This window comes from Stenella coeruleoalba, assembly GCF_951394435.1.
Source record: "Stenella coeruleoalba genome assembly, chromosome: 2".
NCBI lineage: Eukaryota > Metazoa > Chordata > Mammalia > Artiodactyla > Delphinidae > Stenella > Stenella coeruleoalba.
In genome coordinates, this window is record NC_137147.1 from 138,193,336 (window position 1) to 138,481,693 (window position 288,358).

At 43.2% G+C, this 288,358-nt stretch overlaps 2 protein-coding genes across 6 annotated transcripts; both read right to left on the bottom strand.

Annotated features, from left to right (window-relative positions):
• Nucleotides 1-389: 389 nt before the first annotated feature.
• PAQR5 (progestin and adipoQ receptor family member 5) lies at nucleotides 390-88,329 on the bottom strand. Of its 5 annotated transcripts, XM_079913405.1 has the most exons (9): nucleotides 88,230-88,329; nucleotides 47,922-48,080; nucleotides 43,919-44,085; nucleotides 24,542-24,669; nucleotides 21,465-21,670; nucleotides 16,990-17,116; nucleotides 8,627-8,723; nucleotides 6,587-6,728; nucleotides 390-3,478 (listed from the first exon to the last, which is right to left on the bottom strand). In XM_079913405.1, the coding sequence occupies exons 3-9, from the start codon at nucleotides 43,967-43,969 to the stop codon at nucleotides 3,237-3,239; spliced, it is 993 nt and encodes a 330-aa protein (XP_079769531.1). In that variant the 5' UTR covers nucleotides 43,970-44,085; nucleotides 47,922-48,080; nucleotides 88,230-88,329; the 3' UTR covers nucleotides 390-3,236. The 5 variants fall into 5 exon arrangements, with proteins under 5 accessions (XP_079769531.1, XP_079769532.1, XP_079769530.1 ...); XM_079913406.1 differs by lacking the exon at nucleotides 47,922-48,080 and having other exon boundaries at nucleotides 88,230-88,318; XM_079913404.1 differs by lacking the exon at nucleotides 88,230-88,329 and having other exon boundaries at nucleotides 47,922-48,247.
• A 23,825-nt stretch (nucleotides 88,330-112,154) lies between these two features.
• On the bottom strand, nucleotides 112,155-241,530 carry GLCE (glucuronic acid epimerase). The gene is made up of 4 exons (XM_079912275.1): nucleotides 241,341-241,530; nucleotides 126,478-127,073; nucleotides 122,427-122,672; nucleotides 112,155-116,384 (listed from the first exon to the last, which is right to left on the bottom strand). Exons 2-4 carry the CDS (start codon nucleotides 127,058-127,060, stop codon nucleotides 115,360-115,362), a joined length of 1,854 nt encoding a protein of 617 aa, XP_079768401.1. The 5' UTR covers nucleotides 127,061-127,073; nucleotides 241,341-241,530; the 3' UTR covers nucleotides 112,155-115,359.
• Between the last annotated feature and the right edge of the window lie 46,828 nt (nucleotides 241,531-288,358).

Sequence of the window (288,358 nt, forward strand, 5' to 3'; positions counted from 1 at the left end):
AGGTGTGGCTCACGGGCTTCAGTAGTTGTGGCTCGTGGGCTCTAGAGCGCAGGCTCGGCAGTTGTGGCGCGTGGGTTTAGTTGCTCCACGGCATGTGGGATCTTCCCGGACCAGGGCTCGAACCCGTGTCCCCTGCATTGGCAGGCGGATTCTAAATCACTGCGCCACTAGGGAAGTCCCAGGCTTATTTTCTAAGCACTTACCATTATCTGAATTTATCTATATCTCTTGTCCTACTGACTGACATAGAACATCAGCTCCATGAGGGAAGGATGGTTTGGGTTTTGTTCTCTTCTGTATCCCCAACTCCTAGGACGGTGTTTGTTCTATATATACCAAGCACTAAATAAATGTTCACTGAATGACTTAACAAAACACACGTACAGGAATCTATTTCTCATGATGAATGAACATGTTTGCAGTGGGGTAGGTGAAATATAACCAAGACAAGTGAGAAACGGAAGGACTTTCCTATAATAAATACATTTTATTTTATTTTTTCTTCCACACAGTTTAAGAAAACCAGACATTAGTATAAGTTGGAAGAACATCTCTGAGTTTGGACATAGGTCTCTGCCTTTTCATCCATAATGGATTGTCGACTGGAAAATCAGAGGCTGGCATTCAACAATATGTTATAAAGTGTTGTTATACAGTGTTAATAGCTGTTTCATATAAAAAGGGTACCATGCCCACAACAAATTTGGGACACAGCAGATCCAAAGGAAAGTTTTCTCCAATGCATCCAAAAACAGCATCATTCTTCCCCACACTACCTTCCTCAGAACATCTCCTGGGAGCTGAGTTCCTTCCACAAAAAACACTTTGAGAAAGATTGCAGCAGACCAAATATTTAAATCACTTTGTATTCAAAAGGCTTCTAAACATCCCACTTCTAATTCTAATCAACAATGACAAATTCATGTCCTTAGAAAGAAGAGGGAGAGTTCCTTTCTAAGAACTGAGCAAAGGAAAATGAAACTCTGGGGCAATTGACAAAATGGCCTCATTCAAACATATCTGAGTTTTATCACAACAAAAATGACTGGCAAATTTTATAGTAGTGTTTCTCAAGCAGGAGGAGGGGGAAGAAATACATCTCTTTAGGAATTCTCTCCCCCGTCGCTCCCCCGCTGCCTTTGGAGACAGCAGTTTGTAACACTGTCCAAAAGTATACAATGGGACTAAGTTTACCAAACTTATAAAAACGTTATGAAACACCTGGTCTTATTTTGTTGATTTAACATTTCATTTTCATCATTAGGCACGCTGAAAAAGCAACGTAACCAAAGATTAAATTAAATAATCTAAAAGTCCTTCAAATTAGTCACCCGTTATCTTTCAACTACTTCTGAGCTAAATGAAGAACTTATTTTACTCTCTGTAAACAAGAGAATTTAAAAGCCTTCATGCCTTTGGCACTACTAGAATGGAGTATTTAAACTTTGTACCTTTGTTCACCATAAGACTGAAGTTACAATAACATGAAACGGAAGCCCACAGACCCTGCTGGAGTAAGATTCCACTAACAATGTCAGCCTCTTGCCAAAAAAACAAATTTTGTCATGTAGCTGGCAATGAATGTACCCCAAATTTACCAGCCCATATAATTTTAGCAGTCTACCTTCCCGAGAGGAAGTAAACAGATAATCAAACGAATGAAATCATATTTCTTGACCACTCGCATCCAATGTAAATTGTTACTTGTCCTCAGAAGATTGGACGATGATCTATTCATAAGGCCATTCGAGTGTCTGCGCCAGTAAACCATAGAGGCAGTATACTAAGATATGGGGGTGCTCCTGAGTCAGCAAAAGAGGATCCCACATTGTGATGGATGGCCCCTTAAGTCATCAGACAAGTGCACAACAGGGGGTGATGGGCTTCTGTTAAAAACTGTTTTGTGTCAGCATTTCTGTACTCTCCAAAAACATCATGAAACGGTGAACTTTAATTAGTGATGCAACAGGTGAGAAAATACTCAGTGTTTCGTAATACTCCACAGAGTGGAAAGCAGGGGACACATTCTTAGGTGGTGGGTTGCTAAAAGTTAGACCAATCAAAACAAAGCTGATAGGCTCAGTACCTTCTGGAGTTTGTGACATCAGCATTTCTGCAAGTTTGGCCCATGGCCCTCCTGACTCAGAATCACCTGGGGGACTTTCTCCAGTGTAGATTGTCTCCAGGAAACCAACATTTTAAACCAGTAAAGCAGCATCTCCTGATTTGCCTGGGGAATCTACATCTGTCACAAGCTCACCGAGTGTTTCCATCCCTTCGGCAAGGTCTTTAGCATCCTCTGCACGTGAACACGAAACCCAGCAGCATATATGAAATGCTGAAGCAACATCAAATGTATAACCTCCCCAACTATCGTGATGTCATTGGCTTAAAAGGTGACAGACAAGCACAACCAACTGGGATTGACTCAGCCAATGCCCACTGGGCGACACATTTTTCCTGTGCTGCAGCATCAAACTGGTGACAAGAAAACAGAGCAAAACAGAACACATAACACTTAGCCACAGGCTGTGGACTTGTAAGAAAATCCAAATCTATCATGACGTGGGAACCTTGCATTGTGAAAAAGAATGTACTTGTAGGAAAAGAGGACTCTTTTTCTGTTCATTCCCTTCACTAGGTGGGGAAAGGAAGAAGACCGCTCCCCAAGCCAGGTTTCTTCATTCTGGAATTGCCTTCCCAGCCCCCAGGGCTCCCACAGACCCAACTTACTCTTTCTCAGGTTCCCCTACTGACCTTTCCAGCTCATTCTCTTCCCACTGTGGGAGCTCCTGGGAGAGGCTTTGTGACATGAAACTCATCAGATGAAGCACGTTGCATTCTGCAAGAGTAATACTACAAGGGTCGTAAAGCTTAATCCAACTATTTCATAGTAGAGCTACAAGGGAGGTATGCTTAATCCAATTGTTTAAATAGGACTGGAGAACTCACTTTAAATAAATTAAAAACTAAATGAAATATTAATGATTGGCCTGAATAAGGACTTACTTGAACCCACGTTCCCCTTTTAAAACCACACATACGGAACCAATGCACGTCTAGAGAAATGTCGCCATGTCAATACCTTATTGACATGAATCCATTCAAAAATGCCAAGACACCAACCATTATAAATACCTTAGGCCACTATAAACTGGTACCTTGACACTGGCTTATGGTGGTTAGGAAGTTGTAGCTTAATGTTGACACTTGGCACAAAAAGCTTATGGTCTGAATTATGTTTCTTTTTTATGTAATTCTGGCTCAGGAATCCGATACAGAGCAGCTGAGAAATAAATTATGTTGCTGAGGCTGAAGATGAGGCACAGAAGTATGGCTCCGGCTATCTGAGAGAACAACAGGGGCCTGGAGTGGGCCAGGAGCCATTCCCTCCTTAGAGTCTTGTCCAGAAGGATGGCTTCCATCTGCATGTGTGTGGCTAGGATCACACACACATGAAACAGCTGGTGACTATGACCTATAGCAAACACACAAAAGACCACCAAGATCAGCAATAAAATAGGAACGGATTGATACATGCTATGGCATGTATGCTAAAAACACTATGTGGTGTGAAAGAAGCCAGATACCAGAGACCATAAATTGTATGATTCCATTTATATCAAATGTCCAGAAAAGGGAAATCCACAGAGACAGAAAATAGAGGAGTGGTTGCTTCAGGCAGGGGTGGGAGTTGGGATTAACAGTACATGGGCACAGAGGATCTTACTGGGGTGATGAAAATGTTCTAAAACTCCTATATGGTGACGGTTGTACAATGTGGTAAATTTACTAAAAAATCATTGAATCCTATACTTGAAATTAGGGTATTATGTAATATATAATATATACTTTAAAAATTTATTTTTAAAATGTAATATGAGAAAAATAAAAGGGCCATCAGAGCAAACCAAATCCATTTTTAAAACAACTTATCCACCAGTCCTGTTTTTCACACGAAAAAGTTCTGCCAAAGGTTACCTCTTGAGAGCTGTCACTGATCAGCTCAGATTCTGACTTCAATCCCAAAGGAGAAGCCAGGCAAATTTTCTGTTGGCTTCTTAGGAGGTGCTCCTCTCCCCACTGCTGCTTAATCCCAGACACAACCAGGGGCTCTTCCTCTCCGATAACTTACAGGACCCCAGTCACCATGTATGCATTCCCCAGAGGGTGGGAGTCCAGTGCAGGGTGGTTGGAGTGAGCAGGGATGTGCTGACTTGGTGATTGGTGAGAAAAGGAGTCCATTGCCCAGGGCTGGGGATTGCTTTGGGGGACAGCCTGCAGAAACCATGTTTCACGGGCTGAGTTGTATCTCCCCCTCCCAAATTCATATGTTGAAAGTCCCAACCCCCAGTACCTTAGAATGTGATCATATCTGGACATAAGGTCTTTAAGAGACAATTAAGTTAAAATGAGGTCACTAGCGTGGGACCCACTCTGATTGGTGTCCTTCTAAGAAGGGGAGATTAGGATGCAGACATGCACGTACACAGAGGAGAGACCATGTGAAGAGAAATGGAGATGGCCACGGGCAAGCCAAGGAGAGAGGACTTGGAAGAAACCAACCCTGCCGTCCCCTTGATCTCAGACTTCTAACCTCCAGAATTATGGGAAAATAAATTGCTGTTGTTTCAGCCACCCAGTCTGTGGTTCTTTGTTATGGCAGCCCTAGCTAATACGACACAAGAGTTAAAGATTCTCCTTCAGTTAAAAAAAAAAAAAAAGAATTCAGTGTTGTACCCCCAGGACTTAACCCAGAGTAAGTATTCAATAAATGTGTCCATAGAAGGGACCAGCCTGGCCATCTGCCCAACTGAACAAGAACAGAGTCAGGAATGAGGATGTAGGAGAGTTGAGTAGGTGGCCAATGAGTTCCTTAGGGCAGGGAGCTGCCAGCACTCCAGACTGCATCCCCCAGGGAGGAAGTGTGTCTGGAGGGGCCCCCCCTGCCTCACTCAAGCCATACTACTGGGCTGTATCCAATTTCCAAATCTGTGTGTGATGCAATGAAGTGGTTCCTTATCCAGCGAGAGCCGTGTACTCTAAGGACACGGGGCCAAGCAGAAGGAGGTGATCAGCTGTGCTCACCAACTGAGGCACAAACCTGCCTCTGTTAGGGCAGGAGATCAAAAGACAGAAGAGCCATGAGCACTGAACAGATGTGAAACGTGCCTGCAGCAGGAAGAGTGATTTCAACAATCCCTCCTGGCAGGCATAGGGAGGAACTTCCTGTGGGCGTTGGAGAGGGAGCCCAGCATCTGACTGACTGTTATTTAGGGACGGAGAACTTTCCAAACCCTTTGTTAAAGATCTGTTACTAACTGCCCGTCTGGCCAATTTCCCCCCATAGGAGTGTCTTTCTGCTCTAGGCCCAAGAGGACAGGATAGAGGTGAGTCAATAAAATGTTATCAAGAAGCCAGAGCTTGCAAAACAAGCCCCCCCCCACCCAGACTTCGTACACTACCACCTCTGTTTCATCTGGCTGGAGCTGGGGCGGTGGATGTGCTGGGCAGGTTCCTTAGGCAGGTTCCAATCCCCTGGCCCTCTCATCTCCCTCCTTTTTTGAAATCTGCCCTCTAAGCATTTTGCTCATTGTAATCCCTTCTGGCAGGAGAGAAGAAGTAAAGGAGATGAAACTCTAATCAGAGCAAACAAAGAAAAATCTGGCCATGTGTCTTGGGCAGAAGATGGAAACCCATGGACAAAATGGGCTTGGGGAGAACCGAGGTTCCTGCCCGCCACCTGGGAGTGAGGATCTGAATCCCCATGGTATTGATAGCTTATCTAAGGAGGTCTCATCCCAGGACTCATCAGCCTCACCAGAAGTGGCCCAAGGGTCCCTCCTCCAGCCAGTCCCAGAGCCAGGGTGGAGGAGACACGTTCCGCAGTGCCACCCACTTCCCTAGACAGAGAGGAAGGAACCCTGCCAGCAGGTGTAAACCCCTGTGGTTCCAACACCTCCTCTCCACCACATGGCTTCTCTAACTTGAGTGAGCTCAGGCTCACCTGGAGAATCACACAGCTTCTGAGACACGGGATGTCTGGGGGCTGGGACCGAGAATCTGCATGTTCCCAGGTGATGCTGAGACTGCTGGTTCAGGGGCCATACCTGAGAACCACTGCTCTACCACAATTCCTGGCCCCATCGTACCCACCTGAATGAGACAAAGACACTTTCCTCTCCTCAACACAACCCCCTGCCAGCTGGTACTCTCAGAGCCAGCTGTACCCTGTCTTTCCTCTTCCTCTTTACGGCTGCCTTACATGTTCATTTAATAACAGGATTTCACATTCTAGGTAATAATGGGACTCTCCTGTCCCCATACCTGCTGGAAATGCTTTAGAATCCTAGATCCACCTCCTCTCCATCCTCCGCCATCCTCCCTGGTCGTCCACTGGCTATGTACATCCTGGCCTCTGTCACCTTACAATTCCACTAACCTTGGTCTGTGCCTGGAGAACTTCCTGAAGAATTGCTTCTCTCCCTGCCCTGGCCTCTCTTTGCAACTATGTGCACTGGTGTCAGGGATTGGGAACCCTCCCTGGACAGGAGGGCAAGGGGCATCGGGGCCACCAGGCACTCACCGATGTAGTCGAAGCGTCCAGGAGCCAGGCGCTCCGGCAGATGCGCGGAGTAGAGAAAAGAGGCCAGGAGGGTCACGGCCATGTGCTTCTGATGGTACAAGGTGGCTTCGTTCTGTGCACTCTCCCCAGGGAAGAGGAATAGCTGCAGGTATTTAAAGAAACGTCAGGTCTTAAAATAGATAACCAACAAGGACATACTATATAGCACAGGGAACTCAATATTCTATAATAACCTAAACGGGAAAAGAACTTGAAAAAGAATAGATACATGTATATGTCTCACTGAATCACTTTGTTGTATACCTGAAACTAACACAACATTGTTAATCAACTATATTCATTATAAAGTAAAAATTTTTAAAAAGAGAGAGAGGAAGGAAGGAAGGAAGGAACTTATGTCAGGTCTTGAGAGGAGGCCTGCAGACATCCCCACGCATATGTGTGGACTCTGTGGGCCAAGGCCGTTCTCTCTCCAGTTCTGTGGCTTGGAAAGGGAATTCGCAGGGACCGTGTGAGCAGCTTCCTGTTCTGAGTGTGATCAACTGAGACCCAAGGCAACTGTAGTTTAATCCCCCGCATGCTCATGAGAGCCTTTGGATTATTTAATTCCAAAAAAAAAAGGAAAAGGAAAGAAAGAAAGGAAGGAAGAAAAGGAAAACAACAGAAGTGAAGACAAAAGTAAAGGAAAAGAAAAATCCAGTTAGATCTATCGCTACTTTTTTCCTGGGGCTAAAACGTAAGTATCATAAAAAATGGCCTATTCACACTTGAACTCACTTCTAACCAGCACATCCCCTGAATTGATGCTCCTAATTAAGGCTTTAAGGCCTTGGAAGGCCTTCTGAATCATCACAAACTATTAATTATGGACATTACCCTGGTGTGGAGTTCAGTACGGTTTTTGTACGATTGTTATAAATAGCGGCGGCAGCCACCACTACGGAGGGCACTAGGCCGGGCCTTTTACGGGTACCACTTCATCAGAGCCTCAACAATGACCACAAGGCAGACACTATTCTCCCCATTTTGCAGATGAGGCAACTGGGCTGGAGGGTGACTTGCAAACCACTAACTAACAGTGAAGTCAGGCTGATTCCAGAACCTGCGTGCTCAGCCACATCGCCATTTAGGGTAAGCCCTCCCCTCCCCCGCTGCCCACTGGCTGGTGCAGTGCCAGGAGCACCCAGCGCTCATCATAGCAAGAACCTGTGCTGTATGCTTTGGTGGCCTTGTGGGACCGGCTTGTTCTTTGCACTGGTTTCCTGTGTGTGGTCTGTGTCCTCGAAGAAGGATTCAGGGAAATGGGCTGCATCCCCATCTCTGGGTCCCCCCCAGGCCCACACGAACTCAGCAGGAGCACACGCTCAGTGCCTCAGCTAATGAAGCCAGCTCGACCCCTCTCCTTTATCCCTGGGCCCTGCCATCCTGGCCTCAGGCAGCAGACCCTTACGCTGCCTCTGGGAGGGGAACTCCACCCACTGGGCCTAGGCTTGGCATTGCTGAGTCCATCAGTTCTGTTTATTTGATTATTCTCCTCTACCCCCTGTGAAGGACAGGATGTCAGCCTCATTTAAAGATGAGGAGGGCTTCCCTGGTGGCGCAGTGGTTAAGAATCCGCCTGCCAATGCAGGGGACACGGGTTCGAGCCCTGGTCCGGGAAGATCCCACATGCCGCGGAGCAACTCAGCCCGTGCGCCACAACTACTGAGCCTGCGTGCCACAACTACTGAAGCCCGGGCGACTAGAGCCCGTGCTCTGCAGCAAGAGAAGCCACTGCAAAGAGAAGCCCGCGTACTGCAATGAAGAGCAGCCCCTGCTCACCACAGCTAGAGAAAGCCCACACGCAGCAAGGAAGACCCAATGCAGCCAAAAATAAATAAATAAAATAAACTTATTAAAAAAAAAAAAAAGGAGCACCTGGGACTCTACTCTTGTGTGTCCCACTGTGACCAGGATGGCGCTCTGACCCCCAGAGCTCAGGACACAATTGATTCCCTGATGCTGCCAACAGGCAGAGAGGGGCTGGAGTCGGGCCCTTACCCTGGAGAAGATGGGAAGGGAGTCCCAGGTGTAGGGATAAGCGAAGGCCAGGACACGAAGCATCTTACAGAGCCTGGGCTTCTGGACCTCAAGAAACCTAAATCAGGGAAGGAAAGGGGGGAGAAATGAGAATGAAAAAAGAGTTTCAGTAAATAACACACACATGCACATTAAGAATAACCAAGGGTGAGTAACCCACGAAGGACAAGCATTTTTGCACAAGCTCCTCCTATGGCCAGCAGCTTCTCCCCCAGCGCTCTCCACTTCTCCCACCCTGATGGGAACGGCTCAGTCTCAGATGTGGAAAGAGCTCAGGGTGGGCGGGGAGGGGGCAACCATCTCCCAGCATCCTGAGAGGCTCCTGGGGCGAGCACCTCTGCGAAGGTTGAGATGTTTAATTAGTCAGAGGCGCCAGCTGATTACCCTGCAGAAGCCCTGGGTACAATTAGGTGTTTAAGTACTTAAGAGATTTCTGGAATACTTAATACCACACACAGAGATACTGGGCTGGGGAAACTGAATAAGCATGGTCCTTCCTTCTCTCTTTCGTCATCACCCCCACCTGCCTCCGGTTCCAAGACAGATGAAGCCAGCATTAAAATGAGTGGTGCTGACTGTGGCAAAGACAGGCAGCTCTTCCTGGATGGAACACGATGGGGCCTCGGCTGGCTTGGGCCCAGCCTGAGGAGGGGGCAGCAGCTGAGGGTGTGCGGAGCCGGGCAGCACAGATGGCAGGCTGGATACTGGAAGGGGAGGGGTAAAGAGAGGCTCCACATGAAACCACAGCCCTGAACTGGGGCTCGGGCGAGGGAGAGCTCACACGCCCAGGCTGGGCCGGGAGGCAGGGCTGGTACCCACTTTAGCAGCACAGCGTACTGTGGGGGATGGATCCTCCCTTGGTGCCCACAGGTCTGCGAGGCCAGAGGACCCCCAAGGGTGGTGTGCAGAGCCTGGGCGCCGAGGCTCGTGGGGTAGCTGTTCTAGTGCAGCCCGTAAGATGAGGGAGGCGCTGGGGCCATCTCAGCCCCCCGTCGACAGTTCTGCCCCTCATCGCACTCTCCAGCGGGGATGGAGTCTATGTCCCACCACTGCTCTTCACCTCTGCTCCCCAGATACCCCGTCCCAGCCCACTGGCCTGCCCCTTCTCCACCAAACATAGACTGCTGCCCCTGCAGCCCAGGCCCATCTCCCCCTCCAGGTTATTCACGTCCCCTACGAGCCAGTGCAGTCACGTGACTACAAGCCCCACTGTGTCCACATCCTCTGGTGTGGAAAATGGCAGAGACACCCACATCTGCCTCCTGAGTGGTCGGGGAACTCTCCTCGAGGGCAGAGCTGGGTCTGCTCAGCTCTCCATCCCCAGCGTCCAGCTCAGAATCATGTCTGAGGACATGACATCGCCAGGCTGCTGTGTGCCGTCCAGCTCTCAGGGCAGCCCAGCCTGGGGATCCCTGTTCTGGGTAAGAGGCGGCCACCGTGGACCCCGAGAAGTCCCATAACCTCCAGAGATCAGCTCCAACTTTGCTCCAGCCCATGGGCATGTCCCTCCTTCTTTCCTGACCCTGTGGACACTGGGCAGAGATGGAAGAGAAGTTCAAGAAGGAGGGGGAGAAATAAGGGATCTCAATTCACCGTCCCCCAGAACAGAACCCCAGCCTTGGAAGGAACCACAAACCCCGGGATTGGTGAGGCTGCACAGGGTCACAATCTGGCAGACACCCTGAGTCTGATCCTATCCCCGCCCTCTGTGACCATGTCATCCAGCAGGTGATGTAACCCTTGTGTGCCCCAAATCCTCATGTGTAACATAGGGACAACAACAGAATCCCTGCAAGGGATTGTTGCAAGGGTTTGATAAAATGATGCCCGCAAAGAGCTTACAGCTGTGCACAACACAGAGTGACACTCACGAAATGGCAGCTTTTAAAAAGAACGCGTGTTGTAGGAGCCATCCTGTCCCCATCCTGTAGCTACGTCGTACCAGAAAATAGGAACAGGAGGGACCAGATGAGTTCTGCGTGATTTGCCTAAAATCACAGGAGCTAATAAGAGGCAAAGCTAGGATTTACAGCCAGGGCCATCTGGCTGGCTTCCCACCTTCTCCCCTCATGCAGGGAGAGCAGGCATCTAACCACTACCCAGCCTCTGTCCTTACCTTACAGACACCCCTCTGCCCCAGGAGGCAATCGGAACACACTCCCGCTGCCCCAGGAACCAGGGCCCATCTCGATGGCCTTCTCAGTCCACGCTGGCAGACCCTGTCCAACCACGGCAAGCCCACTCCCTCCCTCCCCATGCACTGCCACCGCCTATCACCTCTGGGTGCAAAGAGACTCGCTATTAAAGCACGCTCTTTCTGCGGCCACTTACACAGGAAGAAGGCTGGCTCTGGCTGACGAGGGCCATCCCCCAAACCATGGATTTCCTGCAACTTGAGACATTTCGCCCGGCCTGATAAAGTACTTCCCCAAGGGCAAACGAACCAGCCTCTCCAGCTGCAAAGCCGAGTCTACAGAGGGAAAAAGGAGAAAAAGCGGAACAGACGAGAGACAGCAACAAAGAATAAGAGGCAGAAGGGCCAGCAGCCACAGAGGCGGAGTGTGTGTGGGGGGGGGCGGGGGGCGGCTCCCACTACCAAGGTGCAATTCCAAATCAGGCCACAGGGTGTCGCCACAGCATCCTCCAAAGCACCCCACACCACAAAGTCTCCAAAGCCTCGCCTGGTAAGGCAATCCCTGCACCCCAGAGCTGGGAGTCAGGGAGCCAGGCCTCCTCTGCCTAGAACCAGGTGGGCAGGAAACACTGGATTTGGGGAGAAGCCTCCAGCAAGAGAGGGTTGATACAATACCAGTCTATTCTGAAACCTGATAAATTCTTGTTGCAACAAAGCTGGAAAGATTTGCAGGTGAATTCTGGAACTCGTGCTTGAAAGAAGTGGGCCTTTGGAAACATCATACTGTTGCGGAGGTGTGTCTGTATGTGTGTTGGGGGCGGGTGTTACGGTAGTTTGGTTGTTGTGTGGGTGACATAGCAGGAATGTGGACATTTCCACGTGCTGGCCCCTGGCCCCAGCAGCACCCTGTCATCGGACTGAGCCCTCTGGCCTCCAGATGTATCTGAGAACCACTGTCTGCTAAGCCTCCTGTCTCCAGCTCTGACCTCCAAACCCCCTTCCGGGCCTGCCCCATGCCTCTCTGAGCTGCCACGACAGCACTGCCACGGCAAGGCTCTCCCAGCACAGCTCACTAACCACCAAGGGTGAAAATTCATCTCTCCCTCACAGCACCGACCACAAGGCATTTCACTGAGCAAGTATGTGTCCAACGGTTGGATGCTTTGAATGGATGAACAGAAAAGTGCGTACAGTGACTCATGGTGAACAGCAAACACTGTGTAACTAACATTCCTGAGAGAGTGGTGGTGCCTTCCTGGGCTTTCGGGCTGTCGGCGGGTATGAGCAGGCAGGGTCTCTGTCACCCTCACCTGGCTCCGAGAGCCACAGAGAGGTCACCCGTTCTGTCATTGCCCCCTTCGAATGCTGCAGAACAAGAAAGCGGTTTTCTGGAACGTGTTCCTTTGAACTGAATTCCATGATAAGGATCGAGAGACCAGCTGGGGGAGTCCCCGTCTCCCTGGGTGGACTTTACCTAATGGACATGTATCGTAAGGGAATGAACGCCAGTAGGACCATGCTACTCTGGGAAGCATGTGGGTAACTAAAGCATGACTCCTGAGCTCCACGGTCTGCTGCTCGGGGAAGGAGGTGGTTCTCAGCCACTCCCGGCCATACCACGGACGGATAGAGCGGGAGAGGGGAGGCAGACGTGGGCTTGGGGGGTAGGCAAGAAGGCAAGCAGAGAAAGCTTGGAAAAGGCGCTGAAGCGGGCATCATAGAATGCCCACACCACAAGGAACCCAGGGGACATCTTCTTAGATGCCCCCTGTTTAAAGGCCGTGATTGGCCAGAGGCAGCACAGCAAGTCTGTGAAATCGGGACCCCAGACGGCCCTCGCCCTCCTCCACCTGCTTCTCTTGAAGTTAATCAGGGCCAGAGCCTCTCCGCACACACGAGTCCCCTTCCTCACTCCTCAGACACTGAAGACAAAGACAGAGAATGAAAACAAAGGGGACGGGCCTTGTAAGAGCAGGGATCCACGGACACACGGAAAGGAGAGCGGACAAGATGCGAAGGAGGCCGGACGGGCCCACGGGGGGACATCCCACTCTATCCTTCACTCTCAGCATGTGGCGTTTGCCCCTCTCTCCCTTTCTGTCCCCCAAGCTCCCACTTAAGCCCCGCAGGGCACGGGAGCTGAGCCCACAGAATTGTCTTCCTAGGAAGTTGACTGTCCTTCACGAGGACAGGGCCAGTCCTCTGTAGGACACACGAGGTGCTTCCATTTCCCCCGCCTCTCTCTAGCCCCCCTCTAGCTTCTCTCCCCGCTTCCAGCTCCACAGGCTCTGGCAACTCTGAAGCTCCTTGTTGCCTCCCAATGCCATCCCATCCTCTCCAGGCCCTCGCCCTTGTCCAGGCTGTTGGCTCTGTCCAAAAGGCCCTTCCCTCCTCTCCAGCTAAAGTGTTCGACCTTCCTCAACACTCATTCCTAAGGCCACTTCACAGAAGCCTGGGAATCCAAGCATTTTGTATTATCATTATTTGCTTACGTTATACCCTGTAATGCTACACACTGAAAGCCTTTTCCTCTGGCCTTTAAAGGAAATGATGACTCCATCTGGACTTTTTGAGGGTCTGCAGTCTGCTTCTCACACTGCATGGGGCACTCTCTGAGGACGAGGACTGAGCCTCACTCATCCCTGTCTTCCCAGGTCTTAACATGACACTTGGAGCATGGCAGGCATTTAAGGAATGTTGAGTGGTTGGTTGGATGCATTGATGGAAGGATGGGTGGTTGGGTGGGTAGATCAATGCATGAATGGGTGGGTGGATAGATGGATGGATGGATGGATGGGTGGATGGGTGGATAAACTGAATACGTGGATGGGTGGATGGATAGATGGCTGGGTAGATGGATGGATGGGTGGGTAGCTGGATGGAAGGGTGGATGGACGGATGATGAACGGGTGGATGGATGAATGGGTGGGCGGGTAGATGGATGGATGGGTGGGAAGATGGATAGGTAGGTAGATGGATGGATAGATGGATGGATGAAACAGCCACAGATGTGCCCCATAAACAGAAATAATCCATTTCATTGACAAGGGAGAAGCCCCAAATGGACATTCAAGAGATTCCTGGCCAACGTGCCCTGCCAAACAAGTTTGTCTAAAGGTGCCAGGCATGTCACATCCAAAAGACCCATTCAGGGACTTCCCCAGTGGCACAGTGGTTAAGAATCCGCCTGCCAATGCAGGGGACGCGGGTTCGAGCCCTGGTCCGGGAAGATCCCACATGCCGCGGAGCAACTAAGCCCGTGCGTCACAACTACTGAGCCTGCGCTCTAGAGCCCGCGAGCCACAACTACTGAGCCTGCACACCACAACTACTGAAGCCCACACTCTCTAGGGCCCGCATGCTGTAGCTACTGAACCCACGAGCCACAACTACTGAAGCCCGCGTGCCTAGAGCCCGAGCTCCGCAACAAGAGAAGCCACCGCAATGAGAAGCCCGCGCACCGCAACAAAGAGTAGCCCCCGCTCACCGCAACTAGAGAAAGCCCGTGCGCAGCAACGAAGATCCAACGCAGCCAAAATTAATAAATTAAAAAGAAACCAAAAAAGACCCATTCATGGTACCCGAACAATCAGGGAGGACTCCTGGCTAGAAGAAAACGATATACCCTCATGGCTTATAGGGGATTCAGGAAGATTAAAAAAAAAAAAGTTCCAAGAATTGGCATTGGGAGTTCATGGGAAAGCAGTCCTGGATCATGAATGGCAGGACTGTTTCTTCCACCCACGAAGCCTACCTGCCCCACCCGTCCGCAGTGCTCACCTCCCTGTGATCCTAAGTTCGCAACAGCAGAGCCACACAGCCCTGCAGAAGCTAAGCAGGCAGGACAGTGGCTCGTCCAAGGACCTGATCCAGGTGTGTCTTTGGCCCAGGCCTGTCGGTGAGCCCTCACATCCAGACACTGTGCCTCCAGGCCACGCTTCATCTCTCTTGGGCTGTTTTTAGCATCAGTGTTACTTTTCTATGTATGTTACGCCTTGTCTCACCCGAGGCAGGGACCCGATCTCCTCCTCTCCCCCACCCGTGGCAGCCCTCACAGCTCTGCCCTGGCACAGAGGTTGCGCTTCAGAAAGAGCTTTTAATCGCCAGAGCCCTTGAGGAATTGGGGGAGAAGGAAATAATAACCCCATGATGTCTGATTCAGTTTTCTACCCTCTGGGCAGACCCTATCTCCTCACAGCTGGAGGGGCGCTCTGATTTCCAGGAAGAGGGAAGGGGGAGCTTCCCCCCACTCCCACCCCAGGGACGAAGCAACACAAAGCCCAGTCTTGAGACTGAGCCTGGAAATGAGACTCACCCCCATGGCAAGCAGCTCTGTGCTTCCCACCACCTGCCTCAGGACAGGTAAGTGGAAGGCAAGTTGGGACAAGCATCTCCGATGCTGTTTAAGGCTCTATCCTTTGGTTTTTAAAGAAAACCAACCTGTCAGGTTTGGGGAACTTGCCTACCTCTGGATCCCACAAAACCAAAGTGTCACCCAGAGAAAGCTGGAGCCAAAATCATTGCGGGGAAGTTGCAGAAGCATACCTCTCCCTCCCTGTTTTCTCCTGGGGAGGGAAGAGGTGGCGGCTGCCAGGAATACGAATTCTATGAGGCCAGCAGCAGTCTATTCGGAAGACTCAGACTGGCTCAGTGGAGTCACGGGTAGGGGGACAGATGGCCAGGGGTGACCGCCAGCCTTCCTTGGCTCTCTCCCTAACCCACCATGAAAGGCCCCCAGCTCCCAGCACCATCTACACAGGGATGTTACCCCAACACCACCATTCCAGAGGTTTCCCAAGTAATTTTGGGTAGTTCAGTTTCATACCAAGTGCTGAATAAACTAGAGTAGTTATCCTAAAAAATGCCTCTTGTACTCATACTCCAATGAGCTGCCTTGAGTGGAAGGAAAAAAATAGAAGGAATAAGAGCCAGTGAGCTGGGCATGACTCATGGCCACCGGTCTTCCCCTGGGGACGTGTTGGACATTTGAATATCACCTATCACCCACCACACAGACAGGCATATCTTGTTTTACTGCACTTTGCTTTATTGTGGTTTTTGCAAATTGAAGGTTTGTGGCAACACTGTGTTGTCAGATGATAGCATTTTTAGCAATAAAGTTTTTTATTTTTTTGTTTTTTTGCGGTACACGGGCCTCTCACTGTTGTGGCCTCTCCCGTTGCGGAGCACGGGCTCCGGACGCGCAGGCTCAGCAGCCATGGCTCACGGGCCCAGCCGCTCCGCGGCATGTGGGATCTTCCCGGACCGGGGCACGAACCCGTGTCCCCTGCATCGGCAGGCGGACTCTCAACCACTGCGCCACCAGGGAAGCCCAATAAGGTATTTTTTAATAAAGGTGTGCACATTGTTTCTTTAGACATAATGCTATTGCACACGTAATAGGCTGTAGTGTAAATATAACTTTTATATGCACTGGGAAACCAAAAAGTTTGTGTGACTTGCCTTATTGTGATGTTGGCTTTACTGCGGTTGTCTGGAACTGAACCTGCAGTATCTCCGAGGTGTGCCTCTATCAAGAAGCCGGCCCCCTCTGTCCCTATTAGCAGATGGCCCACTTATGGGGCACCTCCTATGGGCCAGGCTTGTGTTAGGTGTTCTGGATACATTACCTATAATCCTTACATCCGTCTCACAAGGTAGCTGTGTTGACCCCACTTTTTTTTTTTTTTTTTTTTTTTTTTGGCCACTCCACGCAGCTTGCAGGATCTTAGTTCCCCAACCAGGGATTGACCCTGGGCCACAGCAGTGAAAACACCAAGTCCTAACCACTGGACCGCCAGGGAACTCCCTTGACCCCATTTGATAGATGAGCAAACTGAGGTTCAAGGGGGGTAAGTGACTTGTTCAGCAACAGGACAAGCTACATAACTTGTAGAGCCCAGGGCAGAAGGAACATAGGGAGACCCCCTTGTTCAAAACTCATTAAGTGTTTCGAAGCAACAACAGCAGGGAATTAAACCAAGTGTGGAGCCTTGTCGATCACAGGGCCCTGAGCGCCTGCACAGGCGTGTGCCTGTGAAGCTGGTCCTGCCCGGCCACTGGAAGTCCATCTGGAACTGAGTCCCAGGTTCCCAAGCATCTTTTCCACTGTCCCCTCCAACAGTCCAGGGAGCTGCGTGCTCTGTGCCGCCCCCAACCCCATCCCATCTGAGACAGAGCAGCCGGGTACCTGGAATAGCAGGAGAGGCCGGTGCTAATGATGGTGTTCAGCACAGCCAGGGCCACGTAGTAGTCGTGGAAGACGGTGTTCACCAGCGCGTCCGGGAACACATAGGCAGAGTAGGCAATGGCCGAGCCTGGGAAGAAAAACCAGCCTTGGGCAATAAGCCAGGACTCAGCACTGTCCAGACTCCTTGGGAAGACCAACCCCCCCCCACATCTGGCTGAACCCCCCATCATCCCCATAGACCATGAGCAGTCCTGCCGCTCCCCCCTTGCTTATGCCATCACGCATCACCCCCCCAGCATGAGAATGTTCTGTGAGCCCAGCACTGCTCCAAGGGCTTGACATGCATTAACTCACATAAACTTTACAACCCCCCTCTGACGTCAATCCTGCACTTATCCTCATTTTACAGATGAGGAAATGGAGGCACAGAGAGGTTTAGTAAGCCTCCCAGGGGCACACAGCTAGAAAGCAGCAAAGCCAAGCTTCAAACGCAGGCAGTTCAGCAACAGTCCCTGCTTTTAACTATGGTCCACGGTGACACCCCAGTGTGCTCAGCTTTGCTCTGAGTGTGCACATCTCACCTGCCTGATGATATGGGTGTCCCCTGTGGAACGATCAAGCCTGCAGGGGAGGGGAGGGTGGGATGAGGGAGGGCCCTTGCCGAGGCGAGGTGTGTCATAGCAGCGGGCTGGGGGACTGGCCAGCTGAGAGGCTGGGCGTGAGATGCTAGCCTCAGCATTTTGTTTCGTTTTAGGTTTTGGAGTCTGTGAGAGAAGGGTTACTGAAGGACCTTTTAGAGACCTGTCTGCTGCAGCTTTTGTTTGAAAGAACAGGGGAGATCACTGTCCTTTTCAAAGGGGACGGATGTGTCCAGGAGCCTGGACCAGATGGCCTCTCCAGACACCCTCACCTGCTGAGGTCCCTTTTGAGAGAGGCAGCTGCAGGCCTGTCAGCCCAGAGCCTAAGATCAGGCCTAAGGACACCTGTTATCCAAAAACAAAGAACCCTGGAATGCTAGTTCAAGGCTGACCTCAACCTCAGGCCATGCAGGTTCAACCTCTGCCTTTGATCCCATGTGACTGGTGAAATCCAGTGAAGCCCAGGGATGTGTCCAGGGTCATACAGGCAGAAAGGGCCAAGAATCACTACTCCTGGTACAATGCTCCCCACCCCTGCAGGCTACCTGTGAGATTTCAGCTGGAACTGCCTCCAGGGGGACAGATTCTTGCCTCAGCCTGATACCATGGGGAAGCTCCCATGGGGACCAGGATGCATCTGCTCTGGGGATATTGGCTGGGGCCAAGCTCCACGGGTGATATAAGAGCGAAGGAGACTCAGTCCCTGCCGAAAAGCGCAGTGGAAAGGGAAACTGGTGAGTGCCTCCAGGCGGGTTCCAGGGTGAGGTGGATGTCCAGGATGGGCACGCATGCAGTCAAGCGGCTGACCTTGGAAGCATCCTTGGAAGATGGGGGGATTCTTACGGGTGACTGAGGGCAGGGACAGCTTTCCAGGGAGCAGGACCAGGAGACATCTTGGGATGCCAGACTGAGGAAAGTGAACGTCCCCTTTCAGGCAATAGGGGGCCCACCGAACGTTTTTGAGCAGGGGATTAAGATGGTCAAAGCCTAGTGCAAGCGCGCGGGAGGTCCAAGAGGGAGGGGAACAGCTGGACATCGGGGAGGAAGCTGAGCAAACGCCACCCTCCAGGGATTGAGGGTTTCCATGGGGTCGGGGAGGAGGAGAGATGGCTGCAGACCAGGGAGTCCCAGGTGGATCCCACAGGCTCTCTCAACTGACCAGACCTTCCTTCCAGGTTTACTGAACACCCCCATGTCTGGCTCTGGGCTACGGACTGGAAAGCCAGATGTGAAAGACGCATGGCTGTCCTCAGGGAGTTGTTCCCAGTGCGGAGCAGAAATGAAGGAATCAGACAGAGCTCCACGGAGGTGGATCCAGGCCCGGGGACTTGGAGGAAGCCACAGGCAGGGGCCCTGAGGCTCCCAGGCCCCGGCTCTGTCATTTACAAGCTGCGTGACCCGGGTAACTTCCCTTTAGCGTTCTCACCTGTAGCATGGGTATAATGATGGTCCCCACCTCAGGGACCTGCTGTCAGGGTTAACTAGGTAATCGTGGTAACCGCTACCTTCTGTTGCTTACGAAGTGTCAGGCATTGTCGGACACACTTCACTTACAAAAGCCATTTAATCTTTATAACACTCCCATGAGGAACATACTATGCCAACTGTATCTTGCCTAAGAGCATATAAGTATTGGAGGGGGGTGCAGTTAGGCCGCTAAGCCCCGCGTTAGGCCACCCCTTCGTGATGTGGGATGTGGGTCGGGTGCTCGGCACGGAGCCTGCCGTGATGCCTCCGAAACGCTTGCCCTTATCATAAATGAGTCTGGGGCAGGCGATCGAGGGCGATGGAAGCTGCCGGGTTAAGGAGTTTGGACTTCATCCCAGGTAACTGGGAACCTGGTAAAGTTTAAGTGGGAGGAGTGCCATGGTCAGAAGGCCTGGAGGAAAGCCCGCAGGGCAGCTGGGTGAAGCCCAGGGGAGAGGCGTGAGGGACTGAGTCAAGCCGACGGGGGCACGGCCGATTTGAAAAGTATGCAGGAGAGACTCAACTGAGTTTGCCAACCGATTAGACAGGATGGTGAAGCGGGGTGGGTGGCGAGTGAGAGGCAGGGGGAACTTGATCATTCACAGATTTCTGACTCGAAGGGGAGTACATGCAAGGGCGGGGGCGGGGAGGATGTAGACAGTCTCTGTTCCAGGACTGGATGCGGTGTGGAGCTTGGGTGAGCAGTTTACTAGAGATGGGGTTTGGGAGTGTCCCCCAGAGGTGTTGGGGGATGGTGTGGGAGCAGAGGAGATCTCCCAGGGAGCCTGACCATGGAAGAGCAGAGGCCCCAGAATGGACTCCCAGCTTGTGCACCCATGGAGGGGACGGAGGAAGGGGAACTGGCCAAGCAGGATGAGCGTGTGAATGGGTGGGAGGAAAACTAGGAGGGAGTGATGTAACAGGGGCCAGAGGAAGCGGGCGAGGTTTGAGGAGCACGGGGGTGCCCCTGCATCAAAGGCTGGAGAGAGAGCCCACGGGGCCTGCGCGGACCTGTGAGGCAGGAGGAGGCTGGGGCCTCGGCAACCAGAGTTTTATTGAAGAGTGGGGACTGGGCAGCAGAGCACGGAGGACCGGTGAGCAGGTAGAGACTCGTGTGTGTGTGTGTGCGTGTGTGTCTGTGTTTGTCTATGTATGTGTGTTGGTGTGTATGTATGCACGTGTGTGTTACTAGTGAAGAGAGAGGGAGAGGGGCGGGAGAACAGGCTGGAGGTAGGTTCCTCACACACCCTCTTGGGCAAAGGGAAGACGGTGACTTTGCTTTCACACCTGGAGCAGGACCAGGTGGGAGGAAGCGGCTAGAGCTGGGATGCCCACAACTGGGGGAGAGGAGAGGAGACAGGAGGAGAGGGTGTCAACCCACCACCTCCCCTCACTCTATCCCTGCAGCTCTAACCCCTACAAGCCTCCAGACCGATGGGGTCTGTGACCACCCCCTTCTCTGCGGGGCACAACAGAGACCGGCACTGATGAGTGGAGTTGGTTCACCCTGGCCTGTGACAGCAGATTGTTAGTGTCAGAGAACTCGCAAGCCAGTTGTTAAACACAGCCATCATTAAAAATTGAATGACAGGGCTTCCCTGATGGCGCAGCGCTTGAGAACCCGCCTGCCAATGCAGGGGACACGGGTTCGAGCCCTGGTCCGGGAAGATCCCACACGCCGCAGAGCAACTAAGCCCGTGCGCCACAACTACTGAGCCTGCGCTCTAGAGCCCACGGGCCACAACTACTGAGCCCGCGTGCCACAACTACTGAAGCCCGCACGCCTGGAGCGCGTGCTCCGCTACAAAAGAAGCCACTGCAATGAGAAGCCTGTGCACCACAACGAAGAGTAACCCCCGCTCACCGCAAGTAGAGAAAGCCTGCACACAGCAAGGAAGACCTGACGCAGCCAATGCATACATAAAATTTATAAAAAAACAAATTGAATGACATAAACTTACAATGCTATCCATCATATTAACGAGAGTAACAACTGTTCAGTCAATGCACCCGCTGTATCTGTACAGAGGAACTGCTACGTAATGGGGACCTACCATGCATCTCTCCCCAGCCCTGTGCTCAGTGATGTCGGCTTGAAGCCGGCCGTGGCAGGAGTATTTACACCACAGCAAACCTGCCAACACCACGGACCGGGACTTTTGTCCACAGAGAGCCAGTTGTTAAATATTTGCCAGAAGGCCTTTGGACAAGTTTCTTATAAAACACTCATCCGTCACCCGGGCAGGGGCACTGGCATTGCGGTGACTCTTCCGGAAGCCCACCAGAGCCTCACGGTGACCCCAGCTCCCAGGGGAAGATGCAGGGGGTTCAGTCCCAGGGAAGAGGAGACAAGGGCAGGGCCTGACGTACCCAGGCTGAAGAGGTTGACGGCGCCGTAGTCCAGGAAGTAGCAGATGTGCCGGGCGTTCCTGGACATGGAGCTGAAGGTGTGTGCACAGCTGGATGCGAGGGGGTACACACAGCTAGCGCCCATGTACACGAGCAGAGGCCAGGAGTAGCTGTCATTCAGGACGTCCGTCACACGCAGGGTGCCCACAAACCTCCACATGAAGAACCTGGAACACAGGGGGACACCCTCAACCTCCGAGACAGGGGCCCTTCATACAGTCCTCAGCCGACCTAAGCTGCCTTCCATTTCCCTGGGATGACCGGCTCCTACATGGTCTCGCTTTGGTGACATGCCATGAGCGAGGAAGGGTGAGTGGGGTCCTTTTTGGTTGGAAATAGGCAGGATGGGCAATGGTCCAGTCCCCTCCCCCTGCGTGTGCTGACAGATCCCTTTTACAGCATCTTGCCCAGGTGACTCTCCAGCTTCAGCTTGCATGCTTCCAGGGACGGGGAGCTCACCCTCTCTTGAGGCAGCTCTGAGTGTTGCAAAGTGTCACTGAGCCTCCATCTGTCTCCCTGGAATCTCCCTCCACTGGATCAGCCCTAGGTCTCCCCATGAGCGCAACAGAAAACAAACCCATCAGATATCTCAAGGCTGTCTTCATAAGCCCTCACACCTCTCTGAGCTTCACATTAAAAAACCTCGGTTTAGGGCTTCCCTGGTGGCGCAGTGGTTGGGAGTCCGCCTGCCGATGCGGGGGACGCGGGTTCGTGCCCCGGTCCGGGAGGATCCCACATGCCGCGGAGCGGCTGGGCCCGTGGGCCATGGCCGCTGAGCCTGCGCGTCCGGAGCCTGTGCTCCGCAGTGGGAGAGGCCACGACAGTGAGAAGCCTGCGTACCGCAAAAAAAAAAAAAACCTCGGTTTATTCAACCATTCCTCATGGGATCCAAATTCGACCTTGTCGTCATCCCTGTGGTTGGTCCAAGTTCCCCTTGCAGGAGGGCACCTCAAAGAGAAGCAGTCCCCTCTGTGGGGTCTGGAAAGTCTGGAAGACAACAGGACGATTTTCTCCCCCCTCTTCCATGTTATTCCTCCACTAATCTCACCATCTCTTTTCTGAGGGGCCTGGTCCCACGGCTAAGCCTAGGCCTCCAGACCCTTCTCTACATGGAGACACTGCACAGCTCTGTGTCAGATCTGCCTAACCTACAACCCATGCGTGGGGTTCTTGCTTATAGAGCTGCCCGCTTCCACAAACCTCTACTAGAGAGCCAGGCCCCTTGCCCACAAACTCTCCCAGGGAAGGGACGAAAAGCTTTTCACGCAGGAACCCCAAGAACATCGCTAGCTTCTCTGGCTACATTTGTGATCTCTTCCCTCCTGTCCCAGCAGAAATCAAGCTTAAGCTATCTGCTATTTTTCAAAATGTACCCTTTTATCATCTCGCGATTACGCCCGAGGCCCGCTTCCCTGGGGCATCTTTCTCCGGCTCTCCCAAGCCCTCCTTGCTGCTCTGTTGCGCTCTCAGGGCCTGGCAGTACAGGGGCATCATGCCCAGTGGGGTGGCCCCTGCCAGCATGTCTCAGCTGTACAACAGCTACAACGGGATCTGCGCACAGCAACTCAAGCCCCGCAAACAGGGATGGTCAGGCTGGCACAAACTTCAAAATAGCCTAAGTTACCTGTGGTTCATCCAGAAAATGGGACACCGCTCAAAAGCCAGAGAGGCTTCTGTGAAGGTCAGACAAGAGATCTCTGAGGGAAAAGCAAGGGAGGAAAGAACCAGGTGCTGGGTGTACACACATGTCACAGATGCTCGAGTCTCTAGAAAAGCATTCTGGGAGGATGCACGAGCAGCAGGTCACCCCGGCGGCTCCAGAGAGGACGCAGAGGGGCCGGGGGAAGACGCCGACTCTACTCCCTTCTGCAATGTTATCATTTATTATCATTTAGACTTTTTACCCTTCTGGGAGGTACCAGAAGGGCAGCAAGTGCGTCCAGTTGACTTAAATTTAAAACAACGAGCAGCCTCTGTGAGCAGATCTTGCTGCCACCCCGACCAGTCTGCAGGCGCTAGGGCTTCTTTACAGGTGGTCCTATCCCACCCCAAGCCTGAGCTCTCCCTCTTCTCCACTGGCGACGTTTCTGGCACCAAGCAGCCTTCCCCTGCATTTTGCCCTGGGTCTGTCTCTAACTGCTGGCCAGGCAGGACCCCGTCCTCGGGCCCCTCTCTCTGCCTGCAGCACGCCCTGGGGTCCTTCCTACTCTCTTCCTACTCTCAATATGATTGGGAGGGGGAGTCCAGAGACTAACCTGTGCCAGAACTTGCCAGGGGATGTAAGCAAGTCACTCCTTTCTCTGGGCCGCATCTGTGTCAGCCAGTGGTGGCCTGAGTCGGCTGGTGGCCCGCATGACTCCCATGGTCCTTCCAGCTCTCGTATACTATGACCCCATCTCCACCCTTCACTCGCTACGCACAGGCACCAGGTATGTGAAGCTGGTCTTCGGTCCCCACCTTTCTCAGCCAGGTCCCTCCTCACCTTCCTGGCAGCTCCCATTGTGCGTGTGCACGTGCCGGAGCGTTCTCTCGGCTGGCTCCGTTTCAGTGCTGCCTGACCAAATGCCTCACAGCTGCTGTGGTCCCAGGCACCCACAGCTCCGTGCCCAATGCCTTTTCCAATGCCTCATCCCCTAATCCTCAAGGCAACCCCCGGAAAGGCGCAGGCTAACCTGCTCTGCGTGTGGGAAAATGCGAAGCCCAGAGAGATTAAGTGACTTGCCGAAGCTAGGGAATTTTAGCCAGGGCTTCCAAAAGACCCAGAAAGCCTCCAAGACCGAATAAGACAATCCTCTCAAGTCAGGACCCGAAGCAGGGGAGCAGGGAAAGACCGGGGAGATTCCAGGAGCCCCTCCAATCCTACCACAATCTGGGTCCTAGAGCTCACCCCAGCAGCAGACCGCCACGCCTCCCAGCACCACGGGGGAGTCCCCCAAATCCCATCACGGAATCTCAGCTCTCTCCACCCCAGCTGTGTTTAAAGAAGCCCCAGTCCCCAGGCTCTGAGTGAGCAGCTGGTCCAGGGGGCTGGGAGGTACCAGAAGGGCAGCAAGTGCGTCCAGATGTTGAGGGTCTCATTGGTCATTTGGAAAAGGCTGAGGAGACAGGCCGTGGCGGAACTCTGTGGATGTCGGTAGCCGAAGAGGATGCCCTGCTCGTGGAACACCTGCAGGGGGAAGAGAAAGGGGCGCCGAGGTGAGACGAGAGGGTGGCGGGAAGGTCTCGGGAGGAACGTCTCCGGTAGTCTCTAGTTTTCTCCCAGGCTGTGCACTTGTACACTGGAGCCTGGAACACTTGACCCCAGGTCCTTCACCTGCCTCCCTCCCATCGCTTCTAAACTCCCACGTCCTTCCAGAAGCCTGCAGTCAGGGGGAGGAGAGGATTCAAGGCCCTGACTCCCTTTGGGGATCCAGCCTGTCTTTGCATTCCAGATGCACTTACTCCTGTCATGAATATTGCCTAAGAATCAGCTTTCACACCCTGTGCCTGGGGCCTACAGCCCAGTCTTCGGATGCCTTCGTGGTTGGTTGACATATATGCTGCCTGTTCGAGCCAACAAGCCTTGGATGTCAGGGGCTGGTGGGATGACCTCTGCGGAAGATCCCTCCCCGCCGGGGCCAGGATATATTCACCAAGGTGCTTCATAAAGGCCTGCTGACGATGAAAACTATGATGGCATCAGCCTGCGCTGCAGGCGGAGGAGAAGGCTGGTCACAGCAGGGCCCACGCAAGCTCCCTACCCCGCGCAGCCCGCCTGGCAAGGCTCTCAGTAACCATTCCGGATGAGAACTTGGACGGGTCAGGTAAAATAGGGGGTGTCAACCTGCTTGGAGGACTGCATCACATCCATTAAAAATGGTAATTATAGAGACGATGAGGCATGAGGGTCAAAAGCTCAGGATGCGATATTAAGTGAAAAAAAGTGGGATGTCAACTGTATTCCTGCCATGATGACAGAACTATAGAAATTTTAAGTACACATAGTGGGGTGGAGACTGGGAGAAACACGGAAAAGGAAACAGTTTCATTTGTTGAACTAGCAGGATTTGCAGATTTTCTCCCCCTTTTGTGTTGATCAGATCAGGGTTTCTCAGTCTCGACCCTGTTGACATTTGGGGCCAGACAATTCTTTGTGCTGGGGGTGGAGCTGTCCTAGGCATTGTTTAGCAGTAACGTGACAACCAAAAATGTCTCCCGAAATTGCCAATGTCCCTGGGGGCAAAATCTCCCCCAGTTAAGAACCACTGACTTAGCTGAATGTTGTTATAACTTTGAGAGGTAAGTAAAAATAAGTAGATTAACTGAGGCAAATAATGACAATGACAATATTAGTAATCGTAATGTAAATTGAATCACAATCAATTTTAAAGGTTTCCCTCTGATCTTCTAGGGCTGTGGGAGGAATGGAAGGCTGGGAGAATTCCTACCTAACCACCCATTTCCCATTTGGGTTACCAACTTCTTAGTTTAAGAGAGGATCTTGATTCAAAAATACACAATATTTGTAATGACCTATAATGGAAAAGAATCCGAAAAAGAATATATATGATAACTGAATCACTTTGCTGTACACCTGAAACTAACGCAACATTGTAAATTAACTATACTTCAATTTTTAAAAATGGGTTAAAAAATAATAAATAAATAATCAAAACAAAAACCACAAGAATAGACAATGTAAGGACTTCCCTGGTGGCACAGTGGTTAAGAATCCACCTGCCAATGAAGGGGACACGGGTTCGAGCCCTGGTCTGGGAAGATCCCCCATGCCGCGGAGCAACTAAACCCGTGTGCCACAACTACTGAGCCTGCGCTCTACAGCCCGTGAGCCACGACTACTGAGCCCACAAGCCACAACTACTGAAGCCTGCACGCCTAGAGCCTGTGCTCCGCAACAAAGACAAGCCAGTGCAATGAGAAGCCTGTGCACCGCAAGGAAGAGTAGCCCCTGCTGAACACAACTAGAGAAAGCCCGTGCACAGCAACAAAGACCAAACGCAGCCAAAAATTTTTTTTTTAATTTTTTAAAAGAATACACAATGTATGGCATAACTTGGACTATCTCTTGAGGTTCTGAGTCAACAGGTCTCATGGAATAGTGGAGAAATTAGTAAGGGGATATCAGAGTAAAGAGTCAAATCTGGGCCCATTAAGTGCCCTATGACCTTGAGCTGGGCCACAACTCTCAGGACTCAGTGTCCACACCTATGAAATGGGGGGCCTTTGCTCACCAGACGGTGAGCACATTCCCATCTTGGTTCAATTCTGGGTGAAACTAGTCAACTAGGGACAGGGGGAGAATGAAGTTGGTTCATGGTCCAGTGAAGAAATACTGTTTGAATTAGGTTTGGGTTTTAGCTAATTAAAGCGATTTGTTCCAGTTTTTGATTCACTGTGCATTTCTGCTGACATCCCCGGTTTTCAGTGGACAAGCTTCTCTAATGGGCAGCAGGCATGTCGGCTTGCAGCTGCCCACCCACCAGGGTTGCTGACAAGGCGGCAAACGGGCTCATGGCCTTCAGCCTTTGATTCAAGCGAGGACGATGGCGCGTGCTTGCAGGCACGCGTAAGGCCCTCCAGCAGAAACTACAGGCCTATCATTCTACCTGTTATGTTTATTGCTTTCTTCCTTAAAAAAATTTTTTTTAAATAAATTTATTTATTTTATTTTTGTCTGTGTTGGGTCTTCGCTGCTGCGCGCGGGCTTTCTCTAGTTTTGGTGAGCGGGGGCTACTCTTCGTTGCAGTGCGCGGGCTTCTCATTGTGGTGGCTTCTCATTGCGGAGCATGGGCTCTAGGCGCGCGGACTCAGTAGTTGTGGCAAGTGGGCTTCAGTAGTTGTGGTCGCAGGCTCTAGAGCGCAGGCTCAGTAGTTGTGGCGCACGGGCTTAGCTGCTCTGCAGTATATGGGATCTTCCCGGACCAGGGCTCGAACCTATGTCCCCTGCATTGGCAGGCGGATTCTCAACCACTGCACCACCAGGGAAGCCCTCTTTTTTTTTTATTAAAGCACTGGCCTCTTGTTAAAATGCAAGGACTCCAGAAAGGAGCAATTGTTATTAATTATTCACTGCTTCATGTGAATAAGTTCAGCAGATCCCGTATAGCAGGAGATCTTACGACAAGGGGCCTATGGAGCCCTGGGCATGTGAGGGTGACACACAGGGAGGAAGCAGGGCGGGGCTGCAGGACAGCTCAGATGCAGTGACAGCCACAGCTGGACGGTGGATGGACAGGACCCAGAGCAGGGGGGAGTCTCCCACATTTTGTCCACGGTGACTCAGGATATGACTACTGTCCTTCTCTCTTTGGACCCTGCATTCTGGGAGGCAAGAGAGGATGCTGATAGAGTCAAAAGCCAGAGGGGAACAGAGGAGCTGGGAAGTCCACAAACTAGACAACTTGACCACACTGAAGAATCTAGCCCCAGACCTGGGGAGAATGCCTTACCACCAAAGCCAGGGTTGGGTGCAGATTAAAAGAACCTGCTTTCCTCTCACCGGCTATCCTGACGCCAGACATGGGGGTAGGATTTTAAGCAGCCCCTCCAAAAAAAAAAAAAAAATGATAGATGGATAAAGGATGGATAAAAGAAAGGGAGCCCCTCTGTCTCAGAAGAGTGATTCTGCCTCTGAGCCCCTCCAAGCACAGGAAGGGAGACACGTTCTCTCCATTGTCCGGCTCCAGCCTTAGCAAAGCACTTTGCATAGAATAGATCCTTACAGGATGCATGCTACATAAATCTGAACAGCAAAACACTTGAAAACAATTTTGCGTTCGTGCCTAGTTTGACCCCCCAAAGGCAAACTGTGGTCATTGCCTTAATACTCCGTAACTGGGCCTCATCTGTAAGCGGCCCAAAGTTAGCAGGCGCTGGCATATTTGCACAGCAGAATTGATTTCCTCCCAGGTTGCAGGCTGGGCAATTTAGAATGAAACGAAATCAAATTGCGCGTGGCCTATAATTTAGGAGCGAGAACCCCCAGGCAGCCAGGTGGAAGGGCAAGGGCACGTCAGCGGGTTTTTCTCTTACTGCCTGTCACGAACTCGGCTTTCAAGAACAGCCCTGTGCCCCTGCCAGCCGATGCCTGAAATTCCACTGTGACCATTTTAAACCCTTGGTTTTTCCAGCTATTACACTGCAAATCACCTGGGGAAAATAATCAGGCATTCTGGCTAGCAGTAAATAAGAGAGGATTTTGATGGCAGGAAAAGCACAGAGGCTGTCAGAGCGGGGTCAGCAGGCCACCGGCCTTGGCATGGTAATCTGCATTTCCCATCTAGATCTCACTGAATCCTCACGGCCACGTGAGGGACGGCCTTTTACTGTCCCCACTTCACAGAAAAGGAAACTAAGGTCTGTGGATGTTAAGGCATTTATCGAGGATCACAGAAGTAGTGGGAGCAAAGCTGAGACATCAGACTCCGTGTCCTGGTCTCTCACACTATCCTCCCTGCCACTCCAGAGGGCTTGTCGGAGATGAAGCTCTCACCTCTCAGCCTGCAGTGTCATTGTGGACCGTCACACACTTCTCTGAACCTTAGTTGCTTCTTCTTTAAAGTGATGTCATTGTTCTGAATTGCATCTCCCACAAAATTTATATGTTGAAGCCCTAACTCCAGCACTTCTGAATATAACTGTACTTGGAGATAGTCTTTAAAGAGGTGACTAAGTCAAAACAAGACAGTTAATCTAATCTAACTGGTGTCCCTCACGAGAAAAGGAAATTTGGACACAGAGGGAGACACCAGGGATGTGCGTGCACAGAGGGATGACCATGTGAGGACACAGCAAGAAGGTGGCCCTCTGCAAGCTGAGGAGAAGCCTCAGAAGAAGCCAGCCCTGCCGGCACCTTGATCTCGGACTTCCAGCCTCCAGAACTGTGAGAAAATAAATTTCTGTTGTTTAAGCCACCCCGTCTGTGGTACTTTTTACAGCAGCTTGAGCTCATACAAAGTGCAAGTGGTGAGGTTGGGGGACAAAGTCTCTAAGCCAGTGCCTCTCCAACTTTCTTCTGCAGGTGTCTGCAGATCACCTAGGGATCTTACTGCAGTTCGGTGGGGCCGGGGTGAATCTTCATTTCCAACACACTCCCAGCACACGCTGATTCTGCAGCTATCTCCGGCTTCCCAGCCCAGGCTCCTGCCTCAGCATCGTGCTGTCACCTCCCTGTCCAGCATCTGTAGTTCATCACAGAAGAGGAGGTGCCCTTTAGGTATGTTAAGATGAACCCAAAGACACAGGCACGAAAAGCAAGGGAGGGGCCAGTGAGAGACCAGCGAGGAGTCTGGTGAGGTGCTGGTAGGCAGAGGCATGGATAGAATGGGGAGGAAGAGAGCAGGCCACAAATTGCTGTATCGAGTATAACCAGTCATTTAGTGAGTATCTGCCACGTGCCTGACACTGGGTCGGACACCAAGCCACTGTCTCATGCAGGACGGACCATGCTTGGTCCTGGTAAAAGAGAACACTTAGGTTCTCAATCTAAAACACATAAAACATCACTGGTATACAAGCCACATGCAATTACTAGAACTGTAAGTTGGCAGAATTAATAGCCAACCATTGTTGGTATTAAGTAATTACAGATAAAGGTCAATTTAGAACACTGGGGTGATGTTCTTTAAAAAATAAGTGTCTAATATTCAGTCAAGCATAACGATGCTTTCCATACATGCAGGACAATATTTATACATGATGGTAAACTTCTTCTGGCCGAACATGTAAGATGGATACAAAGCAGTGAAGCAAATGATCACCGTATCTAGGATGGAGGATCTGAAGGATATTAGTACTTTAATGAGCAATAAAGTGAAACAAACAAAGACACATAGGATGTTTTTAAAAAGTAAATGTTACTCAGTACAGGTAGGTGTACCAGGGTGAGACGCCCCACTGAATGACGAACATTATACGGAGCGTTGATCTGCAGAAGAAGAAAGTGACGAAGTTGAAACAATGGAGCATTCCATCAGTTTTACTTTATTATAATAATACAGTCTTTGATTTAAGAACTAGAAAAAGAATCTTAGAATTTAGGCATTGATTTAAAAATCTGCCATGGGCAAGCTTGCGATAACATGATTTGAGAGTCTGTGGTAGGCAAAATAATTGCCTCTCAAGGATGTCCATGTCCTAATCGCCAGAACCTGTATATATGTTAGGTTACACGGCAAAGGGGAATTAAGGTCACGGGATGGTATTAAAGTTGCTAATCAGCTAACCTTAAAATAGGGAGATTATCTTGATTATCCAGGTAGGCCTAATGTAATCACGAGGTTCTTAAAAGCGGAAGGGAGAGGACTTCCCTGGTGGTGCAGTGGTTAAGAATCCATCTGCCAATGCGGGGACACAGGTTCGAGCCCTGGTCCGGAAAGACCGCACATGCCGCGGAGCAACTAAGCCCGTGTGCCACAACTACTGAGCCTGCGCTCTAGAGCCCGCGAGCCACAGCTACTGAAGCCGGCGCGCCTAGAGCCCGTGCTCCGCAACAAGAGAAGCCACCGCAATAAGAAGCCCACGCACCGCAACGAAGAGTAGCCCCCGCTCACCGCAACTAGAGAAAGCCCGCGCACAGCAATGAAGACCCAACGCAGCCAAAAATAAATAGATAACATAAATAAATTTTTTAAAAAAACCTTTAAAAGTGGAAGGGAGAGGTAGAAGGGGATGTGACTATGAAGAAGGGTCGAGAGATGCAACATTGCTGGCTCTGCAGATGGAGGGAGTGGGCCAGGAGCCAAGGGCTGTAGGTGGCTGCCAGAAGCTGGAAAAGGCAACAGGTTCTCCCCAGAGAGCCTCCATCGACACTTTGATTTTAGCCTAGCGAGACCCATGTGAGATTTCTAACCTACAGAACTGTAAGGTAATCAATTTATCTTCTTTTTTAAGCCATCAGATTTGTGGTAATTTGCTATGGCAACAACAGAAAACTAATACAAGGTCAGGATTTGTCCAAAAATCCAAAAGCATTCTTAGAGCTGGAGATGGCAACACATGGTTTCAATTTCTTACTAGGAGAATTGATGCCTTCCTTTGGAACAATTCAAAGATTATATATGACATCCACAGAAACTTCCCCAATATGGGATATCTTCCTGAAACACATATCAAATTTGACCACAAACTACTCTTATTCTTGCAATGGGAATGCCAAATAAATATCATTAAACACTTAGGTAAAATTTAGGCAAGATGCAAGATGACTGAAAGAAATCAGTGAAACAACAGAAGGTCCTCAAATACAGAGCAAATCCCATCTTTGGTTTGAACCTGAGCTGTCCACAGATATATGTTATGGGATGTTGTTAGCAAAAGCCTACAAAAAAAAAATCTAGTTTGGTTATTTCATTTTAAAGGGATTAAAAATGCGTATTTATTATTTTAAATATGTCTAGGACTTTTCTAAACTAAAGAAGCCACACATGAAATATGCAACAAAAACGATATTCCAATAAAATAAAATTCAAATAAGGAAACAAAAATGTCTGTGGACTGTGAAAGAGAAGGTTCACATACAAACAATCCTGAAACTGATTCCCACAGAAATTACTTTTCTGGCCATTGCAGACTGAGGTATAATTTTGACTGAGCAAGATGCTATTTTGTTTTCTTTCTATTTTTTTCTTGGAAAAAGAAAAATCAAGTAAGTACTATATGGATCTAGATATTGTTTTAAGAAAGTGAAAACAGCAACATAAAAGATGGCGAGCCATATGAAATTAAAATATTTAATAATTTTCCCGCTTAATTCTATCATACGAAACCTCATTACAATGTCTGAACTTGGTATGTAAATTTTATACTCATTCCTGATTCTAAATGTGGCTTTAAGAATATTTTTTGATAATTCCAGTTGCTCTGCCTCAGCAGAACTGAGTAAAAACTCAACAGAAGTTTCTCCCAAATGAAATTAATTAAAATTTAAAAAAAAAATCTAAGAACTACAGTGATTCAAGAATAATGGTCTATTTTGACATCACTGTTAACAGAACACAAATTATGTGATAATGTTGATTACAACATCTCAAAATTTTGCTGAAATGAAGGCAAGAAAAATAAATTTTACAGAATAAACATGTAAATGTATGAATTATGTATGTTATGCCCATCTAAACATCACTAATCCATCAACATTATATCCAAACATGTGCGATAATAATTAAGTTTAGCTGCTTTGACATTTTGCTGGCGTTAGCTATACAAAAATCGGAGCTTTACATATTGTTTTTTGTCATTATGAAGGAATATTTGTCAAGGTAGAATTTATATAACTATGAGCTTCATTTGTGACTTTTACATATTTAGGCATATGGTCTGTGGCCTCTATTTGTTCTCCTGATTCAGATCCAGCACATGGCAGGGGCAGACCCGATTTTATTTGCTCATCGTGAGAGCACTGAAAGGTAGGGATTGTCAAGCCCATTTTACAGATCAGGAAACTGAAGCTCGGTGAGATGGAGCTTCATCTGCTATTTCATAAGAAATAGCAGAACCAAAATGCAACTCCTAGTTTGTTAGATGGAAAAGCCCAGGATGCTTCACTGCACCCAGCCTGGTGGAACCAAGGATTGCTACAAACATTTCATGGATATACTAGATGTTACGCAAGTTTTCAGAAGGAAGGGATCACTGGACCCGTGTGATGCAGGAAGGACCTGGAAGAATAGCTGGGGAACATCTGGTTCTGGCAGAATGATGGTCGATGAGATGTCATGAAGGATCCTTCCAACGAAAACAACTAAAATGCTGGATGAAGCCTGCATTCTACGCTGGATAAATCTATCAGCAAGATGGCACAAAAGCAAGGAAGTCACAAAACCCTCAAAACAAAGGGAAACCAGGAACCCTGGGAGGTACGCTGCTTTCACCATCAGAGTTTCTGCTGCCAGCATTTGCAAATGAGAGATGAAATCCAAGGCCCATCAAAGGCAGGGAATCTAATAGGAGAACTCATCAATAAAGCCAGGACTTTCAAGATAAGTGAATGTAAAATAAATCCTACCAGACAGAACAATATAATTACAAAAGTTGTCTCCCTGAAAAAAAAATCTCAAGAATTCAGAACCATCAGTTCATCTTCACAGGGGTTTGTGGTCCAAATCCACACTACCACTGCGGTCCAAGAACTCTCAAGTGGAAAATTTTAAGTGGTTACAAATAGATAGAGGTCAAAGTTTTGTAGTTCCCTCAGGTAAGCAACGAAACAAATGCAAATCCTCTCTGAAGGATTTCTACGTTAAAACAAGCATGCACTGTACTCCAATAAAGCTGTTAAAAAATAAAAAAATAAAAACAAAAAAAACAAGCATGCACACACCCAGAAACAAAATGCCATGAATGAGAAACAGCAAAACAGGAGATAGCAGAAAGAGAGATCAAAGAACAGATACTGAAATGTCAAATAACTGTGTTCAATGTGTTTAAAGAGCTTAAAAATATGAACAATAAGCAAGCAGATTTGAAAAGACCCTAATATAACTTTTAGAAATTAAAAAAAATAATAATTGAAATTAAAAGTCACTGAAAGGATAAAGAGCAGACTAGACGAAGCTGACAAGGAAATTAGTCAACTGAAAGTAGATCCAAAGAAAGTATCCAGGATGCGGTCCAGAGAGATTAAGAGACAGAAGATGTGAAAAAGCAAACAAGAGACATAACGAGTATTTCTCTAGAAGGAGAAAATATAATGGTTCTGATGTGATATTTGAAGAGTTAACTGGTAAACGTCTAGAACTGTTGCAAGTCACCAGTCCTCAGATCCAAGAAGTTAAGTGAGGCATGGTAGAGACAGGTGGTGCTCACCAAGTATCACATGTGCTTTCTTACATTTCTCAGACTGTCTTGTCGTTAGGTTGGGGCCATGTTGACTATTTCTGGTTAAAGTTAATTCCAGGCCAGGGCAGTTGAAGAACAATGCCTTCTTGTAGGAGACGTCATGATGGACTGGGGATGCAACTCTTCCCCTTTTCAGAACTGAGCCACTATCCCTCTCTGAGAATCACTTTTGGCCAAAGGCTGCTACCTTGACCACATTATGCTCACTGTACAGGGGCAGCACATACCCACTAAGGATGGATACAAAGTCCTGGCCTTCTTTTCTCATTGGGGACAACTCTGAAGGGTCAACCCCACTCCAGAGCTCCCTGGGTGGTCAGCAGAGGCCTCTGATGCAACTTCTCCTTCTATCCAAGCGTGCTTCCCCCACTTCCTTACAGGTGTTGCTGAGAACACTCCCTCATGAACTTCTTGCATGTACATCTTTGTCTCAGAGCCTGTTTCTGGGAAACCCAACCTAAGACACCTCTCTCTCTTCCCCTTCTGTGGCGACCTAGAAGGCCACATGTTCCAGATGGAGCAGCTATGAGGTGGCAGACCTTCCATCTGCCTGGGCCCTTCACAATTCCTCACTGACCACTTAGCTATGTAATGTGAGGGTGAAATAAACCTTTGCTCTGTTAAGTCACTGAGCTATCTGGGGTAATGTTTAAACTCAGCATAGCCTAGCCCTTCCTGCTTCCTACAGTTATTCATGTAAAGACAGCTGAAGTAACCATTAAGCTGATGAATTCAGAGAATATTTCTAGCATATTAATTATAAAACAAGGGCAGGAGAAAACAGCATGTTCAAAAGGAAAAAGAAAAGAAGAATGTAAAACTCAATTAAAGAGCGCAGGAAGGGAAGGGCAACAGAGAAAACAGGACAAATAGAAAGCACATAAGATGATCAAAATAAATGCAAATATTTCAATACTCATTATAAATATCAACAGACTAAACCGTCCCTTTAAATGACAAATATTGTCAATCTAGATGAAATCCAACTATGTGCCATTTACATGAGACACAACTAAAATATAAGGACTGGGAGAGATTACAAGTCAAAGTAAGGAAAGAAATAAACCAGACACATAATGAAAACAACAAAACTGGAGTCACTGTACAACTATCAGACAGATGCTAAGACAAAAAGCATTACTAGATATAAAGAGAATCACTTTTTTTTTTTTTTTTTTTTTTTGTGGTACGCGGGCCTCTCACTGTTGTGGCCTCTCCCGTTGCGGAGCACAGGCTCCAGACGCACAGGCTCAGCGGCCATGGCTCACGGGCCCAGCCGCTCCACGGCATGTGGGATTTTCCCGGACCGGGGCAAGAACCCGTGTCCCCTGCATCGGCAGGCAGACTCTCAACCACTGCACCACCAGGGAAGCCCCAAGAGAATCACTTTTTAGAAATAATAAGAACTTTACTTCACCGGAAAGATACAATTACAAACTTGGATGGACCTAAAAAACACAGGCTCAAAATATATAAAGCAAAAATTGACTTACCTACAAGGAGTAATTCACAAATCTGACACCATTAGGAAAGATTTTTAACACATTTCAATTATGGATACCTTGAGCAATCGTTAAGTTGCATAAAAAATCAAAATGGAAGTTAGAAATTAATTAGAACTGCATATGTGGACTGCAGTTAAAGCAATACTTAGAGAGAAATATATATATATTTAATTGCTTACATTACAATGGTAGAGTGATTAACTTACGAAGTTAGAGCAGTAACAGCAAAATAAACCCAAAGTAGAAAGAAAATAATAAAAATAACAAAAAGACATTAGAGATATAAAGTACATAATAGAGAGGCTCCACAAAGCCCAAATCATCTTCTTTTCAATTTTTTTTTAAAAAAAGACAAACTGACAAGATTAACCAAGAAGAGAACAGAAAAACAAAAATGACATATTCATGTCAATAGACACAGAAAAAGCATGTCACAAGATCCAATACCCTTTCATGATAAGAGAATACTCAACAAAATAGTAATAGAACTTCTTTAAACCAACAAAGGCCATCTACGAGAAACCCACAGCTAACATACTTAATGGAATGCTTTTCCCCTATGATCAGGATGTCTGCTCTCACCACTTCTATGCAGCATTGTAGTGGAGATTCTAGCTAGGTCAACTGGACGAGAAAAAGAAATAAAAAGCAACTAGATTAAAAGGAAGAAGCAAAACTATCTCTATTTGCAGATGACATGATCTTACATACAGGAATTCCTAAAGGAACCACTAAAATACTATTAGAACTAATAAATTAGTTCAGCAAGCATGCAGGATATAAGATAAATATACAAAACTCAGTTTTCTATATTCTAGCAATAACAATCTGAAATGAATTTAAGAAAACAATTCCACTTACAACAGTATCAAAAACAATAAAATACTTAGAAATAAATTTAACAAATCATTTTAATGGTGCAAGACTTGTATACTGAAAACTACAAAACATCACTGAAAGAAATTAAAGAATAACTAGACAAATGAAAAGACAGCCCATATTCATGGGTTTAATTTACTTAATATAATTAAGATGGTAATGCCCCCCAAACTGATCAACAGATTCAGTACAATCTCTCTCAAAATCCTGCCTGGTTTTTTTGTTGGTCTGTCTGTTTGCAGAAATTGACAAATAGATCTTAAAATTCTTAAGGAAATGCAAGGGACCCTGAACAGCCAAACAATCTTGAAAAAGATCAAGGTTAAAGGACTTACACTTCCCAATTTCAAAACTCATTACAAAGCACAGTAATCAAGACAAGGTGGTACTGACGTAAGAAGAGACAAACAGATCAATGGAATAGAACTGAGAATCCAGAAATAAACCCTCACATTTATAGTCAATCAATTTTCAATGAAGGTGTCAAGATAATTCAATGAAAAATAATGAATAGTCTTTCCAATAAATGGTGCTGGGACTGCTTGATACCCACATGAAAAAAAGAAAAGAATAAAGTTGGACCCCTATTTCACATCACATGCAATAACTAACGCAAAAAAAATGGATCATAGACTTAAATTTTAGGGATAAAACTCTTAGAAGAAAATATAGGAGTAAATCTTCATGACCTTGGATCAGCCAAAGGTTTTTTTGCTATAACATCAAAAGCACAAGCAACAAAAGAAAAATAATAGATAATATTAAATTTTAAAACTTTTGTGCTTCCAAGGATACCATCAATAACAGGAAAATGCAACACACAGAATGGTAGAAAACATTTTCAAACCATGTATCTGATAAGGGACTTGTATCAAAAATATATAAAGAACACTTACCACTCAACAACAAAAAGACAAATGACCCAAAAAAAAAAAAAAGAAAAATGACCCAACTTAAAAATTGGCCAAAGACTTGAGTAGACATTTCTCCAAAGATATACAAATGGCCAATAAGCACATGAAAAGATGCTCAACATAACTAATCTTTAGGGAAATTCAAATCAAAACTACAATGAGATATCACCTCATATCCATTAGGATGGCTACTATAAAAAAACAAAACAAAACAGAAAACAACAAGTGTTGGTGAAGATGTGGAGAAACTGGAACACTTGTGCACTGTTGGTGGGAATGTAAAATGGTACAGCCACTGTGGAAAGCAACAGGGTGGTTCTTCAAAAAACAATTTTTTTTTAATGGCCAAATGATCCAGCAATTCCACTTCTGGGTACATACCCAAAAGGATTGAAGGGTCTTGAAGGGCTATCTCTACACCTATGTTCATGTCAGCATTATTCACAATAGCTAAAACATACAAGCAACCTAGTACTTATTGATGGATGAATGGATAAGCAAAATGTGGTACGTACATACAATGGAATATTATTCAGCCTTTAAAATGAAGGAAATTCTGGTATATGCTATAATATGGATAAACCTTGAAGACATTATGCTAGGTAAAATAAATAAAAGTCACAAAAAGACAAATATTATATAATTCCACTTATATGAAGTACTTAAAGTAGTCAAATCATAAAGACAAAAAGTATTAATGGTGGTTGTCAGAGGCTGGGGTAGGGGAAAATGGGGAGTTCTTATTTAACGGGTACAGAGTTTCAGTTTTTCAAGATAAAAAGAATGGAGATGAATGGTGGTGATGGTTGCCAAACAAGGTAAATGTAATTAATACCACAGAACTGTGCACTTTGAAATGGTTAAGATGGTAAATTTTATGTTAAGTATATTTTGCCACAATAAAAATAAAAGTTAAGCATAGAGTTACCATGTGACCCAGCAGTTCCACTCCTAGGTGTGTACCTAGGGGAATTGAAAATATGGCCACACAAAAACTTGTACACAGGGCTTTCCTGGTGGCGCAGTGGTTGAGAGTCCGCCTGCTGATGCAGGGGACACGGGTTCGAGCCCCGGTATGGGAAGATCCCACATGCCGCGGAGCGGCTGGGCCCGTGAGCCATGGCCACTGAGCCTGCACGTCCGGAGCCTGTGCTCCGCAACGGGAGAGGCCACAACAGTGAGAGGCCCACGAACCGCAAAAAAAAAAAAAAAACTTGTACACAAATGTTCATAGCGTTACTCATAATAACCAAAAATTGGAAACAATTTAAGTGTCCATCAACTGAAGAATGAATAAACAAACTGGTATATCCACAAATGGAATATTATTCAGCCATAAAAACAACTGAAGTACTAATCCATGCTACAGCACAGATGAACCTTGAGAACACTATGCTAAGTGAAAGAAGGCATTCACAAAAGGCCACCTACTGCATGGCCCCATTTATAGGAAATATTCAGAAGAGGCAAACCCGTAGAGACAAAGTAAATTAGTGGTTGCCATAGGCCTGCGAGTGGGGGCAGTGGGAAATGTCTGCTAATTGGTAGAGTTTCTTTCTGCGGTGTTAACGATGTTCTAAAATTCAATTTGGCGATGGTTTTGTCCAACATACTTTGTGTGTGTCAACATACTAAAACCCACTGAGCTATATACTCTTAAAGGGAGAATTTTATGGTATGTGAATTATATTTCAACAAAACTGTTATAAAAAGAACTTTCTACAGAGAAAATGCAGCTGTAGCATCGAGTGGCTCCTCGCACAATTCCACGGTCTGTCACTCACGTAGACTAAGAGATAAAGGATGCTCCCTCGGGTGGGCAACATGGTGGCCCTGCTCAGACAATTTTCCAGGTAAATTCTACCAAGCTGTCAGGAATGTATAATTCTAATATTATACAAATATTACATATATTGGGCTTCCCTGGTGGCGCAGTGGTTGAGAGTCCGCCTGCTGATGCAGGGGACACGGGTTCGTGCCCCGATCCGGGAGGATCCCACATGCCGCGGAGCGGTTGGGCCCGTGAGCCATGGCCGCTGAGCCTACGCGTCCGGAGCCTGTGCTCCGCAACGGGAGAGGCCACAACAGTCAGAGGCCCGCGTACTGCAAAAAAAAAAAATTACATATATTTTCCATAGAATAAATAGGCAACACTCTCCAACTCATTTGTGGTTGGCACCATCTTAATCCCCAATCCAGGGGAGGGCAGTATAAGAAGGAAAAATTTCAGGCTAATTCAATAAATAGATTTAAGGATCCTAGACAAACTATCAGCTGATTTCAGCAATAGATTAAAAAGATACTCCATCATGACCAAGTAATATTTAAATGCAAGGTTGGGGACTTCCCTGGCGGTCCAGTGGTTAAGACTCCACACTTCCACTGCAGGGGGCACAGGTTTGATCCCTGGTCAGGGAATTAAGATCCCGCATGCTGCGCGGTGCGGCCAAAATAAATAAATAAATAAAATGAATAAATAAAATGAATAAATAAATGCAAGGTTGGTTTAACATTAGTAAATCAATCAATGTAATTCACCACGTTAATAACTTAAATGAATCATATATGGCCATCTCAAAAGATATACCGGTAGAAAAAAATTTATTACTGATTAGAGGGGAAAAAAAATCCTAGGAAACTAGGGATAGAAAGGAATATTCTTAACTTGATAAAGGTTATTTATACACATACACACACAAACACACACACACACCCATACACACAGAAAGAGCTAACATTATATTAAATGATGAAATGTTGAAAGCATTCATTTAGATTAAAATCAAGAACAATACAAAGAGCCTGCAATCATGACTCCCTTTCGTAAGCTCCCAGGTATTCTCGTGGTGGTGATCCAAGCGCCCTCTGTGAGAAATTCTCGGCTGGAGAAACCAGTTGCCTATTGAGATGGCTTCCTGTTTCAGGTGCCCAAGCCCACCTACCCAACACCACTCCCAGCCACTGATCTGGCTCTGCTTCTGTTCCTTCATAATTATCCCACTACTCTATTTCATTTTTCTTGGATCTTTACAGTAGCTCTGTGAGACAGATATTATCTCCATTTCACAGATAAGGAAACTGAGGCTTGGAGAGGTTACACGTCTTGTCCAAATTCCCACAGTAAGCGGCAGAGCTCCAGTGCCAGGCTGGGAAATGCTGGAAGCACCTCTGGAATCTTCCTGCCTGTGCCCCTAAATTAACGCTTCCAGGACAATACGGTGAGTTTACCTGTAGCCTGGGGGCCAAGGCTACCGTTAACAAAAGATTCTCAATTTGACACAAAATACTCTTGTTTCCTGGCCAAGTGTCATGCCATGTTCCATATTAACTTGCTGTCTAGACTTCCCTGCTTGTCTCTAGGTTGGGTCTGTGTAGGAGTCAACAGCTAGATATTTATTCCATTCCTTGAGCTGTTTGTTCGCATCTTTCACAACTCCCTAATGTACCCAGGTCTGTTATTAGACACAGGGAGACTTGAAATTGTGAGGCACGTACCCAAGTCCTACCTTCTACAGGAAGGGAGAACTGTCCTTTCCTGTGAGTAGTCCATTAGGAGGAATGCACCAGAATTAGAATCCTGAGGATGCCAAGAGGCGCTGCCCCACTCTCCTCTGATGGGTGAGGCTCAGAGAGGGTAGGGAAGTGGCCCAGGCCACACAGCTGGTTGATATACGAAGGGAGAGGTGGCCGTATAGGGCAGCCTGCAGAGGTGCCAACCAACAGCTGAAGGGGCTCAGGGAAGGGAGAGGGCACCTGCAGCTCCACGGAGAAGGAGGCCAGAAAGGCGGGTGGAGGGGCAAGGGAGGTAAGCCTTCTTCAAACAGAGGTCAAGAGAAGTGAATGTCCAATCTGGTGGGAAGTCTAGAGAGAGCACCAGTGTGGCTGGAGAAGAGGGTTTACAGATGAAAAACAGTGGGGGAGGTGGGTAGGGGTTGGGCCTGTGAATACCAGGCAGGGAGCTGGGGTGGGAGTCTGTGGGAGGGGCTGCTTAACGTCTCCTCCCAACACACTCCACCCCTCCAAGTGCGGAGTGCACAGGAGAGCTGATAATAATAATAACGGCCAACATTACTGACTTCACCATACGCCAGGCACTTCCCATAGGTTACCTCATTTAATCTTTACCATTACCCGAGGAAGAGATTCTAGCACCACCCCATTTTACAGATGCAGAAACTGAGGTAGGGAGACTAAGGGCACTCTGCCCAAGGTCATTCTGCAGACCAAGTACTGGAACCCACAGGGCCCACCAAAAGTAAACTTAATATTTCTATGAAGTCTCCTATTTTAAATACTCATGAAAATTATGCATTTACTCCTTAATATGTTTACATCTGTTTGAATATTTTAAAAATGCCTTTCCCCCTCCCCCACTAAATCCTCAAATAAAACTACCCTCCGGGCAGGCAGAGCCACTGTGTTTCCTCTGTGGCCGCATGAAACTTGGGCGTGATGCTGGAAAACCCAGGAGCCCGAGGAAGGTTCTGAAGTAAACGGATGTGATGTGTGACGTTGGTTCTCTGCCTCTGACTGGTGCCATTTTACTAAAGAGAAAATTGTCATCTCCATCATTTATGAAAAACCGGACAGAGAAGACACATTAATCTTCAGCCCTCAGGGGCGGTCCGGTCCTCACCCTCAGAACCCCCATACATTCAGAATCCTAGCAGTTTACCCAAGGTCCCCAGTGAGACCATTCTCTCTCCTTCACTTCTTTCCTGGGCAGAGTCTCTGAACCCAACCTTGACCAAAACTCCCAGGGAGATATCCGAGCAGATACCCATAATCCCCGCCCCAAGAGTTCCCACACCTGCCCCCTGATTTCCCAGCTCCAGGCCTTTACTCATGCCATTTCTTCACTTGGAGTGCTCTCCCCGTCCCCCAAATTCTACCCATCCTCAAACCCAATCTTACAGGTCGCCCCCTTTGTGGAGACATCCCTGATTCCCTCCTCCCCCATGATGGAAGTGACCAATCCCTCTTCTGAACCCATCTGTCCCTCTCTGAGCACACACCCTAATCCACTTTGCAACGGAAGTGCTCCTGAACAATTTTAAATCTTCCCAGCCAACACAGAGCCCCTTAAGGCCAGGATTTGTATGTGATTCTCCTCTGGGCCCCGCACAGAGTAACACCTTGCACATAGTAGGCAGTCAATAAAAATGTCACGAGTGAATGAATCAAAAGATCACCGTGTCCCCGCTAATCACAGCCACTAGTTCTCTGTGAGTAGGACCAACCGGGGCAGTGCACCAGGAAGAGATGTCTACAGCCTTGTGAGAACAGAGGTGGGCCACCTGCCCAACAGCATTGTGGGAACCTGGTCTCATTTCCAGTGTGTCTGTTACCTGCCGCATCCTCATCTCTGCCCTTCAACAGCTCCGCATCCTTCTGATTTTCCCCCGATGCCATCTTGCTGGCATCACCTAGCCGCGCAGGCTTTCAGGAAGAGGGTTTTGTGGTTTGTCTCCTCTTAACCTTCCATTCATGATGCTGAGATCATTTGGGATTTATTTTTCTGGGGAAAGTCGTAAGGGCTTGGCGGTCGGCTGGGTGGAAAGGAGATCTCCCCTCCCTCCCTGACATCCTCCAGATGAAATATCCATGAAACAACAGTTATTCTTGTTCAAAGAGGAAGGAAACATAACACCGAAACAAGGGTGTAATGAGATGACGTTTACTTTGCAAGGGAAGGAGGACGTGCACCACTGGCGCAGCTCACAAGCAGCATGACCTCGCCTAATGCTTATGAAAAACGCAGATTATCAATGTATCCCCGGTGTTTTGGGGTAGCTGCCCTTGAGCACCCAGGCACAGGCGGATCAATAACTCTCTTCATCGCCTCAACGCACACCTGGCCTGGGCCTCCTGCAAAGGATGAGAACAACCACAAAGCCACACTCTGAGGTGACTCTGCCCCTGGCCTGCTTTCAATCACCCCCAGGAGCGTCTTTAAAAAATTGGTACTCAGACAAGGGCTGCTAGCTTCACCTCTGTAGCTTGAATCAGTAGTCTCAATAATGACTCTGCTTCGGGAAAAAATACAGATGTCACAGGGAAGGGCTACAACTTAAACGGTTTTAGGATCACTTCCGTTTCCAGGTTTGGTGTAGGTGAGGGAAACAGGAGGTCGAATCCCCCAAAGGGAGTCTGGGAGGGGCTCCTTGAAGAGAGTGGGTGTACACAGAGCAGACTGGTTGAAGACATAGCAGTCGCCATGTTGCAGAGGCCAAGCCCTAGTCCCAGCCTGGAACTCAACCACCGGAACAACAGCACGTACCTGGGGCACCTGTTCTATGCTGAACAGCCTGGGGAGCTTCAGGCTTAGCATCTTGAAGCCGAGCTGGGAAGACTGGTGGGTGATGGCCGGTCCCTGTCACCAGGCCTCGCTCAAAGTTCTGACATGGCTCCGGATGCCTCTGGCCAGCCGGTGTCCGAGCTGCTTCACTGAAAGAATACAGCGTGAAGAACTCCAGTGAGTGTCAGCCTAACTCCAGCTGGATCAAGACTGTCAGATTGTTTCCCTAAGGGACATACCCTTGCTTGTGATGGCAAAATGACCAGGCTTCCTTAAAAACAATAGTGAAACTCTCAGACGGCTGAGTCATTCACTCCGAGAGTGATAGAGGGAGGTACTTAAATCATAATAGGGCAATCATAAAATTACAGCAGCTGGAAAGGGCCATAGAGGTCACCCAGTGCCCTCATGTTGCACAAGAGGATCAGAGGGGTGGAGTAACTTCCCCAAGGTCACACAGCTCCGGGAGAGCTGGGGCTGCTCCCTCTCCCTGCATCAGGTGCTACACCTGGACAGACAGTGTGATCCCGGGTCCGAGTCCATCAGGCGCTGTGCTCCAGATCACCCAAAGAGATGCAGCACTTCCACAAGGCTGACTGGAGCGTGGCTGCCCTAAGACACGCCAAAGGACCAGACCAGGTAAATCCCAGGCACTCTGAATCAGAGCAACAGGTAAATCCCAGGCACGCTGAATCAGAGCAACAGGGCTGCTTAAATGCAGGATTCAGACTGTTTAATAAGCTGTGAGTAATGTAAACTAGAGGAACCCAAAGCCCTCAGGGCAGGCCCAAGACACTGAAAAATACTAGCTGGGTTCCGCAAAGAAAGAGCAGAGCTAGGAGTTTACCATAGTCCGTGCCTCACCTACTCCCCAGATCTGCCACCTCCTCAGAGCCCCACGGACGGGTTCTGTCCCTGCCTCCGAAGGCCCCAAGACCTTGCCTGTACCTCTCCTGCGGCACCATCCACATCTGCCTGCAGGCAAAGCTACCCGCCTAGGCCTTGTCTCCCCTGCACCCCCATCCGCCCCAACTGGGGAAGACCCTCCTGAGATGGTTGGAAACGCAGGGTGTGTGCCTGGCTCATCCCAGGCCTTCAGCAAATGCTTATTTAATGATGCATCCTTGGAACTTAAAGTGATTTTTTTTGTTTTTGTGGTTTGTTTATACTTTTGCTTTTTATTATAGTTCTTTAGGTCCTATGCATTACTATCTGCAACTATGTAGCAAAATATAATATGTTTCATCGTAAATATGCATCTTTATGGTGTAAGCAATTATTCATAATAGTCAAAAGGTGGAAATGAGAGGGATAGAGAAGGATAATTAAATAGTTTAGAAATCCCACTAGGGGCTTAAAGACAGGGAGGAAGGGAGTTTGGGAGACTGTTATAAACTAATGACCACTCAAGAAAAGAATCCAGTAACCTAGCAACAGTCAGCACTACCTTGAAGGAAGACCAGGTGCATCTGAGCGCCAGACACACTCAAGCCACAAACCCTGATAGTTACAACACAAGACAATAGATACGGGGTCTGAATCTTGTTACATGAAGTCAGGGAGTTAATGATCCTTAAAGAGTAGCATCTCTGCATGTAACCAAGACAGGAATATAGGTGAAAGGGGAAAGAAACTGAGATGAATTACTATATTTAGTATACGTTACCACTCTTTTGCTAACATACGTATGATTTAAATAGTGCCATGACAGTCCCGGTTAAACCATGTAGGGTCAAAGGAGGAACTAATGATGTAAGCCTTGACGTCTGCCCAAGAATGTAAGCCTTGACGTCTCCCCTCCCTACTTTTGCTTTGATTATAAAAATGTATCCCTCTTTCTTCTCGCGGCTGTGCTCCATTGCCCGCCCGCTTGTCTCTCTCACAAGCATCTTATGCTAATAAACTCACCCTGTGCCCATTGCTTTGCCTCACGCTGAATTCTTTGTGCAATGAGACAAAAGAACCTGAGCTTCAGTAAGTCCTGACACCAGGTGAGCCGCTTCAATTAAAAGCCAGTGGGTTCGAGACCCCTCCTAAGTCAGAGCTCGTGGGTTCAGGTCCCAATCCGAGGTGCGGCTGGGTTACCATTCAAGAAGGAGTGCTTCAGAAACAACCCAAGTGTCCACCAGCAGGTGAACAGAGAAACTAGCAAATAAGCAAAATGCAATCTACACATACAATGGAATATTACTCAGTCTTCAAAAGGAATGAAGTTCTGATGCACGCTACAACATGGATGAAAACTTGAAAACATTACGCCAGGTGAAATAAGGCAGGCACAAAAGGCCAAATATCGTGTGATTCCAGTTATGTGAGGGGCCTGGAATAGGCAAGTTCAAAGAGACAGAATAGAGGCTGGCGAGGGAGGGAGGAACGGGGGCTGTTGTTTAAGGGGTACAGAGTTTCTGTTTGGGAGGATAAAAAGTTCTGGAAATGGGTAGTGGTGATGGTTGCTCACTACTGTAAACATAAAATGCACTTAAAAATGATAAATTTTATGTTGTGTATATTTTACCACAATAAAAAAAGTTTAAAAATATTTCTGAATGTGTTCATTGCAGCTCTATTTACAATAGCCTGGAGATGGAAACAACCTAAGTGTCCATCATCGGATGAATGGATAAAGAAGATGTGGCACATATATACAATGGAATATTACTCAGCCATAAAAAGAAACGAAATTGAGCTATTCGTAATGAGGTGGATGGACCTAGAGTCTGTCATACAGAGTGAAGTAAGTCAGAAAGAGAAAGACAAATACCATATGCTAACACATATATATGGAATTTAAGAAAAAAAAATGTCATGAAGAACCTAGGGGTAAGGCAGGAATAAAGACACACACCTACTAGAGAATGGACTTGAAGATATGGGGAGGGGGAAGGGTAAGCTGGGACAAAGTGAGAGAGTGGCATGGACATATATACACTACCAAATGTAAAATAGATAGCTAGTGGGAAGCAGCCGCATAGCACAGGGAGATCAGCTTGGTGCTTTGTGACCACCTAGAGGGGTGGGATAGGGAGGGTGGGAGGGAGGGAGACCCAAGAGGGAAGAGATATGGGAACACAAGTATATGTATAACTGATTCACTTTGTTATAAGGCAGAAACTAACACACCATTGTAAAGCAATTATACTCCAATAAAGATGTAAAAAAAATTTCTGAATGCAAAATAATATAGAAAATAATTTTTTAAAGCACATGTACATTTTACCCAGGTTAAAAAATAAAAGTTGATACTTTGCAAACAAATGAACAACACTGATGTAAGTGGGCCTGGCACGCCTTGGTCCTCTGGTTTTCTGATCTAAATCACCAAGACACTTTCACTCCCAGATGTACCACTAATTCACCTGGTGGCAGGATGAGAGGCAACGGTCTGGTACCAGGGGAGACTCAGGCACATCAGAAAAACCTCTAGCAATAGTGGGACCAAGGTTGGGTTTCCACGGACTTGCCCACCTTGGTCCCCTGGTTCTCCCTGGATTTCAATGTCATGGGCAAGAAAAAGGAAAGAAATGGTCCCTACTCTCACAGCACACACCATCCAGGAAGGATGACCCGACAAAACATACAAAAGGAGGGTAATACTTAGCAGCATACAATTCACACACTTCATTCAACCAGTGTGTCCGGCATTTTTATCATGTGACGAATAAGGTTAAGGGCTCAATGTAGAGCTGATTACGCCCTGTGAGCTGCAGCAGCTGGAGGGAAAAGGAGAATTTAACTGAAATAAAAATCGCATAGGTTTGTGACACACAGAATGGAGGAAAATAGGTGTCCTCCATACCACTGTATTCCTATGTTGCACAGGAAAACATTTTTAAAAAGATGAAAAGACAGTCCTTGTCCCCAAGAAGTGTATAAAGGAAAAGATGAGACAGATATGCACCCAACTAACCAAGACAAGTCACCCTCGAAGGACAGGAACCCTCACCCACTCTGTGCCAAGCCTGTGCTGGTCACCTTGCCTGCCCACCTGGTCTCCTTCACCTTCACCACTCCATCTCAGGAATTAAGGCAGAGCAGTTAAGGGCCTCGGGGCTGGATTCAAGCCACATGGGTTTAAAGACTGGTTTGCCATTTCCTGTGCAATTCCAGGCAAGGAACTTAACTCCTTGTGCCTTAGTTTCCCCATCTGTGAAATGGAAATAACAGCAGTTACTTTCTGCATAGGGTGGTGGTTATGATTAAAAGAGAGAAGCTACGTGAAGGGCCTGCCATAAAGCAAAGATCCAACAAACGCTTGCTATTGTTAATCATTTTCAGATATGAAACTGATTTTATATTTTGCAGGCAGGAAAACCGAGGCGTTGGAAAGTTAGGGGGCTTGCCAAAGATGCTATCATTTGATTTCCGGTTTGCGTGGATGTCTGTGGAGGGAGGTTGGGGTGGGGATGGGATGCTTCTGGAGTTGTGTTATTTGATCTGAGGACTACAGGCTACGTAGAGAGATTGGAGACTTCGAGACTGCATTCTGTGGGACCCTAAGTTACATTCCAGGGACCACTTTCGTGGGGGTGGACGTTGTACCAGTCACTAGGAGAAACAGAAAGGTTACTTCTACCCCTATTTCAACCAGAAGATGTCTTGGTTGAAATTTTTCTTAATTATAGTAAAAATATAATAACACAAGTCCTCTCTTTGAGAAAGAAAATATAAGAGGCATAAGTTTCCTTTTAAGAGAAGTCACTTTGATTAAGGGGAATTAAGTCTTAGCACAAAGCACTAGGACTTAATTTTTCTTTGCTACTGAGAAAAGATGAAAAATACAGTGTTCACTATGATGTTTATAAACTAGATGCTGAACAATGACCCTCTTTACCAATTAATCAGGTTGAGACAAAACTCACAGGTAAGACCAAACTTGACGTTGCTGTTTCAACAGGTGGAGATTTCTTGTGTGGTGTTTTTCCACCATTCAAAGAAATAAGGACTCTCCCATTAATACATTGTTATTTTGCATGTAAAATGTAAACTTTTATGTTTGTCAATACTGTGAAACATCCATGGATAATCATGGGCAGTGACTAAAGCACAGCTGATGATTTCTATGTTGTGCCCATTGTTAATCATTTCAGATTAACTGCACATAAAATGAACTCACTGGTCTTTTTAGCCATCACAAGCTAGTTCTTAATTTCACCAACATTGTAAAAACCAGAGTGTAATTTCCAGTATTTCAAACTGAAGCTTGGTTTTTTGTCTCTTTTCACAGAGGTCTTAGAAATAAGACTGAATAAAACAAAAGGCTTCAGAGAATTCTGAAATCAAAACACAATGTGAGGGACTTCCCTGGTGGTCCAGTGGCTAAGACTCCGTGCTCCCAATGCAGGGGCCCCGGGTTCGATCCCTGGTCAGGGAACAAGGTCCCACATGCCACAACTAAGAGTTCGCATGCTGCAATGAAAAGATCCCACATGTCGCAACTAAGACCCAACACAGCCAAATACATAAATAAATATTTTAAAAAATGCACAATGTGAAGCTTTGCTGATATTTCAACAGTATATTGGTGTTCCATATAGGATTTCATTTAAAAAAGGATCCACAGCTTTAAAATATGTTTTAAAGCAGCTTTTTTAAAAAAAAAAAAGGAAAATGGGCTGTTATACACTTTCAGGGACCTGCCAAGTTCTCCTGATTTAGCCCTAAAAAAAAAAAAAAAAAAAGGACAAATCACAACAACAAAACCACCACCAGGAGGTTTCAGGCTAGTCCTGGCAGATTTAACCAAGGGAAATTAACAAGAGGTGAAATTTGCACATGACTTCTTATCTGTTTCAGGCTAGTGCTCTATCCATATTCCTGGATCCTCCCCCAGTAAACTTTAGCCTACACACTGTGTATCCCAGGCCTTAAAGGACATGGCCAGCAAAACTTATCACCTCCCGAATAAATATGTTTACATATTAGGTGGCTGAATATAAACTGATGGGCTGTTTCCCCAATGAGAGGGTCCAAAAAAATATACAACTTCTAGGGATGCAAATGGTACACACTCTCTTTATCACATTAATTTATTAATTTAGTTAGACGTACCTATTTAGAATCCCTTACCATATCCAACATAGTATTAATTTAATTTTATTTATTTTAATAAATTTATTTATTTTGGCTGCGTTGGGTCTTCGTTGCTGTGCGCGGGCTTTTTCTAGTTGCGGTGAGCGGGGGTTACTCTTCATTGTGGTATGAGGGCTTCTCATTGCAGTGGCTTCTCTTGTTGCGGAGCTCGGGCTCTAGGCGCGCGGGCTTCAGTAGTTGTGGCTCGCAGGTTCAGTAGTTGTGGCTCGTGGGCTCACTAGTTGTGGCTCGTGGGCTCTAGAGCACAGGCTTAGTAGTTGTGGCGCGTGGGCTTAGTTGCTGTGCGGCACGGGGGATCTTCCTGGAGCAGGGCTCGAACCCGTGTCCCCCGCATTGGCAGGCAGATTCTTAACCACCGCACCACCAGGGAAATCTCAGTATTAATTTTAAAATATTGTTTTTCCACTCCTAGTTCATAGAAATGTGTGTTCACAATCTTTGCATGCATCTTTGACAACAGTATCTTCATAACACAGCCACTTTTTGGAGTCACCTAACACAGTTTAAGTAAAATATTCTCAGGCTTCCCTGGTGGCGCACTGGTTGAGAGTCCGCCTGCCGATGCAGGGGACACGGGTTCGTGCCCTGGTCCAGGAAGATCCCACATGCCGCGGAGCAGCTGCGCCCGTGAGCTATGGCCGCTGAGCCTGCGCGTCCGGAGCCTGTTGCCCCGCAACGGGAGAGGCCACAACAGTGAGAGGCCCGAGTACCGCAAAAAAAAAAAAAAAAAAAAAAAAAAAAAAATCTCATTTCCATCTAAGTTATTCGAAAGCTACACTTTTTGAAGCTGTGTTTAATGCTATTGCTAAAAATGTACCCCAAGTATTCATTCGCTATTATGACACTGTAGGCAATTTGCTTTCAAGCACTTCACACAGTGTGATGTGAAAATGTTAGTTTTAACTCAAACCCCTGGGGTGGTGGTTCATTAGCATTTGAAACACAAACCTTAAGTTCACATTCCAGAGGCCACAACTTTGGTTCAGCTGGAGTTATTTTGGATCAACACCAGAGGGTTTACTAATTAGCCAGAAGGATGCTGTCTCATTGGAGAAATGAGTGGAATTAGAGAAATGTACACTGATGAGAAGTGTTGCCCAGGCACCCTCCCTCCTGCCTGAGCAGAGGATGCCCCAAAGCTGCTCCCCCTCTGAATGAGCCCAGATGAGCCTTACCAGGAGGATTCTGGGCTTGAACCCATAAGAAGTTCAGCTGACGCATGCCACCAGACAGCTGTCACATCAGCTCACACGAACTTTCAAGAAAGGTGCTTAAGAGCCCCTAAGAGGGTAGGTTGCAAGGACTTCTGCCAACAAAACAGGTCATCTTAATGTTTTTGTGCCCGCTTGGGGGAAAATATTTGTTTGGGGGGAGGGGCAGGGGGTGGGACTCAGCCTGAGACTCCCACTGTGCTGCGCCACCTGCCGGTCAGGTTGGGGGTCCTCTAGCCCTCATGGACCTCGAAGTACTGATAGTGCCTGAGACGGTATTTCCAGGAACTTCACATGTGCTCGGCTGGAAGTCACACCACCACTTTGTGTACCACTAAGACCGAAAAAAAATTGTCGCCAATTATAATCGTGAGACAGCACTGATTGGAAATGAATCCTGATTTCAGAGCTGTTTTAATGTTTAAAAAAAAAATGTGCACGTAGTAATGGATGAAATACAGGGAGGGTAAACGAGTGATTGGCTCGGGTCAGTCTGCATAGCTACTCTCTCCAGACCCACTACTCTGATTTTTACAGAGATCATTAAAAGCTCCTTCACAACAAAACCAGTACTTGCAAATGGAAGACCAGATTCCTGGGAATACATCTCAATCTGTATTACATTTTTTGTCCTTCTCTCTTTTTAAATTGATTGTGTATGTCAGGTGTCTTCTGAAAGGATCCCAAACAAGCACTGATGGCAAGAGTTTCAGGTGACCGTGACTTCCTTCAAGCAGCCCATACAGCCCATTGTTCAACATACAGGAACAGGGCGACCCTAAACAGGAAGAACTCTGGATGGACCCAGCTCCCTCTTTTCTGAAAAATGTTATGTTGGAAAACATAAAATTCCTTGCTGGGCCTACATAGCAAAGGCAAAGAATGCTGTTTGGAAGGGAATCTCTCCATTGCTTGCTTTTAGAAAACTACAAGCATGAGATCAGGAAGCTCTTGTTCAAATTACCAACAGATGCGTGGATGTCACCGAGGGCATTTCAGACAAGAGGTCATACATTTGACCCAAAGAAGTGAGGCTACCAGCAGGAGTTCAGGTTCCGTGAGAAACCAGTGGGGAGTAAGTGGAGAGAGGACCAGAGTCACCTTTTGCCCCTACTCATCAGTCCGTCCTAGGCTGGGTGGGCCCCAGAGCTGTCTGAACGCTGACTGGTCCTGATAAGGCCCCAGCTTCCTGGATGTGGCGGGAGGCTGCTAGCTAAGGGGCAGCTGCTGGTGAGGCTCGGGGTCTGAGTCACACTTCAGACCCTCTGCCTCCTCCAGGCCTGTCGAGATGTCCTTCATGGTAAACAGAAAACAGCTCTGAGCCCAGGAGGTGACCGGGCAGAGTTCCCATTCCATCCCTGTACCAGAGGACCACCAAAGGTCCTCAATACCACAGAGGACTAACGTGCCCTTGGGGAAGAGGGTGGGAGGCAGAGCCTAGAAGCAGCCCCCACGCCACCTTCAGACGTGAAAATTAAGATCTCTTGAGTATCAAAGGACACTATCAAGAAACCGATAAGAGCCCATCGACAGACGAATGGATAAAGAAGATGTGGTACATAAATGCAATGGAATATTGCTCAGCCATGAAAAGGAACGAAACTGGGTCATTTGCACAGACGTGGTTGGACCTAGAGACTCTCATACAGAGTGAAGTAGGTCAGAAAGAGAAAAACAAATACCGTACGCTAACACATACATATGGAATCTAAAAAAAAAAGGTACCCATGAACCTAGTTGCAGGGCAGGAATAAAGATGTAGACACAGAGAATGGACTTGAGGACATGGGGTGGGAGGGCGAACTGGGGCGAAGTGAGAGTAGCATCGACATATATACACTACCGAATGTAAAATAGTTGGCTGGTGGGAAGCATCCGCATAGCACAGGGAGACCAGCTCGGTGCTTTGAGATGACCTAGAGGGGTGGGATAGGGAGAATGGGAGGGACATGCAAGAGGGAGGGGATATGGGGACATGTGTATGCATATGGCTGATTCACTTTGTTGTGCAACAGAAACTAACACAGTATTGTGAAGCAATTATACTCCAATAAACATCTATTAAAGAAAAAAGAGAGAAAAACAAATATCATCTATTAACACATAAATGTGGAATCTAGAAAAATGGTACAGATGAACCGGTTTGCAAGGCAGAAATAGAGACACAGATGTAGAGAACAAACGTATGGACACCAAGGGGGCAAAGCAGTGTTGGGGTGGTGGCGGTGGGATGAATTGGGAGATTGGGATTGACACGTATACACTAATATGTACAAAATGGATAACTAATTAAAAAAAAGAAAAAATATATTGACAGATAAAAAAAAGTAATAAGACAGCCCACAGAGTGGGAGAAAATATTTGCAAACCACATATCTGATAAGAGATTAATATCCAGAATATATAAAGAGCTCCTACAGCTCAACAACAACAAAAATCAAACAACCCAGTTCAAAATGACTTGAATAGACCTTTCTCCAAAGAAAATATACAAATGGCCAATAAGTACACAAAAAGGTGCTCAGCACCACTAGTCATTAGGAAAATGCAAATCAAAACCACAATGAGATACCACTTCACACCCATTAGGTTGGCTATTACAAAAAAGAAAGAAAGAAAGAAAAGAACAAGTGCGGATGAGGATATGGAGAAATTGGAACCATAGTGCATTGCTGATGGCATTATCAAACGGTGTAACTCCTGTGGAAAACAGTATGGTAGTTCTTCAACGGGTTAAACATAGAATTACCATATGATCCAGCAATTCCACTCCTCAGTATATATGCAAAAGAATAGAAAGCAGGGACCAAACAGATGTTTGTACACCCATGTTCACAGCAGCATTAGTTACAATAGTCAAAAGGTAAAGACGATCTAAGTGTCCATCAACAGATGAATGGATAAGCAAGATGTGGTATATACATACAATAGAATATTATTCAGCCTCAGAATGGAGTGAAATTCTGACACATGCTACAACACGGATGAACCTTGAAACCATGCTAAGTAAAATAAGCCAGACGCCAAAGGACAAATATTGTATGATTTCACTTATATCCGGTACAAAGTCAAATCCATAGAGAGAGAAAGTAGAATGGTGGTTGCCAGAGGCTAGGGGGAGGAAGGAATGGGGAGTAATTGTTTAATGGGTACAAGAGTTTCTGTTTGGGATGATGAAAAAGTTCTGGAAATGGATAGTGGTGATGGTTGCACAACACTGTGAATGTACTTTGTGTCACTGAATTGTACACTTAAAAATAGTTAAGGGCTTCCCTGGTGGCGCAGTGGTTGAGAGTCCGCCTGCTCATGCAGGGGACGCGGGTTCGTGCCCAGGTCCGGGAAGATCCCACATGCCGCGGAGCGGCTGGGCCCGTGAGCCATGGCCGCTGAGCCTGCGCGTCCGGAGCCTGTGCTCCGCAGCGGGAGAGGCCACAACAGTGAGAGGCCCGCGCACCGCAAAGAAAAAACAACAAAAAAAAGTTAAAATGTTAAAGTTTATCTTGTGTATATTTTACTGCAATAAAAAGAAGTATATTTTTAAAAAAGCATTGTGAGTTTTATAGTCTGCTCCATAACCTAGCTATGTTTGTATTAATATAAAATTTTATTTTCTCCAAATCTTCCAGAAAAAGTATAAATCATAAATGTACATATTGTCTTCGTCCCTACACGTTGCTATAACAAAATACCATTACCTGGGTAGCTTATAAACAACGAATATTTATTCCTCACAGTTCTAGAGGCTGGAAGTTCAAGACCAGTGTACCAGGATGGCTGGGCTCTGGTGAAGGCCCTCTTCCAGGTTGCAGACTGCCAACTTCATGCTGTGTCCTCACATGGCAGAAGGGGCAAGGGGGCTCTCTTGGGCCTCTTTTATAAGGGCACTAAACCCATTCATGAGGGCTCTGCCTAATTACCTCCCAAATGCCCCACCTCCTAATACCAACACACTAGCGTTAGGATTCTAACATATGAATTCTGGGGGGATGTAAATATTCAGACCATAGCACGCATACACACACATATACATACAGAGGAATTATATACAACTTACTGCTGCAAAATCCCTCCTTCTTTGAGAAGCACAGACTAGTACAACCACCCTTAATCCTATTCTATTGATAAAGACCCCAGATAGGAAATGACTTGTCTGAGGTCACTCAACGTCGGCTTGGCAAGGTCAGGATGAAACGAGGTCTGTAATGAACAGTGGGAACATATACATAGATGGACAACAGGATTTGAAAGACCAGCAGTCCCAGTGCCAGTTCCGAAACCCACCACAGGGAGAGAAGAACCAAATCCCAGGAGAATGAGCGCGTCTCTCCTTAGCTGGATGACTTGTACCTGAACTCCAGCCTGCCCACAGCCAGGGTCACATGCCCACCTCAGCAAAATACACACAACTTCCAGAGAGCTTGCTGGTAATTAAAACCACGATTACCGGGTCTGTTAATGCAGTGTTTTCCAAACTGAAGGTCACAACCTGTCAGTAGATCATAAAATCAATTTCGTGGATCATGACTAGCATTTTAAAATAGAATAGTTTGGGGCCTCCCCGGTGGCGCAGGGGTTGAGAGTCTGCCTGCCGATGCAGGGGACACGGGTTCGTGCCCCGGTCTGGGAAGATCCCACATGCCGCAGCGGCTGGACCCGTGAGCCACACGGCCGCTGAGCCTGCACGTCCGGAGCCTGTGCTCTACAACAGGAGAGGCCACAACAGTGAGAGGCCCGCGTACCGCAAAAAAAAAAAGAATAGTTTGCAAAATAAAAGAACAGAAAATATCAGCGTATTGCATAAGTACAGGTAAGTATCATTTTGTGATATTTCTGTTATGTATGTTACGTATATTTGTGGTATTACATATGACCATATGTGTGTACTGGGTTGTAACATAAAAGGTATTTCTTTTTTTTCTAATTATTTTTTCCAGCTTTATTGAGGTATAATTAACAATTAAAAATTATATATATTTAAGGTGTAGAACTTGATTCTATCTATTCATCATGAAATAATCACCACAATAAAGCTAATTAACATATCCATCACCTCACAGTTACCATATATTTTTTTATGATGTAAACACTTAAGAGATCTCCCCTCTTAGCAAATTTCAAGTGTACAATACTGTATTGTTAACTACAGTCTCAGTATTGCACAGTAGATATCCAGAATTTATTCATCTTGCATAACTGAAAATTTGTAGCCCTTGACAAACACATCCTCATGTCTTCTCTCCACCGCCCAGCCCAGCCCCAAAGGTATTTCTTCTTGAAGGTCACAGTCAAAACAGTTTCTAATGTCACAGGTCACCTGTACTGATTTTGGGGAGCTATGGCTTTTTTTCATCTAGAGTCACACACACTGTGACGTGTCCATGGAGTTTAGGGGGGACCAAGGCTGCCAGGTATCTAGGCAGAAGAACGGCTGGACCAGAAGAGCCTCCCCTTTTTTTTTTTTTGCGGTACGGGGGCCTCTCACTGTTGTGGCCTCTCCCGTTGCGGAGCACAGGCTCCGGACGCACAGGCTCAGCGGCCATGGCTCACGGGCGCAGCTGCTCCGCGGCACGTGGGATCTTCCCGGACCGGGGCACGAACCCGTGTCCCCTGCATCGACAGGCGGACTCTCAACCACTGCGCCACCAGGGAAGCCCGCCCCCCGTGATATACTGTAACAAGCCCCCCTGGCAGGCCTGAGCTTGATGGATGTTTGGAAGGCTGCGCCCCAGCTCCTCAGAGGATCCGCCCCCTCCGTCCGCAAGCCAGGACTGGCTCCACGCCGTGGGAAACAGCTGGACCCTCTGGGTGTGTCTACCAGTCAGTGAATGAGGGCCGTGTTCTTTCCAGAAAGCTGTTCCTGCCCCCGCCGCCCCACCCCGGAAACTGGGCTGGGCAGGGCACCCCCTCAGAAGGTGTGCTCCCCAGAGGAGCCGGCTCTGCAGCCTCCGACGTGGGAACACCTACACACACAGCCCCACCCCACGGGCGCAGGGAGTGTGCCGCTCACGAAGACCCGGCTCTCCCCAGGGCCCGGCGGGGGAAGGCCACCGGGACCCAGCAGGGCACTGCTAGTACCGCTACCTCTGTGGGCCCCCTAGAGTGAGCACAGGCTGGGGCGGGGCCGCTCTGACCCCAGGCCCTGAAACTCCTGGGGTCTTTCCACACTGTCTAGGCTTCAGGCACGTCCCCGAGCCTCCAGCATCGCACAGCAGGGCTCCTCCAGGAAGGAGCCTTCCCCAGACCGCGCCGCCCACCCCCCCCTCGCTCCTTTCCCTGAGCACCTCTAGACGAAGTGAGGGAGTGGCAATCACGGACTCTGGGCTCAGGCAGACCTGGGCTCCAGTCCCAGCGTCTCCGTCCACTAGCTGGCGCCCCGGGGCATGTTGCCTAACCTCAGCGTGCGGGTCCCCTCCCAGACTCGTGAGCTGCGGGAGGAGTGAAGGAAGCAACGTGTGTGGGCTCTTTGCATGGAGCCAGGCCTGCAGCAGACACCTCAGTAATTGGTAATTATTATAACTAACCCGGTTGTATATTGTTCTCTGATTCCTTTTTTTTTTTTTTTTTTTTTTTTGCGGTACGCGGGCCTCTCACTGCTGTGGCCTCTCCCGTTGCAGAGCACAGGCTCCGGACGCGCAGGCTCAGCGGCCATGGCTCACAGGGCCCAGCCGCTCCGCGGCATGTGGGATCTTCCCGGACCGGGGCACGAACCCGTGTCCCCTGCATCGGCAGGCGGACTCTCAACCACTGCGCCACCAGGGAAGCCCTCTGACTCTTTTAGGTGTGGTTGTTTAGGCAGCCACAATTTAGATTCCTTGAAGACAGGGCCTGGATCTGTTTTAATATAAAAGAAGAGACCCAGTAATAGCATGTTGACTGTTCTACTCTGAGGTGGTCCATTGGGAATTCCCTGGCAGTCTAGAGGTTAGGATTTGGTGTCTTCACTGTGTCCGGGTTCAATCCCTGGTCGGGGAACCAATATCCTGCAAGCCACGTGGCACAGCCCAAAAACAAACCAAAAGAAGAGCTCCATTCATTCATGTGTCTATCCATTTATCCATGAAATGAGGCTGCTAGGCGCTGCAACTCCACTGAGACCTGGGATGCAGGGTGTAACCACAAGCTGCGCCTTGTGGGAGGCGCACACACAACAAGGGCGGCGCACAAACCAGTGACCCAGTGGGTTAGATGCTACGTGGATAATGGAAACAGTTCTGTGGAAGCATCTGGGGGAGGGTGGGGTGCTGTCAGGCTTGAGGGAGGAGAAGGTTAGGGTCAGCTTTACAGAGGAGGTGACGTTTGTTTGGGGCGTAAGAGGTCAGAGAGGATCCGTCAGTTTGGAGTGGGCACAGCTGGCAGGAGGAACAGCTCGTGCAAAGGCCCAGAGGCATGTTACAGGAACAGCAAGTCACTGCTTTGGGCTCCGTCAGCGGAGTGGGAGGTGTGTGTCCTCTTCTGCCTAACTGGGGGCAGAGTTGGGCGGGTGCCAGTAGGAGGGACCCCAGGGTTGCCATGGGGGCTGGGGGCGAGGGGTGGGGGGAAGGTCAGCTTCACTAGGGAGGTGTTTTTGATCTGTTTTCCCATACTTGCTTGCTCACCCATTTTCCCACAGGAGGCAGCTGCTTGGGCGGGAGGGGAAGGGACAGGTGGGGGAAGCAGGGGGGAATTCTCTGGGGGCATCTCCTTCCCTGCTCCCTGGAGACCTCCGCTCACTCCTGCTAAGGATTCAAACATCCCACCACCCAGAGCTGTGCTTGTCCTCAACGTTCCCCTTTCTAAAACTGGACTTACTGGGACATCTATTCTCCCTCCCCTCCGTGCAGCCACTGAAACGAGATTTGCCTGGGTCTCCGTTGCTTGCCCCCTGCCCTCTCCCTGTCGTCAGCTGCACCCAAAGCATTTTCCCTGGAAGCCCCAGACCCGGCCCATAAGCAAGCATTGACACAGACTATAGTGAGTCCCCGAAGCATTCAAGCCCCTGCCCCAGGCACTGGGGAGACTCAGCCTTCTAGACTTCTTAGCCTTCTCTGAGGGCCTCAGGGAACTTACAGTCTGATGGAGAGGTGAGAGCGACAGGAAACTGTCCATGACCAGGGATAGGGAGCTCCAAGGAGTCCAGAGAGGTGAGAAGACCTGCGTACGGGCTGGGTGGAGACAATGCAAAGGAGGGGCATAGTGGGAGGAGAGTGTGGAAAGCAGACTTAAATGGCATGACACCGCTGTGATGGACACGTGACAGTATGCACTTGTGAAGGCCCGTAGAATATACAACACAAAGAGTGAACCCTAACATTAGTTCACAGTCATGTGTCAACATGGTTCATCACTTGTAACAGATGTACCACACTAACTCAAGATATTAATAATAGGAGAAACTGTGGGGGAAGGGAAGGGGCACTGGGAACCCTTTACTTTCTGCACAGTTTTTCTAAAACCTAAAACGGCACTTAAAAAAAAAAAGTCTATTAAGGAAAAAAAAAACCTAGGCGAATATTAAAAAATCAAGGGACCTCACGTAAAAACCTGGACTCCAGTTTCTCTTGACAAATCTAAAGATCTACAGCCCTGGGTCAAATTCGCCCGCGGCAGCAGCTGGCTGTCCCGTCCCGTGGGGAACGCGAGGGAAGCCTCTGAGCTTCTCGGTAGCCCCCATGTGCCAACCAGGCCTGGCCAGGAGCTCTGAGTTTGGAGACCTAGTGATAAGGGTCAGGTTTCAGTTGATCACAGGGGTCTCAGAGGGTCATGTCCCAAGGATTGGGAAATGGTGACACCCATGAAGGGAGGGAGGAAGACCAGGGCAGCTTTCAGTCAAGTTGGATTTGCACAGATTGCCATTTAAAAATGTGACCACGTTTTGGAGGAGAAGTTGAGGCTACGTATCGATTTAGGAGGAAGAGACGGGTGACTTGCAAAGCACTTGAGGTTTCTCAAGGAGAGGAGCCACAGACAGAGGAGCCCAAGGAATGAGAAAAGGGTTCCTAGGACTGATGGGGCAAAACTAACAAAGTTGGGATGGGGAGGTGGGGCGGTGGCGGTGATATAAAGGATTTGCCCAGTAAGTTACCCTGGCAAGGCAAGGGTAGGAAAAGAGGTGACTGGGGCTTATGGAGGATGGAGCTTGGGGCCAGCTCTTGTCGGGCAATATTGGGGAACCAGCCAGGTGAGAGGCGGGGAAGCAGGGAGCGGCTCCTGGTGGGCAGGGTGCTCATCCAATCTGCTTGGGTTAAAGTAGTCCCTGGGGCTGGAAGCAGAAATGGAAAGTGAACGGGAAGATGCTTGGTTATTTAATCATTCACTCAGCGTACATTTACTGAATACCCACTCTGTGTCCAAGGTAGGATGTGGGGCTGGAGAAACGAATATGATGATTCCACCCCTTAAGAGCTCACATTTTAGGAGCTCAACACTGACAACTGACACAAAGTACATCTGATGGTCAAACTGTCGTTAGAACCAGATGCTTCCAGGGGAACACAGAGAAGAGACGTCACATTAGGGAGTCAGGAAAAACCTCTTGAAGAAACGAAGCTTGAGCTAAGCCTTGGAGAACAAACAGGAGGGCTTCCCCGGTGGCGCAGTGGTTAAGAATCCGCCTGCCAACGTAGGGGACACAGGTTCGAGCCCTGGTCCGGGAAGATCCCACATGCCACGGAGCCACTAAGCCCACGTGCCACAACTACTGAGCCCGCGCTCTAGAGCTCGCAAGCCACAACTACTGAAGCCTGTGCGCCTAGAGCCCATGCTCCGCAACAAGAGAAACCACTGCAATGAGAAGCCCACGCACCGCAACAAGAACAGCCCCCGCTCACAACTAGAGAAAGCCCGCGCACAGCAACAGAGACCCGATGCAGCCAAAATTAAAAATAAAAAATAAATTTATTAAAAAAGAAAAAACAGGAGCCCAGCAGCCACGGAGGAGCGAGCATTCTAAGCTGAGGGCAGCAGAAGCCAAGGCATGGAGGAAGAAAGAGTTGTCTATAGTTGAGCGTGGAGGTGGCACAGGGTGTGGAGTGGCAGGTGGCCAGGGCGGAGCCTGGGAAGAGTCCAGATGAAGGCTCAGTGCAGACCCCGTCTGATGCGGTGGGAACGAACGCACTGGAGGGGTGGGGAGTCAGGACTGGAAGTCTCAGGGATGGTAAGGGAAGAGAGGGTGGCTGGTGACCCTAGGTCAGGTAAGGAGAATTATGAGGCGTGGATGCAGGCCACTTTCAACCCTGGCTCCATCATTTACTGTGTGCCCTCGGGCAGATTACTTAACCTCTTCAACTTGAATTTCTCTTATCAGCTAAATGAGGATAATAAAAGCATTGATGGCACTTCTGAGAATGAAAAGCCAAGGTGTCTGCCAGAGAACACGACTGCATCCTAAACCATCTCAGTTCTGCATTAATGCTCCTTCATGCTGCTTCTGTGTTGGCTTAGAATTCTGCTTGAAAATGGATTGTTTCCCCTTGTCTGTGACCCACCTCCCTGGCTGGAGCTTAGGCTAATGGGTGCGCCACACTGGGGTGGGGTTGCCATGGTGACCTCCTGTGCAGCGTGAAAGGAATCTTTCCTTCGTTCCAGCTATCCCAGCTATCCTAGATATTTACTGCTAGGCAATTAATGCACATCTAAAAAAAGCTGAATGATACTCTTTAGCACGTTGTAGAGAAAAACTGGAAACAATCCAAATGTCTGGCAATAGAGAGCTGTCTGGGTAAGTTTGGTACATCCATGTAAAATTGTACTGTGGGCTATAAAAATGTTACAGATCTGTGGTTATGGACAGGAAACGGTGTCATGACATGCTATTAAGTGAAAAAAGCAGGTTATGGAGCAGCATAAATCTTGTAATGCCATCTGTAGGAAACTGTGTTCCATTTAAGTGCTTGTATTTATGGACAGAAAAGTGTTTGAAAGGATTCCACAAAGTGTTCACAGTTGTTCTCTCTAGACGGTAGGGTTTACCTCTTGGGATTTGCTTTATTCTCTCGCTTCTACTTTTCTATAACATTAGAGTTTGCCCACAATGAGCATGTGCATTACTATTTATTTATGTATTTGTTAATTCATTCTTTTTTTTTTTTTTTTTTTTTTTTACCAAAGCGCCAATGCTATTAAAAGGAAATAAATGAATGAGTCCTCCAACCGTTGGCCAGTCTTGGATAAACTAGCTATGCGAGCCAGCCCAGGGTTGCAAATATTGGCATTTCCTCATGAGAAGCTCTCGTCTCAAGCCTTCCTCCACGCGCCCCCCGCCTGCCTGCTGGCCCTGGGGCAACGCTGGCCTTGCAGTCCCCCATTCAGGGTCGCTGGGGCCCAGGTTCCAAAGCCAGATAGCTGACACGTTTTGGAAAAGCCACCGCCTTTCCCCAAGCCGAAGGCCTTAGGGGGCTCCCTCTGTGCCGGCCATGGTGAAGGGGGAAGGGGACAGGGGTGCCCTGCACTGGGAGCGCCGGAAGATCATCAGTAGTAGACACACAGTGAGCCCGTTCTGCGTGCAGGGCACCATGCTCGCCCTGGAGGCACGTGGAGGTCCAGGCAGACACTGGCCGCCCCCAGGGGAGGGGCTCCAGTCTCGCTGAGGCCCCGCCCCGCGAAGGGCCAGGAACGCCAAGTAACTCCTCAGAGTTCCTGCAAGGCTCCCAGACTCACGGTCCACACCTTAGGTTCCTACCACAAAATTGTGGGGTCCCTTCTGGAAGGCCCCAGAGGCCCCCGCTCCTTATAAGGCATATCCTCGAGCCCGCAGTAGCCTCACCCGTCCCCAGCCTTGAGACACCCCCGAGGCCCACCACCCATCACTGTCCGGGCACGCACCGGGCTTTCACACTTCCATGCTTTTGCCCTTGCTGATTACTGGGGGAGAGACACCGCTCCCTCCACGCTCTCTTCTTGATGGAATTCTACCCATTGCTCCAGGCTACGCTCAATACCACCTGCAAGGGTCTATATCACCCCCTTTGCAAACCTCACGGTGTAATGAGCTCTGGCTCCCCTCAAGACTGGCCCAGTCTGTCTTGTTCACCGCTCTGTCCGAGGTGCCCAGCCCAGGACTGGGCCCCGCGTCACTGTGGAATGAACACATGTTTACTGAATGACTGAACGATTTTGCCGTCCACTGCACTCTGAAACCTAGAGACACGGTCTGGCCTACTTGTCTAGAAACTTCTACCCAGTGGTTGCAGGCTCTGTTGGTGAATCCTGCACTTCCATGCCAAAATGGTCTCTTGTGCTTGGTCTAAAATTTTTATTTCAGAATTTTTTTTAAAACATCTTTATTGGAGTATAATTGCTTTACAGTGTTGTGTTAGTTTCTGCTGTATTTCAGAATTTTTAAGATCTGAAATCTCAAACCAACTGAAAAAAATGTATGAGACAACTGGGAAAATCTGAACACGGGATTTTTTTATCATAACAAGAAATGATCAATTTGTAAGATATAATAATAGGCTGATGGTTACATTTTTTTTGTCTGTTTGTTTTTTGCGGTACGCGGGCCTCTCACTGTTGTGGCCTCTCCCGCTGCGGAGCACAGGCTCTGGACGCGCAGGCTCAGCGGCCATGGCTCATGGGCCCAGCCACTCTGTGGCATGTGGGATGTTCCCAGACCGGGGCACAAACCTGTGGCCCCTGCATCAGCAGGCAGACTCTCAACTACTGCGCCACCAGGGAAGCCCCAATGGTTACATTTTTTAAAGGGCCCTTTTCACTTAGAGATGTATACTGAAGCAGTCACAGAAGAGATGAGATGATGTCTTGAATCGGCTTCAAAAGAATCTGGCAGGAGCAGGGTGTATGGGTAGGGGTATAGGTGAAACAAGGTTGGCCATGAGTTGATAATTGTTGAGGCCAGGCATGGAAATTCATTATACTAATCTCTCAATTTTGGTATGTTCTTAAAAGAAGACAATCACAATGTAAAAAAAAAAAAAACCAAAAAAACCAGAAAAAAACGCTGAAATGTGAAATATGTTTTAAGTCCTTTTTAGACATTGCACAGCAGTAGACAAAGCAAAATGCTGTTGCAAGAATAACTATTACTCTATTCACAGACTTTCCTAACTTGTGGAATATCAACATGACAGTTTTGAAACTGACACAGGAAGTGTTACATCGGAATCTCCATCTGAATGAGATAAAACTAAAGAACTTAAGGACAAACCAGAAATGCTTTAGAAACAAAAACTATGGCCCCTTATAAATAAAAGACTGCAATCCCAGAAAAAAAAAGCCAAAAGGCCCTATCAGTGGAAAATGTCCGAAGACATCTCACAAATATATCTTCTTACCATTCCCCAACTAGGGTAGAGTCAGGGAAATATTTTTCTAGAAAATGTTACAGAAAAAAAATACTTGTGACATACTGCCAACTTTGATTTTAAGATTCTCCTCTAAAAGGGATCAAATAATTCATCTTCCATTTTTCATGACTAGATTTTATGCTTTGGGGCTTGTTTTGTTTTTATGTTGGAGTATAGTTGCTTTACAATGTTGTGTTAGTTGGAGTACAGTTGCTTTACAACGTTGTGTTAGTTTCTTGATGTACAGCAAAGTGAATCAGTCATACGTATACATATATCCACCCTTTTTTAAGATCTTTTTTTTTTATAAATTTATTTTTATCTTTGGCTGCGTTGGGTCTCCGTTGCTGCAGGCAGGCTTTTCTCTGGTTGCGGTGAGCGGGGGCTACTCTTCGTTGTGGTGTGCAAGCCATCGTGGTGGCTTCTCTTGTTGGGAGCACGGGCTCTAGGCACACGGGCTCAGTAGTTGTGGCTCACAGGCTCTACAGCGCAGGCTCAGTAGTTGTGGTGCACGGACTTAGTTGCTCCACGGCATGTGGGATCTTCCCAGACCAGGGCTCGAACCCATGTCTCCTGCATTGGCAGGCGGATTCTTAACCACTGTGCCACCAGGGAAGCCCCAGATTTTATGTTTTTGAAGTGTGTAGATTTCAATGTTTTGAATACTTCATTTTTGTTTATCTGCTAATATAGACCAGAATTACAAGGTCTGTTTTTATAAGTTTACATTTACTTGAGGTTCCAAAATGTTACACAATTTTTGTCTTTAAAATTATTAAATACTTACTTTTACTGATTTAAATTTTTAAATACCTTCTTATAAAATACAAAGACGGAGCCTCATCCACCAGAGGGCAGACAGCAGAAGCAAGAAGAACTACAATCCTGCAGCCTGTGGAACAAAAACCACATTCACAGAAAAACAGACAAGATGAAAAGGCAGAGGGCTATGTACCAGATGAAGGAACAAGATAAAACCCCAGAAAAACAACTAAATGAAGTGGAGATAGGCAATCTTCCAGAAAAAGAATTCAGAATAATGATTGTGATGATCCAGGACCTCGGAAAAACAATGGAGGCAAAGATCAGGAAGATGCAAGAAATGTTTAACAAAGACCTGGAAGAATTAAAGAACAAACAAACAGAGATGAACAATACAATAACTGAAATGAAAACTACACTAGAAGGAATCAATAGCAGAATAACTGAGGCAGAAGAACAGATAAGTGACCTGGAAGACAGAATGGTGGAATTCACTGCTGCGGAACAGAATATAGAAAAAAGAATGAAAAGAAATGAAGACAGACTAAGAGACCTCTGGGACAACATTAAACACAACATTCACAATATAGGGGTCCCAGAAGGAGAAGAGGAGAGAAAGGACCCAAGAAAATATTTCAAGAGATTATAGTCAAAAACTTCCCTAACATGGGAAAGGAAATAGCCACCCAAGTCCAGGAAGCGCAGAGAGTCCCATACAGGATAAACCCAAGGAGAAACACGCCGAGACATGTAGTAATCAAATTGGCAAAAATTAAAGACAAAGAAAAATTATTGAAAGCAGCAAGGAAAAAATGACAAATAACATACAAGGGAACTCCCATAAGGTTAACAGCTGATTTCTCAGCAGAAACTCTACAAGCCAGAAGGGAGTGGCATGATATACTTAAAGTGATGAAAGGGAAGAACCTACAACCAAGATTACTCTACCCAGCAAGGATCTCATTCAGATTTGATGGAGAAATCAAAAGCTTTACAGACAAGCAAAAGCTAAGAGAATTCAGCACCACCAAACCAGCTCTACAACAAATGCTAAAGGAACTTCTCTAAGTGGGAAACACAAGAGAAGAAAAGGACCTACAAAAACAAACTCAAGGGCTTCCCTGGTGGCGCAGTGGTTGAGAATCTGCCTGCCAATGCAGGGGACACGGGTTCGTGCCCCGGTCCGGGAAGATCCCACATGCCGCAGAGCGGCTAGGCCCATGAGCCATGGCCGCTGAGCCTGCGCGCCCAGAGCCTGTGCTCTGCAACGGGAGAGGCCACAACAGTGAGAGGCCCGCGTACCAAAAAAACAAAACAAAAAAAAAACAAACCCAAAACAATTAAGAAGATGGTCATAGAAACATATATATCAATAATTACCTTAAACGTGAATGGATTAAATGCTCCAACCAAAAGACACAGGCTTGCTGAATGGATACAGAAACAAGACCCATATATATGCTGTTTACAAGAGACCCACTTCAGACCTAGGGACACATACAGACTGAAAGTGAGGGGATGGAAAAAGATATTCCATACAAATGGCAATCAAAAGAAAGCTGGAGTAGCAATACTCATATCAGATAAAAGAGACTTTAAAATAAAGAATGTTACAAGAGACAAGGAAGGACACTACATAATGATCAAGGGATCAATCCAAGAAGAAGATATAACAATTATAAATATATATGCACCCAACACAGGAGCACCTCAATACATAAGGCAAATACTAACAGCTATAAAACAGGATATCGACAGTAACACAATAATAGTGGGGGACTTTAACACCTCACTTACACCAATGGACAGATCATCCAAAATGAAAATAAATAAGGCAAGAGAAGCTTTAAATGATACAATAGACCAGATAGATTTAATTGATATTTATAGGACATTCCATCCAAAAACAGCAGATTACACTTTCTTCTCAAGTGTGCACGGAACATTCTCCAGGATAGATCACATCTTGGATCACAAATCAAGCCTCAGTAAATTTAAGAAAACTGAAATCATATCAAGCATCTTTTCTGACCACAACGCTATGAGATTAGAAATGAATTACGGGGAAAAAACGTAAAAAACACAAACACATGGAGGCTAAACAATACGTTACTAAATAACCAAGAGATCACTGAGGAAATCAGAAAATACCTAGAGACAAATGACAATGAAAACACGACGATCCAAAACCTATGGGATGCAGCAAAAGCAGTTCTAAGAGGGAAGTTTATAGCTATACAAGCCTACATCATAAATAAGAAAAATCTCAAATAAACAATCTAACGTTACACCTAAAGGAACTAGAGAAAGAACAAACAAAACCCAAAGTTAGCAGAAGGAAAGAAATCATAAAGATCAGAGCAGAAATAAATGAAATAGAAACAAAGAAAACAATTGCAAAGATCAATAAAACTAAAAGCTGGTTCTTTGAGAAGATAAACAAAATTGATAAACCACTAGCCAGACTCATCAAGAAAAAGAGGGAGAGGACTCAAATCAATAAAATTAGAAATGAAAAAGGAGAAGTTACAACAGACACCGCAGAAATACAAAGCATCCTAAGAGACTACTACAAGCCACTCTATGCCAATAAAATGGACAACCTGGAAGAAATGGACAAATTCTAAGAAAGGTGTAACCTTCCAAGACTGAACCAGGAAGAAACAGAAAACATGAACAGACCAATCACAAGTAATGAAATTGAAACTGTGATTAAAAATCTTCCAACAACAACAACAAAAAATACAGAGATGTACATTAGTATTAGGTGATATACATAATAAGACGGCCCTGGCTGTTTTACTCTAGTGAAACTATTTCCATTGTAGGAGCTGGACAGGTGGGTGCTGGGCACCTAGCCCAGTGGTTCTCAACTCTGGATGCCCCTTATAACTACCCAGAGAGTTTTTTGGGTTTTTTTTCAAGAGACAAAATTTAATATATGCACACAGTTTTATATATAATGCAGCATCACACCATGTAGGGCATTTACTCTTATTTTATACATTCAGATATGTTTGAAACGCTTCCTAAGGCTACAAAACAACATAGAAAAATAAACAGGAATATATTCAACACTTACAAAAAGTGATACGATGAAGAATATAAAGTACTATTTTCCGAGGGAGTTTGAAAACATACGGATGCCTGGACCCACGACTCAGTTAACTGAGGCCTCCGAGGATCAGGGAGCTAAGGACCCAGGTGACTCCGCAGCACAGCCAGGGTGAGGCCGCTAAGATTCTAGGCCAAGGCCGAGAGCTGAGCTGGTCCTCCACTGAGCCCTGGAGAATCAGGACCAGGGTGCCCAGGCTACACAGCTTGTTGGCCTCCAGGGTGGGTGCAGCAGGCAGTTCCCTCCCCCAGGGTTGGGAAAGGGTGAGTCCCTGCCAGGTTGATGGGAGGTGAACCAGGCCCTGACTGTTGGCGTTCCCCTCCCCCCAACAGGAAATGTCAGGCTGCTGGGGAAGGCACGATCCTATCTCCACCCTCCTCCTCCCAAGCTGCTAATCTGATCAGAAGCTTAAAGTCTGAGACAAGGCTGTCAGCCTGTGAGACGGAGCCCAGACCACAGAGGAAGGAAGGCAGGGAGACCCAGGGAGGGCCCCGGGCGAGGGTGAACGCCTTCCCACATCCTGGGGAAGCAGCCCTGGAAGCCTGGAGGAGGCCATGCAGAACCAAGACACCCCCGCCCCTCCAGATGGGAGCTTCTGGGAGGCAGGCGTCAGCTCAAGCCACAGAGACACTGTCCCCCAACGAGGAAGGGCTGCTCTATGGGCACTGAGCTCCCCACCCGGAAACTGTCCAGGTGGGGTCTGGGGTGCTGACTCTGGGGACGGGGTGAAGTTAGGGATAGAGGCAGGAGCCTGGAAAAACACCGTAGCAGTAGTCCCAAACCCACTGTGCACCCAAATAACCCAGGGGCCGTGAACGCAGAACCTACTGAGTGAGTCCACCTCGTGCTTGTTCAATCAGAATCCCCAGCGCGAGAGCCCCGGAATCATCTCCAGTATCAAGCGCCGGTGGGGATTCCCGCGCATGGCCCAGGGGGGAAGCAACTGCCCTGAGCTCCTGGGATCGGTCACCTTCTCGTGGCCCAGAATCCACCGTGCACTGAAGGAGCTTAGGTTCGAATCCACATCGCTCGGTGAGCAGGTGCTGCGACCCCAGGTCCCTGGTGAGCAGGGTATAGGAAAGCACGGCCACCCGCACAGAGAATCCCTTCTTTCTGAGAAACCAGCCATGTCCAGTAGTGAAACCACGAGGGAGCGACAGGAGGGAGGGAAACAGACTTCTCCAAGGGACCACCAGCCTCCTGGACACACCCACCTGGGCGATTCCCAGGTGTCTGGAACGCCACACATCCGCAGGCGAAGCATCGGCCATCCAGCCACCAGATCATGCCTCTGTACTTAGTACACACCGCTCCCTCGGCTTCGAGACGCCTTTGCCCCCACTCTGTGTCTGCCTGGAAAGCTCCACCTCACCCTTGCCCGAGCCCCACTTCATCAGGCTCCAGTGCCCCTCACCTGCCCACTGCCCCCAGGTCCTCGGGGCCTCCCTGCCGCACCCTCAAGCTGTGTGGGTACTCCAGGAGCATGTCCAACCCCACCTTGCCCACTGCTGGGTGCGCAGAACCAATCACTGCCCCTGACACGGTGGAGAGCACTCAGAAAAGACCTGCCCAATGGCCCCGAGGAGCCCAGAGAAGGGGCCCAGAGCAAGGATGTCAGGACAGTCAGTGAAGGCCCCTGGGGGGAGGCACCGCTAGAAGTGGACCCCAAATGAGGGGGAGTACTTGCTCCGGCAGAGAGGAGAGGAAAGGAGACAAGCTTTAGAGCAAAGACCCCGCGCGGGGAAGTGGGCTGGCTGCGAACAGGGAGGCCTGCTGGTGCTAAATGCAGACACAAGAGATGGGAGGACGGCAGGGGGCAGGGAGGGGGGCACAAGAGCCCCTGGGTGCACCCCTCCTCCCAGCCATCAAGCTCAGCGTGACCTCCTCAGATGCTCTGCATCCTGAGAAGCTCTCCTGGCAATCATTAACTCTGAGCTTCACCCGCTAGGACTGGGGGGAATTATTTACTGATCTAACTGGCAAGTGAGCCATTTCATGTAATTATTACCCAAAGAACACACCCCACAAGCAAGGGGGAAATGGTCAGGGCAGCCAAGGAGCCAGGGAGGTGTGAACTGGCAGGAGGAAGGAGGTCACATGGACCCGGCAGGGGACTGGCACGTGCCCAGACCTTCAGCGGAGACTAGAGGATATTGGGGGTCAGAGAAGGACGTGGGGCCCAGAGGGGGAAGGGGAAGGACACAGGGCCCACATGACTTTACAAGTGGCCCCATAGCCAATGAGGAGTTCAGATGGCGGGGGGGGGCGCGAGGGCAGGTGGTGGGGGCAGCTCTGTAACATACAATTATTCCCATCGGTGATGAGTGAGTCTGGGCCCTGGAGTCAGGTGGACCCGGCTTTGAGTCCTGAGGTCTCTCTAGACCTCACCTCCCTCCTCTGTAAATGGCGACGATGGCACTGATAGGAAATCCCTCTTTCTGAGCACTTGGTCTATTCCAAGACCCTTATGGGCATTTTACACCCCACTGAGTTTCCACAATCTGCCTCCAGGTGGGTGCTTTTATAATCCCCAGAGTGACTACGCCATTGGTCTGTCTCAAGCATTAACAAGAGCCCATGTGGAAGGCGCTGGTGCACAGCAGGCGTGCAGAAAGTCACCTGCCCCTACAACGCTGTTATGACAGAGGATGTTCTTTTGCTGGGCTGCCGCAGGCTACAAGGTAGACCGCAAAACAGATCCTCCTTCCTCCTCGCAGGCACGGTATTCTTCCTGCTCACCAGTGTCAGAGGCAACACAATTCACAATATTTAAATGCAGCGGCGGATTAAGAGCCCCAGTGGCTGAAGTGTGACACAAGGTCATTACTCTAGTATTATTAAGCACAGGCTTTTTTTTTTTAAGGGCTGAGGAAAAATGCATTATTCAAAACCCCATGAAGAACGGGAATAATAGGTGTCTTCAAATCAGCCCCCAAGAAGGAGCAGCCAGAGCTCGGGAAGCTGTAAACAGTTAACCCTGCCCTGCCTGAGCCTCTGCTGCCAGACCACCTCTGAGGCTCCAGGCTGGCTTGCACCCCTGCCCGGAGGCTGGCCCAGAACCCGAGAGGGCCCACCAGAGGCAGCAGCGTGGGATCAGCAAGCAGGCAACAGTGGGTGCGGGCTCCGGCTGCAGCCGTCCCTGGCCATCCCTTCCTGCCCCGCAAAGCCCCAACTGTCGCTGGTTTCTGTGGACAGTGATTCACTCTGCCCAGGCATGGAAAGCTGGGTCTCTGTATGAAAAGTGAGAAAGGAAAAAATCATTTCCATGATTAAAACACCTCTTCCGGGCTTCCCTGGTGGCGCAGTGGTTGAGAGTCCGCCTGCCGATGCAGGGGACACGGGTTCGTGCCCCGGTCCGGGAAGATCCCACATGCCGCGGAGCGGCTGGGCCCGTGAGCCATGGCCGCTGAGCCTGCGCGTCCGGAGCCTGTGCTCTGCAACGGGAGAGGCCACAGCAGTGAGAGGCCCGCGTACCGCAAAAAAACAAAAACAAAAATAAACACCTCTCCCGATGACGTCCCCACAGTGTCCCACAGAGCACTGGGAAGCAGGAAGTACCATGAAGGTGGAAACACGCCTGGAGATAGGTCCCTTTATTTCTTGGCCCAGGAATGTCAGACTGGACTGGCTTCTACGTGAGGAGGTGGAAAAATGGTCACCTCTGCAGTTTGAGTCAAGGGCCACCTCCATACTGTGAGGCTAGAAATTTTACCATTAGAGATTCATTTCTTTGGTCCTTTAAGGAAGGGCCTGAGGAACATGCTGATACTTTGGGGAGAGGAGAGGTGTCATGGGGAGTAGCGGAATTTATCGGAGGAATTTTTTTCCCTCTTACTTTTCATGCCGAGTCCCTGATCTTCCTTCCTGCACAAAGTGAATTCGTTTCCACGCTAACTGGTGGCAATTGGCACTTCAGGGGGATAAATCCGAGCATGAGGGGTGAAACGAAGGGGCAGAGAACCCAGCTGTGTAGTGTCCATCATAAACAGTTTGTGGGAAGAGAGCACTGGACAAGGAGTCAGAAGACCTGGTCAAGTTTGACTGAGCTGCCCTGGGTGGCCCGGGTGACCCCGCATGACCTTCTGTGCCTCAGTTTCCACATCCCAGTGTGAGAAAGCGGAGGTGGTGATACCTGCCAGTACCAGGAGGCGCTAGGGGAACAGCGTGAAGGCACAGCTGGGCACCACCAAGTGTGTGAAACGCTTTGGCTCTCCCAAAGCACGGATCATCTAGCCCCACAGAGACCATGCCCAGCCTCTGTCCTCCTCACACCGGCGGGACACACGAACTGAGCCCGGGAGCCCGAACAAAGCTGACTTGCATGGAACAAGGCCCACTTTATCAGGACAGGTGTTTTCCCTTTGAAAGTCAAATCTGAGGCCTTCGAACAAGGAGGGGTATTCACAGCACACCCAGGTCGGTGGGGTGGAGGCCCGGGCAGAGGCTGCATCCCTTTCCCTTCCCCTCCCTCCTTGGCCTGCTACCCGTGAGAGCCTGACCACTGGACTTCACTTCCTCAGACTCCCCTTATGTTCTTTCAGGCCCTGATGGAAATCTGAAGGGTGGTAAGCAAAGACTTGATCATTAGAAAGAGCCTAAAAGGTACCTAAAGGACAAAACTGATGCTTCCAAAAGAGAAGCCAGGTGTTAAACCGGGGCCCAGAGATGTTAGGAGGCCTGCTCAGGGTCACCCAGCAAGGTGATCCTCGGCTAAGTCCAGAAGCCCCCAGCCTTGCTAAGGGATAACGTAGAAGCAACATTCTAGCAGCTGGGCGCCTGCTGGACTTGGAGGAACTGTCCCTGGGAGGACTGTCAAGATTCAACCAAACCAGACCAGGAGTGGGGAGGGAGGAGGGCAACAGCCACTTTCCCTTCTTCCGGAATCCCACCCCCTGCCCCACCCCGCCCCACCCCGCCTCCCGCTTAAGCCAGATGTTTCGTCATCCTTCACACAATTGCTTTTTTAAATCACAACTTTTCTTAAAGCATCGGTCAGGTTCTAGAGAGGATGTGTATCAAAAGCATCAAAGAAATAAACCACTGACGCCCCATATTTCAGAATTGGACACCCCCCGCCTCCACTGCTGGCACCCTTCTCAAAGCTGCTGCTCCCCAGCTCCACCCATCACAAGAAAGGACCCCAGCGAGAAGCATTACTGGGTCCTGATCTGGGGAAACACTTGTTTCCTGCCCTGAGGGCCACTGAAGAATGCTTGAGGGGACAACAACCGCCCAGCTGGAAGCATTTTCAAAGCCTCACTGCCCCTTACAGAAGTGCAAGGTCACACTCCAGCCAGCCAGCAGCCCCCCAGAGAGGCGACACTGTTGACAGAGCGCAAAGGGGCTCTCCTCCTCCCCCCCCCAGTCCCGTCTCCTGCCCCATCCCTTCCCAGGGGCTCACCTGTCGCCCTCAGGGCAGCCATCACCCGTCCTCCTGCACCCCAGGGGGCCTGATGCTCAACCTCCCCAGGGACGCCTGGCCTCACCTGGCCTCACCGGGCTCCTGCTGCCTCCTTCCCCTTCGAGGAGACCCACTGTCTGCTTGAGCTCTTCCTCCTTCTAGAAGTCATCTCTGCCAACCACAGCCCAGCTGGTTTCCCTTCATTCTCTGCACTGGCATCTGGGGCGATAGAGCATATCGGAGAAGGGGACACCGTGCCTTTGCCGGGGAAGCAGAACAAACGCAACAAACCTGCAAGATCTACAATGCCCAGCCCAGTTCAGAGTTCAGGGGAACTAGGTAAACACTAGCTGAATGTGAGGCTATTTCCCCACAAATTCCACTCTCAAAAAGGTAAACAACTCCGGAGGCAACAATAAAAGAAAAATCGCAAGGTAGCACGAGTGATTGCCAAGTGTGCACGTGTTTGTGAATTTCCAGTGGATTTATTGACTTAGAGCACACAAGACTGGGAGGTAGACCAGCACTACTAGAATAGGCAAATCCTCCCCCAGCACACGCACACACACACACACACACAGATTCTGTGTGATTTGAGGCAGTGTGGACCACGGCCCCCAGCTCCAATACCAACCGTTCTACCATTACTGCTCTATTCTCCATGTTTTGAAGACTTTTTGATCTTCAAGAATTCTTCTCTCAAATCCAATGCCACTGGAAGAACCAGCTGCCAGGGATGAGCATCTGATCCTGGAGGAGGGAGGCTCCCGGAGGGAGGAGGGGGCTTCCATGGCGGGGGGAGCAGAAAGCACCAAATGGTGGGGATACTTGAGACAGGAGGGGAACACCTCTGCGGTGGCACAGGCAGACGGGGGGTGGGGGTGGGGTGGGGAGGGGGCAAGCTGTGGGAGTGAAGGCAGATAGCTGAGCTCATCCAGGGATAGGGTTTCGTTAATGTGACATCAAAAAGCCAGAGCTGCGGGCTTCCCTGGTGGCGCAGTGGTTGAGAGTCCGCCTGCCGATGCAGGGGACACGGGTTCGTGCCCCGGTCCGGGAAGATCCCACATGCCGCGGAGCGGCTGGGCCCGTGAGCCATGGCCGCTGAGCCTGCGCGTCCGGAGCCTGTGCTCCGCAACGGGAGCGGCCACAGCAGTGAGAGGCCCGCATACCGCAAAAAAAAAAAAAAAAAAAAAAAGCCAGAGCTGGGTTAGACCCATGTCATTTCCAGGTCCTTCATTATCTGCAGCTCCACAGCCCCACCCCGAACTCACAAAGGGAGTTAACACTGGGAATTTAAACACTGTCTTCAAGAAGCACCCACAGGACGCAGCCTGCATCTCTGACCCCACGGCTCCCTCCTTCCCCGTACACTGTCAGATGCACCTCCTCTATGTATATTTTCCTCCAGCCTCCCAATTCTGATCACCCCGGCCGCCCGCCCCCCTGGCCCCCCACACACAGTTCCCTGTGCCTCCCAGTCTGTGCTCCTGCCCTTCCCACCACGAGGCCTCTCCTCATCTCCAGCCACCTCCTCCAGGAAGTCTACCCTGAGAGCCTGCTTATTTAACCACTCACACGGTGACAGCTCTGCAGCCCCACTGGGACCCGCAGTTTCCTCACCCTCACACTCTGTCCCGTCCAAGTGTCTCTCTTGTCTTAACTGTACCAGAGGATTTTAATTTACGGAGGTGTCTGAATGGCACATGGAGAGGCTAATGACGTTGAAAGAAGAACGTATTACTTACATTTCCCAAGAGAAGGGGACACAGCACAGCACACAGGACCACAAGGAAAGCACTAGGCTTTGGTCAAGAGGCAGAAGCAGGAGCAAGGGGAAGGCCTAAGGCCAGAGCCTCTGTTGGGGTTTCCAATGGGAAAAGCATGGCAAAGCAACTTGGGATTGGCTGGTTTGAACAGTTCCAGTGGCCTCTGAGGCATCGGGGCTGTCCCTAGTTGCCTGGTACCTGGCACTGGATTGGTTTAGGGCAGGGGAAATATCGGCTTGTGACAGAGTGAGATAAGCAGGGGATTCAGAGTATGGGGTCTGATCTCAGGGGAAATGTAACCACGTTGGCCGTTAGCCTGGCCTGGTGATTACTGCGTGCCAAACAGACAAGTACCCTATCTAAGAAAACACAGAACACCCATCCACTCACTTCCCCTCATCTTGCTCTGGTGTCAGCGTTCATTAATCTGATCGCTCTCTCGCTAATACAGTAGTTCTCCTCCCCTCTAAATTTCTGATAACTTGTTAACACAATCCCATGCCTGGACGAACCCAGCTATCTGCCCTTGCTCTCGAAACTCGCTGCCAACAACCCCCTGGCACCGGCGCCGTCCTCCCACCTGCCCTTCTTGCCTGTTACACAGCAGAGGTGTTTCCCATCCTGGTCTCAATCTGGAACCCACTCCAATGCTTCCTCAGGGACCCCTGAGCCAGGGACCCCCACACCCCAGCAAATCTCTCCCATCAGCTTTCATAATTCTGAAAACATAGCAGCAACAGCAAAAAAACAAAACAAAAGACTTCCTTGATTAACTGCGGGGGGCGGGGGGGGGGGAATGCTTGTAAATTACATTCCCAACAAAAGACTAGTTTCCCCTAATACACAAAGATCACCTCTAATTCAATGAGAAAAGGACCAACAACCTCATAGAAAATGGGCAAAACATATGAATAGACATTTCACAGAAATGGAAATACACATGGCTCTTATATCTATGAAAACATGTTCAACCTTACTCAGAGCAAGAAAAATGCAAATTAAAACTACACCAAGAAACTATCTTTGGGACTTCCCTGGGTGGCACAGTGGTTAAGAATCCACCTGCCGATGCAGGGGACACGGGTTCGATTCCTGGTTGGGGAAGATCCCACATGCCACGGAGCAACTAGGTCTGTGCGCCGCAACTACTGAGCCTGCGCTCTAGAGCCCGCGAGCCACAACTACTGAGCCCACGTGCCACAACTACTGAAGCCCGTGCGCCTAGAGCCCATGCTCCGCAACAAGAGAAGCCACTGCAATGAGAAGCCCGTGCACTGCAATCAGGAGTAGCCCCCGCTCGCCGCAACTAAAGAAAGCCTGCGCGCAGCAACGAAGACCCAACGCAGCCATAAATAAATAAATAAAACAAAAAAACTATCTTTGTCTTCCAGATTGGCAAACATCAGTAAGTTGGTAACACTCTATTTCGGAGGGTGTAGAAAAATGAGCGTCCTTGCACACTACTGGTAGGAGTGTACATTCTTATAAATTCTATGGAGAGCAACCTGCTGATATCTTTCAAAACACAAACCATCCGACTCACCAATTCCATTTCTGAGACGTTTCCCCACATGCACCCACCAACACTGCAAAATGACTGAAGCACAAGGAGATTCAGTGAGACACTGTGATGTCCCCAAACAGGGGATTTGTTAAATAAATTATGTGCCATCCATATCATGGAACATCATATAGCTGTAAAGGAGAATGAAGAAGCTCTCCACGTACTGATCTGGAAGCTTCTCAAGAGAGCTCAGTGGGGGCTTCCCTGGCGGCGCAGTGGTTGAGAATCCGCCTGCCCACGCAGGGGACACGGGTTCGAGCCCTGGTCCGGGAAGATCCCACATATGCCGCGGAGCAACTAAGCCCGTGCACCACAACTGCTGAGCCTGTGCTCTAGAGCCCGCGAGCCACAACTACTGAGCCCTCGTGCTGCAACTACTGAAGCCCGTGCGCCTAGAGTCCGTGCTGTGCAACAAGAGGAGCCACCGCAATGAGAAGCTCACGCCCTGCAACGAAGACCCAACGCAGCCAAAAGTAAATAATAAATAAAATAAATAAATTAAAAAAAAAAAAAGAGCTAAGTGGAAAAAGACCAAATCAGGGGTAGAAGAATACATATAGTGCTGCTACCATGTGGAGGGAAAGACCACATATGCATTTACTGATCTGTGCATGAAATATCTCTGGAAGAATATGTTAAGAAACTGGTAAAGTTGCCTCTGAGGAGGGGAGGGCACTGGGAGGCCAAGGGAGATGGGGGTGGAGACTTTTTCACAGCGAAATCGTCACAATTTTTGAATTCTGAACCATGTACTTTTATTTTCTAAGGAAAAAAAAGGGAGGGTGGGGGCAAAACAAGCAAGATTAAACAAATAAAACAAAACCCTCCCTAACTCACTTCCCTTCTGATTTCCATGCTCTCTCCTCACCTTCTGCTGACACAGGTTTGGAAAAGCTGCCTACCAGCCCCCTCCGTCCCCTCCTGCCCCTTCCTCAGTGACCCCAGGCTGACCTCCCCCGTGGCAGCCACCGGACTCTAAATCCAGCGGCCACTTCCCAGTTCTCTTCTTACCTGAAGGCTCCAGAGACTTCACCGTGGGCCAGCCCCCATCCTTCAGCATCCTCGGGCTCCTCCAGCACCGGGCTCCCCAGGTTCCCTGCTCCCTCTCTGGGACACCTCCCAGCGCTCTGTCTCTGAATGCTGGCACTCCTGGAGCTCACTTCTAGGCCCTCCTCTCTGCTTGGTCCACACACTCCCCCTGGGCCATCTGGTCTACCCAAGGCTAAGCTCATCATTTACACGCATGTCACTCCCAAACGTGCATCTCCAGCCAGACCTCTCTTTTGAGCGCAGGGCCCCACCTGGAGGACCCCCAGGTATCGCTCACCCAACAGGCCCAAAATGTAACTTGCCAGCTTCCAGCCACTTTCATCCTCCACACCCAGGAGGCTCCCTTGCCTGTGTTCCCTCCTGAGTATCCCTGAATCCATCCGCTCTTCCCTGCCCCCACCAGTGCCCACCTAATGGAAGCCTTCCTCATCGGCTCCCCCAGCCTCCTCACTCCTTCCCACCTCAGGACCTCTGCACACAGTTACCTGTGTCCCGAATATTCCCCTCCACTCCCCACCCCTGCTTTATTCTAGAACTCAGATTACCATCATTCTCTCAAGAAGTCTCTCCTAAAAAAAAAAAAAAAAAAAGTCTCTCCTGGCCCCTGGGCAAATGGCTCTCAACTGAGGGTGATTTTGCCTCCCAGGGGACATTTGGCAATGTCTAGAGACATTTTTGTTGATCACAACTGGGGGTGGGTTGTGACCAGGGAAGCTACTAAACCAGACAGACCCCACGACAAAGAATTACATGATGCAGAATGGCAAGAGTGCCGATGTGAGAAACCCTGCCCTAGATTAAGCATGTCCTCTGACACACTTTCATAACATGCTCCATTTCTCCTGCATAGCACCTATCCCAATTGTGTCAATATTTAACTGTGCAAAGGTATTGGCCAAGTTCCATTTCCTAGGCTTCATGGGATGAATAAATGAATTAGTCACTGGCTTGGGTTTATCTCTGTATCTCCACCTCCCGTGCCCAGCCTCAAGCTCAGAGCCTCGAGCTTGGCAGTGAAAATGTGAGGATCGATATGAAATACGCAAGGCAGGGACCGAGCGGTACTGAGCAGAGGCCTCCCTGTGTCCTGGCCTCCAACTCCGCTGGGTCCTCTGTGCCATCCGATGGCGGTCCTTTCCCTGCCCCGGACCAGCTTCTCCCCCTATTCTACAGCACCTAGCTCTGCCCAGCTTTGCGCAGCCCTCAAATCCTGCCTCTACCCGGGTGGCTCCATGGCCCCTTCAAGCCAGTGGATATGCCCTCATCATCTTGTCAAACTGGCTGCTCCTCCTATAAGCTTATCGGCAGCCTCACCACCACTCACCCAGCACCAAAGCGCAAACCTGGGCACCCTGTGCAGCGCACCCACCCTCCAGACCTGCTCCCTCCACCCGCCCCAACCACGAGGCTCCAGTGTTACCCAGTTTTCTCCCACTTGGTTCTTGCCTTAAGCCTCTTTCCCTCCCAGACCATCTGTGACATCACTCCCAGCTCTGTCCATCTAAGATGATAATAGGCCTGTATCACTTCCTGATTAAAACCCCCTTCAGTTTTTCTCTCTGCCTACAGCATGGAGCCCAAGTTCCTCGCCTGGTCCAAGACCCTTCGCACTCTACCTGTCCAGGGCCCCATCTCCAGCCCCAAGCACAAACACCACTGTGCCACTTGTCTCCTGCCGCAGTCCAGGCTCTCTCCTCCCCTGCCCTCCCTCCTCCCCCTCCCCCTTTCCTCCCTCTTCCTCTACCTAGAGGCCTGGAGAGCTCATGTTCATCCTTCAGATCTAGTTCCAACACCTATTCCTCAACGGTATGGTGATTCCTCAAAAAATGAAACACAGAATTTCCATATGATCCAGCAATTCCACTTCTGGGAATACACCCCAAAGAACTGAAAGCAGGGACCCAAACAGACATTTGTACAGCCATGTTCATAGCAGCAATACTGACAAAAGCCAAAAGGTGGAAGCAACCCTTGTCCATCGACAGATGGATGGATAAACAAAATGTGGGATATCCACAACTGGAATATTACTCAGCCTTCAAAAGGAGGGAAATTCTGATGTATACCACAACACTGATAAACCTTCAAACATCATGCTAAGTGAAAGAAGCCAGACACAAAAACTCACATGTTGGACTTCCCTGGTGGCGCAGTGGTTGAGAGTCTGCCTGCCGATGCAGAGGACATGGGTTCGTGCCCCGGTCCGGGAAGATCCCACATGCCGCGGAGCAGCTGGGCCCGTGAGCCATGGCCACTGAGCCTGCACATCTGGAGCCTGTGCTCCACAACGGGAGAGGTCACAACACTGAGAGGCCCGCGTACCGCAAAAAAAAAAAAAAAAAAAAAAAAAACCTCACATGTTGTAAGACTCTGCTTAGGTGACGTACCCAGAATAGTCAAATTCACAGAGACCTAAAGAAGCAGGGTGGTTACCAGGGGCTGAGGGGAGGAGGGAAAGGGGAGTTAACGGGTACGGAGTTCTGGTTTTGTAAAGTGCAAAGAATTCCGGAGCTGGATGGTGGGGATGGTTGTACAACGAGGTGAATGTCCTTAATGGCACTGAACTGTATCCTTTGAAATGATTAAAATGGTGAATCGTATGTTATGTATATTTTACCACAATAAAAAAGGCAAAAACCAAAACCAAAACCCAGCTCTCCTCGTTGAAACCCTCTGCACGCTACCATTACCTCCCCAAAAAAACCCATGCACGCCCCCACCCTCCATCCCCAATTCCCTACCTCACACCCTGGGTGGAGCTGACCAGACCCTCCTCTGGGCACTGCAATTACAGACTGACCTCTGTACTCCCAGACTGCAGGGTTCTGAGGCAGGGGGCTTGTCTGACTCCCTGCTCCTTCCTCAGCATCTAACCTGCCGTCTAGAGCAGTCTCTCGTCCTTCAATGAGAACTATAAGACTGAATAACCCAGGGCTTCCCTGGTGGCGCAGTGGTTGAGAGTCCGCCTGCTCATACAGGGGACACGGGTTCGTGCCCCAGTCCGGGAGGATCCCACATGCCGCGGAGCGGCTGGGCCCATGAGCCATGGCCACTGAGCCTGCGCGTCCGGAGCCTGTGCTCCGCAACGGGAGAGGCCACAGCAGTGAGAGGCCCGTGTACCGCAAAAAAAAGTATAACCCAAACCGATCATTTTGGGTTAACACTACCCCAAATTTCTGAGCCTGTTGTCCTCAGAACAGTGATTTACTTCCAAGATTCATTGACAAACTCCTCCCATTCCTGGAGAAGATAAGTCTTCACCCTTCCATTAAGCAACAAGGTCAGAAGGGGCTTCCACGGGCGGGTTAATAAACAACTAACTTGGGAGGAATAAACAAAATAAAACCAGGGATGGGTTGGGGTAATGGTGTGTGGCCCTTGGGTCTAACACTGCTGTGCTCCACCTTCCCCTTCCTCTGCACTGTGGGTGGGCTGATTCACTTCCTGTGTCCCCTCCCAGGGCAGTGGGAGAGGGGACCACGGAGCAGCTAAGTCCTTAGGGCATGTAGAGATGATTAGTCACTGGCTGGAAGGCTGCTGACCTTAGCGCCTGGGCCAACAACAGGCCTGCTTCCCCCGCCCCCTACCTTCTTATGTAACCCAAGGCCTGGGAGGCAAAAAGACCTTGGCCTTGGCTCTCAGCAAGAGGCCCAGTGGGCCCAGAGCCTTTCCTGTTCTCATAGCTCACATCCTACCCCGTAAGCCCTTGGAGAGCCCATGCACAGGCTCCTTGGTTCTCACACAGTCAGCATCTCCAAAACAGGGGCTGAAAGAGAAAAGTGTCTTCCTGGTCCTGGGGGTAACCAGTGGGAGGGTCTTCAGAGATCATCTAACCCCGTGGTTCTCAACCAGAGACAATTCTGCCCACCGCGGTCGTTGGGCAACGTCTGGAGACACTGCTGTTTGCCGAGAGAAGTGAGAGGTGGCGTTACTGGCATCTAGTGGGTAGAGGCCAGGGCTGCTGCCGAACGTCCTACAAAACACAGGACAGCCCCGCAGCAAAGAAGTATCTGGACCTGATCTCAGCCAAGCTGTCTCTTCTACAGACGAGAAAACTGGGGCCCAGGAAGGGACAGAGTCAAAGTCATACTGTGAGTTAGATCGTGTCAGAATTAGAATCCAGAGGGACTTCCCTGGCGGTCCAGTGGTTAAGACTCCGAGCTTCTGCTGCAGGGGGCTGGTGTTCAATCCCTGGTGGGGGAACTAAGATCCCGAATGCCACGCAGCGCCGACAAAAAAAAAAAAGTATATATATAAAAAAAAATTAGAATCCAGGGCTCCCCGCCTGCCACACCAGGCCTTCAGCTCCGCAGACCCCAGTGACCAACTCAAAGACCAGTGGCAAGCTGGCTGAGTAGCCGAATTCAGGCCCCTGGGATCTAGACACCCGTGATGGCTGGGCTCTGTGCCTCTGGCCGGCTCCAAATGCATCCCACCAAAGTCATCCTGACCACAGGGCTCCCACATAGTCAAAGAGGAAGAATGTCTTAAGGGGCTACAGTGTAACCCGGCAAGACGCCCATTTGAGGTTTAGGCAAAATTCATCACGCAAGTTCCCCACAGAGCTCTCTGGGGGTGGTCCTAGCCTGGTGTCAAGGACGGAAGAAAGGACAACCCTGTAAGATAAACCCTGGGTGAGAGGACAGAGCACGGGCAGAAATCACACCTAGGATCACTGCTTTGGGGGAACACTGTCTTTTTCCCTAGCTGCCAAAAACGACTGTATCTCTCACACCTGTTAGCTCCTTGCTGCCATCCTGCACAATTTCAGAATAACACCTAGAGTCACCCTTGTCCTTTTCCCTCAGGAGCCAACACTGTGTCTCCCACCGTGGACCAGACACTAGGGCACAGGTCCAGGCATTAGCACTGACAATGCAACCCCATTATTTATGAAGGACTGATTCATGTCATGTCACAACAGGCGTACTTTTCCATCTACTGTCGCTGAAAGCCACCAGACTTGTAGTGACGGTGGTAATAAAGGAGGCAAGGGACAGGAATGCATAAGCTATGTCTCATGTCAGGGTCTCCCCTCTTCACAGGAAGGGAGCCCATAAGGAGTGGCTGGGGGACAAGAATGGGGGGAGGGGAGCTACAGTGGCCTCAGACACAGGACGAGTCACTTTTTTTTTTTTTTTTTTTGGCTCTGTTGGGTCTTCGTTGCCGCGTGCGGGCTTTCTCTAGTTGTGGCGCGCGGGCTTCTCATTGCGGTGGCTTCTCTTGTTGCAGAGCACGGGCTCTAGGCACGCAGGCTTCAATAGATGTGGCACGCAGGCTCAGTAGTTGTGGCTCGCAGGCTCTAGAGCTCAGGCTCAGTAGTTGTGGCGCACAGGCTGGATTGCTCCGCGGCATGTGGGATCTTCCCGGACCAGAGATAGAACCCGTGTCCCCTGCATTGGCAGGTGGATTCTTAACCACTGTGCCACCAGGGAAGCCCAGGACGAGTCACTATTATGGACTCATTTCTTCAGGCAAAGCATTATCATTGTTCCCTCCACGTGCCCTGCCTCCCTTCCTCCCCAGTTTTCCCAACACGCTGGTAAAAACTCCTACACATCCTTCAAAGCCCAACTTCTGGAGTCTCTCTCCCAACATCAATTTCAGCTCTTAATTTGGCAAACCACAATACCAATGGGAGAAGATTTGGGGGTCAATAGCAGGGAAATCGTCAAAGTTCCCTAGGCATCTAATGTGGGGGCCTGCACAGGAGCTGCTTCCCCTGTCTCCACGTGCGTGTCGACCACCCTGGCCTCCAGGCTCTTTGTCCCGTCTGTGTGGCCTACTTGGCTGACTGAGGCAGCGCAGCATGGAGGCTAAGGCTGCAGGGTCTGGAGCCCGACTAATTCTGGTGCTCCTCTCCCTGCACGTGTCATTTTGGGCAAAGTTATGCCACCTTTCTGAAGCTCAGTTTCCTCATCTGTAAAATGGAGATGATACGGTTTCAACCTCATGGCTGTGGTAAGGACTACCTAGTACAAGCAAAGTGCTTAGAACAGTGCCTGGCATCCGACTAGCATTTATTGCATGCTTATTAGTATTATTAAAAATGTAACTCAAGGGCCTTCCCTGGTGGTGCAGTGGTTAAGAATCCGCATGCCAATGCAGGGGACACGGGTTTGAGCCCTGGTCTGGGAAGATCCCACATGCCGCGGAGCAACTAAGCCCGTGCGCCACAACTACTGAGCCTGCGCTCTAGAGCCCGTGCTCCACAACAAAGACAAGCCACCGCGATGAGAAGTCCGCACACGAAAACAAAGAGCAGCCCCCGCTCGCCGCAACTAGAGAACGCCCGCGCGCAGCAACGAAGACCCAACGCAGCCATACATACATACATAAATTTAAAAAAAAAATGTACCCCTGCTCCTCCAAGCAGTTAGGAAGGGTCTACATTCCCAGTGAGTGTCAGGAGGAAATACACCTCCAGGGACCCCATCTCCTGTCTTTGTTCCTGCAATAGCCTCTTTGGGAGGTCTTCTTGCCATAGGTATCTTTTCCTCCAATCAATTCCACACGGCCTAGAGTTCTCCCTTAGAACACAGACAAAAGTCCTTTACGGAAACAACACTGGCCAGCACAATGATGGGGTGGGGAGGGAGACTGAAGTGGCTTGGTGTTCGTGGATGTGTCTCCCATATTTTCTATCCCGTAGATAGTTCCAGCTTCTACCCTATGCCCCCGCCCATACACACACGCAACCTTCTCCATCCTGCTTGTCCTGACACAGTGCCTCAGAATTTCAAGCTCTTGGGGCCTCCAGACAACCACTCATCAGATTCCTAAGTGGGGCCTAAGAGCCCCCCACCTTCTCCCACGCCTTGGGCAGAATAACGTCCTCGCTCTACCTGGCCCACACATCTGGTCGCGCCTTCTCAGACTGGTTTTTATCCTTGACCCAGCAGATCTGAAGCTCCACCTCTTTCCCCAGGGCTGCCAGGGACTTGGCTTGTCCGCCTGGGTCGTCCAGTGCCCTTGGGGAATCTGAAAAGGCTGCCTGGAGACGGCACTGTTTTCACCACTAATAGAGGCACCACCCACCTCTGGAAAGCAGCATTAGGAGGTTTCTTCTGGGGATGCGGGTCTAACCGGGAGCGCTCCCCGCTTTGCGCTCTCAAATCACTCTATGTGGATGGTGATCTGTTCAGCTAGGAGCTGCCCCTCTGAGCAACTGGGGGCACCTGGTCTGAAGGTTCTTTCCAAGGCAGCTCCTGAGCACCCCTAGCAGCCTGGTGCAGGGGACAGAGACCCAGCTTAGAATTAACTCAAGTCCAGTCAAGAGAAGCTCCAGCTCTGTCTTCAAGAGGTCGCTCCTGTCTCTGGGCCTCAGTCTCCCCAACCGTACAATGAGGAAGCGTGGCCTGGATGCATTCATTTACTCAACGCATATTAACTAAGCACCCACTGCGCACCAGGCACTGCTCTGACTCCTGGGAATAGAGCAGAATAAAACAGACCGAAAGCCCTGCCCTCATGGAGCTGATACTCGAACAGGGAAGACAGCCAAGAAACAAGATTCTTCAATATTCTTAATATACAGGATGTTAGATGGTGACATGTGCTATGGAAAGTAAAGCAAGGAAGGGGTGTAGAGATATGACCTCTAAGGCTTATGCCAGCTGAGATATTCTGTGTCTAAAGGTCTTACTCCACTGGGTTCTTGTTAAGAGCCAGGAACAGGCAGTAGGAAGCTGGGTGGGCCCTACGTGTGCACAAACCCCTGGGGAGGAACAGGTGGTGTGTGCGTGGGCGGGGGGATGGGAGTGGGGATGTGCAGGGGCTTGAATCCCAGCTATGTTCTCAGTGGTCTCCCCCAAGGAGCAGAACTGGTCAACTCTGGGTGTCCTGGCCTGTCCTCAGGCCAAAGCAGACACCACATCTGCTAAGGAGTCCAAGGTTATAAGGTTCCTGGCACAGCCTCAAAAGTCTTCAGGGCACTGCCATGGAAAGTCCGCTATGCCCTGCCTTCCCATTCGTTCCTGGTCTTGGATCTCAGACCCCTCCCGTCCCTCCTATACCCTCCCCTGTATTGTAGAGTATCCCCTCTCCTCACATGGGGGCAGGGGTGGATTTTTCACCAATTTTAGCAATTCCTCTTCCATTCCTGTGAACCTACTGTGTGCTCACAATGAGGAGAGCTCTCAGAGGGATACCAAGATGTGTGATCCCTTCCCAGAAGGAATTTACAGCCCACCTGGGGAGGTCAGGCTAACAAACATGTGAGGAAAGAAAAATCGTCTCTCACAGTCTGCTTTGCAGCTTGCAGAGCGCTTTGGACCACACACTCTCATGTAAAGCCATGCAGATTCTATTGTCCCCATTTTACTGATGAGGCAATTGAGGCTCAGAAAAGCAAGTCCTCTTCCCTGAATTCATGGATCCAACCTGAATCCATGGTTGCCCCATGGAAGGATCAGGGAAGAGGCAATGAAGATTAGAGTTTCCAAATAAGATTCCTTGGAGAGATGGGTAAGACTTGGTATAGACGGGCCAAGGGTCCTCTGCCTTCAACCTAGAGCAGGGCCAAGTTGGGCATGGAACCCACTTCCTGCTGCTTCTCCTAGCCTGACAAGAAGTAGACTGGGGGTAAGGTGAAAGCCTGGCTGTCTGGAAAGGCACATGGGATTATGGATGTGCTCACTGGCTTAAAAGAACCAAGTGGGGTAAGGATTTCAAGGACCCGCAGTGATGGCATTGGGCACCTTTCTGGTCTGACTTTTCAGAATGCCCTTTCTGTTCACCAAGGGCAAAGATCCATCAGCTGGAAAAGAGGCTCTGCTATTTCAGGTTAATTCATTCCATTCTTGTGGGGCACCTTCCGAGAGTGCCAGGTACTATGGTTACAGCCGTGAACAAAACAGGTCCTCACCTCCTGCAGACCTCCTAGCTTAGCAAGGAGCCGGCCCTCTGTTGGAGGAGCTTCCTGACCAGATTTTATTTCTTCTTGGAGGTGCACTCTCTGGGCCTACCCCTTTCAGGGGAAGAAACTCAAGGGAGGGGGAGAAGAAATGAACCCCTGCTGATCAGGGGCCCAGAAAAATGGAGAACCAACCATCTGACTGTGGTTTGTGGTCCAGGTCCACCACTTTTCTCCAGCAAGTTACTTAACCTCTTGGAGCCTCCTTTTTTGCACATCTGACAATGGATTAAGACCTACTACCTCACCGGTTAATTAGGGAGGGGGTGTGGATGAAATCAAGGAAGTGTCCAGGTGAGTGCTGTTAGCTCTTCTCTGATGCTCTGACCTCCCCCACCTGTCCTCTCTGCTTCTGCGTGGTTAGGACCATCTTTCATCCCCTTTCCCACACACAGCTGAGCACTCCTCGCAGCTAAGGCAAGAGGAAGCCCATTCTGTTCAAATCGTCAAGGGTTATAGAGGTCGCTCTAGATTCCTGCCTCTGCCTACCCTCTCTCCCCAGTGCTCATCTCGAGGAGTGCTGGGGGAGCCGAGGATGCCCCGCTGGGCTGTGACCTGCGGGAGACAAGACAAAAGCCCAGAACTCCCCGTGGCTGGGCACCCACTTCAGCAGGGCCCAGACGGCGCCCGGCCCCCACCCCACGCCCGGCAGAGGGCCGCCCCCTCACCCGCACCCTGTCTGGCTCAGTACAGTCTCCTATCGTACATGTTGGCCGGAGGAGGCGGGAAGCACAAACGTAAACATCCCTTAAGAAATCGCCAACTCTGCCGTCCCCATCTAAGGATATATACATATTTTTAAAGGAACTGAGGGGCACGGGGGAGGGACGCAAACGCTCAGAAGAGTGAGGGATGGGAAAAGCGAGAAGGCAAACTTCCAACCGATCTCAGCGGAGACCCCGTGAACCGGCAGCGGCCACCCCACCGCATTGGCTCCCGGGCGGAGGGCGCGAGGGCAAAAGTGGCTGCACTTCGCCGCCGTCCGGTGCACGGCATTCCGGGCGCAAACTTTCCAAGAGCCGCCCGGGGAGCGGCCGGCGGGCTCCGGGGAGCCTGGGGGGCGGCCGCCGAGGCGGGGTGCGCGTGGACAGGGAGGCGGGAGGACGCGTGCCGCGGGGGTGTCCCGCCCTCGGTTACCTGGGTTCTGAGTGTCTCGGGCATCCGGCTGAGAAGGCGCAGGGACGCAGCACAGGCAGGAGGAGACCCAAACTCTCCTCCCGGCCGCGTCCGCCACGGGACAGCCCGCGCAGCACCTGGCTGGGAGGTCGGCGCGCTTCCCCGCGGGCCCCGCCCACCCCTCCCGCGCGGGGCGGGGCCGGGAGGGGCGGGCGGGGGAGGAGCCGAGGCAGGGCACAGGTCCCATCGTGGGGCCTGCACCTGACAGTGTGCCAGCCACGCCGGGCTCCGTGACCTCCAAAGGGTCGCCCCCTCACTCGCCAACCTGCGGTGCGAGGCAAGCCCGGCGCCCAGGTGGAGTCGGGGGTGTCCATAGGCCCCCTCTCCCCTGCACCTTCCACGCCCTTCATGCCCACCCCCACTTTCAGGGGCAGAGACCTGGGAGCCCCGAGGCCTCCTGGAGGGCAGGGCCACTGAGCCTGCTCTTCGGAAGAATGCATGGGGTGGAGCACAGGGAAAAAAACAACTGGGTGCCCGCAGCCCCACCCGACCATGAACTCTCCCCCGTGGGAGAGGCTCCTGGCTGCTCTGGGCCCCTGTCATCAGTTCCACCCAGCTGTCTCGGGAGTGCCCCAGCAAGGGGGTGCTTTGCCACCCTCACCCTTTCCCCGGGTCTGGAAGGTGCTGGGCCTGGACCTCTGCCACTCAGAGGACACGGTGATAAGAGTCAAAGGCACACAGAGGGCAAAGAAAAAACATCACCCCCTGACCCCCGCCACCCAGACTCCGTGGCTACCCCCATGTGCTGAAGGAACAGGTTGCAGCTACTTCCTGCCTTCCCCCCTCCCCCTCCCAGAGGAACTCAGGAAAGTCCACTCTTTGGATAAAACTCCCAGACTGAAGTGGAGGTGCACCCCACCTGTGGCCCCAGGCTATCTGAGCTCCTTCTCCCTGCCTCACCTTGTTTGCTAGGTGTGCAGGCAGTGGCAGGAGTACTGGACCTGGAGTCCAGAGACCTGGGCTCTAGCCTCCATGTAGCTCTGTTACCTGCAGCAAATCTCTGTCCCTTTCTGAGCCTCAGTTTCCCCACTTGCAGTGAGTGGGTTGCAGCTGATGATCGCTAAGGTCCTTTCTGTGGATCCTCAATCATGCTAGCGAGCATCCGGCCTATTAGGTCTTCCTGTGGCTACATATCTTGTAAAGGGGTGTGTGTGTGTGTGTGTGTGCCTCTCAGTCTGGACTAGCTTGTCCTCTCAGACTTAAGTTCTTGAAGGGCAAGTGATGTGGCTGTACCAACAGGGAGGCAGTCATCCTGTGCAAACCAGAGCTTGACAAGGGAGTGTGGATCCCAGTCCCAGCTTATGCTGAATTCAGAGTGGCCTCAGGCAGGTCCCTTGTTAATCCTTGCTCTACCTTCCCAAGGGTACTGGGGGACTAGATGAGCTATGAGCTAGGAAGGCCTTTGAAGGGGGAAGGCAAAGGGTGTGTGCTTTCTTTTGATGCCCATGGCAGTGAGGGGCTTCGAAGACAGAATGGGGCATGAGCTGCTTGAAGCCTATAGAGCTGGCTTGTCCCCACCCTGTAGGCGCTGCAGCAGGTACAGGTACCCCCACATCCCAGCCATACACAGACACCAGGAAGATGAACAGAGATGCAGTGCCCCACCAGACTCCAGCCCCCTGCAGGCCTCCGGGTGTGTGGCTTGGGAAGCGAAAGAGGGAAGATGAGTCTCCCAACATAAAGGGAAATGGTCAGTGGGTTTCTTTCTTTCTTTCTTTTTAATTAGTTTTGGCTGCGTTGGGTCTTCGTTGGTGAGCGCGGGCTTTCTCTAGTTGTGGTGAGTGGGGGCTACTCTTCGTTGCGGTGCGCAGGCTTCTCATTGCGGTGGCTTCTCTTGTCGCGAAGCACGGGCTCTAGGCGCGCGGGCTTCGGTAGCTGTGGTGTGTGAGCTCAGTAGTTGTGGCTTGTGGGCTCTGGATTGCAGGCTCAGTAGTTGTGGCGCATGGCTTAGTTGCTCCGCGGCATGTGGGATCTTCCCAGACCAGGGCTCGAACCCGTGTCCTCTGCACTGGCAGGCGGATTCTTAACCACTGCACCACCAGGGAAGCCCCAGACACCTTATAAAACGTAACTCATATAATCCTTTTTGGGAGATTAGCCCCGCGCATCCATGTGACTTGGAGTCTCCCATCTCTCCCTCTGCCTCTCCCTGGCACCTGCGCTCTTAGGGTGCAGGTATAGGAAGTTATTTTCCCAACCAGGCACCTACTCCTCAGGGGCCCGGCCAGCTCCTCCTGGGTGGGCCCAGACTGTCCTCTTCGTGCAAAAGGCTGTCTGAAGGCAGAACAGTGCCAAAGAGACCCTCACCCCCGCTTAATAGCAGAACGTGGGTCCCTTGCGTTCTCGGCTCCCTTTCACCCAGTCCTAACTTAAGCCATCAGAACCCCTCCCACTCTTATCTCGCCTGTGATGGCATCATCAGGTCAGGGCTTACAGCTCCGCTTTGAGAAAACTGAGGCCGGGAAAGGTGCCAGGACTCATCCGGCAGTGGCGGATCTGGCACGGCACCTCCTGCACACTGTCGGAGCTGCCCTGCTGACAAGGCCCTTTCCCGGGCATCATCTCATCAGGGCTGGACGCATTCGCCTCCTTTCACAGAGGCAGAAATGGCCACTCAGGGAGAGCATGTGGTTGATGGGAACTTCTTGAAGAGCATTCCTTTCAGCCACTGTGTTCACACAGGTGGGCAGTGCTGGTATTAGTTTCCTAGGGCTGCCGTAACAAATTACCACACACAACAGAAGCTTAATCTCCCACAGCCCGGGAGGCTGGAAGCCCCGAATGTAGGTGTCAGCAGAAGTACACTCCCTCCGAAGCTTCCACAGGAGGGTGTGTCCACGTCCCTTCCAGCTTCTGGTGGCTGCGGGAGTTCCTGGGTTGTGGCAGCATCACTCCAGTCTCTGCTTCCGTCTTCCCGTGGCCTTCTCCTCTGTCACTGCGTCCTCTCCCCTTTGTGTAAGGACACCAGTCATTGCATTCAGGATGATCTCACCTCGGGATCCTTAATTACATCTGCAAAGACCCCTTTTCCAAATAAAGTCACAGTCACAGGGACTGGAGGATAGGAAGCGGACTCACCTTTTCAGGGGAGTCCCGAGTGTGCTGTTTTTGTTCGGTGGGAATCTCTGGCGGTGGGTCGAGGTCGTCTGTAAAGCTCCCAAGGTGATTCTGATATGCAGCCAGGGTGGAGAGCCCCAGGTAGGGCAACTCCCTCGGCTGCCTGACTCTGGAGTGACCAGCAAGCCAAGGCCACGTCTGCGTCATCGTCCTGCCCCGAGGTGCCCTGGGTTGGCCCAGCACGCAGCAAATATAAATACAAATAAATGTGTGAGGGGGCAGGGGGCGCCCACCCCGACGGCTCCAGCGCCCAGCGATGGCGGTGGATTTTCCCAGCAGCGATGGCATTTGCACTTCTTGCCTGATTTCCGGGCCGCTCATTGCTCACCACTTCCCTGTGTTTCTCCCTCTCCCAGCCCCCTGAGCCTGCGGGGCACTGGGGCTGGATGCTGCAGAGCTGGAGGGCAGTCAAGCACTCCAGAAGGGGTGGGAAGACGGGAGCTCCTCTGGGCAGCCTCTGGCTTCTGCTCTCAGCCTGTGGCTGCTGCCTCTCCTGCATGGCTAACAGCCTATAAGGATTGCCCCCCACCCCCGCAAAGTGTTGACTGCCCCCAGTGAACCCAGAGATTCCCTCTCCCTGACCCCTGGCTCTCTCTCAGCCCCCAGGCACCAGCTCTCTGCAAGCTCTGGGCAAAACCTGGACTCAGCTCTCTTTCAAGAGCCACACGAATATCCATCCCCTTTAACCCCGCAACCCCGTGCCTGAGAATGCATCCTCAGGGAATAATCCTCAAAGAATGAAAACGCTCTTTGAACAAAGTTTCAGCGTTCTAACAGCAGGAAATGAAGGAACCTACGTGTGCAGCTCTAGAGCGCTGGTAAGCAACAGCGCACCCATTTTAAAAGCTAATCGTGAAGACCGTTGCACCATGGGAGAGGGCCGATGATACTCTGTTGAGTGCAAAACTGCACCGGGCAGGAGGCCAGCTGTGAAAAAGTTGTATGTGTGCGTGTACAAGGGCTGGAGGGGAATTGGGGGGGAAAGAAGGAAAACCGAAACGCCCGTTTACCAGGTTTGGGATTGTGGGTGATTCTTTTTCTAACTTCCGGTATTGTTGTAATATTGTTTGTGCAATAAATATTTGTATGCGTATATAATAATAGTAATTATTGTTAGTCTTGAGATCAGGAAAGGCTCCTGAAGGCACCTATTCAAAGCCAGGTGTAAATGAGCACCTGTCCTCATGCGGGCCGCCTCAGTGAAGTATTTGCATTTGAAAGAAGCTAAAGTTTCAGACAAACAGTGGCCTTCAGGCTGGGCCGGTAGAGCTCTTTTACAGATGAGGTAAGGTCCTGCAGTCCCCACCTGTGGATGAGCCCCTGTCTCTGCACACCCACTCCCGGCAGCCTTCTTTAACTCAGTGTGCCCACTTTATGGGGCAACGGAGGAACGGAGAGCTTACAGGTTACTCAGCCTCTGAGCCTCACCTCTTCTGCACATTATTTTATCCAATAATAAGAATATCTGTGGGGGCACTTCCCTGGTGGTGCAGTGGTTAAGAATCCGCCTGCCAGTGCAGGGGACCCGGGTTCGAGCCCTGGTCCGGGAAGATCCCACACGCCGCAGAGCAACGAAGTCCATGCACAACTACTGAGACTGTGCTCTAGAGCCCGCGAGCCACAACTACTGAGCCCGTGTGCCACAACTACCGAAGCCCGCGCGCCTAGAGACTGTGCTCCGCGACAAGAGAAGCCACTGCAATGAAAAACAAAGCCCATGCACCGCAACGAAGAGTAGCCCCCGCTGGCCGCAACTAGAGAACTCTGCTGCTCGCGTGCAGCAACAAAGAACCAACACAGCCAAAAATTAAATAAACAAATAAATAAATTTATTTTTTAAAAAAAAGAATATCTGCGGGGTCAAACAGGAACACCCTGACTAGGTTCACGGCTAGTAAAAGGCAGGGCAGAGAGCTGAACCCAGGTGGGTCTCAGTCAAAGGCAAGGGCCTCCTCCCCTCTGTTTTGGGGTCTTCTCCCTGAGGTGGGGAGATGACCCAGTGCTGTCCACAGCCACCTCAATGGCAGCCTGGATGGGCAAGGACACTGCGAGAAATAGGGCTGGGACAGAGTGCTGACCCCAGGGAGGAGGGGGGTTGGCACTGGGCCTGAGGCTTTCTTAAAGTCTGGGTGTGGACCTTTTGAAGTTTGTTCTCAGGAAAGGCCGGAGAAGCCTTGCTGTGTTCTCTGTCCCCACCCAGCTCAGGAGCTGTGAGAGGTGGAGACAGAAGTGCGCCCCTGTGCTCTCCTGGGGGCTGACCGGCTGGGCAGGGCAGCTCAGGACAGCTGATGAGCCCTGTGACGTACCTCGCTGCTTAAGGCGCGGAAGTCCAGATTTACACAAAACATTTGGCAGAGCGAAAAGGCTTCACTTTGACAGGAGGATTTCAAGCGACAGTCATAACCACTGTTTACCAAGCTCTTACTACAGGCCGGGTACCCAGAGCTCTGTAGACACAGAATCTCATTTGACGCTCATCAAGAGCTATGTCTATCTTTATCCCCATTTCATAGATTGGAAAGTTGAGGTAGTGACTTATACTAGGTCACACAGCCAGGACTCGGGACTGGTGCGGAGTTTGTGCCATCAGTTGCTGTGCTACAGTCTTCCTTGGGAACCAGAAGGTACATTTCAATTTCCAAAAATTAAATATATATACAATTTTCCCTGGAGCACATCTGCTCTGAGATTCACCACAGCATATATCCTACAGGTAACATTGAAAATATGACTCCTATTCACATTAGCCAGCCAATCTTGAGGCTTTCACAGGATCGAGCCTTTGAGAAATGGTCCACTTATGGGAAATAGGGCATGCTTGTAGTCAATTTCCTACATTAGAATACAGGGATGTAGAGATCTATTAGGTATTGTAGGAACAGTGAACTCCTAAAAGGGCAAGTGACTTCCACGAATTAAAGGCTGAATCTGCATTAGATTACCATCTGCCCTGCTCGAATTTCTCCCTCCTCAAAAGTTGTTGTGCAGCTATTTTCGAGGTGGTTTCTGAATGAATACCAGAAAGTCCCTTTGGGTTCAGCCTGTGTCAGACCTAGCCTACATGATTTGTGGGGTTTTTTGCCCTCTGAAGATTCAAGTGCGATGTCTTTCTTCTAACACACAGATCTGGGAATCTGCTAAAAGCAAGTGGTCACCATCGCCCTCACTCTCAAGTAACTTTCTGCACCACAGCTGGGTTTGAGAATACTCCTGAAATCCCTGCTAAATATTTTAGCGTGGGGAGGGAGCTGCTAAAGAGAGGGAGAAGATAATTGAGGGCTGTGTAAATATTTAATTTAGCCCCAAGCTAGTATCCTTAATTACAGAACACTGATGTCTTTATCATAATATTCTCCAGTCTAACTAATGACAAACAGCCCTTTCTCAAGCTCACTTGAGTCAGAAGACTCCAGGCAGAGCCTCTTTCTATTACTTGCACGCTCTGTTCCCTCTGTCCTCCCAGTCCGCTCCTGTGTTACCCTTCACCTCCCTGGCACGTCCTCACCACCCAGGGCCAAGGGAGGGGTGGGATGGATTGCATCATCTCTACTTACAGATGGGGAAACTGAGGCTTAAAGGGTCAGCAAAGCTGACCAAGCCCAGGTGTCCTCACCCAGATCCTGAGTATTTTCTGCCCCACCTTGGGGCCCACAGGGAGGCCCTCTGGACCATTGGGGCCCCTATGGCTCCTCCTGCCTCTGAGTTCAGTTCTCTGTAATGAATGAGTAAAGCAAATTGCACAGAGAGAAAGGGCCATGGACTGCCTCACTCTCGCCCAGGACTGCCAGGGCTGGGGGCCAGGGGCCTCTGGGTAATTGCCAGGCAACCAGGCAGAGTCAGCACCCGCCCCACCACCGCTGCCCAGGCCCTGGCTGCAGCTCCCCATTTTGCACCCTGAATCCCTGCCCTCATTCATCCGTCCAGGGCCAGGTACTTCATGCCTTATCTCTGGTTCTCACGACAACCTGACAACCTGGTGAGGCTGGCGTTGCCATCCCACATTGCAGATGAAGTCACTGGGGAGGTGCAGAGCGGTGAGGTGGCTTGTGCAAGCTTGTGCACTTGGCAAATGGCTGAGTAAGGACTTGACCCCAAAATGTGTGTTCTCCAGACACCGAGCTCTCCGTCTGGCACCCCAGTCTTCCCCTCACAGCCCACCTTCCGATCGCGGGTCTACCTGCCCCAGCGCTTGGTGAGGGCAGCCTGCCGGGCTCCATCCTGGCTGGTAGAGCCTCAGTTTTGAGCCTCACCTGCCCAACATACGCTGCACCTAGTCACTTGCATTGAAGGATCGATGTGCTGAGAAGCATTGCAGGATCCCATCACCCCGGGGACCAGGTCAGATGCTCACAGGTGGGCTAGGGCTCACAGGGTAGGGAGGGTGAAGCTTCCTCTGTCTCTGATTTCTTTCTTTATTCACTCACTCATTCATTCTTTCTTCAGCTCGTGGCTGAGAATCTGCTCTGTGACAGACGCTGAATAATGGCCCCTCAAAGATGTTCACGTCTTGACCCCAGACCCTGTGAATATGTTACCATACATGGTGAAAAGGATTTTGCAGATGTGATTAAGTAAAGGAGCTCAAGATGGGAAGATTGTCCTGGATTATCAGAGTGGGTCCTTTGTAATCACGAGGGTTCTTACAAGAGGGAGGCTGGAGGGTCAGAGGTCAGAGAAAGAGTGTAATGATGGAACTAGAGGTCAGAGGAATGCAGCCACGAGCCAGGGGATGTGAGCAGCCTCTGGAAGCTAGAAAAGGCAAGGAAATGGATTCTCCCCGAGAGTCTCCAGAAGGAGCACATCTGTACTAACACCTTGATTTTAGCCCAGGGAAACTGATTTTGGACTTCAGATCTCCAGAACCATAAGATAATAAATTTATATTGTTTTAAGCCACTGTGTTTGTGACAATTTGTTATAGCTGTACTAGGAAACTAATACAGATGTGAAGATAAATGACATGTGATTCCTAACCTTGAGGAGCCCTTTATGAGGCCCGTGCAGAATCCCCTGAGGGTTTGTTAAACACAGATTCTGGGCCCTACCCACAGAGTTCCTGTTTGAGTAGACCTGGGGCGTGGTGAGAGTTTGCACTCTGACAAGCTCCCAGGAGATGCTGAGGCGCCGGCTGGGGAACCACACTTTGCCGCTGACGTACAACAGCGGTTCTCAAGTTTTAATGTGCATTCAACTGTCCTGGGGACCTTGTTAACATGCTGGTTCTGAAGTTAATTTGTTCATTTGTTTGTTGCCATGTTAATTGCCTGAACCCTCTTTAGAATGTCAGGTCTGTGAAAGCAGCACCTCTGCCGTTGCTGTTAGAACAGGGCCTGGCAATACATACTCGACAAACATCTGCTGTTAGCACGGGTGAATGGGCAAGGGTTTGGAACTTGCAGGAACAGTTTAGGCCAGGCGTCGTAATGTGGGTGTCCCGGGTGCCCTTGCTGATGCCACAGAGTGAATGAAATCCCAGGGGGACAGAATGAAGATCAGGAAGGAAAAGGGGGTGGAAGGGGTCCTGGAGGACTCCATCATAGGAGAGGGCTGCAGTGCCAAGAGCGCAGAGAGCCAGAAGGGGCTTCTGGATGAGGCTATAGGGAGGGAAAACTTCAGCATATACCTCCTGCTATTGGGAGCTGGGGCGGCATCTCCTAGGTGAAGGACTGAATGATTAGGGAGGACTTCAGGGCTCAGCTGCTATGCATCCATTTTTTTCTCTCTTGACTTAGACAATTTGTAAAAGCAATATGTGTATGTTGGGAAATATTTTGGAGAATTCTGAAAAGTATAAATAAGAAAACTGAAATCTTTTATCATTGTCATACCCAGAAATGACCCCTATTTACATTTTTATGCATATTTCCGTCTTTATTGAATACATGTATGTAATAAATAAAATTTTCCTTCAGATCGGGGTAAGACTGTTTATATGTTTATATCCTGTTTCTTTTACTGAATACGTTGTTCCATAAGTATTTTTCTTGTTATTTTGAAGAGCAAAACATAATTTTGAAGGGCAGATAATATACTTTTGCACAAATGCACTGTAATTTAACCATACCCTTGTTTTTGAGTATTTAAGCCGTTTCATTGTGGTTTTAATCCGAATGACCTTAAGGCACATGATGCTCAGCATCTTTCACGTGTTTATTTGCCTTATTTCTTCTTTTGCAAAGTGTCTGTTGAAATCTTTTGCCTATTTTTGGATTGGGTTATTTCTTTTCCTATTTTTGAGTCCTTTATATATTCTGAGTATAAGTCCTTTGTCAGAGATGTGATTTGTAAATATTTTCTCCCAATGTCCCGGGACATTTTCAGTGTCCTTTGCAGAGCAAAAGTTTTTAATATCGATGAAGTCCAATTTATTATTATTTTTTTTCTTTTAAAGATTATGCTTTGGATATCTAAGAGCTCTTTGCCTAACCCAAAGTCATGAATATTTTCTCTTGTATCTTCTAGAAGTTCTGTAGGTTTGCATTTTACATTTAGAACTATGATTCTTTTTGGAGTTAATTTTTATATAAGATGTGGAGTAAATTTTGTATAAGATGTGGAGTACATGGTCTTTTTGCTTTTTTTTTGTCTTGCAAATACATGTTGAATTGTCCTAATCATTCGTGCACTTGTACAAAGCACATGAGTGTGCACCCTGGGGCTGGCACATCCCCATTTACACACAGCATGGACACAGGAGTCTGCCTTTGCACCACACTCCCACACAAGGGGAGACCATGCTTGGCAAGGAGCGCCCTAGGCTTGGGATCAGATCTCTACCCTGTTTCCAGCCTGCCCCTGACTCTCAGGAGGAAGTTACACCATCTCCCTGGGCCTCAGTTTCAACATCTGAAAATGGCAACAACAATCCTGACCTCACTGGGTTGTTGTGAGGCTTCGGAGGTGTAACTTGGTGGCAGGATTCTAGACACACACACGAACAAACTGAGGAGTTCTGTAAGGCAAGGAGATGGGTCTGAGCGACAGTTTTGGGTGGAGGGATGGGGTTGGCTTGAGTGGGAGAGGAATTCTTTTTTTAATGCATTTTTTATGTATTTAAAAATTGAAGTATAGGTAATTTACATGTGTTAGTTTACAAGATATTGAGTATAGTTCCCTGTGCTATACAATAGGTCCTTGTTGTTTACCTATTTTATATATATCGATAGTAGTGCATGTATGTTAATCCTAAACTCCTAATTTATCTCTCCCCTCACCCCATCCCCTTTGGTAACACAGTTTGTTTTCTGTCTATGAGTCTATTTCTGTTTTGTAAGTAAGTTCATTTGTATCATTTTTTGAAGTTTCACATATAAACGATATCATATGATCTTTGTCTTTCTCTGACTTACTTCACTTAGTATGATAATCTCTAGGCCCATCCATGTTGCTGCAAATGGCATTATTTCATTCTTTTTTATGGCTGAGTAATATTCCATTGTATATATGTGCCACATCTTCTTTATCCATCCGTCAATGGACATTTAGGTTGCTTCCATATCTTGCTATTGTTTAAATAGTGCTGCTATGAACAGTGGGGTGCATGTCTCTTTTCAAATTAGAGTTTTCTCTAGATATATGTTCAGAAGTGGGATTGCTAGAGCATGTGGTAGCTCTATTTTTAGTTTTTTAAGGAACCTCCATACTGTTTTCCATAGTGGCTGCACCAATTTACATTCCCACCAACTGTGTGGGACAGGAATTCTTGATGGATTTCCAGGGAGCTGTATCTCTGCAAACCCTGGGAAGCAGCTACAGAGACTGCCTGGGGTTTGTCCTATTCTCTGTTTCCCTGCAGTGAAAAGGGCTTCCATTGCAGTCTGAGGGACTGAGGTTAGACGTTGGGAATAACTTTCCCTCTGATAGAGGAAGAAGTGAAAAGGGATAACTGAGTTCCTGGTGCAGGGAGTAGCGTGGGTCTTTCCTGGTTGTGCCTGTCCAGACTTCCTTCCTTCCCTGATGGACCCAGCTGGGCCTCTCCAGGCTGGGGTCTGGCTCTGATGCAGGCAATTTACCGGAGAAGGGCCTCGCTTCCCTGCAGGTGGCGCCCTTGAGCCGGCCCGGGAGGTGGCTCGGTCTGCACTCAGCTCTGCAGCAGCTCGAACTGGCGGCCGGATTCTGGTCCCCACCCTGTGCCCACAGGGCCTCAGGCTAGGGGTTGCAGGACCCCAGGCCTCAGGCCTGAGTGAGCCAGAAGTAGCTGCTGTAGCATCAATGTGAAGACGGAGAAAACCCTGGGTTTGGGGGCCGCCCACCTGCCCAAAACAGTTCAGGGGCCCCGCCCTGTGGGCCTTTCCAAGGGTGGCGCTCAGTGTGTGGTGACTCAGAAAAACCTGGTACAGATCTTAGTTCTTCCCCTCACTGCCTGAGGACACCCGGGCATGTCCATAGTTTCTCTGTTTTCCCACCCAAAAAAGTGAATGATCCGTCCTCCTTCATAGGGCCGTCAGAACACCTAATAAGCACTTAATAAATGTTAGCAATTATTGTTATTCAGCAAATGCGATGTGTCAACGCGTCACGAAAGATTATATTGCCAACTAGATGGATATTGAACGCTAGAATCACAAGGGGTTTTATTTTTAGAAAGTATTTAAGAAGATTTAATTATAATTTCAAAAAATTAAATTGAGAATTCCAGGTTTAAGTAAAATTTTGATTTTACATTTTGATATCCATTACTTATCATTTGTATTTGGCCTTTAAAGTTTAATAGATATGTTTTAATATTTTAGAAAGAATAAATTTTTTTCACATACATAACTTTTCAAAAAAGTTAATTTTTACAACTGATTTAATTTACATTTCTATGATGAAAATGTATTCAAATTTTATACTCTGGATGTAATTCATTTTATTTTTAATCCCTTGGATCATTGAGAATGAGTGCAAATAGACATGATGATAGAAAGAGCAATTGTGGAAGTGGAACTCAGACAAAAAAAGGCACAAAGAAACAGAAAATCTTGAAAGAGACAGTCTGCTTAAAATTTTTAAAATTGCCAACAACAAGTGAGCAGCTTTCACTGTACCCCTCCCCGTCAAAAACCCCACTTATATGATTCTTAGAAACGAGAAAGGAGCTGAATAAACCGCCAACGGTGGATAGTCTTCAATAAAGGTAATAGGGAACGTTGATGAGATGTTCTTTTTTTTTTTAAGATTTTATTTTTATTTATTTATTTATTTTGGCCAAGCCAGGTCTTAGTTGTGGCAAGCGGATCTTCACTGTGGCATGGGGGACTTTTTAGTTGCAGCAGGCAGGCTTCTTAGTTGCAGCACGCATGCCGGATCCGACCAGGGATCGAACCCGGGCCCCCTGCATTGGGAGCGCGGAGTCTTACCCACTGGACCACCAGGGAAGTCCCCAACAAAATGGTCTTAAAGGGATCAGAGGTAATTTGGACAAGATACAGTAGCACTAGAAGAGTTCAATGAAACAGCAGATGATCCTCAAAGAGCAAACCATGGACTTTGGCACAAAATGAAAGTATCTTTAAAAGTTTGTTAATTATTTGCTTGTCACTCATAATGTTAGCAAAGGGTTATTTTTAAAAAACCAACAAATCTAAATTGGCTGTGTCATTTTTTAAAAGACTAAAAATATTTTTAAATGTTTAGAGAAAAAAGTTTTTATAAGTAGAGAGAACCTTCATATATAATATGCAGTAAAAGTAATATTCCAATAAAATGTAAGGAAACTAGAAAGCAGTAATAAAACGCTCTTATGACCGTAAAGGAGAAGATTCACATTCACATAGTCCAGTTTATAGAGACTATTTTCTAGCCATTTCCGCCTAGATTAAGGCAGAATCTCAATTGAGAGATTTGAACAAATGAGCAAAATACTGGTATTTTGGGTTTTCTTTATAATGTCCCAATGTTGAAAAATGTGAAAGAACTTAAGAAATGCTACATGGATTCTTCATGCTAATCAAGGAATATAAATTAACACACTGCTTCCTTTATCTGGAAAGTCCTGCTATGAACAAATACCAGCTGAATGAAAGAGTGTGCTTGCGACGTACAGTCTATCACAGCCTCCCTGCCTCATCACAGACCTGCAACAAATATTTTATGGTTTGGCATTTGGGGTACCACCAAGCTAGATACCGCTTCAAGAGATGTTGAAATCTATAATGAGAGAAATTCCTAGGGGACAATTAGAATATTATGTAACGTTTCCTGTGATAATGATGAGTTATTCTACATAAGCTTATTACACTATTTGAACATGCAAAATTTATGATTCACTTCCGAACCTAAGGACCACTTTAAGGAATATATGACTAATTCCAGTTGCTACTGTCTCAGAATATTGAACTTTCTCCATACAGAATTTAAAGAAAAACTAAGAACTCAAGAAAGGTTGTCTAACTTGGCATTTCTGGCAGTAGAACAAAATTTTGTTACCAATTATTTAACAACATTGTGATTTTGTTGAAACAAAGGAAGAGATGCACTGAATGGATAATGTATAACTTACCTGTTTTTATTTTATTCATCTTTCAAACATCATGAGCCCATCAACAGAACACTCAGACATACATAGTAATGATTAAATTCAGCCATCTTTGATATTTTACTAACTTTCAGCCATATAAAAGCCAGTTTTCAGTCACATGAAAAACACTATTTTCAATTTTGTCATTATTAAGGTATATCTGTTAAGGTAGGAGGAGAAAACTTTCTTTAAAGGGCTTGTGAGCCTGATTAAGGACTTTGAAATATTTAGTCATGTGGTTGGTGGGCCTCCATTTGTACTCTTTTTTTTTTTTTTTTTTGCGGTATGCGGGCCTCTCACTGTTGTGGCCTCTCCCGTTGCGGAGCACAGGCTCCGGACGCACAGGCTCAGCGGCCATGGCTCACGGGCCTAGCCACTCTGCGGCATGTGGGATCTTCCTGGACCGGGGCACAAACCCGTGTCCCCTGCATTGGCAGGCGGACTCTCAACCACTGCGCCACCAGGGAAGCCCTCCATTTGTACTCTTGTTCCAGGCCCCAGAAATGTTAGGAGACCACCTAAAGACCCTTCTTCAGAGAGGCTGTGAGGCATAATGGAGAATCACTGAGTATGGAACAAGAAGACTCACCTTACTGGACTTATTTTCCTTCCTTGTCCATGAATCCGAGGTGACACGGCCTGCCTCCCAGCACCATTTAGAATTCCCAGGATGTAGTACATGTGGAAGTGCTTCCTGACACGGAGACAACTCTCCAGGTTGTCTGGCCCAAGACCCCTGGTTTCATGCCTTACCTCCTTCGTAAGGGACACTGGCTTGCCCCAGCTGTTGACTCACTGGCAGTTCTAGGCCATCATATTTTATACCACAGCTGTCCTCTTACCCCTGGTTGACCAAAGGGTAGTCAAGTGAACTATGACATAAGAGTAGACAAAGGTGAGCTGGAATGGAGAATATTTCCACCTTCCCATCGACCCCACCCGCTTCCCCAGGACATCCTGTGTGTACTCAGCAACTCAGGAGTGCTGCTAAACTTCTGTCTACTCTGCCTGCCCTCCTGCCCCACCCCATCTCTCTAGCTCATAAATGTAGTCTCAATTTTTTTGTGGTATGAGCTAAGAAATTGTTAGAGACTCGTCTTTTATCTAATGCAGAGAAAAACTGAGATGGCTAAATTAGACGGGTTGTTACCTACTACAATTATGAAAGAATCAAACGATCCGGACCAAAGTTAGAACAAAATTGGACCCTAGAAAATGGACTTGGTAGAAATAAAGCTCACAAAAGAAAACTTGCCATGACAGAAACTATCATCAGTGAAATCTGGTACTGACCAAAATGTGATCTATGAACCAAATTTCTAACCTAAAACTTAAGTGAAAACGAATTGGTCCCCATGAAAATAGTTTTAGGCAACTCGAAATGAAAAAGTGAAAAAATTGGAAATGGCTTAACTGGGCTTTATAGAAAATTGATCAAGGAATTCAATTGACTTAATGGAGTCCATTCCGGAAAGCCCTTTCCCAAGGAAAATTCATCAGAGTCAGCGTACTTCCTAGTTACATCTTTATACTCAAAATGTCTCCAGTGGATTCTCTGTGGAATTTTCAGTAAGAAACAAGGAGAGGTGGTTCATGGTGGTTGCACCTGAAAGGTCACGGTGTAGAGGGGCTGGGGAAGGTGTGGGCAGGGTCTTTGTAGGTGGGTTCCTCTCTCCCTAAAAATGTACTAGAATTATATGACTGCATTGGTATTACGACAAATATAATCCAGGCTGGATTCATTGTTTTCTATTCGCCATTATTATTATTTTAATTAATTAATTATTTTTGGCTGTGTTAGGTCTTCGTTTCTGTGCGAGGGCTTTCTCTAGTTGCGGCAAGCGGGGGCCACTCTTCATCGCAGTGCGCAGGCCTCTCACTATCGTGGCCTCTCTTGTTGCGGAGCACAGGCTCCGGACGCGCAGGCTCAGTAGTTGTGGCTCATGGGCCTAGCTGCTCCGCGGCATGTGGGATCTTCCCAGACTAGGGCTCGAACTCGTGTCCCCTGCATTGGCAGGCAGATTCTCAACCACTGCGCCACCAGGGAAGCCCTGGCCATTATTATATTCGCCTTTTTTCTTCTGATTTTAAAAGAAATTAAAATTAAAACACTTCTGTGGGCTCCTAAAAAGCATCGAGGGCCTTAGGTGCTGTGACTAATGGATAAGTTCGCCCTGGTAGGGGCCCAGGCCAAGGGTAAGCAGGAAAGTCTGAATGAACCTGGGGGTAGGGTGGGGCCAGATGGAAGGAAGAGACAGGGCTTTACCTTCATCTTCTTAATGGAAGTTGCCAGGGTGACAGTTCCCAGTCCAGCCTTCCTGCAGCTGCTCTGCTTTTCCTAAGGCCTGGTTTCTATTCACACATCTCTTTACAGTGAACGTTCCATCTCTCAAGGAGCCCTGGGTTTCTGTTCTTGCTACTTTAACAGCCCAAGTAAACAAACAATTCTAAGGCCCTCTACCCACACTTGTGAAGCGCCTCTCAGCAATCCATGTCAGGGTTGTCCTGTCTCGGTTGAGTTGAGTTGTTTGTGTGGAGGAGAGCCTTGTGCATGTGGTCCCCTCCCTGACTCAGCTGTGCACTACTGGGGCCATGATTGGCTTTCTCTTTAGACCCACCCCCTAACCATTCCACCTCATCAACATTTGAGTACCTCCTGTGTGCCAGCCCCTGGGTCATAGAGCCTGGGGCACAGCATTAAACAAGACACAACCCTGCCCTCAAGGAACTCATTCAGGGCCAGCTCAGGACAGGGTTTCTCAACCTCAGCACTATTGACATTTGGGCTAGATAATTTTTTGTGTGGGCAGCTGTCCTGTGCATTGTAGGATGTTCAGCAACACCCCTGGCCTCCACTCACCAGGTGCCTCCCCCAGATCATAAGCATAAAAATTTCTCCAGACACTGCCAAATGTCTCCTAGGCGGCAGACATTGCCCTAGTGAGAACCACTGGTTTAGGCAATGGGTGTTGACAATGGAGTCAAAGGGCTCAGGGATCACAGTGTAGCTCATCGTGGGCACCCCAGAATGCCCATAGGAGCTGGAGGGGAGAGAGGTGCAGGGATGCAGGTCTGGCTGTCAGGGATGCTTCATGGCTGAAGTGCTGTTTTAATTCAGGTCTTGGAGCTGAGCAGAGCCCTGGAAGAACTGTCAACAACATGGAGGAGAAGAATTGAGAGAACTCTTATGACGTAAGATTGAGGAGAAACACTTATGCTCCAGTAGGAATGATGGGGGTTAGATAATGGGTAGATCTCATTATCAACTGGAGGGCGGGGCATGTGTAAATACCTAGGAAATCCTTAGACAATACTTAAGTTACCCATGAGTTAAATCTAGTCTCAAGATGCATTTTGTTTGGTTCATCTACTAATAATTTAATTTTTGACATCATTTTAAATGCTTTGTTTTAGCCACAGTCCCCACTATTCTTTATCACTCACTGACCCAATTATTCTTTTACAATTATTTCACTTGCCAGGTTTCTGAAGGCTTGTAAGTTTACATCTTTAAATATAAACAATATAGTGACTTTTCACTTGGGGGTTCATAGACACTTTCCAGATCTTTGGGTAAAATTCAGGACATCAGGAGGCTCAATAATCGGCTGAGACCATGGGGCCCAAAAATGTATCTAAAATTTTCTGGGCATTTTTCTGGTGAGAGAGTCTCTGGCTTTCATAGAGTTCTCCAAAGGGTCTGCCCTTCTCTCCTGAAAAAGGCCTAGCTAGGTGGGGCGGAGGTCTTTGCAGGTCCCTGGAGACATTTTGCGCAATCAGCAAAGGAGAGACTCAGGGCTGACTTCTGTTCACCTTTTCCTCTTAGCCTAGGTTAATTCAGTTAGTAATTAAAAATATGAATGCACTGTGGGATCTGCTTAGAGCACGGGCAGGCGTTGCGGCGGTCACCAGAGGGCCGGGAGCATTGATTTAAGACGTCTGGGCAAACTTTGTGAACCAGAGAGAAAGCCTTCAGTTAAAGATTTCTTCCACCAATTAAGAGGCCACTGCCACTTTGAAGGACACAGAGCCAGAGGCAAGACAAGAATCGCAGCTTGGAGGTGCCGGTCAGCCAGGGAGGACACGGGCGACGGTGGTGTGGTCCACAAGTGCTCTCCCTCACCCTCCTCAGCCCCCTGGCCCCAGGGCCCGCTGGCTGTGCCACCTCCCAGCAAACCACTCTCACAAAGGATCTGGTCACTCCATTTACACCAAGGTGTACCTGATGAAGCAGCATACAATTAGGTTCGCATTTTGACTGTAATCATGTTTTGGCCCATGAGTCTCTGATTTCACGGGTAGCTGGCTGGGGGCGAGAAAAGGGTGGAGGATAACTTTGGGGAGGGGTCCGTGAGGTGGGGATTTTGGGGGAAGGGGCAGGGGTCCTGTCCTCAGACTCAAAGCCCTTTTCCTCAACTGAGAATTGGAATTGTACTTTGAGTTGCAAGGACAGCTGGGGCATTTCTTCTGGGTGGTTCCAGTGTGGGCAAAGACTCTCCTTCCCACTGAAAAGACAGCAGGTGTGTGTGATTTCCCTGACTTCTCTGGGTTTTCTGTTAATCCTACCTCTCTGTAGTTTTTGCTCTCAGGATCTGCTGGGCCCACCAGGCCTGGGCTGACTTCTGAATTTCCCAAGGGGGTGGGCAGGCTGCACTGTGTGTGTGTGTGTGTGTGTGTGTGTGTGAGCACGCTCACACACATGGGTCTGGGGCTTACCGTAACTCTGACCCATCTCCCAGAAAACTCTGAGAACTCTGGGGAACTGGTTTGTTCTGGGGGATGGAGAAAATGAGCAGCTGTAGGGAGGCCTGCACTCTGCCATTAAAGGGGATGCCCACTCCATTGGTCCCCTAGGACCACCCTGAGGATAAACTAAACTAATGAAAGGATGCTAAAAAGTTTAATGTAGGAAAGTTCTTGAGAATCTCATTAATTCAAACTCTAATTTGGAATTTGTAATATTTTTAAATGTTTTGTTTTCATAGCAAAGAATAAAAAACGTGTGCCTCCTGAATCTGTTACTTTCGCAGATTATAGAGGGCAGGGACCCATTCTTACTGGTCACTGACTCTCCAGCTGCTGGCAGGCTGCCTGGTAACCGCTCGCTGAATCCTTCCAGATGTTTCTTGTGCATTTACATACGTGTGTGTGCATTTGCACACACAAACACACTCTACTTACATCTTACTCTGTGACATGCAGAGCTTTTGAAAGTCCATTACGGAAGACAGTAAACAGGAGGGTGCCGGAGGGGCTGTGATGCTGGGTCATCCAAGATCTAATGTATACAGATGGTCCAGGGATGCAGAAGCAACAGGGCACATACCAAGGAGACTTGATCGCTGAAACAACCTCCTGTTTCCCGGCTCTTCTAATCATTTAGTGGAGCAAGTATCAGTTTCAGCAGATCTCATAGAGTCTATAGAGGAAATGGGCTCATTTTCCCATCTGTGGGCCAGCAATGGGGCTGAGATCTGCATCCCTACTTGAGCCCCCTGGGGTGGAGTCAGGAGCTAGTGGGTCATGGCTAGTGCTTGGGGATGATGGCTTGGAACATGGAATCTGGGGGCAGACATACCTGGCTTCCAGATCTTGGCTGTCAAATTACTGAATGACTTCTGGCCAGTCGTTTGACTTCTCCAAGTTTGTTTTTTCATCTGTGAAGTTCACATAGTACTTCCTCCTAAGACTGTCAAAAGAATTAGGAGTACATGTGGAGTCCTTTTGCCAGAGCCCGACTGTGGGCACGCAGACACTTGAACTGCCCATATTCCCACTACTACTTGGCTTTGATTTGGGTGGGGGAGGATACCCAAAGCCTACCAGAGGAAAAGCGCTCCCGGCTGTGGCTCAGGGCAGGCACAGCATCTTCTTACCTTTGCCGTCCTGGCAGCTAGAACGTGAAACGAACTGCATGACCTGGAGCAAGCTGCTTAAACAGTGGTTTGTTTTCTCATCTACCACCCGAGTCAGGCTGAGTGGTAAATGAGTTTGAGCTTGGGGGGCACCTACAATGGTGCTTATTCCCTCTCCTTATTCCTAAACAAAGATCAAGAAACACCAATCCAGGGACTTCCCTGGTGGTCCAGTGGTAAAGAATCCACCTTGCAGCGCAAGGGATGCGGGTTCAATCCCTGGCTGGGGAATTGAGATCCCATATGCCGCAGGGCAACTAAGCCCGCGCGCCATAACTACTGAGCTCGAGCACCTCAACTAGAGCCCGCGTGCCACAAACTATAGAGCCCACGCACCCTGGAGCCTGCGCGCCACAACTGAGGAGAAGCCTGCGCTCTGCAATGAAGAGCCCACGTGCCCCAATGAAAGGTCCCGCATGCTGCAACTAAGACCCGACGCAGCCAAAAATAAATTAAATAAATCTTAAAAAAACACAAAACTTTCTATCATTCTACTTTAAAAAAAAGAAAAAGAAACACCAATCCAGAGCCATTGGGGGCTGTACTTTGCTGTACCCTGATACTCAGAGCTCTGAATATTTACTGACAAGAAGCTGCCTGGGTGACACCACCTGGTGGGTATTTCCAGATGGAGACAGTACCCTCTTCGTTGCTTGCAGGAGTTGAGAAGATGCACTCTCCTCCTCCTGATTACCTTGCCACACCAATGATGGGATTTGGGAATTAGTTTGGGGCCTCCTACTCTGTATTCGATTGAATTGCAGAGATTTAATTTCACCAGTGTTAAAAAAGGAAAGACAGAGTAACAGGCATTAAATTAAGCTCGTGCGCTTTTGCCAAGACCACTCCACCCCCACCAGACCTCAGGGATTTACTTCCTTCTCTAGTGCCCAAAGAGATTACCACTCTACTAGATTTTCTAAACTGAAATGGAACAGCCATTCTTATCTCGGCGATGTCACTAGGTGCTGATGAGCACAGAGCAAAATCCCAGGAAGGCACTGGCTCTTCCAGGCGCACTAGAGGCAATGTGCGCGGGGTTGCCTAATAATATCCTCCCTAAACCGTGTGTTTACCAGCAGTTCGTGGGCAGCTCTATTTCTGATCCTTTCCAGGACTTTTTTCTTCCTCTTTCGCTGTTCTCTTGGCTACTGCTCGATGGTTTGCTTTGCAGTCCTGTCATTTCACAAAATCCTACTTCTGGAAAAGGATTAGCAAAATTACACAGTGTTGCTGCTACTTCACATTCAGGAAATGCAGCATCCACACACAAGTTACCAATCATACTTACCAGATGGTAACTGTATCTTTTCACCAGAAAGGGAGCTGCAAACATTGAAACTCATCACCAACACATTTAAATTCACATCCATTTTCAATTTGACATCCTTAATGAGTTGGTATAATGAAAATCAGTATTTTATCCCTATATTGTTAACTATTTGTAACAATAATGCTACAATAATGCAGACTTGATATTTTTAAAATAGTCATGAAACAAAATCTCACAACCTACAATTCTGATATACTCTGTATCTAAATATATTTTTTCAGTACTTCAGAGTTTTATATTCAGAATGGGCTAATGGAAATGGCACATGGCAGGAAGAATAAAAATCTTGCAGCTGATGATGGTGTCTATATACTTTTTTAGCACCACTGCTTAAGCTTAGTGGTTACTTTTTGATCAACTATCTCCCTAAAAAAACTTTAAGATCAACTAGTTCTCTCTTATTGGACTTGTGTTAGGAGGCAACTGAAGCCCATGCGGGTGGAGTAAATTTCTGATGTGATAACAGCAGAGCCAGAGAGCCTTGCCTCCCGAGTCCCCGGTCTAGATTCCAGTCCACCTAACACTCCCGAAAGAACTCTGAGTTTTGGCCTTAGCTGGTTGTCAATAAATTAAATGGCAACCCTGGCTAGTCTGGTTTCTGTGTACTTAATGAGTGAAGAATGGTTGCTAATGGGCTGAATTGTGTCCCACCCAAAATCCGTGTTGAAGTCCTAACCACTAAGACCTCAGCTTGTGACTGTATTCGGAGAGAAGACCTTTAAAGAGGTAATTAAGGTAAAATGAGGTTTCTGAATTAATGGGCCCTGATTCAATACGACTTGGTTAGGACACAGACAACACACAGAGGGATGACCATGTGTGAGAACACAGCAAGAAGGCAGCATCTGCATGCCAAGGAAAGAGGCCACAGAAGAAACCAACCCTGGTGACACCTTGATTTTGGACTTCTACCCTCCAGAATTGCGAGAAAATAAATTTCCACTATTTAAGGCACACAGTCTGTGGCTTTTTTTTTTTTTTTAATGGCAACCCTAGCAAATACAGTGGTCCAGACTGAAAGAAAATGTAGAACTCACATTATACTTTTCTTTATAATAGAGACACTATGTTATTAAGTAGGGCTCATTTATCCTAAGGATACAGTGGAATCTCATGGAACCAGAGTGGAATGCCGATGGCCTCAGAAATGCATTGGAGGGACTCCCCTGGTGGCGCAGTGGTTAAGAATCCACCTGCCAACGCAGGGAACACGGGTTCGAGCCCTGGTCCTGGAAGATCTCACATGCCGCGGAGTAACTAAGCCCGTGAGGCACAACTACCGAGCCTGCGCTCTAGAGCCCACAAGCCACAACTACTGAGCCCACGTGCCACAACTACTGAAGCCTGTGCACCTAGAGCCCATGCTCTGCAACAACAGAGTCAGCACAATGAGAAGCCCGTGCACTGCAACAAAGACCCAATGCAGCCAAAAATAAATAAATAAATTTATTTAAAAAAAAAAAAAAAGAAATGCATTGGACCCAGGGCCTGGAGCATTGTCAAGATTCTGTGTTCGGGCTTCCCTGGTGGCGCAGTGGTTGAGAGTCCACCTGCCGATGCAGGGGATGCGGATTTGTGCCCCGGTCTGGGAAGATCTCACATGCCGCAGAGCAGCTGGGCCCGTGAGCCATGGCTGCTGAGCCTGTGCGTCCGGAGCCTGTGCTACGCAATGGGAGAGGCCACAACAGTGAGAGGCCCGTGTACTGCAAAAAAAAAAAAAAAAAGATTCTGTGTTCATCTCTGCTTTTCATTGTGTATCTGCTTCAGTTTTGTTTTGTTTTGTTTTTTAAATCCATCCCAATTTCCAATTCCTGGGGAAGAGACTGATTGGCCCAGCTTGAGTGAGGGACTCACCCCTGGTCTAAGAGTCATGTTAGAAACGACTGTTAGAGGGAGGCAGAGTCACATGGCACACGGTGGCCATCATAGCCCTGTGAAGGGCTTCCCTGGTGGCACAGCAGTTAAGAATCCACCTGCCAATGCAGGGCACACGGGTTCGAACCCTGGTCCGGGAAGATGCTACATGCCGCGGAGCAACTAAGCCCATGCGCCACAACTACTGAGCCTGCGCTCTAGAGCCCGCGAGCCACAACTACTGAAGCCTGCACGCCTAGAGCCCGTGTTCCACAACAAGAGAAGCCACTGCAACGAGAAGCCCATGCACTACAACGAAGAGTAGCCCCCGCTCGCCACAACCAGAGAAAGCCCGTGTGCAGCAACAAAGACCCAACACAGCCAAAAATAAATAAAAATAAAAAAGCCCTGTGGAGACAAAGGAGGCGTTCTCAGGAAAGGAGAGCTCACCAGACTATGGAATAAGTCCTGTGCAGCATGGAGGGTCTGTCTCCTCTCAAGGGCAATGGGGAGGCAAATATGTGATGCTCAGTGTGCTAAAGCAGAATGGCCGATGTATTAAGTTTGGCTACAGAGAGCAAAATTAAGGCAAGAGCAGTGCAAGGCCTCATTCAGACCAAGGACTGCTTGCAATCTTATGGCTGTTTCCCAAGTGAGGATGAGAGAAAGAAGAGATGACGACAATGTTGATTAGTAGCCTGTCAACGTATGTGCACCCATCAGGTAGAAAAAGTTGATTGGTGATCAACTGGAATTCCATTATAGAAATGGTGCAGAATGTTTATAATCTAAAAAATAATGTGCAATGAAACATAACAGGAAGTCAGACTAGTCTCTGGTTTCATACATATTAGGGAGCCTAAATCATTACTTTCTGAGAGGAAGGGGGAGGAGATTAAATAATGCTTTTTGTTCTGGAGAAGAGGTCATGTATGGGAAAAACAGCAAGAACAAACTTTCAAATAAATCGGAATCAGACAAAAGTGATTACCAGCCTGAATTAGTATGGGAAAGGGCATCCTCACAACTGTCACAGCACCTTGCTTTTGCTCACGTTACCCCTTCTTTTTCTTCCACCTAGTACCCAGGCCTGAAGGCCCTGCTTAGGCTATCTCCTCTGTAACACCTACCCTGACTGACCACACAATTTGGCATTTTATTTTTCTGAAACTGTTTTGTGGACATTGTGTTGCCCCTATAGACTAAACCTCCTTAGGATGAAGGCCTATACGATATTCCCCACTTTGTCTTAAAGGGCCTGACACACCTTTAATGAACATTTGTTGCCTGACTAGTTGTCACCAGCTGAAAAGAAAATGGTCAGAAATATGCTTGCTGGGCTCAAGTAATCTTAGAATAATCACAGAAGAAAGAGAAACATCCAGGTATGTTCCTTTTAAGATAAAAACTTTATTTTACAATTATATAAAGCTGCTTTACATTAAGCACAAACAATCCATTTACTTTGTATAGAAACAAAATACCTTTTCATCTGCAAAAAATCAAGTTTTGCTGTATATAAAACTAACATGTGCACATTGTGCTTAAACTGCAAAGTCTGTACAGCTTTACAAAGGACTACCCTTCAGAAGGGCATCCAGTAAACACTTTATTGCATATTTAACACATGGTCTATAACCCACATGTACAATGGAGGAGAAACAAGAAAAACAATTAAAAGGAGGATGAAAATAGCAGCTTTCAGTGAAAGTTTGCACACCGACAAAGAAAAAGGTCTGCCACATCTGTAGAGTTGTGCTTGTGTGTCATTTTTGTATTTCCTCACATACACTGGATGGTTTTTGGATGAAGCCTTTATGTACAATAACTCTGAAAGGGTCAAACCTGACCTTCATCTGGAAACTTTTGGCTGGTTTTATAACTGAAGTGGCAATAGGTTTAATTTAATATCAAAGCTAACTCAAGGTAAGTGTAGACAACTAATATCCACATTCTTGGAGCGAAGAAAAATTTAAAGAAATAAAACAAAACTTTAAAATACCTTCCCCATTCTCGCAAAGCTCAGACTAAATAAACATTTTGCATGATTTAAAATCCTAGAAAACTCCACAGGTGCTTAGGAAGAAAAATGTGATGGATGGTCTTGGGCAGTGTTTCTCCACATATATCCCCCGGTCCACTTGCATCAGAATTACCTGAACACTTTTTAAAAATGCAGATTATCACGCTTCACAGGCAGATTTATTGAATATCTGGAATCTGTATTTCAGTAAGCTCCCAGGTGATTCTGAGGCATTAGTCTGAGATGCACCGGTTTGTACGGACAGTGCTGCTACAGGGTCAACTCACCCTCTTCGAAAATTCTGGGATCACAGGAAAAATCGAGTTGCTGTCGCAACGTGGAAGGCAGTGTGAAACCAACAGCAATGAAATAGCAATGCCATTTCTAGATCAAAATGTCTTTCTTTTTTCAGTGGAAAAAGACAGCCACATTGTTAAGGCACTGATATTTGTCACAGAAGCAGTACCATACTGTTTTCATTGATTCCCTCAATCTGAAGTACCAGTATGCAAACACAAGGCAGAAGTCTGGACTGCTCTAAATAATAACACATACGATGGAGTAAAAACGATTTCCAGATTGGAGAAGGTTTACTTTTGAGCCCTGAAATAAAAAAAAAAGAAGGAGTCCAGATATTCTTGTTGAGACATCTAATGTATAAGAACTACAAAGGTCAACATCTAGGGGGAAACCTAATGACCCACAACTGTTTTGTTGTGGGCAAAATCGACTTGTGGTCACATAAATTGGGAGTTTAAACTTACTTTTCCATGGCCAGTTTAATATTGTCTTCAGTTGTAGATCTTCGTTCCTGCCCCCCTTGCCACTGAAACATATATTTTGTACATAGGTATGCATGTATTGTCTGGTTTCTAAGTGGTGTTGGTAGGCTGAGTTCAATCAAGATGTAGTGTGCAGGCGGGTGCCCACCTGGCTCTTGAGGTGCATTTCATACAGGTCACACACACACTGCACGGTGCGTGTCAGACTCAGTCCCCTGAAAATATGGGGTCTCATATTTCCATTCTGTATAAGTTATTGTATTGATTTAGTGTATTGTCATACACTAAAACAAAGACAGCAAAATCAGCCTCCCTCAGTTCTGACCTACTGCCTGAAGTCTTATAGCAGACACTACCCAGGGTATGAGGGCTATGATACCTATTTATGTGAGGTATAAAACCAAAATAAAGGTCTGATTACACACGTACAGCTAATGCAGTAGCATCACTTTTACCCAATAGCTGAAATAATTTAAAGTTAAAATTGCAAAGGAAAAACACTGATGCACAAAAGGCAATAGTCTGGAAAGTTGTCGACCAAGAATGATCTAAGTAGAAAAAAAAAAACTGCTATAAACCTTATAATATCTGACCTAGTAATTTTCTTTAAAGGGGAAAAAAAATCTTAAAAAGACAGTGGTAGTGGACTTATCAAAATTACTACCTCCTCCCCAAATTTAGGTTTATAATAAAAATTCCCAAATGCCCCCCCTGCCAACATAGAAAAAACTCTCTAGCATAGTCTGAAATGAAATACAAAATTCTAGATAGTGACAAAAAGAAACCACCACAATGGGGGTAAAGGAGGGATAGAATGATTATCAAACCTTTACTGATTGTAGATCAAGTTTCATAAAACAGATAACATTTCTGTAATTTCTTGTGCAGTCAACAAGTTTCATCTTAGTTGTGCTTACATTATATAACTGTGAAGCCTGAACACTGGTTGTGTTTTTAATTTACACGTTTCAAGAAAACCATAAATTCAAAATATTCTCTATATATAACAAATTGAACAAATGCAACAAATGCTCATTCACTCCCAAGAAATTAATATATAGAAAAGAAACACCATTTTTAAAGTTGCACACAGTCCACTATTCAGGCTACAAGTACATATTTACTGTATTACAGCACATTATTTTTTAAAGTCTGCTTTCAACATAAACATAAATAACCACATTTTAAAAGAGCCCCATACTAAGCTTGCAGGCAAGTGCTGGACAGTTGGCCAGTAAGAGCTACTTACCATTGTCTTTCCCAAACCGAGAGGACTGGACTATCTGTGGAACTATCTGTATAGGGTGATAAGCAAGGCCAAGTTAAACATTTTCATTCACCCATTGACTAAACACTTTTCTGCTCTAAATGCCACCTACATTTCTAAACACCCAACTCATGGTATGCAATTATCTCAGAAGACTGGTTTTAAGGATCATTTATCACTTTGATGTAATCCACAAAAACCTAGTATACAACCTTTTAAAATGTGCCTATGCTCTGCTGACAGAGAGCCCGTAGTTGTTGTGTACAGCAGAGGCTGAAATATGATTTTGGTTCTGAGCTCTAGTTGTGCTTTGCCCTGCTGCCTTTAAGGTAGCTTTTCCACCTCTTGACAAATTCTTTGAAGATTGGGGACTCATCAATGGTGCTGAGTAGCTGCAGTTGATTGATGTGGGTGGTGTGATAGTCCCAGCGGGCCAGGTTGGGGGCAATGCCAAGCATGAAGTGCCGGAGGTCATAGATGGTTCCTGAGCCAGTGTCGTACAAGGGGAGCATGGCTTTAAGGGATTCCATGCCACGCTCATACAAGGACCTCGCTTCTTTCCCGAGTTTTTCCCCTGCAGTTTCTTTTAAGTCATACAGCCCAATTAAAGAATACATAAAGCCATTTAAAACAAAAGAGCTAGGTGTGGTTGGATATTCTTCATACCAGTCATGTTTATTCATAAACACAGCTTTAACTCCATGCTGCTCTGATAGAAATTTGTAAGGGGCTGTTGCCCTTAAAGCTGAATTGAGGAATATACGGTCTTTTGTTAAGAGATAGGCCCTGACTAATGTAGAAATGGCTTGCCCTTGGGCCATGGCAGAGTACCACCCTGGCTCTAAAGACTTGAACCCTTCCCCTAACTTACGGGTCACCATAATTGGCCAGCCACCTTTCTCATCCTGGTTCCTCACCAACCAATCACTGGCAGCAAAGAATGCGGCCATGTGGGCTGTGGTAGAGATGGTAATGTTGTCGAGGAAGCCTTTCCCTTTTGCAATCAGCCTAACTACTTTCTTGGGCATTATTTTGGTTGGCTTGACAGCTTTTGTGTTGGAAAGACCCACTCCTTTCCGGAGGTCAGTGACCAGGTCCCTGGTAACCGTGCTCCATGAAGTTCTGGGCCCAATGCCATAGTATATGTCTCTTTCTTTAAAAGCAATGAGCTGGGTATTTGAGACATAATGTACAGTGAAGAGCTGATTCTTTTCTGTGGTCTCCAGAACCACAGACACACTTCCGTTTGTTAAGAACTTGAGGTCAAATGAAATAATAAAATCTTTTGTGTTCCCCAGTTGCAAGGATACACCATCACTGGTTTCTGTAGGGGGAAAATATACCAAAAAAGACTGGTTAGAATAGAAGCTCTTTGTATTTAAAAGTTACTTGCCATTCATTCTTGACAATCACTGACCATACAAAATTAATCCTTCAATATTTTATATGTCAGATTTTTAAAAATATTTTAATTTTTACTAAGTTAACCATAAACAGATGACAATTGTTGAGTCCGTGACGGCTTGTGAGCACCAGGGCAAAGCTCTTACCTTCTGGCCTGTCTAGTTTACATTAGAGGGGTTAATGGCCTTAGCAGATAGCTAAGGTACTGTGGTCAAACTGCCTTTTCTAGATCAAATACTGGCTGACCAATAATCAATGACTGTCTAGTATACCCATTCTACAAAAAGAAAAAGTATAGCCAAAAGCTGGCTCAGCACATAATATTACAAGAAAGAGCCTAGAAGAAAAGAATGGTTAGACGTGAATTAAAAAAACAATTTTTTTTTTTTTTTTGGCTGTGCTGTGCAGCTTGTGCGATCTTAGCTCACCAACCAGGAATAGAATCTGGGCCATCCGCTGTGGAAGCATGGAGTCCTAACCACTGGACCACCAGGGAATTCCCTAAAAAATTTTTATTTACTTAATATTTAGTGAGTATTTACTATGTTCTAAGTGCTTTACACATATTAACTCATTTAGTCAGTATAACACTTAAGAGTAGTGCTATTATTACTCTTACTTTCTGAATGATGAACACAGACACAGAAGTTAAGTAACTTGCCTAAGGTACAAAGAGTTGAACACAGGTTGTCTAGTCTGGCTGTAGAATACATGCTCTGAATCACCAATTGATGTTGAAAATGATAGGTTTGTTTTCAGATATTCATTGGAATTGTGAATAAATTCTGGAAATTAAGCAATCGGCTCACGTAGTCAACAAAAAGTGAGGAATACGGGGGAGGCTCTGGAGTTAAAACAAACAAACTTTGTGTGGATTCTCACTTCACCAGTTACTAGCTTTGAGATGGTCAACAAGGTACACCTATTTGAGGGCTTCCCTGGTGGCGCAGTGGTTGAGAGTCCTCCTGCCGATGCAGGGGACACGGGTTCGTGCCCCGGTCCGGGAAGATCCCACATGCCGCGGAGCGGCTGGGCCCGTGAGCCATGGCCGCTGAGCCTGCGTGTCCGGAGCCTGTGTTCCGCAATGGGAGAGGCCCGCGTACCGCAAAAAAAAAAAAGATACACCTATTTGAGCCTCAGTTTCTTCACGTGTTAAGTAGAAATAATATTACTTTGTAAGGTAACTGTGAGGATTAAAAAAAAGGATAGTGGCTTGGAACATAGTATAAAATGATGATAATGATGATTTTGAAGCCAATGGTTTCAGAGGCTGATAAAATAGCAGAGCTGTTTTATTTGGCAAATCGTCAAATAGGAAATTTCTCTTGCATGTCTACAGTACGATGATGCCTGACTCTCAGAAAGTTGACTTCTACCAAGAAAAGAAACTGAGCATATTAAAACCAAACAGTAGCAGCAGCAGGAAGAAGAGGAAGAGGAAGAAGAAGAAAAAGAGGAAGAAAAACAACAAAAATATATGTAGTACAAATTTTATACCATTAAAGGTAAATGTGAATATCTTGGTCTATACAGAGCTTAAATCTTTTTAAAATTTAATTAATTAAGAAATTAACTTTGGCTGCGTTGGCCTTCGTTGCTGCACGTGGGCTTTCTCTAGCTGCGGTGAGCGGGGGCTACTCTTCATTGCGGTGCGTGGGCTTTTTTTTTTCACTGCAGTGCCTTCTCTTGTTGTGGAGCACGGACTCTAGGCGCGTGGGCTTCAGTAATTGCGGCACGTGGGCTCAGTAGTTGTGGCGCATGGGCTTAGTTGCTCAGTGGTATGTGGGATCTTCCCGGAACAGGGCTCGAACCTGTGTCCCCTGCATTGGCAGGCGGTTTCTTAACCACTGCGCCACCAGGGAAGTCCCCAGAGCTTAAATCTTAAAAACACATTCACATGTATTATCTCATTTGATCCTTACAATAATCTTCTGACGTTGGTAGAGCAGGAATTACTGCTTCCATTTTAGAGATGAAGATATGGAGGCTTTGCAAGGGTAAAAGGTTTGCCCAAAGTCAAATGCTAACTAGTGGTAGAGCAGGGACTAGAAACCAGGGTTCCTGGGTCTAAGCTCAAAGATTGTGAAAAAGAAATGATATTGGAAATACCATCCTCATGAGAATAACCAGTGGAAGAATTATTTCTCTTAAACATAGCTATAGAATCAGATCTACTTTAAGGCATCCTTGAGGAAATCTTGGGTGCTCCTTATTGGAGCAATGATTGGGAATGTGAACTGATGATAGTGTATACAGTGTGAGTAGCTTGGACAGTATTATCACCATGTTGAGCTGATCATTTAACTCTTCCAACACTGGACTCTACCAGTGTGGATATAATTGACCCAAGGCTCTTAATTACTTCATTTGATGGAATAAACAATTATGGACGTTGTACTGAGAATGAGAACATCTTGCTAGATGTATGATGCTTTGACTTTTTAAAAAGTGATGTCAGAAGTATATTTCTAACACAGTAAAAATCCATTTTATCTGGGGAAATGTCAACATGCAACCTCTCTCTTAGCTGGCATTTTCCTGTATCGATAGTAAATGGAATCTGATGCTCAGAACAACATACTTGATGTTTCAGGATGTTTCGCAGGATTCTGAATTGACTTATGAATTACTCAAGATTAAATTAAATTATACTCAGCAGAGGCTATCTTGAGTGCTACTTATTTTTTTATTCTTATGGTAATGCCTTATTAATCAGACAACACTGTTAACTATGGCATCCATTCTCACCACCATCTTCAGAAGTCCAAATGGGAGAAAGTTGAAGAATTATATTTTCTTCTCAGAATTCCATTCTAATGTTCACTTTATGTATACAAATCTAATGAAATGATATAGTTCGATCAATCACCTTATGTTTCAATATAACAGATTACGTAGTTCAAAGAACTCAGTAATGAATGATGTCATTTAACACCACCAGAGGGGGTTATTGAGCCACAGAGGAGAAGTGACAAAGAAGTCACAATCCCCAATTTAAATCAATCCACAATCATATGAGACAAGTCTTTTAATTCCTATCTTACAGATGTACAGAGAGGTTAAATATCCTGTCTACGTCACTCAGAAGGGTCTGAATGGTAGCAACTGGGACATGACTGTGGTTATGGCAACCATTTTGGAAATATACCAGGCAAGATTTTGAGCTCTACTGGAGAGTCCTAAGCTATCTGGAGACCTGTGCTTTAAATCTACTAATAGACAGGGGTAAGACAGGAATAAAGACACAGACCTACTAGAGAAGGGACTTGAGGATATAGGGAGGGGGAAGAGTAAGCTGTGACAAAGTGAGAGAGTGGCATGGACATATATACACTACCAAACGTAAGGTAGGTAGCTAGTGGGAAGCAGCCGCATAGCACAGGGAGATCAGCTCGGTGCTTTGTGACCACCTAGAGGGGTGGGATAGGGAGGGTGGGAGGGAGGGAGACGCAAGAGGGAAGAGATAGGGGAACATATGTATATGTATAACTGATTCACTTTGTTATAAAGCAGAAACTAACACATCATTGTAAAGCAATTATACTCCAATAAAGCTGTAAAAAAAAAAAGCTACTAATAGAAAGTTTCGAGCTTCCTGTCGCTTGAAATCCATGACTCCTCTCTCTGACCGGTTATTCCCAGGAGTCACTATAAGTGTCTATTTTTGGTATATGTGGTACATATAAATGTACTTTAGGCAACAAAGGGTGATAAACATTTAAGAATAGTCTTTAAATCAATGTTTTCACACATAACATGAACTGTTATTAATCAACAGGTTTACTACGTGGAGTGAGAAGAGGCCTTAGTCAGAACCTCAAGGAACAGAGAGACAAGGGTCAGGCAGAAGAGAAGTTCATAAGAAGCCTCAGAAGGAATGGCTACACAGAGAGGAGAAAGTGAGGTCATGGAAATGAAGTGAAGAGAGTGCTTGGGAAAGGGAAAGCTAATTTAATAAAGCAGGACAGGTATAAAGTTTTAATTCATTCAATTTTAAAATTAGGTAGAAGGAAAAAAAACATTCTTCAACAAACAAAACAATAAAAAATACGTTGCAGATCCATGTTATGGTTTTTCCCTCTAGATAATCTTATTTCCTTTCAGGGAAAAAAATTCAAGGCCAAAAAGGAAAAAGACCAACAGCATGTAGCCTCTGGTCTTCCAGAGCCTTACTTCACTTAGGCCTACGCTTTTATGCACAAGTTCCAATTTCTTCTCATCAGTGATTCTCTGAATTTATCTCCCAAGAAGACTACATCATCTAAAAAGCCTCATTTCCCATTCCTACGTTTCAATAAACGCCTCACCTTTTTGATTTCCTTCTTTTGCTCTGAGCAACAACTCCAACTAACTCTCCTTCATATACTTGTATCAAACGCAACTCCAGACACATCCAAGATATCAAAACAAGCACCACCTTCTGAGGTAGCACACTCCTACCAACAGAGAGTTCCAATTGTGAGTAGCTAGTGTGCCACTGGCAGAATATCTGTCACAGACAGTTCTCTCCTCCATATGCTTAAACCCACCTTGGGAAGTAGTTTCATCTCTGGTTGCTGGCTGCAGAATGAAGGGCTAAAGTGAAGGCCCTTCACTTAGTATGAGGAGACCTATTGTTTGTATTAACCAGGGTACCCAAAAGTGCACAATGAAATCTATTGCTCTGAATAGGGCAGAGTTCAAGAGATGGTTCTAGAAAACTTCCCAGCACTTGAGGAGACAGAGATGAGGGCTGCTGTTTTCTACCCTAATCCAGACTACATTATGAATCAGTGTAAAAATAAGCCCTCTAGATGCAACCAAAATCAAATGTCCTTTTTAATCTAATAATTTCCTGCTATAAATCATAAGCTAAATATTCTTAAACATCTCCATGTACTTTCTCACCCAGCCAAGCCTGTTGCTTTACAATAAGCAAAGATGCTCTATGTACTGGAATATCACAGAATGCCATAGGATAAAAGAAGTTTTACTCACAGAATAAAAAGTAAAGGTCACCACCCATTATTTGCATTGCATTAAGCACTCATAAATCCATTACTTAAGGCCATCTAGAATGAGTAGATTTGTACTGCTGTTTTCAAGGTCTGTGAATTACACAGTCATCAGTAAAGGACAAGGACAGAATACAGAAAAGGTCTTATAACCTTTTCTCTGTTTTTATTTACCAATTGGCAAGGTTGGTGGGAGGGAGGATGAGTTCTGTTCTTGACAACACTCCCCCCCTACAGAAAATTAAGCCTGAGGTGCTAACTAAAATTATTCCATTGTCTTTTTAAGTAATGAACTCATTAATTCTCATGGATATTGATTAGTGGAGAGAAATACATTACATCCCAATTAATGGGACCGTCTTAGAAAAAGGGGAAATGTTGCATAAAGTTAATTTGATTTTATAAAAGATTTTATTAATGAAATGGCTTTATATGAAGTTTGAAACAATCTATCTAGTACATTAACAAAAGTCAATATAGAAAGCAGGCCTGGTTGGTAATGCTATATTACTTTGAAAAAATAAAAAGCTACTGGTAAAAAATAGGCAAAGGAAAGGCTGGCTCTCGCTACAAAGAAAAATTTCTGCCTTAATGCAAAATAGTTAAAAAATTAAAGGATGAGTACTGTGCTGAAACATTAAAATAAACTGAGAAACTTTATTCCTGTGGGATCTGGTTCCCTGGAAGGAGAAAGACATCATGCAGTAACCTGGTTCTTGTGGCTTGGCTCTTCATGCAGTAAATATTCCTTATACAACCTTAAATATTTTAGCTGATCCTTTAGATTTCACTTGGGTGACACTATTTGTTTCTTCATATATGTAATATCAAGCATCTGCTGATGTGTTTTTTAAAAACCATAAAAACAATTTTAAGGGAGTATCAGGTGCTATAAATCAACATAAAATTAGCAAACATATAAAAACACATCACTTAAACAAAACAAAACAAAACAAAACATCACTTACCCGGAGCAGTGAACTGTTTAACATTGGTGAATCTAGACTTATCGGCCACACTAGCCATAAAGCAGCCCTTTGGCACGGTCCAGTCATTGGGCTTGCTATTTTTGTCCCTGTCTTCTGCTGTTTCATATACCTCTATGTGAGGGGGTTTCTCAGTTAGATTCTTGCTGTAATGACTTAACCCATACTGTGCAATCTGGATTGGGTAGAAATAGCCTTGAGGTCCCCATTGTGTAGATAGTGGTACACCTATAAAACAGAGAAACAAAATAAATATCTCCAGACATTCATAATCCTATTCTGAATACCACTCTTCACTGTTTTACTTCTGGGGGAGTTATAGGGTTATCAGCAACTTTTAAGCTTCCTTATTACACTGTTTTCATAATTACTAAAAACAAGTACCAAATTAACCAGAAATGAAAAACAGAACTAAATGCTCATTCACTCTCATTCATTATTTGTTGACAGATAGCAATGCAATGTTGTGGATCATCTTTTTAAGGACTAATTTTTAATGTGTGCTACTTTTGCTCATAGCTACAGATGTCATATTTCATAATTCTGTTTCATACATTCAAGTTTTACACAATTTAAATACATATAGTTAATGTTACCAGCTTTATTCTAGAATATTAAACCTGAAATTTTCTTAACATCTGTACTTAACAGTCAAGTTAATTACATACTAATCTTTCCCTCCGGTGTCAAGATGTGGTCTAGTAACTTTATCATCTGATGGTTAAAAGTATTTGCTTAAGAAGCCAGCTATGGGGGGCTTCCCTGGTGGCGTAGTGGTTGAGAGTCTGCCTGCCAATGCAGGGGACACGGGTTCGAGCCCTGGTCTGGGAGGATCCCACATGCCGCGGAGCAACTGGGCCCGTGAGCCACAACTACTGAGCCTGCGCGTCTGGAGCCTGTGCTCCGCAACAAGAGAGGCTGCGATAGTGAGAGGCCCGCGCACCGTGATGAAGAGTGGCCCCCGTTCACTGCAACTGGAGAAAGCCCTCACACAGAAACAAAGACCCAACATAGCCATAAATAAATAAATAAATAAATTTATAAAAAAATAAAAAGAAGTCAGCTATGCCTAGGCAACTTAAAGTATAAACACAGTTTGCAATTCTTTTTCATATCCTTCAGATCAAAATGTAATTCTTGAGAACAAAGAGTGCTTTTTTTAAAGAATGAATTAAAGTTGTATATATAAACCATAGATTCTTGATAAATTCATTAGTGGATTACCTCTTGTAAAGTTCTAAGCAAAACTTTTAAATGTTTGGCATTAGTGTTTATTTTAGTAATTTTCTACATGGGAAATACAATAATACCACACTGTACAGAATACTGTATTATTGCATCATGGTGTATGTGTTGAGAGATAAACTATTTGTAGTCCTAAAATAAATTAACAAGCAACAGATGGGCATGGCAGAAACTGGGAACCTATAAAACTATGTGTTTTGATGTAGTTTCAAAATAGTTTAAGGAATTACAGACCATACAGGCTAAGAAACCTAGGCTACAGATACGCTTTTTAACTTCAATATTCTTTCTCCAAGGGTAGATTTTTTTTTTCAAAATTCAAACAATTATTTTCACTTAATAAAAGCAAGGTTTATACTATCTCATTTGATGGGTAATAACTACAATAATGTGCAATTGGCCTAAGAAGTGATAGACTGATCAATGGAACCGAATAGTAGGCCAGAAACATACTCTAGTAAAGATTTAGAAACATATTCTAGTTTCAAAATATTTTAGTATAACGATCAAGATTGAATCATTGATCAGCAGGGAAAAGAGGAGATAATTCAATAAACGTTAAGGGAAAAAAAATCTAAAATTAGGCCCTGACCTTGTACCATTTGTCAAAATATAAATCAGTCTAGCTTGACTACAAAGTTAAATGTAAAAAAAAAATCCCATAAAACTATTAGAGAAAATACAGATGAACAGCTGATCGTGGCATGGCAAATGATTTTCTAAGCATAAAAGGAAGAATTAAAAAAAAAAACCCTTAAGGTTAGTAAATAGAACTAAAAATTTCTAAAACTAACAAAGCATAAATAAAATGCAAAGACAGCCAAATTAAAGAAAATATCTTTAACAAATGCAACAAGGTGCTACCACCCTTGCTGTATATATAAAAGGTCTCACAAATATATTTTTCTAAAAAACAACATTAATCACATTGAAAAAGGGGGAAAGAACATCAAGCCCATTCTATAATGGTTAAAAGCATATGAAAAACATATCTGACCTCACTAATTGCTACAGAAAGCAAATTATGAGATCCCTTTGTAAACAACAGATTAAAAAATGAACTTTCATGATGGCACGAATTGGGTGACAGGAGCACCCTTATACTCTGCTATTGGAAGCATGAATAGGGTCAACCGTCTTGGAAAGTAGTTTGGTAAAATAGATTAACTGATACTATTTGACATGGTAATTTATTTCCTAGGGAACTACTCTGAGAATACAATTAAAACAGCAAATGATTAACTATGAATATCTATACCATTATGTATAATGGCAAAAAAGTGGAAATGACCTAAATGTCCAACTGAAGAGAAAGGTTCCATACATTATTATGGCATGTCCTTATTACAAATATTAGTGATTAAAATATTCAATAACAAGAGGAAATAATCATAACATGTTGAACGAAAAAAGAATACAAAATTGACTATACAGCATGATTCTAATTTGTTTAAAAATGTATATCTACAAAAACAACAAAAAGATTGGAAAAGACATCAAAACATTAACAGTGGTTATGGTTGCTTTTTACTTTTTCTTTAGCATCTAAGCACCTATTAAGCTTATACACTTTTAAAAATTACTGGAAAAAAAAAAGGTTTGGCGATGGATATCTTTCAAGCCTCTAAAAAACTACTACTCTCCTGAACACTGCACAATAAATATCATTATAACTATGTTAAAACATATACCTAGGTATAAAGATCTTCTGAGAATATATAAAAATGGTAATAATTATCTTGAATGGTAAGAATATAAGTGAATTTACCCCCTTCCTTCTTCTAAACATTCAGTAAAGATATTACAAAAATTAAAATATTAAGATATTAAAATCACTTTCTATTTTTTATTATTTTTTTATTTTTTGCGGTACGTGGGCCTCTCACTGCTGTGGCCTCTCCCGTTGCGGAGCACAGGCTCCGGATACGCAGGCTCAGTGGCCATGGCTCACGGGCCCAGCTGCTCCGCGGCATGTGGGACCTTCCTAGACCGGGGTATGAACCTGTGTCCCCTGCATCGGCAGGTGGACTCTCAACCACTGCGCCACCAGGGAAGCCCTAAAATCACTTTCTATAACAAAATGAGAAAAATGAAATAAAACCCAAACTAAGCAATCTTAAAACACACTAAGTTCTTTCCTCTGATTAAATGATACACTTTAAAGTCAAATTCAATATGACTTTCTGATCAATCCTAGGTTTGAAATACAAATTCCAAAATGTATTAATTATACCCATAAGGAACCCCCAGGTTTTAAAGCCAATGAAAGACATTATGTAATAGACTACAGGAGTTCATGAAGTTCAGAGAAAATGATATTATGTATTATCTTGTTCTGAGAACTGTAAACCTCCATCCAGGGATGATACCTGGCTAATCTGGTAATAAGACTTGGTACATTGATGGGTCCACTGGATGGTCTGTCTCCCTTTCCCATCTCCTCTCATAGGATATGATAATAACCTATTACGATAGGTTATTAGGATAATAACTGTATACTTTAATGCAAAATTTCTGGAGATGCTGTGCCTTGACTTTACTGATGATAATTTTAGTTTCTGGGGTAGGTTAATGGCATAATCCTATTCAATCAGGTATGATCTTATTGTAGCCCTTAAATCACACCATCTAGAAAGTTCAGGTTTAACCTGTTCCTCCCTGCTAAGTCAGAGTGATGAAAGGTCTCTTGATAGTAAGCTATGCAAGTACTTGCTATATAATTAACACAGTCTCTTATTCCTCAACACAATCAGGACAGAAAAATGCAGTGGAGTAAATGGATACCAACCTTCAACCCCACTTATACACTTGACTCTGTCTCGGACTTCCACATTGTAGCCTTCAAAGGACATAAATACACCATCAGGGTGATAAGGGGCTCTCTGTGCATAGACTTTGGAATAGCTATGAGAGAATTCAAACCGATCATAGCCATCGTACTGAACCACCTTTCCGTAAACGTCAAAATATTTCTCTACCCAGGTAAATGGAAGAAAGACTTCATTCCCCTCTCGTCTCCCTTTAATTGTGTGTTCATCATTTATGAGACAGTCAATTTCTTCATATTTGAGCCCTAACACCTTGCTTCCCCCATTGCTATTGAAGCCTCCAACAACAGGGGGCGCTTTCTGCTGTTCCTGAGGGAATGCCTCCTCAGAGTGCTTGGCCATGTGGTTCACATAGTTGTTGCTCTCAGATGCTGCTGCTCTTTTTTCTAATGCATCCACTCTGAAGCCACTACTCGAGTGCCGTGGAAACTGGATCGCTTTGTCGCTGGAACACTTATTCCACAAAAGTACTGTGACCAAAGTGAAGAGTGCGCAGATGACAATCAAAGTCTTATAGTTGACCCGAGCTGCCAAGCAACGCATATTCAGACCATACCTATGGAGGCAAGAAGAAAAATTCACACAAAGATGTACTTACTGACATTTCATAGGATAAGATTTACTTTTAAGATACTGAACCACCACATTAATTTTATTAACTTCATGTAATCTGATCAGATTTAAAATTGCTAACTCAAACTTTTCAGCAGAGACAAAGAAAAGGCAAGAGTTGCTTCCCCCCTCTTAAAATGCTCAGTTAGCATGATCCTCTAAAGCAAAGATTCCCAATCTTTCTCTGTTTGTGGCTCCCTTGGATTCTTAATAATTTTTTCATGAAGCCCCTAGGTCAAAAAAAAAAAAAACCTGTTGGGATTCCCTCGTGGCGCAGTGGTTGAGGGTCCGCCTGCTGAAGCGGGGGACACAAGTTCGTGCCCCGGTCCAAGAAGATACCACATGCCGCAGAGCGGCTGGGTCCGTGGGCCATGGCCGCTGAGCCTGCGCGACGGGAGAGACCGCAACAGTGACAGGCCCGCGTACCGCAAACAAACAAACAAAAACCTATTACTTCCATTTGTGAAGTAGTTGGGCTCAAACAACTTAATACATATTTTTGTCCTAACGACTGAGTAGCTGTTTGAAAAAAATATAACAGGTCATGTCAAGGTAAACACTGACATCCATGTTGCCAAATCCAACAATGAATTTTTAGTGCTCACCCTATGTTGCTTCTCAGCAGCATGAAATAGTAAACGACTCTTTCCTTCCTGAAACACTTTCTTCCCAGGACTCCTGGGGCACCATGCGTTCTTGGTTCTCCTTATACCCCAGCTGGATGCTCCTCCTAGTCATCTCTGATCATTCCTTCTCATCTCTCTGAACCTGAATGTTGAAATGCCTTAGGGCCCCAGTCCTCAGACCTCTTCTTTATCTCTATTCACTCCCAGGTGATCTCACCCAATCACATGGCTTTAAATACAATTTATATGTTGACTTTTCCCAAAATTCTATCTCCAGGCCAGACCTTTCTTCAGAACTGCAGGCACATATACCTATGTGCCAATCCAAGTATCAATAACTGACATCTTTATTTGAAGGTCAAATGGGCTTCTAAAACATAACATTCAAAATTTAATCCCTAATCTTTCCCTTCAATCTGCTCCTCCTTTACTGCTCAGACCAGGAATACTGACTCCTTTCTTGTTCACCCCATATCCAACCAGTCAGGAAATCCTGCTGTCCCTACCTTCAAATTATACCCAGAATCTAATCACTTTTCACCAACTACACAAGTTACCAACACATCAGAGCCACTGCCATATTTCACTTGGAATACTACAGTGATGTCTAACCTGCTCTCCCTGCTTTTACCCTTGCTCTACTATTCTACCCCAAAGTCTATTCTCAACATAGCAGTCAGAATGACGCTTTTAAATACAAGCCAGATCCTGTCTTTCCAGTCATGATGGGAGAAGAATTTGATGCTGTTGCCCCTACTGGCCATGTGGTGTACCAACCAGTTGTGATTGTACTGTAGGTAGTCCTGGAATGCCTGTTGCTGGGGTCACTGGGAAACATGGAAAATTATGGGTTAGTTACATGTGCAACATATGGAATATCTCTGCCCACTGAGAGTAAAGAGAGTAGACTTACTGCTGCTTGCTACAGTAGCTCTGTAATTTATTTTATGGTGTAAATCCAAAACTACTTATTTTATGGTTGTAATCCTTCTTCCCCCTTTTCCTCTCAATAAACCCTTCTGGCAGCAATGAGATTTAAAAAAATCAAACCGTAAAATGAAAACGTTTAATGAAAAATTACACAATGATTTTCTGTTTTTCAAGAAAGCTGATGGTGTTTTTCAATTAAAAGCTCATTTCTTTTAATTCCAAGAGGAGGTAAACCCTGAGTCCTTGCATGTCTGAAAGCAACTTTATTCTGCTCTCACCTTTGATGAATAGTTTGGCAGGATATAGAATCCTTGGGCTGCATATTATTTTCTTTCTAAATGCTGTAGGCAATGTTTTACTTTCTTAAAGCATTACGGGCTACTGATGAGAGGTTTGACTTCAGTCTGATACTTGCCATTTTGTACATGACTTCCCTCTGAGTCTTGTGTTTACCCTAGGAATTCTGCAGTTTTGTGAGAATGTGTTAACAGTATGATATTTGATTCACTATTTCAGCACTTGGTGTGCCCTTTCCACCTGAAACCTTGTGTTCTCTTATTCTTGTTTAATGGATGTAGTATCTTCTTGCAGCTCTGAGTATGTTAGGGTTCTGTTTTTGCAAAGTTCTCTCTGATTATCTGTTTTCTTTGGTGGTCATTTTTCTGGTTATTTTAGTCTCTTTCATGGTGTTAGCTTTCCTCATACGCCTGTGATCTTTGTTTACTCATTCATCTTTAGGCTTGAATGACTCATTAGCTAACACAGATTTCCTCTGTTATTGTGAAGATGGTCTGCTTTTGGGCTAGATTGTTCTGAGAGGGGCTCTGTGTGGGTTGGGTACAGGCGGAGTGACAGTGTTCCTTTAGGGTGTGTGGGTGGGTAGCCAGCAGGCCCTCTAAATACCAGAATGAAGATGACTTTTTCTTTTGTCCTGGGGACATAACTCGTACTCTAGAAGCCTTAGCTTTTCCCAATTTCTCTAAAGAAAATCTGGCTGGTGTTTTGGCTGGGGTTCACGCCAGCTATCTATAGTTCAAGTGCAGGGGTGAGAGAGATAAGGGGAAGGAAGGAGAGGGTACAGCTGTGCCTTCTAGTACTGGAACAGAGATCCGGAAATCTGTTTAATTATCACCCTATGGTAATCTTCCTATTTACTGTTATTGGCATCTTCATTTCTTATTTCTATATATTTTATTTCAGTGGGGCATCAGGAGGGAAGGGAGGCAAAGATATGGGTCTGGTACATCTTGGAAATCATACACAGATTGTAAGAGCTGGAATCCAATAATATATTTCATCATCTGCATTATTACTATGAGAAAATGTGTTGAACGCTAAAAAAAGAAGTGTGGTACAAGCAAACCTTCAGAAGTCACATATTTATAAATTGAGGATTTCCTTATATAGTAGCATGGGCAAACGGATAATACTAAGTGATGTTCTTTGTTTTAATTTTATTTATTTATTTTTATTTTTGACTGTGTTGGGTCTTTGCTGCTGCGCGCAGGTTTTTCTCTAGTTGTGGTGAGCAGAGGCTACTCTTCATTGTGGTGCATGGGCTTCTCATTGGGTGGCTTCTCTTGTTGCAGAGCATGGGCTCTAGGCACGCAGGCTTCAGTAGTTGTGGTGCTTGGGCTCAGTAGTTGTGGCTCGCGGGCTCTAGAGCGTAGGCTCAGTAGTTGTGGCACACGGGCTTAGTTGCTCCGTGGCATGTGGGATCTTCCCGGAGCAGGGCTCGAACCCGTGTCCCCTGCATTGGCAGGCGGATTCTTAACCACTGCACCACCAAGGAAGCCCCTAAGTGATGTTTAAACAAACAAACAAAAAAAGCCCTCCATTAAAAACATTTATGTGCCAACATTTGAATCATCCGTCAGCTATACTAACATTTAGAGCAGTTAAAACAGAAATATAAAGCTTTTGTCCCACCTTTGAGACGTGCCCTTCCTCCATGACCCAAAAGAGAGTAAACCTGCTATGGAACTAGTAGGCTACCATTATGATGAGGCATGTGATGGGAAAATAAAGAAAAGTCAAAATTAAAAACTTTCAATAACCTTTATGTCCAGATTTTGTAGCTGATACCATTCCTTACTAAAAGCAATCAGGATAAAAAAATTATAAAAGCAATCAGGGCTTCTTAGAGACATCAATCTGAAAGGTCCCTTTCCCGATTAAGTCAAAGCTGTGAGAATTATGACTGATGTTGACTGAAACACACTAAATCAATAAAGATCTATGAGTCTATAATGATATTCAAAAAAGGAGATAGCCAGAAAAAATACTTAAATCATCTTCTGACGAAAACTGGTAACTAAATCAAAGAATTTATTTATCTATCTTTGCAGGAGAACACACCAATAGCCTCAGATGACAAAGAATTCTATTTTACAGAAAAAGGGTGGCTAATAATGTAGAAGAAAAAAATTAAAATCTGAAAATTATTATGCAATTCCTCATGAAATTACTAATTTAGCCAAGTGTTATATTCAGGCATATGTTTGACAGGGATTTAGTGATTCATACTGTGCAAAGTAACACCAAATACATTATTTCCTAGTCACAAGGAGAAAAAGGTGAAACTCTACAAAGAAGGGATCAGTCAGCACCCTAATTCAGTGGTCAAATTCAGTCTCATTAACGATGACTCATGCAGATGTTGTGTCTCTTGATGAGTTAAAATAAAAAGTACATAACCTATTGTATATCCCAGCCAAAAATGTTTAACTTGGATCTCTCTGACCCTATGATTTAATTTCTAATTAACAGGAAATACAAGGGAAAGAGGAACAAGTTAAGCGCAGATGCAACCAGTACATCAAGAAGGTGAGACATCCTGCAGGAGAGTTGGCCCCATCTCCTCAATAAATTAGTGGTATGAAACGAAAAAGGAGACTGGGTTAGACTTTTTGAAAAGAGACTTAAGAAATATAACAACCAGATGTGAGACTTGGTCCTAAGCTGGGAAATCTGACTATGGGCTTGGTAAGAAGGAAAGATGGAAGGACATATGGAGGTTGTTAACTGAAAAAAAGGAGGTTACAGAACAGCACATATAGTATGATTTTCTAATTTTCCATGAATATGTTTAACATGTTTTTAAACCATAAAAAAAGAAAATTAAGAAGGTCAAAGTCACTTGTTAAAATATTTAAAGAAAGAATTATAAATTTTTAGTTAAAATTCTTAGTTTTCAAAATAGGCACTGACATTTTTTGGAGGGGAGGATAGAAAGAAAGAAAACTCTGAGTATTGACATGCAGTGCTAACTACCAAACAGGCTTATCTAAAGGTAAGTACAATAATTTTATTATGTTTCTCATATTATAGAAAATTGACTATAGAAACTTTCAAATTTCGAAAAGTAAATTGCATTGACATTTTGCTAAGTACAAATGATAGTAACTTTAAAAGCTAAAACCAGGGTTTTCTGCTGAGTGGTGATAAGCTTCCTACTTATTTTAAAGCTTTTGCTACATCCATGAACTAGATTAACCTTTCAAGTTAAAGTAAAAAAAAAAAAAAAGTAAATAAATAAATTCAAAAACCTTGAAATCTCATGTGTTGCTGATCCTAAAGATTTATTTCATTAGAAACATAATCCAATAAAATTTAGTTTTAGTAACTTTAGAGATCTACAACAGGAAATAACATTCAGTAAACATCATAAAGAAACTGTGGAATAAGTTCTTTGCACAAACAGTTAAAAATTAAGTAAAGCAAAATATAACTTAGTTTTCCTTTGGGAGAGCAAACTGTTCTCTTCTAAAATGATGTGCAATTCAAAGAAATTTTCCTGATACCTTAGTTTTCAAATTCATTTTCCTGAGTAATTCAGTAAACATTAAAACTGTGGATATCACCATGAGTTTTTAAAATATGAAGGTCATATTTCAGTTAAGAACAACCTTCAAATAAATTTGTAATAGTTTCAGTGAAAGAAATTATTGGCTTTTTCCTTCCTCTGAATAATGTAGACCAATGCCTGCTTGCCCATTATTTTCTCTTTTTTATTTATATATCTAACAATTTATATTCGTATAATCATTTGGTAGCAAGTAAATAGAAGGAATAGTAGTTGCTCAATAGAAAATCAAACTGACTGGTTCAATCAGTATCTATTCGGCAGCTAACATGTGGCAGGTAAGGCACAATCCCTGTCCCTAAAGGCCAGATTGGCAGGAAACATGGGCATAAGAAACAATAACGCAATGATACACAAACTGTAAAAAAAAAAAAAAAAAAAAGTTATGTAGAATGTGTTATGAAACACAGTAACGTTTTAAGTGAAAGCTTCCAGGTGGAATGAGTAGACTTACAGTCAAGCATGCTCCAAAATCAGAGTGTTTGCATTTGCCATTCCCTCTGCTTGGCAACCTGTTTCCCCAGATATCCACTTGGCTTGCTCCCTTACTTCTTCAGGTCACTGCTTAAGGGTCAGTTTATTAGAGAGGTCCTCTCTGACCACCCTATCCTAAATAGCAGTTCTCACCCCATCATTCTCTAGGTCCTTACTTGGCTTTATTTTTCTTCATAGCATTTATCACTACTTGGTATTATACATATTCAGATTATAAGCCCTCTCCAATCCACTAGAATGTAAGTTCCACAAGGGTTGAGATTTTGCTTCTCCTGGTCATTGCTGCATCCCCAATGCCTAGAAATGTGCCTGGTTCAAGTAGGCATTCAATAAATATTTATTGAATGAACACTGTTAAACATGCAATTTTAAAAAATAACAGACATTTGAAAGAGACAATTTTGTTTCCTTTCCCATATTTGGGTATTCTGAAAGCATAATCCAAATAAAAATGAACATAACTGACATAATTGAATACGGATTGTGATGCTGTATATTGGCCAACTCTTTAAAATGGATCTATAATTTAAGAACTGCTGTTAGTAAAGTTCCATCTGTTTACTGCTTGATAGACCAAGATTTAAATTACACAGTCAAATGTTTAAGTATTCTGTGATAGCTCCAACTCAAAGGAGAACTGCCTATACTTTTGGTGGTCAGGCCTCTTCCAGTAATGCAAACAAGTAGTATTCCCTAGCAACTACTGAAAATAAAGGACAAAATGAAAAGGTAATTCTGCTAGTCCATTAAAAAAAAAAAACAAAGTTAAAATAATCTTTGATACAAGTGGCTCACAATGCTTCAAATAAGATTATATTTCTAGGCAAACATCTCAAAGAAATGAGCAGGGGGTTTATAGTATATTATATTATTCACATTTTAAGGATGAAGAGACCAAAGTATAATAGCCCACAAGAGATTCATTAAAACAGAGGACAAGGACAAAGCCAAGATAGCTGAGAATTTAAGATTAAAAATTATATTTCTATTTTACAGATGATGAAACTGAGGCTCTGTGATGTTAAGTAATTTACCCTAGGTCATGGGATTATTTGATGGTTCACTAGAGATTTGAATTCCAAACCCTGTGCTCTAACATTCACAAGGTATCTTTGAGCTGATATATATTTTATTTCAGAAGCTGAATACCACCCTTTCCCAAGAGATACTCTAATTTATAGCAGGTTACCAGATTGTGAATTGAACTCAGACATTAACAGATCTTATTCTAGATAAAGCTAATTTTGACCTTGAATCAACAGTTTACATAGGTAGAGTACAATTTTAGAAAGAGTTATCTAGTTATTTTAAAATCTTATTAGCATTTCTAAATGAAGCTGCTGTTATTTTTGAATCTTCTTCAAATCTAACAGTATAATTACAAACCATGTTACTATTAGAAAAGAATAGAAAGGGAAGTCATAATTATGATATTTATGTATACATAGCCCAGTACCTGGTCTGCAGGTGGATTAGAATAATTAAGCTCTTGAAAATAGGATTCCCATTGGCCCTACAAATCTAGCAACAGCTTACAAATTCATTACAACGCTTCATTCTGCCAATAATTATAATGATGTTCTGGGATAGCTTGTTGAAGCAAAACCTTTCTCCAGAGATAAAAATGGAGCTTAATAACAGTTTCATCAGTCCATGTTAATTTGAGGCTTTGAAAATAATGTACTGGTGTTCTAAAAACTCCACAGTGGCAGTATTTATAAGAGTAACTAACATTAGTATAAGGACTAATTACTAAACTAAAATTAGTAACTAACATTAGTTCAGGTATAAGAAAGTAGAAATCTTAAGATAAAAATTTTTTATTCCATGATTGCATTTTTATTAGCTGTGTGGGGGGGGAAGAAAAGAGAAACAAAGAAAAACCCAGAATATAAATGCTTTACCTTTTTTTTTCTACTTAGCTTAATTTCTGATAAGAACACAGAATCTTTGATATAGATTATTTGTAATAACTCTCAGAATGAAAATTACCCAAGACATCAAAGCTCAAATTTATCTGCTCCGTTACTCAACACAAATCTGCTTAGAAGCAACTTAAACCAATACTTCTGCCTCCATTCTCTTATAAACATTTCCATCATCATGAAAGGAAAAAACAAAACAAAAACGAAAAACTTCAAACTATAGAGATAAAGGAGAACCATGTATACAGCAGCAATTAACACATTATAAATCAACTATACTTCAATAAAAAAATTTTTTAAAAGAAGAACCATCTAATGAAGAATATGTTAATTGTATAAATAAAAACTCAAATTAGAACTCAGGAGTTAGGGGAAGGTATACTTGTGGTTCTGTCTGTGCTCTATTTGCAAGGAAACCTGAGACCATCTGGTGTCTTCTATTAGCCCAGAGTGTGGAAGTGCACATTTTTTTTTCCAATTTTTTTTCTTGGGTGGTAAAATGCAGGTAACATAAAATTTACTATCTTAGCCATTTTTAAGTGTACAGTTATGTGGTATCACATACATTCACAATGTTGTGTGGCCATCACTACCATTCATCACCATAACTCTTCCCATCTTGTAAAACTGAAACTCATACCCATTAAACAATAACATTTCCCTATTCCTCTCTCCCCACCAGCCCCTGGCAACCACACTTTCTGCATCTATGATTTTGACTAGTCTAAGTATCTCATATAAGTGGAATCATATAGTATTTGTCTTTTTGTGACTGACCTATTTCACTTAGCATAATGAACCCAAGTTTCATCCATGTTGTAGCATATGTCAAATTTCCTTCCTTTTTAAGGCCGAATAATATTTCATTATAGGTATATACCACATTTTGCTTATTCATTCATCAGTTGATGGGCACTTTGGTTGCTGCTGTGAATAATGCTACTATGAACATGGGTGTACAAATATCTTTTTGAGACCCTGTTTTCATTTCTTTTGGACATAAATCCCAAAATGGAATTGCTGGATCATATGGAAAGTCCATTTTTAAGTTTTTCAGGAATCTCCATACTGTTTTCCACAGAGATTGTAACATATTAACAACCTCACCAAAAGTGCACAGGGTTCTAATTTCTCCACATCCTCGCCAACACTTGTGATTTTTTATTTTATTTTTTTAAATAAAACCATCCTAATGTGTGTGAGCATCTCATTGTAGTTTTGATTTGCATTTCCCTAATGATTAGTGATGTTGGGCATCTTTTCATGTGCTTATTGGCTATTTGTATATCTTCTTTGAAGAAATGTTTATTCAAGTCCCTTGCCCATCTTTGGCTTCTTTTTGTTTTTTTAAGCTGGGCTGTGCTGGCATGCAGGATTCTAATTACCCAACCAGGGATCAGACGCACACCCCCTGCAGTGGAAGCCAGCGCAGAGCCTTAGCCACCAGGGACCACCAGGAAGTCCCCCATTTTCCAATTTTTTTTTTATTGTTGAGTTTTAGGAGTTCTCTATATATTCTGGATTTTAATCCCTTATCAGATATATGATTTGCAAATATTTTCTCCTATTCACCTCAGTCTACTGTCTTGTAAACTCATTTTCCATGTCTTAATCCAAAGACTCCACAATTTTTTAAATTTCCAAGCATAAAAACCAATTTCTAAAATTTCCTTGTTATTGAAGTAACCTGTTATACCAAGAGTATGCTTTTGCCTCGTATTGAGTGCTACCTTCCTCTCTTTTAGTGGCTGCAATGTATTAACTCTGATTCCATCCCTGCGTACTTCCTATAAACCAGTAGCTGATTCCACAGCTTGACAAAAGTAGGGTTTGATTTTTCAGCAAGAATACTTTATGGTAGAGGTGTGAACTTTCATCAGGAAATATATGTCTGGTAGTCTCTTTTTTTTTTTTTTCCTGTTAGGATTAATCTGTATGTTCAGGTGTTGTCAGCCTGATCTAGTCATTATAAAGTTCTGCATTAGCAATCCATCAAATGGTTTTAGAAACCACTGATAATTCTTTCATGAGGGGGGCTGCAAAATGGTGATATTATAATTCTATCAGCCTTTCTTAATGTAGTAGCTGAAATATTTCTGTTAAAGAAAATCTTGCCCATAGCAGCTATTTGGTTATCCCTATACAGTTTGTACAGGAAAGCCAGAATTAATGCTTGAATCTTTCCTTTACCAATTTTTGAAATAATGAATTGACTCCCTAATAAACTCCAAAAATAAACAATGACTTTTTAAAAGTAACATCTGAATTCATTAATTTTAAACATACTTGATGTGTTTCAATCCACCACAGTTACTACTTTTTCTTTTTCTTTTTTAACATCTTTATTGGAGTATAATTGCTTTACAATGGTGTGTTAGTTTCTGCTTTATAACAAAGTGAATCAGTTATACATATGTTCCCCTATCTCTTCCCTCTTGCGTCTCCCTCCCTCCCACCCTCCCTATCCCACCCCTCTAGGTGGTCACAAAGCACCGAGCTGATCTCCCTGTGCTATGTGGCTGCTTCCCACTAGCTATCTATTTTTCGTTTGGTAGTGTATATATGTCCATGCCACTCTCTCACTTTGTCACAGCTTCCCCTTCCCCTTCCCCATATCCTCAAGTCCATTCTCTAGTAGGTCTGTGTCTTTATTCCCATCTTACCCCTAGGTTCTTCATGACCTTTTTTTTTTCTTAGATTCCATATATATGTGTTAGCATACGGTATTTGTTTTTCTATTTCTGACTTACTTCACTCTGTATGACAGACTCTAGGTCCATCCACCTCATTACAAATAGCTCAATTTCGTTTCTTTTTATGGATGAGTAATATTCCATTGTATATATGTGCCACATCTTCTTTATCCATTCATCCGATGATGGACACTTAGGTTGCTTCCATGTCCTGGCTATTGTAAATAGAGTTGCAATGAACATTTTGGTACAAGCAGCTCATGCAGCTCAATAAAAAAAAAACAAACAACCCAATCCAAAAATGGGCAGAAGACCTAAATAGACATTTCTCCAAAGAAGATATACAGATTGCCAACAAACACATGAAAGAATGCTCAACATCATTAATCATTAGAGAAATGCAAATCAAAACTACAATGAGATATCATCTCACACCAGTCAGAATGGCCATCATCAAAAAATCTAGAAGCAATAAATGCTGGAGAGGGTGTGGAGAAAAGGGAACACTCTGGCACTGTTGCTGGGAATGTAAATTGATACAGCCACTATGGAGAACAGTATGGAGGTTCCTTAAAAAACTAAAAATAGAACTACCATACGACCCAGCAATCCCACTACTGGGCATATACCCTGAGTTACTACTTCTTGATGCTCAAATTATCCCATCTTTAGCCAGTGCAAATCTCTTCAAGTTGATTCCTAAGTCCTTTTGACACAACCCAAGTAGTTTCTGAGAGTTTTCTTCTAAGAAAAGGTATCCCAGGTTCATCACGTACAGTTTCTACCAAAGACCTGAAACAGCCATTCTTCAAAGAGCTCTAGTTGCTTTCAGTGGGAATATCTAGGTTATTTCTAATAGAAATTTCTTGACATTTCTATATTTCAGGTATATGAACATGCCTCTTTTATGTTTAAGTGCTGGGGTACTATTTTTAGATATTTTAGTGGTGACTAGAGGTGGGTTGAGAAGGAGTCAGATGCCTGTATCCAGACTGCTATCTGAATCAGTTTGGATTAGGTTCTGCTGCTAGTAACAGACACCAGAAACAAACCCTTATATGTTCCACCCATTGATATTTTTCACTTATGCAAAAGAAACCCAGAATTAGGCAGTCTAGAGCTATTATACAGCTACATGGTCAAGGACCTGGGCACTTTCTATCTTTCTACATCACACTACGGCCCAGAAAGTTACTGAAGCTTCAGCCATCATGTCTGTGCTGTAGTCCAGAAAGAAGAGGAAAGACAGAGGGCAAACGGGCACATCTCTCAGTCGAATGTCTTATCCATAACCACTGTAGTAGGTACTCCATAAATATTAAATTGGAATGTGCGTTAGTCACGCAGGAGGTCTGTATCTAGTCAGTTTATAGCCATGTACATTTTCAAACTAACCTAGTCTTCCCATAGTCCAGAGTTTGTGCTGAAAATCATTACCAGCACTCCATGAGTAGGTCAACTCTGCTATCTTCATCTATCTCAAACCTTCAGGAGACATATTTAGGTTAGCAACAACAACAAGAAGTCACATTTGAGTGATAAAGGAAGTTATTCTTTTTTTGAGGGTGTAGGGGAAAGATTACAGGCAAAGGAAATATTTAGAATGTCTTACCATCTGCCAGGTGCTATACATACACTGAGTTACTGAAATCAAACCCTCAGAAGGAGCTCTTGTTATCACTGCCATACAGTTGAGGAAACAGTGCTGAAGAAAATTTAACTCTGCTGAAGAAAAATTGGTAGCAACCACATAATGGGATTTAAACCTAGATTTCTCTGGCTTCCAAGTGTAGGTTCTTTATATCAGACCACAACAGCATATTATCTGGCTCCAAATCACTATTTGTTTTCTCACCAACTAGGTAAGAGCAGAATGAGTTGCCCTTGGTTTCTGCAGACATTTTAAACTACTAGCATTATGCAGCAGCTTCTGAAACTAAAATTTGTTTCTGAAAAGAGCTTCCAACTGTATTCAGCTTAATTCTCTCTAGCACTGAAAGCAATAATATAAAGAACTAGGATAGGAATGTTTTTTAAAGAGCAGAGAGCAGCTTTGCATCCAGAAAAGCTGAACAGCTACAGTGTAGCTAAAATGTTCTTTGAAGTATTATACAGTACTTAACTAAAAAAGCTCTCTGCTTCTTCTAAGCAAGTGTCAAACTAAGCATATGCTATGTAAATATATCAGTTCAGAAAGGAATCCCAGGCTTCTTCAGCTGTGTAAGATTTCTCCCCCCATTAAGAAAGCCAAGAGAAAGAAAACCTAATGATGTGTTTACTCTTCATGGCTCATGCACAGGAGGACTTTACAGCACAAATTGGTAGAACTATCCTAAGAGGTTCTACAGAATATTTTTTATTTTATAAAAAATAAAAAGTTTTTATCAAGATTGGTGCAATCCTGCAAAACAGGAATGACAGAAGGGGAAAGGTTCATCAAGTTGCTTGCTTACAGTAATTTTAAACAATCATAGGGCATAAAGATAAGAGTCTTGGCCATGCAGAAGAAGCTGTATGTGGAAGAAATCAGTGCCCAAGCTGATTTTCAAATATGAGTAATTACTGGGCTGACTGTTGACACAGAAGTAGTAGAATCCAGTTTTGAGCTACTGCATAAAGCAATGCAGAAAGCATCACATTGGAAAAAATGATTGGAGAACGTGCTAACAGGAATCACGTGAGAACAATCTGTCAGGTTGTTAGACTATATGGTGAAATTCTATTTGCTAGTCAACTTGGTGTTTTTCTAATGTTTACGATAAAAAGAAAAATCTAATATACCAGCCTGCGGACATTGTATAATCTTTTGCAATTAAAAGAAAAAACATGGTAAGGTTAGTGCCCACATTTTAAATTCTCTTAATAAATAACAGAATAGCTGGGCAGGAGACAAGGAAAGGGAGACCTTTATAAAAAGGGAAGGAGAACATACAAACTACTATATATAAAATAAATAAACAACAAAGTCCTACTGTATATCACAGGGAAATATATTCAATATCATGTAATAAACCATAATGGAAAAGAATCTATACATATGTATAAGTGAATCACCTTGCTGTACACCAGAAACACAACACTGTAAATCAACTATACTTCAACTTAAAAGTGGGGGGGCAGGGAAAGCAAGAGACTAGCAGTTTTGTGTCTTATTAATATAATCACATTTGATTCTCATTAACTACAAAGTGAGTATTATCTCCATTTTCCAGAAGGAAACTGTAAGGAGTCAAATGTTGACTCAACCACCATTGCCAGTTGCTTCACTTCTGTGAATCACAGTTTACTCACCAGTAAAATACGACTAGTACTATATACCTCATAGGTACCTCATATGGTGATCTTTAGGACTAAATGAGATAATGTATATACTTAAAAATGTGGAAATGTTAGCCCCATTTTTCTTGCAGAGATGTTACTAATTTGCTCAAAGTCACAAATTAGAAGTTTAATAAGAGATAAAACTGGAGATTGAAACCAGATTAAATGACTAGAACCCAATTTTTAAACTCTTAGTCCAGTGTTTGCCATTACACTACATTTTCATTGTACTCCACTTTGTATTATTTATCTTTCTACTACTACAGCATGCTAAATTAAACAACAAAAAAAGTATGTCCCAAATGTCACATACTACCCTCCAAATTTTCATTGAAAATAGTCAACAAGTTTCTTCATTCCCAATTGCTAATAGAGGGCTCATATTTTAGATTATTTAAGACTAAGGAATCCATGAACTAGTCACTCAACAGAATGCCATGTCCTCAAGATAATGCCATATTAACCCAGATATTCTAAAACTAAAAAGGTTATATACATGAATGTATAGCAGTTTATTCACAATAATCCCAAACTGGAAACAAACCAAATGTTCATCAACTGATGACTGGGCAAATAAACTGTGGTTCATCTATACAATGGAATACAACTCAGCAATAAACTGATACCTGATATCGGCAGCAACATGGATGAACCTTAAAAGCATTTGCTAAGAGTAAGAAGCCAGACACAAAAGGTTACTTATCCACTTATGATTCAATTTATATGACATTCTGGAAAAAAAAGTTATAGGGGTAAAAGATCAGTAGTGGCAGAAAGGGAATGACTATAAAGGGGCATGAGGGACTTTTGGGGAGTAATGGAAATGTTCTAGATTTTGATTGTTATATATACATGAGTATATACATCTGTCAACTCATCTAACTGTACACTTTAAAAGGGGTGCATTTTAGGGACTTCCCTGGTGGTTCAGTGGGTAAGACTCTGCGCTCCCAATGCAGGGGGCCCGGGTTCGACCCCTGGTCAGGGAACGAGATCCCACATGCATGCTGCAACTAAGAGTCCGCACACCGCATGCTGCAACTAAGAAGCATGCGGAGCAGCCACAGATGGATAAATAAATAAATAAACAAATATTCAAAAGGGGTGCATTTTATTGTATGTAAATTATACCTCAATAAATCTGACTTTTAAAACAACTTGTAAAATTAGTCAAGAATAAATGCATTGCCATTGGTTTTTTTGAGCAATAAATGCTATGAAAATATAGAAGAAACTAATAAAATAGGTCAAATAAGCAAAAAGAGATAGTATATTTTAGAAAAATTCTGAAATTTTGAGCCTGATAGGCCTAATTTTTTTTTAACATCTTTATTGGGGTATAATTGCTTTACAATGGTGTGTTAGTTTCTGCTTTATAACAAAGTGAATCAGTTATACATATACATATGTTCCCCTATCTCTTCCCTCTTGCGTCTCCCTCCCTCCCACCCTCCCTATTCCACCCCTCTAGGTGGTCACAAAGCACCGAGCTGATCTCCCTGTGCTATGCGGCTGCTTCCACTAGCTATCTATTTTACGTTTGGTAGTGTATATATGTCCATGACTCTCTCTTGCCCTGTCACAGCTCACCCTTCCCCCTCCCCATATCCTCAAGTCCGTTCTCTAGGAGGTCTGCGTCTTTATTCCTGCCTTACCCCTAGGTTCTTCATGACATTTTTTTTTCTTAAATTCCATATATATGTGTTAGCATACGGTATTTGTCTTTTTCTTTCTGACTTACTTCACTCTGAATGACAGACTCTAGGTCTATCCACCTCATTACAAATAGCTCAATTTCGTTTCTTTTTATGGCTGAGTAATATTCCATTGTATACAGGTGCCACATCTTCTTTATCCATTCATCCGATGATGGGCACTTAGGTTGTTTCCATCTCTGGGCTATTGTAAATAGAGCTGCAATGAACATTTTGGTACATGACTCTTTTTTTTTTTTTTTTTTAACATCTTTATTGGGGTATAATTGCTTTACAATGGTGTGTTAGTTTCTGCTTTATAACAAAGTGAATCAGCTATACACACACACATGTTCCCATATCTCTTCCCTCTTGCGTCTCCCTCCCTCCCACCCTCCCTATCCCACCCCTCCAGGCTGTCACAAAGCACCAAGCCAATATCCCTGTGCCATGCGGCTGCTTCCCACTAGCTATCTACCTTACTACGTTTGTTAGTGTGTATACGTCCATGACTCTCTCTCGCCCTGTCCCAGCTCACCCTTCCCCCTCCCCATAACCTCAAGTCCGTTCTCTAGGAGGTCTGCGTCTTTATTCCTGCCTTACCCCTAGGTTCTTCATGACATTTTTTTTCTTAAATTCCATATATATGTGTTAGCATATGGTATTTGTCTTTTTCTTTCTGACTTACTTCACTCTGTATGACAGACTCTAGGTCTATCCACCTCATTACAAATAGCTCAATTTCGTTTCTTTTTATGGCTGAGTAATATTCCATTGTATATATATGCCACATCTTCTTTATCCATTCATCCGATGATGGACACTTAGGTTGTTTCCATCTCCAGGCTATTGTAAATAGAGCTGCAATGAACATTTTGGTACATGACTCTTTTTGAATTTCGGTTTTCTCAGGGTATATGCCCAGTAGTGGGATTGCTGGGTCATATGGTAGTTCTATTTGTAGCTTTTTAAGGAACCTCCATACTGTTCTCCATAGTGGCTGAACCAATTCACATTCCCACCAGCAGTGCAAGAGTGTTCCCTTTTCTCCACACCCTCTCCAGCATTTATTGTTTCTAGATTTTTTGATGATGGCCATTCTCACTGGTGTGAGATGATATCTCACTGTAGTTTTGATTTGCATTTCTCTAATGATTAATGATGTTGAGCATTCTTTTGTGTGTTTGTTGGCAGTCTGTATATCTTCTTTGGAGAAATGTCTATTTAGGTCTTCTGCCCATTTTTGGATTGGGTTGTTTGTTTTTTTGTTATTGAGCTGCATGAGCTGCTTGTAAATTTTGGAAATTAATCCTTTGTCGGTTGCTTCATTTGCAAATATTTTCTCCCATTCTGAGGATTGTCTTTTGGTCTTCTTTATGGTTTCCTTTGCTGTGCACAAGCTTTGAAATTTCATTAGGTCCCATTTGTTTATTTTTGTTTTTATTTCCATTACTCTAGGAGGTGGGTCAGAAAGGATCTTGCTGTGATTTATGTCATAGAGTGTTCTGCCTATGTTTTCCTCTAAGAGTTTGATAGTTTCTGGCCTTACATTTAGGTCTTTAATCCATTTTGAGCTTATTTTTGTGTATGGTGTTAGGGAGTGATCTAATCTCATACTTTTACATGTACCTGTCCAGTCTTCCGAGCATCACTTATTGAAGAGGCTGTCCTTTCTCCACTGTACATTCCTGCCACCATATCAAAGATAAGGTGTCCATATGTGTGTGGGTTTATCTCTGGGCTTTCTATCCTGTTCCATTGATCTATCTTTCTGTTTTTGTGCCAGTACCATACTGTCTTGATTACTGTAGCTTTGTAGTATAGTCTGAAGTCAGGGAACCTGATTCCTCCAGCTCCGTTTTTCGTTCTCAAGATTGCTTTGGCTATTCGGGGTCTTTTGTGTTTCCATACAAATTGCGAAATTTTTTGTTCTAGTTCTGTGAAAAATGCCAGTGGTAGTTTGATAGGGATTGCGTTGAATCTATAGATTGCTTTGGGTATTAGAGTCATGTTCACAATGTTGATTCTTCCAATCCAAGAACATGGTATATCTCTCCATCTATTTGTATCATCTTTAATTTCTTTCATCAGTGTCTTATAATTTTCTGCATACAGGTCTTTTGTCTCCTTAGGTAGGTTTATTCCTAGATATTTTATTCTTTTTCTTGCAATGGTAAATGGAAGTGTTTTCTTGATTTCACTTTCAGATTTGTCATCATTAGTATATAGGAATGCCAGAGATTTCTGTGCATTAATTTTGTATCCTGTTACTTTACCAAATTCATTGATTAGCTCTAGTAGTTTTGTAGTAGCATCTTTAGGAATCTCTATGTATAGTATCATGTCATCTGCAAACAGTGACAGCTTTACTTCTTCTTTTCCGATTTGGATTCCTTTTATTTCCTTTTCTTCTCTGATTGCTGTGGCTAGACTTCCAAAACTATGTTGAATAAGAGTGGTGAGAGTGGGCAACCTTGTCTTGTTCCTGATCTTAGTGGAAATGCTTTCAGTTTTTCACCATTGAGGATGATGTTTGCTGTGGGCTTGTCATATATGGGACAGGCCTAAATTTGAATACTGGTAAGCTAGACAATGCTGGAGTAGTTAGGTAAGCTTTCCAAATCTCAATTTTCTCTGCTGTAAAGCTGAGATAATACCTTCTACTTCATAAAGTAGTCATAAGATTAACTGAACAATTTGGTTCCTACCACATAGTAGGCAAACAAAGGAAAATGTCTATGGATGAAGTGGTGTTTCTCTTTTTATGTCAATAAAGAGTAATCTTCATCTCTCTACCTGTATCAGTCCATTTAATCACCACATATTTGTTAAATATCTATTATATGGTATAGTAACATTTTCTCAAACAAGCAATCTCAAAAAAAGAGAAGTACATGTGTCCCCTGAAAAGAACACCTTCCTCTAAGCTTCTGTAATTTTTATCATCTCAGAAAAGTTGATAAGAACAGCGATCAAGAAACAGTACAGGGCTTCCCTGGTGGTGAGGTGGCTGTGAATCCGCCTGCCAATGCAGGGGACATGGGTTCAAGCCCTGGTCCAGGAAGATCCCACATGCCGCAGAGCAACTAAGCCCGTGCGCCACAACTACTGAGCCTGCGTTCTAGAGCCCGCGAGCCACAACTACTGAAGTCTGCGTGCCACAACTACTGAAGTCTGCGTGCCACAACTACTGAAGCCCGCGTGCCACAACTACTGAAGCCCACGCACCTAGAGCCCGTGCTCTGCAACTAGAGAAGCCACCGCAACGAGAAACCCACGCACTGCAACGAGGAGTGGCCCCTGTTCTCCAAAACTGGAGAAGGCCCACACGTGCAGCAACGAAGACCCAGTGCAGCTATAAATGAATGAATGAATGAATGAAACAATACAATCTGCCTTTCCACAGAATAATATATGGGTAAGGAACATAAATTTTATCAGCAATAAATGTGAATTAAATAAGATTTAAGCTAAGATTTCCCAGATATACAATTTTCTAAGCAAATAGGAAGGTTACCAAATTAAATTAACTTCAGCACTGTAGGAACTTTCATTTAACTCGTACTTAAGACCCTTCTGCATGCTAAGCAAGGGGTATAGATAACACTGTGGGTTTTAAAATTTGAGATGAATGTAAATTACACAGAAATTCCACTTACCTAAATAAATAAGGTGACTGAAGTAGGAATAAAATGTATACAAAATAGAGTTTTTTAATGTGTAGAAATACATTTCTATACATTTACTAAGGGTTGAAACTAAATTTTCAGTGACATTTAAATAAACAGTCTCAGATCTTGGCACTAGAATTATTTACAATGGTGAAACTTGAATTACAAATATTTGGCAAAGATAAAATTATATCTTCTGTTTTTCTTCCCAAATCAAAATCTTTTCCTCCACATATGTAGGTGTATATCGTGTATACTTCATATATATATACACACATTGTTCTTGCAACAAGCCCCATCATATAGCCCATACACTGCTTCATGTTTTTAAAAAATTGCTCCTTTAAAACAGAATTTAAAGTATTATCCCACATCTCATAAGCTTTAGGTTTCAAAATGCAGCAAGTATTGATTAAGGAATAAGAAATTAAGATGACACACAAATCTTCCCGTCTCTATAAAGCCGAAAACAAAGCAGCTATGGCCTCCAAACAATCCAATAGGAATCTGGGTTATAAATCGAGCTTCTCTGTGATGCACATTTATAATAAGGATAGAGAGCATTCTTTTTTGTTAGTGCTAAAACTCCATCTCTGGGAAGCAGAATGAATTTAAAAAGAAGCTTAACATTATACACTAAATTTGAAGACATGGCACCAATGTTTTCCACCTCTTTACTATCGCCTGGAGAAAGGAAGGGGAAGGGTGTTCAACCAAGTTATTGACGTCTATTTCTTGACTGAAAACTAAATTCTTCTAGCAGTTTCTTGGTGTAAATTTACAGTCTGAATGCAAAAATCAAACAAAGGGACTTTGTTTATAAGCTAAAAACAAACGTTAAGTCCATGAAACTTTTATTTCTCATTCTCCACTTTAGTCATAAGGAGTAACTACAGAGGTCATAGGAATTTGGTGGTTTCAAGATTTTGGGGGGTCATATGGAATCTTTTACATGTTTTTCATATATTTTAGAAATTAAAACTCTTGGAAGTTATAGAGTACCCTAAAGTTAAATATGCCCAACTTGAACATAAGGAACTCCTTTTCTGTAAGGAACCCCTTAAGGTGACTCATCAAATTCTAAGCCAGTATAACTTCCTTCAGCCTTTCCAGGAAAATGAGAAATTACCCTAAAATACCTAAATATGGATATTCTACAATATTTAATAATGCCAAATAAATTATTTCTTTACATTATTAGGAAATTATTACTCATTTGTATATTCTCTGCCTCATTCCTTACTGTCTGCTCCGCCTCCCCAAATAGTACATACTCTACTCAAACAGAAACGCTAACAATTAGTCTATGATTTTAGACTAACCTAAAGCTTTTAACTCTCTCGGGATGAATTTTATATGCCCTCGCTGTTGCATTTATATCAGAAAATAAACTCCTTAAGGAGAGAAACCATGTGTAAATGGATTTTTTCCCCCTCCTGAAGTGCCTAGGAATACTGGGTTTTTGTTTTGTTTCGTTTTCTTTCCATATGATGGTCTAATTATTCTTGGAATACATTTGAATACATTTCTATGGATATAATTCCCACCCCAAATTCTACTTTGCTAGCCTAAACATGGAGTTATTTTTTCCCTGTAAGGAGAAGTAGCTAGTTTGGGAAGTGCAAAGGATCACAAGCTCTGCAACAATTAAAAACATTTAGAGAGCAATGCTTCAATTTTTTTTTTTTAAGCATTTGAAATCTTTAAGACAAATGGCAGAATAAGATACAAGCACAGCAATTTCTATTTTCACTACAAATAAACCTAGGAGGAAGGAAGGAAAATGGGCACGAGCGTACACATATACACACACACACGCACACACAAAGAGGATTCATGTAGTTACACAAACCCCATTGTACCAAGTGACAAATCAAAATGTTTTCCTGGAAAAACATTTTGTAATATAACATAATATTATGTATTTCATTTAAGGTGCTGTTACTTAGAAGTATCACTGATTATTTAGAATAGAATATTACAGCTGGATCAGTCCAGAGCTGCTAATGACTATATTCAACCATATTCTACCAGACTGATACTATTGTCTGGACTCATCAACATACTAGCTACATACGGGAAGTTGTTCTCTAGCTTAAATAATTAGAAATACGTTATTTTCCTGCAAATAAAAGGGAACTATGATCACTCAGACAATATTCTGTTTTACTCCATCCAAAGGTGTATATGAAAAAATGAAACACATATATATCCTAAATGGGAAAAGCTCATAAGCATATATAAAGATATATATCATAAATCGGTGTTGAATCCTGTCAAATGCTTTTTCTGCATCTACTGAGATGGTCATATGATTTTTGTACTCTATTTTGTTAACGTGTCATTTAGGCCAGTGTTTCCTTATTGACGTTCTGTCTGGTTGAGCTATCTATTGATGTAAGTGGGGTGTTATAGTCCCCTACTATTGCCTCACTGTCAATTTCTCCCTTTTGGTTTGTTAATAATTGCTTTACATATTTTGGTGCTCCTATGTTAGGTGTCTTCTTTATGGATTGTTCCCTTTATCATTATATTATGCCCATCTTTGTCTCCTGTTACCTTTTATGGCTTGAAGTCTATGGTGTCTGATATGAGTATGGCTACATTCACTTTCTTTTGCCTGCCATTTACTTACAGTATCACCTTCCATCCCTTCACTGTGAACCTGTGTTTGTATTTAGAACTGAGATGAGTCTCCTGGAGGCAGCATCTAGGTGGACCTTGTTTTTGAATCCATTCAGCCAGTCTAGGTCTTTTGATTGGAGCATTTAGTTCATTTACATTTAAAGTAATTGATAGATATATATGTACTTATTGCCATTTTGTAAATTGTTTTGGGGTTGTTTCTGTAGTTCTTTTTGTTCTTTTCTTCTTCTTTTGTTCTCTTCCCTTGTTATTTGATGACTCTCTTTAGTGTTACATTTGGATTCTTTTCTATTTTTTTTTTTTGTGTGTGTATCTATCATAGATGTTTGGTGTTTGGTTACCATGAGGTTTATATATAGCTATCTATGTGATTATTTTAGTTGCTACTCTCTTAAATTCAAAGGTATTTAGACAACTCTGCATTTTTTACTCCCCTCCCTGCACAATTATTATTTTTGACATATTTTACATCTCTCTGTTTTGTGTATCCTTAACAACTTATTGCAGATATACATTTACTACTTTTGTCTTTTAACCTTCCTACTAGCTTTGTATGTGGTTGATTTACTACCTTCACCATGTATTTGCTTTTACTGATGAGCTTTTACCTTTCAACTTTCTAGTTGTGGTCTTTTCTATTTTGCTTAGAGAAGCCCCTTTAACATTTCTTGTAAAGTTGGTGGTGGTTTGGTGGTGCTTTTTTGTCTGTAAAATTTCTGATCTCTCCATTAAATCTGAATGAAAGACTTCTTGGGTAGAGTATTCTTGGCTGTAAGTTTTTCCCTTTCATCACTTTAAATATATTGTGCCACTCCTTCTGGTATGTAGAGTTTCTGCTGAAAACTCAGCTCATAGCCTTATAGGAGTTCCCTTGTACAGGACTTGTTTTTTCCTTGCTGCTTTTAATATTCTTTCTTTAATTTTTACCATTTAAATTATAATGTGTCTTGGTGTGGTCCTCTTTAGGTTGATCCTGTTTGGATCAACTCTGTGCTTCCTAGGCATGGATGTCTGTTTCCTTTCCCAGGAAGTTTTCAGCTATTATGTCTTTATATTCTCTGCCCCTTTCTCTCTCTCTCTCTTTTTTTTTTTTTTTTTTTTTGCGGTACGCGGGCCTTTCACTGCTGTGGCCTCTCCTGTTGCGGAGCACAGGCTCCGGACGCGCAGGCTCAGCGGCCATGGCTCACGGGCCCAGCCGCTCCATGGCATGTGGGATCTTCCCAGACCGGGGCACGAACCTGTGTCCCCTGCATCAGCAGGTGGACTCTCAACCACTGCACCACCAGGGAAGCCCTCTCTCTTCTGTGGGACCCCTATAGTGCAAATGTTAGTACATTTGATGTTATTTCAGAGGTCTCTTAAACCCTACTCATTTCTTTTTATTCTTTTTCTGTTCAGCTTCAGTGATTTCCACTACTCCTTCTTCCAGTTTGCTGACCTGTTCCTCTGCATCAGTAGATGCATCAACATCTACTGTTGATTCCTTCTAATGTACTTTTTATTTCAGTTATTGTGTTCTTCATCCTCCTCTTTATATCTTCTGTTTGTTAAAAACTTCTAACTCCTCACTCTGTTCGTACATTCTTCTCCTGAGTTTATTGGTCATCTTTATGATTATTTGAATTCTTCACACTGCCTATCTCCACTTCACTTAGTTCTTCTTCTGGGGTTTTATCTTGTTCCTTCATTTGCAACATGTTCCTCTGTTGCCTCATTTTGCCTAACTTTCTGTTTTTATTTCTATGTATCTGGTAGGTTGGTTATGTTTCCCAATCTTGGAGAAGTGGTCTTTTTAGGAGATGTCCTATGCACCCCAGCAGCATACTCCCCTCTGGTCACTAGGGCTATATGCTCTAGGCGTGCCCCCTTTGTGGGCTACATGGGTCCTTCTGTTGTAATGGGCTGACTACTGTGGGCAGTCTGGTATGCATGGCTGGCCCCTGGTCTGGTTGGCTGCCAGGTCCTGCCTTGAACAGAGGCTGCTGGTTGGCAGGGCTGCGTCACAAGAAGGCTGTTTTCCAGGGTGCCTGAGGGTCAGTGCTGGCTCACCGGTAGGCAGAGCCAGGTTCCTGGGAGGGTGGTTGCAGATTCCAGGGTGTCTCAAAGCTCATGCTGGCCTGCTGGTGAGTGAGGCTGGATCTTGGGCCGGTTGGTCCAAGGTATCTCAGAGTTGGTGTCTGACTACTGGGCTGGGGCCTGGGTGTCCCTGGGCTAGTGTCAGTTCATTGGTGAGTGGAGCAGGGCCCTAGGGTTCCCAACACTGGTGTCAGTTTGCTTGTGGGTGGAGCTGTATACTTGAGCTGCTGGCTAAGGGGCCCAAGGTGTCCCAAAACTGGAGTTGGCCTGCTGGTGGGCAGGGCTTGGACCTAGGAGGTCTCTCAGAGTTGGTGCCGGCCTCCTGATGTGCTGGCAGGGTTCTGACAAGGCAGACTATAGGGCAGTGGTCCTGGGGCCAGTGTCAGCCTGCTGGTGGGCAGAGTTGGGGTCCAGGAGATCCCAGGGCTGGTGCCTGCCCACCAGTGGGTGAATCTGGGTCTTGGGGATAGTGCCGGCCCACTGGCCAGCAGAGCTGCGTCCTAGGGTCTCTGGCTGCAGGGCCCAGGGGTCCCAAAGCTGGTGTTGACTGCTGGTGGATAGGGCCAGGTCCTGACACAGCTGGCTATGGGGTCCAGGGTGTCCTGAAGCTTGTGTTGGCCTGCTAGTGAGGGGGGCTGGATCCTGGGGCAGCTGGCTGAGGGGGCCAAAGTATCTCAGAGCTGGTGTTGGCCTACTGGTAGATAGGCTGGGTCCTGCCACAGCAGGCTACAGTGGTCCTGGGGCTGGTATCTACCCACTGGTGGGCAGGGCCAGGGCCAAGGGGGTTCTGGGGCTATGCCTGCCCACTGGTGGGCAGAGCTGGGTCCTGGGATCTCTGGCTGCAGGGCTTTGGGGGTCCTGGGTCTACTGCCTGTGCGCTGGTCTGTGGGGCCAGGTCCTGGGCCCTGTGGTGTACAGGGCCATGTCAGGGGCAGCTCTGGGCTCAGGGGATTTTAAGGCAGCCTGCCTGCTAGTGGGTGTGGCTGTGCTCAGCTAGTTGCTTGGCTTGAGGTGTCCCAGTACTGGTACCTACAGGCTGGTGAGCAGGGATGGGGCTAGGTCTTGAGCCTAATAAGCTATAGAGAGGATTACAAAATGGTGCTCATTAGCACCAGTGTCCCTGTGGTAGAACAAGCTTCCAAAAATGGCAGCCACCAGTGTCTATGTCCTTAGGGTGGGCTCCAGCTGCCTCCTGCCTCTGTGGGAAGCTCTCCAAGATCAGCACGTGGGTCTGACCCAGGCTCCTTTAAAATTACTTCTGCCTTGGGTCCCGGAGTGTGTGAGATTTTTGTGTACACTCTTTAAGAGTGGAGACTCTACTTCCCACAGCCCTCTGGTCTCCTGAGAGGCCCATGTTGGGATCCCCAGGCCTGGGGTCCTGTACCAGGAAGATGAGCCCTCAGACCATTTGGCTTTGAAGGCCAGTGGGTCTTGCTTTTCTTTTTTTTCTGCCATTTTCTGAGTATTTTTTATGATTCCATTTTCTCTACCACTGACTTATCAGCCATACCTCTTTTTTTCTTCCACTTACATTGTAAATACCACAATATATTGTTATTCTTGACTTAAACAATTATCTTTAAGAAAAAAATTTCTTAAATGAGGGGGAAAAGGCTTTTATATCCACCTACATGTTTACTCTTTACAGTGCCCCTCATTTCTTTTTATAGATGTAAATTTCCATTTGATATCATTTTCTTTCTTCCTGAAGAACTACTTTTAACATTTCTTACAGTGCAGGTGTGTTGGTGACAAATTCTCTAAGCTTTGTTTATCCCCAAAAGTCTTTATTTTGCCTTCCTTTTGGGAAAATCTTTTTTGTCAGGTGCAGAGTTCTAGGTTGAGTGGGGTTTTTTGTTTGTTTTTAAAATTTTTATTTCCAGCACGTTAAGGATGCCACTTCTGGCATGTTTCGTTTCTGACAAGAAGCCTGCAGTAATTTTTATATATTTGCTTGTCTGTTATTTAAGGTGATTCCCCACCCCCAACCCCCGGCCGTTTTTAAGGACTTTTTTCATGACTTTTTGTCATTAGTTTCAACAATTTTTGTGCCTGGTTCTTCTGCTTAGAGATTTGTGAACTTCTACAATCTTTGGGTTTATAGTTTTCAACAAACTTGGTAAATATTTGCCCATTATTTCTTGAAATAGTCTTTCTGTCTCCCTATCTCCTTCTGAAACTTGTTACGCTTACGTTAAACTGCTTGATATTGTCCCATAGCTCATTGGTACTGTCATTTTTCTTCTTCCCCCCGCCCCCAAGTATTTTTTTCTCTTGGTGCTTCATTTTAGATAATTGCCATTGCTATGTCTCTGGGTTTTAACTAATTCTGTTCTCCTGCAATCTGCTGTATTTTTCATTTCAGATATTGTATTTTTCATCTCTAGAAGTTCTATTTGGGTTTCTCTTTTAAAAAATAACTTCCATGTCTCTTCTTGGCATGTTCATGTTTCCCTCTACCTTCCTGAACATATGGAGTATACTTATAATTGCTGCTTTAATATCCTTGCCTGCTAATTCAATCATATGTGTCATTTCTTTCTCTCTTCTTATTGGTTGATTTTGTCCTAGTTATGGGTCATACTTTCCTGCTTCTTTGCATGTCTGGTAAATTTTTTAGGATACAAGACACTATCTTGTACTGTTGGGTATTGGATATTTTTTTTCAGATTTGTTATGGATATATTTATCTTTTGTGCTTCACTATATGGATATGTAGCAGATTTTTAAAAAGCAGAAAACAGTATTTATAGCAAAAATGAATGAACAAATGAATTTGTGCAATTTATTTATTTACCCTCAACAAATTTTTAAGTGTACAGTACTGTTAACTACAAGCTCAATGTTGTACAGGTGATCTCTAGAACTTTTTCATCTTTCATAACTGAAATTTATACCCATTGAACAGCAACTCCCCATTTCCTCTTCCCTCCTGCCCCTGGCAACCTCTATTCTACTTTCTGCTTCGATGAGTCTGACTATTTTAGATACCTCACACAAGTGGAATCATGCAGTATTTGTCCTTCTGTGATGGCTTATCTCACTTAGCATAACGTCCTCAAGGTTCTCCCATGTTGCATGACAGAATTCCTTCTTTTTTAAGGCTGAGTAATATCCCACTGTATGTATATACCACCATTTTCTTTATTCATTCATCTACTGATGAACATTTGGGTTGCTTCCACCTCTTGGCTATTAAATAATGCTTCAATTAACATAGAAGTGTAAATCTCTCTTCAAGATCCTGATTTCAATGATTTTGGATAAATATCCAAAAATGGGACTGCTGCATTACATGGTATGGATTTTTTTGCATTCTTTTAAGTGTTTTTGAGCTTTGTTCTGTGTGTAGTTAAGTTACTTGGATATGGTTTGATCATTTCAAGGCTTACTTTTAAACTTTGTTAGGTAGGGCCAGAGTAGCTTCTAGTCTAGGGCAATACCCTTACAACTTTACCCAATGTCTGTCTGTTAGAGGTCTTTCCACTCTGGCTGGTAGGGCCACCTTACTCTCTGTAATCTCTGAGGATTCTTCTTCCTACTCTTTCCAGTGGTTCTTTTCCTGGTGTTTCGTAGTTATTTCACATGTATGCACAGATTGATATTTAGCCAAAGACTTGAAGGGGTCCTCTATAGGTCTCTGGAACTCTACATTTCTGCAGGCCTCTCCTTTCCAATATTTTACCCTCAAAATTTTAGCTTCCTTGCCACATAGCTGAACCCCAAACTCAATCCTATGAGACTCCTGGGCTGTTAAGGTTCCCTCTCTCTGCACTGTGGCTTGGAAACACTGTAGGATCACCTCATTTCTCTTTGCTGAGAGATCATTATCCTGGATTGACTTTTACCTAATATGTGAAAAAAGAACAACTAGGAAAGGTGAAGTAAAATTGAGAAGTCAGTTCTTACCACTAATAAGTTTCATTTAATTATTATGCCATTGTTTTGCTGCAACTTAAAAAGTTTCACTTCATTTGTAGCTGACTTCACAGGGGCAAGTGTTAATTACTAAACTACCTCATAAAATATAGTTCTTCTAAAGAGTACAATTAACTCAAGCATGACTGAAAAGGATAATCTTCCGTGGAAATGTAAATTTTTCTTTGTCTCTTCTAATGCTATAAACAACATGAAAACTTTGGCCATCACTCCAAATATACTTTAAATTTTTTAAATATTAAACTTTTAAAATAAGTTTTTAACCACAATGTAATACACACAATGTAATACACATTGATTAATTTTCATAAAGTGAATGCACCCATGTAACCATATCCAGATCAAGAAATATACTATAAGAACACAAGGTTGGTTTAATACTCAGAATTCAAATTAACAGAAAAAAGAGAGAAAAACCATATCATCTCAATAGATTTTATCAAATAGAAGCAGTTAGTAAGATTTACCCAGTCATGAATTTATTAAATGTTTATAGCAAACTATCAGTAGAACAGAACTTCCTTAACCAGCTACAGAGAAGATTGCCTCATGTTATTCCCCTGTCAAAACGCTTCTTCCTAAAGTAACAACTCTCCTGTCTTCTAACACAATAAATAATTTTTTCCTGTTTTTAAACTTTATATAACTGGAATGATATAAAACGTATACTCTTGTGACTGGATTTTTCCACAGATCATTATGTCCCTGAGATTCATCCACATAGTTGTGTACTGCAATACTTCCTTTCTTCTCATTGTTGTATAGTATTCCATTGTACAAATATACCACTATTTAGTTATCCAGTTTGTTGTTGTTGAACACCTAGACTGTTTCCAGTTTTTGGCTACGTGAATACTGCTCTATGAACACTCTTATACATGTGTTTTAGTGAACATATATTAGCATTTCTATTGGGTATACACCTACAAGTGAAATTGTACAGTCATGTGGTTTTGAGTATAAGTTAAGCTTTAGTAAAAAACAATTTTTAAATGTATTAACCAGAGTGGTTAAAGCAATTTATATTCCCACCAACTATGGAAAATGTGTTGCAGATGCAACATAATCTCACCAATATTTGGTATCGTCAGTCTTTTAATCAGGTATATGTAATGCAAATTGCAAATACCCTTTCCCACTCTGTGGTTTGCCTTTTCATTCTTTCTTTTTTTTTTTTTTGGCGGCACGTGGGCCTCTCACTGCTGTGGCCTCTCCCGTTGCGGAGCACAGGCTCCGGACGCACAGGCTCAGGGGCCATGGCTCATGGGCCCATCTGCTCCGCGGCACGTGGGATCTTCCCGGACCGGGGCACGAACCTGTGTCCCCTGCATTGGCAGGCGGGCTCTCAACCACTGCGCCACCAGGGAAGCCCTGCCTTTTCATTCTTAATGGCGTCTTTTAATGAACAGACTTTCTTAATTTTAATGCAGTTCAATGTATCCTTTTTTCCTTTTATTGTTAATGCTATATGCATCCAGTTTTAAGACTCTTTGCCTACTTCAGGGTCACAAAGATAATGTTTTCTTCCAGAAGCTTTATTGTTTTACTTTGCATATCTATAATTTATCTTTTGATTTCTTTATATGTTTTGAGGTCAAGATTCATCTTTTCTCCCCCTACATGGGTATCTAATTGACCTAGTACAATTTATTGAAAAGAATGTCCCTTTCTCTCTGCACTGCAATGTTATCTTTGATATAAATCAAGTCAATATATATGTGTGCATCCGTTGGCTCCATTTTGTTTCATTGGCTTATTTGTCTTTTCTTGTGCCAGAACCATGCTGTCTTTACTATTGTAGCTTTATAAAAGGTCTTGATATCTTGTAGTAAAAATCCTCCAGTTTTGTTATTCTTCAAGACTATCTTGGCTATTCTTGACCCTTTGCATTTTTACAATTTAAGAATCAGCTTGCCAATTTCAAAACCTAACAAACAAATCTTCAGGGATTTTGCTTGAGACCACACTGAATCTATGTGAGGAAAACTGAAATCACACAACACTGACTCTTTGGATCCATGAACTGATATCTTCTTCTATTTTTTTGTCTTAATTTTTCCTAATAATGTCTTAAATTTTTCAGTATAGAGGGCTTTTGTTCGATTAATTTTGTGTATTTGATATTTTTGTGTACTAATATGGTATTATTTAAATTTTTTTACTTTTCGTTTATTGTTAGTATACAGACCTAAAATTGATTTTGTATACCAATCACGTATCTGGCGACCTTGCAATATTAAAATTCACTTTTTAATTCTATCAGTTTATAGATTCTTTCCAATTTTCTTTGTAACAATCATGTCATCTGTAAGTAACTGCAGTTTTATTTCTCTTTCTAGTCATTATGCTTCCTCCCTTACTGCACTGTCTAGGTCAACGCTATCCAATAGAACTTTCTGCGATAATGGAAGTGTTCTATATTTGTGGTATATAGTAGCCACTAGTCACATGTGCCTACTGAGAACCTGACAGGTGGCCAGTGTGACTGATGATCTATAATTTTAACTAATTAAAATTTAAATTGCCAAATATGGTACTGGATAGCTCAGGTCTAGGATCTCCAATATAATGGCGATACACATGGTTATGGCAGGGATCTTTGTTTTATTCCTGATTGCAAGATAAATGCCTTCAACATTTTGCCACTATATGTGATACTTGCTGGAGGTTTGCAGGGGAGGTGAATAAAACATCCTATCAGATTAAGGAAGGAATGGTTTGCTATAAGCATTTAAAAAAAATCATAAGTGGGTAAATTTTATCAAATACTATTTGAAAAAACCAATTGAGATGATGTAATTCTCTCTCTCTTTTTTCTATTAATTTAGTCAGTTACATTCATTGAGTTCTGAATGTTATAACAAACTTACGCTCCCATAGTAAATTCAACTTGGTCATGACATCTATTTCTTTATCTATCTATGTAGATTTGATTTGCTAATATTTTCAGAATTTGTTCACCCATGTTCCCAAGAGAAGTGGACTTGAAATTTTCCTTTCTTATGATGTCTTTATCAGGTGTTGATATTAAGGTTATGCAAGCCTCAAAACAGGTTGGGAAATACTTTCTTCTTATTCTCTGAAAGAGTTTTAGTAATATTGATGTTATTTTTTCTGAACATTTCTTGGAAAAATGTATTTGTGATGCCACCTGGACCTAAAAATTTCTTTGTGGAAAAGTTCCAAATTACAGACTCAATTTCACTAATAAATATGGAACTATTCAAATTTTTAATTTTCTGTAAAGTTTTAGCAAACTTTTTTCTAGGAATTTGTCCATTTCATCTAAATTTTCACATCTTCTAGCATAAAGTTACTTTTAAAATTCTCTTATTATCTTTTTTTTTTAGAAGATGTTGGGGCTAGGAGTTTATTAATTAATTAATTTATTTTTGCTGTGTTGGGTCTTCGTTTCTGTGCGAGGGCTTTCTCTAGTTGTGGCAAGCGGGAGCCACTCTTCATCGCGGTGCGCGGGCCTCTCACTATCGCGGCCTTTTTGCGGAGCACAGGCTCCTGACGCGCAGGCTCAGTAGTTGTGGCTCACGGGCCTAGTTGCTCCGCGGCATGTGGGAGCCTCCCAGACCAGGGCTCTAACCCGTGTCCCCTGCATTAGCAGGCAGATTCTCAACCACTGCGCCACCAGGGAAGCCCTCTTATTATCTTTTTTAATGTCTGTAGGACCTGCTAAGATGTCCCCTTCTCATTCTTGAAATTGGAAATTTATGCCTTTTTCTCTTTTTCTTCATTAGTCCTCCAGAGGGTTATCACTTTTATTAGAAGTACTGATTTTGTTGATACTCTCTTTTGTACTTTTGTTTTTACTTTATTAATTTTGTCTCTTTTATTTTCTGCCTTCTACATTCTTTGTAGAAGAATGCTTCTTGCAGGGCTTACGTTTGGCCCAAAGCTTTTGCTTAAAAAAGATTACCCTGGTTTTTTTTTTTACTGTCATGTAAAAAATAAATTGATGACTCTCCTGATTTGATTATCTAAGAGTTCATTCTAGTGAATGCTGTGTCTTCAAAAGCTTCCACTGACGTACTTACTCTAGCATCAATTCTACAATGAGCAGTCAATGACTACTGACTTGGTGTGTTACAGGGCTTCACTAATTCTGTTTTCTTTCCCCAAAGTATCATTTTATATAAATAGGGGTCTCTAATGATTAATTGGATACCCTTAATATAGAGCATATGAATTAGCTTAGTCAGGATATTCAAGGCCTGGGACAGTAACAAATATTCCCTATACTCTTAGTGACTTAGCAAAACAAATTTATTTCTTGCTCACACAGGGTCCAATGACTCAAATTATATTTAAACAATTAGTCACCATTGACTTAAGTAGGCAATAATTTTATACATGTATGTGTATGTATGTATTGATATTTATGTATATATATTTATGTATATATTTATAGAATAAAAATTATATATATATATTTGTCTGCTGAAATCTACTCAAGAATATACTAGTTAGCGGGCTTACTCTGGCCATAGACAGAAATCTATATTAAGAGTCCTGATTTACAGATTAGGAATATACACGAACATGAAGTCCTTATAATGTTTCCTATATAGCCATAATTTTTTTTTTTTTTTTTTTCCGTACTTGGGCCTCTCACTGCTGTGGCCTCTCCTGTTGCGGAGCACAGGCTCTGGACGCACAGGCTCAGTGGCCATGGCTCACGGGCCCAGCCATTCCGTGGCATGTGGGATCTTCCCGGACCGGGGCGCGAACCTGTGTCCCCTGCATCGGCAGGCGGACCCTCAACCACTGCACCACTAGGGAAGCCCTATAACCATATTTTGATTTTCACTAAGGAGTTGGGATTTATTTTAGTATAAACTTTCCTGCTGGCAATTTAGCTTTACTCTGAAGACCCATTGTTCCTATGCTGTTTTGCAATAAACACTATGGACAAAAAAGTAAAAATGCTACATTTAAACGGTGACCGATTGACTATATTATTGCGTCAGATTTTCCCATCTTCTGCATCTGTACATTTGTGAGAAAGACAAGGCTTATACAGACCAGGAGGTTTATGAGATATTTGCAAAAATACTCTATTTGCAATGTTTACCTTAATACAGTACTCAGAATTCTATCTAGCATGACACTTCTAACAACAGCAGTGTTTGGAACTTTGCCAAAATCATGTTTATTACTCATGGAATGGTTCTAAAATGTCAATAGTTTGGAACAAAAGACACATCCTTATCCAACTCACCTAACGATAAGCATGTTAGTGATAGAAAATGCCATGACCACAAGATAGTCTAATTACTCTCCCTAATAACGAGGAATTGAAATAGGGTGTGTGTGTGTGTGTGTGTGTGTGTGTGTGTGTGTGTGTGTGTGTGTGTGTGTGTGTGTGTGTGTGTAGGAGGCTGAAGTTTGATGAATTTAGAGCCTTAAGTTAGACAAAATCTGAAAATTCACATATATAATACTGGGAAGCTGTACAGCATAGTTAAGGATGTAGGCTTTTAACTGTTCCTTCTCAGTTTGACTCTTGGCTCTATCACTTACTATTAACTGTGTCTCTAAGAAAGTTATTTAACTTGCTTACATCTCAGTTTCCTCATATACCATATGGGTTTAAAGAATAACTACTTCATAGGGTAGGATTAAATGAGTTCATGTATGTAAAGTGTTTCGATCAATGCCAGGCACATACAAAATAATCATACTAAATTTTTTAAAAGTGAGAGAAAGAGTCTTTAATAATTAAAAATGTAAGTCAAAGTTCAAAATTTAAACATACTTCACAGGAAGCCATACACACTTTCAACCTAATGTCTACCCAAGTTTCAAAACCTTCACTACTCCACAAAATAATACTATGCTTTATATATGATGACCTGATCAATAAGTATTTATTGAACATTTATTAGGCACTGGGATGTAAAAACAAGAGGCATAACAACTGCCCCTTAAAACCTTATAATCATCATTAACAAACAAATTATTTAGAATATAAGACCATAAATAATTAAGTGCTAAACTCTGTGGTAAAGAACATAAATCCTGACTAAGAAGACAGGGAATTCCATGAGAGCTGATGTAGGGATGCCTAGTGTACTGCAGGCATTCCCATAACTCAGGGTTTACTCTGCATTATGCCAAGTCCTCGAGAGAACTAAATAGTCTAACCATTCCCTACCATCCTGCAAAAAAAAAAGCTTAAAATATATTTGGCTAATGTTGTAGTCTTTTACTTCTAGTGGTAAGAATCATACTTTTTACGTATGGTGTACTACTATAGGTATATATAGTACTTTCAGCACCTAACTTCACCAGCATAGTTGTGTTGGGCTGCCCATTCTAAAAACAAAATACAAAATGAAAATCACTATTTATTAGTTAAGAGCCAGAAAAGAAAAGTAGACCAACTATACCTTTTAAGTTAGGTTTAGTACTGACATAATTTCTGATGTAAGAATCCTAGAGCTGAGAATATATATATTGAAACAATTTTCCATGCAGTTTTATCATACTTGAAATGTTTTCTATATTTATTGAGAATTTTAATATCCTAGAAATAAATACTAAATAACTAGCAACTTGCCTATATATAAATTTACATTAAGTGTACAATAAGACCACTAACGTAACGAAAATGTTAAGGAAAACACTTACAGCAATTCTACATATAGTTGTTAATTCTGACAGTATGACATTACTACAAGGGTAAAATACCATTAAGATAAAGACGGTTTAATCATTGTGCAAATGGAATTTATTGATCTACCACAAAATGAGCTTATTGACAAAATAGTTTAAAGCATTATTTTCAGCTATACAACACTTTGTCTGCAAATGTTATACTATGAATCATTTTTCTAAGAGTTTAATAAGACTATTAAAAAGTTACTGCAAATGTCTTGAATTTTTGAGATGAATATTTTTGCTGCTAACACCACTGCAGGCATGTGTTGTTTGATTTATAGATGATTTTTATTTTCAAGAAAGCTATTATCATTAATATCATTAGAGAATCCTTCCTGAGACATCAACTGGAGACCCAGTCATATGATTAGCATTAATGAGTATTATGCTGGCGGTTCTTTCATATAACATGTGTAAAATAGGTTTTCCAAAAGGGAAGCCCCTTGAGGTTGAAGAAAACACTATATAAGGTTGAAATAATCTCAGTCTTATCTAATTATTAGTTTCCCTCCCAGAGGCTTAAAAGTTTAGAAAGATTTTCTAATAATTTGCATTACTTTTCTAATCTTAGGAGAAGCAGTGTAGTCTAGTGGACAAGCGTGTAGATTTTTAGGCCAGAAAACAAAAGTTCAAATTCTAACTGTGCCACTATTAGCTGTGTTACCCTGGATAAATTTTCTCTATTTGTGAAATGTGGACATGCCATGTAGGCTAACTGTGAGGATTAAATTAAATAATATGGAAAACAAAGTGCCTGACTTGGAGTCAACCAAAGAACAGCTGCTCAGAAGAAGCTAAACTCCATCCTTCCTCAATTTTGCAATTTTGGAATGCTGATTTCAACACTGGAAGGTAAAACTGATATTATCAACTGACACACAAGCACAACTACTTGTAGTTGCTACTTAATAGTCTCAGACTCTAAAGTATACTCAACTGAAGTCACAAAGTTCACCTTCCTAGCCTTCTAAATATAATAAGGAAGTAGGTTGCCATCAAAACCCTTAAAAAACAAACAAAACCCCACACTCTTTTTTTCCTGTTCAGGAAAAGGGAAGAAGGAAATTAAAGAAGAAAATATATATATATAAACTCTTCTGGTGTTCTGAGACCAATTCTCAGGACCAGCAGGGCATCCAAGAATTCAACTTAATTCTGACTATCTACCTGGAGACAGAATAAAATTCCACAGGTGGGCTCAGTCCCACAAGATGGCCTTCTACTTCAGAGGCCAATCAAGTCCAGGTTGTTACCTGTACTTCTGACTGACTGGCTATAAATCACAGGTTCACACAACCCCTTCCTCAGGTTTGATTAATTTGCTAGGATGGCTCACTGAACTCAAAGAAACACTTTACTTACTGGATTGCCAGTTTATTATAAAAGGATATGATGAAGGATACAGATAAATATTCAGATGGAAAGGATGAGTAGCGCAAGGTATGGGGAAAGGGAGTAGAGCTTCCATGCTCTCTCTGAGCTCACCACTCCCTCTAAACTTCCACATGTTCACCAATTTGTAAGCTCTCTGAACTCTCTCCTTTTGGGTTTTTATGGAGGCTTCATTACATAGGCATGCTTGATTAAATCATTGGCCATTGGTGACTGATTCAACCTCCAGCCCCTCTCCCTGGAGGTCAGGGGTGAGACTGAAAGTTCCAACCCTCTAATCACATGGTTGGTTCTACTGGCAACCAGTCTCCATCCTTGGGTGGGAACCAAAAGTCACCTTCCCTGAAGCGTTTTCAGAAACTGAGGACAGGAGACCAAATATTATCCCGCTCTTATTGCTCACGAAATTCCAAGGGTTTTGGGAGCTGTGAGACAGGAATTGTGGTGAGAAATTTTCCTGTAAATCACAATAGTACTTTTTCCCCTTTCACAGGGCTAGGAAAACACTGTTTGTCTTATTTGTATCTTATTTACAAAGACAGCCTTGAAGATACAAGAATATAAGTTATGTACAGTGATCAGAGCAGCCACCATAGAAAGATTTGCACTTTCCAATTTAAAACTTGCAGGTTTAAATTCAAAGACTGTCATCATCATAAGAACAACCACCACCCTGGTTTAACCACAAGAAATATCAGTGATGTAATCATACTGTCAAATACCATATTTAAAGAGATGTGCTCATTCTAAAGCATACAAGAAAGTCGTCCTCTCATTTGTAATAACTTCTAATCCTAACATCATTTTCAGAATCTATGTAAATAAAATACTGCTTGGCTGGCTTTCTCCTACTGAAATACGGAATAACTTACTCAGTTAACTAGAATCTGTATCAAGAGAATCAATCATAATTACCTAAACAATGTGACAGAAATGCTATCTTTTAAGGCATATAGCATTTTCCAAATTTAAGCATCTATTTTATGCAATATATTAAGTTCTTAAGAGGAGTTTAAACAGAAAAATCTATTTAAACAACATGGTGTCCCTGCACACATTCTAAAAGATCAAGTATAGGTCTTTACAAAACAGAAAGAGCAAATATAAAACTCAAATAGGGTAAAAATCACTCACTAAAGCTAAAAAACTCACTCAAGTTTAAAAATTAAAACTTGATATGACTTTACTCCATTCTGATAAAAGCTAAATGTAAGCCAAGAACTCAGTTACTGAATTTCAGGTTTTTTAGCAGTAGTCTTTGAAATGACAGAAAGTAGGTTATGAGTATTCCATACATTTGTATTAATTCAGATCAATGAAGCAATATATTAATATATTTTAAGATGTCAATATAAATGTTTATGTAAAGTGGCCCAAGTTTAAAACATGCATTTTTTAAAAATTAATTTTTATTGGAGTGTGGTTGCTCTACAATGTTGTGTTAGCCTCCACTGCTCAACAAAATGAAATCAGCCATACACATACAGATATCCCCTCTCTTTTGGACTTCCCTCTCATTTAGGTTACCACAGTGCATTAGGTAGAGGTCCCTGTGCTATACAGTATGTTTCCATCAGTTGTCTACTTTATAAATAGTATCAATAATGTATATGTGTCAATCCCAGTCTCCCAGTTCCTCCCATCCCACCTCATTCCCCCTTGGTATCCAAACATTTGTTCTCTATGTCTGTGTCTCTATTTCTGCTTTGCAAATAAGATCATCTATACCATTTTTCCAGATTCCACATAAATGCATTATTATACAATATTTGCTTTTCTCTTTCTGACTTATTTCACACTGTATGACACTCTCTAGGTCCATCCACGTCTCTACAAATGACACAATTTCATTCATTTTTATGGCTGAGTAATATTCCACTGTATACATATACCACATCTTCTTTATCCATTCCTCTGTTGATGGACATTTAGGTTGCTTCCATGTCCTGGCTATTGTAAACAGTGCTGCTATGAACATTGGGGTCCACGGTTTTTTTGAATTATGGTTTTCTCTGGGTATGTGCCCAGTAGTGGGATTGTTGGGTCATATGGTAGTTCTATTTTTAGTTTTTTAAAGAACCTCCATACTGTTTTCCATAGTGGCTGAATCAATTTACATTCCCATCAACAGTATAGGGTTCCCTTTTCTCCACACCCTCTCCAGCATTTGTTGTTTGTAGATTTTCTGATGATGCCCATTCTAACTGGTGTGAGGTGATACCTCATTGTAGTTTTGATTTGCAATTCTCTAATAATTAGTGATGTTGAGCATCTTTTCATGTGTTTGTTGGCTATGTGTATGTCTTCTTTGGAGAAATGTCTATTTAGATCTTCTGCCCATTTTTTGATTGGGTTGTTTGTTTTTCTGATATTGAGCTGTATGAGCTGCTTGTATATTTTGGAAATTAATCCTTTGTCAGTTGCTTCGTTTGGAAATATTTTCTCCCATTCTGAGGGTTGTCTTTTTGTCTTATTTATGGTTTCCCTTGCTGTGCAAAAGCTTTTAAGTTTAATTAGGTCCCATTTGTTTATTTTTGTTTTTATTTTCATTACCCTAGGAGGTAGGTCAAAAAAGATGTTGCTATGATTTATGTCAAAGAGTATTCTATGTTTTCCTCTAAGGGTTTTATAGTGTCTGGCCTTACATTTAGGTCTTTAATACATTTTGAGTTTATTTTTGTGTATGGTGTTAGGGAGTGTTCCAACTTCATTCTTTTACATGTAGCTGACCAGTTTCCCCAGCACCACTTACTGAAGAGACTGTCTTTTCTCCATTGTATATTTTTGCCTCCTTTGTCATAGATTAGTTGACCAGAGGTGCGTGGGTTCTCTGGGCTTTCTATCCTGTTCCATTGATCTGTATTTCTGTAAAACCTGCATTTCTAATCTCTTTCACCTAACACTAACTGATTAGTTTTGAGAATATACCAGAAGTTTCATATGTTGACAGACATTCCAAGAAAATATCAGGTTTGTTTGCTTATTTGATAGTCAAAGGGGAAAATATCTCACCTAAGACTCTAATATTTCTTTTTCTAAAGTGACATTTGTCAATCCAAAGCCAACCATTAGCACTAGCAGAGTTTATTGCACTTTACCTTGCCCTACAAGTCTTTTTAGCCACAGATGTAATCTATGAATGCATTCTTATAAAGTAATCTAGCTTTGGACAACAATGAAATTATCAGTCAAATATTCAGCTATACAAAAACTATACATTCATTCCATTGTAATAAGTACAGAAACCTAAAACTCGTATATGGAAATGTGCATTTTATTATAAAATATAGCCAAATATTCAGAGATGATGGTAACCAGTACAATAAAAAAATATATTGGAAAAGATACTATCCACCCAGTTGATCATAAAAGGAGAAAATCAAAAGAAATAAGAGAGACCAGCTGCCCATCCACAAACACATGGATGGCATATCAACATCATTAGTCACTGGGGAAATGAAAATTAAAACCACAAGATACCACAACACAATATTAGAACAGACAAAAACAAACTGACAATACCAAAGTGATGACAAGGATGTAGAGGAGTAGAAACTTTCATACACTGGTGGTAGAATGCAAAACTGTACAGCCACTTGGAAAAAAGGTTGGCAGTTTCTTATAAAGTTAAATACATATTTAAAATAAGGTCCATAAGCCCACTCCTAGATATTTACCCAAGTGAAAAAACAATGACAAAAAAAAATCACACACAAAAAAACCTTTCTGTAAATGTCTGTAGTACCTTTATTCACAACTGCCCAAAGCTGAAAACAACCAGATGTCCCTCAATAGGTAAATGGATAAACAAATTGTGGTAATATAAAAGAATGCTACTTGGCAATAAAAAGAGAACAAACCAATGATTTATGCAACAGATGGATGAATATTAAATGCATTTTTAAGTGAAAAAAGCCAGTCCTAAGAAGCTACATATTAAGGCTAACTGAAGGCACAGGAAACACATCAGTGGTTGCCAGGGTTTGGGGTGGTAAGAGGAGTTGACTACAAAGGGACTCACAGCACAAGGGAATCTGTGGAGTGATGAACTGTTGTTGGTAGATACATGACTCTATGCATTTCTCAAAACCCAGAGAACTGTATAACACAAAGAGTGAATTTTACTGGATATACATTAAAAAAAAAACAAACAAAAAAACAAGGGTGTCAGGGAACCAAAGATGGAATACAAACTGTGACAAATGAATCTAGCTGCATTACAAATGAATGACATAGCAGACTGAAGGAGATATGGAAGGAAAGACCTGACTTAACTAACTTTGGAAAAGAGCTAGGTAGTGTGAGAATAAAGATTAAAAGATATGTATACAGGGCTTCCCTGGTGGCGCAGTGGTTGAGAGTCTGCCTGCCGATGTAGGGGGCGCAGGTTCGTGCCCAGGTCCGGGAGGATCCCACGTGCCGCGGAGCGGCTGGGCCCGTGAGCCATGGCCGCTGAGCCTCCATGTCTGGACCTCAACGGGAGAGGCCACAACAGTGAGAGGCCTGCGTACCGCAAAAAAAAAAAAAAAAAAAAAAAAAAAGATATGTATACAAATACTGTATTCTATTTGGTAAATTTGTTTCTCACAGGAGCATGGGTTAGCAATTCTGAAACTACTATACATGTATAGCAAATACATAAATATGTTGTAGATAATAAGAGTCAGGTTTCTCGCTGTGAGGGAAAGATTACAAATAAGCAAAAGTGGAATGCTAGAATAGTCCCTACAATGCTAGACTGGAGTTGGAGGTATCAATATGAACTAATTTGTTTTATGTATATACAGATAGATAGTATATACAGAAATAAACATAGATGTGTGTATACATGCATACACTTCCTAGCTCTGACCTCTGAAAGGCACAGAAGTAGTGACCCTTCAGTAGCAATCTAGCACTCAGATGTTAGTCTCTAAATACTTTTCTCCAATAAGATGGACCCGGACTCCTTGGAGAAGTGGGTGATTCCAGGCCTGGGTCAGGGAAAACACAAGATGAGCCTGGAGTATCTTGTGGAGCCAGAAAGTAAGAAATTGCTTTAGAAAAAAAAAAAAAAAAGAGAAGACGTGTTGAAAGGACACAGAAGCAAACTTCAAAGGCTCCCAGGGGACCAATTTGAGCAACAAAATAAATAACAACAGTACTGATTCCAATCCACAGAATGAAATAAAACTCCATGAGTGCACACTGATATAAATGATTAAATAAATAAATATGAAGAGGGAAAACTCTTTCTTAAAGAAAAATTATAATTAATAAATGTAGAAGGAAGGACTGGAATAGAAAATCACCATCAGAACATCAGAGTATTAATTGCTGCAGGCAAGATCCACCAATCAATGCTAAAATTAGTGGCCAAAAATTTAAGGAGAAATAGCGTATGTGTGTAACCTCGAAGTATTTTCCCTAAAATTAAGGGAAAAATAATTAAGGGAAAAATAGTAACTTTACAGTGGAGAAATCTGGCAGACAACACCATAATCAAGTGATCATAGTTAATAACATCACCAGTAATAAGACATATTGACATCATATAACCCCTGATACGATGCACTGAGGACACATTACCTCTCTGGTATTCTTTCCCAAAAGCTGTAAGTTCAGTCTACCTCGGAGAAGACCAAATCGAATGATATTCTACAAAATACCTGATCAACTGTCTTTCCAAAGTGTGAAGGTGATGAAAGACAAGGAAAGACTGGGGAACTGTCAGAAATTAGAGGAGATGAAGGATAGAAATGTAATGCGGGATCCTAGAAAAGGACATTGGTAAAAAAAATATCAGTGAAATTCTAATAGTCTATAGTTTAGTATTCAATGCTGATTCTTTAGTTTTAATCATTGTACCAAGGTTATATAAGATGTTAATACTAGGGAAAGCTGAGTGAAGAATTTACAAAAACTCTGTGTTATCTTTAGAACTTATCTGTATTATTAAAATTATTCCAAAATAACAAGTTGTTAAAAAAAGGAAGATTTAAAAGAAAATAAAAGAAAAATAGCCTTGACTCCTCTCTTTCAAATGTGTATATACCTTTCTTGACAGTAAATTCTATGAATATTTGAAACATATTTGGTAGAAAATAAAATGACTGTGTTGAAAAAAAGCCTTATAAAATACATTACTTAAAGTTTCTTTAAGAAAAATCCCATAATGGTCAATTAAAATAAGATATTTTTACATTATCTCTTATGAGGATAAACCTTGGAGGTTCATTTCCAAACTAGTTTCTTTATTGCCCTAAAGCCTATATAAGAACATTGATCAGGGTCTACAAAATTAAAAAGTTGATTGCTATAGACTGTTTGTGTCACCTCAAAATTCATGTTGAAATCCTAACTGCCAATGTGATGGTATCTGAAGGTAAGGCCTTTGGGAGGTGATTAGGTCATCACGCAGAGCCCTCATGAATGGGATTAGTGCCCTTATAAAAGAGGTCCTAGAGAGCTCCCCTACCCCTTCATGTAAGAACACAGCAAAAAGACAGTCATCTATGAACCAGAAAGCAAGTCCTCACTAGACCCTAAATCTGCCAGCACCTTCATCTTAAACTTCCCAGCCTCCAGAACTGTGAGAACTAAATTTCTATTGTTTATAAGCTACCCAGTTTATGTTATTTTGTTATAGCAGCCCAGATGGAATAAGACATCAACATTCTTTTTTAGTCTGAATACCTCTGAAGATATGAAGAGAAAAAAATCCAAAACAAAACCATCTAAGCCCTTTCTTATCCAGCCATACATACTCTAAAAGACATGCATATTCAACTTGAAGAAATTCTGCCCCTGTCTTCAACACACACATATCTAATTTCAATGATACTGTCAAACTGGCAATGACTCAGTATTTGATTTTTAAAATGAAATATTTTACGTTGACCTAGAAAAATCTAAATAATCTAAGTTTGTATAGAAAATTATATGAAGAAAATTATCAAAATGTGAACTTTTCTATAAGCTTATTTCTCCTTCTTCTACTTTTAAGTACCACACTGAAACATAAATTAGGGAAGCTTTAAAAAAAAAATGTCTTAAGATATGGTCTTGCTAGAGGTAAAAAGTTTTAGCAATACCCACTTATATCATCCATTATTTAAAAAAGAATTCTTATTCAGGAGAAGCCCTCTAGTTCTGGTACTAGCAGAAGGAAAGGGATCTTCCAACACTCATAAGAAAGTGTGGAAATCCCTCCCCCCCTTTTTTGTCGATTCTCTTAAGCTTACCCTCCTGTGGCAACGGAGGCCATCAGGAACCTAAACGTCTGAGGCAGGGGAACACCTTCCTCTTTGATAAGAGGAGCTGTGTTCCCAAGAGAATGTGGTGAATCCCTGATGCTATTTTTCTTTTCTGGGCACAGCTGCAGTGAGTGCACATCAGAGAGGGATAAATAAAGCCCTACCTTTCTGGTCAGAGAATGTAAAGGGGAGCCCCAGGGAATCCGAAATTACTGGCAGATCCCAGAGAAGGAGAAGCTTGGGAAAGCAATGCTTCAAAGTTGTTTATGAACTCCTGGGCTCACCCTTCAGCAGCACATGTGTAGATTTGACCCAAACAAGCATACACAGACTTTGAGACTTGAACTATGGGACAGACCACTACCCTAGTTCCGACCGGCCAATGGTGCACATTTGGGACATGATCAAATAGCACAGCAAAGGCTTTGAAAATTGAACCAGTGTTGTAATCATGACCCACAGGAACTTGCAATCTGAACCTAACTGGGTTGATTGCTTACTAAAACAAATATATCAACATTCTGCATAGGATTTAAACAAGACCTAAAGTCTCATAACATAATAGTCAAAATGTTCAGGGTATAATTGAAAACTGCTTGGCACCTGAAGACCGAGGAAAATCTCAACTTGAATGGGAAAAGATGCCTACACCAAGAAAACACGGATGCTGGAATTATCTGAGGAAAATATTAAAGCAACTATTATAGAATGCTTCACCAAGTAAGAGCAAACATTCTTGAAGCAAATGGAAAAATAGAAGCCTTGGAAAAGAAATAGAAGATATAAAAAAAGAACCAAATGTAAATCTCAGACGTGAAAAAAATAACAACCAAAATTAAAAGCTCACTAGATGAGCTCAATAGTAGATTGGAGATGACAAAAGAAAAAGTGAACTTAATATACATGAATAGAAATTATCCAATGTGAACAGCAGAGAGAAAAACATTGAAAACAAAAAATGAAGAGTACCTCAGGTCCAGCATTTGTAACACTAGAATCCCAATGAGAGAAGAATTTGGTGTAATAAAACATTTTAAGAAAATAGTTTCCAAATTTTAGACATAAACTTACAGATTCTAGAAGCAAACCCCCAAACAGAATAAATACAAAGAAATCCATGACCAGATACACACTAATAAAAAAACTGAAAACTGAAGATAAAATTCTGAAAGCAACCAGAAAAATTTAACATTACCTATACCCCTATAAAAGTGCTCAAATGACTATAGATTTCTCTTAAGTGAAACATTTCTCTTAAGTGAAAGAAAAAAACCCATCAACCCAGAATTCTATATCCAGCAAAAATATTCTTCAGAGATGAAGACGAAATAAAGACATAAAGGAAAACTAAGAGAACTGTGTTGACAGTATAAGTGCTTTGAAAGCACTGCTAAAGGAAGTTCTTCCAAAAGATGGTAAAGACACCATTAGGAAACTCTGAAACATCAGAAATGAAGAGAGAGCAACACAACTGTTAAACATCTGAGAAAATATAATAGACTATTCTTATCCTCTTGAGTTCTTTGAAAACTTTTGATAATTGAAAGCAAAATGTATAACCACTATCTGATGGAGCTTTATACATATAGAATATGTATATTGTAATATATATGTAATTTATATACAATATATATAAAACAACTACTACATAAAGGAGGAGGGAGTAAAGGGACTTGTATGGTGGCACAGTTTCTATGTGCCACCTGAAGTAGTAAAATAGTGATTAGAAGTAGACTGTGAAAAGTTAAGTACACTGTTATCCCTAGAGCAACCACTAAAAAAAACCCCACAAAACAACAAACACCCACACACACACACACACACACACACACACACACAAAACTATACAAAGATACAGTAAAAAACACAATCAATAAATTATAATGAAATACTGAACCAAAAAACAAACAAATTCAAATAATCCAAAAGAAGGCAGGAAAGGGAAAACAGAGAAACAAAAAAACAGGCAACAAATGGAAAAAAAAAAGAAAATGATGACATACATCCAAATATATCAATAATTACATTCAATGTAAAAGATCTAAACACACCAATTAAAAGTCAAAAAAGAATAGTAGAAAGAAACATTCTTTAAATATAATACCATAGGTAGTGAGGCCATTGCTGAAAGGAACCATGAACAAAGGAAAATGAGTACCTCTAAAAAGTGGGAAGAACAAGGAAACAAATTCTCCCATAGAGCATCCAGAAAGGAATGTGGCCTTGCTGACACCTGCAATCTAGCTCAGTGAAACTGGACTCAAACTTCTGACCTCCAAACAATAAGATAATACATTTGTTTAAGCCACTGTTCATGGTAATTCATTACAGCAGTGATAGAAAACAAATACACTGGATCATAAAACAAACCTTCACAAACTTAAATCATACAAAGGATGTTATTGGACCATAATAAAATTAGACTTGATATTGATAACAGAAAGGATAATCTCTAAGCAGCATGAAAATTTAAAACACACTTAAAAGTAATCCATGGGTCAAAGAGGAAGTCTCAGGGGGAAACAGAAAATATTTTGAACTGAACAAAAGAAGTAAGACAACTTAGCAAAATTTGTGGGATGCAGCTAAAGCAGTACTTAGAGGATAAGTTATAGCATTAAAATGCTTATATTAGAAAAAAGTCTAAAATTAATAATCTAAGCTTTCATTTTAAAAGACTAGAAAAAGAAGAGCAAATTAAAAAGCAAGTAGGAGAAAGGAAATAATAGAGGGCAGAAAATCAATGAAATTGAAAAGAACAAAATAATACAGAAAAGCAATAAACCCAAAATTGGTTCTTTGACAAGAGCAATACAAGCAACTGACAAAGCCAAAAAGGAACAAGATACAAATTCTCAATAACAGTATAAATGAGATTTCAAAATAGACCCTACATGCATTTAAAGAATAATAAGGAAATACTGTGAACAACTCTATGCACATAAATTCAACAACTTAGATTAAATGGACCAATTCCTTGAAACCACAAACGGCCAACACTTACCTACAGTGATATGGATAAGCCACATAGTCCCATAACTATCAAATAAATTGAATCTGTAGTGAAAGAGTTTCAAAAAAAGGAATTCTCCAAGCCCAGATGGTTTCACTAATGAAATCCAAAGGTTGTTAGAAAAAATGATTAAAGAAAACAATTTAGGTGATACAAACAAACATTTAACACTTCATGAGGTAGACAGTCTCTACTCCTAGAACTGCAAAATGGGGTGGAAGGCAGGAAGCTTTTATAGGATAATGAATAAAGACAAGGAAGAGAAAAGTAGAAAATACCTGACTGGCTTGGGCCACAAAGTCAAGTTTGTTTGGGGTGAGAAGGCCCAGAGTTGGCTTGGTGTTTGGGGATTGGCTGACTGGATATACCCTTTCTGGTCAAGTGGAGCACTTATAGAGGACTTAAGAAGTTTCAGTTTGTTGATGTGGCACCCAGGGCAGGAGCAGCTCCATCTTGGGCCTAGAAAGTTATTTCAACAAGGTGAATGGATAAACCAACTGGGTACACCCATACAATGGAATACTCTGCATGAATAAACTATTTGATTCATGCAGTGACATGGATAAATCTTAATGCATTTTGCTAATTGAAAGAAGTCAGATCCAAATGCTACATATTATATGCCTGCATTCATATGACACACTGGAAAAGGCAAAACTATGTGAAAAGAGATTAGGGATTGTCAGGGATTGGGGAATTCGGGAATGGCTGACTACAAAGTGGAGGCACATGTGCAATACTGTGATTGATAAGAAATATACACATTTGGTTATTCAGATGACTAAAATATATTTCTCATATATATTCGGTCTTCATCTGTGGTAAAACTCTTGGAATTTCCTGAGCAATAAGAGCAATGGGCGCATCCTTTGTTATAATATTTGGGCTCTTGTCCTTGGTTCCCATAAATGCTTCTAAGGTAGGGGAAAATTGAGCTGACGTTAAGTAACCTCGGGAAACAGTGTTTTGAATGGAAACTTTAAGGCTAACTACAAAAGAACCTGCATATTAACACTGTACTCTAGTTGGTAAATTTATTTCTCATGCGGGTACTGATCAACAATTCTGAACTTGCTCCACACGTATACTGGGGTCGAACAAATAAGTAAATGGATGACTGAAACCAGGTTTCTCACTGTCAGAGAAGTTACAGATAAACAAAGGAGAGAAGGCTAGAGTAAACACTGTGGTAGTGGGTTAGTCACAGACATTGTTATGAACTTAAACATATATACTGCTTATTATGTAATACAGATGGATAAATACAGAAACAACTACAGATATGTACAGATACATGGATTAGTATACAGATGAATAATTCCTAGCTCTTTCCTCCAAGAAGCCCTAGAAACAGTGCTGACCCAACAGCAAGGAGTAAACTCATAACCCAAACATCGGTCTCTAAACAGAGTTCTCTAGTAGAAGAAACCAGAGCTCAGAGAGATGACTGATTCTAGGAGCAGGGCACAGAAAATACAGGATGAGCCTGGAACATCTTGCAGTACCAGAAATCAAGAAAGTACTCAAAGAAGAAAAAGGATGGGGACAGTTTAAGAGACATGAGGGTTAACTCTGGAATAATTTTAGCAACAAAATAAATAACATGGTATTGGATTATAAGTCAATGTATAAAGTAAGTACACATACCGAAATAAATGATTCAATGAATGACTGAATGAATGGAAGAGAAAGGACAAACTTCCTTACAGAAGAATTCCTAATAATACATGTAAATACACTCCCATCCATAACGTGAAGCTTAATCACCCCAACCCCTTGAATGCAGGCTGGAATTAGTGACTCACTTCCAAAGAACAGAAGATGGAAAGGAAAAATATAACTTTACAGTGGAGAAACCTAGCAAACACTATAGTCATGTACTCCCTGATATAATGTGATGGGAAGGGCATTTCACGTCACTGTCACCTTTGATATTCTTCCCTAAAACCCTTAACTTCAGTCTAATCATAAGAAAAAAGTCAGACAAACACAAATTGAGGAACATCCTACAAAATACCTGCCTAGTACTAGTACTCAAAACTATCAAGGTCATGAAAAACAAGGTCTGAGAAACTGCCACAGACCATAGGAGACTAAACAGACATGAAAGTTGCAATGTGGAATTCTGGACTGGATCCTGAACAGAAAAAGGAGACTAGTGGAAAATCTGCCAGATATGAGCTTAGAATTTAGAATTTGACTAATGTACCAATGCTGGTTTCTTGGTTTTGATAAATGCACTTGGTTTTGGTTTTGTAAAATGTTATCATGGGAAGCTGGATGAGAGATATACAGGAACTATCTGTATTATCTTTGCAACTTTTCTGTAAATCTAAAATTATTCCAAAATAAAGTTTCTATTATTTTAAAAAATGGACAAAAGACTTGAACCAAAGAGGATCTGTGTATAGCAAAAAAGCACATGGCAGGATATTCAAAATCATTTGCTATTAGGAAAATGTACATTAAAACTACTATCAGATATCATTCTAAACCTATTAGAATGGCTAAAATTAAAAAGACTGACCATACCAAGTGCTGACAAGTAGACAGAACAACTAGAAATGTCATACATTGCTGATGAAAATACAAAGTGGTACAGCCACCTTAGAAAAGTTTGGCAATTTCTTATAAAGGTAAATTATATACTTACCATATGATACAACAGTCCCACCACTATATATTTACCCAAGAGAAATGAAAACTCACATTCACAGAAAAGCCTGTACACCAATGTTTATAACATCTCTATGCAAAATAGCTGAAAACTTGAAACAACTCAAAGTCCTCAATAAATGAATGGATAAGCAAACTGTGCTACAATGTATGATTCCATTTAATAGCTATTTTTCAGAAGACAAAACTAAAATGACAGGGTGGTTGCCACGGGTAATGTGTGTGGGATGGTACAACTACAAAGGGATAGCACAAGGGAGTTTTACGAACTAATGGAAGTGTCTGGATACTGACTGTGATGATGGTTACATGAATCCACACACATGTTAAAATTCATTAACTGTACACAGAAAAAGTCGATTTTACTGCATGTTTATTTAAAAACATAAATTTCTGATACTTAAAGAAACTTTAAGTCATCAAAGTTTTTCCAGGATATTTAGTTTGGATTTTTATAGTCTGTAAAATCCTCTTGTTTATTTTGGCTACTTTTAAGATAGCAAGTGACAAATTTCTCGGCTCAGTCCTGACATGTAGAATCACCGGGGAAGCAATAGCCTAAATGTCAGTTACTCTAGGCAGTGCATCACCTGCAAAGGAGTCTAATCAGCTAACAGTCATAATCCCACCTAATTGAAGAGTAAATCCTAACATTTACTTAATGGCATCATAAAAAACTTTCATTAAAGTTTTTTTTTTAAGAATACTGATTTATACTCAGAGAATTCCAGGGAGAGAAAAAATGTGATTAGTTCCACTTCAATTGCATAGACAGCATTCTTGAAAATGAAAAGGTCAATCATTTGTTTCCACCTTTATTATCAGGGAAAAAATTGTTTTATTTGAATAAGTAGGATAAAGTGAAGCAAGGATATAAATCAGATAACATAATATTTCAGAATTAATTCTACTCTTCTGCAAGAGTTTGTCTGATATCAACTAATATAGTAGTACTATAAACTTCCATTATATTATACATACAGATGGCATAAAACATTCAAACCTACCTAATACAGGAATTTAAAAAATCTAAGTACAAAGGTACTGCCTCTCTTGAACATCTTTATCATATTATCTGTTTGATTCCTAAGTTTATCTTAGGTGTTATTTTAAAAAATCATATTTAGCCAACTACTTGTATTTAAATGAAACAATGATTACTTGTCTTTAAGGATATAATTGTTCTCAGTTGTGCTAGTAAATTTGCAACAATTTCACATTGTTATACTTTATTGAAAAGAAACAGGGATTTTTTAAAAAAGCCCATCTGCAATCACGCTAATTTCAAATTGAAAACAAAAACCTCTATGAGGAACAGTTTTTGCCTTAAGGCCTTTGTTTTTCTAATATTACATTTAACTAGAAGTGAAATGACCTGCTTTAAGAATTTAGCTTTATTTTCCCCAGAAACACATTTGGAAAAATATATGACTTACACCTAGAATCATACCCTTGCTAACTGAAGCCATTTGTGTGCAGTCACTATGATGGTTCAGTACAGCCAGTTAAGTTTTGACATCCATTAAAACAATGCCTACTGTAAATCTGTATGCTTATTCCTCCCTGTAATCTTCTCAGTAGATGTTCAATGTACTAAACAAAGGCTACTTTAATCATTCAAACCTGACTTCTAAAGATGCAATGGACCTGTCAAAAGCTTTCAGAAAGCCAGTAAATTTCATCTGTCTATCATGGTATTGCATACATTTAAGTCACTCTTATATTTTAATGTCGAAAACCATGGAGGATTTTTTCCCTCTCTTTGTAAAATAATCAAGAGAACCCCAGTCATTTTTTTTATTGCACGATTCACTGTTAAATTTCCATCTTTCTTCAAAAGTTTCTATTTGATAAAAATTTTTACATATGAACTAAATCCAACAGGATACGCATTCCTAGACACTGAGGCATCAAAAAAAAAGTCCACAGAAATCAACATTATCTCAATAAATCACCTCAATAAAATAAAACTAGCTATCATCTTCCTTTACTCAAGTTAATATCACCCAAATGTAATATAATAGCCATCTTTACATAGGCAAGTCAAATGAATTTTCCATCCACCACTCCAAAATTTCTTTGACCAGGAATGAAATCTTACATAAATATATTTAGGCTATTTATTTGGAGAGTCATGGTGATAAGAAATTATCCATAAATAATGTTAAACTGCCAAAGAATCATGAAGGAATTTTGGATAGAGAGCTTGGTGTGTATTGCAATTTAGAAAGTATCCTAAGACCCCATGTGATATTTACACTCTGTAGCTCAGACTTGTGTAACAAATATATTTAGCTACTTACCAATAGTTCTGATAAAAAGTTCTGTGATGGTCTCCTTTGAAATTACTGCCTGGGTATATTATCCATAAATCTCACATACACTTACTCAAAGCTGTCACTATTACTAAAGCTCCCCTCTGCTGCTTTCGGAAACTATATTACACAGAATTGTAACCTTGACCATCACTGAAAAAATTAAAAATAACTGTCGTCAGAAGTCTTTGAACAACTGATAAGAATCCTGTGGTTTTCCATAAAGAGTAAACTGATACCCAGCACATAGTGGGAGCATAACAGCGCACTATATATGAGGAAGAGAGCTCTAAGAGTAGTAAATAACAGATAGTACATCTTTTTTTGTTATTTTAAAAGTCTATCCATCCACAAAAAAGCCATATTGAAAAGTTTACTTTAATGTGCTTCTGGGTTGTCAATTCTTCACTATCTATTGATGAATACTGGTTTAGAGCAACTGCTGGTGTTTTAAGAAATTGGGTAAATAACTACTTTCTGGCTGTTGAATCCGGGAGGGGGGGCCGGAAGCAAAAGTTTGCCACTTAATACAATGATAACATTTGTAAAGCTGCCTTTAGCACTTTTGTGTTTTTACTAAGAAAAGGAAAATGGAGTACAAGATAATACTTAATGCCTTTTTAAAAATTCTTCAGTAAGTATCTGATTAAATCTTACATTACCATCTGAGTCTGGTTTGCTGAACTCAAAACTCCCCTCTTCTTTTGGAGTAGAAAATAGTAGAAAAGAGAGACAAATCAAGTTCCTAACAATGCAAAGGAAAAACAAAGAAAGCCTCTGTCAACAATACCTGTTGCGCATGTAAAACACTATTGTAGTGGTAGGGTGAGGAAAGGGCCAAAACAAAGAACACTAGTACCTGCTTTCAAAGACTTTATGTAACTATGAAATATGTGAAGAATCCTTTATAAAACACTGCTATATCTGTTTTGCTTGTTTTTGTAAGTATACTGCTATATACACAAGGGCAGGGACTGTGTCATGTCTTGTCCATTCACCACAATAAGCCCAGTGCCTACTGAGATGCCTAGCACAAATAATTCAAAAATTATTTTTTTGATAAATGAACACTTTCAACAGCTATGTCAATACTGTTACTTGGCTTCCTTGATTTCGGTGACCTAGTCCCTTCTGACAGGCAGAATAGTGGTCCTCCAAAGATGTCTTTGCCCTTTCCTCTCCCAACCCCAGCCAAACTTTCCTTACTTGGCAAAAAGGACTTCCAGTTATAATTAAGGTTAAGGACATTGAGATGGAGAGATTATCCTGAATTATCCAAGTGGGTCTAATCTAATCACATGAGTCCTTTGAAGCTGAAGAGGAAGACAGAAGGTGGGTCAGAGAAATGAGACTGAAGAAAGAGGAGGAGATAGTAGAAGTGTGAAAGAGACCTGACCTGCTGTTGCTGGATTTGAAAGTGGAGAAAGGAAGGCCACAAGCCGAGGAATGAGGGTGGTCTCTAGGAGCTGGGAAGGGTGCTCATCTGACAGCCAGCAAGGCAACTAGCATGTAAACCCCCACTGCAAGGAAAAGAAACCTGCCCTACAGCCTCCAGAAAGGAGCACCGCTCTGCTGAAATCTTGATTTTAGCCCAGTGGGATCCCCGTGTTGTCCTACCGACCTACAGAACTGTAAGATAATACATTTCTGTTGTTTAAACCACTAAATTTGTAGTGATTCACTATGGTAGCAATAGAAAGCTAATATATCTCCTTTAACCTCTACTCTAGCAATCCAAATATACAGCTTCTTGCCATCACCCTGACACAACTTCAATAAAAGATCTAAAAATCTTAAATGTTTCAATCTGATCACAATCTCCTATTCTTAACTCTTCTACTCCATATTCTCATACCTGTCATTATGAAGGAAAGATCTCGTGTAAAAAAAGTGATATTTTGAAACAAATGTCATTTATCCAGCATGAATTAGTATTTTCTAGTTACGTTTGATCAGCATTGTACCAAAGAGTACATGATAGCCCCACAGAATGATTATAACCAGACTGCAAATTTCACGTTCCTTACAACATGCAATACGAAGGACATACACAGAAATGTATTAAACTACGCAGTGTGTCAAATCCTGACTAACTTACTTCAAAGGAAGTCTTCTGTGTTTTAAATCTAGAACCATTTCTTTGCCTCTTGATATTTATACACTTGCTCTAAAATATTAAAGACAACCTCATAAACAATCTGTTTAACGGCAATTAGAATTTTATCTAGTTAAAGCAACAGCAGAGCATGCCACAACACAGATGGCAGAAGACTTTCTCCTTGCCTGATCAGTGTCGAAAAACTGTTCTCCTATTCATGATTAAGAAGAATTTTATCACAGGCTATCTCATTTACAAAATATATACTAGTGAGTGAAAAGAAACAGCTTTATTAAGAAAGCCTTTGTTTAGCAGAACTCTTGGCTATTTCTCAATGTAAAGACTTCTCTTACTGCCCAGATAAAACCTAGCCAAATATATAATTAAGGAATCAGAATGGACGGAAGTCTATACTATTGATTTCACTCTGGTTTCAAGTGCTTAAGCACACTAATTCCCTATGGAACAATTCCCAAACTTGGAGCTTTTAAAAATTGAGGTGGATCAGGTTCCACCTCATACCAATTAACTCAAAATGTCTGGGGATGGGACAGGCATAAGTATTTTTAAAGATTCCCTATGTGGTTCCAGTATGATTTATTATTGGCAATGTGGCATGGTACAATGCACTGAATGGAATCAGTAGGCCTGGGATCTGGCATTGGCTCCGCTACCAGCAAACTTGGGCACATCACTGGGTACCCATTTCTTCATCTGTAAAAAGTTAAGATAGGAAAATTCATTTCTAATATCTAACATGTTATGAGTCTCGGATGAGGTTCCTTAATTCTCTTCTAAAGATTAAATTGCTTCAACATTTAAACTATGCAAAAAAAAAATCAAAATCCATGATCTGATATTTATTCCAATCTATTAGGAGCTGATTTTTGTAAGGAAAGATTATTTTACAGTAGATTTAAATTTTAACTATTCTTTAATCCCACAGATTTTGATATATCATTATGTCTATCCAGGTCATAAAATGACATGTGCGTTGGCAATGACTGGGAAGCTTGAATTATCTCCAAATGTAGCTTGCTATTAGACTATTTCTTGAATTCCCATTAAATTATATACTGCACATATTCTGATTTTCTTAAATAGAATTTCTAGTTTCATAAATATAAAACGATTTTACCTTTTCACTAAATATTAATTTATTTCATAAAAGCACATCATTAATGACACCAGGAACATGGGATAAAAGAATCCCTGAGTAGCAAGTTATTGTTTGAGAGTCTCAAACTGAATTCTCACCCTTGGCCAGCCCTCTTACAAATGTATGCTACTTGTTATGAGGGTGCTTGGGAAAAGGTTAATTCACTCAACACATTAAGCATTTTATAGTACCAGGATCTGAGGACTGAGTGGCAGACTTCTAAGATGCACCTCCAGTGACCCCTGAGTCCTGCTATTCACACGCTTGTGTAATTCCCTATTCCTTTGAGTGTGGGATCAGTCTAGTGATTTCCTTCTAAAGAATAGAATATGGCAAAAGTGATGGAATGTCATGTCTGCGATTAGGTTATAAAATTGTGATGTCCTTCTTGCTAGCATTCTTTTTTACTGGCACTCTTTTTTGCCCTCTTGTGTACTTGCTTGGAGGGAGATGCTCTATGGAGATGTCCATGCGGCAAGGAACCACAGGAAGCCTCTGGCCCATCGGGGAAATGAACTCTGCCAACAACCATGTAAGTGAGCTGGGAAGTGGATCCTTCCACAGCAAGCTTTTAGAATAATGCAAGCTCAGCCAACACATTGATTTTTGCCTTGTAAGAGACCCACCTAGGCCATTCCTGCATTCCTGGCCCACTGTGAGATAATAAATGTCATTTTGTGCTAAGTTTTGATGTAATTTATTATGCAGCAATAGGTAACTAAGATAGGCATGTAGCAATGAATAAAAACACTGTACTGAAGAAACCAAGAGTTGAGTAATAAGTAGGTTCAAGGTAACAATAATCTAGTAATGGGTGAGAGACATGTAAATAAATGTAATAAAGTGTTTTAGTCTGTTTGACAGAAGTACACACGTGAGGGTATGTGGGGACATAAGAAAGGGTTTGTGTCGGGAAGGACACAGGCACTGAAGTTCTTTAAAAGAGAGGAATGTGAATTATAAGCATAAAAGTAGGAAATATAATGGTCAGCTTGGGAAACTATAGGTAATCCAGTAAGACTGGAACATAGAGGGAAGAGATGATTATTCATCTTCCAACTTCAAAAGTGTACAAACATTTACAGGTAGCATAAGAGTCAAAGAGGTCTCTAGCACTGTGTATAGTATAATTTTAGTTATATCAGTATAGTAGATTCCTAACCTACACTAGATTACAGATCATTTTATTATGGAATTCCATCCCTGATTATGAATACACTGGTCCATACTCCAACATAGGATCTGACCAGGGCCAACCCTTTTACCCGTATACTAGATCCCAATTCTCTCCCACCTATTCAAGGAAATTGCTCCAGCAATTATCTCTTCTCTCTACTGCACTGTCAAATATCCCCTCTCTACTGGATCATTCCCATCCCATATTTTAAACAAACAAAAAAGCCCCTACCTTAACTCTACATGCCATGTATGCATAGCTCCCCCTTTATAATAAAACTCAGAAGTGTTGCCAGTACTCACCGTGTCCACATCTCCTCCCATTTTCTCTTGTATCCACAACAACCAGGCTTTTTTCCTCTACCTATCTGCCAAACTCGCCCTTATTAAAGTCACCAATTGACTTCCACATTGCTAAATACAATGACCGGTTCTCGGTCTTCCTCTTACTTTACCTATGACCAGCAGCTGACACGAACAATAACTCCTGCCTTGAAATACACGGCTCCCAGAACACTGCATTCTCCTGGTGTTCATCTTTCTCATTCATTTTCTTTTGCTGATTCCTCATTTCTCTACCCTCTAAATATAGTGTTCTAGATCTCAGTCCTTGGACCTCCTGTCTCTTCTGTGATACTCTGACTTATAATAATATTATATATATTTTTATTTGGTATTGGTCCCTGTTTCTGACACACAATTCCTAAAACTCTTGGAATTTTGGAATTTCCTAACAGATGGAGAGCTATAAAAGGTGTCTTTTGTTATGTTAATGAGGCAAAGTGACTTGGAAAGCACTAAAGATGGGGGCTAGTTGCCAGGAGAACAAACCATGTGGTTAGAGGGTTAGAATTTTCAGTCCTATCCCCTGACCTCCAGGGAGGGAAGAGGCACTGGAGGTTGAACCAATCGCCAGCTATCAATAATTTAATCGATTGTGCCTATGTAATGAAGCCTCTATAAAAACCCAACAGGAAGTGTTTCAGAGAGCTTCCGGATTGGTGAACATGTGTTGATTTGGGGAAACTGGCATGCTTTAGGGGACATGGAAGCTCCGTGCCCTTTCCCTGTACCTTGCTCTATGCATCACTTCCATCTGGCTGTTCCTGAGTTCTATCCTTTTGTAATAAACCAGTCATCTAGTAAGTAAAATGTTTCTCTGAATTCTGTGAGAGCCACTCTAGCAAATTAACCAAACCCAAGGAGGAGGGTGTTGGAACCCCTGATCTATAGCTGGTGGGTCAGAAACACAGAAACCTAGGCCTGCGACTGGCATCTAAAGTGGGAGCAAGGGTAGTCCTGTAGAACTGAGCCCTTAACCTGCGGAATCTGATACTGTCTCCAGATAGACAGTAAAACCTCAGCTGAACTGTAGGACCCTCAGCTGGTGTCCAAGAATTGCTTGGTGTGGGGAAAAAGCCACAGTATGAAACTGGGTGCAGAAAGTACTTCCATTTACACCTACTCCCTGTGTGGTCTCCTCCAGTCTGAGGTCTTTAAATACCACCTACAAACTGATGGCTCCCAAAATTATTTATAGATAGATAAATAGTTCCTCGCTCCATAATTGTCCTCTAGTACAACCAACTACCTACTCAATATTTTTTACTTGGACATTTCTTAACGTTTCTTTTCAAAACCAAACTCCCAATTAACCTCACCACAACCCCACCCACAAACCTGCTCCTCTCCCACAGTCTTTCCCATCTTAGCGAATGACAACTCTAAGCTGCTAGTCGCTCAGACCAAAAATAATCTGTTAGCCCTATTTCCTCTCTCCTTCTCCCTCTTATCTCTCATCTGTCAGCAACACCTGTTGGCTTTACTTTTAATATAGAAACCAACCATTTATTACCATCTCCACTGCTACCAAGCTCACCTTTAGTCTCCTAAATGATCTATTTCTGCCTCAAACCCCATTTGCCCACCAATGGTAATCTTTAAAAAAATAAATAAATAAGACAGGCTATGTGATCACTCTGCTCAAAAGTCTCCAATGGCTTCCCTTTTCAGATTAAAAGGCAAAGTTCTCATAAAGTTCCATTAACTAGATGCCATTACCCCTCTGACTTCATCTATTACTCTCCCCTAAGCTCACTCCACTTTAGTCACACTGGCCTCCTCCTTGGCCCATGAGCACACTAGGCACACACTTAGGGCCACACACTTGCTTCACCTCAAAACAGGAATGCTCCTCCTTGAGATATTCATCTGTATAGATTGCTCCTTCAGGTCTAGGGTCAAATGTTATCATCTTTCTATGGCCTGTGCTCCTCTGATCCCCAAGCCTCCCAACACTCCCTATTCCCTACCCCTGCTTTATTTTTCTCTACAGTACTTATTGCTATCTGACATACTACGTATTTAATCTGCTATTATCTGTCTCCCTTCACTAGAATGTAAGCTCTATAAGGGCAGGAATTTCTGTCTATTTTGTTTACTGTTGGATAGTGTTGTAGAACAGTATCTGGCAATAACAGGCACTGTATTCGTATTTGTTTAATGAAAGACAACAAACCAAGGTGATTCTCTCGCTGATCCATTCTAATACAGGGGAGTAATTTGAATAATTTCAAAGGTACCAAAATATTACGTTGATTGTGATTACATTCTGACAGAATTTAACTCTCTAATTATACTCACACTGGGGTTATATTAAATTAGTTTGAATTGCCCTCACTACATATTAATTAGGAAGGAAAGAGTAGTCCAGAATCATCCTAGACAAAAGGAACAATTAGACTGATTTAAAAAAATAACTTTCCATAGATAATCCAAAGTGGGAAAATCCACACGCAACACTCCACAGAATCTAACTGTTAAGGATTTACAAAACATGGGACTAGAAAAGAGGATAAGTAAAAATTTCAATCAAATTTTACTAGTACCAAAAAAACCAAAAACCTTTTAAGGAGATTTTATAAATTTTCTCATAGGTAACTTATAACCTTTGCCTAAGACACCATCATATATTTCCATCCATTTTTTAACCTACATCTTCATTTTCCTTTTTCTAAACTATCAGTGATAAAAGAAATAAACTATTTAGATGAAACTATATTTACACAGTCTCTCAAAGAAGAGGACTTAATTGAACTGAGATAAAGAATTTTTATAAATATAGTTTTACATTTTTATTCATAGTGTTTTACACATTTTCCAAAGTGCTTTCACATCTTTATTTATGATCTTCATACTGACAAGTACAATAAGCAGACAGATATTATCACAACCTCCCCTACCTCCCACATACTTACACTTTACAGATGGAAAAAATTTTCAGTCTCGAAGAGATTAACTGACTTGCTTAAGGTCAAAAAGCTGTAAGTGGTTCAACCTTGACTATCACTGAGTTCTTTCAAACCTAAGTCCACTGTTTTCTATCATAATGACCTATTATCTCACTCAGTGATTAAAGAAAGGTACCACTGCTTAAGTCTACAAAGACTTGACTGTAAAAGCATCTTCCTTCAACATTGGGGATTTTTACATTCCCATCTATTATAAAAATGCTTTGAAGATGGTACACATGTGCTAATATTCTTAGAGAAAAAAAAGGGGAAAAAAGCCCAAGAAGTCAAAAAAAAAAATCAAGTAAAGAAAATTTAGGATCCAAAGCAGTAGTAACATGAGATTAATGTTTATTCTCTGCATACAAGATCAATGTTTCAGAACCTCTGAACTGTCAAACAGATGCCTAATACCACTGCACCCAGACAGAGGAAGACATTTAACAGAAGCATTCCAGGTAAAATCACTTATTACCACTAGAACTCACACTAGATTCCTATCTGAATAACCCTGGAAATCTGGACTGAAAATATAAGAATGAATGTTTTCTGCACTTCTCTCCAAGGCTTAGCTCAGTTTCAGATAAACAAATGGCTCCATGACTCATTTCATCTGTATTTCTTCCTGGTCTTCTCTAATATTCTAAGATGAAGAAAGAGGAATTTCTTTTTCATTCCAGCTGCACCCTAAAGCAATCCAACTGTGGGTCAAGAGTCAAAAGAACTCAAAAAGAGTACATTCCACGTGAGATCAAAAGCTTCAATTTTCTCATCATCAGAGCATAACTGTGTCTCTGACCCATATTAAAATTTCTCCTAGTAGAAATCAAGACTCATTTCTGAAGCCAAGTCAGCCTTACTTGGGACTCTCAAACTGCAAATAAGGGTGCAAGCCCAGTGGGTAATAGCACACATGGAATTAATAGAATCTAGCCCAGGTGGGGAGAGCCATTCATTTCTAGGTCCAGGACAGACTAACCTAAAAATAGATAAGGCTTCAGTACACATGGTTTGGCTCTGTGGAACAGTATTTGCCACCTCAGATACTCTTTTCTTTCTTCCATTTCTCAGCCAATACCAAGGGACTGACATGTTACATCAGATTTTATTACAGTTCCTTTAAGAAAATAAGTGGTTGGAGAGAAGTTAAAGTAATTTAACTATGAAGGTAAAAAAAAAAAAAGACTTAAACCTATGCTAAAGGAAATACATGATCTAGAGTTAATAGTGATTTGGAACCAATGTCCTAGGTAATGAAAATGATCTTTGTCTAGAATATCCCCTGCAAAGCCTAAAATAAAGTGAGGCAAGCAAGGTAGTACGTAGGAGAAAAGAATTTAAGGAGGCATTGACTCCAAAGGCTGTGCAAGTGCAGGACTGGCACCTGAGAGTGAGCACCTTCTTAAATTTTGTACCCTAAATGCCCCACTTGCCTCACCAGATTTAGAGCCCTGATCCACTATGAGATATATATATTCCTTAAAGGCATAGCAGATTTTATGGCTACAGCAAGAACCTGAGCAGAATTTGAAGTCTAAGATCCTGATCACATTCATCATGGCTATCTTCTGGACACAGTTAAGAAAAGAATAGGCTTGACATTTCTTTTTCAAGAGAGGCTTGACATTTTTGCATATATTCTGAAATAAAGTTGCCTTAGAAAAAGGAAGTTTATAGTGAAAATGGAAGTTTAGTGCTTATAGGGAGATTTCCACTTTGAATGCGAAGAACAAAGAGGGTCTGGAATTACCCTTCTGTGTAAACAACTAAAAATTAGAAAAAATATAGGAAACAACTGTTTTCTAATGCTGAACAAAGGTAGCACAATACTGTGATCCCAGATTACTGCCCTAAAAGTGCAATAAATGAGACAGCCCTCCAGCTTTATGCCTAGAGGTAATTTCCAGACAACAGTACAGAGAAGGGTAACCTCCAAAGAACCCACTAACCTTTCTGAGTTGAAAAGACACATATCAGAGTTTGGGGAGGCCAAGGTGAGTAGAACTGGGGAGGGCAGAATAGCTGAGAGGAGAGATCTACACAAAGAAAGAGATTCAAAACAACTCTCGCACATGGAGAATGAAACCCCAAGAAGCAGGGCAAAATCAAAATCAACCTCTAGGGACAGAAAATTACCGTCGGCCCTCTGTATCTGTGGGTCCTGCATCCATGAATTCAATGAACTGCAGATCAAAAATATGTGGGGGAAAAAATTCTAGAAAGTTCCAAAAAGCAAAACTTGAATTTCCTGCACTGGTAACTATTTACATAGCATTTCTATTGTATTTACTACTATTTATATTGTAGTAGGTATTATAAGTAATCTCGAGATTATTTAAAGTATATGGGAAGATATGCGTAGGTTATATGCAAACTCTATGCTATTTTATACAAGGAACTTGAGCATCCGTGGTATTGGCATTGGTGGGGGGTCAAGAAACCAATCCCACACAAATACCAAGGGACAACTGTACCAGGAGACTATAAGATAAACAATTGTCAGAGCTCACAAAAGGCCAGGAACTGTTAAAGTTCCCACTATCCAAAGCAGAAAAATCTTGCTGAATACAGAAGCCAACAGTGACCCCAGAAGGGCCATGCCTTAGAAGTGAGGTTAAATTAGCCCTAAAGACTACTATAGGTTTGCCCTACAACTCTTAAAAATAAACCACAAAAGGATCAAATTTACCTGCCAGTAACTAAGCAGCTTACCAGAAAAAAATCCAACATTCTTTAAAGATAATACAACAAAATCCAGCAAACACCACAAAATTCACAGTCATGAGCATACAATCAAAAATTATTAGACCTATGAATAAGTAATGAAATGTGACCCAGGAACTAGAAAAACAGTCAACATTAACAGAACCAGAAATGAAAGAGATGATCAAATTAGAAGATGAAGATGTTAAAACAGCTATAATAAATGTTTGCTCAGTGACATAACAGAAAACTTGAACATAATGAGACAAGGAACCATATTAAAAAATGAATTAAATGGAACTTCTAGAGATGAAAAATACACTATCTGAAATAAAAATATCACTGAATAGGATTTATAGCAGATTAGCTACTGCAAAAGATTAGTAAACCCAAAGACTCAGGAAAAAAAACTATTCAAAAGAGTAAATAAAGGGTAAAAAAAGATGTCCCCTTCCCCCAAATGAACAGTCTCAGTAACCTGTGTAACAGTAAGCAATCTAACATGTTTAACTGAAGCATGAAAACAAAAGAGGTGGGGCAGTGCTGGAAAAAATAATGGCTGAGAAAATTTCAATTTGTGAAAACCACAAACTCACATTTCCAAGAAGTTCAAGGAATCCAAAGCAGGATAAACACAAACACACATTCATACATGCAGGTAAGGCACATCATAAACAAATTACTGAAAACAGTGATAAAGAGAAATCTTAAAAGCAGTCAGAGGAAAAAAGTACTTCACATAGGAATAAAGATAAGAATCATCACAGATTTCCCCCAGAAGGTCTGCAAGCCAGAAGACAACAAAATAAAATCTTTAAAGGGCAAACAAACAAACAACAAAAAGGCAACCTAGGATGCAGAAAAGAGTCAACATAGCAGTCTCAAGACTGCCTGCAAGGTTAGCCCCTGGCTGGTGCCTGTGAACTGGGATTTCGGGAAGATTCCTAACATTCTCTAAATAATAAGGGTCGTTTTCTGTGCCTGAAGTATTTGTGCAAACAATAACAATATGATTTATGCTAAATACCAGTTTTGCTTCTGGAGTGTGGAATTTTGGTACTTGCAAGGGAGAAGATGCATGTGTGACTAGTCCTCAATAAAAACCTTGGGCACTGAGTCTCTAATGAGTTTCCCTGTTAGACAACATTTCACAAGTGCTGTCACAATTCATTGCTGGAGGAATTAAACATGTTCCTTGTGACTCTACTGGGAGAACTCTCCTGGAAGCTTGTGCTTTGTTTCCTCCAGACTTTAACCATGCACTTTTTTCCTTTGCTAATTTGGCTTTGCATCCTTTCGCTGTAATAAATCTTGAGTACAACTATATGCTCAGTTCTGAGAGTCCTCCTAGTGAATGACCAAATCTGAAGGCAGTCCTGGAGACTCTTGACATGCTAAAATTCAGTACCTAGCAAAAACATCTTTCTGAAATGTTGATGAAATACTTTTTCAGACAAATAAAAGCTGAGAGAATGTATCACCAGCAGACCTACACAATAAAAAATGTTGTGGAAGAATTTTTGCAGAAGAAAAATGATACTAGACAAAAATGTGAATCTATACAAAAGAATGAAGAACACTTAAATGAGAAAATTTGTGGAATAATGTACATTTTCTTATTTTTAAAGGCTTTTAATAGAAAACTAAAGTAAAAATAATAATAATCTATGATGAGTTTGTAACATATACAGAAGTAAAATGTATGACAACATTTGGACAAAGGATGGGATAAGGGAAATGAAAATATACTGTGCTTAAATTCACACATTACACATGAAGTGGTATAATATTATTTGTGGGAACACTACGATGAATTAAAGATGCATATTATAACCCTACAGCAATCACTAAAAAAAGAAAGAAAAGAAAAAAAGGAATAGTCAATAAGGCAATAATGGAGGTAAAATGGAATACCAAAATGTACTGAATCCAAAAGAAGGCAGGAAAAGAGAAAAAAATGCAAAGAACAGATGGGACAAATAGAAAACAAATAGCAATATAGCAGACATAAGCCCAATCACATTAAATGTAAGTGGTCTTAACTCCTGTTTGAAAGGGAGAGATTGTCGGATTGGATAAAATGCTGTCTACAAGAAACCCACCTTAAATATAAAAAGGTTAAAATTAAAGGATTGTAACTAATCCTTTAGGCTAATACTAATCAAAAGAGAGCAGAGTGGGACTTCCCAGGTGGTTGAGTGGTTAAGACTTCGCCTTCCAATACAGGGGGTGTGGGTTCGATCCCTGGTCAGGGAGCAAAGATCTCACATGCCTCGCAGCCAAAAAACCGAAACAGAAGCAATATTGTAACAAATTCAATAAAGACTTTAAAAATAGTTCACATCAAAAAAAATTGTTTTTAAAATAAAAGAGAGCAGGGTAATTATATTAATATCTGATAAAGCATATTTCACAGCAAAGTCTATTACCAAGCATAAATAGGGTCATTTCATGATAAAGGAATCAATTCATCAAGTGGATAAAAGAATCTGAAACTAATAACAGTTTCAAAATACATAAAGCAAAAACTGACAGAATTGCAAGGAAGAATAGACAAATCCACAATTATTGTCAGAAATTTCAACATTCCTCTCTCAATAACTGACAGAACAGAAAATTAGTAAGGATATAGCAGACTTGAATAATACTACCAACCAACTTGATCTATCTGACATTTATAGAACATTTCACCCAACAACAGCAGAATACACATTCTTTTCAACTATACAACGAACTATTACTCAAGATAGACTATATTCTGAGCCATAAAACCATTCTCAATACATTTTAAAGATTTCAAGTCATACAAAGTATATTCTCTGACCACAATGGAATTAAATTAGAAATTAAAATAAGAACAACATCTAAAAAATCCCCAAACATCTGGAAACTAAATAATACACTTCTAAATCTTAGATAAGAAGAAAAAGTCTGAAATCAATGACCTAAGCTTCTACCTTCAGAAATTAGAAAAAGGAGAACAAATTAAACCTAAGAAGTAAGTAAAGTGTTCCCTCCTTTTCTGTAAGAAAAGTAAGCAGAAGAAGAAAAGAGGAAAAAAGAAAAGAGTGGGGGAGGAGGAGGAAAAATACATATATAAGGACAACAAACTAGAAAATAGAAAAAAGTCACCAAAAAAAGGACCCAAAGCTAGTCCTTCGAGATCAGTAAAATGCAAAATGGTAAAGACATTCGAGAAGACAGTTTCGCAGTTTCTTTATAAAATTAAACATAATCTTACCATGTAATCCAGCAATCATGCTACCTGGTATCGACCCAAATGAGTTGAAAATTTATCTCTACACAAAAACCTGCACATAGATGTTTATAACAGCCTTATCCATTAATTGTCAAAACTTGAAAGCAACCAAGATGTCCTTCAGTAGGTGAATGGATAAGCTGTGGTACACCCACACAATGGAATATTATCCATCACTAAAAAGAAATGAGCTATCAAGCTATGAAAAGACATGGAGGAACCTTAAATGCATATTACTAAGTAAAGGAAGCCAAAGTGCAAAGGCTACATATCGTGAATCCAGCTCTACGACATTGTGGAAAAGGCAAAACTATGAAGACAGTAAAGATCAGTGGTTGCCAGGGCTTAGGGGGGAGGGAGAGATGAATAGGCAGAGCACAGGATTTTTAAGGCAGTGAAGCTACTCTGTACGATGGTAAGTACATGTCATTAAACATTTGTCTAAACCCACAGAATGTACAACACCAAGAGTGAACCCTACTGTAAACTATGAACTTTGAGTGATAATGATATGCCACTGTAGTTTTATCATGATGTGTCACATTATGTAGTTTCATTGATTGTAACAGATAGAGCACTCTGGTGAGGAATGCTGGTAGTGGGGGAAGCTGTGCATGTGTGGGAGCAGGAGGTATGTATATGGGAACTCTATACATTCAACTTTGCTGTGAACTTAAAACTAAAAAAGCTCTAAAAAAATAAAGTCTATTTATAAAAGTTTTAAGAAGTCAATGAGACCACCAGTCCCTCCCATCAGGAAACTTCCACAAGCCTCTTAGATAGCCTCATCCACCAGAGGGCACACAGTAGAAGCAAGAAGAACTACAATCCTGCAGCCTGTGGAACAAAAACCACATTCACAGAAAGACAGACAAGATGAAAAGGCAGAGGGCTATGTACCAGATGAAGGAACGAGATAAAACCCCAGAAAAACAACTAAATAAAGTGGAGATAGCCAATCTTCCAGAAAAAGAATTCAGAATAATGATAGTGAAGATGATACAGGACCTCGGAAAAAGAATGGAGGCAAAGAATGAGAAGATGCAAGAAATGCTTAAGAAAGATCTAGATTGATTAAAGAACAAACAAACAGAGATGAACAATACAATAACTGAAATGACAACTACACTAGAAGGATCAATAGCAGAATAACTGAGGCAGAAGAACGGATCAGTGACCTGGAAGACAGAATGGTGAAATTCACTGCTGTGGAACAGAATAAAGAAAAAAGAATGAAAAGAAATGAAGACGTCCTAAGAGACCTCTGGGACAACACTAAACGCAATAACATTTGCATTATAGGGGTCCCAGAAGGAGAAGAGAGAGAGAAAGGACCCAAGAAAATATTTGAAGAGATTATAGTCAAAAACTTCCCTAACATGGGAAAGGAAATAGCCACCCAAGTCCAGGAAGCGCAGAAAGTGCCATACAGGATAAACCCAAGGAGAAACATGCCAGACACATAGTAATCAAATTGGAAAAAATTAAAGACAAACAAAAATTATTGAAAGCAGCAAGGGAAAAACGACAAATAACATACAAGGGAACTCCCATAAGGTTAACAGCAGATTTCTCAGCAGAAACTCTACAAACCAGAAGGGAGTGGCATGATATATGTAAAGTGATGAAAGGGAAGAACCTACAACCAAGATTACTCTACCCAGCAAGGATCTCATTCAGATTCGATGGAGAAATCAAAAGCTTTACAGAAAAGCAAAAGCTAAGAGAATTCAGCACCACCAAACCAGCTCTACAACAAACGCTAAAGGAACAAATGCTAAGTGGGAAACACAAGAGAAGAGAAGGACCTACAAAAACAAACCCCCAAACAATTAAATAGATGGTAATAGGAATGTATATATCAATAATTACCTTAAACTTGAATAGATTAAATGCTCCAACCAAAAGACACAGGCTTGCTGAATGGATACAAAAACAAGACCCACATGTCTACAAGAGACCCACTTCAAAGCTAGGGACAAATACAGACTGAAAGTGAGGGGATGGAAAAAGATATTCCATGCAAATGGAAATCAAAAGAAAGCTGGAGTAGCTATACTCATATCAGATAAAAGAGACTTTAAAATAAAGAATGTTACAAGAGACAAGGAAGGACACTACATAATGATCAAGGGATCAATCCAAGAAGAAGATATAACAATTATAAATATATATGCACCCAACATAGGAGCACCTCAATACATACAGCAACTGCTAACAGCTATAAAAGAGAAAATCGACAGTAACACAATAATAGTGGGGGACTTTAACACCTCACTTACACCAATGGACAGATCATCCAAACAGAAAATTAATAAGGAAACACAGCTTTAAATGACACAATAGACCAGATAGATTTAATTGATATTTATAGGACATTCCATCCCAAACAGCAGATTACACTTTATTCTCAAGTACACACAGAACATTCTCCAGGATAGATTACATCTTGGGTCACAAATCAAGCCTCAGTAAATTAAAGAAAACTGAAATCATATCAAGCATCTTTTCTGACCACAACACTATGAGATTAGAATCAAATACAGGGAAAAAAGAAACGTAAAAAACACAAACACATGGAGGCTAAACAATACGTTACTAAATAACCAAGAGATCACTGAGGAAATCAAAAAATACCTAGAGACAAATGACAATGAAAACACGACGATCCAAAACCTATGGGATGCAGCAAAAGCAGTTCTAAGAGGGAAGTTTATAGCTACACAAGCCTACCTCAAGAAACAAGAAAAATCTCAAATAAACAATCTAAACTTCCACCTAAAGGAAGTAGAGAAAGAAGAACAAACAAAACCCAAAGTTAGCAGAAGGAAAGAAATCATAAAGATCAGAGGAGAAATAAATGAAATAGAAACAAAGAATACAATAGCAAAGATCAATAAAACTAAAAGATGGTTCTTTGAGAAAAACAAAATAGATAAACCTTTAGCCAGACTCATCAAGAAAAAGAGGGCGAGGACTCAAATCAATAAAATTAGAAATGAAAATGGAGAAGTTACAACAGACACCACAGAAATACAAAGCATCCTAAGAGACAACTACAAGTAACTCTATGCCAATAAAATGGACGACCTGCAAGAAATGGACAAATTCTTAGAAAGGTATAACCTTCCAAGACTGAATCAGGAAGAAATAGAAAATATGAACAGACTAATCACAAGTAATGAAATTGAAACTGATTAAAAATCTTCCAACAAACAAAAGTCCAGGACCATCTGGCTTCACAGGTGAATTCTACCAAACATTTAGAGAAGAGCTAACACCCACCCTTCTCAAACCCTTCCAAAAAACTGCAGAGGAAGGAACACTCTCAAACTCATTCTATGAGGCCACCATCACCCTGATACCAAAACCAGACAAAGATACTACAAAAAAAGAAAATTACAAGCCAATATCACTGATGAATATAGAGGCAAAAATCCTCAACAAAATACTAGCAAACAGAATCCAAGAACATATTAAAAGGATCATACACCATGATCAAGTGGGATTTATCCCAGAGATGCAAGGATTCTTCAATATATGCAAATCAATCAATGTGATACACCATATTAACAAATTGAAGAATAAAAACCATATGATCATCTCAATAGATGCAGAAAAAGCTTTTGACAAAATTCAACACCGATTTATAACAAAAACTCTCCAGAAAGTGGGCATACAGGGAACCTACCTCAACATAATAAAGGCCACATATGACAAAACCACAGCAAACTTCATTCTCAATGGTGAAAAACTGAAAGCATTTCCTCTAAGATCAGGAACAAGACAAGGATGTCCACTCTCACCACCATTATTCAACACAGTTTTGGAAGTGCTAGCCACGGCAATCAGAGAAGAAAAAGAAATAAAAGGAATACAAATTGGAAAAGAAGAAGTAAAACTGTCACTGTTTGCAGATGACATGATAGTATAAATAGAGAATCCTAAATATGCCATCAGAAAACTACTAGAGCTAATCAATGAATTTGGTAAAGTTGTAGGATACAAAATTAATGCATAGAAATCTCTTGCATTCCTATACACTAATGATGAAAAATCTGAAAGAGAAATTAAGGAAACACTCTCATTTACCATTGCAATAAAAAGAATAAAATACCTAGGAATAAACCTACTGAGGGAGACAAAAGACCTGTATGCAGAAAACTATAAGACACTGGTGAAAGAAATTAAAGATGATACCAACAGATGGAGAGATATACCATGTTCTTGGATTGGAAGAATCAATATTGTGAAAATGACTATACTCTCCAAAGCAATCTACAGATTCAATGCAATCCCTAGCAAATTACCAGTGGCATTTTTTACAGAACTACAACAAAAAATCTTAAAATTTGTATGGAGACACAAAAGACCATGAATAGCCAAAGCAGTCTTGAGGGAAAAAAACGGAGCTGGAGGAATCAGACTCCCTGACTTCAGACTATACTACAAAGCTACAGTCATCAAGACAATATGGTACTGGCACAAAAACAGAAATATAGATCAATGGAACAAGATAGAAAGCCCAGAGATAAACCCACGCACCTATGGTCAACCAACCTATGACAAAGGAGGCAAGAATATACAATGGAGCAAAGACAGCCTCTTCAATAAGTGGTGCTGGGAAAACTGGACAGCTACATGTAAAAGAATGAAATTAGAACACTCCCTAATACCATATACAAAAATTAACTCAAAATGTATTAGAGACCTAAATGTAAGGCCAGACACTATAAAACTCTTAGAGGAACACACAGGAAGAACACTCTTTGACAAAAATCACAGCAAGATCTTTTTTGATCCACCTCCTAGAGTAATGGAAATAAACCCAAAAATAAAGAAATGGGACCTAATGAAACTTCAAAGCTTTTGCACAGCAAAGGAAACCATAAACAAGACGAAAAGACAACCCTCAGAATTGAAGAAAATATTTGCAAACGAATCAACGGACAAAGGATTAATCTCCAAAATATATAAACAACTCATGCAGCTCATATTAAAAAAACAAACAACCCAATCCAAAATTGGGCAGAAGACCTAAATAGACATTTCTCCAAAGAAGACATACAGATGGCCAAGAAGCACATGAAAAGCTGCTGAACATCACTGATTATTAGAGAAATGCAAATCAAAACTACAATGAGGGGCTTGGCTTCCCTGATGGCGCAGTGGTTGAGAGTCCGCCTGCCGATGCAGGGGACACGGGTTCATGCCCCAGTCCGGGAAGATCCCACATGCCGCGGAGTGGCTAGGCCCATGAGCCATGGCCTCTGAGCCTGCGCGTCCGGAGCCTGTGCTCCGCAACGGGAGAGGCCACAACAGTGAGAGGCCCGCATACCGGAAAAAAAAAAAAACTACAATGAGGTATCACCTCACAACAGTTAGAATGGGCATCATCAGAAAATCTACCAACAATAAATGCGGGAGAGGGTGGGTGCACTCTCTTGCACTGTTGGTGGGAATGTAAACTGATACAGCCACTACGGAGAACAGTATGGAGGTTCCTTAAAAAACTAAAAATAGAACTACCATACGACCCAGCAATCCCACTACTGGGCATATACCCAGAGAAGACCATAATTCAAAAAGACACATGCACTGCAATGTTCACTGCAGCACTATTTACAATAGCCAGGTCATGGAAGCAACCTAAATGCCCATCGACAGATGAATGGATAAAGAAGATGTGGTACATATATACAATGGAATATTATTCAGCCATAAAAAGGAACGAAATTGGGTCATTTGTAGAGACGTGGATGCATCTAGAGACTGTCATACAGAGTGAAGTAAGTCAGAAAGAGAAAAACAAATATCGTATGTTAACGCATATATGTGGAACCTAGAAAATGGTAGAGATGAACCGGTTTGTAGGGCAGAAATTGAGACAAAGAAGCAGAGAAAAAACATATGGACACCAAGGGGGGAAAGTGGCAGGGGCTTGGGGGTGGTGGTGTGATGAATTGGGAGATTGGGATTGACATGTATACACTAATGTGTATAAAATGGATGACTAATAAGAACCTGCTGTATAAAAAAATTAATTAAATTAATTAAAAAAAAAAAGAAGTCAGTGAAACCAAAAGCTGGTTCTTTAAGATCAGTAAAATTGATAAACCTTCAGCTGGGGAGGAGTGGGTGGGGTGTGGGCAGGCAGGACAAAATATCAATATCAGAAATGAGAGAGAGAAATCACAGACATAAAAGGAAGGGACTGTCATAAACAACTTTATGTCAATAAATTTAATAACTCGGATGAAATAGACAAATTCCTTGAAGACAAACTACCAAAGCTCACTTAGGAAGAAAAAGATAAGTAAATAATGCTTTATCTATTAAAGAATTTGAAATTATAGTTTAAAATCTTCCCATAAAGGAAATCTAGGCCCAACTGGCTTCATTGGTGAATTCTACCATAAATTTCAGGACAAAATAATACCAATTCTAAAAAACATCCACAAAATTGGGAGACATAAATGTTATTTACTTGGTATGCTTGTGCATAGTAACAAAGTCAACATTTGTTAGTTCCCTTCTTATGTGTGTAAGCCAATACATATTATCTCCCATGTAAAAGAAGACATACTGTAAGGCTGGTCTTCTCATTTAGAAAAGGGTACTGCCCCAAATTTAATATGATAACAGCAACTACCTCAAAACAAAAAGTTGAATGATATCAATTGAAGAAGCACAAATGCTGTTTCACCAATAGCAATAAGATACAAAGAGAAACTATTTAATACTCTATAGTTTGTTAACACATTCAGGTTCATTATGTACATTAACCTAAGACATGATAAATAAATAGTATTTTAAAAGTCAAATTCCTTATCATCATCTTAATTTCATTCAACTCTAAATACAAAGTTTTGCTTTTTAGAGTTCTCAGTTTAGTAATAACAGCAAAACTCCACCTACATTTCTGTGTGAAACCTCAGGGTTCTTATAAAGAATAATGTTCCAAAAAGGAAGACAACAAAGTGCATATGAGAAAACAGTCGATAACTGGAATAAATAAATGTATCCATCATACCCTCGAAGCCACATAAAGCACTTTAGTTTACAATTTACTCCATAGTTGTTATCTTCAAAAACATCTTTAACCGATAAAAAAACCACAGCAAAAATTTGAAGTAAACAAATTCTGGGGAATACTTACCTGAAAAGTAGCTGGTAGGATACACTAGCTAGAATCAAGTATCCAAATAGCTGTTCTATGATAAACCTATTTTATTCACTAAGCATCTAATGTGAAAAAAGCTACACACATCCCTTATCATCTACTGATACGTCCTGAATACGCAGAATCTAAGATCAATTATTTCCTTTTTAGGACCAGAATCTCCTGTGTTATTTAGTTCTCCTCCCCTTAACTCTTTTTCATTAATGTAATAATTAAGACCTTTAAAATTGTATGCTACTCTATACTTTTCAATTCCTTGAACTGAAAATCACATCACTTTATTTAACTCCCATAAGAATAACTTGGTGAGAAGATAGGTACTATTATCTCAGCTTATAGAGAAAGCAGTTGAAGGTCTGAGAGATGAAGTGATTTGTCCATAATCACATAACTGGAAAGTTGTGAAGCTAGAATTAAACAGAACCTTAATCATAACCCAGTTCACTTTCTACTTTAACACAATGCTCCAGGCGACTTTTGAAGAGAGGAAGGAGATACAAATCAAATCACTAAAGTCTCTATGTAAATGGTAACTAAATCAATTATGTGGAGGTAAAAGAGTTTAAATAGTATGGGTTACAAGGAGATACAGATTCAAATTTGCCAACTATCTTCAGTCTTTTCACTACTCTTTTTTTCTCTTTTTAAAGAGAAATGCTTAATATTGCTGTATTGCTTTATGTGATAGAAAGCTCTGAACACGGGCAATTATACCCATAAAGATGACTTAGCATATTTTGACTCATTATAGGAGTACAACAGAAAAAGAATGGATTAAAAAATCTCAGAGCACTAGGACACAACCAAAGCAGACACTGTGACTGCTCCAACATCCATTCCAATGCCATTCGACTCTAAGTGGCGGCAACCTGGAGAAATGACTTCAGCTCAAAGATGGGCCTATCTCACTGCCAGAAACTGATTCAGACGTGAAGAGAAATTGTGCCAATGAGATATGAAAAGAAGTTTTCTGGCAGCTTCTGGCTAAGTTTGTCCTTTCTGATAAAAGGAGGCCAGATTGTTTCTTATTTGTAGAACATATGGTTCCTTCCTGGCAACCATAAGACAACTACAAAGAGAATCCTGCTTGGTATAAAGCCAGCATTAAGGAGTGCAGAGTGGAACAATAGAAAGAATCTGAATCCTTGGTGTCTTCATTAAGGTACTGACCAACTAATTCTTAAGCCTACTGTGCTTCTGGACTTCCACTTTACGTTAAGCTTTAAATTTCCTTATTGTGTGAAGCTGTTTGAACTGGGCTTTCTGATACTTAGAGCTGAAAGAAGCCTAACTGAAACAAACATTGAAATTAAAACACCTAGCTGATGGACTACAAAAGGTACCTAAGAACCAAGATGAGCTCTTGAATTTTTAAAAAGATTTTAAGAACACTTATTAGTAGGTAATTTAGATGTAGTAATATAAAATAGATAAAACAAATTATAGAACTGGAAAAGAAGTGGAAACTCTATGCTTATTTTTTATAATTATAATTTTTCTCTGATTTGGATAGTCCTGAAAAACTTGGAGGGATGCAGGGTTCACCAGGGAGGTGTCATTATTCTGCACTGTATGCCCAGAGCTACGACTAAATTGAGGAGGTGGTTGGGAAGCTTCAACAAAAATCGTTGTTAATGGTTCAGGATGAGTCCTAGGAAATAATAAACCAAGGCCCTGCTGATTTCAGTCTTGGGGCTGAAATTTTCTGGATGCTGAAATACAGAGAATGCTTGTAAATTCTAAGTACTATGAAAAGGGATAATGCTACAAAGACATCAAACACGGGTAAAACTCAAATTCCAACACTGCACTGTAATTTTTGCTGTTCTCCAAAATTAGTACCTTCTATGCCTCTATTTGGGATGATCTTCACCAGCTCAACCAGCTAAACGTTGTAGTGCCCCAAATATCTGTCCTGGGATCTTTGCCTGTTTACCCTTACTCCCTTGGTGAAGCCATCTGGTCTGATTTCTTTAAACACCATCTAGACATAATGCCCAAACTTAAATCTTTAGCCCTTGAACTCTAGACTCATACATTCAGCAATCTCTCCACTTAGACACCTATTGCATATCTCACATTTACCTTGTCCAAAATCAAACTTTTCTCCCCCCAAATCTTTTTCTCCACAGTTTTACCCATCACAGCAAATGGGTAATTCTGCTCTTTTAGGTGCTCAAGCCAAGCACTCTGTACCATCCTTAACCTCCTTCCTTCCTTCACTCTGTCTCCCTCTTTCTCCCCCTCGCGACAGCTCCTGTTGACTCTACCTTCAAAACGCCAATTACTTACCATTTCCACTGCTACCATTTTGGTCTAAGTTGCCATCTCTCACCTAGATTATTGCAACAGCCTCCTAAGTGGCTTTACAGTTTCTGCCCTTGTCCTTCTTCAGTCTATTCTCAAGACAGTAGCCAGAATGATTCTTTAAAAGGAAAGTCTAACAACATCACTATTCTGTTCAAATCCACCCACTGTCCTTCTACATCACATACCACTTAGACTAAAAGCATAGGTCCTTAAAACATCATATAAGACCCTGCTTGATCTAACCACCATCCACCCACCACCACCACCCTCTGACTTCATTCTCCATTTACTCCTTTACTCCGAGCCAAACAGACTTCTTGGAATGTAAATACCTCAGGCATGCCCCAGCCTCAAGGACTTGGCATTTGCTATTTCCCTGGACCTAGAATCTTTGCATTGGTCTGCATACCTCATTCACAGACTGCCTTCATGTTGTCATTTAAATGTCACCTTCAGGGCTTCCCTGGTGGCGCAGTGGTTGGGGGTCCACCTGCCGATGCAGAGGACACGGGTTCGTGCCCCGGTCAGGGAAGATCCCACATGCCGCGGAGCAGCTGCGCCCGTGAGCCATGGCCGCTGAGCCTGCGCGTCCGGAGCCTGTGCTCCACAACGGGAGAGGCCACAACAGTGAGAGGCCCACGTACCGCCAAAAAAAAAAAAAGTCACCTTCAGCAGTGAATTTTCCTAGCTATACTTTCAAGTTCAACTCCTCCCATGCTCTACTCCACCTTCCCTGCTTTATTTTTTCTCTTTATTATTTATCATCTGACATGCTGTATATTTACTTATCTTTTTTATCATCCCATCTAAAATGTAAGTTTTATGAGGGTAGGTAATTTTATCTGTTTCATTCACTGATGTATTTCCAGGGCCTACAGGAGTGCCTGGCATAAAGTGGTCATACAAACATTTGCTAAGTGAATGAAATCATTTCCCTCCTTCAAGGATGATATCGAATTATCCACAGTATCAAGATTATATTTAAAGGGGCCAATGAAAATCTCTCTCCCAACCTCCTTATTTTAAACATATCTAGTTAGTTAGCAGCTGGTTTATGCAGGATTAGAAGTAGAGCTAGTTCAACTAATAACTATACTAATGCTGTTTCCATAAAGATTTTTCTGATCCCTCTTTTCTAATCTTTGATCACCCTGAGCTCTCAAAGCAATAAATATGTTCTGCCCTTTTGGTACTTGCCAAGTTCTGTTCTTTGTTCAGGATTGTTTGTATATCTCTATTATCTCCCCATAAGCCTATATACTCTTTACATCCAAGGACTCCATCTTCTCCATCTTAATATCTTTAGCATTTAGCACGGTAATTTATTCTCAGTAGAGTCTCAAAATATTTGTTGAAATGAATATGTAAGAAAGTCAAACAGAAACAAGTGCTAGGAAGCAAAGTATTCTGTTTTGCTTATGACAATACTGAGGCCCAAGAACCAGAGACCGTGACTGATTTAGCAGATTATATTCATAGACAAGTTATAGACCTAAAACCTACAATATGAGTATTTAACTTGGGGTCCAAGTAAAGGATTTGGAGAATATGTGAACTCCCTGATATTAAACATAAAATTTCCTTCTGGGTTGCAACTTTTAAAATTTTCTCAAAGAAGTCTATGAAGAAAGTGATTGCAAACAAACTGTTTAAGGAAACCATTCTAAAGTTGCACTTTCTACTCTTTTCTAATGTGGTACTGACTGAATCAGCACTTTTTAAAAATTTAATGAATGACTCCAGAACACATTTCACTACAATTTAAATTTGATAGTTCTTCATAATCCCATGACTAATCAGATGGCTAACTATAGCACTCCACCTAAGAACTGCCACAGTGATTTACCTTGTTTCTAAAATAGTAAATTCTATAATATATAATTATATCATTTAAAATCGTAGTTCAACATCAATACCACATTTTCCAGGCTACAACATATGGCATCACAGATATTAATGCTGTTTAGAAAAGGAAAGACAATCATTATCTGACCCTAGCCTGACATTTTTCTTTAAGAAAAGATTTGCTCCCAGGAAGGTAGTTTGGACTGAGAACAGTAAATGTTTAGTAAAATGCATTCAAGGCAATTTAACAACAGAAATAAAAGCAAAATGAAGTTTGCATTTTACCTTTTTAAAAGACTTTACAAAACAGATTATAAGCCTTAAGTTTCCTAAAAGGGAAAATAAAGGTTTTAAAATTTGTTTTGTTTTGATTTAAATACAAAGGATACCAACGACCCAACAAAATAATCTTTGAATATTCATCTGACAAATTCCTAAACGTACCTAAAGAAATGGGAGTATTTTTTTTAATGAATAAATCATAGTCCCTGCCATGATGAAGTTGAAATGGAGGGATAACAATTAGTGGTTTCATACATCTTAAAATACAAATCATATGTTAAATTCAGTGTCTTGGTCTGTTTGGGTTGCTATAACAAACTACCACAGGCTGGGTAGCTTAAACAGCAAATATTTGTTTCTCACAGTTCAGGAGGGCGGAAGACCAAGATTAAGCCACCAGCAGATTCTATGTCTGGTGAGGGCCTGCTTCCTGGTTCACTGATGGTCTTTTGCCATCACATGACAGACAGGGGCAAGGGATCTCTCAGGGGTCTCTTCTATAAGGACACTAATGCCATTCATGAGGGTTCTGCCCTCATGACCCAATCACCTCCGAAATGCCCCACCTCCAAATATCCTCACCCTGGGGATTAGGTTTCAACATATGAATTTTGGGGAGACACAAACATTCAGTCTATAGCATGCAGTAAGAGGAATATAAAGTACCATAGGTGTCCACAACATAAAATGATACCTAGTACATACATCTCTGACACAAAAAATTCATAAAATAAGCATATACAATACATACACTATACACTACACTACAGACACACAATCTGGTATATCTACTACATATACTATATACACACATGTTAATATACTATGTACTTAAATATATCTCCTGGTGGTTCTGCTTATTCCATTGCTAAAGTTATAGTAAATAAGCCATTTCCCATTGTTCACTTTACTTGTCAATTGACACAGACACCAAAGGTCACAACAGCAAGCAGAACTATATGGCCATAACAGTAATAACTAATATACCTGTCACAACTTTCACAGATAGCTATATGAAACAAACTTAATAATCAAGTTTAAAGAGTAACTTCTTATACACCTGAAGTCTCATATTAATAAAGTACTATGCAAAATCTCTATACCACCAGATACAAAGCAAAAATGCCCCCTTAAATCTCTTTATAGAGATCTTACTAAGTGCAAGGTACTAAATGTACCCTCAAGGAGCATATAGTCAGCCTTTCTTAAAAGACTATAGTCAATATACCAATAATTGCCTCTTAGCTTACACTCCCGTATTAGAGAACCCACCCTGCTCAACCCCTGGATGGTAGAGCCCTATGTACCAAGTCACCTGGTTCACCTAAACCAAATGAGCTACAGTCTTTCTCCCTATAATTTGGAAAATGACACAAAGAGAATGACTAAGTTAAATACAGTGATCTTGAAAGTAAGAGGAAATATATTCAGAGTTGGAGTTAGTGCCATGGCAAATCAACCCAAAGTTATGTACAACCCAAAGTTATGAGGTAACAGATACTATGAGTATACAGAGGGACCTTCACTGCAGAAAAAAAGAAGAATGGAGCAGGCATGCAGAAAGAAGCAAAGACAGAGAGCATATGGCACCAGGAGAAAAGAAAGACGTTACAGTCGTTCACTTTAGTTGAATGTCCTCCATGGAAGCACAGCTATATTTTATTTTCAGTCCTTGGTCACTGGTGAGATTGCTCGTTCAACAGCAGGGAAATGGCTTATTTACTATAAATTTAGACAATGGAATATTGAACAAACATCGAAAAAAACTTGTTTTCAAAAATGTTTTATCACATGGAAAAATGTTTATGAATATTGGTAAAAAGCAGGATAAAAAATTATACATGCATAATAATACCTTTTGTTTGTTTAAATGCACAGATAAAAAACAGTGCACAGGAAAAATAATAGAAGAAAACAAACCCAACAGTAAACAGTGGTTGGTTTTGGAGGCAGGAAATATAGCTGATTTTTGTGTCCTACAAATATATTCCAGTAAACTGATAATAAGATTAACACTGCAAAAACCAAGTGAGGTTATAGTGGCAAAATGTAAATACTTTAATTCAATTGCACGCAGATGTTGTGTGGTTATTTAAATGTTATATAGTTAGTATTCACACAAATGCTTCTACATTCTAAAAACTAATTTTGAAAAAAAAATCTTTTCCTTCCTGTTAAATGACAAAATTCTTTTCTTCTGTTTTCATTTTGTTCCTAGTCTTTTCTTGGTATCTTCTGCCTCTTATCACTAATAAATGATAACACTCCCATTCATAAGAGGAGCATATACATACATATTCTATTACAACATTCTTAAGAGAATTTCATGCTTCCTAATACACCTAAAAAAATTTCATGGCATGAGTATATCAATGCATCTAGCGACTATTCAATGTAATAGACTTATTAATCAGTACTATAAAGTAAGAACGAATACAGGTATAAAATGTTTTGAAGTTATCCTTTTATTACAGAGGTGTATTTATGAAAGGTAGGAGCAGAAGAAACAACAGCAGGAAAAAGATTCAAAGCTTCTGCAAGACCAATGTTATTCAAAGATCTAAAGACAGATTTTAAAAATAGAGCAGTGATATAGTAGCATTCTCTCATGAATCAAACCAATTTACTTTAGCTGCATAGATTTATTCAATTAAGAAATTTAGGGCTCCTCAATAAAGTAAAACACACTGATCTCAAAATCGGTCCTTTAACAAGTTCCTCAAAAGGAGCACTTTTAACTTCATTCACATTTACTGCAGATATATCATTACATAGGTTGTAAAGTTCAGTCTTTTCGATCTCCAAAATTCATAGGCAAAAAATAATGTTTTTTTTAATAAAAAGAATTTTCACTGAGGTTTTTCAAAAATAAAAGATAAACTGTTAGATTTTAATCACTGTTGAAACATGTTGGATTTTTAAGATAGAATAATTTAGCATACCCACTCCTTTGATCAGGACATTGATTACTGAAAACTGTTACTGAACTTTCTTATAGTTTATCAGAAAAACAGTAACAAAGAATTTGGGAACACTGGGTTCTTGTTACAGTTGTATGACTTTGTGCAACTCAACAGTCTCCCTAGATATTGTTTTCTCCACATGCAAAATAAAAAGTTCAAACTAGACTATCAGTGGTTTCTAAACTATTCTATGGAAGTACTTCAGGTGCTTTGCAAAGATCTACTTTGAATTTCACTTCTTTATTTTATTTTTTTTGCGGTACGCGGGACTCTCACTGTTGTGGCCTCTCCCGTTGCGGAGCACAGGCTCCCGACGCACAGGCTCAGCAGTCATGGCTCACGCACCCAGCCACTCCGCGGCATGTGGGATCCTCCCGGATCGGGGCACAAACCCGTGTCCCCTGCATCGGCAGGCGGACTCTCAACCACTGCGCCACCAGGGAAGCCCCTCACTTCTTTATTTTAGCTATAATTTTAAAAACATACTCAAATGTGTTACACCCAAGGGATACAATTAACATATTATAAACATAGCAGAGTAACTCATTTTGAGCAAATTTCAGAACTTTTTGTAAATGTGTCATTATTTAGGAAGACTGCAACTCTGAACTACTGTTTTATTTAATCCAGGTCCATGTATATCCCCTGAAATAGAATTCATTACCTAAGCAAACTAGTAAACAACATATATGTACAAACACATTTTCAGGTCACATGGGCTCAGGCTCATTGCCTTGTCAAAATGTTCTGACACAGTTAAAAAAATAACAACTAAAATCTACCATTTCTAACCAAAATAGAGTAACAGGGACCAAATTTACTCTCTAGTCTGAAAATAGAAAAAAAAATACATTAAATAGTTTCAAGACATTGGCTATCAGGCTATGTAGGGCAGTGATCCCTGAAATGAGAAACAATTAAGGATGAGCTCTATTATTAGCCCCATCTTCCCTTCTTGCCTTGAGAGAGTTTCCAACCCATGGTGCAGGGAGGGAGAACTGAGGCAGAGCACAACACACTCTCTGAGTTAAGATGGAGCTGAAAGTCTAAAAGACCAAGGCAACTAGAGTTAACAGAATAGGGTACTAGAGAAGTACACAGCGAGTACAGAGAGAACATCAGGTATCTGCAAAGGATTCTTCTCAAGCATTCAGCAGAGTACTAAGCAGTGCTTGCATGTGAGGTAACTACTCGAAGATGAGGAAAGAACCATCTGAAAGGATTACACAAAACAGTCCCAACACACACATGGGGTCAGGAACAGTGTCTGTACCCACCACCCAGACTGGAAAAACTCGTAAGTCATGGATTGGGTATACTACTCATGAAAGTCTTGACTCAGCAGTGGAGAATGCTGCCTCTTGTCTGAGCACTGCTCCAGGCCCATCTAACAAATCACAAAGGCAAGAACTGAAAGGCTCAAACTGTTTTCAAGTAACTTGACGGAAAGTAACCTAACAAAAATATGTTAACATGAAACTATCCAGCATCAAAAAAGAAAAATTCACACTTTCTGCCATCCAAAGACTAGCAGGCATAAAATAAGATAGAAAAAGATGATCTGTCATTTGAAGAATAATCAAAACTGACCCAGAAGGAGTGGTATTACTGAAAATGGAAGAGCAGACAGCTCAAGGATCCATCCCTCCCCTAAGGCAACAAGTAAACTGGCAAAAACTGTTAGTATCAACTTTTTTAAACTCTGGAAAATAATCTAAGATGTACAACAACCACAGGAGTGCTTATGAAGGAAAAAGTTTACATAGTTCAATAAGACATTCAAAAGTTCAAAAGCATTGTGGCATTTTGGTTTAGCAGCCTACCATCCCCCATTCTCCAGCTCAGAGGTAGACTTGTGGATAGCAGCCCACATTACTGGTGTGACTTGCTGGTGCCAGATGGAGCAATAAAACCTTGTTCTCAAAAAGTATAGTTGTGGGTTTTAACCTGTCTGGAGGCTTCCTGAAGGAATGGCTCAGGGGCTTGTCTGTGTTTTGCACACCCTTGGAACTCTCTCAGAGCTGAGGTGGCCTCCCATACAGCATCTGTTGAAAACATTTAAAGGCGTATCCGTGGCTACCTGGGGCAACAGAGGGGTTAAATAGCCAACAGAGCAAGAAGCCTAGGAGGATGGTAGGGAAGGAGACAGAGCTGTGAAAAGCTCTCCTATGAACTGGGGAATCTAGAAGGCCACACACATGTCCAGGGCTAGATGCATGTCAGAATATAGCTAAAAAGATCCTAAGCTTTCACCTCTCGCTCACTTTTAGGTTCCATGTAAGCAAAAAGTGAGGAACAGTAAACAGTCTCACTAAGCACTGAAGAAGCACCCCCAACTCAAAGTCAGTCTACAAAGTCCAGAAGAAAATTTGTTGTTTGTTTGCATATTGTTTTTGTTTTCTTTTTGGCTCCAGGTGTTTAGAGAAATCTGTCAAATCACTAGCTGACCACTAAGCTAATGGAACAGAATGCCAATGACCATACATGACAAAGAATACTCTTTGCAAAAATAGTTAAGAAAAATAACTAAAAAACAAAAAACTACAATCCATAACAAGCAGCAACAATAAATACTGGGATGGTGGGAGACTTTGTTCTCTAAAATTACCACATCATTAAAAATGTCCAGTTTTCAACAAAAAATTATGAGGCATGCAAAGTAACAAGAAAGTATGGTCTACTCACAAGAAAGGAAAAAGTAGAAACTGTCCTTAAGGAAGGCTAACATTAGACAGACATACTAGACTAACTGACTTTTTTTTAATTTTTAATTTTTTAAAGGTTACTTTCCATTTACAGTTATTACAAAATATTGGCTTTATTCCCCATCTTGTGCAATACATCCTTGAGCCTGTATTACACCCAGTAGTTTCTACCTCCCACTCCCCCACCCCTATATTACCTCTCCCTCTTTCCCTGGTAACCATTAGTTTGTTCTCTATATTTGTGAGTATGCTTCTTTTTTGTTATATTCACTAGTTTGTTGCATTTTTTAGATTCCACATAAAAGTGGTATCATACAGTATTTATCTTTCTCTGTCTGACTTAATTTCACTTCACATAATGCCCTCCCAGTCCATCCATGTTGCTGCAAATGGCAAAACTTCGTTCTTTCTTATGGCTGAGTAGTATTCCACTGTACATATACACCACATCTTCTTTATCCATTCATCAGTTGATAGACACTTAGGTTGTTGCCATATCTTGGCAACTGTAAATAATGCTGCTATGAACAATGGGGTGCATGTATCTTTTTGAACTACTGTTGCTGTTTTTTCAGATATAAACCCAGGAGTGGAATTGCTGAGTCATATTGGTAGTTCTATTTTTAGTTTTTCGAGCATCCTCCATACTGTTTTCCCACAGTGGTTGCACCAATTGACATTCCCACCAACAGTGTATGAGGGTTCCCTTTTCTCCACATCCTTGCCAACATTTGTTACTTGTGTTCTTTTGGATGACAGCCATTCTGACAGGTGTGTGGTGATATATCATTGTAGTTTTGATTTGCATTTCCCTGATGATTAGCAATGTTGAGAGTCTTCAAATGCCTGTCGCCCATCTACATTTCCTCTTTGGAAAAATGTCCATTCAGTTCTTCTGCCCATTTTTAATCGGGTTGTTTGTTTTTTTATGTTGAGTTGTATTGAGCTGTTTATATATGTTGGATATTAATCCCTTATCAGTCATATAATTTGTAAATTTTTTTCCCCATTCAGTAGGTTGTCTTTTTGTTTTGTCAATGGTTTCCTTTCCTTTGCAAAAGCTTCTAAGTTTAATTAGGTCCCATTTGTTTATTTTTCCTGTTATTTCATTTACTTTAGGAGACAGATCCAAAAAAATATTGCTGGGATTTACATCAAAGAGTGTTCTACCTATATTTTCCTTAAGGAGTTTTATAGTATCTGGTCTTACATTTAGGTCTTTAATCCATTTTGAGTTCATTTTTGTATAGTGTTAGAAAATGTTCTAATTTCATTCTTTTACATGTAGCTGTCCAGTTTTCCCAGCACCACTTACTGAAGAGACTGTCTTTTCTCCATTGTATATTCTTGCCTCCTTTGGTGTGGATTAATTAACCATAAGTGTGTGGGTTTATTTCTGGGCTCTCTATCCTGTTACACTGATCTATGTGTCTGATTTTATGCCAGTACCACACTTACTGTAGCTTTGGAGTATAGCCTGAAGTCAGGGAGCATGATTCCTCCAGCTCTGTTCTTCTTTCTCCAGATTGTTTTAGCTATTCAAGGTGTTTTGTGCTTCCATACAAATTTCAAAATTTTTTGTTCTAGTTCTGTGAAAAATGCCATTGGTATTCTGATAGGGATTGCCTTGAATCTGTACACTGCCTTAAGACTAACTGACTTTAAATCAACTGTCTCAAATATGCTCAAAGAACGAAAGGAAATCACAGACAAGGAACTAAAGGAAACCAAGAGAATGAGATCTCATCAACTAGAGAACACTAATAACAAGATATAAATTATAAAAAAGAACGAAATAAAAATTCTGGAGCTGAAAAGTACAACAACTTTGAAGAAAAATGAACAGAACCAGTGGGATATCATCTTACATACTAATGTATACATAAAGGGAGTTCTAGGGGGGAAAAAAAAAGAGAAAGGGTCAGAAAGAATACAGGAAAAAATACTAGCCAAAAACTTACCAAATTTTATAAAAGCTGTAAATCTACATATTCAAGAAGCTTAAAGAACTCCAAGCAGGATAAACTCAAAGAGATCCTCACACTGCCAACCCAATATAATCTGTCCAAAGATAAAGACAAAGAGACAATCTTGAAAGCAGTAAGAGAGATGCAACATGTCACATACAAGGGATCCTCAATAATATAACAGTTAATTTCTCATCAGAACCCACAGTGGGATGATATACTTATAAAGTGCTTTTCAAAAAACTCTATAAATGAAAAATTTTATATTCAGCAAAGTTCTCCTTCAAAAAATGAAGGAACTGGGAACTCCCTGGCAGTCCAGTGGTTACGACTCAGCACTTTCACTGCTGGGGCCCAGGTTCGATCCCTGGTTGGGGAACTTAAATTCCACAAGCCACGTGGTGCAGCCCCCCCCCAAAAAAAAAGAAGAAGAAACTAACACATACTCAGGTAAAAAGCATCACCATTAGACCTGCCTTAGGAGAAATGTTAAACAGAGTCCTTCAGGCTGAAATGAAAGGACACTAGACAGTAACTCAAAGCTATACAAAAAAAAACTCTAGTAAAAATAACTACATAGATAAATAAAAAAGCCAGCATTGTTGTATTTGTGATTTTTAACTCCTTTTTTCCCTATATAATTTAAAAGACAAATGTATAAAATAATTACAGGACGAGGGGAAGATGGCGGAAGAGTAAGACGCAGAGATCACCTTCCTCCCCACAGATACACCAGAAATACATCTACACGTGGAACAACTCCTACAGAACACCTACTCAACGCTGGGAGAAGACCTCAGACCTCCCAAAAGGCAAGAAAGTCCCCACGTACCTGGGTAGGGCAAAAGAAAAAAGAATAAACAGAAACAAAAGGATAGGGACGGGACCTGCACCAGTGGGAAGGAGCTGTGAAGGAGGAAGGTTTCCACACACTAGGAAGCCCCTTCGCGGGCGGAGACTGTGGGTGGCAGAGCGGGAAAGCTTCGGCGCCGCGGAGGACAGCACAGCAACAGGGGTACGGAGGGGAAAGCGGAGAGTTTCCTGCACAGAGGATCGGTGCCGACCGGTACTCACCAGCCCCAGAGGCTTGTCTGCTCACCCACCGGGGCGGGCAGGGCTGGGAGCTGAGGGTCGGAGCGCAGGGAGAGGACTGGGGTTGGCAGCATGAATACAGCCTGCAGGGGGTTAGTGCACCACGGATAGCCGGGAGGGAGTCCAAGGAAAAGTCTGGACCTGCCGAAGAGGCAAGAGACTTTTTCTTCCCTCTCGAGGAGAGGGGATTAAGAGCGCTGCTTAAAGGAGCTCCAGAGACAGGCGCAAGCCGCGGCTAAAAGCACGGACCCTAGAGACGGGCGTGAGATGCTAAGGCTGCTGCTGCCGCCACCAAGAAGCCTGTGTGCGAGCACAGGTCACTATCCACACTCCCCTTCCGGGGAGCCTGTGCAGCCCGCCACTGCCAGGGTCCCAGGATCCAGGGACAACTTCCCTGGGAGAACGCACCATGCGCCTCAGGCTGGTGCAACGTCAGAACGGCCTCTGCCGCCGCAGGCTTGCCCCGCACTCCGTACCCCTCCCTCCCCCTGGCCTGAGTGAGCCAGAGTCCCCAAAGCAGCTGCTCCTTTAACCCCGTCCAGCCTGAGTAGATGTCCTCTGGCGACCTACACGCAGAGGCGGGGCCAAATCCAAAGCTGGACCCCAGGAGCTGTGAGAACAAAGAAGAGAAAGGGAAATCCCTCCCAGCAGCCTCAGAAGCAGCGGATTAAAGCTTCACAATCAACTTGATGTACCCTGCATCTGTGGAATACATGAATAGACAACGAATCATCCCAAATTGAGGAGGTGGACTTTGAGAGCAAGATTTATGATTTTTTCCCCTTTTCCTCTTTTTGTGAGTGTGTATGTGTATGCTTCTGTGTGAGATTTTGTCTGTATAGCTTTGCTTCCACCATTTGCCCTAGGGTTCTATCCGTCCTTTTTTTTTTTCTTAATAATTAATTTTTTATTTTAATAACTTTATTATATTTTATCATACTTTATTTTATTTTACTTTATCTTCTTTATTTTTCTTTCCTTCCCTCCTTCCTTCCTCCCTCCCTCCTTCCCTCCTTTCTTTCTTTCTTTCTCTCTTTCTCTTTCTTTCTTTCTTCTACTAATTCGTTCTTTCTACTTTTTCTCCCTTTTATTCTGTGCCATGTGGATGAAAGGCTCTTGGTGCTGCAGCCAGGAGTCAGTGCTGTGCCTCTGAGGTGGGAGAGCCAACTTCAGGACACTGGTCCACAAGAGACTTCCCAGCTCCACATAATATCAAACGGAAAAAATCTCCCAGAGATCTCCATCTCAACACCAGCACCCAGCTTCACTCAATGACCAGCAAGCTACAGTGCTGGACATCCTATGCCAAACAACTTGTAAGACAGGAACACAACCCCACCCATTAGCAGAGAGGCTGCCTAAAATCATAATAACTCCACAGACACCCCAAAACACACCACCAGACGTGGACCTGCCCACCAAAAAGACAAGATCCAGCCTCATCCTCCAGAACACAGGCACTAGTCCCCTCCACCAGGAAGCCTACACAACCCACTGAACCAACTTTAGCCACTGGGGACAGACAACAAAAATAACGGGAACTACAAACCTGCACCCTGCAAAAAGGAGACCCCAAACACAGTAAGATAAGCAAAATGAGAAGACAGAAAAATACACAGCAGATGAAGGAGCAGGATAAAAACCCACCAGACCTAACAAATTAAGAGGAAATAGGCAGTCTACCTGAAAAAGAATTCAGAATAATGATAGTAAAGGTGATCCAAAATCTTGGAAATAGTATAGGCAAAATGCAAGAAACATTAACAAGGACCTAGAAGAACTAAAGATGAAACAAGCAATGATGAACAACACAATAAATGAAATGAAAAATACTCTAGATGGGATCAATAGCAGAATAACTGAGGCAGAAAACGGATAAGTGACCTGGAAGATAAAATAGTGGAAATAACTACTGCAGAGCAGAATAAAGAAAAGAGAATGAAATGTTGAATGTTGTCCCAGTTGTTGTCCCAGAATGTTGTCCCAGTCTCAGAGACCTCTGGGACAACATTAAATGCACCAACTTTTTTTTTTTTTTTTTGTGGTACACAGGCCTCTCACTGTTGTGGCCTCTCCCGTCGTGGAGCACAGGCTCCGGACGCGCAGGCTCAGCGGTCATGGCTCACGGGCCCAGCCGCTCTGCAGCATGTGGGATCTTCGCGGACCGGGGCACGAACCCCTGTCCCCTGCATCGGCAGGCGGACTCTCAACCACTGCGCAACCAGGGAATTATAGGGGTTCCAGAAGAAGAAGAGAAAAACAAAGGGACTGAGAAAATATTTGAAGAGATTATAGTTGAAAACTTCCCTAATATGGGAAAGGAAATAGTTAATCAAGTCCAGGAAGCATAGAGAGTCCCATACAGGATAAATCCAAGGAGAAATACGCCAAGACACATATTAATCAAACTGTCAAAAATTAAATACAAAGAAAACATATTAAAAGCAGCAAGGGAAAAACAACAAATAACACACAAGGGAATCCCCATAAGGTTAACGGCTGATCTTTCAGCAGAAACTCTGCAAGCCAGAAGGGAGTGGCAGGACGTATTTAAAGTGATGAAGGAGAAAACCTGCGACCAAGATTACTCCACCCAGCAAGGATCTCATTCAGATTTGATGGAGAAATTAAAACCTTTACAGACAAGTAAAAGCTGAGAGAGTTCAGCACTAACAAACCAGCTTTACAACAAATGCTAAAGGAACTTCTCTAGGCAAGAAACACAAGAGAAGGAAAAGACCTACAAAAACGAACCCAAAACAATTAACAAAATGGGAATAGGAACATATATATTGATAATTACCTTAAATGTAAATGGACTAAATGCTCCCACCAAAAGACACAGATTGCCTGAATGGATACAAAAACAAGACCATATATATGCTGTCTACAAGAGACACATTTCAGACCTAGAGACACATATAGACTGAAAGTAAGGGGATGGAAAAAGATATTCCATGCAAATGGAAACCAAAAGAAAGCTGAGTAGCAATTCTCATATCAGACAAAATAGACTTTAAAATAAAGACTATTAGAAGAGACAAAGAAGGACACTACATAATGATCAAGGGATCGATCCAAGAAGATACAACAATTGTAAATATTTATGCACCCAACTTAGGAGCATCTCAATACATAAGGCAAATACTAACTGCCATAAAAGGGGAAATAGACAGTTACACATCCATAGTAGGGGACTTTAACACCCCACTTTCACCCATGGACAGATCATCCAAAATGAAAATAAATAAGGAAACACAAGCTTTAAATGATACATTAAACAAGATGGACTTAATTGATATTTATAGGACATTCCATCCAAAAACAACAGAATACACATTTTTCTCTAGTGCTCATGGAACATTCTCCAGGATAGATCATATCTTGGGTCACAAATCAAGCCTTGGTAAATTTAAGAAAACTGAAATTGTATCAAGTATCTTTTCCGACCACAACGCTATGAGACTAGATATCAATTACAGGAAAAGACCTGTAAAAAATACAAACACATGGAGGCTAAACAATATACTACTTAATAACGAAGTGATCACTGAAGAGATCAAAGAGGAAATTAAAAAATACCTAGAAACAAATGATAATGGAGATACAATGACCCAAAACCTATGGGATGCGGCAAAAACAGCTCTAAGAGGGAAGTTTATAGCAAGACAATCCTACCTTAAGAAACAGAAAACATCTCGAATAAACAACCTAACCTTGCACCTAAAGCAATTAGAGAAAGAAGAACCAAAAAACCCCAAAGTTAGCAGAAGGAAAGAAATCATAAAAATCAGATCAGAAATAAATGAAAAGGAAATGAAGGAAACGATAGCAAAGATCAATAAAACTAAAAGCTGGTTCTTTGAGAAGATAAACAAAATTGATAAACCATTAGCCAGACTCATGAAGAAAAAAAGGGAGAAGACTCAAATCAATAGAATTAGAAATGAAAAAGGAGAAGTAACAATTGACACTGCAGAAACACAAAAGATCATGAGAGATTACTACAAGCAACTCTATGCCAAAAAAATGGACAGTCTGGAAGAAATGGACAAATTCTTAGAAAGGCACAACCTGCCAAGTCTGAATCAGGAAGAAAAAGAAAATATGAACTGACCAATCACAAGCAATGAAATTGAAACTGTGATTAAAAATCTTCCAACAAGCAAAAGCCCAGGACCAGATGGCTTCACAGGCGAATTCTATCAAACATTTAGAGAAAAGCTAACACCTATCCTTCTCAAACTCTTCCAAAATACAGCACAGGGAGGAACACTCCCAAACTCATTCTACGAGGCCACCATCACCTTGATACCAAAACCAGACAAGGATGTCACAAAGAAAGAAAACTACAGGCCAATATCACTGATGAACATAGATGCAAAAATCCTCAACAAAATACTAGCAAACAGAATCCAACAGCACATTAAAAGGATCATACACCATGATTAAGTGGGGTTTATTCCAGGAATGCAAGGATTCTTCAATATACGCACATCAATCAACGTGATACACCATATTAACAAACTGAAGGAGAAAAACCATATGATCATCTCAATAGATGCAGAGAAAGCTTTCGACAAAATTCAACACCCATTTATGATAAAAACCCTGCAGAAAGTAGGAATAGAGGGAACTTTTCTCAACATAATAAAGGCCATATATGACAAACCCACAGCCAACATCGTCCTCAATGGTGAAAAACTGAAACCATTTCCACTAAGATCAGGAACAAGATAAGGTTGCCCACTCTCACCACTCTTATGCAACATAGTTTTGGAAGTCTAGCCACAGCAATCAGAGAAGAAAAGGAAATAAAAGGAATCCAAATCGGAAAAGAAGAAGTAAAGCTGCCACTGTCTGCAGATGACATGATACTATACATAGAGAATCCTAAACATGCTACCAGAAAACTACTAGAGCTAATCAGTGAATTTGGTAAAGTAGCAGGATACAAAATTAATGCACAGAAATCTCTGGCATTCCTATATACTAATGATGACAAATCTGAAAGTGAAATCAAGAAAACACTCCCATTTACCACTGCAACAAAAAGAATAAAATATCTAGGAATAAACCTACAGAAGGAGACAAAAGACCTGTATGCAGAAAATTATAAGACACTGATGAAAGAAATTAAAGATGATACAAATAGATGGAGAGATATACCATGTTCTTGGATTGGAAGAATCATCATTGTGAAAATGACTCTACTACCCAAAGCAATCTACAGATTCAATGCAATACCTATCAAACTACCACTGGCATTTTTCACAGAACTAGAACAAAAAATTTCACAAATTGTATGGAAACACAAAAGACCCTGAATAGCCAAAGCAATCTTGAGAACGAAAAAAGGAGCTGGAGGAATCAGGCTCCCTGACTTCAGACTATACTACAAAGCTACAGTAATCAAGACAGTATGGTACTGGCACAAAAACAGAAAGATAGATCAATGGAACAGGATAGAAAGCCCAGAGATAAACCCACGCACATATGGTCACCTTATCTTTGATAAAGGAGGCAGGAATGTACAGTGGAGAAAGGACAGCCTCTTCAATAAGTGGTGCTGGGAAAACTGGACAGGCACATGTAGAAGTATGAGATTAGATCACTCCCTAACACCATACACAAAAATAAGCTCAAAATGTTTTAAAGACCTAAATGTAAGGCCAGAAACTATCAAACTCTTAGAGGAAAACATAGGCAGAACACTCTATGACATAAATCACAGCAAGATCCTTTTTGACCCACCTCCTAGAGAAATGGAAATAAAAACAAAAATAAACAAATGGGACCGAATGAAACTTCAAAGCTTTTGCACATCAAAGGAAACCATAAACAAGGCCAAAAGACAACCCTCAGAATGGGAGAAAATATTTGCAAATGAAGCAACTGACAAAGGATTAATCTCCAAAATTTATAAGCAGCTCATGCAGCTCAATAACAAAAAAACAAACAACCCAATCCAAAAATGGGCAGAAGACCTAAACAGACATTTCTCCAAAGAAGGTATATAGACTGCCAACAAACACATGAAAGAATGCTCAACATCATTAATCATTAGAGAAATGGAAATCAAAACTACAATGAGATATCATCTCACACCAGTCAGAATGGCCATCATCAAAAAATCTAGAAACAATAAATGCTGGAGAGGGTGTGGAGAAAAGGCAACACTCTTGCACTGCTGGTGGGAATGTGAATTGGTTCAGCCACTATGGAGAACAGTATGGAGGTTCCTTAAAAAATTAAAAATAGAACTACCATATGACCCAGCAATCCCACTACTGAGCATATACTCTGAGAAAACCATAATTCCAAAAGAGTCATGTACCAAAATGTTCATTGCAGCTCTATTTACAATAGCCAGGAGATGGAAACAACCTAAGTGTCCATCATCGGGTGAATGGATAAAGAAGATGTGGCATATATATACAATGGAATATTACTCATCCATAAAAAGAAATGAAATTGAACTATTTGTAATGAGGTGGATGGACCTAGAGTCTGTCATACAGAGTGAAGTAAGTCAGAAAGAGAAAGACAAATAATGTATGCTAACACATATATATGGAATTTAAGACAAATAAAATGTCATGAAGAACCTAGGGGTAAGACAGGAATAAAGACACAGACCTACTAGAGAATGGACTTGAGGATATGGGGAGGGGGAAGGGTAAGCTGTGACAAAGCGAAAGAGTGGCATGGACATATATACACTACCAAACGTAAGGTAGATAGCTAGTGGGAAGCAGCCGCATAGCACAGGGAGATCAGCTCGGTGCTTTGTCACCACCTAGAGGGGTGGGATAGGGAGGGTGGGAGGGAGGGAGACGCAAGAGGGAAGAGATATGGGAACATATGTATATGTATAACTGGTTCACTTTGTTGAAGGGCAGAAACTGACACACCATTGTGAAGCAATTATACGCCAATAAAGATGTAAAAAAAATAAATTATAACTCTAGGTCAATGGACACACAATGTATAAATAAGTAATTTTTGACAATAGCAATAAGAGGGAGGTTGGAGCTATATAGGAATAGTTTTTGAATACTATTGAAGCTATGTTGTTATGAATCCAAACTAGTTTCTTATAAGTTTGAGATCAATATAGCCTTAATCTTCAGGGTTAAGGAAAAGAACTAAAAAATATACAAAAAATAAAACGAGAGGGGATCAAAATAGGACACTAGAAAAAATAAACTAAACACAGAAGAGGGCAGTAATGGAGGAAATGAAGAACAAAAAAGATATGATTTTTTTTTATGAAAAAGAAAACCTTACCTATGAATAGTTATTTTAAATGTAAATGGTTTAATTCTTCAATCAAAAAGCAGAGATTGGTAGAATAGATTTTAAAAAGTGATCCAATTATATATTGTCTACAAGGGACTCACTCTGGATCTAAAGACACAAATAGGTTGATAGTGAAAAGATGGAAAAACACATTCCATGCAAACAGTAACCAGAAGAGAGCTGGGGTAGCTACACTCATATCTGACAAAATAAACTTTAAGTCAAAAATAGTTATGAGACAAATAAGGACATCATACATTGAAAAATGGGTAAATCCAACATGAAAATATGTCAAACGTAAACATATGAACCTAACATATATCTCCAAAATATATGAAGCAAAAATTGACAAAATAAGATGAGAGAAATGTTCTATAATAATAGCTGGAAACTTTCAAAAATATCTCACTTTCATAAAGAAAAACCAGGCAGATAACCAATAACAAAATAGAGGACTTGGGCTTCCCTGGTGGCGCAGTGGTTGAGAGTCCGCCTGCCGATGCAGGGGACACGGGTTCGTGCCCTGGTCTGGGAAGATCCCACATACTGCAGTGAGAGGCCCACATACTGCAACAAAAAAAAAAAAAAAAAAAAAAAAGACTTGTTGAACAACACAATAAACCAACTAGACCTAACAGATACATACAGAACACTCAACTCAACAACAGCAGAATAGTGCATTCTGGAGTACTCTTCTCAAATCCATGTGGAACATTTTCCAGGATAGAAACACAATAGAGAGAACCAACAAAACCAAAAGCTGGTTTCTGAAAAGATCAACAAAATCGACAAACTTTTAGCTAGACTAACTAAGAAAATAAGAGAGAAGACTCAAACTATGAAAATTAGAAATTATTATGCAGCATTACTACTGACCTTAAAGAAATAAACAGTATTATAAGAGAATACTGTGAACAACTGATTGTGAACAAATCAGACAACCTAGATGAAATGGATGGATTCCTAGAAAGACATGATCTACCAAAATTTACTCAAAAAGAAATAGAAAATCTGAACAGAACTATAACAAGAGATTGAATCAGTAATCAAAGACCTCCCAATGGGAGAGTGGCAAAGATGGCTGAGTAGAAAGACCCTGAGTTCACCTCCTCTCACAAGCACACCAAAATTACAACCATCTGCAAAACAACCATTGATGAAAAAGAATGGAACCTACCAGAAAAGGTCTTCTACAACTTAAGACATAAAGAAGGAACCACAATAAGACAGGTGGGTAGGAGGGGTGAACTCACAATATAATCAATTCCCATACCCCCAGGTGGGCAACACACAAACTGGAGGATAATTTTATTGCAGAGGTTCTCCCACAGGAGAGTTCTGAGCCCCACAACAGGCTCCCCAGCCCAGGGGTCCTGCAATGGGAAGACAAGCCCCCAGAATATTTGGCTTTGAAGGCCAGCAGGGCTTTAATTTCAGGAGCCCCACAGGACTAGGGGAAATAAGAGACTTCACTTTTAAAGGGCCTACACAAAATCTCATATGCACCAGGATGCAGGGCAAAAGCAGTTATTTAACAGGAGCCTGAGCCAGACCTACCTCCTGGTCTTGGCGAATCTCCTGGAGAAGTGGGAGATGGTTGTGGCTCACCCTGGGGACACAGACACTGGTGGCAGTCATATTTTGGAACATTCTACCACATGAACGCTGCCATCCTGGCTCATTATTGCTAAGACCTCGCCCCACCCAACAGACTATAGGTGCCAGTGCTGGGATGCTTCAGGCCAAACAAGTAACTGGGCAGGGACACAGCCCCACCCATCAGCAGACAGGCTGCCTAAAGACTTCCTGAGCTCACAGCCACCTCTAGAAATGCCCCTAGACACAGCCCTGCCCACCAGAGGACCAAGACCCAGCTCTACCCATCAGTGGGCAGACACTGTCCCTTCCCTCCAGGAAGCCTGCACCAACCTCTAGACCCACCTCACCTACCAGGGGCAGACAACAGATGCAAGAAAACTAAGATCCCACAGCCTGTGGACCCAGCCCACCCACAGCAGCCCAGACTCTACCCTGGAACGAGTTGGGCCCTGTCCACTTGCAGGCCAACTCAAGCTTCGGGACACCGCAGACCCCAAATTCAACTGTGTCAGGACCCCTGCCCCAACAATCTGAAATGAACTCTGGGATCCCTGGGCTCTGCAGCCAGACTCCAGCACTAACCCCAGGACCTGGCTTCACCTGCCAGTGGGTTGGCAACAGCTCCGGAGTCTTCAGGACCCTGCTTCCGCCCACCAGTAAGCCAGCACTTTATACCCACTAGGATGGCTATAATTTCAAAACCAAAAAGAACAGCTAGGATGTAGAGAAAGTGAAACCTTCACACATTACTGGTGAGAAAATAAAATGTCATAGTTGCTATGGAAAATGATATAGTAATTCCTCAATAAGGTAATCATAATTTCATATTACACAGCAGTATCATTCCTAACTAAATACATCCAAAAATTGAAAATAGGTGTTTAAACAAAAAAATTTACAAAAAGTTTATAGCAGCAGTATACACCATACCCAAAAGGTGGAAATAACTAAAATATCCATCAATGAACAAACAGATAAACAAAATGTGTTATATCCATACATGGAAGTATTGTTCAGCCATATAAAGGAATGACATGGTGATACATGGTATAAAATGGATAAAACTCGAAAACAATGTGATAAGCGAAAGAAGACATAAAAGGACACATGTTGCATTATTCTATTATATGAAATATCCAGAATTGGCAAATCCATGGAGACAGAAAGTAGATTAATGGTTGTCAGGGGCTGAGGGGATAGGGGGAATGGGGAATGATTGTTTAAAGGGTACAAAGCTTCTTTTTGAAGTTATAAAATGACTGTGACTAGATAAGGGTGATGGCTGCACAGCACTGTTAGTGTATTAACTTTCACTGATTTGCACGTTTAAAATTATTAAAATTGTAAATTTTACGTTATGTGTATTTTACCACAATGATGTTTTGAATGACCCAGAACTGCCACAGATATTAGAATTAAGATCGAAGGACAAAAAAAAAAAAAAAGATAGAAGGACATTAAAATCGTCGTTATAACCACATTCCACGTATACAAAAAGTTTAGCAGAGACATGGAAGATATTTTTTAGATAGAAATTTTAGAAATGAAAAGTACAGTGATTAAGATGATAATACACTAGATGAGATTAGCACAGAATAGACAATACAGAAGGAAAGATTAGTGAACCTGAAGGCACAGGAACAGAAACTACCTAAAAGAAAGAAAGAGAAAAAAGGAATTAAAAAAAAAAAAGAACATAGGTAAACCACTGAACTTCAAGTGGCCAAATATATGGGTAACTGGAGTCCCCAAAAGGGAGGAGGAAAATATATTTTAAATTTGCAGAAATAATGGCAAAACTTCTCAAACTTAATGAAAATTATAAAGCTAGCTAGGGTTTTATAGCATATATAAAAGTAAAATTGATGATAAAAATAGCATAAAGGCCAAGAAGGGCCTTATAAACTAGCTCAACAAAACCCTACCACACACACACACACACACACACACACACACAAAACTGCATCAACATACATCATAATCAAATTGCCCAAAACTACTGATAAAGAGAAAATCTTAAAAGTAGCTAGAGGAAAGAAGACATGTTATGTACAGAGGCATAAGAATAAGGACAGCACCAGATTCACAGAAACAACATAAGTGAGAAGACACTGGAGCAACATCTTTAAAGTACTAAAAGAAAAAAAAATCAACATAGAATTCTATACCCAGAAAAATTATCTTTCAAAAATGAAGGCAAAAGTAAAGCAACCATACACCAATAATAATTTTTAAAAAAGAGAAAAACAAACAAAAATGAAGGCAAAATAAAAATATTTTCAGACATTCAAAAGTGAAAAGAATTCATCACAAGCAGACCCACATTACCAAAAATGTTAAATGAAATCCTTCAGACAGAAGAAAAATCTTGATACAAATATGGATCTACATAAAGGAATGAAGAACACTAGATATGGTGATTTCAAAGATAAATATATATTAATATTTAAGTCTATTTAAAAATAACTGACTGCTTAAATAACAATGTACTGAGGGTTTATAACATATTTAAAAGTAAAATTCATCCTAACAATAGCATAAAGACTAAGAAGAGAAATGGAAGTATACTTTTCTAAGGTTCAATACTATATATGAAGTGGTATAATATTCTTTGAAAGCAGATAAAGATGTATACTATGAACATTTATGTACTATAAACCCTAAGCAAACACTAAAATAACCAAATAAGTAGTTATAGCTAATAAGGTAACTGATGTGATCAAGAAGAATCATAGAAAATACTCAACTAATACAAAAGAGGACAGGAAAAAGAGGAATGAAGGAACAAAGAACAAATAGGACAAATAAAAAACAAATAGCAAGATGACAGACTCAAATATAATCACATCAATGATCATATTAAATGTAAATGGTCTATACACTCCATTTAAAATATAGATATTATCAGACTGGATTAAAAGCATGACCCAACTAGAAGGTGCCTACAAGAAATTCTTTAAATATAAAGACACAAGTAGGCTAAAAATAAAAGGATGGGAAAAGATATACCAGAAAAAAAAAAAAGCTATAATGGCTATATTAATGTAAGACAAATTCTTAAGGACTACAACCAGGAATAAAGACAGTCATTTCATAATGATAGGTGAGTAATTTCATCATAAAAACATAATAATCTTAAATGTTTATGCCCCTAATAACAGAGCTTCAAAATACATGAAGCAAAAACTGACAGAACTGCATAAGAAAATAGACAAATCCACAATTATCCAATACTTCTCTCTCAAAAACGTATGTAACAGGGCTTCCCCGGTGGCACAGTGGTTGAGAGTCCGCCTGCCGATGCAGGGGACACGGGTTCGTGCCCCGGTCCGGGAAGATCCCACATGCCGCGGAGCGGCTGGGCCCGTGAGCCATGGCCGCTGAGCCTGTGCGTCCGGAGCCTGTGTTCCGCAACGGGAGAGGCCACAACAGTGAGAGGCCCACGTACCGCAAAACAAAAACAAAAACAAAAACAAAACAAACAAACTTATGTAACAAATAGGCAAAAAGACAAAAACTAGAAATGAAAGCATGGATATAGTAGATTTGACAACACTATCAATGAACTTTATCTGACTGACATTTCTAAAACACACTACTACCCAATAGCAGAAGAATACACATATTTCTCAAGAGTACACAGAGACCTTATGAAGAGAGACCATATTCTAAGAAATAAAACAAGTCTAAATAAATTAAAAATGATTCAAGTCGTGCAAAGTATGTTCTCTGACCACAATGTAATCAATTAGAAATCAATAGCAAGAAGATTATAGGCAAATCCTCAAATATCTGGAAATTAAAGAATACCCTTCTAAATAATTCATGGATTAAAAAAGGGGGGTAAACTAAAAGGAATTATTAAGTGAATGAAAAGAAAAGCAAAACACATCAGAATTTGTGAGATTGTGCTAAAGAGGTATTTAAGGAGAAATTGACAGCAATGAATGCTTGCTTCTACCTTTTAGAAACTAGAAAAAGAATAGCAAAGTAAACCCAAAGTAAACAGAAGAAAGGAAATAATAAAGATCAGAGCTGAAATCAACAAAACAGAAAATAGAAATAATAGAGAAAATCAATGAACTCGAAAGCTAGTTCTTGAGAAGAGTAATAAAATTAGTACGCCTCTAACGAGAATGATCAGGAAAAAGAGAAATACACAAATAACCAATATCAGGAATGAAAGAAGAGACATCATTACAGATTCTACAGATACTAAAAGGATAACAAACCATGATAAACAACTTTATGCCAATAAATTTGACAACTTAGATAAAATAGACAAATATTTGCAAACCACTTATATGACAAAGAACTCATATCTAGAATATATAAATAACTCTCAAAATTCAAGAGTAAAACACCAAAGATTCAAGTAAAAATGAGCAGAAAACATGAAGAGACATTTCACCAGAATGGATATACAGATGGCAAATATAATAAGTTCAACATCATTAGTCATCAGGAAATGAAAATTAAAAACATAATGAGATACCACTACATATCTATTAGAACACCTAAAATAAAAAACAGTGACAATACCAAATGCTAATAACAAAGATAGAAAAACTAGAGCTCTAATACAATGCTGACGGGAACATAAATTGGTACACCACTCTGGAAAATGGTTTGGTAGTTTCTTAAAATACACTTAACACTTTCTTAAATATATTTACCATACTACCCTGGAATTTACACTCCTAGACACTCATTCCAGAGAAATGAAAACTCATGTGCACACAAAAACTTGTATACAAATGTTGACAGCAGCTGTATTTGTAATAGCCAAAAATGAAACTGCTCAACTGTCCATGAGCGGGTGAAGATTAAACAAACTCTCATACATTTATACCATGGGATACTGTTCAGCAATAAAAAGGAACTATTGATACATGTAACAACTTGGATGGATTTCAAGGGAATTATGCAGAGTTTTTAAAAAGCCAGTCTCAAAGGTTACATACTGTATGATTCCATTTACATAATATCTGGAAATGACAAAACAGTAATGGAGAACAGATTAGTGGTTGCCAGAGGTTAGAGGATCTTTCTGGTGATGGAATAGTACTGTATCTCAATTGTGATGGTGATTACACAAATCTACACTTGATAAAACTGCGAAGAATTACACACACAAAGGAACACATGTAAAACTGGTGAAAAAGTAATAAGATCTGTGGATTGTACTAAAGTCGATTCCCTGGTTTTGACACTGTACTATAGTTATTTAAAATGTTACCACTGGGGGTTCCCTGGTGGTGCAGTGGTTAGGAATCTGCCTGCCAATGCAGGGGACACGGGTTCAAGCCCTGGTCCTGGAAGATCCCACATGCCGCGGAGCAACTAAGCCTATGCGCCACAACTATTGAGCCTGCGCTCTAGAGCCTGCACGCCTAGAGCCCATGCTCTGCAACAAGAGAGTCCACCGCAATGAGATGTCTGTGCACTGCAACAAAGAGTAGCCCCCACTCGCCGCAACTAGAGAGGGCCTGTGCGCAGCAACGAAGACCCAACACAGCCAAAACTAAATGAATAAAATTAATTAATTAAAAAAAATTAAGTGTTACTACTGAGGGGAACTGGATGAAAGACACATGGGACCTCTCTGTACTAATTTTGGAAGTTCCTGCGAATCTATAATTACTTTGAAATAAAAACACCTTTTCACAATACACTCTTCAAAAAAAAAAAAGAAAAAAAAAATCAAGAGGTATAAAAGTGTACACAATTAAACCAAATCAGTCTTACTGAGATCTCAGACTTCCAATATCCTAACTCTTTTCCAGACAAGTCTATGCACACAGAAACATAACTGTGTTTATTAATGTGTGAATATGTATGTTATTTAAACCCACACATACACAACTGTTTTGCAGTAATGTCAGCATACCATAAACATTGTCCTGCCACTTATTTTTTTCACCCAATAATATGTCTTATCATTTTATTAATAAGTAAAGACAACTTGCCCTGCAAAGAAACTGCACACATTTACATTCCTGCCTACAGTGTACGAGAGACAGTGATTCTATGCATCCTTGCCATTATTGAACATTTTAATCTTTGTTAATCTGGAAGGTGAAAACATGCTCTACTGTTGTTTAAATTTGCATTATAATAATATTATTATTATATACTAACGTTTGATACTATATGAAACCATAAGGTGTTGAGAATAAGTGAGGTACCCAACAGAAAGTTTTGCTATGGGGAATTATAACCAATAAAATTTTTTTTAAAGGTTGGAGTTGGAAAAGTCCTTACAGGATAGCTTGATTAAACTGTACTCAATACATGCTTTAATGCCTCAAGGACAGAATGTCCACACTATTTTCAGTTCAATTGTTAAAAACATCCTCATTACAAACCAGTACTTCCCTTCCTCTAACTTTCACTCATTGTTCGTAGTTCTACCCTCTGGGGATGCAAAAGATACGTTTAATCCCTCTTCCACATGCCATTCCTTCATGTGTTTCACAGAATCACATATTTGAGTCAGGAAGAATATTAAAGATCATTCAATTACCCAATTTGAAAAGCATTACCATATACCACACTAAAGTCTTCTTTCTTCCAGGCTGAAAACCTCAAATATGTCAATTATCGTGCAAGCATCTGTTTCAAGACACTGCTTCATTCCAATTACTCTCCTCTGAACACACTGTCTATCAATGTCCTCCTTAAAATGTGGCAAACAGAACTGACAGCACTAAGCTAAATGCAAAGTAGAAAAGGAAAATCAACTGTGTTTTGGACAACATGCCTCAAAATAACACTGTTAAACGGGTGTTAGCCTTTAGGGCAGTTATAATAAACCATGGACTCACCAACTTCAGACAAATAAGAAGACACACCCAGGCACACACCTGCTTTGAAAAAAAACCACACCTACACCTACTGCTGTTAACCCTCCTAGTCTCCAACCCTGTATTTGGGCAGATTTTTTAAAAAAAATATTCAATTATAGGGCTTTGTTTGTCCCTATCAAATATTAACACACCAAAAATAAAATTATCATAGGGACTTCCCTGGTGGTGCAGTGGTTAAGAATTCACCTGCCAATGCAGGGGACACGGGTTCAAGCCCTGGTCCGGGAAGATCCCACATGCCACGGAGCAACTAAGCCCGTGCACCACAACTACTGAGCCTGCGCTCTAGAGCCCGCGAACCACAACTACTGAGCCTGCATGCTCCAACTACTGAAGCCCGTGTGCCTAGAGCCTGTGCCCGGCAACAAGAGAAGCCACTGCAATAAGAAACCTGCGCACAGCAACAAAGAGCAGCCCCCGCTCACTGCAACTAGAGAAAGCCCGCGCATAGCAACGAAGACCCAATGCAGCCAAAAATAAATAAATAAATAAAATAATTTTTTTAAGTGTGAAAATAAATAAATAAATAAAATTATTATAACAAATATTTTCTTAGATACAGTCCACCGTTCTAATTATTAAAAATAAAGTGGGCTGGGGAGGATCCTGATTCTGTCACATAACGTACTAGCACTTCCTCACAATTCTGAGAATAACTTATGATAAACATCTTAACAGGACATGCGGGAAGATAGCATCTTGAGGCTCACCACTAAGAATGAACTGCAGTTTAATTTTAACATTAGCCCATTCATTAATCAATTACAAATCCACCTGCCTATGCAATTATCAACTACATTTCTGCATCTTTTCTAAAAAGACGTAATAAAAGGCTATCAAATGCTACCTGTATAACCTTTGGGGTCCCTTTCCTCATTTGTAAAACAGGACTAAATGAGGCAATCTATGTAAAGTGTTTAACCCAGTACCCAGCACAAAATTTAAAATCCAATAAATGTAGCTATAATTCTAGATATATTATGGCCAGAGCATCTCCTGATGTACCTACCAGTTTACATACCCTATAAGAAAAAAAGTGAGGCTAGTGTGGCATGACTTGTCCTCTGTGAACGCATGCTGGCTCCTAGTGATTAGTGTCTTCTTTTTGGGGTACCAAAAATATATGTGTTCAATAATCTGACAGTTTGTTCAGGAATAACACCAAGCTCACCATTTTATTATTATTATCTGCAACCTTTACTTCTTTTCCAAATTGTGTATCAGCAGCTAAAACACTGTTACACATAATACGTGTTCAAAAAAAAAAAGTTTGCTGAATTCCCCTTTAAAAAAATCAGGATTAATTTCTTAGTTTTGATAAATTTGCCATGGTTATATAAGATGTTAACATTAGGGGAAGCTGGGTGAAAGGCGTATGGGAATTCTTTGTACTTTGCAATTCTCCTATAAACATATAACTATTTCAAAATTAAATGTTTTTTTTTAAAGTCAAGAGGATCTTTTCCCACCTCTGGTAAATTCTTTCTTAAAACTACTCATATATTACCAACCACTATTAGGTGCAAATTCTTTAGCAGGCTTTACAGCCCTATAATTAATCTGGAATAGGAGACATGAATTCCAGCAAATAGGAACTCTCATAATACCCCTAACATATCCTGGCCCACACAGAGTTAGTATTCAGTAAACAATAGTCATCCCCAAATTTTATCTTTGGAAACATGGGCTTAAAAAAAAAAAAATCTATCCCCAAAGCAAATATCTTTTCCCTAAAGCATTAAAGCTCTGTAGAATCCAATTAAAACCTCTCTTATTGTTCAAATTACTTATTTAGCAGTGGCCTCCAAGTCAAGCTCAAAAAGACCTTTGATTGTATGAGACAAATTACTACTATATTATTAGCATGAAAATCTTTTAAAAATATGTTTTAAAATATTTTATATCATGGCTGATTGGTTTTTGAATTAGGTAAATAAGAGTTTAGGGAAATGATGAATTTCATTTATAATTATTCAAGCTCAAACTTTCACTGTTAAGCAACAAAGTCATGAAAATTCTGATACAACTGTACTTGCCAAAGAAATCCTAAAATATCTAAGAAGAAAGTATCTTGTTCCTAAATACCTCCAAATAGCTTTTGTACTTTAAAGAGTTTCTTTCAGGCATCAACTAATTTTCAAAAACTTGGCTTTCCTTTTTGGAATAGAACTACAGAATAGGTACTATAAACAGAAGTGCTATTGTCAAAGAATCGATCCAATAATAAAAAGAGCTAAGGCCACTTGTCTTATAGAAAATTACTGCCAAATGCTGCCAGACCCTGCTTTTCTTCCTTCTGGGCCAGTAGCCAGATACTAATCATTTTTAGACCCCTTCTAATTTTTAGTACACAGTTTAGTACACAATACCACATCTGAACTAGACAGTATTTTAATGAATGTTCTCCATAATTCGTCTTATGTTTTGGCACACACACATATGATTTACAATACCTTTGGAAGTACATATAAGAAACTGGTAACAGTAGTTGCCTCTAGGGCAACTGTTTGGGTCTTTGAATTTTGTAAGTTTTTTTAATAACTATTCAAGAAATTAATTTATCTATTAAAAGAAAAAACTAAAATAATAAAACATTAATTCCAGTTAAAACATTTTACCTTATAACATAATGCATGTGGTATTCTTTTAATATGTAACTTCAAAAAAAATTTTTGCAATGCTCTTCAGTTATAATCAAAGAAATACAAATTAAAGTCAGATCATTTTTGCTTATTAAATTAGAAAAGGGTTCTTTTTTAAATTTTTTAATTAATTTTTTTGGTTGTGCTGCACAGCATGCAGGATCTTAGTTCCCCGACCAAGGATCAAACCCGTACCCACTGCAGTGGAAGCGTGGAGGCTTAACCACTGGATAACCAGGGAATTCCCTAGAAAAGGTTTTTAAAACTAATACTGATATTGGCATGTAAAGTGGCATAAACTTTCTAGAAAGTAATGTGGCAATACCTAATTTTTTTAAGATCTTCTTGCCTTTTGACTCAACATTTTTATTCCTATCCTAAGAAAATAATCAAGTATGGAGAAATATTTATGCACAAAGACTTTCTTCAAGTGTTATCTGCAGAGGAAAAATATATTCAGTAATTGGGAATGGTTAAATCATTACACATCCGTTCAACAGAATATTATGCTGCTATTAAAAATTCGGTTTTGGGCTTCCCTGGTGGCGCAGTGGCTGAGAGTCTGCCTGCCAATGCAGGGGACACGGGTTCGTGCCCCGGTCCGGGAGGATCCCATGTGCCGCGGAGCAGCTGGGCCCGTGGGCCATGGCCGCTGAGCCTGCGCGTCCGGAGCCTGTGCTCCGCAATGGGAGAGGCCACAACAGTGAGAGGCCCACGTACCGCAAAAATTAAAAAAATAAAAAATTCGGTTTTGAAACAATTTTGACAAAGTACGAAAATTTTTATGATATAAATTCATGGTGGGAGAATAAACAGTATACAAATGAATAAATATATTCACGGAAGAAGGAAGAATGTGTACCATAATGTTAGCAATGCTTATATTTGAGCTGAGGCATTAGATCTTTGTCTTTAGTATTTCTCCACATATTTAAAATGAGTTCCTAGAACTTATAAAATAAGGGGGAAAAACAAGCTACACACACATTCCTAAGTTTATAATTTTGGAAGACTGATTGACATTTAAACAGCTGAAATAAATTAAAGCCTTCTAATTAATAACATTTACAAAAGCTGGTGACTAACTCAAATTACTATGTATCATTAAGATCATTCCTACCATATAATAAGCACTACCAGCTAGCTCATTTTTTAATCAATACAATAAAAAAGAAGACTTTGAACTATCATATGGTACAACATGGACAAAAATTAAATCCCATCAAACAGGGTTAAAAATGTAATTATGAGTTAAATTGTAATAATACTTATTATATATATATAATAAGTAATAAGGTCCCTGGAAGAAAAAAAAAGATTGAACTAACATATAACATCTAAATTAATAAACATAACCAAACTTTTCCTTTAAATGAACTGAATCTGCCACTGGGAAAAACAATAATTATTAATGAATGGGTAAACTATCATTGCTCAGACATTAATCTGTACAGTTTCAAATGTAGATGGAGTTTACCCCTAAAGATGATTTCCATCACTACTGCCCCCTCGAAAATCACAAATCTCACAAGGTCACTATTCTGCTTAGCACCCTTCAGTGGGTTACCGCTGCCTTAAATCCAAATTCTTTACATTAGTTGTAAGATCCTCCATGATATGGTCCTTGCTTTCACTCCCCACTCCTTCCTTCTCACTTGCTTCCTATGCTCTGGCCCAGTGGTTTGCAAAGTGTGATCCTTGAACCAGCGACATCTCTACCACCTGTGAACATGTTAGAACTCCAAACTCATGAGCCCCACTCCTACCGGGAGATTCATATTCACACTATAGCTTGAAAACCACTGCTCTAGCCCTCCTGAATTGCCTGCAGATACCCAAATCTGCCCTGCTCTCTCTCTGCAAAGACAGCTCCCTACTTACAGTGCTTTTACCCCATTCCCTACCGGGCATCTCATCCACCTTGTTTCCTACTCATCTTTCAAGTCTTAGCTTAGAAATCACTTCAAAAGGGAACTGAAAACTTTTCCAGAATTAGAAAAATATTTCTCATGATTTCTTCTATTATTGTAGGGGTTCTCATTTGCATTCTTCACCAACTAAAGCCATTTCTAAAATTTCTTAAGACCATCAAAGAAAGCCTTTGCTTGACATATCCCAAAACATAACTTATGCATTGGTATAAATGATTTCAAACTGTACAGAATAGTAAAAAATATATATAACGTACAGTAGAACCAAACTGTCAAAAAGAAATGACTTTTTTAAGTTGGGAAAATATAGAAAAATAGCCAACCAGTTCTGAAATTCACACCTTAAAATTAATTAATTTGAATTTCCTCTTTTCTGGACATATTTCTCCCATCTTCTGGAGAAGGGGCATCAACTAATAAAGAACATGATTTTTAAAAAGAGGCTAATCAAGAGGAAAGAGAAATGTGTACAGCCTGGATAAAGTTAAGTGCTACATGCTTTAAGTCAGATATAAGAACAAAAGCATGGACCAGAAGCTGTTCTCCAATATCTTTAATAAGTTTGAGATAATCTCACAGTACATGATGAGTTAATAATTTATCTTCAGTCATTTAATGATCATCTATCATGTGCTAAGGACCACATGGAATTAAGAATTATGTGTATGTATCTATATATCTATATCTATATGAAGATGAGGTTAACTTCTAGTTTTTTAGCCAAGAAATGAATCTTTATGCCCACAAAAAGACAGGTACAAAATTGTTCTTAGCAGCTTTGTTCCTAAGAGCTAAAACCTGGAAATGGCTCAAATGTCTATAAATAGTACAATAAAAAATATATACTCACACAATGGAATACTATACAGCAATGAAAAAGAATGAACTTCTGCTAGCTTAAAAATTGATTTGATTCCATTTATTGCGTTGGCCAAAAAGTGCCTTCAGTTTTTAAGTAAAACTAAAAGACACATTTTTCATTTTCACCAACTTTATAGAACAACTTTAAGAACTTTATAGAACAACCTATTCACCCTTTTGTTCCACTACCTTCTGCCATTTTTCAGGCAACTTCATAATTCTATCTTCCCAAAACTTTTCAGCTTTTTGAGCAAAGAACTGTTCCAGGTGCCTTTTACAGTCTTCCAGGGAATTGAAATTTTTTCCATTAAGAGAATTTTGTAAAGATCTAAATAAATGGAAATCCGAAGGTGCAATGTCTGGTGAATATGGCGGATAAATGAGAACTTCCCAGCCAAGCTGTAACAGTTTTTGCCTGGTCATCAAAGAAACATGCAGTCTTCTATTATCCTGATGGAAGATTATGCCTTTTCTGTTGACTAATTCTGGATGCTTTTCATCGAGTGCTGCTTTCAGTTGGTCTAACTGGGAGCAGTACTTGTTGGAATTAATTGTTTGGTTTTCCGGAAGGAGCTCATAATAGAGCCCTTCCAATCCCACCAAATATACAACATCACCTTCTTTGGATGAAAACCGGCCTTTGGTGTGGTTGGTGGTGGTTCATTTCGCTTGCCCCACGATCCCTTCCATTCCACACTATTGTACAGTATCCACTTTTCATTGCCCGTCACAATTTGTTTTAAAAACGGAACGTTTTCATTAAGTAGAGAATCGTATGTGGAAATACGGTCAAGAAGGTTTTCTTTGCTTAACTTATGTGGAACCCAAACATCAAAGCGAAGAACATACCAAGCTGGTGCAGTGATTTTCAACACCTGATTTGGATATTTTGAGTACGTCGGCTATCTCCCGCGTGGGATAACGTTGACTGTTCTCAATTAATGTCTCGATTTGATTGCTATCAACTTCAACTGGTCTACCTGATAGTGGAGCATCGTCCAGTGAGAAAACTCCAGCACGAAACCACTTCTGACATGTTCGATCAGTCACAGCACCTTTTCCATACACTGCACAAATCTTTTGTTTCAGTTGTGTTTTTACCCTTCTTGAAATAATAAAGCATAATAGGCCGAAAATGTTGGCTTTTTTTCTTCCATCTTCAATATTAAAATGGCTACACAAAAATTCACCAATCTTGATGTCTTTTTTTAAAGGCATGCTGATATACAGCTGTCCCATAAAATCTAACAAAATTGTTTGAAATGAAGTTAAAGACAGCTAAGTGCTACTAGAGCCATCTTATGGAAAAAAATTGAACGAAACTTTTGGCCAACCCAATGTATGAAGTTTAAGAAAAAGCAAAACTAATCTACTGTGATGGCGGTCAGAATAGTGGTTACCTTTGGGAAGTACTAACTAGCAGAGAGTAAGGAAGCATGCAGAGGTCCTAGAAGTGTTCTATTCTTGGTGTGGTTGGTGATTACATGCTTACATATGTAGAAATTCATTGAGCTGTTTATGATTTCTGCACTGTATACAATTTAAGTCCTAGAAAAAAAATTTTTTTTTAAATAGAAGAGAAAGTTCCTCGTCCTCCATGCCAGCCAGCAAGGAAGGAAGGAAGGAGAGAGGTTAGATCAAACAATCTTCAAGTTTCTGTTTTAAAGTTCGATTGTCTTATTCATTTAACAAAAATGTAAGCACCTACTTTGTAAAAGGTAAAATGTGAGCACCTACTTTGTATCCCCTGGGTGCTGGGGATATAGCACTGAACAAAATGGGTAAAAATCCCTGCTCTAATGGATCTTACATTATAGTAGGGTTAGAAAGATAATAAAAGCAGTGTGTTGGACTGCAGAAAAGCACAAAGAAAGAAAGAATGCAGGGAAGAGGGATAGGAAGAGTATGTATGGGAGGGATGCTGTAATTTTAAACAAGGTATCAGTAAAGGCCTTTCAGAAGGGGTGATACTTTAATTCAGACCTGAAAGAAGGAAGGGAGCGAGACATAACAGATATCTGAAAGAACAAGTTCCAGGCCTTCCAAAACAGCAAGGAGGCCACTGTGGCTAAAGGGAAGTGAACAAGGGTTAGATTAAAAAAAAATACACACACACACACACACACACACACACACGGCCAGATATTCTTTTCTCCAGTCTTTCCCTCCAACTCCTCGTTTAAAGACTAACTTAAATCAAACCTTTTCTACATAGAAACTTCTGCAGCCACTAGCCCAGTCCACATTTACCTTTATCTTCTGAGCTCCTGGAGCTGCATCACTCATGGCATCTTTATATACTGCCTTGCAATTAAATACTTACTGCCTCCCACTCCCAATAAACTGAGCCTCTTCAGGGCAGTGACTACATTTTATGCTTTTTTGTATCCCTGTTAGTTAGCCCATGGTTGGCATGTAAATGGTTACTGGTCAGAATGTTGCTAATAACTTTAGTAGGCAGAAGATTAGTAAACTGTGAATAGATTTTTAAAAAGAAAAAAGAGAAAGGAAAGAAACCAAGACTAGGGAGCTACGTGAGTGAAGAGGCACTGAGGCGTCTCCATGTGTCATGATCCAAAGTCTGGATTTTCTCTGAGCCATGTCCTTAAGACTCTGAGATCCTCAACATCACTTTTCTAAAAGCCACTCTAGGCTTTTTTCCTGGGGGGAACATCAGGCACCTGGTTTCCTTTCAAATAATGGTTTTACAACACCAATGGTCATAACTAGCTTAACAACAACAACAAATCTTAACCAACTACAAAGCTGTGTGATCTTGAGCAAGTCATTTAACTCTTCTTGTGTATGTCAGTTCCCTCATATGGTAAATGTAGGAGTTGGATTAAGTGGTCTCTAAAGTCCAATCAATCTCAAATCCTCTACTTGAGCTTTTTTTGAAAAAGCTGAATAGATAAACCTCACAACCTACTTCTTCAATTTATAAAATGAATAAAATATCTATTAATAATTTTAAATACACTGAATAAGAACTCATATTCAGAAAGCACTGTAGTATTTTGAAAAAGCATACAATCTGGAGTAAGACAGACCTGGATCTACATAGCCTGCTTCTTAGTAGATAATAACCCTGAGAAAGTTACTAAATTTGCAGGATTTGTTTTGAGAATTAAAGGTAATGTATGTAAAGCAACTATTAAGCCACTATAAAATCCCATACACACTGGCAACAATCATTTCCCATACAGAAAGCAGCCAAGGTAAAATATCTACTAAATCACTGATGTCTAAGATCTGAAATACTCAAACTAGTTCATAATTCTGCTAACAACTTTAGATACAGGGATTAGTGGTTGCCTCAAAATTCTGCATGACTTTTCTGCAAGTTTATCAGAGTAATCCCTAACTCCTACAGTGCTGACAGTCTCTTTTCTTAAACATGAGGATAAGAACTACAGATCTAATGTCAGTTTGCGGTCATAGGGGCAGAGAATAAGATAATGTAGAAAGCCCAACGTTTTAGAAAAATAGGACAAGACTGAGATTTGGGCTTAACTCAGACATTATGAAGATATTAATCTTGGCACTGAGAGTTCAAATCTGTAATGAGAGCCAACTGTGTAAACTAAGCAATAGATAACTCAATAAGTAATAAGACAAATATACATTGGCTTTTGAGTCCAGGAAGAGAGAGACATACATAATTACAGCATACTAATGAACATAAGAGAATGAAAGAACAAGATACAGAGAGTGAATACCTAGTGGGGCTGGAAGAGTGAGGACCAGAGCACACAGAAGACTCAAAAAGCAGACAGCGCTTAAGTTGTATCTTGAAAAATCACTAGACTCTGTCAGTAAGACAGGAGAAGGAAAGGCATTCTAAGCAGCAGGGAGAATATATAAGAAGGCTCTGAGTCAGGAAAAAGTATGGCTCTTTCAGTAAACTGATGTTATTAGTACAGTTGGAGCTTGAGATGTATGGTGGGAGAAATGCAGGAGATGAGCCCGATGATGAAGGGCCTTGTAACCATAGAACTAAATACTGTAGGTAAGGGAGAAGTATGGGTTTTAAGCAAAAAGCACTGAACATATTTGCATTTCAGAAAAATCACATTGGCAGCGGTGTAAAGGATAGATTAAACGGGGTCAACCACTAGAGACCTCATTCTACACACAGAGTTCAATAAGGACATTACATTATCATATAGATACTCTATTACAGAACCAGGGGTCAGAAGCAAAAATAATAATGCTTTAACAGATAAAGCTAAATTACCAAAAGGAAATCATTTACCTTCATGAATGTATATTCTTGAATTAAATATTTCCTATATATCTTAAAATAGAAGAGGCTCTAAAATTAGGTATGATATATAAAAATTACATGGAACTAGTTGTACCCTGAGAACTAGCTACTCTTGTAGCATCTATCCCTTTTTGTAAATATAATACTGTAGATCCGCAACATAAAAACCTTGGAATTGGAATTTATATTGATTACTGACAGGGACTTCTCTTTCTTTAATTTTATATATACGGAAACTGAGGCCCTGAGAAACTAAGGAATCATCCAAGGTCAGATGGTTAGCAGCACAGTTAAGACTGGAATTCACGTCTTATGATTTCCTTTCTAGAAACTGGCTTAGTACGTCATATTTATAATTTCAGAATCTTGAATGATAATCCAAAAGACACTGGTATTGTCATTTTCAGCAGTGTAATAATGAACTATAAAACTATTTTTGTTTCATATGCCTCACAAGAAAAACATCTATTAAGTGTCCATATGTCTGACAAAAAGAAATCCCATCCTGAAATCTGTGCCACAATAAAAACACCTCCTGCCCCGCCACAAAAACACAACCTATTCTTCTCTAGGGAGTCTAAAAACTTCCTTTTTCAAACGCGGGAAACAAATTTGAAATAAGAAAGGCCTAAGATTAATTTATCTTTGTATAATTAAAGATCCAACATCTTTACCATGTTTTAAGATTTAACTTGAGCCTCAGTCTTTTACTTATTCTGTTGTGCTCCCCTCCCCACCCCATTCCTATAATTTTACATACCTGAAATACATTTTTCCTTCACTAGTACGCATAGTAGAAGTGGCAACACTGACAAAATGCCTTATAAATACAGTACGTTTCACAAATTTGCATAGTGACCAAAATTTTAATTTTTAGACTTCTCTAATTTACCCTTAAGTAATGTCTGCTCACTGAAATAAATTCAAATAGTATAAAAGCATATATTAATAACTCTCTTCCATGCCTTTGCAACTCTCTCCTGAAGAATCCCCCGAACACTTAAAAGTCTGATGTTTATCCTTACAGACTTTTTTTATGCTTATATAACAGAAGGTGCTAATCCTCAGAGTCAAAATATATTTAACACTCAAACTCTACTGATCATAATTTAATCTCTATTAATTCAGAAGGTAGATCGTTATCTTGCCTGGTTTCTGGTTAACATGACAGACATCAATTATATTATCATTCAGAGGTTATTTTTTTTTAAGTGAGCAAAACCCCAACTATCCTGTTTATTTCTTCCTTATCAGCATCTCAATTATTTTATGTATTTATTTTATTTATTTGTTGTCTTTCTCTCTCTTGATATAGGTTTCATGAGAGCTGGAATCATTGTGCCTCCATGCTGTGACACTTAGCAGACAATCAAATATTTTTTGACTGATCAGTATGTTTACTTAGAAATTATGAAAGTTGCTTTTTAAAAAGTTACTGACATCTGCTTAATTTTTCATTGGCTTTCAAACATAATGAGGAAAAAAAGATCTGCTTAGAGTTTTTTTGGCTGTGGTTCCAATCAAATATCTGCTCAACTGATCAGTTTTGATAGTCAAAACTATCTTATAAAATTCAATCAGGCATTTTGGTTCGATCAGGAATTTGTAACCAAAACAAAAACCAAAAACCAAAACAAAAACTTTCAGAGAGTTATGCATTGCTATGCAGAATTCCCTTGTTTTTTTAAAATGATTACAGAAGTCAAGTATTAAGTAGATTATCACTAATGTTTCTGGTTCTAAGATCAAAAGAAATGTCATTAAAAAAAAAACTGTCACTAAGAAAAAGAGTGAGGCAGGCAAAGTTCTCTGCTTTGGCATACTCAAATTTGTCTGTTTATCCCAAATTACAGAATTACTGTGAGTACAGTTTCCACTGCCTGCCACAGACAGACTTCACTTACGGGCCTCTATGATAAAGGAGCTATCTAACCAGAAGAACTGTCAAGCAAAGGAACAGACTGTCTGACTTAAACATAAAAAAAAAAAACAAAAAAACCCCCCACATACACATATACATAGGTCATTTTATTTGAATTCCACCTAAGTCTGGGCTAGTTACCAAGGACTCTGCATAGGAGTCAAGACTAACTGTACCTTCACAATAAAACTGTTAAGCAGGATTCTCTAGAAGAGCTGTTAGCCATGCTTACAAGTCTCAAATGACGCTTCTGCAGAGCTCTAGCTTTGGAACTTCGAATTCCAATGCGTTATTTGGAAGCTGAACTTGAAGTTCCCCCTCTCCACAAATGCTTTTCAAAGGACAGGGAGAAGCCAGAACACACTTCCCAGCACTGCCTGACTGCCTAACACTCGAGCAAGACTTCAGGACAGACCTAATAATGCAGGATCAGCAAAGCAGACCACCTAGGAAAGGAAGCCAAAACTTCACAGCCTTCCCTATCCTCAGCGACTTCCACGCTGACCCGGAGGACACTCGCCCCCTTAAGAATCTACAGTCTACATGCCCACTTTAAGGTGTTGCCTGCCACTCTCCCGCTCCCAGAGCAGGGAGACCAGCACGCCTCCACAGGGATCCCGGGACAGAGAGAAGGAAACTGCAGAACAAACCCACTATTTCTCCAACTAGGCAACAACACGGATCAATCCTTCAACTAAGCACTGAGTAAATCTCATCTAGAAAGAGATTTGTTCCAGGATGCTGACCAGCCACAGACTGTGTACTAGGCTGGCTCGGGATGTCACCAGAGTCCCCTTCCCGCCCCGAGCCGACCCAGCGCCTGCAGAGCCGCGCCCTCCCTTCGAGATCTCCCGGGGACCCGCTAACTCGCCCAGTCTCCCCCGAAAAGACTGGAGGCCGTGCCAAGTTACCGCCCCCCTCTGGGCAAAGCAGAAACCCCAATAAAGACGCTGGTCTCCGCTGTAAACCCTTCCGTCCCCAGCAGCCCACCAAGGCGGTCCCGGCCCCTGCAGGACGCAGATACATCGCCCTCTCGCCCGGAGACCCCGATAAACAGACGGAACCCCAATACACTGCTTCTTTATCCCAGGAATGCGAAACGAGACGCCCACTCTCGCTCAAAGGACCCCCAAAACCTCATGGATCTGCCTCTTCAGAGACCTAGGACCTTCCTAAACTGAATCCTCTGCCCCCAAAGAGCCTGAGATCGCGATAAAAGGACCCCTTGTCCCGGAACCGCGCTATACCACCTCAAGGAACCGAAGGGTCCTGATAAATCTCCTTCGACCCCGAAGACCCGGGACCCAATCTGCTGCCAGCCACCACCACCCCAAGCCGGAAAAAAACCCGGACCCCCATTAAACCGCCTCCTCACCCCGAGGAGCCCTGGCACCCGCTACACCGCCCTTGGGCGCCCGCACCCGGATCCCACCCCACTGCCTCCTCGACCCCCGCACTCACGAACCCCTCCAAGCCTCGCGCCCACCAGGCAGCGCCGCGCTGCCCGCGGAGCCGCCCCCGTCGGGAGCCCCCCTGCCCCGGCTGCTCCGTGTCCCCGCTCCCCGACCGCTCCTCAGCGAAGACGAGCTCTGGGCTTCCTCACCTGGGTAGCGTCGGAGGGCAAGAGGACCGGGGAGCCCTCAGGAAGAGAAAGAGGCGGCAGAGAAGGGGCTGCCCAGGCCTGCGTCTGCCGGAGCTCCAACCCCTCCGCGAGGAAGCGCTTGTGTGAGGAGAGCCCTCCCGCTCCGCGCGCAGCCGGGAGACGGAGCCACAGCCGTGCCCACCGCTCTTCCCGCGAGATCCCAGCCACAGCGAGGGGCGGGGCCCCGGCGAGGGGCGGCTGCAGAGGATCGAGTGACAACCCCGAGAGCCTGTCTGCGGCGGGGCAGGAGGCGGGACTTGGAGCCTAATACTACCAATCGTAAAATAGGAAAGGTGATTCGCCTACCGCTTTTCTTCTCCCTCGCCCCTCATCAATAAACTAGGCAAAAGGAGCAGTGACCTTAAGTAGTCACGGGCAGAGGGACGGTATCTTGGATGGAGAGGTTTGGCTCGTGTCTGGTCCTAGTCAGCCTCCGTAGATATACCTGGTTACGGAAGAAGGTGGTTTTCACACCGCCGTGGACTGGGGCGCTGTTACCCTCGGTTACCGCGCGGCCTGAAGTCCTCAAGAGGTTCGCCTCTTCCTGGTTGAAGGCGCACCCTCCTCGGGTTACCCAGGTCTAAACCTGTTTTCCCCCCATCGGGGCCTCTCCTCCCTCTCCACCTCGAACAGGGCGCCATTGTTGAGATGCCAGTGTTTTCCCAACCCCTACTAGGGACGTCTGGTCTGACAAAGGACACCCTTCTGATTCGTGTTTATTTCTACTGAAAGCCTTCTAGAAGAGTAAAAAGTAAATCTCAGTCACCATTATAGCAAATTCCGAAATTAAATGAAAAGTTGTATTTCTGTGGACCCCAGTGTCTGGCACACGCAGGACACTGAATAAATGTAAAAGGAATGACTGAAGAATGTGATATTTAAATACAGTCCTCTCTCAGTATCCTGGGGTATTGGTTCCAGGACCCCTGCAGATACTAAAATAGTGGATACTCAATTCCCTCATGTAAAATGGCAGTAGTATTTGCATATAACCTACCTCCCATACCCTTTAAATCATCTCTGGATTATTTGTAATACCTAATACAATGTAAATACTATGTAAATAGTTGCCGGTGCAACTTTTTAGAACTTTCTGGAATTTTTTTTCCTGAATACCATGATTGGTTGAATCCACAGATATGGTGGCCAACTATGTATGAAATCTGAACCCACTCCAGAAAATTTGGGCTTTCCTAGCCTTTCCTCTACAATGACAGCCAACCTTTTTCACCCTTAGGCCCAGTCTCTTCATTATTATGCCTATCCTATAGCCTTCATTCGTTCCCTGTCCCACAGCAAGAAGTGTCCTTTCTCCTCATCAAGGTTAGTCCCTGCACCTGTGCACTGGATCACAGCCATTCCCAGATTTTGATGAATCAACTGTCCTTCCCTTGTTACCAATTTTCCCCTCTAATCTAGCTCTTTTCTCCCACAAACACAGTCTCCTCCATGCTTTGAACAGAACAAAACTAACCTCCTCCACCCTTTCAAACTACTCTACCACCTTTCTTCTCAGACTCAGTGCTTAAGGGACATGAAACTGTATTTGCTGTCTTTACTTTCTCATCTCTTGTTTTCCCCACTGCAATGCTGCTTACACCCACACAATGGGCTGATCTCTCAGTGATCACAAAAGACCTCTTTCCTCTTTCTATTTTGGGAGATCTTTCCCAATGACCATATTGCAGCCTTTGGACAACGCCAGCCATCTCCTCCTTTGGTACCTGCCTAACTGCTTTCTCCAGATTCTCTAGCTACTCTTCTGATTTTTTTTTTTTAATCCTCTTTCCTCATTCGAAAACTATTGCATATTGGCATCTCCTTATCTTACAGCCATGCCTTGTGCGTAATAAGAAAAGTGGTTTCCACACATGGTTCCACACTTTGAGTGTCAATAGGTGGCTCAGACAGAAGCTGTTGGAAGAATCCAGAGGGAGGAGACACGACCATGAGGCTGGGTCTTAAAACAGTAGTTGGCCCATACAAATGCAGAGCAGACACAGAGGCTTTTCAGAGAAAAAAAATTGAGTGAACCTGAGCACAGAGGAAAGGATGTAGGCCGAGCCTGGCTATGGGTGCACTAGATTGGTCTACAGAGGATTCCTGCAGAAGAGCAGTAAAAGGTAAGTTTAGGGAAGAACCAATAGTAAAAGGCCTTAAAAACCAGGCCAAGTTGATTCAACTTGATTCTGTATCAAATGGGAAGCCAGAGCCAACCCTAGCATTTGTAGGGCCCACAAAAGGCAACACATGGAGTTCCACATATCAAATGTCTAAATATTATGTAAAAATTATAAAACAAGCTAACAAATTGTGAAGTTAAAAAATATATCCTTTTGCTTTGACAAATTTTCCTAACAACTTGGAAGGCCAGGTTCGAGCTTAGGGTTCTGGGACTTTTCAGAGTTCCCTGCTTGGAACAGAGAGAGCTGGCCCACACACAGAGCAGTCTTCCCCCCTTTTCTTCCCACACCCAGTTCACCCCCCACTCCATGGGTACCCCAGCCCACATGTCCAAGCTCCATTCCCACTTTTCCCTCTACAAAACTATAATTTCTTAGCCACTCCACAAGTCCGGGAGTTTATGTTTCAGGCTCTAGGGGGGAAGACCACAAAGGCCGTGAGAGTGGGCTCAGGGTCACTGGGGTAAAGAATTTTGGCTTCCAATACCTGGAGCGAGGTCTGAAGGGGTGAAGTCAGCTTCAGGTGGGCATATTCCTTTGGTTTGGTTTGATGGATTCCCATCCCACGTAGGAGTGCAGCTGGAGAAGGGCCAGAGCAGAGCCCCTGAATGTCTTTAGTAGGGTAATGACATATATAGTAGATCTATAGCTTGAAATATAAATCTGTGTATTTTCTGTTTCCCACCTCCTCTCCTCTTGCACTGGTATCTTAATGGCAGGAATGTACCGGAAAGAAAACTCTATTCTTGACTCCACTCTCTCCTTATGTGGCAACTCCTCTCCAATGCCTGGTTTCACAAATTATACTATTCTATGACTCCCTTATTAATCAGTGTATTAGAAACCTGGGTGTCTCTAAATGTGAGAAAACTGAAAAGCTATGAAGCACTCTTAGCCTGGACTGGAGCTTGGAACACTCACATTTGACTTCTAAATTAAAATGCTTTGGAAATAGAAGCTCCTGAAGAGGCCCAATGTGAAGAGTACACAGGCAGGAAGAGTACCAAACAGGCAGTAAGCCACCACAGACGGGGGCACCCCTCTCACCATCTGTCTTTATGTCACGACGCTTCACTCTGTGGCCTGACAGTCATGCTCTGTCCTCACAACCTCTCCATCTGGTACCAAGTACACCCTTCAGCACATTGTATGTTGAGAGCTGCCAAGGAGCCAGAACTACCAAGGTTTCTGTTTTCAGGATCCAAGCCTAGAATTCTGCCCATGGATCCTGTACATCTCTCAGTGGTGCTGCAGATGATTTCAGCAGGAGGCTCTGATGCTTCCTTAATCCCAGGACCGACATCTACTCATAGCCACACTCTCACTCACCATCTGTGGCTGGTCTTCACCAATCAGCAGCAGAACAGAACTAGCTAACTTCTTATTCAGGTCTTACCATCTGCTGCCTGTGTCTAAACTGTTAGTCCAGGTAAGTACAATCCAACGCTTCTATCCCTGTTCCTTTCTAGCCCTTCCATCCTTACTGGTGTTCCCCTCTCTGAGCACGTTCTGGGGAAAGCTTCCTCCTGGCCGCTGCGTATTCATGAGGGGCATAAAAAACAGTATCGTCGGAGAATCTGGAAGAAGAAATCTGGCTCTCTCAGACCCAACCTCCACTCCACCCTTTTCCAGTTTTGGAGGAGCACCTATTTGGTTAGGTTAGAAGGCTGAAATTCTGCATGAATTACCCCAAGATTAAGGGAACAGTATTCATCTGTCCATTTGCTGACCACATGCTAAACCTCTGAGTTTGGTTTATTTTGAAGATACCCAGTTACAAAAGGGGGAAATCAAGAGGGTTGTAGTGGTTTATAAATATGTCCACAAAACTTTTTATTTATTCATTTATTTTTTGCGGTACGTGGGCCTCTCACTGTTGTGGCCTCTCCCGTTGTGGAGCACAGGCTCCGGACGCGCAAGCTCAGCAGCCATGGCTCACGGGCCCAGCCGCTCCGTGGCATGTGGGATCCTCCCGGACCAGGGCATGAACCTGCGTCCCCTGCATCAGCAGGCGGACTCTCAACCACTGCGCCGCCAGGGAAGCCCAAATATGTCCACAAAACTTTTGATACATCTCCCTTCAAGAGGTGGAGCTTAATTCTCTTCCCCTTGAGTATGGGATTGACCTAGTGAGTGATTCACTTCTAGCAAAGAGAATATGGCAGAAGTGACAGTGTATGACTTCTAAGACTAGGTCGTAAGAGACATTGCAGCGTCCTCCTTAGTTTCTCTCTTTGATCACTTACTCTGGATGAAGCCAGCTGCCATGCCATAAGGACATTCAAGCAGAGGCCCACATGGCAAGAAACTTCGGCCTCCAGCTAACAGCTATGTGAGTGAGCCACCTTGGAAACCTCAGTCCAGCTCTGGTTAAGCCTTCAGATGCCTACAGCCCCAGGCTAACACCTTGACATAACCTCATGAGCCGGGACCACCCAGCTAAGCCTCTCTCAAGTTCCACACAGAAACTGTGTGAGATAATACCTGTCTGGTTTTTTTTTTTTCTTTTATTGAAGTATAGTTGATATACAATGTTGTGTTAGTTTAAGGTTACTCGTCTATTGTTTTAAGCCATTTCCTTTCGGCGTCACTTGTTATCCAGCAATAGATAGCTAATACAAAAGTGTTGAGAGTAGTTGAGTCTACTCCTACTCCTGGGCAAATATCTAAAAACTCACATCAGGCACTAACATTACCTAAAGAGCAAGGAACAATAGATTTGTAGCTATAATGGCTACATCTAAAATTCAAGCGATACTGCACCAGAAGAATGTGGAAGAAATCATTTCTTGGTGGGAACAAAGATTCCAAGGCCTTCAGACTATTAAGAGCATCAGAGCAAATTGGAGATTGCAACGATCGTGGAGCCATTTGGAGGCAGTCAACAGGAGGTCTTGAGCAGTAGGAAACTTTTCACCCTCAAAAGCTTAGAGTGCTTCACAAACATACTACTGTCATCCAAGTTTATGGGAAAGTATATATTTCCATGAAAACAGAGGTGGAGAAAACCTCAAACATCCTCTTATCCATCCATATTAACCAAGAATAAGAAGTTGAAGATTCCATCTATAGGGATCCTGTCAAAATGAAATTGACATCCTGACACCATTAGTGCCCATGTGAGAGCAGAGTATGTTTGACAGCAAGAATATTGAAATTCTTTCTTGCATATAAAACTATATTTCTGAAGTCTTAACATTGTGAATTAAGATTCAGTGGGAGAGCAATTTCCCTATTAAGTAAAAAATGAGGAAAAGACATGAAAAGGAGACCAGTTAACTGAGTTACATACATTGCCTGTCTAAATTCATCTTACATCTGTAAGAACCATCTAGATGGGCCATATATACAAAGAGTAAAATACTTTACACATTAACCAGAAGATAACTTAGAACTAAGAAGATATACTTGAGATTCATTTGCAGGTCCATGATTCAAACGACCACAACACAGTTGTGGGATCTTTCATTTTCTGCAGCAGTGAGGGCAAAAATTAAGTCTTTGAACAACAAGGCCCTAGAAAGACTCTGAATTCTATACCTTTCTCTCGATCCCTCACCATCAAATTTTTTAAATCAGCAAATACTTGTTGAATAGCTACTAAGTGCAAGGCATTGTGTTGATGCAGAGTATAAGCCACTGTTCCTGTCATTAAAAAAAAAAAATCATATGAACAAGATGAGAATCTAAAACATGCTGTGCTTTGCATGTAGTACTCAATTGCTAGCAGGTAAGTTGATGAAAAAGCATCCTGGGCAGTTACTCTTGGCTACCTAGGCAACAGCAAGAACACCACCCCTTCCGTTCTTCTAACAGAGCCCTGCTTTTGTTCAGCAAAGTTCTCAGCTCCAGGAATGAACCTCGTTTGAGCTAATCCAGCCTCAGCTCTTCCATTCCCCTTTGCCAGATACTCGTCTTCCTTGCCTCCTTACCGGGTGATCCAAGTTTCCTGGATGGTCTCTAGGGAAGCTTTCCTTTTTTGTAGGAAAGTCCTGTCTCCACCTGCTCCCTTCTTCTTTCTGCTTGGAATACTGGTGTTTGAGGCTGTGGTTACGGTGTAGTGACTATGGGGAAATAAGGCCATGATGTTAAGTGATAAATAAATAGTGTAGACAAAAAAGAGCAACAGGAATTCAGAGCCAGGAGAGCCCAATTACACCTGGAGTGGTAGAATGGATATACGTTGTTTTTGCCTGCCTGGTGTCCATCCAGTTCCCCTTCTGGTAAAGGAATCTGACTTTTCCTTTGGGGAGCCACCCAGCTCCCACTGTCCATTAAAGCAGTTTTGAGAGGTTTACTCCACCCCTAGGTTCCAGGAGTGGACATATGACCCAGACCTGGTTAATCAGAGCACCATAGCAATGGGTTCAGGATGGCATGTGACCCATCCTTCTCTATGACTTTTTGCTGGAACTTTAAAGAAAGAGAAGTTCACTTTTCCTGAGGTTGGATTTTAGCCTTGAGTGTATGGGGCTACCACGTGAAACATATTGTCACCCACTCCCTGATAAAACTAACTCAGAATGAAATCAGCAAATCAAAAGAATCAGCAGAATCAGAAGAGAGAGAAGGATTACTGATAATATTTTACCTAAAGTCTTATTTAAACTCTATCTCTGGACTTATCAATTACATGAACCAATAAATTCTATTTTTTATCTAAACCAATTTGAGATTGGCCTCATCATTTACAACTGAAAGGTGGCTAGGGACTGTTATACAGAGAAAATGGGATATAAGCTGTACTCTTAGGTCGGATAGAAGTTTGGTAACAGAAGAGAAGGTGGCGCTTCGGGGGGGAGTAAATAATATAAACAAAAGCATAAAGTCAGTGGATAAAAATGTCTGGTGGAACAAACAATTTACCTTAGAGAGTAAGTAAATACAGAAATTTAGGTCAGAATCAGATTAAAGATGGACTTGAAAGTCAGGTGAAGTCTGAGTTTATTCAGTAGCCAATTCTTTTAAGCAGAAGAGTCACCTGGTCAAATCAGTGTTTGGGGAAGATTAATCCAGTAGGATCTCACAGGGTGGACTGAAATGGGGAAAGCTCAAGTGTGAGACAATGAGGGCAGAATCCAAGTACAGAGTCTGCCCAAGACAAGAGGACCTAAACAGTAGGTAACCACTCAGCAGGGCAGAGCTAATCAGTTTTTTTGTTTTGTTTTGTTTTTGGGGGGTTTTTTTTGGCTGTGTCGTGTCTTAGTTGTGGCACGCGGACTCTTCGTTGTGGTGCCAGGCTTCTCCCTAGTTGTGGCGTGTGGGTTTTCTCTCTCTAGTTGAGGCCCACGAGCTCAGTATTTGTGGCGCAAGGGCCTAGTTGCCCTGCAGCACGTGGAATCTTAATTCCCAACCAGGGATCCAACCTGCGTCCTTTGCATTGGAAGGTGGATTCTTTACCACTAAACCAACAGGGAAGTCCCTAACCAGTTTTTAAATTACCAAATAGTAAGGGAACTCTTGATGAAGTTTTGACTTAGAGACATGGTACTTAAGATTAGTAAGTACTTACGATTAGTACCTACACAGTACTTATGATTGGTCATGGATATGTTCTACAGATATTTACTATGAGCCCAGCACTCTGCCAGATGTTTGGTACATAATAATAAACACGACAGCTGTGAAGACCAGTTGATGAGGTATACATCCATGAAACAAATAACTGAACACAACCATGCTCTGAAAATTATTGGGTACTATGAGATCATGTATCAGGGAACCTAATCCCAGCCTCACTAGGAGTCAGGGAAGGCCCCCCAGAAGAAGTAACATTTAAAATGAGACCTGGGGACTTCCCTGGTGGCACAGTGGTTAAGAATCTGCCTGCCAATGCCGGGGACACGGGTTCGATCCCTGGTCTGGGAAGATCTCACATGACGCAGAGCAACTAAGCCTGTGTGCCACAATTACTGAGCCTGCACCCTAGAGCCTGTGAGCCACAACTCCTGAGCCCGCATGCCACAACTACTGAAGCCTGCACGCCTAGAGCCCGTGCTCTGCAACAAGAGAAGCCACTGCAATGAGAAGCCCGTGCACCGCAACGAAGAGTAGCCCCCACTCACTGCAACTAGAGAAAGCTCATGCACAGCAGCAAAGACCCAATGCAGCCCAAAATAATAAATAAATTTATTTTGAAAAAATGAGACCTGAAGCAGGAATAGGAGTTATTATGGTGAAAGAGGTTGATGAGCAGTACACTCCAAGCAGAAGCATGCTAAGATTAGATGGTATTTCTAACGAAGATCTGACAAAATTCCAATCTGGCTTTCCTCCAATGGTGCAGAAAGAGTCTAAAGAGTTAAGTAGGAGGCTGGATTATGCAAGGTCTTATGCGCTAGGAAAAGGATTTGGAGCTTTATCCTAAGAGCAATGTTAGCATGTTTTTCTGAGATTGGTCAATTCCATTCTCTGATGTGATCACAAGAAAGAGCCAATGGGGCTTCCCTGGTGGCGCAGTGGTTAAGAGTCTGCCTGCCGATGCAGGGGACACGGGTTCGTGCCCTGGTCTGGGAGGATCCAACATGCCACGGAGCAGCTGGGCCCGTGAGCCATGGCCGCTGAGCCTGCGTGTCCGGAGCCTGTGCTCCGCAACGGGAGAGGCCACAACAGTGAGAGGCCCGCGTACTGCAAAACAAAACAAAACAAAACAACAACAAAAAAGGAGCCAATGAAGGCACCAACCTCGTGCATATTCTAAGTGGGTGGTCACCAGTTGGTGGGACCTAAGGTTTTGGAGAAGTTCCTCTACTTTGAAACTATCTCTCCTGCTTGCAAACTGATGTCTAAAATTCATTGAACATGGAATATTTGATACAACAAATGGAAAATCAAATGTCAAACCCTGAGAACAGGTTTTGAGGTCACTGAGAGGTGGAGGAAAGGAGGAAATCTGGTACAGAAAGCAGTCACAGAGAGGGGAAAGGGATACATGAAAGAAACACTGGAGCACGTAGGACATGCTCAATAAATACTTGTAGGAAGAAATGGAAGAAAGTAAGAAAGAAATCTCATAGTTTTATCAAGACTTGGCATCTCTTTTGGGCAAGCAAATTGGCTCTTTTCTCCCTGATCCCACACATGTCATGTATTAGGAAGACCAGGGACAAGGAAAGGAGAGGAGAGAGCACAAATACCTCCTCCGGAAGTCCTCAGGGTACATGGAACATGAGTTGTGATTCAGTTGGTTCCTGGGACCACAGGGTAAGACAATGGCTTTGTCTTCCAATGAGGAAGACATCCAAGTTTTCCCCAGGAAGGTGAGGAGCCTGGGAAATGGACAGGGATGGAGCCCTGTGAGAATAGTAGGCAGAAAACCATGGCAGACACTGCGTTTCTGTGCCTGCAAGGTTGAGGCCCAGCATCTGGCCTGTGGGACGCTACATCTCTGAGGCCTCGTTCTCAAAAACCACTGCCCTTCTTCTGACATTTCTTTAGTAGCCCCTGGAACAAACTGTTCATTAGCAACCCCCAGAGGTTTTGTTTAAGCAGCCATATTGAATCATTATTACTGACCAAGAGTCATCCACACCTATGGGCTTTAGTTGGGACAGAAAAATCTAAGAAAAACTGCTTTTGAGTAGTTAAGGATGGTTTCTCTTTTTCTTTCCATGCAATACAAAAGATACACATCCCATTTTCCTTGCACACATTTCAATTAAATATGTATTTTCGCCATATAAGCCTCTGCTGTCAGAATAAAAATACTTCTGGAATAGCTTAGTAAACTCACTGTTACTTGGTAACTTGACCTTTCACTGCTTTTAAATTAACCAACAGGGAAACAGTAAGTTGCCTTAAGTAAAGCATTATCTTCATTAAAGATTATTAGATAAATAGGAAAAGGGCTCCCTGAAAACCAGCGTGTGCTCTGTGGTTATAACAACCCCAGCATTTTGAAAGTAGCATGATTGAAGGGTCTGGAATTGAGTTTGGTGATTGGGTATCTCTGTAAAATATGAACCATGTTAACAATGATTCCTTCTCCCTAGTGTGTTCTAAAGATTGTTTCCATGGCAATCTACATTGTTTTGTCTAAGTTATTCTTCATGCCATTTTTTTCTCTCCATCTAGGTATTTGTAAAGCACCTATCACTTGAGTATCTCTTCTCTGAACAAGTCCCCAGGAGGGAAAAGAGAATATTTCTTGGAAGCAATGAAAGGCTGACACTTGTCTAGAAGAGCCCAATTTGTGAGATTATGTAGGGCCTGAGGTTCTCTGTAGACTGCCCCATCGCCTCCCACTGGGATCCACCTTCTGCTCAGGTGATGAGAAGGCAAAAGCCCTGGTCTACATATCTGTCACTTCCAAGATGCCTTCTCAGGAGTCCAGTCCTTTCTAGGCTTTGCACAGAATGATAAACTGGGGGTGGGGTGGGAGAGATGGGCTCTTAGAAAACAGATGCCTCTACTGTATAGCAGAGACAATGCAACTTGTACACCAAACAATTCTATTTTCTCCCAGCACACAGGAAGATTTCATTTTCTAGGTACAGCCAAGTACTAGTTCTAGCAGAAGCAATGAACTCATCATTGCTGCCTCATCAGAGCAGAAGCAATGAACACTACTTCTTGGCCGGGCCCTAAAATGTCCTGAGACATCCTTTGCTATCTCTCCACAGGCTGGCTGGATACGGAGGAACCAGTGAAGGATTCCAAGGTCCTAGAAGATGGAGGGACCACTGGATGGAAGGAGAGGGTCCTGAATCACTGTGTGGTAAACTGTCATACACTTGAACTGATGTGAGTGAGGAATAAACCTGTTATGTGTTAAGCTACTGACATTTGGGGCTGTCACAGCAGCTGGCCTAATGGATGAAATACGGCAGGTTTCTGGGCAGAACCAGCAACAGATGGCAGCAGGAACTCTGTGTAGGGAAACAAAGTGCAGTGACCAGAGGTGAAATGGACAGGAAAATGGTCAGAGTCCAGATCAGGGTCTTCAAGGTGGTATTAGCAGCCATAGCTTGACATTAGCTGAGCATGACAAGAGAGAGTCTTGGGATCCAAGGACTGGGGCTCCCACTGGACTTCAGCCCTTGAGGGCACAGTTTGCACAGTAAGGGTAAGACAGGGCCTGCATTTCAAAGGAATGAAGTGAAGCATTTAGGAAGGAATCAGGCAGGGCAGGGGGTTGAGCAAAAGGATAAGACACAGACCTGGTGACTGGGATTGCAGCACAGCGCAGAGGCTTGAACACGGGAGAACAAGGTAAGAACTGCTTCCCAGGCCCAGGCACATGTCAGAGGAACAAAAGTGGCAGCTACAGCATGGCTGACTCAGTGTCAGTCTCCTGGGGTAATAATACTCAGGGAGCGATCTGGTCGAGTTGTACTTATAGGAGGGTACAAAGTGGCCTTGGCAACAACAGAGGACAGCAGAGCATGGAGAAAAACCCATCACACAGTGGGCAGTCAGGAAATCAGAGCTCAGGAAGTGAGACAAGAGTCAGGAGACCATCTATGGAGTCAGGAGCTGAGAGGTGGTGACAATACGAGGTTAAAAGAGTAACAGCAGGCATGGAGCTTAATGATCAGTCCGTTGCCTTCTAATGCCAGGTCAAGTAGACTTCAAGGATGGCAACAGGTGGGCGATGAGAAGGGGCACTGATGAGCCAGGAAGTCAGGCTGTACCTGACACCAATCAACAAGGAAAGGAAACCAGTCACCGCGAGGAAGCATCCTCATTCCTCCCTTGCAGCACTGTGAACGAACTGTGTCAATGCGCTGGTAAGGTCTGGCTTTTCCCGAACATCACTATAACCCACATGTTCTCACACAAAGAATCAGCACTCATCTCATTCAGCTGGTAGGAGGTGGAATTGTCACTCTAACTGCAGGCACTGGACAATCGCCTGTTACTTAGACACTCATAAAAGAGTTTTTTTTGTTGTTGTTTTTGGTTTGTTTTTTTTGTGTTTTTTTTGCGGTACGCGGGCCTCTCACTGTTGTGGCCTCTCCCGTTGCGGAGCACAGGCTCCAGACGCACAGGCTCAGTGGCCATGCCTCACGGGCCCAGCCGCTCCACAGCATGTGGGATCTTCCCGGACCGGGGCACGAACCCGTGTCCCCTGCATCGGCAGGCGGACTCTCAACCGCTGCGCCACCAGGGAAGCCCCTTTTACCTCAATTTTAATGGAATTTATATATTTTCCATTCCAATTTTCTTTTTTTTTGAGGTGTAATTGATGACATTATATTAGTCTCAGGTGTACAACATAATGAGTCAATATTTCTATATATTGCAGAATGATCACCACAATAACACTTCAATTTTCTGAGAAGAGACAAGACCAAAATATTCCATCCACTCAAATATATTGTTCTCCTTGGCTGGTCATGCACCATCATGATGAGGATTCATGTTTGAATCAGTCTATTCACTAAATTAATGACCTGTTAATTCAGAAAGATAAAACCCAGATCCAAAAGCAGCATGGGAAAGTAGAAGGAGCTAAAATCTGAAGGACTTGGTTCTAGTCCCAGCTCTGCCCTTAGCAGAAGGGTACCAATTCTTTGTCTATCTCTTCATCTCTCAAATGAAAAGGGCTTGACAGACTATATTCTCTAATCATGGCCACAACACCAGCTCTCATCCCACAATCTCTTCTTACAGTGTGATAATGACTCTTGTCCCATCTTGTTCTTTCCCTTGATCATGGGACTGCTTCAACCAATAGAATATAGCAGAAGCAACACTGTGTGACTTCTGAGTCTGGATTATAAAAAAGCCATGCAGTTCTGCCTTGCTTGTGGAACACCAGCTCTTTGAACTCAGCTGCCATTATATGAGGAAGCACAAACTAGACCATGTGACAAGACCACAGAGAAAGGCCATATATAGGTGTCCCAGTCAACAGACAGACCTGTGAGTGGAGACACATCCAGGGGAGTCTAGCCCTTGGCCATTCAGTCATCTCCAGCCTTTGAGTCTTCCCAGCTGAGGTCCTGGACCTCATGGAATTGAGTAAGCATTTCCTGCTGTGCCTGTCTGAAATTCTGACCCAAAGAATCCCTGAACATAATAAAATGGTTCTCTTATGCCATCCAATTTTGGCATGGCTTGTTATACAGCAATAGAAACTGGAAGAGATGGTAATGTCTCTCCTGACTACCTTACAACGTTGCGAAGATCAAGTGAGATTAGTATGTAAGACCATGCTCTGCACAATTAAAAATAACCTACAATAAAATTCAATAAGTGGGGGACTTTCCTGGTGGCGCAGTGGTTGAGAGTCCGCCTGCCGATGCAGGGGATACAGGTTCGTGCCCCGGTCCGGGAAGATCCCACATGCCGCGGAGCGGCTGGGCCCGTGAGCCATGGCCACTGAACCTGCGCGTCCAGAGCCTGTGCTCCGCAACGGGAGAGGCCACAACAGTGAGAGGCCCGCGTACTGCAAAAAAAAAAAAAAAAAAAAAAAAAAATTCAATAAGTGGGACTACCCTGGTGGTGCAGTGGTTAAGAACCCGCCTGCGGATGCAGGGGGCGTGGGTTCGATCCCTGGTCCAGGAAGATCCCACATGCTGCGGAGCAACTAAGACCGTGCTGCACAACTACTCAGCCTGTGCTCTAGAGCCCATGTGCCACAACTACTGAAGCCCATGCGCCTAGAGCCCGTGCTCCACAACAAGAGAAGCCACCGCAGTGAGAAGCCTGCGCGCCACAAGGAAGAGTAGACCCCGCTCAACTAGAGAAAGCCCGCGTGCAGCAAAGAAGACCGAACGCAGCCAAAAATAAATAAAATTTAAAAATAAAATAAAATAAAATTCAATAACCTGATGTGAAGCAGCTGTGCCTGGCTTCACTAACCTCCCCATCTCCCTGCCCTTGTAGGTTCAGAGGCACCACTACGGAACGGTAAGACCTTGAGGAACCCAGTTTGAAAACCACCCTTCTCATCCAACCCATTCATTCTATGGATGAGAAAACAGGCCTAGAGTGACTCATCCAAAGTCACACACTGGCTATGTGCTTGCTCCAATTTGTCACACCGCCTCCAAAAAGAGAACTATTTCAGGTAGGACCATCCTTGTCTGAGAGCCAGAAAGTTGCAAGAAGGGACAAGCAAGATCATTGTGTGATATTTCTTTACAAGTCTCCAACAGACACTTTGAGCTGTTGCCCAAACATGCCAAAGACAAGCGTACTTTATCCCCCTCATCCCCTCCATGCTCCTCTCCCACTCAGTCCTGGTAGCATAGATCATTCTGTTGGGTAAAACAGAAAGACCAAGCTTCATGTTCCACGCAGAGCTCTGCAGGCTGTCAGCCTGTGATGAATGGAGATCTGAGCTCATGCAGAGGTCTGCCTGGTTTGGGTGAAGCTCTGATCACCCGTCATTGGCATTCAGGGAGAGTTCCTAATTGTGACTTGGTGATGAGGTGCTGCTCTGTGGTTAAGTGCGTGGGAGCCTCTCTCGGTTATTAACCTTTATGTTGCCCCAGTAGCAGTGAGGGCAAAGGCAGGCTGGGATTCTGATCAAGTTATACTTAATGCACTGCGTCTCTTACTCAGCAAATATCCCAACTATTTCAACGGAAGGGAAAAAAAAAAAAACCCAAACCAAACCAAGCAGAAAGGATAAAGGTGAAAACTATTGACCCAAGTACAATAATGTCTTTCCATCTGATGTGATATGTTCCTCTACCTGGGAAGGCCCTAGAGGTATTGATGAAGGACCCCTGACATTCTGAAAGCCACAGATTCATAAATCATTGAGTCCGAAAAAGGCTTTTGTGCCTGTCCCCTGAAATAAGGGTGTCATTCATTTAGGATTTATGGCTCCGGGGAAGGCTATGTATCTAAATGACTACAGAGAACATTAATGGGAAACTTTAGTGTTTCTGATCCAGTGGGAGCCATGGAGCTGGAAGCTTTACATGGGAACCAGGGAATATCAGGTTTCAATGAACTTTCAAAAAATCTATGGATGTAGTAATTACTGAACAATCATTTGGTTGGAATATTGGTGTCAGCATACTCGAAGAAGAGATAATGTATTATCTTTCAAGACAAAGCAAGATGTTTATTATAATGTTTCATGGCAGAGTACTGGGATTTTAAATTTTAAAAAGATTAGAAACAAGCATTTATATTACTATAAAAGTGCATGTTCACTGAATAAAACTCAGTAAATATAGAAAGTCTAAATAAAAATTAAATCACCCATACTCTCACTCAGCAATGATAATCACAGTAAACATGCTGGGTGTCTTTCCTTCCAGTCTTTTTTTCTGTGAGTATGTGTACACACACATACACACACACACACACGATTTTATGTTATAGGTATATATATATAGTTTAAAATTAAGAGTTTTGCATTACACCTTTGCATTCTACTTTTTTATTTGACATTATGTAAGATCATTTCACATCCTTCAAAAGTATGTTTTTTAGAAGCTACATCACATTTAGTCATATACGTGTACCATAGTATATTCAACAGTTCCCCTATTATTAGACACCTAGCTGTTTCCAGCTTTCACACTGTCTCTGAAATTTTCTTTATGTTAAATCCTAGAAGTGAGATTTGTGGAGGAAAAGATCTAAAATGTTTTATAAGGCACTCAACACAGATTGCCTTTACACTCTTCCAGTCACCTTATTTTCTGTTTTCTTATGCAGTGGGCCATGTGTGAGCTATGGGACTTCAGCCTGACTTTGTACCCCTTCTCCAAGAATGATCACTGGGTGTGTCATTCTGCCCCATGGCTCCTAGCCCCAAGGTTCCACGGTTCAGTTGTTTGCCCTTGTGTTTACTTATTCCCACACCTTCCCTAGGAACTTGTTTACTCAGTGTTCTTTGTGCTTATGTTGCCTTGCCACGCACACTCACTTTCCCCCTTTTCTCTTCTTCCACAAATCACACCCATCTTCAGGGTCCAGTTTAACTCTCTCCTCCCTCACAGAGCCTTCCCAGTACACTCTATCCACAGGCTTCTCTCCTGAACTGCTCCATTTTTTATTGTCTTCATACCACTCCCCTGATAATCACCACTTAACAGCTGCGTGACCTTCAGTAATCCCAGAAACTTGTCGTGAGAATTTAATGAGATCAAGCCTATAAAATAAATACTTATCACAGAGTGGGGCACATGCTGCAGTTGAGCAATAAATGGAAGCTGTTATTGTTATTATGGCCAGTTGGCCTTGTGACATTTCTCCTGTGGAATGTTACATACATCCTCTTCCACTGCTATTTAACTGTGTGTAACCTAGATTCCAAATTCCCTGAGTACAGCTGCTCCCTGGCACCCAGAGGAGCACATAGCAAGATTCAGCAGGATGCAGTGGTTCAGGGCTAGTTTTGTATTTAATTCGATTGAGGAGTAGAAATGTGAGTGCGTATGTGCATCAGAGTTTCTGAGTTGGAAGGACACTTAGAGGTCTCCTTGTCACTTGCACCCATTTTCCAAATATGGGGAGATACCTTAGTGCTGTGCCTGGGTTGAGTGCTAGGAGACCTGAGCTCTGGTTCTTCTATTTACAAATCTTTGTGTCCTCGACAAGTCACTACCATTTCTGGTTTTCAGCTTTTTCATCTATAAAATGGGACAGTTGGACTAGATAATATCTTAAGTGCCTTCCAACTAAATTTTATGATTCTATGAAACTAAAGCCCAGAAAGGTTAAGAAACTTTCCCTAAATTATGGAGAACACAGACTAGAATAAAAATCTGACTTAAATTCCAGCTCTTGGCCTGTCCCTCTAGCCTAACTTGCCAATCGCAGACACTCATCTAGTGCCTTCCATATGCTAGACAACCAGAAGGATCACAAGCAGGGATAAGTCAGGGGTCCAGTTTTTATGGAGTTCATAGTCTAGCTGGGAACACAGACACAAACAGAAAATTACCAACCAGCTAGGTTCTTCCCCAGCATCTATTCTCCCCTTTCACTCACACAACTCGTAGAATCCCCAGTTTTAACTGAGCATGTATTCATGCAGAATGAAGTTGAATCTCTCAACCTTTGTTGCAGTTAAATGTGGCCATGGGATCAAGTTCTGGACAGGGCAATGTTCTCAGAATTGTTGTGTGCAACTCCTAGGTCACTGCTCTCCCTTATCTCATTTTCCCACTGACTGGGATGTGGATGTGGTACTGAGCCATCTTGGACCACGTGAACAAAGGCGCTATCCTAGGGATGAGCAAGAAGATAGCAGAAGTCTGGGTCCTGGTGCCCTGGAGACACCACTGGACTGATTATTCTTGCACTGTTACAGAATACAAGCATATTTCTAGGTGTTCAATGAGGCAAAACTGTTATTTTGGGTCTCTGTTACAGCTTCTAAACTCACATCCTAATATATTTGCCAGCTGAGGGCCAAAGGTGTTCATGGAATACAGATGAGAGGGCCATTCCTGGAAGCCGTGATGGTCAAGATCCTTATAGATGGAGCGTGAGCTGGGTTAAAAGAATGATTGGTAGAAATAGAGAATAGCCTGCCTAAGTGAGGTTCATGGCAATGAGCCAAGTCACAGAAATGGGAGTATAGATGGTAATTTGGAAAGGGACTAAAGAGAAGTCTTTTGTAAGATGATGATTCCCAACTTATCATCATAATCAACTGGGAGGCTTAAAAACAGATTCCTGGGTCCCAGCAACAAATATTATGACAACAGTAAACCAGACATGGGATCCAAGAATCTGTACTTTAAAGCTTTCAGGTGATTCTGATGATGGAAAGCACTGTGTCTACAATAAGAAGCAGCTAGAATGAGACTAGGTCATGGAGGACTTTAAAATCCATGCTAAAAATCTATTGCTCTCCAAGACTGTGCTTGGAACCACCCCGAGCATCTTAGACTGTGCTTTTAAAACGAATTGTCAGGACTTCCCTGGTGGTCCAGTGATTGGACTCCACGCCTCCACTGCAGGGGGTGTGGGTTTGATCCCTGGCCGGGGAACTAAGATCTCGCATGCTGCCTGGCACAGCCAAAAAATTAAAAATTAAAAAAATTTAAAAAAAATAAAGCTAATTGTCAGGTAAGAGGAATTCTAAGAGGAAGTCCACATGGTATCCTAGAAATATCAGACCTGGGCTCTCATTCTGGCTCTACCCCTCGTCAACTGTGTGACCTGGAGAATGAGCGTCAATGTCTTTATTAGGACAAATAGAGAAAATAAGCATTGCTGTGGAGATGAAATGGGAAAATATACGCACAAATATCTAGCTCAGTGTAAACACCCTATAATGTCATTGACAGGTTAGTTGCCCTCCGGGCACTGAGCTCTTGCTCTGCCTGCTGTGCTCGAGGTGGGTTGATTAGGAGGTATGTACGGGTGGAGGTGGGGGTGAGGGTGGGGCTGGTGGTCTAGAGACCAGGATTGCAGTCCTGCCTCTGGCATCCACTGACCTGTGACCTTGGGCCCCTAGCACTCTGCTAGCAGTGGACTAAACTCACATCCTAATATATTTGACAGCTAAGGGCCAAAGGTTCATGGAGTACAGATGAGAGGGCCATTCCTAGACGCCGTGATGGTCAAGATCCTTATAGATGGAGCGTGAGCTGGGTTAATATCACTTTGGCCCCTGGATAAATAATTCAACCTTGTTGTTATTTAGCATTGTGTAGTCAAGGCTGGAGACCCGCCAAAGTCAGGTCAGGCCTCTGTGGCACTGAAGGGCTCTCATGGACACCCCTGCAAGCTCGGCCTTCAGCCCTGATTTCCATCAGCTCAGGATGGAGGAGAAAGGGCACATTCTAGAAGCTCCCAGGGTTCTACATCGTGACTTGGAGAAAATAAAAAGGCTTAATTACTTTGGGCTAAAGTACACAAGCCTTTGACATTTTGAAAAATGGTTTTATGACATTTCTTTGATAGGTCTGGACCAAAGGCAGCTGCTTATACGTTAGGGAAGTGACAGAAAAGGGGAAGGAGAGAGAGCAAGTGAGGAAAAGTAGCATTTTAACAATACTCCTAACATTTACATTTAACAGCTCCTGGGGGCTGCTTTATACTTTTCAAAGCAGCTTTACATTCATTACTAAATTATTTGATTTTTACAATTACTGAGCCAGAGACAGAACAGAGGTGAAGAAGTTCTGCCGCTGACTAACTGGATGTGCCTGGTCAGATTAACTTCTCTGAACTCAGCTTTCTCTTCTTTGAAGTGGGGATATTGCCTGCTGCGCCGGCTTGTGGTAACAATTAAATGAAATGCAAACTGTAAACAAAGTCCCTAACGTAGCTGATGGCACAGAGCAGATGCTCACTAGCTGTGAGTTTCCTTTGCCTCTCACTATATAGATGTGCCAACTGAGGAGAGAGAAATAATTTGAGCCCATAACGTGTTGGAACAAGTGCCTGGCCCAGGGATTTTTCTCACTACAGCATATAGACTCTCAGGAAAGGCTAGTTCCCAAAATACAACAAATGCTGCTTGTGGCTTTCCCCCCAAATTCCATACTGGAAGTAGAATCTGAAATGGGTTTGCGGGGCTCCTAATAGGAGAATGACAGGCAAGTAGGAGGAGAGAGACTCACTGTGGAAGGCAACAGCCAAGCAGATGGGTGAGGGGAGAAGGAAGCTCATGGTGAGTCTGGCTTCAGGCAATGCATCTTTCTGCCAAGCTTCCAATAGAACAGCCTGGCAGAAGGTACAGAACGAAGGGCATCCAGAGCTACGGCAAGTTCCAGCACCAGTCTGGGAAGACCTGCCACAGCAATGCAACACGAAATCAAGGCCGGAAATTATCTTGACAGATCGAATGAAATGAGTAGGATGAAATCCAAAAGAACTAAACACGAGGTCATGCACTGAGTTCAAAAACCCAAGGGCACAAAATATTGAATTAGAAAAACTGACTTAAAAGCAGAAGATGCTTTCCACTTCCTTTTTGAAATGTCAAGCGATCAGAAGGCAGCCTCACGTAAGAGAAAGGGTACCTGACCAGTAGGAGTCTCTATTCTGTCCTCACTCTACATAAGCTGTGAGTCACTTAACCTCTCTGGACCTCAGTTTCCTTTCCTATAAAATTAGTGGCTTGGACTACTAGATAATTCTTATGGTTTATATTAACTTTAACATATAACTCTCGCATTTTATCAAGTCAAGAAGACTTGCTAGGGCTTCCCTGGTGGCGCAGTGGTTAAGAATCTGCCTGCCAATGCAGGGGACATGGGTTCGAGCCCTGGTCCGGGAAGATCCCACATGCCGTGGAGCAACTAAGCCCATGTGCTGCAACTACTGGGCCTGCGCTCTAGAGCCCGTGAGCCACAACTACTGAGCCCACCCGACTAGAGCCCATGCTCTGCAACAAGAGAAGCCACTGCAATGAGAAGCCCACGCACCACAACGAAGAGTAGCCCCCGCTCGCCACAGCTAGAGAAAACCTGCGCGCAGCAACGAAGACCCAATGCAGCCATACATAAATAAATAATTTTTTTTTTTTAAAAAGAAGATGGTAGTTTTAGTTGGCTGTAAGTTCAATAAGAGCCAGTAAGATGCAAATAGTAGTTGACAGCAGGAATATAGTGGTCACTTAAGACAAGGCGGTAGCCCAGCTGACCTCAGTTGCTGGGCAGACCTCTTTATAGCAGTCAATTTGAGGGGAAAGGGCACATTTTGAGGGATGTATAGGAAAGCTAGAGTCTTCCCAGAGAAAGCTCTTCAGGATTGTGAGAGCTCATATTTGAATTTGGAAAAGTTGAGAAAACTGGAAATATTTACTCTCAGGAAGAAAACCCTGAAAAGGCACGGAATAGCTATAATTCCAACATCTGATGGGCTGCAGCTCGAAAGGTGAATCAGGATTACCCTGAGCTCTAACTTCTGCAGTCTAGACAAAGTGGGTCCGCTTGCACTCAACATATGAATCTGCCACAGAGCAGCTGGGACAGGAGGCCCATCACTCAGAGGGAGAAGGCTGCTGCTGGAGGTGCCGTCCTGCACCCTGGGAACGGCCTCGGGAGGCGCAAGGGGAAAACACATGCATCCAAGATCTCTTTTAATTCTGAGATCTGAGGATTCAAATCAAGGAAGGAGCAGGAGGGACTGAAGACAAGACCACTGGGAAAATGAGAGGAGCAGGCTGAAGTGGGGTAATGAGCAGAGAGGGCCTGGCTGCCTCTCTGTAAATGCCTCATTCATCCCATGGCCACTGCAGACAGCGCTGTCAGACCAACTAGCAAGTGGGCAAGAAGCAAAGCAGCATGACCAGCGGACTGCCCCTCACAACCTGAGTGTGGGGAGCTAGTTAGGGTGGGAGTGATGGGACAGCAGAGCTCAGTGGCTTCCGGTTTCTGTTGGTTTTGTCTTTAGTTTGTTGATCCCCAGAGAGCAGGGATCTTATTTAGATCTTTCTGCTCCCGCACCGATTAGCTCCTGGCTCCACTTCACACACACCACTGGTGCTCAATAAACATCTTGTCAAGTGCCTGCATGAATGGACGAAGGAACAGCTGGAGCTCAATAAACAGCTATTGACTCAATTAATTAATTAATTAATTGATGGGAAATTGACCCGGCCTTTCATTCTGCTCTCAGGAGGGTGAAACTATAAGAAAGGAAGCTCACAATGGAAACAAAGATGGAGGAGATGAAAACTAAGGAAGTAAGAAACATATTGGCAGAAGGAAAGGAGAGAGAGGCGGGGAGGAAAAAATTGCAAATAAAGATCAGTAATAGGGGACCACCAATACTGGCTTCCAGGCGCTCCATCCATCCATCCATCTATCCATCCATCAATTCTTTGCATGATTCCTTTATTCATTCCCTTGAGCAGCCTTCTTAAAGAGCCTACTATCACTCCAGCTTGTTCCTGAGACTACCTGAGACACCACGAGGCATAAAATCCAGCTACTGCTTCTAGTGTCTATACCAGAGGCTCATAAAAAGAATGCTGCTAGAAAATAATATAAGATGCGTTATGCCTCAAGATCACACACCAGCTCTGTAGTTTCCTGAATCACCAGGGGCCGGATTGGAGGCAAGCTCCAGGAATACTATTTTAAAAATGTTTGTCTGGCTGCCTCCATATTCTCAGGCACCTCAAATTTCTTCCCATGTAGTTCTGAGGGTAAACAGTGTGTTTATGGGTGTCTCAGGGCCCCTGACACCAGCCTGCTCATCGGCCCTGCCTTGATGAGCTGAAACCTTCAGTCACCTTCTGCAGCAGCCACAGAGGGTGCCTGTCAAAACCTGGTGCACCGGGGGCACCACCAAGGGCCCTGCTACTGCTGCTGCTCTCTGGTACTGGTATTGAAGCCACTCATGTCCCAAACCTGCCCATGCTCCACACTTGCCTATATCCAACACCCAGCATAGGTGACCAGGCTGCAGACACTGCTTCTCTTCCCACTGCAGCAGCAGTTGCTGGCCCCAAAGCAGCAGCTATCTGAGATCATTAGCACCTATGACTGTCATTATAAGGCTGTTCTTTTATAATTTTTTGGTAGCTCTTCCTACAGAAAAGGGCTCAGACATTAGACCAGTGGACCTGGGTATAAGTCATTCTGAGTGGCAGAATCCACATCCCCACTCCCCACACCCTGGGCCGTTATTCTTAAATCTAACTTCTGTGTCTCCCTTCTCTCTTCTCTTAGGATAAACTCTTTTCCAGGAGACTCCTTGGTTCCTCATGTAAATAGAGCCCTAGTGGGTCTCCCAATAGCTACAAAACTGGGACTGCCCCACCATCAAGGAATGAACCATATTAGTTGTACAGGAAGTGGTCTAGGTCCTAACTCGTTATGCAGACTGGAATGGTGGGTTGAGGATCAAGGCCTACAGAGCCCAATGCAGTGATTGATTATTGATGCCTGCCACATGCACTGGAAGGGCAGGGGCATCACATGTGCCAAGTGTAGGCCCTCCCTGATCTAAGTTACTGTTTGCCTTAGGAGGGTAATGAGTGGACAGGAAGGGAAGGGACTTGAGATTTGATTATACAAAATATTTTCACAGTGAATATCTCATTATATCTCACAACAACCCTGAGAAAGAGATACTACTAATAATCCCTTTTACAGATGAGAATCTAAAACTCAGAAAAGGTAAATGATTTGTTTAAAGCCAGACAGCTACCAAGGGCATAGGCAGGATCCATGCACAGGTTTACTCGACACCAGAAGCCATGCTTTGTCCACCATGTCTCTTAGTGCTTAGGTTGAAATGGGATGGACCACAAGACCATTGAAGGCAGTGATGAGGATTTGGGTCTTATCCCGGACAGAGCTTTATCCAAGCTCCACACGTCAGCAGGCATTTCAGTAACTTACCCTGGCAACGATGATGGCTGGTAATGATAAAGACTGTGGGGATATGGACCAGGTCCCCCTCCTCATAAAGGGATGCACTTCACAGCAGTAGAGAAAGGGTTAGTTGCCCCCAAAGGCATCTTTATATGTGATAGATTACCAGACTAACTCCTGATCATTTCAAAATGCACGTATCCATCAGCATTATCGAAGCCCCACAGGAGCAGTCTGCCAGGAGATTCACCCAAATGCTTTTCCTAAATGCAGACTCTCTTTGTCCTCCTTGCTGACTCCGACCCCTGTGGCCAGTCACCTTTGACTCCCTGCTGTTCTTGACCATGAAGGTGTCTGTGTGCAGTAGCTGTATTTTATGCCTAAAGCTTTCCTGTGGCAAAGATTTCCAGTTTAACACAGCACAGCACACACATGCTTCGATTCAACATTTATGTATCTCCAAGTCCAGCCACTTCAGTTAAGGAGTGTTAAGGTTCCACGAGAGGTATTAGAGTACGCTCTCAAGTTTGCCCTGCTCCATGACACACAGCAACAAATTCCCCCTTCCCCTATTCCACGCCGCTCTGGGGGCAGGAAGTGGAGTTACAGCCCAGGTCGGCTACTTTCTTCAATAACAGTGGATCATCACAGATATACTGAGCACTCAGTCCAGTGCTGGTCACTGTGGAGAAGACAAGAAAAGACAGAATTCACAGTCTCTGCCCTCCGAGATATGAGGCAACAACCAGGCACAACCCCACCACGCAGCAGAGAATAACGTGCTGGATTTGAGGCAAACAACAAAAAAAAAGAGGGTTTCCCTGGTGGCGCAGTGGTTGAGAATCTGCCTACCGATGCAGGGGACACGGGTTCGAGCCCTGGTCTGGGAAGATCCCACATGCCACGGAGCAACTAGGCCCGTGAGCCACAACTACTGAGCCTGCGCGTCTGGAGCCTGTGCTCCGCAACGAGAGAGGCCACAAGAGTGAGAGGCCCGCGCACCGCAATGAAGAGTGGCCCCTGCTTGCCGCAACTAGAGAAAGCCCTCGCACAGAAACGAAGACTCAACACAGACAAAAAATAAATTAATTAATTAAAAAAAAAAAAGATTTGGGGGCTTCCCTGGTGGCGCAGTGGTTGAGAGTCCACCTGCTGATGCAGGGGACACGGGTTCGTACCCCGGTCCGGGAAGATCCCTCATGCCGCGGAGTGGCTGGGCCCGTGAGCCATGGCCGCTGAGCCTGTGTGTCCAGGGCCTTTGCTCCGCAATGGGAGAGGCCACAACAGTGAGAGGCCTGCGTACAGCAAAAAAAAAAAAAAAAAAAAAGAAAAGAAAAGATTTGTAAAGTCAGAGGTAAATGTAAACCTGCCTTGTCAGGGGAGGCCTCATGAAAGGTGGCAGGGTGTGGGAGGATTAAATCTGGGTCTTAAAAGACACTAGGATTAGAATTCAGAGACAAATCTGGGCTGGGGGGCTGGGCTCTGTTCCTCACTATCTGGGTAACCTTGACCGCATGCCTTCTCTGTGTCTCAGTCTCCTAATCTACCAAACAGGATAATCATATGCCCTCCTAGGACGGTGGTCCTGGCCACCCCCTGTCCCCCAACAAGTGTCCAGTAAAGTGTCAGAATTACAACGTAATCCCTTAGCAGCGATTCCGATATCCCTAAGGCTCTGAGAACCCAAAGTGATTTTTGTAACTCATTTGGCAGCCACATCTGACCTGACTTGCTGTATTGAGTGGTAGAACCTGGCCTGAATTGATGGGAACCTGTGGATAATCTTATTTATCCCACGTAGTGAGAATAGTCATATATTTCACGACAGAAAAACATTCATGTGTTTGATTACGGCATGCTGCCTCAGGCCCCACAGCGCGACATAGAATACACTACGGAGTATGTATTCATATAGCAAACTCTGAACAGTTCTGAGGTCTGAAACACCTCTGGCCACAAGAGACCTCTATTATTACACCGGTATTATTATACAGCCTTGTCTAAAGGGAGAGCACGGGCATTTCCAGCGACTAACCCCTAGGACTGCGACCGTTGTTATGTAGAGCAAGGCTCGGCAGACGTTTTTCTGTCAAGGGCCAGAGAGTGAATATTTTAGTCCTGGTAGGGCACATATGGTCTCTGTTGTAACTGTTCAACTCTGTAGCATGAAAGCAGCTACCACAAATGGGCATGGTTGTGTTCCAATAAAACTTTATTTGCAAAAAACAGACAGCTGGTTGGGTTTGGCCCATGAGCTGTGATATGCCAACTCGGATGTAGAGGAACAGGTCTGAGACCTGGAAAGAGCTCCTGAGGTCACCTACCTCGTCTCACCCCCATTTCACATTCTGATCTCCGAGGGGGGCAGGAAAAGGCTGACCCAGGTCCAAAGGGCAGGCCTCTGGCCCTGTCAATACCCGTGTCGGGTGGCAAGTCTCCCCTCCTCCCTGGAGGGGACTCCGCCCTGCCACACAGGCCTTCCAACACCTGGGAGCAGGGCAGAGAGCCAGTGAGCCTCTTTGGATCCTGATTCAGTGCCAGGGAGCGTCGGAAGCAGAAGAAAATCTGAATTTCCTCATTCAACAAGATGAAAAATGCCAACTCAAAAATCAAAAGCGATGCGAAGTAGAAAACCAAGTCTCAGTGCTCTTGGCCCACTCGCCAGGCTGCAGGGTGGGTGTTGCCAGCCCAGACCGCAGCCAGAGTGAGGGTGGCAGATGACAGCCACCCAGGGCCCGGGGGCAGGGGCAGCTCTGCTTGCCATCTGCCATGCTCCTTCCAGCTCCTCAGCCAGCTCGGGAAGAGCCCTGCCTTTTGGCCAGGCACCGCAGGGTGCCAGCCCCTCCCAACTTCACCCCAAGAAGCAGAAAGCAATGACAGATGCACACCGAAGGCCCTGGTGTGGGGTGAGAGGGCACAGCTTGGGTAGAAGCCACAACCCTGTGCCTGCTGAGAGAAGGGCAGCTGAGGGCAGGAGCTGTGCAGCCAGCCTGGGCCCAGGAAGCCAGTGGAAAGATAAGGCCCTGAGGGCAGTACCGGAATCACAGAGCCTTCGCACAAAGAGCTTTAGCAATGCTGCACTTCAACCCCTGCTCCCATTTTACAGGGGAAAAGACTGAGACTCGACATCACATGCTCATCAGCAGCAAAGTGGGATGTATAAGCCCGCTGTCCTGACAATGGGAAATGTGTCAGCCTCTCGAAGTGGATATGACAGTAGTAGCTACATCACGGGGTTGTTTTGAAGGTTAAACGACTCACTACACAGTATAAGCTTTCCCAGAACTGGATTTCATCACTTGGGCTGTCCTGTTACTCCTCTTTGTTGGTTCAGTCTGACTAATTGATTTTTTTCGTGGATGAAAAGAATGGCCTAACTGGTCATTGATCGGCTCAGCATAAAGACTTCTGCCTTTGTATTAGCCAAGAGAGGAGGGATGATATGCTGCTGACTGTATGTATATCTCTATCCTCCATCCATATCTGTCTTCTATCTCTATCTCCCATCTTGTTTTCATATATACATATATTTAACCTTGTCCTGGAGACCTGCTTAGAAACCAACCAATCAAACAAAACAGTCACTTTCCACTGTCTACTCTTCCCTCCCCCAGAATAGGGAGAGGGTGAGCAGATAGCCCAGAACGCCTTCTCGGGTGCCCCGCTCTCTGCAGTAGCCCTCACTCTCAGAAGCCCCAAGAGACATCATCAATTTCCAGGTGGATGCTTCCACCTCAAAGCAACAGGTCCCAACCTGGAAGCATCAACCTTCTCATACACTGGCTCCCTTTCTCGATCATACTGATGGAGCCAGGATCACATAGTGGCTAAGAACTCAGGGTCTGGGACCCAGGATGCTGGGTTCACATGTCAGCTCTACCATTTATTTGCCAGGTGACCTTGGGCTAGCTAGTTAGCCTCTCTGTACCTTGGCTTCCCTATCTGTAAAAAGGGAAGAAGAATGGTACTTCCCTTACAGGACTGTTGTGAGAATTCACCAGTTAATACACTATATACACATATTCAGCACAATACAAACGTGAGTTAATAGCATTCCATGCCTACAGCCACCACTCTTAACTTTTCCCAGGCCCAAAACGTGGAGCAGGCTTGGCTCCAGTCAGAGTGGGCCACAACTCTGTGCCCCAAGCATGCTTTATACTTCCGGCTCTGCCCTCGCATATGCCAGAGCCTCCGTCGTCTTCTCCATCCCACCTCCCCTGTGAGTGGCCCCTGTTGACCCCTGTTGAGAGAGGGCTTTCCTTTCTCAGAAATCTTAAGCACACCAATTCTGCCTTCCTCAGGGGCCACTCTGGGGCATGGCCTTGCACTGTTGGTTTCCTTCTGTTTTTCATGAAGAAGAAGAGTTTGCTTTCCAACATTTTTATTTCAGGACCCTTGAATTCTACTTCCTACCACTGAGTCAGCTCTGCTAACAAGGTCTGTCAGTGGAGACACTCATACCCTGTTCCTCTTTCCTTCCTTTAATATTTAAAGTCACCGGGCAGCTTTCAAGAGTGGCTCACTTTTTAGAACATGTGACAACATTTTGTCACTAACAGAGGCCTCAAGGCAGTGATCAAGCACCTCAGCTGGATTGTGTCCCCCAGAGCACCTTGAGAAGGGCTCAACACAGACAGAGCTATTGGTCAGGTGACTGACAGTCCTTCCAGTGAGCCTGGCGCAAAGCCCCGGGGCCAGCTCACAAGGGAGGGGGGCCTGGGCCTGGGCCACAGCGCCCAAAGGAAGCAAATGTCAACTCCACCCTAGTTCCTTTGATCTTACTTCAGTTTCCCTTCTCCTCAGGGACACACTTAGGCTCAGACTGGCTCCTGCAAAGATCCTGCTGGGCTCATGTTCTATCAGGGCAGTACTCTGCTCCCGTGAGTACTGGTGCAGCCTTGACGGACTCTGCCTGGCAGGGGGACTGGGGCCTAGTTGCCCAATCGATACTGCTCAGCAGAGGCCTTTTCAGAACAGAACCAAAGAGAAATAGAAAGGGTTGTTTGCTTAGTAAGTGGACCTTTGCTGGATGGGGATGGTATTTTTTTTTTTCCTCTTAGCTACTTGTCAGTCATTTTAGCTTCTCTTTTCTCTTCTTTTTACCCTCCTCTGCCCTCCCCTCTCTCCAACACAGTAAAAGGTATTGTATATCTTACAGTAACAGAGTAATAGCTTATAGTTTTGTTACATCTGCCTCAAATAATTTTTGGAAGAAGATGAGATATACAATAAATGGATGGATGAGTGGGCCACAGCTATCTAAGCATATGGCCCTTGAACTTGTTGCCCAAGTCTTGCCTTTTTTTCACCTGGTTTCCTGAAATCATTAGGACAAATTAAATGCTAACCAAACCCTCCTGATAATTCTGTTTTCTTTTAATTGGGGTTCCTCACTCGTATTTGTGGATTGGGTTCGTCAGCCTATTTCATCCTTCCTGGGTAATATATCTGTAATCTAGGTATGCTGTCGCCAGGTAGCAGGTCACTGATGCCCCTTTGTGGCCTGCTATCCAAATGTCTGGAGTTTCCATCGTCAGTGCTAAGAAACACAGAATGAACTTCCCCATTTAACAATTGGGGAAGGTAAGGATTAGTGGGGTTAGGTGACCAGTCCAAGGTTATGCAATGAGTTAGTGACAGAGCCATGGCTAAGGTAGACAGATGGCACGAACTTCCTGGAACCCAAAGCAGGGTTATTTGGGATTAGAGTCAGTCGAGGACTTTCTGCAGTTGGACAGGTAGAGGAAATTCCAATGACTGGAAGACCCAAGGAACCCCACAACTTAAGTCACCTTCCCCTTGGATCTTTAATTTCTAGTTTGCTGACATTTGTGGAAAAGGACAGAGTGGAAGTTTCTCTCTTTCAGATACTTTTTTTTTTTTTTTTAAGGCAATGGGGAAAGAAACAGAAGACAAAAAGGTGTCTTGAAAAAGCATGAAAGAGGATACATTTTGGCTGGGATTTGACTGAGAACACAAACTTGGGAGGCCCAGTGTTGCGAAGTATGAGGATTATAAAAATAACCATTTCTCTGGTGCCCCAGGAAACAACGTGCTGGGTGCTACCCGTACATTACCTTGCATCACCACAGCCAAGAGTATAACTAAAATATTTAACAGCCAGCAAGGCGCAGACACCAAACTCTCAGAACTGACCCTGCCCACAGCTCTGGAACCGGGTCCGAAGCTCCTGTTGTGTCGGACATGGCCTTCAGGCTGCTGATGCTATGGACGTCTGAGGGTCTCAGAAGCGGGTGGCTGGAGTGTTTGGGAGCGAGGGAAATCCAGGGGCTTAGGGCAGTGGTTTTTCACCAACTGCTACAGATGCATCTGAATGTTCTAATAAGCAGAACACCTCCACTGGTGGGTACCAGCTGAATTGCAACTCAGATGTTGCTACCCCAGTTTCATAGATGAGGATGCCCAGGCTCAAGTGGTGAGGAGATTTCCCCAAGGGCCGATGGCTAGTAAGTGAAGTGCTTGGCTGGGAAGGAAAGGATGTCAGAGTTGCTAAGCGGGTGTGGGAGTGTCTGCGCTGTGCTTCAGAGAGAGTAAAAGATTTGAGCTAGGAAATCTCCCCTGACAGTTCTCATCCGAGGAGCTTAGAGAAAAGCAGCTACTCATCGAAGAGCTTACAAGGGGGGATCTCAAGGCAACTTCTTCCTCCCCAGGGAGCCCCGAGTCTCATGGTAAATATGATGAAAGCTCAGCAGCCGTGCCCAGACGCTGAGGCCTCCCACCCCGCGAGGGACAGTGCAGCGTTCCAGCTGCTCAGCTGGGCAGCCCTGTGTGCAAGGAACAGAATAGAATGGAATGTCCAGATATTTCCGGGCTGAGAGCCATGGAACAGAACATTTCAACGTGGCTGCAGGAAAGGCTGGCAGAAGTCAAACCAACTGGCCGATCATGAGTATTTAGGAAACACTTGGCGTGTGTAGCATTAGCAGGTGTGAGAGGTCAGCTGAGAGGCCTTCCACTGGTGTCAAGTCACACAGCCAGTGAGGAGACAGCTTGTCCCTTTCACCCCATCTCCCACCTCCAAGGTGCATATGTACCCATTAACAGCCGACTGATGCTTTAACCTCAGCTCCAGGACATTGATTTTTGCAAACTGAAAAAAATATTTTTACTGGATATTTAATCTAGGCTCACTGGAAGAAAATTAAGAATTATATATTAGAAATAAAGAAAGAGGAAAAATCGCCCCAAATCTCATTTTAATGAGATATTCTTCCAAACATTTTTCTATCCAAATGAAATCCTACCTTATTTCTTTAGTAAATTCACTTTCCCACATTTCTCACCTCATGTTTCTTTGAGCCAATAGAAGCCCTCCCTCAGACATAAACTTTCTTATCCTCTCACCACCAGGCCTGTGAGCTTCATCTCCATCTGTACACACACTCTCACCTTCCTTCCTATTTCAGTGCAAGTGGACTTGCTCTTGTCAAAAACCAATCCCTCCAGCCACTGAGGCACTGGATGCCATCCTCTCTGTCCTCCTGGTGACTCCACTCTGGCCATTACCCAGCACTCCTGCATCCTCAGGGTCTCATTCTCTCCATCATTCCCAGTAGAATACAAACTCTCCCCTGTTTAAAAATCCCCTCATGGAATGTAAATTGGCGTGGCCACTATGGAAAACAATATGGAGATTCCTTAAAAAACTAAAAATAGAACTACTATATGATCCAGCAATCCCACTCTTGGGCATATATCTGGAGAAAACTCTAATTCAAAAAGATACATGCGCCCCAATGTTCACAGCAGCGCTATTCACAATAGCCAGGATAGGGAAGCAATCTAAGTGTCCATTGACAGATGAATGGATAAAGAAGATGTGGTACATATATATTATACAATGGAGTACTACTCAGCCTTAAAAAAGAACAAAATAATGCCATTTGCAGCAACATGGATGGACCTAGAGATTATTATACTAAGTGAAGTCAGACGAAGACAAATATCATATGATACCACTTCTATGTGATATCTAAAAAATGATACAAATGAAGTCATTTACAAAACAGAAACATACTCACAGACATAGAAAACAAACTTATGGTTACCAAAGGGGAAAGGGGAAGTGATAAGTTAGGAGTTTGAGATTAGCAGGTACAAACTACTATATATAAAACAGATAAAAAACAAGGTCCTACTGTACAGCACAGGTAACTATATTCAATATCTTGTAATAAACCATAACAGAAAGAATCTGAAAAAGAATATATATATATGTATATCTATAGACTGAATCACTTTGCTGTACACCAGAAACTAATATAACATTGTAAATCAACTCTACTTCAATAATAAATAAATAGATAAATATCTCCTCCCAGACCACTGTATTCATTTCCTATGGCCGCTGTAACAAAGTACCAGAGACTGGGTGGCTTAAAACAATAGAAATGTATTGTCTCATAATTTTGGAGCCTAGAAGTCCAGAATCAAGGTGTTGGCAGGGCCACGTTCCCTCCGAAATCTGTAGGTGAGAATCCTTCCTTGCCTCTTCCTAGCTCCTGGTGGTGGCTAGCAATCTTTTACGTTCCTTGACTTGCAGTGCCTCTCCAGTTTCTACCTCTGTCCTCATGTGGCATTCTCCCTGGGTGTTTCTGAGTCTCTTCTCCTCTCTTATAAGGACACCAATCGTTTTCTATTAAGGGCCCACCCTACTTCAGCATGACCTCATCTTAATTTACACCTCAGGATATAAATTTCAAAATAACAGTCACAGGTACTAGGGGTTAGGACTTCAACATAACTTCCAGAGGGGTTCAGTTCAACCCACACAACCTCTGCGGCCCTCCTGCGTCTACTCCATCTCCATTTCCCTCCCCCATGATACTTCTCCAAAGCAGTCCCATCTCACTATCTTTATCTCTGTAGCTCCCTGTCTTACTCTCCAACCCTCCACAAGCCCACTGTACCATGGAGATTACTTGTGTCATCATCCAGGCAACCATCACCAGAGTACTCTTACAGACTCCTAACTGGTCTCTCTGCTTCCACTTTTGCCCCTCAATTCATTCTCTGCACTAAGCCAGAGGGATATTCTTAAATATAAATCAGATCCTGTCATTGCTCTACTTAAAACCATCCTTTACATCACACTTAGAATGAAAGCTAAATTTGTACATGACCTACAAGGTTCTTCTTTATCTGCCCCTGCCTGCTTCTCTGACATCCCCTCCTCCACACTCATCTTTGCTCACTCATCACTGTTTATAATGACCTTGCTTACTTCTTTATGATCTCTTCCCTCCCCCTCCCCTAGAATGTGACCTCCAGGAGAACAGACACCTTGTCTCTCTTTTTGTGTGTGCACCCTCAGTGCAGAGACAGTAGGTTCTGATGTTCAGCAGGTACTCAAAAACTATTTATTTATTTTGGTAGGTGTTATTTTATTTTATTTTTTTAACATCTTTATTGGAGTATAATTGCTTTACAATGGTGTGTTCGTTTCTGCTTCACAACAAAGTGAATCAGTTATACATATACATATATCCTCATATTCCCTCCCTCTTGTGTCTCCCTCCCTCCCACCCTCCCTATCCCACCCCTCTAGGTGGTCACAAAACACTGAGCTGATCTCCCTGTGCTATGCGGCTGCTTCCCACTCGCTATTTTACATTTGGTAGTATATATATGTCCATGCCACTCTCTCACTTTGCCCCAGCTTACCCTTTCCCCTCCCCGTATCCTCAAGTCCATTCTCTAGTAGGTCTGCATCTTTATTCCCATCTTGCCCCTAGATTTTTCATGACCTTTTTTGTCTTTTTTTTAAGATTCCATATATATGTGTTAGCATACGGTATTTGTTTTTCTCTTTCTGACTTACTTCACTCTGTATGACAGACTCTAGGTCCATCCACCTCACTCAAAATAACTCAATTTCTTTTCTTTTTATGGCTGAGTAATATTCCATTGTATATATGTGCCACATCTTCTTTATCCATTCATCTGTCGATGGACACTTAGGTTGCTTCCATGTCCTGGAAAAACTATTTATTGAATGAGTACAAACATTGCAGTAGACAGCCCTCCAAGATGACCCAATGATCCCTGCCTCCTACTATTCATGCTATTGTGTAGTCCCTTCCCACACTGCATAGGGCTAATCTGCATAATCAATAGAATGTTGCAGAAGTGACAAGGTGGGACTACTGAGGTACGTATGAAAGACATTGTGATCTTTGTCCTATTCTCTAGGATCCCCTGCTCTGGGGCAAGCCAGCTCCCATGCCATGAGGATACTCAAGCTGTCCTATGGAGAGATCCGTGGGGTGAGAAACTGAGGCCTCCTGGCAACAGCCATGTGGATGAGCCGTCCTGGAAGCATCCTCTATCTGCATAAAGACTTCAGGTGACCGTAGCCCCAGCTGACATTTTGACTATAACCTCATGAGGGACTATGAACCAGAAGCCACTTCTGAATTCCTGACTCACAGAAACTGTGAGGCAACACATGCTTATTATTTTAAGGCACAAAGTTCTGGGAGTAATTTGCTATGCATCAATAGATAATTAATACACTTGTAAATGCTATATTTTTTCATTAAAGATAAGATCATAATATACATACTGCTTAGAAAACAACTTTTTCATTTAAATAGTATATCGTGAATATCTTCCATGTCATTAAATCCATATCTATAATCATTTTTAATAGATATTCAGAATTTCATTGAATAAATAAATGTACCACAAATTAGCTAATCGCTCTTCTAAGTCTCAAATTTTTCACTACTATAATAAAAATTGCAATGGCCATTTTTGTGAGTAATTCTTGATGACATTTATGGGTTTCTTAGGATATATTTAGAAGTGAAATGCCTGGGTCAAAGGGTATATTTTGGGAGACACATTTCCAAATTGTGTCTCCAGAAAGCTTGCACGTTTCCTTCCAGAAGGATCTGAGAGCACCTGTGTAGTAGGCAAACTCTTCAAAAAGCTTTTACTATTTTGCCCATCAGATAGGTTTTCAAAATGACCTTTGATGATTTGAACATTCATCTCTTTGATTCTTAATTACAGCAGCTTTGAAACTATGTATATGAGCAGCCCTGGGTGAGGAGGTCTCAGAGACGGAGAGGGCTCTGCCAGCCCACTCCTTTGCCCAGCCCACCATCCCTCCCCACGCAGCCCTGGGGAAGGTCTGGACTTCCTCTGTTTCTAAGCCATCTCCTTCTTTTTCTCTCCCCAGGGCATGGGCAGAGGAGGAATAAGGGGTTTCCTTCTTGAGGCCAGGCTTGATTTGCCCCTGCGGATTAAAGCTCTGGCATTGCTAGGCCCCCCAGCCTGCCGACCCCGTCCTGCAGGCTGGCGGGCTAGCGTCCAGCTGTCTGTCCTCTCCACCGTTAAGTGGGGAGATGCCTGTTCTCACAGATAAGGAAAAAACACTCATCGGTAAGGAGAAGGAAAGAAACGGTATTTAAATTAGTAATGCCACCAGCAGGAGTCAGGTTAACTTTGCAGTCAGACCAAGGCGTTTAGAGCTCCACTCGTCAGAAAGAAGATGGATCCCACTGTCCTCAGGGAGGCTTCCTGACCCTCCTGCTTGGGGTTCCCACAGCTGGGAGCTCTCCAGTGGGCATGCTTCTCTCCACTTTCTGGAGTGTGAGGAGAAAGCAAAGGGAAAGGGGAGAAGGGGGAGGAGTATCGGGCCAGAGGGGAGGGAGGGAGAGAGGGAGGGAAGGGGGGAGGGGAGAAAAAGCGAAGAAAGATATGGGGGAGAGAGGAAGGAAGGAGAAAAGAGCAAAAGCAATGAGGCAGACGGATTATGGGAGCCCAGGCTGGGTCTGTCTGGCAGTCAGTGATATCGTCAAAACACACCACTCGACCCCCAGCACTGGGGTGAGCAATTCGGATTTTATGGTGATTCCTTGGGGAGAAGCAACGGGTTGTGTCACACCTCAGAACAGCAGACCCTAATCAAACTTTCCCATTTTCCTCTCCCCTAACTCTCCCAAAGTCTATTTCTGGAAAAATCCCTTCGATTTCCAGATGCTTCGGATCTTCATCTCAGCTTAGGTACCCCGCAGAGCACGAGAAGGACGACCCCTGGTCTGCAGGTTGGCCGAGCCCCTCACACCTGGAGACCCTCCTGCCTCCCTCTACATCCCCCCCACCCCTGCTCCCCGGGTTATTCCAGAAGCCAGCTCAGCAGTCCGCCCAGAGTTGTGTGGTTCCCTGAAGGCTTCTGTCTCCCGGAGTCCCCACGACCACTGTAAGACCCAGCTTAGTCCTCCAGCGTCTCCCTAACTTGTTTTTTCTCAGGGACAGATGGTGACTGCCTGGTGGATTTTAGGATGTCAGGGTGTCGTGAAAACACTCAGCTGTCCTCTGGAGCTGTTCATCCCCGGAGCATGCAGGGGATGCCCACCTTCCTTCTGGGTAATGAGAATGCTGACCTTTTATATACCCGGTGCCTGTTTACACATGTTCACACAGTTCACGGTTATCTCCTAGAGCTGGGACTGAGAGGAAGGGGAGAAGAGGGGCCCTCAGTCCTCTCCTGCGCTTGTAGGCACTGAACCAGGAGAAAACTGCAACCCCAGGTGAATGATTTGCTCAAGGTCATGGGGTCAGCAGGTCTGAGGTGGGACCACAGCTTTGTCTCCAGACCCCATTCAAATCTCTTCCATACCCCACACTCGGGGCTGCGTTTTATGATCCCCCTGGACCTTAGGCACTTAAGTTTTTGTGGACTTCTTCTCCCATAAAAAATATTAAAAATGGTACTTTATGATTGCATTGGTATAAAGATAAATAGACTCCTGGTGGGATTCATTATTCTATATTCATTATTATTATATTCATTTTTTCTTCTGATTTTAAAATCAAAATCGTTTTATGGCCCCTCAAATTCCCATGGGCCCCAGGGACAGTGCCTGCTGTCCCAAGGGGCCGTGGGCCCACCCTGCTGCCTTGCCTTACACACTCTGCACTGATACACCGCAGCCCACTTTTCAAAGTGCTTCCACAGCTTTGGAGGGAGATGAGATCGTTAGGAAGGAAAAAAAAAAAGATCTAGCTGATTAATAATGTAAAACACCTGTGCGCCTTACAGACCACCAGCTGTGAAACACACGAAAGCCACAGTTGATCTGACAAATAGCCAGGGGGCTGGAGTTCGGGTTCACCTCTTAGTCTCCACCTCCCCACCCCACCCTGACAAAACCAGCTTCACCAAACATCTGTCTAACGCCACTACAGAGAGAGCACTCCTCTTTATTTCCTGGCGAGTCGACATCAAGGACTTTTATCACAAAGATCAAGAGGAGGTGCGCTGTGACTGGGGACAGCTCCACCATTCCAGAATGATACCGCGGGACGGTGTTCCATTAAGAGGCTGAGTTACTCTTTCTGTGTGAGCCTTTGAAGATCCCAGGTAATGGCTTCTATAATTCTACTGCAGGTAACTGTCTGCAGGTAACTGTCTACTGCAGGTAACAGCCTGTCTTTTTGCCTTCAGGGAGGGGGCAACTAGAGCAGAGATGGCAAATGTGGGCTGCACGTGCGACTGGGTCCCTTGCCCAGATTGGAGTAGATACTTCCACTCAGTCACGCACTCTGTCTGCAGAGACTGGGGTCTCCTTGGAATCCTTCACAGCCCTGATAGAACAGTGTTCCTCTGGTGCCTGCAAGTCCACCCATGTGAGACTTGCTAGCCATTCCCGATCTCAACCATTCTCTTCAGTCCTTACTCCCTACACTCTTTTTGAAACTTTAAAGAAATACATGCATGAGAAACCCAAACAGCACTGCATATTTTTAACCCTTGACATTATTATAAGTATATGCATACACTTATATATATATAAAATCACTGTTCTCATTTCACAAAGGCAGAAAGTGAGGCTTGAAGGGGTTAAATATTTAACCCAGAACGTAATTGCTAACAAATGGTAGAGCTGGAGTTTGGATAGAGGCTGACTCACCCAAGCCAGAACATAGCTTAATGGAGATGCAAGTTCTAATAGGGATGCCTTAAATTAATGATGAAATGTTGGCTCTGGAGTTCCTGGCAATGGGAAGCTAGGGAAATTGGGGTGTCGTTACCCCAGAACCACGTCACGTGAGCCTGCCTAGTGAGACTGAGATCTTAATTTGTCCTCCCATCAAAGGCTCAAGAGGCAATGGGAAGACTTTAAAAGAAAGGGAAGCAGGCTGCTCTGAGACACATGCATCTGTTTCTCCAGGGCCACATCTGCTTCTCTTCAGATGCTCTCAGCTGCCTGCCTTTTGGCTCCTTGGGAGACCCTGGCAGTGTCTGTGCAAAAGTCAGGTCCCCAGGGTGGCCTCTGTATCAACTGCTGGCTCTCTTCTTCACCGGGGAAAGGTGAGCAAAGAATCCGCCCCACCCAGCATCTGGGAAGGATGGTGGTGAGACTGGGCCACTGGAGGTGGACCCTGCCCCGAAGGGCCAGCCCCTGCAAAACAGAGGGCACCAGAAGGGTGAAGTCTGAGGGGAGCTCCTTATTCTCCCTTCTGCTCCTTCTCTGTCTCAGCATCCCATCCGCCTCTATAGTCTTTCTCTCCTGGTCCACGCTGCTGCGATTCACAAATCCCCATCTGTGTGATCCTCTCCCCTACCGCGGCACTTGACCTAGACTCCTCTATGAGACATGAGGTGAGGTGGGGTGGGGAGAGGATATGAGCCCTCATTAAGCACTTAGTATGTGCAAGTGCTTCATGTATCTTATTTCGTCTTTGGCCCTTTGAATTGGCTGTACAATCTGAATTTTTTAATGGTGCAGACGAAAGCTGAAGAGATTAAGTAATTTGCCCACAGAGCTAGAAGGCAGTGCTAAGAGTCTGTCCCAAGTCTAAACACAGATAAGTCCCTCCCCCAGATCCTGATGTTGGAGTCTGGGGTGGAACCTAAGAATTAGCATTTTTTTAATATTTATTTATTTGGCCATGCCAGGTCTTAGTTGTGGCATGCAGGATCTTTTAGTTGCAGCATGTGGGATCTAGTTCCCTGAACAGGGATGGAACCCCGGGCCCCCTGCACTGGGAGTGAAGAGTCTTACCCACTGGACTATCAGGGAAGTCCCAGAATTTGCACTTCTAATGAGCTCTCAGGTGCTGCTGCTGCTGGGGTAGAGGGGGAACCACACTTTGAGAACCGCTGTTTTAAATCATAAGATTGGGTACCAACGGTGGAGTTTCAACTTTCTAGCAGGAAAATATGTGGGGCTCCAGGGATTTTTCCAGCGACCCTGGAATCATATCAAGTAGACAGCTGCCTCCACATCCCCGGGCAGCCTGCTTTTGCTCAAGCCTTTGATGTGCTTCAACGTGGAGTCATAGCGTGTGCCCAGGCACTTGATCTTTGGAGAAGGGCACCTCAGTGCCGGGACTCTAGCCCTGGTCGTGCGGAGGGCTGGAACTGCCGAAGCACACGGGAAACAAGAGGAAAGGCCAGGACCGCAGCTGCGGGGCTGCTTCGGAGGCTGCAACTAAGCTTTTCATCAGCTGGAGCCCTATTTGCCCTCAGGGTGAGTCTGACGGGGGCTGACAGCCCACAGCAGATGCCGCCCAGTCACAGCAGCTGCTTCCACCTGCCCTGTAATCAACACAAAGCGGCAAGGAGGTTAAAAGGCAGAGCAACTGCTCCCCTCGGGGCTCTGCACCAGAGGCTGGGGGAGCTGACGCACAGAGGGCGGAGGGAGGAGCTTCCTGCTCACCCAGGCTGTCCCAGAAACACTCTCCTTAATGGGGTAGGAAACCCAGGACCAAGAGGAATTAGGTAATGAGGGCAGAGTCTATTTAAGAAACAAAAATAATGTCATGAAGAACCTAGGGGTAAGACAGGAATAAAGACGCAGACCTACTGGAGAACAGACTTGAGGATATGGGGAGGGGGAAGGGTGAGCTGTGACAGGGCGAGAGAGAGGCATGGACATATATACACTACCAAACGTAAGGTAGATAGCTAGTGGAAGCAGCCACATAGCACAGGGAGATCAGCTCGGTGCTTTGTGACAGCCTGGAGGGGTGGGATAGGGAGGGGTGGGAGGGAGGGAGACACAAGAGGGAAGAGATATGGGAACATATGTATATGTATAACTGGTTCACTTTGTTGAAGGGCAGAAACTGACACACCATTGTGAAGCAATTATACCCCAATAAAGATATTAAAAAAATTAAATAAAAATTAAAAAATAAATGCCAATGAAGGTGCAAATAGCGCCCCCCATTCTAATAGGAGCTCACATTTTTCGGGCTCCTACTGTGTTCCAGGCAAAGCACATGAGATGGATTACATAATTAACTCCTTACGACAGCGCCATCAGAAATTTACTGTCCTCATTTTCCTGATAAGGAAAGTAGGGTTCAGAGAGATTGAGGCAACTGCCTAAAGCAGCGCAGCTACTAAGCAGAGCCGGGATCTGAGTTGAAATCTATCTTCTCCAGATGCCATGCTCTCTCTTATAATGCCTCCCTTCTAAGGTTGGATTCCCATAGCTAGTTCACTTATTCATTCACTCATTCATTCATTCATACATGCATTCCCTCCCTTAAACATTTTAGGCACTGGAAGTAAGAAAGGAAGACCTAGTCTTTACACTCAAGAAATTCACAGATGTGGAGAAGAAAAACAAGTGATTCACAGAGGGATAAATGCCATGAAGGGCAAGTACAAGGGTGCAAGGACTAGGGGTGTTAGATGAGGGCAGCTCACCCACGTGGGCAGGGACAGGGCCCTGGATGCATCGTCAGAGGTGGTAATACTTGAATAAATGAATGAAGGAGGCAGTCTCCTGACCCCCAGCAAAGGGCTGGCTTAGTCTGGACGTGGCACAGGTGACAGCAGATCATCCCATTTGGGAGGCTTGCGAACTTCCTAGTCCACTGGTTCTCAACTCTGTTGCACGATGGAATCATCAGGAGAGGTTCTAAAAGTCCCTGTGCCCTGGCCCTGCCAGCCAATCAGAATTCTGGGGTCGGGACTCCCCAGGTGGTGCCAGTATGTAGCAGAGTTTGAGAACCACTGTTCTAGATGGACCATGGGCATCCGATAGAACATTGCAGGCCCTCACCCATTGCTTGCTCCTGTTGCCCAGCAAATGAGCCAGGCTTCGAGGAAAACTAAAGTGGGCCCCTGGTGAGTCTGGAGTTTCAAGCAGAGGCGTTCTAAAGGCCTGGGAACACCAGTTATGCTTTTGTGACTTCTTCCAGCTGAAGGTTGAAACTTCAGAAAAGTGGTTGTGAGAAGGGAACCGCTGGATAAATACATAGAGAATGTAACTCCAGATCTAGATTTATCTTTAGCTCTCTCTCCAATTACACAGTCAGATCTCGGGATCTGGTACTTTGACCCATGACTGATGCCAAAGAAATGGCTACCTTATAGCAAGGGACTCAGTGCATCTCAGGAAGACATGGAAGAACCTTTTTGGTAAGAGAATGGTAACAACAGCAATGACCACTTTTGAGTTCTTAATAAACACTGCTCCAGGCCAAACACTATTCCTTTGATCCTTACACCGAATTCGAGAGGTAAGTATTCTTCTTCTTCCCATTTTAGAAAGGAGGAAATGGAGGCCTAGAGAGGCCACCCAGCCAATAAGTGGTAGAAGTGAGATTCAAACCCAAATTCCAAAGCTCTTCCCACTGGACCATGTCATCTCTACTGAGTATAAGGGAGTCACTGACATGAAAAAGGGAACTTTAATCTAAATTTTAAGGGGAGTGAAGGAAACCAGATAATACTGCAAAACCAGACTCAGTGGAAGACTCTCCTCCATCAATTTTTCTCTATTTGATCATTTCCATCAGTAAATGTAAACTCGTACCTCCCAACTTGTAAAAAGCCCTCCCTTGACCCCACTGCCCCCGCCTCCCCAATTACTGCTCCATTTGCAGGCGTCCACCCATTGCTTGCTCCTGTTGCCCAGCAAATGAGCCAGGGTTCGAGGAAAACTAAAGTGGGCCCCTGGTGAGTCTGGAGTTTCAAGCAGAGGCATTCTAAAGGTCTCTCTGCAAAGCACAAAGTTGTTTGCATCAGTGTGAGCAGAAGTGCGCGAGATGAGCTGGGAAGGGAGGTTTGGGGGCATCCTCTGGACTGGGGGGCTTTGTGTCCTTTAAGGTGCTGCTGGGGAGGCTAATCCTGTCTTCCTTTTCCCATTTCTCTCTCTGCCTCCCAGGAAGGGCTGTGTCGAGGCTGGGGCAGATGAGGGGTGCAGATGGTCAGACCGGGTGGGGGCAGTAGGAAACGGACGCTAAGAGCTGAGATCAGAGCCGAGACCCTGCTCATCAGAGGTCAGGCCAGAGCTGCCTGTGATGTGGTCATTATTCAGACCATATTCTCCCAAGCACGGTTATAACTCAACTAACTCCCACAGCAAATCACTGAAGAAAGTTTGTTCCCATTTTAAACATGAGAAGTCTGAGGCTCCCAGGTTATGTATTCGAGATCTGAAGGAATCCAACATTTGCAGAAACCCTGTAATATCCTAGATACTTTGCTAAGTGTTGAACATACTTGATTTCATTTACACACCAAACAATGTCGTAGGGAAGGATGTCTTCATTTTACAGAGGAGGAAACCAAGCATGAGAGATTAAACTCCTTGAACGAGGCACCCAGCACATGTTAAAAACTTCAAACCAAGAAAGGGCCCGGGAGGAAACTGCCTTGCTGGCTTTATCTCAAAGAGTATCCCCCAAAATTTGTGGGCTGGGGGAGAAGGTAGCTCAGTGGCCAAAGTGACCTGAAACTCACTTAGATGCCATTTCGTGCCTCATCCTTTGGAGGTAAACAACCTGACTCCAGCCCAGATGCTGGGCCAGCTCACAGGGAGCATGGCACTGTGATTACCACATCCACACAATTCATAGCCATACACATCAGGAGGAGCACCAGGTGCCATCATTTCAAACAGGCTGTAAAGAGACAAGTGAGGGATAATTGGGGCAACCTCATGATTTAGGCAGCTTGGCTGCGGGCAGGGGGAGCTTCCCAGAGGAAAAGGGGTTTCAGAAATGCTGTGTTGGGAGTCAGGTCAGGGTAGTGCTTGGAAAGGGGGATTTGGACTCAGCTTGGTTTCTAACCTGGCTCTGCTTACCAGCTGTGTTGGCTAACTTCTCCCAGCCTCAGACTTACCATCTCTAAAATGGGAACAAACTTTCTTCAGCGATTTGCCTTGAGAGTTAGGTGGGGTAAACTGTGGAGCGCTGGGCACATCAATGGTAACTTCATGAGTGGCAGCCAGCTAATATAGAGAGAATCGGTTTGGCTTTTGGAAGCAAGGGGAGGAAAGCCATAGCTCAGAGATAAGCGAGACTGTTTCTTTCTACCCTCAGACCTGAGAAAGGACAAGCTCAGCATCTGGGCCACCCCCTTCAGGATTCTTGGAGAAGAATCCCAAGAATCCATGGAGATTCTCCATAGATTCCTGAAGAATTTTGCTCTCAGTTGCTAGAGGATAGAGGTTTCCTAATGTCTAAATGTGACTTAGTTCCCCGCAGCTCGTTGTGAAGGGAGGAGCCACTGCCCACTCCCCACCTACCCCAGCAGTGGGGCAGCTCTGTAGTAATAACGGGGTGATCTGGAACAGCCAGGGATGTGGTTCAGAACCAAGAATATCTCGGGCACAGTTGACAAGAGACAGCTTTCCAGGCCAAGCACCGTGCCCACCGATGGGCACGTCCTCTGCCTGCATCCCCGAAATCCCATCAGCCCGCCTGCCACACGCCGCTCCAAGGCAGGGCTTCCTGCTCTCAGCACATCTGAATCATTCACCTCAAGACAGCCCTGAAAACAGGACACAAAAGAAACTGGTGTCATCCTTTTTCAGGGAAGGCTTAGAAATGGCTTCATTCATTAAGCAAGAAGCAAGGACCAAAAGGCCTGTCCTTGCTTTCGAGGGAATGTACTGCACAGCTGAGAGCGTGGAGAGACGTCACAAAGTTATTGAGGATCCGAAGGAGCGCCCCATACAACAAGCACTTGAGCTGTTTGAAGGAGGCTGATCTCTGGAGGCTGGGGTGCAGTTGGGAAGACTTAATGGCAGATGTGGGGTTTGGGCTGGGCCTTGGGAAAGAAGGATTTTACTGAGAGAGAGACATGGAAAAGGTTTTTGTTTTCTTTCGGATGGAGTGGCTGGTAGGAGCGAGGTGTGAGGGCAGGAAAGCGCAGAGCATGTTTGGAGGTGAGGAAGAGGCAGTTTGAAGGGCAATCTGGGTACGGGGGCCGGGGAGCAGACGCAGGGGAGGTAGGGGAAGCCGTGCCCACCAGGCCATCGCGGGTGGTGAGGGTGGCCGAGGACTGATGGACGGGAGGCTCGGGCTTGATCGTGGGAGCAGTGGGGAGTGGTTGCAGGATATTGAGTCGGGGCTTGTCTGTTCACCTTGGCAGAGAGAGGCATGCAGGGCGGACTCTGGGGTGGGGGCCAGGATGTAGCCATGCAGAGGTGAGAGCCGAGTGGAGATGGGGACTGAGATTGCTTGTGGCAGCCGCAGGCACAGACAGCGGGAGAGAGAGGCAGCTTCCAAGGGAAGAAGGCTTGAAGGGGTGACGTGACTCACTGCCCTGTGGGAGTGGAGGGGGAGACAGGAGTCTGAGGTGACTCCTACTCTCCAGCTAGAGTGACTGGATAAAAGGAGTCATAGAATCATGAAAGGCGATGAGGTAGTGGGGGAGGGGCTGGCTTTTCAGGGCAATTGGCCGGAAATGCAGAATGCACACTGCTGTGTGCGGAATAGGGAATGAGGAATCTGGAGTGTGAAATGGGTCTTGAGAAGGTTTCTCTTCGACTCCAGACACAATGCAACAATATCAGACGCTCCCTGGGGAAGGCTCAGTGCAAACACGTACCCATCCCCACCTCCTGGACCCCTCTTGTTGCCCCACCCCTAAGTCATGAGTAGAAGCTCCAGAAAAAGCCCTAGGACTGCCCTGATGTCCTCATCCCACATCATCGTTTAATTATTTCACTCCCAGACCGTAGGTGCCATGTAATAATATTGTTGCGTCCAACAGCAATTGAACAGTAAAAAGGTTAATTGCATTTATTTCTAAAAAACTTTGTGCGAAAGGAAGGTGTTCAAACAGTTGGGCAGACTTGTTGAAAGCTAATGTTGTCACTAAATTGAATTTCAAATGAACTTTACATCCATATTTCATTTTGCTAATTTCATTCTCTGCATCTTGTAATTTGTTGACAGTGATTGATTATTTAAGTGAATAATATCTGTGTACCGGGATCATTTAGTAATAGAAGATGCCACACATGATCATAACGTTAATGAGTATTGTTTACTTAAATTTTCATCACCTACTTAGTCTGTTGAAGGTATCAGCTCATCAGAGCTAGCCCCAAAATGCAGGGGACCAGAATGACTGTAGGAACACAGGGCACTGGAGAGATCTTCACACCAAGGGCTAGACGGCTTCCTATACATTTAAGACACCCGACACAGATTCACATCATTCGTAGGCCATCTATCACTATTTTTTTTTTTTTTCCAGCAAAAAGAAATCAGAAACACACACAGATTTCTGGGTTTGGAATCTCAGAATCTCTTTTGGATGGATTACTGGCTATGCTGGTGATGAGAAAATCATGACTTGTACATGGGGAGTACAGAGGAAAGGTGAGGAGGGGTTTAGTATAGAGCCACAATAGTGCTATCTGGATGGAGCTACAAGTAACAACACACACACACACACACACACACACACACATCCTAGGGCCTGAAATTCTCAAATCTCAATGAGCATCAGAATCATCTTGATGCTAGTTTAAAATGTAGATTCCCAGACTCCACTCTTGAAGACATCTAGGAAGGGGTCCTAAAATCTGCATGTGGAATAAACACCTAAGGTGATGCTACTCTGGGCGGCTCCTGATGACACTTTGAGAAACGCTATTCATCCCTAAACATTCACCGTGACCCGCCTCCAATTCTTTTCTCAACTGTTTCGGATCCATTCTACTCCTTACTGCCTCCTCTCCCACCCTCAAGACAACTTTATGAAATAATCCCTATTCTTATGATTGAGGAAACTGAGGCACAGAGACGTTAAGTGTACAGTGATTACAAGTCCAGATTCTGGTAACAGACCAAGAAAAAATCTTGCTTTTGATTCTTACTGGGTAACCTTGGGCAAGTACATTACTTAACCACTCTGACCTCAGTTTCTTCAACTGTAAATGTACTATTAATCCCTCCCCCAAAGAGGATTAAGTGGGATTAGGTACTAGATATAATGCCTAGTGCCCAGTAAGCATCCAATGAACTGCAGCTGTTACTCTTAGCTCTGAACACAAGCTCTGCCCAGAACAAGACCAAAAGAAGCAGGGAGCACGGACAATGAGATGGCCAGCCCAGAATTTTGAACGATATGTATGTATGACATATTGAGAAAACTAATCATAATTAGAAATAGAAAAAGTGTACTAACAGCTATTTATTTACTCATTCACAAAACAAATGTTCTTTTAATGCTCAGTTCTTTTGCACATCCACTTGTATGGAAAAGTAAGAGCAAACAGAGGGAAGGCAACCCCCCTTGCAATTTGGGTAAATTCCAATACACTCTCCAAAAAGGACCAGGACCGTCACACCTCCAAGTTCATCTTCACTACAGAAGATGGTTCCCATTTTTAAATTTTTTTCCAAACAAAAGGCCAGTCAGACACATCAACTCAGATAGAAATTACTGCCTATCGGAATGCCATTGCCAATCTGTGTCCGTTTCTGCAGCCTTCAACCCCCAGTTCTATTTGGTGAAAGATGAGAAACAAATACATTGGCAGCTTGTCATGAAATATTTTCTCCCTAAATCCAATATACCATGTGTGATTCAAATCTAATTATACTCTTAAAAAATGAAAATCAATGCTTCTCTTTTTAGTATTTGTTCTTAGCGAGTTTGACTTCACAATGAAGAGACTATAAAGTCTGGTGAGAACTTGGTCCATTCAGGAAAACTGTGTGTTTCTACAGGTGGTTGACGGGGCCAAGGTCCTGGCATAGGCGGAAGTGGTCAGCACGAGCAAAGCCAAGGTCAAAGGTGTCCTATTTTATTGACTGTCAGTTTAGTTATGTTTTATGGCCACAGAATGTAAGTCCTTGAAGTTATGCTTTGGGGGTAAAAAGGAAGGCAGTAATTTGCCTACCATATTGGAGTTTCAGTTGGTACCACTGATTCGTACGTTGCTTGAGATGTGCATATTCTCCAACCTGGTCAATCCTCATATGGGCACAGAGCCTACAAATATTCTCACGTATGTGCACAAAGCGTATTGCTAGGATATTACCTGAAGCACTCTTAGTGACACCATAAAACTGCAAACAACCTGAAAGTCCATCAACAAACACATTTTCTGTACCATCTATAAAATGGAATACTATGTATTTTATGAAAGCCTGGACGCATAAATTTGCTAGCGTCTGCCATAACAGATGCCACAGAATGGGTGGCCTAAACCACAGAAATTTATTTTCTCAAAGTTCTGGAGACTAGCGGTCCAAGATTAAGGTGTCAGCAGGGTGGCTTCTTCTGAAGCTTCTCTCCTTGGCTTGCAGATAGCTGCCTTCTCTCTACGTGTACACGTGCCTGATGCCTCTGTCT

What these genes read in the sequence shown, in the direction of transcription:
- PAQR5 (XM_079913405.1), bottom strand. Translation starts at nt 43,969, where the DNA reads ATGCTAAGCCTGAAGCTCCCCAGGCTGTTCAGCATAGAACAGGTGCCC. An exon ending in CCCTTCCCATCTTCTCCAGG is followed by an intron (nt 6,729 to 8,626) that starts GTAAGGGCCCGA and finishes AAATACCTGCAG; the next exon opens with CTATTCCTCTTCCCTGGGGA. An exon ending in TGGACGCTTCGACTACATCG is followed by an intron (nt 3,479 to 6,586) that starts GTGAGTGCCTGG and finishes TGTTTGCTATAG; the next exon opens with GTCATAGTCACCAGCTGTTT.
- GLCE (XM_079912275.1), bottom strand. Translation starts at nt 127,060, where the DNA reads ATGCGTTGCTTGGCAGCTCGGGTCAACTATAAGACTTTGATTGTCATC. An exon ending in GTGTATAAGTGGGGTTGAAG is followed by an intron (nt 122,673 to 126,477) that starts GTTGGTATCCAT and finishes TCTGTTTTATAG; the next exon opens with GTGTACCACTATCTACACAA. An exon ending in TAAACAGTTCACTGCTCCGG is followed by an intron (nt 116,385 to 122,426) that starts GTAAGTGATGTT and finishes TTCCCCCTACAG; the next exon opens with AAACCAGTGATGGTGTATCC.